Here is a 214,060-nt window from a genome sequence, read left to right as displayed (position 1 = left end):
GCAGTTTTTCGACCCATGAGGATTCAACACTATCTAGATCGCTTGGAAGCTTCTCCTGGAGTATGCCATATATAGTTCCAATCCAAGTAGAATTTCTAACAATGACATCCATAAATGGGACGGTTTCAAGAGGGATGGTATTGGACCCTAAGATAGAATTAATTTGAATAAATTTAAAGTAGTCATTATTCGAAATTCCAAAAGTGTTTTGTATGTTCAAAAATCTATGGCCTGTCCCATCCCCCAGAAAGTTACCAACAGTTTGTACCCCTGCTCTTTTCCATTTTTTTGCAATTACATAATTAGCATGTGCTGGTAATATCGAGGATTGCCAAAGAGGGCTATATCTATTAATTTTCGGGATTTCCATCAACTTAGCGGCCTGTCTCCAGACCTTCCATGCACTAATAACAACCCTCAATCTGTTTTTTTTTAATAATATCTTACTTCAGTTTGTCTTAGCAAGAGTCCTTGAGCTTCTTTCCCCAATGCTATTTCATAGATAGAAGGAATCACAGCATCTTGATTAGCTTCATTCATCACAAGGAGAGGTACCATTTGTTGAAGAAGGGCAGCCCAGTGGTACAGCCTCAAGTTTGGAGCAGCTAGCCCCCCCTGTTTTGAGGGAGAGATAAATATTTCAGTGATCTCCTGATTTTCCCATACTGCCATATAAAACTGGACATTTGTGACTCAAGCAATTTCATAATTTTTTCCTCTAAAAACAAGGGGATAGCCCGAAATAAATACAATATTTTAGGGAGTGTGTTCATTTATAAATAATTGCATCTACCAATAATGGATAGATGTAGGTTGTTTACCCTTAGAAGATCTTTGGTAATATTTTTAATTAGTGCCTCATAATTCAAATTATTAATATTATAAATTTTCGCAGTAAGGCACACTCCTAGATAGGTCGTATTTGTTACAATCCTAGGGTCAATAAAGATAGTATTTTCGGTACAAAGAATAACCGTCTTGTCTCTATTTAATGAATATCCCGAATATTGCCCAAATTGGTGTGTAATTATTTCAATTTCAGCAACAGCGGGATCTGGTGTTAAAACTGCCACATCATCGGCATATGCTACAATTTTAGTCTCATATTCCCCAACGATGACTGGTTTTATTTTCTGACTGTGCAATAGTCTAATAATCAGGGGGTTTATATATAGCGCAAACAAATTCGGGGAGCAAGGACACCCCTGTCTGGTTCCTCTTGAGATATCAATGGGTCTGGATTCAATTCCCATCATTTGTAACTTGGCCCTTGGTTGTTGATACATGGCCTTTATAGAATTAATAAGCCCTGGCCCAAAATTACACTGTTCTAGAACTCCCCATAGGAATCTCCAAGACACCCGATCAAACGCTTTTTCGGCGTCTAGGAGGATCATTGACATTGGGTCTTCCGTCTTAGACATAATATCAAATAAAGTAATAGCCCTGCGGATGTGATCAGTTGTGCCTTTGCCAGGGACAAAGCCATGTTGCCACGGGGAGACCAGATGTTCAATAACCCTCCCAAGTCGATTAGCCATAATTTTTGCATAAAGTTTTGAATCGGAGTTAATCAGGGAAATCGGCCTGTCAGATGTAGGTAAATCTACTGGCTTGCCTTTCTTCGGAAAAACGATTATATTAGTATCTCTCCAGGATTCAGGGGGGTGCCCGCTTGATTGCATACCGATAAATAGATCTACTAAATACGATAAAATTTGTATACCCAAGACTTTATAAAGTTCGAGGGGAATTTTGTCGGGACCAGCTGCTTTCCCTGAAGCTAAGCCTGATAGAGCTAGTTGAAGCTCTATAGTGTTGATTTCTCTGTCAAGATCTTCTCTAGTATCATTATCTATTATTTTATTTCCTTCTGTATCCCTCATAAATTCCCTAATAAAAATTTCTATTTCCTCTGAATTGTCCGAATCATCTGAACCAGCTGGGATATCATTTTGGTATAGCTTTTGGTAATACTGTTGAAATATTTCGACGATATCCCCAGAGTTCGTATATACCTGGCTATTAGCTTTTATTGTGGTTATAGTGTTATATATAGACTTCTGCCGGGTACGCATCGCCAATTGCTTCCCCACCCTCTCTCCATTTTCATACACCTTGGCTCGATGTGCTTGGAACGTTTCTGCTGCTTTCTGATTGAGCCAGCTATTAAGTTCTGTTTGCAGGACAAGTATGCGACGCATACTGGACCCCGCCTCCCCACCATTTGATATTAAAGACATATGTTTCTCTTCAGCTCTTCAGCTCTTGTCAGTTCCCGCATCAATACTTGTTTCTCCCTGTCTTGTTTTTTTCGAAGCCTTGCCACATAACTGATCGTTTCGCCTCTAAGGGCAGCTTTAAAACAATCCCAGACCATTCCCCTAGATGCACTATAGCGGTTCATGTAAAAAAAAATTGTTGTGTCCAATTTTTTATATATGCAATGTAATCTTGGTTAGCTAATAATTTTCTATCAAATGTCCAAGTAGTGCAAGGTCTAGTGAAATTATCTAATTGGAGTGACAAAGTCAAGGAGTTATGGTCAGATAGTAGTTTGGGGAGTTTAGTGATCTCGGCATGATCAACCAAGTCCCTTGTTGTAGGTATATAATCTATTCTGACATATTTGCTGTGGGGGTGCGAGAAATAGGTATACCCAGGATCTGAGTGTTTTTTTATATCCCAAACGTCCACTAACCCATGGATATCCTTAAGTTGACAAATTTCCTTATATACTTTTGGTTTTCTTCCTACATACCCTAAATAGTTTATGCTTTCATCTGGTGATCTCATAGAGATATTAAAATCTCCACAAAATACCATCGATTTAGGCCAGAACACAAGTTCTGATTCAAGATCTTTAAATATTTGAGGGTCATCTAGGTTCGAGCCGTAGACCGAGCAAACAGTTACGCCGGAAGCTAGTTCTATGATTGCCCATCTCCCGAGAAAATCAGCTATTTTTTGCGCAGTTGTTTGAATAGATGATTTCACTAGTATAGTTACTCCCCGAGTGTTAGATGTTATTTCTGTCATTCATCCCCGCCACATTCCAAGAACAAATTGTTAGTCTCCCCATCTCAGATTATTCATTAAGCTCCCAGAGCTTATCATTTTGATTATTCCAAATGAGTGATAGAACCTACATCTAAGTCTTATGTTACTCATTAAAGAATGAGCCAAAATTATCCTCATAGTTATTCGTTTTGCCACTACTTTCAAGTTATTTATTGGAAATGCTTTTTTTCCCCCAGTTTTGTCCCCTCTCCCTCCCATTCACCCTCCCTGTACATGACAGGCCCTCCCTCCCACCCAACACCCAGTGCGAGGCATACAGACACCAAGGTCTGTTCGTGATGGTCGTGCCCAATACAACCAGAGCGTGTACCGATTTATCTCAAATTCCCTGTGCTGAGTTCAATAACAGCTCATAACAGTAAAACAACAACAACAGCAGAGGAGAGAAAACAACCACAAAAAAAAAAAAAGAAAACACAAAAACATTGCCCTCCTTCCCTCCCCTCCCCGATCTTCTATTACTTTTATTTTACTTCTCTTTAACATCTTGATCCTAGTTTTATTATTATATTTTCCTCTTTATCCCCTTTCCTTTCTTTTCCCACCCTCCTTTCTTGCTCATTTCTTGCTCCCTTTTTTTTTCTTTCTTTTTTTCTTTTCTTCCCCCCTTTCCCCTATTGTGTCTACTTCAGCCCTTCTAAATATTCCTTTGCTTTTATTTCTGAGGTAAAAAACTGTATTTCTCCTCCCCAGATCACCTTTAGCCGTGCAGGATTATTTAGGTAGGCTTGAGCTTTTTTATCCTGAAAAGGGTTGATTAACTGGCGCAGCCTCCAGCGCCTTTCAACAGTCGAGTGGCAAAAATGAGATATCATTCCTCGTTCGCTTAGACTCCGGCCTAGCTTTTTCAAAAACAGCCTGTCGGAGCAAGAAATTACCGAAAAAGATAAGAATTGCACGAGGGTAAGCACCAGGTTTCTGTGGCTGTCTTAAAGTAAATGGCATGCGGTGAGCCCGTTGAACTTCTTTGGCTCAATCCCAACTAGCAAGCTCGGGCATGGAATCACGAAACAGATCTATCACAAAAGAGCGAACATCCCCCCCTTCGGCCCCCTCGGGAACCCCCAGCAGTCGCAGATTATTCCTTCGTTGGTGATTTTCGAATTCTTCTAATTTCCATTTAACATCTGTCAACTCGGCTTCATGAGAGCTAACCCTAACTGTAACTGCTGCAGTCTCAGTCTCATTAGAGACAATCCTTGACTCAATTTCAGTCAAACGCTCTCCAAAAGAGCTACATGTCCTCGTTAGTTTGCGCACTACCCCCTGGACTTTGCGCAAAGCGGTCTGCGCCTTACGCCAATCCTGAGATGTTTCTTCCCGATGTGCAGCAATAGCCTGTAGGATAGCATTGAGGGCTGAAGGTACGGGGTCTAGATGTATTGAGGGGGGGTCAGGTTGTTGTTGAGAAGAGGGGGTAGGGCAAGGAACGATCAGTTGACTAGTAGGTGAATAGTCCCATGCTAAATCCTTCAAACCAGAATGATTTTTTTCCTTTTTCAAAACCGTTTTTGAATTAGTCCCGATATCTCTATTCTTCTCCTCTGATCCACTTTCGTCAGAGGTACATGAGGCAGATTCATCTGACCGCCCGGCCCCATCCGACAAGGAGAAAAAAATCGCTGGGATCGAGCTCAGTATCTAGATCAACACTGCTCTCTACGCTCTCCGTATTCTCATAAGCGTGTACGAGATTCAGCGCGCCATCTAGATCACTGATGGCTGTCTTGTTACACTGGGCCTTGCCCCCTAAGCAGCCTCCATTGTCAGCACTACTACCAGTTCCGAAAGAGGAGAAAATCGGGATAGCCATACCTTCATCTGCTCCCGTACTGCTGGAGATTGTAACCAGATCAGGAGCGTCAGGAGCGGTTGCAGCCTCACATCCCCCACCCAACGCAGATGACGGAGCTGCCGACTCGCTTCCACTTTCGACATCCGTCTCTCCCACTAACGCCGGTGCTGGTGTGACATCTGTACCTTGAACTCTATCTCCATTTCTGCAGTCTCCACTCTTTCTCTCCTGACCCGGATCCGTTCCCGCAGGAGTTTTCCGGAATAGCTCGGCCACCGTAGGGCCGGTCTTCGTTTTGCCCTCCTTAGGCTTGGTAGTGTTTTCCGCACCCCGCCGCCTTGGGAGCTGGGACAGCGATGTCGCGTGTTTCATCGGGGTATCTCACCAACTTCTCACTCGACTCAACAGGCTCCCGTTGCGCCTGTCTTGCTGCTCTCGTCTTTGCTGCCGCTACCGCCGCCGATATCCTTGGTGCCATTAAAGCGCCTGGGCTAATCTCAAGGTGAGTTGCTGGTGCCTCCCGTACTCTCCCCAAGTATCGTAGAGCAGTCAGTCCAATTAGCGTCGCCAATCTCAATATCATATATTTGTCCTCAGCGGGATATCTTCCAATAGGGATAGGAGCGATTTATAGTCTATAATCTATCTCAGCCTTTCCATAACCGGCACAGCTCTGGTCGACGCGCACTACAGTCTAAAGCGACCGCCATCTTGCCTCTCTCCTGTCGATGTCCCAGAGTTTACCTTCCACTGTTCTGGAAAGTCCAAGAGCTGGTAGGTGTGTAAGACTTGGTATGGAATACTCGGTATTCTATTTTAACCTGGAAATTATCCATCTCTTTGCTTTAAAAATGCTTAATTAAACAAAATAATGAGGCTGGCTTCAAATGTTACCACAAAGCTATGTGCAGGTGTATTCGCTCCTTGGTCCCCTAGTACAGCCCAGCCACAGGGAGCCTCTCTATGCCTCCCTCCTGCCCTGACAGTGCTTACTACAGGGATGGGTACCAGGCCTTACGACGCAGGATGCTGAGAATGTGGAGGTGAAGAGCAGAGGGCGGAGAGGCAGGGAGAGGACAAATACACACAAGAGATCAGAGAGAAGTTAAGGCAAGAACTGAGGGAGGGAGAATAATAAAAGGGGAAGAAAGTGGAGAAGAGATGTAAATATAAAGTGATGGGAAGATAGGCATAGAAAGAGAAGGAAAAGGCAGGGGAAGGTTGAGAGGCACATATTAAGGGAAACAAAGAGCTTGAGGCACAGGAGCAGACATGGTAGATACACAGAAAGTAGTAAAGAGGTGCAGAGCATGTGAGATAGTGAGAAGGCCAGACAGACACAGACTAAGAGAGAATGAGTGAAGGTTGCAGGCAGGGGAGATGGGGGAAGAGATGGAGAGCAAAATGGGGGAAGAGATGGAGAGCAAAATAGGGAAAGAGGGAGAGCTGGGGAGGAAGAGAAAGACTAAATCAATGGGAGAGACAGAGAGACTAGAAGAGTGAGACATGAAAGGGAGGTGGAAATAAGACATGTAGAAACAACTGGACAGAGCTATAGGGACTGCTATCTGCGGCTGGACGCTACTGCCCACCTGGTGGACCCCCCTCCTCTCTGCTCCCCCTCCACCTATTTTTCTGCTGCTCTTTGACTTTATGAAGCTCAGGCAGATGTGCCCCACTCCCCCCGAACCCTCCTCCAAGCCCCTCCTCTGGAATATGCTGCAGTTAGATGTTCATTCCCTCACTGCACGGAACAGGCACAGTACAGGATCATGCAGGTACAGGCAGATCAAGCTTCCTCCACACACAGGATGGGTACTGCAGCGACAGTGCAGACTTCTCTTATGTGTGGAATAGTCAGGACACAACCATACATGCTCACGTTTGGGAACACTCAGGGGGATTTTGAACCACAAAGTATATTCCGTCTACTCCCTGGTTTGAATTTGAGAAAATGATAACCTATGCAGGAGAAAAAGATTTTAAAAAAAATGAAAATGTTGACTAAAACCTTCCTTACGCTCATAAAAGGTATGCAAGGCACAAGTAACAGCACTGCAGTCGTCCCTCACACACAGAACAGGTACACACAGACATTTTACGATTCTGACTGCCTAAGAAAACCAGAAACATCTATTTGTCCCTCAAAACGTATTGTAATGCAATGGACTGCGATAACACAACTGTACTAACCACATGCTTGGATCTTACTATTTGGAATTCTTTAAATGTACAACTGCTCAAACCCAACAGGAGAACACGTATTGTTCGCTGTGTCATTGTGTTTTAAACAATTTTCACAACACTTGTGTAAAACTAAAGTCGTTGCTCGCACTTATACTTGCTTATAATGTGCCTTTGTATATAATATGTGTGAAAATCAATAAACAAATAAAACAAAAAACAGGTACTCACAGACAGCAGCAGTGCAAGCTTCCCTCACACCCAGAACAGGTAATCACAGGCAGCAGCAGTGCAAGCTTCCCTCACACCCAGAACAGGTAATCACAGGCAGCAGCCGTCCAAGTTTCCCTCACACCCAGAACAGATAATCACAGGCAGCAGTAGTGCAAGCTTCCCTCACACCCAGAACAGATAATCACAGGCAGCAGCAGTGCAAGCTTCCCTCACACCCAGAACAGGTAATCACAGGCAGCAGCAGTGCAAGCTTCCCTCATACCCAGAACAGGTAATCACAGGCAGCAGCAGTGCAAGCTTCCCTCACACCCAGAACAGGTAATCACAGGCAGCAGCAGTGCAAGCTTCCCTCACACCCAGAACAGGTAATCACAGGCAGCAGCAGTGCAAACTTCACTGGTACTGTAAAGGCGTCAGCAAGTGAACTTTTACACGACTAGCTTGACTAGTACTTCATGCAAGGCTGGTATCAATTCAAAAACAGCAGCAAAAGCAGGTATTTTGCAAGCTTTGAAACATAAATCCAAAATAGCAAATGCAGGAAGAAATTGCTTCAACATTATTTTAAAGCTGTCTGTACAATTCTTAAACGATTATTGTAATCAACCTATGCAGACTTGACATATTAAAAATAATACAAAAGAGTTTACAGAAAATCATATTTAGGTGCCAGCTTCTGGCACTTATAGAATCTGAGAACAAAACCAAATTGCTGGTATTTTAGCTGAGAAAGGAGGGAAACCTCGAGTCAAAGCACAGGCAGCAGAGGAGTCAGTTCCCTGCTCTGACTGTAACATGAACCCGGAAGTCCCAGCGCACACAGAGACGCACAGACGCACCCACTTCACACAGAGAGAGAAATGAAACGTAACTTTACTTCCTGCATCTCTGAATCATGGCGGCAGCAGCTCAGCTCGGGGACCTCAAGGAAGAGGCCACTTGTTCCATCTGTTTGGAATATTTTACTGATCCGGTGACTATCGATTGTGGACACAACTTCTGCCGCTCCTGCATCACCCAGAGCTGGGAGGGAAGAGATGGAAACTTCCCCTGTCCACAGTGCAGGGAAATATCTTCTGGGAAAAGCCTCCGACCCAACAGGCAACTGGGGAACATCGTGGAAATGTTAAAACAGCTTCATCTGCCCCCCGTGAAGCCCCCGGAGGAGAATCTGTGTGAGAGACATGAAGAGAAACTGAGGCTGTTCTGTGCAGAGGATCAGAGGATGATATGCTGGGTCTGCCGGGAGTCCAAGGAACATAAAACTCACTCAGCAAGTCCTGTAGAGGAGGCTGCAGAGGAGTACAAGGTGTGCGTGGGTATGCTCTGGAACTACAAATGAAGAGCTCAGGGTATGTCTGTGGAAAGTCATGGATCATAGTCACTCAATGAGCCTCATCAAGGAGGCAGCCTGAGAGGACGAGTTAAGGGTGCTACTGTTCAGAGGTCACAAGTCACTGTGTGCTCAATAGAGTCGGCTACAGAAGAGCACAAGGTATGTGTGTGGGTGTAAAGGATTCACAAATGAATACACTGCTGAAGTCTCTCAGAAGATGCAGTGCCTCAGGGTGTTCAGGAATCAAAGGCACCCTGTGGGTCCCATATAGATGGTTGTCTAGGAGGTATGTGAGTGGCTGTTCAGAGTTCATTCACTAATGAAGACACGCCATGAGTCCCACAAAGGAATATACAGTATTTAAGTCCGATTCTAGGGATCACAGCTTGTGTGAGCCTCATAGAAGGGGTTTGAAAAGAGGACATTCATGGATCACAAAGTCACACTGTGAGCCCCAATGAGGAACCTGCAGAGGAGCACAAGGTGTGGGTGTTCTGGAACTACAAGTGAAGACCACAAGGTATGTCTGTGAAACCACCACGGGGCAGTCGAAGAGCACAAGCAACGTACGTGAGTGTTCAGAGATCACAAGTCACCCTTTGAATAAGGTCAGCAGATGGCTCCGTGCCACTGGGACACCACTTTTCCATTTCTGGACTTTGCTTTTACATATGTATCACAGGTTTGTTAAAGTAATAGTGTCAAGTAAAATCAACCAAGACCACAATTCCCAGAACGCACTGAGATGTTAAATCGAAAGCCCAGAAAAGAAAAGTTGTATCCCGGTGGCGTGGAGTTTTCTGGTCACCCTGTTTGTGTATGCCAGTGAGGAGGCTGCAGAAGAGAACCGGGTATGTCCGTGGATATCCAGGGAGTAAAAAGGCACCCTGAGGGTCCATAGAGGAGGCTGGTGAAGAGCTCTAGGTATGTGTGTGGCTGTTTATGGAATCATAATTCACCCGTGGGCTCCAAAGAGAAGTCAGTGCAAGGAGTGTATCTGGGTGTACATGATTCACAAGTGAAGATACTCTGCGCAGCAGCGGCGGCAACATTAACAGCTAGTGCGGAGCGATTCCCAAAACATCTCGCCAGAAGTATGTTGCTGGCCACAGGGTCGGAGTCCGTCTCTCTCTCTTTTCTTTTGCACATGTTGAAAGCTAACACATGTGCAACATTTGAAAATTAACAGAGGCTGTAACGTGTTTCGAATAAAAGTGCAATCATTTTAAGGCTGGTTTATCACACAGTTTTGTCTAAAATAAAAAAAAGCTGAGCAGGGAAGGCTCCTCCTGAAGGGCTGTTTATCAGAGTGAGTCGAGTTCCCAAACAGGCACACTAGCGTTGAAGGGCTGCAGGCTGTCCCTTCCCTCCAGCCTGCTCGCTCAAATCACAGAGGCAAACACTCCGCAACTGGCTGTGCATAAAAGGCTAGAACCACCCTCTTCATTCCTGGAAAGGCAAAGAAGCATGCAGGGACGTCCCACTCCACTGTAACTTTTGGGATTCCTAGCTCCTGCACAAGAATCCACAAACACCCCAGATGTGTTTCATTTGTGTCTGAAGTGTTACGCATGTTTGTGCACTTCGGTTTATTCAACATAACAGGATGCAATCGTTTTTCAGGGAATGCGTGTAAAAGTGTTAGGTGCCCTAATCTCATGCTGCTGTTTCAGCCTTCTATCTTCACTAGGTCGATAAAATTATGATAATGAATTTGTGTAAGGAGTCTAACATATCGGGTATACTGCGCCAACTAACTTTTCGGAATGAATGTGCGCTTTACAAGTGCACTTTATGTCGTTTATGTTTTTTTCAGTGAATGAGGTACTGGGGTCGTCCTAGTTCACACGGGCACCCATTATGCACATTTCACAGAGCTTGAAACCTGACAAATGTACATTCCTATTGTTTTACAGGCTGGATGGGTGAAAGGGTAAATGGTTGGATAGATGAGTGAATGGATGGATGGGTGGAGAGTGGATAGATGAGTGAAAGGATGATTGGGTGAAATGGTAGGATGGATTAGTGAATGGATGGATGAGTGAAATGATGGATGGAAGGATAGACAATGGATATGTTTTGATATGATTGAAAAGGTTTGGATATAGATGGGCACACAGATGGAAGGCCAGAATGAATGGTGAAAGACTGAATGATTGATGAAAGAATGAATGGATGACAGAATGTAAATTTGAAATGGTGGACATCACAGGTTTGATGGAAGGATGAATGGCTAGATCCTTGGACAACAGAGCTCTTCCGGGGAGGGTTGTGATGACTTGCTTTGCTTTCTTGGTGCCATTAGAGCTTCAGTTCAAAGTGGGAGGTGTTTACATTTTCTGGCTACTCCCTTGCCGATATGTTACTATTCTGTATTTGTTGTGTGCTTACGTGTGGGATCTATACATCATGCATATGGCATTTTGAGTGACACCCAACTGCTACTTGAATGTTACACTAGTAATTGTACATTTTTGCATGTTTTGTTTTAGGTGTAAGGTTTTAGGGAGAGCCTCATAGTGCCAATAGCTGTGCTTGAGATGTATATAGTAATTGTAGCAATAGGCATGGCATCAAAAATAAACTATGTAATAGTGTATTGACAGTAGATTCTTTAAGAAAGCTGCAGGGAAAAGCACCTTTGTGACTTCCGTCAGCTAGTGCAACTCTCTGAGAAGCCACCATTGGCAAAGCAAGATTCCATATTTTAAGTTCCACTTGCTGAAACACCCATAATGCGTTCCCTATAGTTGGTTCATTACAGCAATCCTCCATTTAGTTCACCTATTAGTGCCACTTTACATCTCACAATGGCACTCAGATATGAGATGCTAGTAACAAAGTCTATCCGAGCAGATCTTCCTGACCCCTTCTCTCACCAAACATGCCTGCCAGGACCATGAGTTGTAAACAAAACCATATTAACCATATATATAGATTATTATCAAATGAAATACCACAAAAAGACCTGCGCAGTTGCTCAAAGCTGCACGCATACCGAAAAACGATTGTCTCAACCTAATTTAAAACTTATTTGACTTGTATGTAGGTGGTTGTCTATTTACTTACTTTTATACTATTGCGCCACTTCCTCTGATATGTCTGTAAAACTTACCTTTTGCCCCGAAGTTTTCTCCTGAATTTTGACCTGCCGTCCTGATTTTTTGTCCTGAATTTTGACCCTCTGTCCTGAATTTTTACACTCACTGTCCTGAATTCGCACCCATGCCAGTTGGTCACCCTAAGTGAGACTGATGGGCAGACGAGGTGGCAGCGGGGCAGACCAGTCCTGCCTCGCACCGGGGGCTGCTGGAGTTCCTCTCTGGGCTCCCCGTTTGCTGTCACCCAGGAGTAGCGCAGACTTCCAGCACTTTCTGTGGCTCCTCCTATCGCACTGTGGGCGGTAAACAGAAACACGGAGGCCGGCTCTTTTCATGGCGCACGCTCCTCGCAGGGATTTCACGGCCTTGTCACGTGCGCACCTCTCGTGGGCTTGTGTTTGCACCACTAGCGGGACGCTGCTTTCTGATGGCGCCCGCTCCTCACAGGCATCTCGCGGGCCAGGAGATGTGCACACCCGGACAGGAGATGTGCACGCGTACGGCGTCTAGTGCCAAGAGACAAGCGTGCAAGCCACAGCAACAAAGATAGCTCACGGGCACACATACCTGCTGCAGGACTGTGGCCACGCTGGGACATCCGGCGGTGAGTTTGTTTCAATTTTCTTAATTGATTTTTTTTGCAGAGCATGTGCGCAGTGTGCATTCCCACCCGGCTACCATGGCCATTAAAACAAGTATCTGCAATACAATAGGTCTCGCATTTGTGATAATTTAAGCTATTGGCACTATCAATGGCAATACCTTTTATTTATGTTTTTAAGTGCATGTTTACGCACTGCTTACAGGTTTTCAAAACACATAAATAAAAGGCATTGTCATTTACCGTGCCAATAGCTCAAACTCTTGCAAATGCGAGACCTATTGCATTGCAAATGCTTGTTTCAATTTTTTACAGAAGAATATCTTTGATGCAGTGGAAGGTTATATTTTCTCTATTTGGTTGTCCTTAATACTGAGGGGTAGCATATGCGATGGTTATTGGGGTCACAAGGTGGTCGGTCCAGTCGAGGATGAAAAGGTGGTCAGTCCAGTTCGGGATGGAAAGGTGGTCAGCCCAGTCGAGGGCTGTAGGTGTCTAGATGCAGATATTGGGAGATGTTGATAGAATAAGGCCTGTGTGTTGGTTGTTGATGAGCTGTTTTATTTCTAGTGTGTTGAGAAGTGTGTAGAAGGCTTGCTTCATGCATTTTGTGTTGGAGTTACGGGGGAGGTGGAAGACTGAGGAATGTAAGGTCACTGCGTTGGATGGAGGCAAAGGTGATGATGTCTGAAGTTTCTTCTATTAAGTGCTTGCTTGGTCCGGGTGGTCTGTAGATCAGTTAAAAGGATGCTATGTTGGAGACTGATAGAGGGAAGTGGCAGGAGTGGAGCTTGAAAGACTTGGGTAAGGTAGAGTTACTAAGAGCGAGGGTCAGAAGGTCCTCTCTATGACTCCAAGTCTCGCCCGTCCTGGTTTGAGTGTGTGATCTATGTGAGGAATGGCCTCATTTCAGGGATGAGGACGTCCAGGATGTGCGTGAAGGAAGCTGTGAACCAGGCTGAAGGTTGAAAATAGGTTGTATCACTGCACAGTGTTTACTAATGAGAATCAGTGAAGCAAGTTTACACATAAAGTATCTTTTTTATGCTTTGAGTCCCAAAATATTTTCTGTTTGGTATTGCACTTATAAAAGCTTGTAAATCAGATATTTTCCCTCGGTTTCTGTCTTGTTCTGGATTATTTGATAGTGTCGCTAGAGCGAAGTTTATTCTTTAAAGTAATGCCACGTCTAAACGTTTCCATCATGACTTAAGGCCTAAAGTGCTGCACAATATATTTATCAAGTAGCAGTAAGTGCCGGTGATGAATCGTGTTTACTTTGAGCAAAGATTCTGGTGTGAGATACTTCTAGTCAAGAACAGATCTAAAGTAGTGACACTGTTGTCTGTGTTAGTAATACTTGGGTCTGATGCTCACAATCCTTATATGTTCAACTGGTACTTACAATCTGGATATGTTTGGGTGGTACTCCTAATATTAATGAATGATGGTACATACATTCTGCTCACAAGGCTCAGGTACTATAGTGACTCTTTTCTGTAAGTAAGACCGCACTCTACAGAAATAGACTTATTTCTTGCACTCTTATCTCTACAGGTAAAACTTCAAGAGTGGCTGCGTCTTCTGAAAAAAGAGGAAACATATTTTCAGGAGTCTAAAGTCAAGGAAGAGGAACAATATAAAACCATGAGGGTGAGAGGCTGCAGTGAGTGCTGTGTCTCTGTGTGTCTGTGCCCATGTCTCAGCAGTGTGATAGCAGCGAGGGTAGAGTGCGTCTATTAAGGCTTTTAATCCTGAAATCTGCTGTGTATATTTCTTGTGTTTTAACCAAATCTTGAAGTAATTTTTAGTGTACAATAATTTTTAATCTTTGGTTACCTGCACTTGCCGGTGCCCGTTCCGACGCGACTCTGTAGTCGTTTGCTCGGAGGGACGAGGCTCCACCCAATGGGCAGGTCAGCACAGGACCATTTCCGAAAGGAATACATTTTAAAACCAATGATTACACGGACGCGCAGCAGACGTGCGCAGCGGGCGTGCCTCTGCCGCGCCGAAGGCAAGCCCGTCTGCGCCCTTCCACGTCCGGACAGCAGCCAGCGCCAGCCATGCTGCATGTGGGAACATAAGTAAGTCTCCCTATCTGACCCGCGACGAATTATTGAACTGTAGGAGGGAGAAACACCTTAACTGTTGTACAACTGTATTAGGACACACAGCTCTACCGTATGCCTGTACTCAATGTAAGTGGGCCATCGGGTCCCCTGTGGGTACTGGAAATACCACGCGAGCTTCGTATATACACGTAGAGGAAATACGCTCAGAAGATAGGCTTAGCATACCTCAGGTCTCTGATCAAACATTCGGGGGATATTTGGCTGTCCCTTGCTGATAATGACTGGGACTTGATGTTTCTCACCGAAACCTGGTTAAAAGATGACTCTAATCCCGCTTTAGCGCTAGCCATTCCACCTGGCTTTAAGATTTGTTGCGCAAATAGGCCTGGAGTTAAAAGGGGTGGCGGCGTTGCCCTTATCGTGAGAGACTCCTGTGAGATTGCTACGTCGGAGGTGCTCAATCGTGGAGATATTGAGGGACTAAATTTCTGTGTTAAGACCAGTCCGACGGCATCCCTAGCTGGCCTTCTCATTTACAGACCTCCTTACTCCCCTCCCTTGTTTCACGTCTGACCTTTGCAATTTCATAGCGCAAAAATCCTTACAATATAAAAATTATCTGGCACTAGGTGATTTTAACCTCCACATCTCTGATACAGAGTGCTGCTGTCACTTGAGGGCGCCAATCTTACGCAGCATGTAAAATCTCCAACGCACAGTGCCGGAAATGTACTCGATTTGGTGTTGTCCAACATCTCTTCCTTGGTTGTTGAATCTCCGCAAGAGCAGACTTGGTCTGATCATTTTCTGATCCCATTCTCTTGCAGGAGAACAATACCCCAGGGTAAAGGGAAACCTCTACAAGCGCTTAAGACAAAAAGGGAAAAGATTAAGGCCAGCGTCCTTAGGACCGGTTTTGCTGGACAGCCAGCCACACTGGTCCAATGACCCAGATAGGGATGCTGTGTCCCTGGATGCATGGATGTTGGGCGCTCTGGATAAGCTTGCGCCAGCAAGATTAGTCAGCTCCCCTCGAAGAACCCCTTCAGCGTTGTGGTTCACAGAGGAGCTGAGGGTGGCAAAGAGCAACTGTAAGCATATGGAACGGGTCTGGAGAAAAGCGTACTGCCCCCTGGCAAAAAAAACTTACAGGGAGGTGTTAGAAATGAGGGTCTCTAGTTGGCAGTGGCTGGCCACTGTCCAAGTAGGGACCCTTCTTCCTAAGTCAGAGTAAGGGGGCTACACCCTTTGATAACCCCTGCTCAACCCTGTGGTAATGTAGCACACGCAGCTAGGCTTATCTCAGAGGCAGTGTGTGAAGCATTTATGACCATACACAGTAACACAGTGAAGAACAATACAAAGGGACACCACACAAGTAGTTATGAAAAATAAGTATCTTTATATATAGACTTAACACAAGAACAATAACAGTAAAAAGCCACAATACTAGAAAAATAGGGTTACTCTTGAAATGCTGCAAAAATAGTTCAAAGTGTGCAAAGGAGTTCAGTTCAAAGCAGTGGTCTCTGCGACCATTTTACTTACAAAGTACCTGGATTCTGTAGCAAAACAACCAAAATGTCGCAAAGGAGCTGTAGCGATGATTTTCCTGACGCGAGACCAGCGATGCGTTGAATCCTTGCCGCAAGGGAGGATGATGCGCTGATCTACAGATGTGTGCGGGACCAAGCGACAAACTTCTCCACGCTAAGCCGGCGATGCGTTGAAATCCTTGTCGCAAGGGAGGATGATGCGCCGAGCCTGTTGCGGACCCTGTTGCGATGAGAAGAAATGGCGCTCCTCGAGGGAGCGACGATCCGGGTGCGATGCGATGAAAATGGTGGACGCCCAGTGTCCATGCTGCGATGTCGTGAGGCGATGAACTCGATGCGATGATCTTTGGTTAGTGAGCACTTGGAGGCCCGCAAACGTGCGATGATCTTCGGGTAAGCGAGCCTTTGGCAGCCCGCAAACGTATGATGCGATAATCTTGAGGTCAGCGAGCATTTGGCAGCCCGCAAACGTGTGATTCGATGATCTCCGGTAGCGAGCACTCAGCGGCAGCAGGAGCGATGATTTTTCGTACGCGCTTCAGCTGCGGCGGCTCGCAAACGGGCGTTAGCAACGATTTTCAGCACTCTCTTCTCTGTAGTAGAACTAGAGGCCCTGGAACTCACAGGAGCCTCACCTGTAGATAGAAATCCTCGCTGGGAGGAAACAGGAGGCTGGTGGTAGAGTCTGATGTGCCTGAGACTCCAGCAGAAGGCTAGCTCTCTTCTAGCCCTTGGGTGATTGCTTTAGCAAGTTGAAATAAAAGTTCTCTTCAAAGTCCTTTTCCTCTTCCTCCAAGTCCAGTAGTAACCACTGCAGGCCAATCCAAGAAACAGCACACAAGCACAAGGACAGTCACCTCCTGCAGATTCTTCAGTTACACGAACAGAGGTGCTTCTTGTTGTCCAGGAGCAATACAAATTGTATGGGTTTCAGCACAGATATTTATACCCCAAAAGTCTTTGTTCTCAGAAGCTACAAGTCACTGAACCCAGCCAGAACCAGTTCTGCCCAGTCCTGGAGCACTTTGTTTACCAGGCTGCATCCTTCCTTTCAGAAAGAGGGGGTCTGCCATCAAACGCACAATAGGAGGTGGAGCCAGCATTCACCTTGCCAGGCACAGCCCTATTCAGGTCAAGGAGCTACCCCGCCCCATACTCCAATGCAGATCTCTCTATTCAACCCAGGTCTGACTCAGCCTGCCCTGTCCCTCCAAAACCAGACAGCCAATACACATAACAGCTGAGCACACTGGAAGGCTTAGGCAAGAAAATACCTACTTTCTAAAAGTGGTATTTTCAAACACAATATAAAAAAATAAACTTCACTAAAAGATGTATTTTAATATTCTGAGCTCAGGCATATTAAATTCGTTTTTCTACCATGTTCTTTGGGTCAGTTAGGACTATAGAATGTAATAGTCAAACTGCCCATTCTGGCCTATGGAGAACAGGTAGCCTTACAGTAGTGAAAAACGAAATTGGGTGTAATTCACTACCATAACATTCTACACACATCAGAGCATGTCCTACCTTACACATACAATGCACCCTACCATAGGGGTGACTCACATGATGCCAAGGGAAGGTTCAGGGGCTGGGAAGTTGGTGCACTTCACAGCCAAGATGGCAGTTCTGGACTGCACGCAGACTCTGCAGTGGCAGGTCTGAGACACACTTTACAAGCTGCTTCTGTGGGTGGCGCAAACCAGTGCTGCAGGCCCACCAGCAGCATTTGGTTTACCAGCTCTGGTCACACATTGGCCACGCTACTAGGGACTAACAGGGAAACCAAATAAGCCAATCATGGATATACCAATTCACATGTCATATTTACACAGGGAGCATTCGCGCTGTGGCACTGAATGGCAGTGGCACAGCGCCCCGAGCATCTAATACCTGCAAAAACAGAGGAGATAACAGCGAAAAATGGAAGGGAGACCCACGCCAATGGTGCCAGGTCTAACACGTGTCCCCTCCAGCTGAAATATGGGGAGAACTACCCATCCCCTTGGAAGTTCTCATCACCAAGGCGGAAAAATCTGGACAGACCATCAGCATTGGCGTGTTCTGTACCAGGGCGGTGTTCCACCGTGAAGTCCATACCCTGTAGGGAAATGGACCACCTCAACAACTTGGGATTCTCACCCCTCATCTGCATCAGCCATCTGAGGGGCCTGTGGTCTGTCTGAACCCGGAAGTGAGTCCCAAACAGGTATGGTCTCAGCTTCTTCAGTGCCCAGACCACAGCAAATGCCTCACGCTCAATTGCACTCCACCTCTGTTCCCGTGGAAGTAACCTCCTACTAATGAAGGTTACAGGTTGGTCTAGTCCCTCATTTATCTGTGACAGAACGGCCCCCACCCCATGCTCTGAAGCGTCTGTCTGGACAATAAATTCCTTAGCAAAATTGGGCACCTTGAGTACATGGCAGTCTTGAGGGCATCAAAAGCTTTCTGACAGGTGTCAGTCCAGTTCACAATCTTTGGCTGCTTCTTGGAAGTCAGCTCAGTCAAGGGTGCAAAAATGTTGCCATACCCCTTGACAAACCTCCTGTAGTAACCCGTGAGTCCTAAGAAGGCCCTCACCTGGGTCTGGGTCCTGGGGGGGGGTGCCACCTGGCCACTCCCCACCTGGTGTCCCAAGTACACCACAGAACCCTGCCCAATCTGGCACTTACTGGCCTTGATTGTGAGGCCAGCTCTGCGCAGTGCCATCAACACTTCCCAGAGGTGGCGCAAGTGGTCCTCCCAGGAGGAACTAAAACTGCAATGTCATCCAGGTAGGCGGCACTGAAATCCTCCAGCCCAAGCAACACCTGGTTGACCAACCTCTGAAAGGTGGCAGGGGCATTCTTCATCCCAAAGGGCATCACCCGGAACTGGTAGTGCCCATCTGGTGTTGAGAATGCTGACCTCTACTTTGCCCCGTCAGTTAAGGCGATCTGCCAGTACCCAGACATTAGATCAAACGTGCTGAGGTACCGGGCAGCCCCTAACCGATCTATGAGCTCATCAGCTCTGGGGATGGGGTGCGCGTCGATCTTCGTGACCGAATTGAGACCTCGGTAACCCACACAGAATCTAAGTTCAGGAGTGTCACCAGGCGCTGCAGCTTTTGGTACCAAGACCACTGGGCTGGACCAGGGGCTGCTAGAGGACTCAATCACCCCTAGGGCAAACATTTTGGAGACCTCCTCCTTAATGTAGGCCCTGACCCGGTCAGTCACTCTGTAAGCCTTGTGCTTGACGGGAGGACTGTCCCCGGTGTCCACTTCATGGACACACCACTCAGTGACACCAGGCACCAGGGAAAACAAATCAGGGAATTGCCCTACAGCTGGCGACAATCTCTCTGCTGCTCCGGGGTCAGTGTGGTGGGGAGGACCACACCCTCCACTGACCCATCCTTCTCTCCTGCGCACAGGAGGTCAGGAAGAGGCTCACTCTCCTCCTCCATTCCAGCATCTGTGGCAAAAAGCATGCCCACTTCAGACCTCTCAAAGTGGGGCTTCAGACGGTTCACATGCAGGACCCGCAAGGGGTTCCTAGGAGACTTAAACTCCACCAAGTAGGTAACTGGACTTTTGCGCTTCACCACCTCAAATGGACTGGTCCACTTATCTTGGAGCGCACAAGGCTCCACTGGGGCCAGTACCCAAACCTTCTCACCAGGTTGAAATTCGACCAGAGTGGTGTTCTGGTCGTACCAACGTTTCATTTCCTCCTGGCTGGCTTCCAGATTTGCCTCAGCAATATTTCTGAAACGCCGAGTCTGGGTACTGAAGGCCAACATGTAACTAAATACATCTTGGGGAGGTTTCCTGGGAGATTGCTCCCAGCCTTCCTTGACCAGACTCAGAGGTCCTCTTACCGGATGGCCATAGAGCAGTTCAAAGGGACTGAACCCTAAAGACTTCTGTGGCACCTCACGGTAGGCAAACAACAGGCATGGCAAGAGGACGTCCCACTTGCGCCTCAGGGGCTCCTCTAGGCCCATGATCATGCCCTTCAAGGTCCGGCTGAACCTTTCAACCAGACCATTACCTTGGGGGTGGTAAGGAGTGGTGAACTTATATGTTACCCAACACTCCTTCCACAGAGACTTCATATACTGGGAGATGAAGTTGGTTCCCCTGTCAGACACCACCTCTCTGGGGAACCCCACACGGGAGAAGATTCCCATTAGTGCACATCCCACCACGGGGGCCATCACTGTCCTGTGCAGGATGGCTTCAGGGTACCGGGTGGCATGGTCCACCAAGACCAGGATGTACTTGTTGCCCATGGCTGTCTTGGGGTCCAGAGGCCCCACAATGTCAATGCCCACTCACTCGAATGGGGTACTAACAACTGGAAAGGGCTGGAGTGGGGCCTTGATCTTCCCCCCACTCTTCCCACTTGCCTGGCAAGTCTCACAGGTTCTGCAATAAGTATCTGAGCTTTTGCGCATCTGGGGCCAATAGAAATGGGTTGCCAGCCTCTCAAAGGTCTTGGTCTGCCCCAGATGTCCTGCCAATGGAATGTCATGAGCCAACCCCAGTAGGCAGGCCCTGAAGCGCTCGGGTACCACCAGCACATGGGCTGACCCCGGCTCAGCAGCCTTAGGCTCGCTATACAAGAGACTGTTCTTCCAATAAATCAAATGTGAACCAGACGTGTCACCTTCTGCCTGGGCTGCAGCCTGTCGCCGCATACCCTCAAGAGAAGGGCAAACTCTTTGCTGCTTACAAAACTCCTCCCTGGTGGGCCCCCCTTCCTGCTGCCAATGGGTCAGCTCAGGCAGGTCCCCCAGTGCGGCGATCTGTTCCCCGGTAGGCTCCAGGGCATCCCCCTCAGGGTCTGCTCCCTCCTGGGCCGTGGGAACCAAGGCTTCCTGCGCCCCCTGCCCCTTCTCTCTAAGGCAGGGACCTGGGCCATACTCTCAGGCTCCAGGTCTTTCTCAACACCCTCCTTGGCTGCCATGGACCGAGTGGTAGCACACGCCCACTCAGGCAGACCCAACATTCCCAAGTGAGATCTCCTCTCCACCGTAGCCCATGGGGTGTTCTCTAAATCATTGCCCAACAGACAGTCTACAGGCATGGCGGGCCTCACAGCCACCTGAAGAGTTCCTGAGACCCCCCCCCACTCAAAGGGAACCTGAGCCACCTCACATTGGCTCTCTGAGTTGTCTGCGGACACTACTGGGTAGAATGCATGTGGAACAACCTGCTCTTTGGACACCAACCGGGAGCTGACAGCGGTTACACTGGCTCCTGTGTCTCTTAGAGCCTCCACTCTATGGCGATTGATGGTCACCCACTGTCTGTACTTTTTAGTGTTATCAGGCAGTGTAGGCTTAGGGACCAGTTCAAAGTCTCCTAGTGAGACAAGGGTCAATTCTACGGGATCCCACCCTTCTAGGGCTACGCTAGCAAGCTGGCGCGGTGGTGCACGGGGTGGTGCACGGGGTGGTGCAGGAGCATCCCTTTGAGGACACTGGGGATCAAAGTATCTGTGGCCCATTTGACCACACTTATAACAAGTAAGGGGCCCCCTCTGAACAGGCCTACCTGTCGGGGGCACTGGCTTCCTATCTTGGGGAGGCTGGGACACCACTGCTTGGTTCCCTTGGGAATTACTTTGGGGCCCTCTGTGGAACTCCCTTGGTTTACCCCTGTCCCCCCACTTCTCTGCTGGGGACCCTGCCCACCTTTTGCGAAGTCTCCCACTGGACCCTTGCGAACCCGAGTGCTCACCCAGCGGTCCGCCTCCTCAGCAAGCTTCCTAGGGTTAGTTAGCTTGCAATCTATCTGGTGCTGGCATAGCTCAGGAAAACAGTTACTAGATAAATGCTCCCATGCAATCAAATCATAAAGCTGCTCAAAAGTTTCTACTTTGCTACCTTTTACCCAGCGCTCCATTGCTCTGCACAAAAAAGACACATATTCAACCCACGTAGTACCCTCTAGCTTCTTGCAGGTTCTAAATTTCTGCCTATACATCTCAGGGGTCAAACCACAGCGGGTAATCAAAGCTTCTGTCGTGTGGGCATAAACCATCCTACTTTCTGGGGGCAGGTCCAACAAGGTATCCCTCCCCTCACTCACTAAGCGTCCCCACAACCCCTCTCACCAATCCTTCTCAGGGACCCGGTGGGACACCATGGCTAATTCATAAGCGGCAAACCATTGTCCAATATATTCACATTTATGGAAATCCTTAATAACCTCCTTGGGTATATACACTCTACTCTCAGTATGCACTACTGGTATGCTGCCACCAGAGGGGGAGATTTCTACACTCTTTGCTTTAATCTCCAACTCCCTCAATATTCTCTCATGCTCAAGTTTCACTTTCATAATTTCAAATTCTAACTTCTTGTTCTCTAGGTCCCTCTGACCATCCATTTTAAGCTTAGACATCTCCATATTATGCCGCCTATCTCTCTCCCTGTCCTCCATCTCTTCTGGAGACAGACCCCTTCAGGACACACTAGTGCCCGGGCTGGAAACTGCCTTATCCCCTACCAAATCTACCACTTCATCCTGCTGCTCTTCTGCATTCTCTCCCCCCTCCACAGGCTCTCCCATATTCCTAGGGGCATCCCTGGCTTCTAGCCAGGCCTTCAGCACCTTGTAATACTCTTCCCACTTAGTGAGACCTGTGATAGGGACTGTGAAGTGTTTGAAAAAATGCGTGAGCTGCATGGAAGTGTAGGTGTCTATTTTCTCTTCTTCCCAGGAGAGATCCTCAGAGGCATTGGTTCTGGGCTTGCCCATTGTAGCAATAACTGGCAATATCAATCGAAAATAGAATCAAAAAACCTCAAAAACTTATGTGGTTAAGATATGGTCTGCACTCACTAGTAGTGTACACTATAATTACTCTATGCGATCATAAATGCAAGTCCAGATCCTCACCGCTGACCACCAATGTTAGAAATGGGGGTCTCTAGTTGGCAATGGCTGGCCACTGTCCAAGTAGGGACCCTTCTTCCTAAGTCAGAGTAAGAGGGTTACACCCTTTGATAACCCCTGCTCAACCCTGTGGTAACGTAGCACAAGCAGCTAGGCTTATCTCAGAGGCAGTGTGTGAAGCATTTATAACCATACACAGTAACACAGTGAGGAACACTACAAAGGGACACCACACAAGTAGTTATGAAAAATAATTATCTTTATATATAGACTTAACACAAGACCAATAACAGTAAAAAATCCACAATACTAGAAAAATAGGGTTACTCTTGAAATGCTTCAAAAATAATTCAAAGTGTGCAAAGAGGAGTTCAGTTCAAAGCAGTGGTCCCTGCGACCCTTTTACTTACAAAGTACCTGGATTCTGTAGCAAAACAACCCAAATGTCGCAAAGGAGCTGTAGCGATGATTTTCCTCACGCTAGATCAGCGATGCGTTGAATCCTTACCGCAAGGGAGGATGATGCGCTTATCTACAGATGTGTGCAGGACAAAATGACAAACTTCTCCACGCTAAGCCGGCGATGCGTTGAAATCCTTGCTGCATGGGAGGATGATGCGCCGAGCCAGTTGCGTGTGCGACCCTGTTGCGATGAGAAGAAATGGCGCTCCGCGAGGGAGCGACGTTCCGGGTGCGATGCGATGATAATGGAGGACGCTCGGCGTCCGCGCTGTGATGTCGTGAAGCGATGAACTCGATGCGGTGATCTTTGGTTATCGAGCACTTGGAGGCCCGCAAACGTGCGACGCGATGATCTTCGGGTTAGCGAGCCTTTAACAGCCCACAAACGTGTGATGCGATAATCTTGAGGTCAGCAAGCATTTGGCAGCCCGCAAACGTGTGATTCGATGATCTCCGGTAGCGAGCCCTCAGCGGCAGCAGCACAATGATTTTTCGTACGCGCTTCAGCTGCGGCAGCTCGCAAACGGGCGTTAGCGACGATTTTCAGCACTCTCTTCTCTGTAGTAGAACTAGAGGCACTGGAACTCATAGGAGCCTCACCTGCAGATAGAAATCCTAGCTGGGAGAAAACAGGAGGCTGGTGGTGGAGTCTGATGTGCCTGAGACTCCAGCAGGAGGCCAGCTCTCTTCTAACCCTTGGGTGATTGCTTTAGCAAGTTGAAATAAAAGTTCTCTTCAAAGTCCTTTTCCTCTTCTTCCAAGTCCAGTAGTAACCACTGCAGGCCAATCCAAGAAACAGCACACAAGCACAAGGACAGTCACCTCCTGCAGATTCCTTCAGTTACACGGACAGAGGTTCTTCTTGTTGTCCAGGAGCAATACAAATTGTAGGGGTTTCAGCACAAATATTTATACCCCAAAAGTCTTTGTTCTCAGAAGCTACAAGTCACTGAACCCAGCCAGAACCAGTTCTGCCCAGTCCTGGAGCACTTTGTTTACCAGGCTGCACCCTTCCTTTCAGAAAGAGGGGGTCTGCCATCAGATGCACAGTAGGAGGTGGAGCCAGCATTCACCTTGCCAGGCACAGCCCTATTCAGGTCAAGGAGCTACCCCGCCCCATACTCCAATGCAGATCTCTCTATCCAACCCAGGTCTGACTCAGCCTGCCCTGTCCCTCCAAAACCAGACAGCCAATACACATAACAGCAGAGCACACTGGAAGGCTTAGGCAAGAAAATACCTACTTTCTAAACGTGGTATTTTCAAACACAGAATATAAAAATAAACTTCACTAAAAGATGTATTTTAATATTCTGAGCTCAGGCATATTAAATTCGTTTTTCTACCATGTTCTTTGGGTCAGTTAGGACTATAGAATGTAATAGTCAAACTGCCCATTCTGGCCTATGGAGGACAGGTAGCCTTACAGTAGTGAAAAACAAAATTGGATGTAATTCATTACCAGGACATGCTACACACATCAGAGCATGTCCTACCTTACACATACAATGCACCCTACCATAGGGGTGACTCACATGGTGCCAACGGAAAGTTCAGGGGCTGGGAAGTTGGTGCACTTCACAGCCAAGATGGCCGTTCTGGACTGCACGCAGACTCTGCAGTGGCAGGTCTGAGACACACTTTACAAGCTGCTTCTGTGGGTGGCGCAAACCATCGCTGCAGGCCTACCAGGTTAACCAAATAAGCCAATCATGGATATACCAATTCACATGTCATATTTACACAGGGAGCATTCGCGCTGTGGCACTGAATGGCAGTGGCACAGCGCCCCGAGCATCTAATACCAGCAAAAACAGAGGAGATAACAGCGAAAAATGGAAGGGAGACCCACGCCAATATTGCCAGGTCTAACAGGAGGCTATAAAAAACCTGCATAAATCATGAAAACTGCCAGAAGGGACCATTTTGTGAAGCGCATTAACTCGTCTGATAACAGCAGAGACATTTTTAACATTGCCCGCTCCTTCATTAAACCCTCAGTGCTTGAGGGTAGGATACCTCCATCCCCTGCACTCTGTGAAAAACTCTCTATCTTTTTTTAGGAGAAAATTCACAAGGTCTATGAGGTTTTTTCACCTGTACAGGATACCGTTGAGTCTGATGGGGGAGAGAACCAGTCGGGGGTTGCCTCCCTGTCCGCATTTCTTCCGATCTCACTTGTGGCTTCCCTGGATGGTATTCTGAAGTGCAAGGCAGGATCCCCAGTAGATCCCTGCCCCCCAAAACTATGGGTAGCACTTGCCCATTTTCTCAATCCAACCCTTAACCTCCTATGGAACAGCTCATTATTACCGGCATCTTTCCAGAATTTTGGAAACATGCGATGCTCCAACCTCTCCTAAAAAAATCTAATGCTGATGTGAAGAAGTTAAAAAATTATCGCCCTATCTCTCTCCTCCCAGCGCCGGCAAAGATGTTGGAAAAATTAGTACAACATCAACTTAGCAACTTCATGGTTGTTAATGATGTACTACATGAAACACTGTCCGGTTTCCGGGCTGGTTTCAGTATTGAGACTGCGCTATTGCAGGTGGCCGAATCAATAAGAACGGAAGTGGATGGTGGAGCCTCAGCTATGCTGGTGCTGCCAGACCTGTCCGCTGCCTTTGAACATTAAACGAATGCACCCAATATTGCTGGCCTAATTGAGGAAGGTGGGAGTAAAAGGGACGGCACTGGCTTGGATCAAGTCCTACCGTAGCGACCGCACACAAAGAGTGATATTACACCCACACAAATCAGAAGCAAAACCCCTCTAGTGTGGGGTGCTGCAGGGCTCAGCGTTGAGTCCGCTACTTTTTAATTTATACCTAGCTCCTTTGTGTGCGCTCATTTCTAAATGGGGAATCAAAACCGTTTCCTATGCAGATGACACACAGCTGGTGTTCTCCTTTAAGGACCTGTCGGCAAACACCTTCGAGGAGGTTCAGGGGCTGCCTGTGTGATGTCTCTAGGTGGTTGAACAACAACAAACTAAAATTGAACACAGAAAAAACCGAGGTGCTATTCTTTGGTAAGAATTCAACCCCGACATCGGGTCTGTGGTGGCCGGAGGAAATGGGTTCTCCACCCTGTCCGTCCTCTACGGTAAAAAACCTGGGTGTAAAATGGGACACAGTGATGACATTTGCTTCCCAAATACGTTCCATTACATCCACTTGCTTTGGAATTCTGAAGGGATTGAGGAAATTTCTCTTTCTTCTGCCGGAGAGCTGTCGAAAATTAGTTGTTTATGCTACGGTGACTTCAAGGCTTGATTATGCCAACAGCCTGTTCCTTGGTCTTCCGGCATATTTGATAAAAAGTCAACAGATGGTGCAAAACGCAGCAGTGAGACTGATTAGAAGAGTGCCTTTCAGACAACACATCTCTCCTCATGTCAAACAGCTCCATTGGTTGCCAGTTGCACAGCGTATAGAATTCAAGGACTTGACAATTGCTTTCAAGGCCCAGACATCAAAAAACGGACCTGCCCTTAGTAGCAAAGGCGGCTGTTACGTTCTAATTCACAAAATCTGCTGTGTGTTCCCCAATTCGTAAAGACTCGCATTGGAGGAAGGGCTTTCTCAGTCAACCAGACTATGGAACTCACTTCAGCAGATACCGGATGAAGGAGAGTTCAGGAAAGCCCTAAAAACATGGCTCTTTAGCCGGGACCAGTGAAATTCTCCAGCTTAGGAGACCCAGTATCTTTGTTGCAGGATCACACTAGCGCCGGGACACCTCTGTTTGAGGCAGCTGTTGCGCTTTACAAATGATGATGTATTGTATTTGTGTGGACACGCTGAGGCTGATGACTGACCCTACAGACTGGGTCATGGTACACACCAAATAAATATAATTTCAATGCTGTTGGATATTGGGTCTGAAATCGGCCAAGGAATCGTTAAAAAATAAACAAAAACAAGAATTACTCTTCTGACCTTAAGGTAGTACTTACATACTTACATGGTGTGTGTTAGAGTATGTGTGCACAGATGCTGCATTATCTGGCTTTGAGTATGTACCAGTGTGTGTGTGTGTGTGTGTGTGTGTGTGTGTGTGCATGCAGGTTCATTATTATGTGTCTAAGAATGTGTTTTTGTATGTATAGTTTTGGAGTTATCTGTGAGAGTGCATGCATGTCTGCGCATCTCTATGTTTGTGTGTTTTTGTATGAATAGTTTTGGAGCTATCTGTGAGAGTGCATGCGTGTCTGTGCATCTCTATGTTTGTGTGTTTTTGTATGAATAGTTTTGGAGTTATCTGTGAGAGTGCATGCATGTCTGTGCATCTCTATGTTTGTGTGTTTTTGTATGAATAGTTTTGGAGTTATCTGTGAGAGTGCATGCCTGTCTGTGCATCTCTATGTTTGTGTGTTTTTGTATGAATAGTTTTGGAGTTATCTGTGAGTGTGCATGCATGTCTGTGCATCTCTATGTTTGTGTGTTTTTGTATGAATAGTTTTGGAGTTATCTGTGAGAGTGCATGCATGTCTGCGCATCTCTATGTTTGTGGGTTTTTGTATGAATAGTTTTGGAGTCATCTGTGAGAGTGCATGCGTGTCTGTGCATCTCTATGTTTGTGTGTTTTTGTATGAATAGTTTTGGAGTTATCTGTGAGAGTGCATGCGTGTCTGTGCATCTCTATGTTTGTGTGTTTTTGTATGAATAGTTTTGGAGTTATCTGTGAGAGTGCATGCGTGTCTGCGCATCACTATGTTTGTGTGTTTTTGTATGAATGGTTTTGGAGTTATCTGTGAGAGTGCATGCGGGTCTGTGCATCTCTATGTTTGTGTGTTTTTGTATGAATAATTTTGGAGTTATCTGTGAGAGTGCATGCATGTCTGCGCATCTCTATGTTTGTGTGTTTTTGTATGAATAGTTTTGGAGTTATCTGTGAGAGTGCATGCATGTCTGTGCATCTCTATGTTTGTGTGTTTTTGTATGAATAGTTTTTGTATGAATAGTTTTGGAGTTATCTGTGAGAGTGCATGCTTGTCTGTGCATCTCTATGTTTGTGTGTTTTTGTATGAATAGTTTTGGAGTTATCTGTGAGAGTGCATGCATGTCTGTGCATCTCTATGTTTGTGTGTTTTTGTATGAATAGTTTTGGAGTTATCTGTGAGAGTGCATGTGTGTCTGCGCATCTCTATGTTTGTGTGTTTTTGTATGAATAGTTTTGGAGTCATCTGTGAGAGTGCATGCGTGTCTGCGCATCTCTATGTTTGTGTGTTTTTGTATGAATAGTTTTGGAGTTATCTGTGAGAGTGCATGCGTGTCTGCGCATCTCTATGTTTGTGTGTTTTTGTATGAATAGTTTTGGAGTTATCGCTATGTTTGTGTGTTTTTGGATGAATAGTTTTGGAGTTATCTGTGAGAGTGCATGCATGTCTGCGCATCTCTATGTTTGTGTGTTTTTGTATGAATAGTTTTGGAGTTATCTGTGAGAGTGCATGCATGTCTGCGCATCTCTATGTTTGTGTGTTTTTGTATGAATAGTTTTGGAGTCATCTGTGAGAGTGCATGCATGTCTGTGCATCTCTATGTTTGTGTGTTTTTGTATGAATAGTTTTGGAGTTATCTGTGAGAGTGCATGCATGTCTGTGCATCTCTATGTTTGTGTGTTTTTGTATGAATAGTTTTGGAGTCATCTGTGAGAGTGCATGCATGTCTGTGCATCTCTATGTTTGTGTGTTTTTGTATGAATGGTTTTGGAGTTATCTGTGAGAGTGCATGCGTGTCTGTGCATCTCAAAGTTTGTGTGTTTTTGTATGAATAGTTTTGGAGTTATCTGTGAGAGTGCATGCGTGTCTGTGCATCTCTATGTTTGTGTGTTTTTGTATGAATAGTTTTGGAGTTATGTGTGAGAGTGCATGCATGTCTGTGCATCTCTATGTTTGTGTGTTTTTGTATGAATAGTTTTGGAGTCATCTGTGAGAGTGCATGCATGTCTGTGCATCTCTATGTTTGTGTGTTTTTGTATGAATAGTTTTGAAGTCATCTGTGAGAGTGCATGCATGTCTGTGCAGCTCTATGTTTGTGTGTTTTTGTATGAATAGTTTTGGAGTCATCTGTGAGAGTGCATGCATGTCTGTTCATCTCTATGTTTGTGTGTTTTTGTATGAATAGTTTTAGAGTCATCTGTGAGAGTGCATGCATGTCTGTGCAGCTCTATGTTTGTGTGTTTTTGTATGAATAGTTTTGGAGTCATCTGTGAGAGTGCATGCATGTCTGTGCATCTCTATGTTTGGGTGTTTTTGTATGAATAGTTTTAGAGTCATCTGTGAGAGTGCATGCATGTCTGTGCATCTCTATGTTTGTGTGTTTTTGTATGAATAGTTTTGGAGTCATCTGTGAGAGTGCATGCATGTCTGTGCATCTCTATGTTTGTGTGTTTTTGTATGAATAGTTTTGGAGTCATCTGTGAGAGTGCATGCATGTCTGTGCATCTCTATGTTTGTGTGTTTTTGTATGAATAGTTTTGGAGTTATCTGTGAGAGTGCATGCATGTCTGTGCATCTCTATGTTTGTGTGTTTTTGTATGAATAGTTTTGGAGTTATCTGTGAGAGTGCATGCATGTCTGTGCATCTCTATGTTTGTGTGTTTTTGTATGAATAGTTTTGGAGTTATCTGTGAGAGTGCATGCATGTCTGGGCATCTCTATGTTTGTGTGTTTTTGTATGAATAGTTTTGGAGTTATCTGTGAGAGTGCATGCGTGTCTGTGCATCTCTATGTTTGTGTGTTTTTGTATGAATAGTTTTGGAGTTATCTGTGAGAGTGCATGCATGTCTGGGAATCTCTATGTTTGTGTGTTTTTGGGGGCATAGAAGAGTGTTTGCCTGTGTATAGATATATGGATTGATAGCCACAGAGTATGCAAATGCATGTGCTCAACTGTGTGCATGTGTGTTTGAGGGTTGGGTATGGTTTGGTCTTGATTTATTGGATGTGAGTTTGCACTTACTTATGTGGATGCCTGTCCATGGGTTTTCATATCACAAGGTCTGGTGGAATTCGTGAGTGTGTAAATGCATGTGTGCATCTGTACGAGTGTATTCCTCCATGAGCTCCTGTGTGGGTAGATCTGGAGTTATAACAATAATAATAATAATAATAATCTTTATTCAGCAGTAAATACAGCCTTAAAAGAAACATGTAAAAAAGAAAGAAACTCAGCACCTCAGATCCTCGTAGTAACTGCGTACAACCATATACAGGTTTACAAAGTATCCAACAGACAGATTAAAAACATTAAACGAATGCTCGGGCCATGAGCACAAATTGATAAGCACAAAACACATAAATACTCCACAATAACCAGCAGGGATTTGTTACATTTTATAGCAGCAAAGCATTGTGCAAATACGCAAAGGAATAATAACCATTAGTCTCCCCTAGAGCGTCTCAGCCTTAAGGCAGACCTTAAATGTTACTCACACAAAAAAGTGTGTGAGCATTAGATAAAAGCTGTAAAAATAATAAGTCAACACGAACCTGTCTAAACCCCAGATCTTTTAAAAGCCCTTTAAGATACGATTTTCTACGGTACGAGAATTATTTACAAAAAAAGAGAAAATGGAGGGTATCCTGTGGAGACCTTGAGTCGCAGCAACAGGCACCACTATCGACTGTGTGTGAAACAAAGCCTGGAGGAGAAGCCAGTAGATGGTGAATTATTTTCAGTCTAAAACTGGTGATTAAAAATCTGTCATGCATACTTAATTAAACAGATAAGTAGGGCTCCATACCTTGCACCGACTTTACCAAGATATGAGGTCTTAACAAGGGTTTTCTGAGTTCATGTGCCTCGCGGTTAGCTGCCGCATGTTTAAAAAACAACTCTTTGATGGTGTTCTTATCCTGAGGTTTTATTATATCATATCTGGTCAACATATCTGGTCTTCCTAGAGCAGTGAAGGAACCTTTATATACTTTAGTAGGGTATTTTGAGTGCTTGGTCAAGGGAGAAGTAGTCCTGAATTACAAGTTAGATAAATCCTGCCTCCTCATTTGACCAAATCTTCACCCAGCATTACAGGGGTTTAACCGCAACCAGGACCGTGATGTGCTTGGACACTAGTTCTTCGTGAATGGAGTACAAGGGGGTGCTCGTGGGACTCGCAAAATACATCTTAAATATTTATTTTCTGCAGTTTGGAGTTTGCTTGCCACCATGAACCCCCAAACCTCACTGCCAAATAGAGCTTTAGAAATACAAGTTATACATCAGTGAGATTATATATGCAACTGCCTGTGAGTATGTGAATGCATGGATGTGCCTGTGAGTTTGTGCCTCTGTGAGTCTATGCATGCATGGACTGAAGATATCCATCTGGTGAGTTTGTACAAACATTTGTTTGTGAGTGTGCACATTAATGCATACATCTGTGTGAGTTTGAGCCTCTGTGGGTTTGTGTATGCATGTATTGAAGATATCCATATGTGAGTTTGTACAACCATTTGTGTGGGTGTCTGCACATTAATGTGTGCATCTGTATTAATGTGTACCTCTGTGGGTATGTGTGTGCATGGATCTGGAGTTATCTATCCATCCATCAGACTGAGCAAGCCCAGCGTAAGACCCTTCATAAACCAAGGATTTCTCTGCCTTGGTATACCTACTCGGTGGTGGTGTGGTCGGTGCACTTGTTGCTGTAGCAGCTGCTTTAGCTGTGCGGAGTTGTAGCGACAGCCTCATTCTAGTCAAGGACTGCTGGTGAGAATCAGTTATACAGACCTGCGCAACGCTCCTCTTTGACCGTTGTAGCCTCCCAGGCCAGTTGCTCATAGATGCTCTGTCATAGCAGTTGCAACCTCAGGGTCAGGTCTTCAGCGGATGGTCATCATTGGCAGTTGGGGCTTCCCAGGCTGGATCATTGAGCGTTGATGGTGGTTCTTTCTATTGAAGTTCTGATGTCAGGCAGCAGCACACACTCATCATGGCATTGTACAACACAATGGTGATTCTTACTGGAATGGTTTGGCTCAGTCTACGAAGGGAACTGCTGAGGGAAACTGGGAGACCCCACACAACACAGTTCGCATCTGTCTTCTCTCCGACCGGCAGTCAGCTTTCTCTGGGTGTTGCTCATGCCTGAAATGTGCTGGACTTGTCCCCCGACATGCTGTACTATTTCAGCACGTGACACTCTCCTTCCCTCCCTCACCAGGCATGCTTCTAGGTGCTAGGCAGGAACTCGGCTCTTCCCGCAAGTAGTGCAGACATTAGGTTATTTTCTCTCACCTCTGGGATACTTCCTGTTATGCAGACACCAGCCCTGGTCACACAGCAATCTCAGTACCGTACAAAGCACTCCTGTCCTTGGTCAAGAAGAACTCAATGACATTTTGCAGACAGAGAATTCGGATCTGCTCTCTAAGGCTTTGGAACTGGTTTTGGTTGCATATCTTTCAAATGTAATTCTTTTGCAGTGTCTCAGAAGCCGCCTTTGTACAAGGTGATGACACTCACAGGAGGCAGCAAAGATGCTGGCATCCAGCATGAGTATCCAAAACATGGGCATAATGAAGTGGGAGATCTCTGCACCTAGCTGCCATCAGCGTTCCTGAAGCTGTAATGAGGAACAGACAAAAGGGCAGGTCCTGCTTAAACATTCCTTACTTACACTAAAGCAGGACAGGAGACTACACTCTTATCTGACACAGTAAAAAGGTGTAGGCATAACTAATCATTAGCTAACTTCAAAACAAGAAGGCAGGACGGACTAACGCAGGCCGTCAAGAGAGTATGGAGTGAATTGAAACTCCTGGGAGACCCATGGACCCATTAGTGAAGTGCTTCTAACACTCTTACGACTGGTGATAGAGCTGACACGGCTATTTCTAAATGGCTATCTCCAAATATCTATTTCAAACAAAAGAATATATGTAATTGAACCCCTACACTTTGGGGATGGAGCTATGAGGCCCAGTGAATGATTCACTTACCCATAAGGATTCTACTTTTTAAGACAACTCAATGAGTTTGATCGGTCATATTGAAAAAAGGTTTTTAAAGAGAAACATAGAAAAATTCTATCTGGAAAGAGGTGGTTACTGTTCACAAGAACACCGCCGAAACGCGTCGACGCATTGAATTAACTAAATCCATTCAACAGACCGGCATAATTGATAAGGAAGTTTTTACTAGTCATATGCTTGTTGTCTGATTTCTATTATGGATTAGTTCACGAACTATAAAGAAGTATATCGTCGTATATGTTTTGTGTCTTTTTTCTTCTTTTTATCTCTCCTCCTTGTTTTCAATTTTCACTTATGTTTGATTCAAAACGCACTTTATTTGATTGTATAAAATATTGAGGCTATCTTTGTATTGGAATCTGTTTGTTCACCTAATATTTTAAAAAAAATTGTATAATCATGTATTACATAAAGAAAATGTTAATATTATTTAATGGTCTCTATGCATGGGGCAATGTTTTAATTTATGACTTATTGATCGTATGATACAAATTTGTAAGTATTAATATATTTTCTCAACATTTGAGTATCTGTGGCACTCCAATTATAGACCTGTTGGGCTGTGACATGTGTGGAGTATGGAAGCATGAGGTTTTCAAATAGAGAATATATGACCAAATCACCAAAGGGAATATTTATTCTTCAGTTATAACTTATTATCCACAGAACTTGATATGCTGCCATAACCACTTTAGGTGGCTAACTCAGGACATGTGGCAGTAGTGTCATCCCGATTGTGATGGCACGCTTGGCGCGCCTCTCCAGGTTGCCAAACAGGTTGTGAAACTCACATTAGCAAGGATAGGCCTAGGATTCTGAGCACACGTTATAGTAGCATGATTACATAGCCACACAAGAGATCAGGAGAGACCAGTTTCATCCGTTTGTCATTCTGAAGACATTCCCGTCCCAACATACCCTATCATACAGGTCACTGACTACCTTCAGACCTTCAGTGCACTTACCCTGTCACAGGACATTAGTTACTAAATCATGTTCTCTGTACAGATTGTCATCAGGTCCCCGAAACTAGGAACCCTGTCCTGACGAAGACTCATTTAGGTCCAAAGGGGGTAGAAGCACACTGTATCAACCAGGAGGAGGCGTATGAATTCAAATCCTTTAAATAATTTCAAGCAGTGAAGCATATCTGATTATCCCTGCTATCACAAGAGGCCATTCCTTTATCTTGGGCAGTTTACTCGTCGTTGAAATATATAAAAATCATAAAATGTTATATAATTTTAGTGGTGATATGATATACGTGTGTCTCAAATTAATACCATACACTTGCGCTAGTCCAATTCTATATGCAACATATATACCAATGATGTTACAAACTTAGCAAAAAAGGCTGCATATTAGAGTTGTCATAGAGCATGCCTTTAAATGTCCCTGAAGTATTTAATGCAAAAGTGGTGTTACCCAAGAGGCCATGACTGATCCATTTTTCTCTAGAAATGTAATTAACACTACTTTGTTGGCACTAGTGGTGAACTCTCTTCCACATCTCCTTTTGGTCACTTTTGGCACAAGACGCATTCCTCAACTCTCCTCGTTTATGCAACAGCGGCAGACCTGGCTCTACTCATCAGCCTTTGACTAAACTTCCCAGTTACAAATTTGCGTCCTAGAGGTTTCTACCATATGTTTCAAGTACGAATTTACAAAATAATTAAATAGAAATGCACCTCAATCCCACCTGAGTTTCAGGGAGCTATAACGTTACAGTTGCACACAACAGAGGAATACATTCCTTATTAGGGGATAAAACACAAGGACACAACCCTCTACCAAGGAGAGAGCTAAGAAGTTTATCCCTCTGCCAGGACTGGTGACACACTAAAGGAACACAAAAATCCCAGTACTGGTCAGAAATCAAAGGAACAGAACCATCTACCTGCATACTAGTGACACAGCACAAGAGCACAACCCTCTAACAGTACACTAGTGAGACTTCACAGGAACACAATACTCTACCTGTATACTAGTGACACAGCACAGGAACACAAGCTTCTACATGTTTACCAGTGACAGCACAGTAGCACAATCCTCTACATATATACTAGTGACACGGCCCAAGAGCACAACCCTCTACCTGTATACTAGTGAAACATCACAGGAGCACAACCATCTACCTATATCTGTGACTTATAAAGGATACAACACTCTACCAGGAGTGGAGACATAACAGATTCCACAGAATTTCTCAGTCCAGTCGTTCTTGGTCACTCTAGAAAGACATACCTCTCTCCGTTGCTGAGGCCCTCCTATTCCTGCTGGGGTGTGACACACCTCACCTGATATCACATGGCTACAGTGTGACAGACCTCACCTGATAACACACAGACTCCTAATCTATAGTGTGACATACCTCAACTGATAACACACAGGCTCTTATTCTACAGTGTGATGTACCTCATCTGATAACACACAGGCTTCGGCTCTAAGTAACAGTGCGTCATACTTCACCAGATCACACACTTGCTCCTTCTCTAAGCTACAGTGTGACATACCTCACCTGACAACACACAGGCCCCTGGTCTAAGCAACAGTGTGACATAATACCGGATAACACACAGGCTTCTGCTCTAAGATACAGAGTGACATACCTCACCTGATAACACACAGGCTCCTGCTCTAAGCTACAGTGTGACACACCTCACCTGATAACACACAGGCTCCTGCTCTAAGCCACAGAGTGACATACCTCACCTGATAACACACAGGCTTCTGCTCTAAGCCACAGTGTGACACACCTCACCTGATAACACACAGGCTCCTGCTCTAAGCCACAGAGTGACATACCTCACCTGATAACACACAGGCTCCTGCTCTAAGCCACAGAGTGACATACCTCACCTGATAACACACAGGCTTCTGCTCTAAGATACAGTGTGACATACCTCACCGGATAACACAGGATCTACATGTATACAAGTGACACAGCACAGAGCACAACTCTCTACTTGTATACTAGTGATACATACAGGGGCACACCCCTCTTCCTATATACTAGTGGCACAGCACAAGAGCACAACCCTTTACCGGTATACTAATGACACACTGCAGGAACACAGCGCTCTACCTATACCTGTGACACATAGAGGATACATCCTTCTACCAGGAGCAGAGATATAACTGACTCCACAGAAGTTCTGAGTCCAGTCATTCTTGGTGACGCTAGAAAGACACGCCTCTCTCCATTGCTGAAACCCTCCTATTCCTGCTGGGGTGACACAGGCTCCTGCTCCAAGCTGCGGTATGAAGTACCTCACCCGATAACACACAGGCTCCTGCTCTAAGCCACAGTGTGACATACCACGGTGTCCTGATTGCTGCTTCCTATCTCCACGCCTGATAGAGACTTTGTACACAGAGGAGGGCGGGACTGCGAGGACCAGCTTCCCCAGCGCCCGGAGCACTGTCGGCGCAGCTGGGTCCTCTTCCCAGCCACTCCCCCTGACCAGCGCAGCAGCGACTCGCGGCCCCCGCTTCGCGGGAGCCGCTCGTAGTTATAAATTCCTGCTGACACTTCAACTCTGCGTGTCCTGATTGCTGCTTCCTATCTCCACGCCTGATAGAGACTTTATACACAGAGGAGGGCGGGACTGCGACGACCAGCTTCCCCAGCGCCCGGAGCACCATCGGCGCAGCTGGGTCCTCTTCCCAGCCACTCCCCCTGACCAGCGCAGCAGCGACTCGCGGCCCCCGCTTCGCGGGCGCCGCCCGTAGTTATAAATTCCTGCTGACACTTCAACTCTGCGTGTCCTGATTGCTGCTTCCTATCTCCACGCCTGATAGAGACTTTGTACACAGAGGAGGGCGGGACTGCGAGGACCAGCTTCCCCAGCGCCCGGAGCACCATCGGCGCAGCTGGGTCCTCTTCCCAGCCACTCCCCCTGACCAGCGCAGCAGCGACTCGCGGCCCCAGCTTCGCGGGCGCCGCTCGTAGTTATAAATTCCTGCTGACACTTCAACTCTGCGTGTCCTGATTGCTGCTTCCTATCTCCACGCCTGATAGAGACTTTGTACACAGAGGAGGGCGGGACTGCGAGGACCAGCTTCCCCAGCGCCCGGAGCACCATCGGCGCAGCTGGGTCCTCTTCTCAGCCACTCCCCTGGTCACTCCTCTCTACGTATACTGCCACTGCATTCGCGCCAGCGGAACGCGCGCGGAACGAAGAGCGGTGCGAAGACCGGGCAAAGAGCGGGCCGTTTGAGGCCGTTCGAGGACGGCCGAGGCAAGGCCAAGGCCCTACATTGTCGCCAACTCCGGCATATAGTAACGGAAGAAACATCTGACAATGTCGGCCAGAGAAACAAGAAGCAGATCCTTGCGGGCTACAGGAGCGGCTAAAGGTACTCTAGACACTTACTTTGCCAAAGCTGGTTCACTTATAATCGACGAAATATCGATCCTTGAAAGGCGAATATCTCAAGAGATTGACTGGGTTAGAAGATCTTCACTAGGTCCTCTTGCACTCGCTACCACGCCTGAACAAACTGGTGCTCCTAAAATGGTAGATTTCAGGGGGATAAATGTTACTCCTGAATTAGCTGACCTGTGCAGTCCTACTGCGATTACCACTGATTGCGAGATGTCTGCTATCACGGAGCTAAGCATTTTACCCCTCCCCTGCACCAGGCCCCTTTCACTCCCCTCGAGCGCTATCAAAACCCTCCCTATTGGTGATGCAATTACCGAGAGACCCATCTCTAATAGTGAGTCACCACGGAGGGCGAGGGAAGGAGCCATCCCCAATAGAAAAACAAAGGTTGGCCTCACTGGAGGGCGTAGGGCGAATGCTCCCAAACGTAATTCTAAAAATGAGCTCACTCATCAGATCTCCAAAATCAAGTCATCGAACCAATTTGGGAAAAATAGGCTACCACCTGCCTTAAATACGTCTGAGCCACCTCCCAGTCCAAATTTCACAGCAGGGAATGAGCCCCCCACCCTCTTGGACATCCGAGTCCTCCTAAAGGAAATTCTTAATCCTTTGGAGGATCGTATTTCCAAGATAGAATCACTTTTACTGAAAATTCACATGGGTCTCTTACATATAGCGGAGGGGAAGGAGATATCTAGTGCCAAGACCAGCAAGGAGAGCGAGAATAAATCTGTGTCTCTCTCTAAAAAAGGCTCACTTTTATCCCAGCCCATTTCATCACAAGAATCCCCTGCACTTGCAATAGAGAATCCATCATTACGTAACCCAACATGTGCAAACACAAATCCCCAAGAAGCCTTGGCCGTACCCCCAGTTGAGGCACCGGTGATGGACCCACAGCACAAGATAGTCAACCTTCCACCCCAGGCCATTCCATATGTAGTGATTCTAGCTGGCATTCCTGAACTAAACCCTTCTGCCAGAGAACCAGTGGGTGCACTAAAAAACATGATTATTCATTGGCTGTCCAACAATAGACCCCTGCCCGAGGGCACACATAGCGAGGTCCTTATGGTGAGAAGAGTCCCCTGGGTAGGCACCACTAGGAAGTCTATTCAGGGTGATTGCGTTGTGATCAACTTCAGGGACCCCGCCACTGTTAAGTATATCTGTAGTTGGCCCCGGAATATGCACGAGTCGCCCATTCAAACCCTCCCCCTGTCTTTCTTCTACCCCTTGGCAGGGTACGAGGGGGAAGGGGAGGGTTGGGAACTCGTGCCCAGAAGGGACCGGAGGTGGAGACCCAATGCAAATAAAGTACACCCTAACTCTAGAATTACTGCGGATAATTACTTCCCCACATATAACAGGTTTAGTTACCTAGATAGGGTGGATTGACTGGGTAGGCAAGGCCTAGGCGAGGCTCTGGGCCGTAAAAGGCCCTCACTATATGATGTACAGCTAGACATTTCTATACAGAACAATGGATCCAAGCAGATACAAACCAATTCGGATTCCTGTGTGTGGTTCCCACTTTATCTACTATTGCAGTACTGGAGAGCCCACCACAGGATGAATTGTCCGCTAATCCGAAGGTCCATTCTATGGTCACTGTACCTCCATCTCTTAAGCCCGAGAGGACTCAAGCCCCCCTTCTAAATATTCTATCTTGGAATGTGGCGGGCTTGTCAAATAAATTAAACTGCCCGGCTTGGAACAGCTTTATAGAGAATAAGGACATATGCCTGTTCCAAGAAACCTGGATGAGGGAAGATCTTACCCGCACTGGCTTCGCCGTCTTTTCTAAGAATGCCAAATGGAGTGGCAAAGGCCGCCCTTCCGGTGGTCTTGTAATCTGGATAGCCTCAGACTTAGGCTGTAGGGCTGCCCCTTTGCTAGTAAATTCGGAGGATATTCTGGCTGTACTATTGGAGTGGCCAGGTCCGCACTGTCTCTTGGTAATAAATGTTTATTCGAGGCCAGTCAGTATCTCGCAAGAATCCTGTACTATTGATGAGCTCGACCTCGCCGTAAATACAATTCCTGAGGGCACCCCTTACATAATAGGTGGAGATTTGAATTGCCACTTCGAGCCACTCCTGGGCCCATTGGATGGTTTGGCTCAGGAGGAGGATCTCGCCTGGTCCATACCACCGTCCCATCTACCGGCCCCAAGAGTGTGGTCCCCTCTGGCAGTACAAATCACATCTCTTACTCTTAAACATGGGCTCAGGGCCTGCAATGGAAGGCTACCATCAGATATTCCCCCAAAATGTACCTTCCATAGAGAGGATAAAACATCAAGACTTGATTATATTCTGGTCCTGCTGGCCCTGTGGTCACAAATAAGTGATTTTCGGGTATTGCTAAGAGAAGATAGCGACCATAATGCTTTGGAGCTCGTGCTGTACTATTCTGGTCTGGAACCTAGGGAGAAGAACAGGGAGTCTCCCGATGTGGGGCTACTTCTCTCAAATAACAGACGCAGAATAAAGTGGGAGAATCTAGTAGCTAAACAAGGGCTGTTACCTAAGTTATATGCCCTACTTACTCCCATGTTAGAGAAGGCTAAAGCCCTAAACATTCAACCTAGCACGCCGGGATTATTCAACAAGTTGGGGCAGCTACATGCAGATCTTATCATATCTACATCGGAAATTTTAACCAGTAAATTCAAAAGGGCCTGTGGTTTTATTCCCGGTCCCTCCTGGTATAATTCTGCATGCAGGAAGGCTAAAAGTGATCTTCTTTCCACAATCAAGACAGGGCAGGGTCGGGTAGAAATCAGAGAGAGAAGACTGGCATACAAATCCCTAATCAAGAATGCAAAATTTGAATGGGAACACGACAAATGGGAGAAACTAACGAAATTTCTGGCATGCGGAGATTCACGAAAATTCTGGCGCTGTGTAAACACAGGCTCAGAGGAGCTGGTCTCCGCGGTTGAACCTAACATCTCAGCCAAGACCTGGCAGGACCACTTCCAGTCCCTATATATGTCACCTGAGGGGACTGGAGCTGATCCTGTCCAGGCAGAAACTAATATTTCGTCGGGTTTGTCATTTTCATTCAAAGAAGTCAGAGCAGCTATCATGGGTCTGGCGTCAGGAAAGGCACCGGGTCTGGATGGCCTTCCGGGAGACCTATTCAAGCAGGAACCCGAAGTGTGGGCACCCTATTTTACGCTTCTATTTAATTCTATCCTAGAGGGCATGGAGCTACCTGACACTTGGCTGGGCGCAGTGATTGTCCCAATTTTTAAAAAGGGCTCGCCTCTGCTCCCAGCCAATTACAGACCAATTAGTCTTATTGATGTACCCCAAAAATTATTTGGTAGACTCATTCTCAACCATTTACAAGACTGGATTGAGGAATCAAGTATTATGAGCACATATCAGGCTGGTTTTAGAAGAAGTGTTTCTACCATTGACCAGATTTTTCGTTTAAATTTTATCCACTGGAAGACCGTTTTAATAGAGGGCGGCACCCTATACACGGTCTTTGTTGATTTACGCGCTGCGTTTGACCTAGTGCCCAGGGATAAATTGTGGGTCGTCTTGGACGATCTTGGCCTCCCAAACGATATATTAGTTATTTTAAGAAGACTGCACCTGGGGAATTTTGCAAGGGTGAGGTGCGGAAGAGGGGGCACCCTTACTGATCGTTTCCCCGTTGACAGGGGGGTCAGACAGGGTTGTGTGCTGGCACCGACTCTTTTCTGCCTCTTTGTCAACGGGGTGATTAGCCATCTGAATGCACTGGAAAATATCGATGCTCCCAGGCTTGGAGGCACGAGGGTACCCGCTATCCTTTTCGCGGACTATACCTTGTTGCTCTCCAAGTCCCCCATGGGCATTCAACGGATCCTTGATGGATTCGCAAATTTTGTGCGATTCGGGGTTTGGAGATCAATGCTTCTAAAACCAAGTATATGATCTTCAACCCCCCCCCCCCCGAAAATTCGCGCCAATCCTACTCTTGGGCCCTCCAGGCTGGAGAGGGTCTTCACATTTGAGTACTTGGGGATAACACTAAATGAGTCTATGACCTGGGATTCGCATCGTACCAGGGCGAATCTGAAATTAACTCAAATGACAGGAGGACTGGCAAGGATGTCCCGAGGATTGACTTACCAGCCGTTTTCCCCTCGTTTACAAATCTACAAAACACAGGCAAAAGGGGCAGTGACTTACGGAGCTGAACTATGGGGGCATACTGTCACCCAGACCATGCAGGTCACTGAGAACAATTTTCTCAGGCAACTAACAGGCCTTCCGCCTAGTACCCCCCTCTTACCACTGAGACTCGATCTAGGCCTTAGACCAATTACAGAAGAACTGGGCCTCAAACCCCTATTGTATTGGCGAAAATTATGGTCTACACCAGAACTGTCCAATTATAGATCTGAACTTCAGGAAATCATGAGACTTTGTAACCCTGCACGGTTTCCTTGGCTCAGATATATCAAACAAACATGTGAGGCACTAGGCAGACAGAATCTATGGTCTGATCCAGAAAACACTTGCCCCAGAACTTCACGAAAGTCTCTTTCCAAAGCCTATTATGAATACCATTTACGCGCTCAAATCAATAATACAGAGGAGAGGTCCCTAACGGGTAAATTTTTGGGGTCAAAAGACTCATATCTTCAAGAGCTTGTATACGACAATATTAGCCCCCCGCTTACTAGGAAGCTTTTTATGCAATGGCGGTACAGTACCCTTCCTCTCAAAGTGCACACTGCTTGCTGGACAAGTTCCGAGACTTCTTTACAATGTCCAGCCTGCGCCTACCCGAGGGAGTGTGACTTGCACATAATATTCTTCTGCCCAGCATACAGAAGAGCAAGAAATTATTGGCTTGTTCCAATACTTAAAAACCTGGGTTTTAGGCGCTATCTTCCCGCATATAGGATTTTGAAAAGAGACTTGTCGGCCCCAATTGTATTTGCAGTTGCAACATTTTTAACAGCAATGTGGCACAGCCGTAACCAATGCATTAAGTCATCACTAATTGAATGATTGTTTTATATTCTGGTCAATTGATTGTTTGTAAACTATTACTGCATTTATTTTTAAGAGTTTTATGTTGTAACCCTTTTATGGTCCGAGAGATCGAAATAAAGACAAAGAATGAATGAATGAATGACATACCTCACCTGATAACACACAGGCTCCTGCTCTAAGCCACAGGGTAACATACCTCACCTGATAACACACAGGCTCCTGCTCTAAGCCACAGGGTAACATACCTCACCTGATAACACACAGGCTCCTGCTCTAAGCCACAGTGTGACATACCTCACCTGATAACGCACAGGCTCCTTCTCTAAGCCACAGTGTGACATACCTCACCTGATAACACACAGGCTCCTGCTCTAAGCCACAGGGTAACATACCTCACCTGATAACGCACAGGCTCCTGGTCTAAACTACAGTGTGACATACCTCACCTGATAACACACAGGCTCCAGCTCTAAACTACAGTGTGACATACCTCACCTGACAACACACAGGCTCCAGCTCTAAGCCACAGAGTGAATTATTTCACCTGTTAACACACAGGCTTCTGAGCTACAGTGTGACTTACCTCACCTGATAACTCACAGCCTCTTGCTCTAAGCCACAGCGTGACATACCTCACCTGATGGCACACAAGCTCCTGCCCTAAGCTACAGGGTGATATAACTTACCTGATAACACACAGGCTCCTGTTCTAAGCTACAGTATGACGTACCTCACTTGATAACATACAGGCACCTGCTGTAAGCTACAGTGTGACGTGCCTCACTTATAACACAAAGACTGATAATGGGGTACGTCACACTGTAGCCTGGTCAGTGTGACTGCTCTCCCCCGCGCAGCTCCGCCACTAAGTGCTGCCCTCTGATCCCAACTGAGCTCTCCACTTGCTGGGTGTTCAAGGCCCTCCTCCACCCGCAGGCTCCTGCCTGCGCCTCATCCCTGGTGGTCCAGTGGGAGGACACTCTGCTCTTCTGCTGTTCTGCCTTTCTTTCCTCTCTCTGCTCTCTCTCTTTTTTCTCTCTTCTCTCTCCTCTCTCTGTTCTCTTCTCGCTCCCTGCGTTGTCTATGCTGCTGCTGCCCCTCCCCCCTCCAGTGTGTCCTTCCCGCCTCCTAATTAATGGCTGATGCTGTACAGCAAGAAGAGATAGACCACTGACCTGGTCAGTGTGACTTCTCTCCCCCGCGCAGCTCCACCATTAAGTGTTGCCCTCTGGGCCCCTGAGCTCTCCTCTTGCTGGGTGTTCAAGGTCCTAATCCACCCATAGGCTCCTTCCTGCACCTCAACCCTGGTGGTCCAGTGGGAGAGCACTCTGCTCTTCCGCCTCTCTTGGCTTTTCTGTGCCCTCTTTTCTCTCTCTGCTCTCTTTTCTCTCTTTTTTTCTCTTTTCTCTCTCCTCCCTGTTCTCTTCTCGCTCCCTGCGTTGCCTACACTACTGCTGTCCCCGCGGTCCCTCCAGTGTGTCCTTCCAGCTCCCACCTCCCAGTGACCGCCCTCCCCTGACCTCTACCTAATGGTGGCCACTGCGCGGCAAGAGAGCTAGACTACTGACCTGGTCAGTGTGTCAGCTCTTCCCCACCCAGCTCCACCACTAAGTGATGCCCTCTGACCCCCCCAGAGCTCTCCGTTTGCTAGGTGTTCGAGGGCCTCCTCCAACTGCAGGCTCCTGCCTGTGCCTCATCCCTGGTGGTCCAGTGGGAGAACACTCTGCTCTTCTGCCTCTCTTGGCTTTTTCTGTGCCCTCTTTTCTCTCTCTGTTCTCTTTTTTTCTCTGTTCTCTCTCCTCTCTCTGTTCTCTTCTCGCTCCCTGCGTTGTCCACGCTGCTGCTGCCCCTGCGGCCCGTCCCCCCCTCCAGTGTGTCTTTCCCGCTCCCACCTCCCAGCTGACCGCCCTCCCCCGACCCCTACTTAACGCCGACCGATATGTGGCCGCGCCTATGGCGCACCAAAGGCAAGCCCATCTGCGCCCGACCGTGACCAGCGCCAGGGACCCTGGTCCGCCCACCCACCTCCACAACGACTCTCAACCCCGGATGCAGAAACAACTGACAGCTTTCGACCCTGAGTCACACCCAAGGCCCGATCTTCTGTCGACACTGCCGCTGCTCCTCCTGACCCCAGCAGCAGCCCCCAGCCTACCGGACATTACCACTCACAAACAATTCAACTGCATCCTCCTTAGTGTGCACTCCCTACACAAGCACGCCATAAAAATCAGGGACCTGCTCAACACCCACGCACCTGACGTCACCTTCCTCACAGAAACCTGGACCAATGCCAACTCTGCACCTGACATCTCCACCTCCATTCCTGATGGATACAAGATCCTGCAGAAAGACCACCCCACCCACCGAGGAGGCATCACCATCGTCCACAAAAGCACCCTCCGCATGACAACCACTGGCCCAGACGACACTACGACCCTCATGGAACATCTCCACTTCCAGATCCAGACCAACCCTAAAACGACCCTCATCACCCGGCCCCCGCGATCCTTTCACCGACACCATTGCCGACCTCATTACACCCCACGCCTTCGCCTCCACTGACTACATCCTACTCAGAGACCTAAACTTCCACCTGGACAACCACGACGACCCCAACACCACCACCCTCCTAGAGAACCTCAGCAACATAGAAATGAGGCAACTGGTCACCGCCCCCATGCACACAGCAGGACACACACTTGACCCCATCTTCTCAGAAGGGAACAGCGACACCACGGAACTCCACTGGACAGACCACCACTCAATCCACTTCTCCTTCTGAAAACCCACTGTACACAAGCACGCCCACCGCCTCCCCCGTAGAAGCTGGAACAAAGTCACCGAAGACCAGCTCACCTCCGCCCTCATCAGCACCCCACCACCAACGATGCCAGACGTCAACATCATGGCACATAACCTCCACCACTGGACCACGAACTGTGCCGACACACTCACCCCCTTCAAGAAAGCCACAGGTCAACACATCCAGAAAGTAAGCTGGTTCACCTCTGCCCTCCAAGAATCCAAGCGCTCCTGCCGACGACTCAAAAAGATGTAGAGGAACAACAGAACCCAAGAAACATGCATTGCCTACAGAGCAGCCACCACAGCACACCACCAACTCATCAAATCCACAAAGCAAGACCGAATCCTCACCAGTGCCCACAACACCAAAGAACTCTTCTCCATCATCAAGGAATTTGCCAAACCCAACGGCGAAACAACAGACGTCCCACCCTCCCAAGTCCTCTGCAACAAACTCAGCACCTTTTTTACCTCAAGATTAAGATGATCTATGACAATTTCGACAACCAAGACCTTCGCACTGCTCCAGCTCCCACCCCCAGCGACACCACCTAACAGACCTTGCTCACTTGGACCCCGCTCACGACAGAAGACACCCTAAAGACTATGAAGAGAATCCACTCCGGAGCACCCTCAGACCCCTGCCCACCCCACATCTTTCACAGAGCCATCACAGCCATCGCTCCCGAACTACACTAGATGATCAAGTGCTCCCTCGAAACCGCCACATTCCCCGATGACTGGAAACACGCTGAAGCCAACCCCCTCCTGAAGAAACCCTCTGCAGACCCGATGGACTTCAAGAACTTCAGGCCCATCTCCCTGCTTCCATTCTCAGCCAAGGTCATCGAAAAGGCCATCAACACCCAGCTAGCAAACTTCACCCCAGTCAACAATGTCCTGGACATCTCCCAATCCGGATTCTGCATCAACCACAGTATCGAGACCGCCCTACTCGCCTTCACCAAGGACATCTGCTCTCTCCTCGACCAGGGCCAAACAGCTGCCATCATCCTCCTTGACCTCTCAGCTGCCTTAAACACCGTCTCCCACCACACACTAGCCACCCAGACTCCACAACGCCGGCATCCACGGAAAGGCCCTTGACTGGCACCGTGCAAGACAGGACCTAGTGGGCTATACACTATTGGGAATACTTGTTACTTGTATTATAGCCCAATATACAAATTCTGGTTTTCTGTCTTCTTTTTATATATATGGTTTGTTGTTTATATGAATTGTTTCACTTGATGGATGCGAGAATGCGGAGTGTTTGATTGGTAAGACTGATGGAAATATATGTGTCGGTATTTGTGTATTTTATTGTATAGAGCTCTTTTTGTGGGGATATGATTCATTGTTTATTCTACCATTCAATCAGCTTTGGTTAAATTGTTTATCCTCTTTATTGTCTATGTATATTTAATGTACTTATGCTTTTGCGTGTTTCTTTTTTTGACTTGCTTTGACATATATCTTCTTGAAAACCAAATATTATTTATGTACTATATCTTGAAATAAATACTGTATTTGTATTATATTTTTGTCTATATGTACTTTGTTATGTATTGTATTCTCCCCTGATCGATATTCAAGGTTGTGGTTGTTATCCATTGGAGACGTGGCTACGCTCCTCTATTATCAGGTGGCAGGTGACATTCTCCTCCCTTGTCCTTGAGAGTGGAAATTTTCTTCCTTGACTGGATATGCTCATTTCTCACAAACAGAACTCAGCCAGTCAAGCCCTACATATTGTAACCAACAGAGACCAGATGTGGAGTGCCCCTATGATCCTCCCTCAGTACCACCCTCTTCAAAATCTACATGGCCCCCCTTGCAACCATCTTCAGAAACCACGGGCTAAACATTGTCTCCTACACCGACAAAACCTCATTCTCTACGTCACCAAAGAACCCAACATCACCAGGCACAACTTCCTAGAAGGGATGAAAGCCGTCACCACCTGGATGAAGAAGAACTGCCTGAAAATCTATCCTGTGAAAACAGAAGCCCTCATCCTTGGCTCCACCCCTCCATGTGGGACAATGCCTGGTGGCCCCCCACCCTCGGAAACCCCCCACTCCGACCAACCACGCATGAAACCTCAGCATCATACTTGACTTATCGCTCACGATGAACCACCAGATCAACACCGTATCCTTGGCCTGCTTCAACCCCCTCCGCATACTCAGACGTTCAGATGGATCCCATCCGAATCTAGAAAAACAGTCATGCATGCCCTCATCAGTAGCAGACTGTGCTACGCTAGCTCTCTATGCTGGAATCAACAAGAAATTACTTTGCAAACTCCAGACCTTCCAGAACGCCGCAACCAGACTGATCCTAGACATCCCCCCTCACAACCACATCACCAAACACCTCCGAGATCTCCACTAGCTCCCCATCGAAAGAAGAATAACCTTCAAGCTCCCCACTCATGCATACAAGGCTCTCCACAACATCAGACCAGCATACCTAAACAACCGCCTCTCCTTCCATGCACCCAAGAGTTACCTCCAATCAGCTGACCTCTCTCTGGCCACCATCCCACGCAATTACAACACCAGAACGTGAGGAAAGTCCTTCTACCTCGCAGCCAAGGCCTAGAAAGACCTCCCCCTCTACCTCCGACAAGTTCCTACACTGCTCCAGTTCAGGAACTAGCTCAAGACCTGGCTCTTCGGATGACCTCAGCACCCAATGGAGCCCCCCCCCCCCCCCCCTCTGCTCCTTGAGACCCGGGCGTGTGAGTAGCTATGCTTTGCCAAAACTTATTACCTTGATTGGCAACACACAGCCTCCTGCTCTAAGCCACATAACTCACCCGATAACTCACAGCCACTTTTCTTAGAATTGGACAAGATATCTAGCCAACCTCTTCACTCAGGCTCTATAGGAATTTGTGAATTACCTGTAGAAACAGTGCTGTAAAATTGGTTTATCTGGTAACTCTCCATTCGATAACAGAAAACACATAATATCTTTATCATTCTGACATCGAAATAACCACATTACTGATTCCCCATCACTCTGAATGAGGGATATAGTAGGATACCCCCATGGAGTGTCTTTCTGGGTGAGCACATCCAGTGTCCTGGCAGAACAGCTGCAGCCCGCACTGCCCAGAACTTGTAGTTCTGGGCAGTACTTAACTTCCTGGCCCTACCTCTTGTACATTCTCGCGTGCAAGTCACATCCACTCACACTTGACTTCAGCCAGTCTCCACTCAACCTGTCTCTGGTTCTTTCACTGTCACTGCCTGCGGTGGGTTCTCTTCCTTGTACTCTCTCCATGGATCGAGTGTCTCTGCAGCTTCACAAAATCTGACGTCTATACAGGTTGTGCGGTTTCTGAGGGAAGGGGAGGGCAGGAGTGTGAGAAGGACTTAAGACGATAGAAGGGAAGGTAGTAAGGGATTGCTGTTCAGAAATGAGGGAAAGCACGATAGTGGTCTGATTTGTTAGATACCCCTACACCATCCTGCTGGACTCCCACTCTAAGAGGGCTTGTAAAAAGCTTTTTAATATCTGACCAGCTTTTCTTTGTTTCTGACAGAACAAGCTAAGAACTGAGAAGAACAAAATTGAATCTGAGTTTAAAAAACTGCGGCAGCTGCTGAAAGAGAATGAGCAAACACTGCACAGGAGACTGAAGGAGATGGAGAAGAAAATTACCTTGGTAGAAAATGCAAATATCACCCAAGTGTCCAATCAAATGAAGTCTCTCAATGCCCTGATAAAGGAGATAGAAAAGAAGTGTGAGGCGCCCGCGTGGGAACTCCTGAAGGTGAGATACTGTTTGGCAAATACAACAAAAGAAGGAAGTGAAATATTCATATTTTGTGTGAAGCATTACGTGTATGAGTGGAACACACATGATCTCCTGGCAGGGTCAATGCACAGCGACCGCATGCACTCTGGCAGCCGCACACAATATACAGATATGGATGGGCAATTTACACAGTCCTACTTGAGGCTGAGAGCCCAATTCAATGTACAAACAGTGGAATGTACAGTAACCTCTTACAGTGTCATATACAAGTGAATGCAACACACTGAGCAATTCCAGTGACAGTAACTATGATATGGAGACCAAGGAGCAAAATGTGAAAAAAGCAGCATAAAAATGTAAAGCATAATGTGAGCAAACATCTTAGAAATTTGGAAAGAAACCGAATTCTCCTTTTCTAAGAAGTTTGAAAACATTTCTGTTTTAAATTGATTACTTTTCTCCTGATGCAAGTGGCTACCTACTTTCGCGTGCACTGACCTCTTGTTAGGGTGAACAGCCATGTGACTAGGCATTTGGAATAGGTGATGGCATGTTGCCCCAGATAAAGGTAGAGATTTCCACACAAAACTCTTTAGTTTGAAGAATAGTGACAATTTTATATTGCGAGTAACCCTTGATTATATTACACCAAAGTGTGCGAAATGAATGTCTGCAAATTGCTGCCAGGCAGCATTATCAATCAATCAATCAGGGTTTTGTCAAAGCGCGACTACTCACCAGTAAGGGTCTCAAGGCGCTAGGGGTGGGGGGGGGCGGTCGTGTGCAGATTCCATTCCATCAAGGAGGGGGTCTGTCGAAGAGCCAGGTTTTGAGGTGTCTTGCGAAGATGGGGAGCGTTGTTGTCTGTCTAAGGTGGAGCGTAAGGGCATTCCATGCTTTGGCCGCGAGGAAGGAGAAGGAGCGGCCTCCCGATCTGGTCTTTCTGGTGCAGGGGACCACGGTGTAGGAGAGCTGGGCTGATCGTAGGGTCCTTTGGGATGCATGGAAATTGAGTTGGCTGTTCAGGTATGCTGGTCCGGTGCTGTGGAGGGCCTTGTGTGTGTGGGTGACTATCTTGAAGGTGATTCTCGCCTCGACCGGGAGCCAGTGGAGTGTGCGCCGGTGCTGGGAGATGTGGCAGTGTTTTGGCAGGTTGAGGACCAGTCTTGCGGCGGCGTCCTGGATGTTCTGTAGCTTGCGGGTGAGGTTTTTGTTTATTCCGGCATAGAGTGCGTTGCCGTAGTTGAGTCTGCTGGTGACCAGGGCGTGAGTGACGGTTTTTCTATGTTCGAGGGGGATCCATTTGAAGGTTTTAAGAAGGAGGCGGAGGGTGAGGAAGCAGGAAGACGAGACGGAGTTGATCTGGTGGTCCATTTTGAGCTCAGAGTCCAGGATGATTCCCAGTTTGCGTGCGTGGTCCGTGGGGGTTGGCGGATTTCCGAGAGCGGGGGGCCACCATGTGTCGCTCCAGGCATCAGGGTTTGGGCCCATGATGAGTTCTTCTGTTTTGTTGGTGTTTAGTTGTAGGCAGCTGTTTTACATCCATTTGGCGATGGCTTCCATGCCTTCTCGAAAGTTGCATCTGGCAGTGTTGGGCTCGTGGGATAGGGAGAGGATGAGTTGGGTGTCGTCTGCCTATGACACAATGTTGAGTCCGTAGGTTCTGACGATGGGTGCGAGCGGAGCCATCTAGACGTTGAAGAGCGTTGGGCTGAGGGAGGAGCCCTGGGGGACTCCGCAAGTGGTAGGTGTGGGGTCTGAGAGGAAAGGGGGAGTCTGACCCGCTGCGTCCTGCCAGAGAGGAAGGAGCGGATCCAGTCGAGGGCCTTGTCCTGTTCTCCTGCGTCGTAGAGTCTGCGTATGAGGGTGCGGTGGGAGACTGTGTCGAACTCCGCTGAGAAGTCGAGGAGGATGAGGGCTACTGTTTCTCCTTTGTCCAGTAGGGTGCGGATGTCGTTTGTTGCGGCGAGGAGGTCGGTTTCCATACTGTGTTTTTTTCTGAACCCGGATTGGGAGGAGTCGAGGATGTTGTGTTCTTCAATGAATGTGGCGAGTTGGCTTCTGATAGCTTTCTCAATGACTTTCGCTGGGAACGGGCGCAGGGAGATGGGTCTGTAGTTTTTGAGGTTGGTGGGGTCCGCTGAGGGTTTCTTTAGGAGGGGGTTGACCTCGGCGTGTTTCCAGTCGTCGGGGAACGAGGCAGTCGCCAAGGAGCGGTTGATGGTGTGGCAGAGCATGGGTGCGATGGTGTCAGCGGCTCTGTTGAAGATGTGGTGGGGGCAGGTGTCCGTGGGGGCCCCTGAGTGGATTGACTTCTTTGTCTTCAGTGTGTCTTCGGTGGTGAGGGCTGTCCAGTTGTCAAACGCTGGTTTCCAGGTGTCTGGGGTGGTTGGTGAGGGTTCAGTGTGTTGGTTGTCTTCGTCCAAGTTGTTGTAGATGCCCTTGATTTTGTGGTGGAAAAAGGTGCTGAGTTTGTCGCAGAGATCTTGTAAGGGAGGGATGTCGTTAGACTCGCTGGTGGTTTGGGCGAACTCCTGGATGATGTTGAAGAGTTCTTTGCTGTTGTGTGCATGAGTGGAGATTCTGTCTTCAATCGCTTTTTTCCTCGTTTCTCTGAGTTCATGGTGGGCGTTGGTGGTGGCTCTGAAGTTTTTGTGGGCTTCTGTGGATTTGGTGTACCTCCAGGCCTTTTCGAGGCAGCGGCAAAAGCGCCTGGACTCTCGAAGTTCGGTGGTAAACCATCTGGCTTTCTTGGCATGGGTATTGTTGTTTTTCTTGAGGGGGCTATGGTGTTGGTGCTGTCCGAGATCCATCTATGCTGGGTTCAGGCTGCGGTGTTGGGGTGGTCGTTTTCCGCTATGGTTGGGGTGGAGTTGTGAGGAGGTGAGCTGGTCGTTGGTGATTTTGGTCCAGTTTCTTCGTGGGAGCAGGTGCTGGTGTCTGTGGATGGTGGGTGTTTTGAAGGTGAAGGGGACGCAACAATGGTCGGTCCATGGGAGTTTCGGTGGTGTGCCTGAAGGTGATGGAGTTTCCTGTAGTGAAGAGGGGGTCGAGGGTGTGTCCTGCTGAGTGCGTGAGCTCGCTCACGATCTGGCGGAGTCCAATGTTGTGGAGGTTGTCCAGGAGGGATGTGGTGTTGGGGTCCAGTTGGTTTTCGAGGTGGAAGTTGAGGTCTTCCAGCAGGGTGTAGTTGGTGGATGCGATGGCCTGCGGAGAGATAATGTCCGTGATGGAGTTGGCGAAGGGTCCACCGGGTCCAGGGGGGCGGTAGATGAGGGTTCCTCGGAGGGTGGCGGTGGGGCTGGCCAGTATCTTGAAGTGAAGGTGTTCCATCAATTCTATGGGCTCATCGGGGAGTGTGCTCAGGCGGAGGCTGGGTTTGTGGACGATGGCTATTCCTCCTCCCGGGCGGGTGGGGCGGTCCTGCCTGAAGATCTTGTATCCTTGGGGGATGGCGATGGCGATGTCCGGTCCCGAGATGGTGTTGGTCCAGGTTTCGGTGAAGAATGCTACGCCCGGGGTGGTGCTCTTGAGGAGGTCCCAGATTTCGGTGGCATGTTTGTGGAGAGATCGGACGTTGAGGAGTATGCATTGCAGGGTCTTCGGTTTCGGTTGTGTTCTTGTGGGCGGCTGTGCTGGATCCGTGTTCTTGGAGGTGCTGCAGGTGTGCCGGCAGCGGTGACAGCTGAAGGGTCCATGGGTGTCGGCTGGTGATGGTAGCTTGCAGTTGTTGTTGCAGCCTGGGTTGAGTGTGTGGAGTACTGCTGCGTCGTATCGTTGACAGGGCGGAGGTCCAGGGTTCCTGGTGCTGGTCGCGGTCAGGTCGCGGTCGGGTCGCGGACAGGAGCAGACGGGCTTGCCTTTAGTGCGTCTGCACAGTGGCTGCCATTAAGTAGGGTTCGGGGAGGGCTGGATAGCTGGGAGGCGGGAGGGGAGCTGGTTTGGGTCAGTCGCACTGGGGGGAGGGGCCGCGGGTGCATGAGCAGCGGGGAAAAGGTAAAGGGAGGAAATAAGGGTAAAGAAAAAGGGAAAATAAGCAGAAATAAGGCACAAAAGAACAGAGATGCAGAAAAGTGCAGAAAGGTGAAAGATAAAAGAGGGTAGAAAAACTAGTGAAAACAAGTGAAAGAGCAGAGAGCGAGAGGAAGGAAACAAAGGTCCACTGGACCACCAGGGATGAGGAACAGGGAAACCTGCGGGTGGAGGAGGGCCTCGATCACACACACGAGTGTGTGCAGGGGCAGGCCTCACTTAATGGTGGAGCTGCGAGGGTGGGAGAGCAATTTCACTGACAATGAGTCAGTGGCCTTGCTCGCCTGTCCTCGCAGCGGCCGCCATTAAGTAGGGGTCGGGGAGGGCTGGGCAGCTGAGAGGCGGGAGCGGGGAGGGGAGCTGGATTGGGCCGGTCGCCCTGGAGGGCGGAGGGGCCGCGGGGGAAGCAGCGGCAGGGAAATGGTAAAGGGAGAAAATAAGGGGAAAAGAAAAAGGGAAAATAAGCAGAAATAAGGCAGAAAGGTGAAAGATAAAATAGGGTAGAAAAACGAATGAAAACGAGTGAAAGAGCAGGGATAATGAACAAGCATTAAAAATGCAATAGGTCTCGCCTTTCATTAAGTTAAAGCCATTTGTGTTGCTATACAATACCATTAGCAAAGCAAATGGCTTTAACTTAATCAAAGGCGAGACTTATTGCATTTTCAATGCTTGTTTTATATTGAAGACAGTTCCATCCACTCCCCAAAAATAAAAGTTATGCAATGTTGGACTTGGCCCTTTTTCCCGAAATTTTTCGCTTTTCGGGGAAACTAAATGATATATGAATGCTGTATGAATGTGTGCAGACTGAGTTTCCCCATTTTAAAAATGTAATTTAAAATGGATGCCAGAGCTGTGTGGTTGCGCCGTTTGACTGAGCTAGGTTGACAGTCTAGGCGTTATTTCCCAACAGCCCCAGCTTTTGGAGGGAAGCCTGGCACCCAGGGTGCTCTACCCCTCCCCCTAGGCCAGTTAGAGCCAGTTTCCCCAGACGCTTCTAGAAGCTTCTGGCACTGTCTGGAAGGTGGGGTGAGGGGCGCTTAAGGGAGGAGCTGGGTTGCCATGCAGTCAGTCAGAGGGTGGACCTGGGAGAGAGGGGACCTGCTGCCAGGGGTTACCGCCACATAGGCCTGTGTGCTGGGCCCTGAGCCTACCTACCCCCCCTACTGTCCACAGGGCGAGGGAAAGATATAGTGGTGGCAATTCAGACCTGGAAAAGCCTTCGCAGGAGTTTAGGCGGTAGGATTAGTCAGGGACCTATGCCTCTGAAAGTGACAGGGCTTAGGTGCTGCCTTTCAAGTGAGTGAGGGATCCTGAACTACCCACTGATCTGGCCCGGCGAGAGGAAAACCCAGGGACGACAGGCAGAGACTACTTAGTCCGCCTTCAACCACCAACGCAATTTCCCCCCTCAAGAAACCCTCAAACAAGGGTCAGGAACCAAAGAGCGCTATTCACAAGCTGCCCCTGGAAGGAGAGCACTATTTCCAAGCTGCCCCTGGAAGGAGAGCGCTATTTACAAAGGAGAGCGCTATTTCCAAGCTGCCCCTGGAAGGAGAGCGCTATTTACAAAGGAGAGCGCTATTTCCAAGCTGCCCCTGGGAGGAGAGCACTATATTTGGTGAGCGCTACATTTTTCTGGACTGTGTTCTGCCCCTGGCGTGGGGCCTGCCGCCTCCCAGCCTGCCTGCCCTGAGCTGGGGCGTCGTCGTGGGAGCAAGGGGGCGTCGTGGGAGCAAGGGGGCGCTAGGCGCCAAACACATCGCCACCCCCCGGGCTGTGAGCCAGCCCTTAATTTCTGCCACCCCCGTCGGGGAACCCCAAAAAAGAAATAGCTCACCGCCGTGAGATTGTCCCCTGCCATCAGCGGGGCCCGCGGAGAAGCCCGGAGCCCCGTCGCTGCCATCGCAGCCGAGGTAATGTGGCCCCCAGGGCAGGAGAGGGCCGCCGGAACTCAGCGAAGGCCTCGTTAGGCCTGAAGCCTAAAGTGGTGACACAGGCCTGGAAGCCAAGGCCTGTGTCACCTGACGGATGCGGACTGCCAAACGCCGCCCCCGCTGCTGTGCCATTCGTCCGTCGGGCCGCGCCCCCTGGAAGCCGCGACGGGATTGGTTGTCGGGACCAGGCCCGAGAAGAGGGACGAGGGGCCGGGGAGAAGAGGAGCTGTGGCCCGGGGGTCTCTCCGTGCACTGAGGAGAGCCCCCGGTGCGGCCGAGGTCGTCTGGAGCCTTGCGGGCTCTGTGTCGCCGCCCCGGGTCCCAGGAGGGGGCCTGGGTGAAGAGGGAAGAAGCGCTGATGTGGTCGGGGCTCTCCTACGCTGAAGAGAGCCCCGCGTTTGTAGCGGAGAGGCGGAAGGAGGGGCCCGAGGCGCATGGTCGGCGCCTGCCCCACCGCCCGGGTGAAGACGTCAGGAGCCCTCCAGAGTGCCGGTGGGTGGAGCCTTGGTCCGCGCTTGCTGGGGGAGGCCTCGGGGCAGGATATCGATGCTCGCCTCCCCCCCCCCCCCCGGGACCGCCCGAGTGTGAGTGTTCCTCAGCTGCCCCACTTGACAGCGGGCAGCTGCATCGGGCCCCCAGAATTGCTGTAAAGCACCTGGAGGGCCAGCTCCCCCCACTGACAGGGCCACAGGGCCCCGGGGACTATACAGCAACGCCGCTGTGGCGGGTTGCTGCAACGAAGGGGGCCTATCTAGGAGCGGGGGATTAAGAGGGCGACGGGGCACATTGTCGGTGCCCGCCCCCCCCCCTTGGTTTTTCTTGCACCAGTGTGACTGTCTAACGGCGGGACCCAAGAAGAAAGGACCCGGGGGAATACCCCCCCAAGGAAGGCTCCCGGCCAGGACAAGAGGTGGCGCTTGGATCCCTGATATGCTGAAGCGCTGTAAGAGCTGGCTAGGTGTCATGCTCCAAGGGCTTGTTAGGCTGAATGCTCCCAGTGAGGGCCAAATCTGAAGCGCCATGGATTTGCCAGAGGTAGCACTATGCTATAAGGCCATATTTAAAGCGCTATGGTAAATGCTGGTTGTGCAGCGCTATTGATGTGCTATGTTCAGCGCTATGTCCAATAGCTATGTTTTGAAGCGCTTCCGCCTTGCTAGTTGCGGCGCTATGTTGGAGGCTATGTGCAGCGCTATGTTTATGTGCTATGCTCTGAGCGCTAATGCCTTGCTGTGTGCAGCGCTATGGTAGATGCACTGTTTTCACGCGCGATTGCATTGTTAGGTGCAGCGCTATGTTAGAGGCCCTGACTTGAAGCGCCAGTCAATTGTTATGTGCAGCACTGTGTTTAAAGGCTAGGTTGTGATGTGAATGAACTGCCTATTTTGATTCCTACCTCAGGGGACCTTCAGGTTGTTAAGGGATATGGTCAGGTCATGATGTGTTTTATTACAGGTGCTCCGGTCTAACGCCTAAGGTTATGCCCTGAGTTGACTTTATTGCAGGTTGCAGCTAATGGACTTACTTTTACTATCTTCTAAATCGCAATGATTCCGGCAGGGGCCCGATTGGCCCTGCCCTGTACATAATTCCCCCCCTGTAAATGTTAACCGAGCGCCAGTTGGCACGGTACAGAGATTGCCTATTGACACCTTGTGGTTTTGGACAATACAAAAGTTCTTTTTACCTAAACTGGTGTGGTGTCTCTTTTTGTAGTGTGCCTTGTGTGTCGCCTGTGTGTACTGCGTGGATGCTTTGCACATTTCCTCCGGAATTTGGCCCGCCCGCTCTGCACCACGCTACCCGTTTCCAACATGCAAAAACTAAGAAAAAACAAGCACCGACAAAGGCAAAAGGCTACCAGCCAACGCCGGACCTACTAATTTTTCCAATGCCTGCTACTGAGTGATACAGGTCTAAGAGTATCTTTATTCAGCCTTGTGCTACTGCCTTTGTCTCCGGACACCAATCAGCCTCCATAATGAAGCCAATCTGTAACAGGCCAAATTGCGAAAAATAAACTTTCCAACTAATAAATATTGGAATTAGCCAAAGGGAGACCTCACTTCTTGGCCTGTATGATACGCAACATGCTATTGATTGCTGCGCGGGTCTCCAACACTGGTGACTTCCATAATGGGGTATGTGTGAGTCCGGGTTCACCAGAGGAGCAATGCCGAACGATAGGAGGAAAAGGAAACGGGGAATAACAAAGCATCAATCAAACACAGAAACGTTGGAAATGCAACAGGTCTCGCCTTTGTTTAAGTTAAAGCTATTTGCTTTGCTAATGGTATTCTATTTTAGTGTATGTGATATGTTGTGCCTTTATGTTGGTTGAATTGTAATTGCTATGTGTGTAGTAGTTTAACGCATAGCGTTAGAAGGAGAAGAGCAGTGTTTAAGATTTGGGACGGAGAGTATAGTATGAGGGTAATGAAGTATAGTGAGGAGGAGAGTAGCATGAGGCAGAAGAAAGGGGAGTGGGGAGAGTAGTATGAGGGAGAAGGAAGAAAGCATGGGTGCTTTAATCCACTGAGTGATTAGACGTGCCTTGGACCACTGCTACTCCATGCTAGTGAGCTCCACAGGCACTTATCGTGGTTGGGTCTATACTCCCTGTTCCTGTGGGCTGTTCCTCTCCTGGTGCACAACACCTATATCTGCAGTGATGATGATCTCACATCTATATGTGCAGTGATAGTGATTTGACACCTATATGTGAAGTAATGGTGATCTTACACCTGTATATGTAGTGATACTGATTTTACACTAATATCTCCAGTGATAGAGATTGCACACCTATATCTGCAGTGATAGTGATGTTATACCTATATTTGCAGTGATCGTGATATCACACCAATATCTGCAGTGATGGAGATGTCACAGTAATATTTACAGTGATAGAGATCTCCCACCTATATGTGCAGTGATAGTGATTTCATACCTATATCTGTAGTGAGGGTGATCTTACATCTATATTTGAATTAATAATGATGCAACGCCTATATCTGCAGTGTTAGTGATCTCACAGTTATATCTGCAGTAATAGTGATGTCACACCTATTTCTGCAGTGATAGAGATCTTACACCTATATCTGCAGTGATGGTGATCTCACATCTATATCTGCAGTGATAGTGATTTTACACCTATATCTGCAGTGATAGTGATCTCACACCTATATCTGCAGTGATAGTGATTTCACACCTATATCTGCAGTGTTAGTGATCTCACACCTGTATCTGCAGTGATAGAGATCTTACACCAATTTCTAAAGTGATAGTGAGTTCACACCTACATCTGCAGTGTTAGTGATCTCACAGTTATATCTGCAGTGATAGTGATCTCACACCTATTTCTGCAGTGATAGAGATCTTACACCTATATCTACAGTGATAGTGATCTCAGAACTATATCTACAGTTATGGTGACTTCACACTAATATGTACAGTGATACAAATCTCACACCTATATCTGCAATGATTGTGATATCACACCTATATCTGTAGTGATGGTGATCTCATATGTATATCTGAAGTAATGGTGATCTCATACTAATATCTGCAGTGATAGTGATTTCACACCTATATCTGCAGTGATAGTGAGCTCACACCTATATGTGCCCTAATAGTGATTTTACACCTATATCTGTTATAATACTGATCTCACACCTATATCTGCAGTGATAGTGATTTCACACCTATATCTGCAGTGATAGTAAGCTCACACCTATATTTGCACTAATAGTGATTTTACACCTATATCTGTTATAATACTGATCTCACACCTATATCTGCATTGATAGTGATTTCACACCTATATCTGCAGTGATAGTGAGCTCACACCTATATTTGCACTAATAGTGATTTTACACCTATATCTGTTATAATACTGATCTCACACCTATACCTGCTTTGATAGTGATTTCACACCAATATCTGCAGTGATGGTGTACACCGTATGCTCTTATGAAACACCTATTTCATGAGCGATAAATGTCCAGCTGAGTGCCCCTCTAATGTTCATAGACGGTCTGCACAAACGTTGGAGCAATTGTCTCACAGAAATGCACAGACATGCATGCCATCAAGGGGTCAACTTCCACTGAACCTTAGTATTTCCAATTAAGCAAATATAGAATAACCTATTTAATGTAGTGTTCTTACACCATACATTTTATATCAACGTAAATACCACTGGTGCCTGTTAGTCCACTCAGTGACACCAATGTCATCAGTCACTGGGTTGAAGTGCTGAGGGGTCCATGTTGGTTTTCATACCTGTGCCCTGTAGGAGGCGCTATACTGGCACATACATCCACCTGCATCAAGTGAATGATTTGAGTGATCCATAGAAGGTTCGTTATTAAAGCCAATATTCAGGAAGCGACTTTGGATTTGTTGTTTTTTATGTTCACTGTATTTTTCATGTACTGCTGTGAGGGAAGAATTACATTACATCCAGCAGGAAGAAACTGAAACAAACTACTAAGAAAAATGTTCTGCTATAACTTTTGTTTACTTTTCCTGGGAAAACAGGATTATTTTCAGGTCTTTCTGTAATCTTACTGTCTTTAACTCTTAATTTCCTTTTGACAGGGCCTTGCATTCCCTTTTGTTGTAGTGGGAGAGCAACAGGATACACCGCTATTCATTTATGAAAAGTGATTTGGTGGTATCACCTTCAATCCCTGATGACTGTCCACCCATCCATACAGGAAATATAGTCCAAATTATTGCATGTTGTATGCAAGTCAAACACAATAATTTGTTTAAGTGTGTGGGCACATATAAAATAGTTAATAAACAAGTTAAAAAACAAAAAAAATGAAATTAAAAGCAGCGACCCAAACGTGTAAAGTAAAACAAAGTGCACCTGGCAACTGATGAACTATTGTGAGCGCAAAATAAACGAGTCAGTTTTGCAATCCGAAAGTCCAGCCGATACCACGCACTGCCATCATTAATCTTAATGTAAACGCTGCGGTGCGGCGTCTGGCGAGTTAACTAACACCAGCCCACCCTTCGGCCGGAGGTGAAATGTCAGAAAGGCCTCCGGGCCTGGTCTTTCTCTGGACAGGGAGACTATGGATGCCCCGACCTTCCCTCGGCAAGTCTTTCAACGCCAGGGAAGCATGCTACTCATTTCAGTGCCCCATTATCAATGAGCAGGGCAAGCCGCCACTCCCAGCCTCCATCCCCACAGTGAACACCGACCCCCCTGCCTCTGAAACACTGAGGGCTGCACACCGACCCCCCTGTCTCTGAAACACTGCACTGGGTGCACACCGACCCCCCTGCCTCTGAAACACTGCACTGGGTGCACCGACCCCCCTGCCTCTGAAACACTGAGGGGTGCACACCGACCCCCCTGCCTCTGAAACACTGCACTGGGTGCACACCGACCCCCTGCCTCTGAAACACTGAGGGGTGCACACCGACCCCCCCTGCCTCTGAAACACTGCACTGGGTGCACACCGACCCCCCTGCCTCTGAAACACTGCACTGGGTGCACACCGACCCCCCTGGCTCTGAAACACCGAGGGGTGCACACCGACCCCCCTGCCTCTGAAACACTGCACTGGGTGCACACCGCCCCCCCCCCGCCTCTGAAACACTGCACTGGGGGCACACCAACCCCCTGCCTCTGAAACACTGCACTGGGTGCACACCGACCCCCCTGCCTCTGAAACACTGAGGGGTGCACACCGACCCCCCCTGCCTCTGAAACACTGCACTGGGTGCACACCGACCCCCCTGCCTCTGAAACACTGAGGGGTGCACACCGACCCCCCGGCCTCTAAAACACTGAGGGGTGCACACCGACCCTCCTGCCTCTGAAACACTGCACTGGGTGCACACCGACCCCCCCCTGCCTCTGAAACACTGCACTGGGTGCACCGAGCTCCCCTGCCTCTGAAACACTGAGGGGTGCACACCGACCCCTCTGCCTCTGAAACACTGCACTGGGTGCACACCGACCCCCCTGCCTCTGAAACACTGCACTGGGTGCACCGAGCTCCCCTGCCTCTGAAACACTGAGGGGTGCACACCGACCCCCCTGCCTCTGAAACACTGCACTGGGTGCACCGACCCCCCCTGCCTCTGAAACACTGAGGGGTGCACACCGACCCCCTGCCTCTGAAACACTGCTCTGGGTGCACACCGACCCCCCTGCCTCTGAAACACTGAGGGGTGCACACCGACCCCCCTGCCTCAGAAACACTGCACTGGGTGCACACCGACCCCCTTGCCTCTGAAACACTGAGGGGTGCACACCGACACCCCTGCCTCTGAAACACTGAGGGGTGCACACCGACCCCCCTGCTTCTGAAACACTGCACTGGGTGCACACCGACCCCCCTGCCTCTGAAACACTGCAGTGGGTGCACACCGACCCCCCTGCCTCTGAAACACTGCAGTGGGTGCACACCGACGCCCTTGCCTCTGAAACACTGCACTGGGTGCACACCGACCCCCGCCTCTGAAACACTGCACTGGCTGCACACCGACCCCCCTGCCTCTGAAACACTGCAGTGGGTGCACACCGACCCCCCTGCCTCTGAAACACTGAGGGGTGCACACCGACCCCCCTGCCTCTGAAACACTGCACTGGGTGCACACCGACCCCCCTGCCTCTGAAACACTGCACTGGGTGAACACCAACCCCCCTGCCTCTGAAACACTGCAGTGGGGGCACACCGACCCCCCTGCCTCTGAAACACTGAGGGGTGCACACCGACCCCCCTGCCTCTGAAACACTGAGGGGTGTACACCGACCCCCCCTGCCTCTGAAACACTGCACTGGGTGCACACCGACCCCCCTGCCTCTGAAACACTGAGGGGTGCACACCGACCCCCCTGCCTCTGAAACACTGCACTGGGTGCACACCGACCCCCCTGCCTCTGAAATACTGAGGGGTGCACACCGACCCCCCTGCCTCTGAAACACTGCACTGGGTGCACACTGACCCCCCTGCCTCTGAAACACTGAGGGGTGCACACCGACCCCCCTGCCTCTGAAACACTGTACTGGGTGCACACTGACCCCCCCTGCCTCTGAAACACTGAGGGGTGCACACCGACCCCCCTGCCTCTGAAACACTGCACTGGGTGCACACCGACCCCCCTGCCTCTGAAACACTGCAGTGGGTGCACACCGACCCCCCTGCCTCTGAAACACTGAGGGGTGCACACCGACCCCCCTGCCTCTGAAACACTGAGGGGTGCACACCGACCCCCCTGCCTCTGAAACACTGCACTGGGTGCACACCGACCCCCCTAGCTCAGAAACACTGAGGGGTGCACACCGACCCCCCTGCCTCTGAAACACTGCACTGGGTGCACACCGACCCCCCTGCCTCTGAAACACTGAGGGGTGCACACCGACCCCCCTGCCTCTGAAACACTGCACTGGGTGCACACCGACCCCCCTGCCTCTGAAACACTGCACTGGGTGCACCGACCCCCTGCTCTTCAGCTGTTCTCTCTCGCACACGCACACATCTTCCACAGCATCTCACGCGCACACACACACACACCTCTGTATGGCATCAATTACAGCTCTGCATCACACACACTCACTTCTCTGAACAGCATTACACTCACAATCACACCTCTGCAGAGCCTTACTTCTAGACATATACATAAACACACACCTTAATTATCTGGGAATAAGCCCCCCCCCGTGTTAAAGATTGAAATCTCTCCGTCAGCGGCATGTGTGAAATGCAAATCGGTAACAGCAGGATGCCCAAGTACCGAAACCAAGTGTAGGTTGCATCTAGAAAGTAAAATAAGAATTTAAACACGCTGTTTAATTTACTATAGTTAGGCAGTGCAAGAAAGGATTTGAAGACCGCATCGTGAGTTAGCGCAAAAGCATTACAAACCGCTTTTGTGACGTGAAGTTTATTGTTCTGTTTTTGCAGACCGCATCGGTAGAACTCAAATTAAATGTAATTGTTTTAAAAATTGTATTTCCAGCAAAGCATTTCCACACCGCATCGGTGTTTAGCGCATAAGCATTTACAGACCGAATTGTTAACGTGAAGTTTGTTGTTCACAATTTCCACCCCGCCTCGGGGAACAGCCATATTGCTCATGTGAAATTTGTCGTTCAGTATTTCCACACCGCAAGCAGGTCTCCATTTTCAGACTAGTAGTGATTATATAAGTAAAAGGTCTTTAGCAACCAGTTCCTCCGACACTGATGCAACACTAAACTGTTAGTATACCAATACAGGCTGATTGCTACAAATGTATCTACAAATAATTTCATAATTTAAGAATTGTTATAGTTTTAAATACTTGTTGGAACAATATTGCGTGGCTTTAAATAGGATGTATAAGTGGAGATGCTCTCTTCACAACATCGAAGCACTGTTACTTTTACACTTTTCATGTAAAAGCACTTGCAAATCAAGACTAGGTTGTACTATACTCATAACATATGGTACCACCATTTCCCATCTGTTTGACAATACTGTTTCTATGCAGGCATTTAAACACCGCATATGGAGAACATAAATAAAAGCGATATAGCATTTTCACACCGCAGCAAATGTAAATGTCAAGGTACTTATAGAGTGCACTGTCACCAGACGGCCACCTTGCGGTGTCGCCTTTGTGGTTTCCTGGCGCTGATACTCATACCGCTGTGGAACCCCTCCTGGCTTTCCCTGTGAAGTGTCCACTCCTGGGCACCCCCAGGGTGAAGCCAGGCATCCTTAGCACTGTTGGGGCCGGTGTGGCGGCTAAGCAAGCTATTGCCCAGAGTTGCAGCGTGGGGTCCGTGATTAGAATACGCACCGAGGCGAGAATAGACCGGTCCAAGGAAATTGAGCCCGAGCCCCGCCGAGGTGGGAATTGAACCCTGGTCCCTGCCCAGAACTCTGCTTCAGGGTCTGCCACTCAAACCATTGAGCCACACTCCTCCAGCAAGGAATCGAGCGTTAGCGTAGAAGCACCCATTTTCAGAACGCATGCGGAGGGATGGGAGGGGAGGTAGCGCTAAAGTTAATTGTTCTACATTTAAGCACTGCATCAGGAGAGTAAGTGACACAACAAATAAAAAAAAGTGTGAGCACAACACACATACATTTGAAACAGCAATGCAGAAACAGCTACCAGTGGAATACACCGAAACTCAATGCATCAAAAAATCGGTTAAACATAACAACAATGGGAGCACAAAAACACGTACAATTAACACTGTAATAAAATACCTGGTAACAAGAGCAAACAACCCAAAAAAGTAGATGCATCAAACACAGCAATCCAAAGTATGCAAACCACGGGAAAAAGAAGAAATTCCAAGGTAAACACTTCATTCCACGTGGAGCATGTTTACTGTACTTAGTCAGTGCTGCATAGGCGTTCCCCCAAAAATAGAGGCTGATCTACAAAGCACATTAGCCTGTCACAGCGAAAAAATGCAAACAGACAAGCCAATAAACCAATTACAAGCAAAGAGGTAGAGTAGGTGGAGTTTGCCTAGATATATAGATTACTTTAAGGCTCGGAGAGACAGCACATGCGCTGCCTAGGCGAGACCTAAAAAAAAGGGAAAATAAGCAGAAATAAGGCACAAAAGAGCAGAGATGCAGAAAAGTGCAGAAAGGTGGCAGTGGCAGGCCTCACTTAATGGTGGAGCTTCAAGGGTGGGAGAGCAATTTAATTGACAATGATTTAAAACTAGATTTTCTCGGCACCTTAAACGGCAACCAAATTCCTCACGCATATGGCTTAGGGTGGCCATTCGCTGTCACTTTAACAGTGATGCTCTGATCAAATATGTTGATTAGTTTACAGCCAAGAAGCTTCCTGAGAAGTAGCTCCATGTAGAGGGCATTAGATGAGGGTGACAGAGAACATTCAGGACATCCCTCCAAGGGTGATAGAGAGCATCCCTCCAAGGGCAACAGAGAGAATCCCTCCGAGGGTGACAGGGAGCATCCCTCCGAGGGTGACAGAGAGCATCCCTCCGAGGGTGACAGAGAGCATCCCTCCGAGGGTGACAGAGAGCATCCCTCCGAGGGCGACGGAGAGTATCCCTTCCAGGGTGACACAGACCTCCAAGGGTGACAGGGAGCATCCCTCCGAGGTTGACAGAGAGCATCCCTCCGAAGGCAACAGAGAGTATCCCTACGAGGGTGACACAGACCTCCAAGGGTGACAGGGAGCATCCCTCTGAGGGTGACACGATCATCCCTCCCAGGGGAACAGAGAGCATCCCTCTGAGGGTGACAGAGAGAATCCCTTCCAGGGTAACAGAGAGCATCCTTTTTAGGGTGACAGAGAGCATCCCTTTTAGGATGACAGAGAGCATCCCTTTTAGGGTGACAGAAAGCATCCCTTTTAGGGTGACAGAGAGCATCTCTCTAAGGGCAAAAGAGAGTATCCCTTCCAGGGTAACGGAGAGCATCCCTTTTAGGGTGACTGAGAGCATCCTTCTCAGGGTAACAGATAGCATCCTTTTTAGGGTGACAGAGGGCAACCCTCCCAGGGTGACAGAAAGCATCACTTTTAGGGTGACAGAGAGCATCTCTCTGAGGGCAAAATAGAGCATCCCTCCAGAGGGAGACAGAGAGCATCCCTCTGAGGGCGACAGAGCATCCCTCCGAGGGTGACGGACAGCATCCCTCCAAGGGTGGCAGTGAGCATCCCTCCGAGGGCAACAGGGAGCATCCCTCCGAGGGTGGCAGAGAGCATCCCACTCTGGTTCCACAGCCAGTTCTGGAACAGTGTAAGTTGAAGTAGTTTATAATGACCATGACCTGTCAATGTTGCTATAAACATGTAATTTACCAGTTAATCTAAACACATGCGCAAATGCCATTTCTGCTTCTAGGAAAATGATAGATAGTAAACATATGCTTCCCCGGGTGACGAATGTGGGAATCAAGCCCACCACCAATGTAGATAATGTTTGGCGTATAGTTTTGTGTCAGTGTTGAGATGTGAAATGGGACGAGTAAGACCCACAGTCCAAGGGGGCTCATCCTTCTTACAAGAGAGGACCACTCTTGCCTCCTGCTAGAATGATGGACCCTGACCCGTTGATATGACCTCGCGACTCATTTTAGGATGCTGTACCGTGACCTTTTGGAGTAACCTCTCTTGTAATTACAGGAAGATGACTCCCGAGATGTTAATGAACCTCTTGTGTCAGTCAAGGACGATGGCCCATGACCTGTTGATGAACCTCAAAGGGTCCTATGCGTTTGGTTTGTCTGATGATAGTGGTCCTTTGCTTGCTACCACCCACTAAGGCAGTAACTCTACTAATTTCAATAGACCAGGCTTCTCCAACGAGTAGCTTGTGCGCTACTGGTATCTCTCCAGATACCTGCAAGTAGCTCTCGTGTGCAGCCAGCCTACTAAATTAGACGTTTTTGCTTGGTTGAATTAATATATGTTCACTAAAATTCTGAAGCGTGTATTTGAGATGAATATGTATTTAGTTTCAGAACTCATGAACTGATGTTTAGAGGAAAAAAAGATTTCCAAAATATATTTAAAGCTGTTATTTGAGTGATAAATCCTACAGCTTTGGAGAGACGTATTATTAATATTATTACCCTGGGCTGGGGGCATTGCACCTGTGGCCGTCATGTACTACTCATGCAGCTTTGGAGAGACGTATTATTAATATTATTACCCTGGGCTGGGGGCATTGCAACTATGGCCGTCATGTATTACTCATGCACCTTTGGAGAGACGTATTATTAATATTATTACCATGGGCCGGGGTTATTGCAGCCGTGGCCGTCATGTATTACTCATGCAGCTTTGGATAGACGGATTATTAATATTATTACGCTGGGCTGGGGGCATTGCACCTGTGGCCGTCATGTATTACTCATGCAGCTTTGGATAGACGGATTATTAATATTATTACCCTGGGCTGGGGGCATTGCACCTGTGGCCGTCATGTATTACTCATGCACCTTTGGAGAGACGTATTATTAATATTATTACCATGGGTCGGGGGCATTGCAGCCGTGGCCGTCATGTATTACTCATGCAGCTTTGGAGAGACGTATTATTAATATTATTACCCTGGGCTGGGGGCATTGCAGCCGTGGCCGTCATGTATTACTCATGCAGCTTTGGAGAGACGTATTATTAATATTATTACCCTGGGCCAGGGGCATTGCACCTATGACTGTCATGTATTGCTTATGCAGCTTTGGAGAGACGTATAATTAATATTATTACCATGAGCCGGGGGCATCGCACCTATGGCTGTCATGTATTACTCATGCAGCTTTGGAGAGACATATTGTTAATGTTATTACCGTGGGCTAGTGGCATTGCACCTGTGGCTGTCATGTATTACTCATGCAGCTTTGGAGAGACGTATTATTAATATTGTTACCATTAGCCGGGGGCATTGCACCTATGGCTGTCATATATTACTCATGCAGCTTTGGAGAGACGTATTATTAATATTATTACTATGGACCAGTACCTCTTCTGCTCGTACCTCCTCCTCCTGGGCACACTTCTAGTACCTCTTCTTCTCATACCTCCTCCTAGGGACACTTCCAGTACCTCATCTGCTTGTACCTCCTCCTGGGGACACTTCCAGTAACTCTTCTGCTCATTCCTCCTTCTGCAGGGCACTCTTCTAGTACTGCCTCAGCTCTTAACAACTCCTTCAAAACACTCTTCTGACAATCCTTCTGTTCGTACTTCTTCTTCTGAACAACACTGTTCTAATACCTCTTCTTCTTATACCTCTTCCTGGGCACACTTCCAGTACCTCTTCTGCTTGTACCTCCTCCTCCTGGGCACACTTCCAGTACCTCTTCTGCTTGTACCTCCTCCTCTTGGGCACACTTCCAGTACCTCTTCTGCTCGTACCTCCTCCTCTTGGGCACACTTCCCGTACCTCTTCTGGTCGTACCTCCTCCTGGGCACACTTCCAGTACCTATTCTAGGTGTACCTCCACCTCCTGGGCACCCTTCCAGTACCTCTTCTTCTCATACCTCCTCCTGGGCACCCTTCCAGTACCTCTTCTGCTCGTACCTCCTCCTGGGCACACTTCCAGTACCTCTTATGCTCGTACCTCCACCTCCTGGGCACACTTCCCGTACCTCTTCTGCTCGTACCTCCTCCTGGGCACACTTCCAGTACCTCTTCTTCTCATACCTCCTCCTGGGCACCCTTCCAGTACCTCTTCTGCTCGTACCTCCTCCTGGGCACACTTCTAGTACCTCTTATGCTCGTACCTCCTCCTCCTGGGCACACTTCCAGTACCTCTTCTGCTCGGTGAGTTGGCCTCTTCCACCGGGGTAGAGGCAGCTCCTTCAGCAGGGTTAGGATCCAAGTCCCTTGCCCGCTCCTTACTCACCAGTCAGAAGGGCTGATGATTTCACATTCCAGGCTTCTCTCTTGGGGGTTGTAATCACCAACCACCTTTCTCCAGCAGACAGCTCCTCTATTCTGTTGGTAGCCACAGCTCTCCTTGCAGGGTTTTTTCCAGGTTCCCCTCACCTGTAAGGAAGCGGCAGTCAGGGATCCAGGATCTGGAACTGAAATATGTATCTCCATCTTGATACCGGTCAAAGAGACTCCTGGCACAGTGACCTGGGTTTCTTACTAGTATTTGTCCTAGTTTTTTAGATGTAGATACAAATTCGAGAGCTTTATCTCTGGAGCTTGTTCCAGGCAGTTCTGACACTTTATTTATTAGCACGGACTTGTCAGGTTAAAGTCTTTGTTACTCAATCTTGGCAGGAAGAGAGAGCGGAGCTGGGTGTGCCGTGACTGAGGAATCTGAGGCAAAGGCTCAGAAGAGAGGCCTTCCCTCCCGGCTGCTGCACAGAACTGCATTAACTCTTCTGGGGATGATGGATGCAGGAAATGGGCAGCGAATGTCCTTCAGAGCATCATTTGTCTTCCACATTCCTTTCCGTTCACAAAAGTCTAGTCCGCCTCTAAAACCTGAAGAAGGTTTCCACAATCTACATCCCTACCTGGCAGGTCCCTCCATCCTCCATCATATGTACTATTCACACAGAGGGGATTCAAAATGGACTCCTGCCCCCATAAATGAAATCACAATAGACACACTCCATGCTCACCCTAACCCCCATACATACCACAAATGTAACATCCACTCTCTCCGTTGGTGTCTAGGCGCTATAGATTACAGCATGTAGCTAAATTGTAACATAGATCATAGTGAATGAGACCCCATTAGGACGACACACATCACTGCAGAAGTCCAAATACCTCTATTCAGAGCGTGAAAGACAGAGTGTTCATGGGAAAAAACCAACTTCCATTTGCCGCTCTAACTGTGCTCTCAGTGTATGTGATATCACCTGTAGGTCTTGTAAAATGTTTCCTTGACGGGTGGAAATCATTCATGATTTATAATATTATGTGAAGTTCTCCATGTGCTCGGACATGTGACACAGATTAGAATATAATAGACAATGTAGTGTCATGTGACCCCATTCAAAATATCACAGACTATGTCATGTGGCCTCATTCAGTAAATCCTACACTGCACTGCTTCATGTGATAACATTCATAATATCACAGATTGTGTCATGTGACTTGTTTTAGACTAGCAGACTGTGTCATATAAACTCATTCATCTCACCCACTGCTATGTCATGTGACCAGGGACGTTGATTCTAGGAGTGGGCGGAAAACTCCGCTTTTTTGGCACTGTTTTGCCACATTCTGTGCTCTGCTTGGAGCACGGAGTTTGGCAAAAACTTTGCCTGCCGCGGGCAGAGCAGAGTTTGGTGTCCACCCTACCAACACTGCTCAGAAATAAATCTGTCCCAAGTATGCGTGTGGGAAAACTAGCTGCTTACATGGGCATTATGGGCTTTTTGCATCTCTGAAAAGCCCGAAAGCTGTAAAATGCCTGCCCACATCCGTGCCCACACTTTCCAGTTGGAATTTGAAAACTATGCCCTTCACCACCCTTTAACGTCCCCTTTCATTCTGGCGACAAAGCTGAATTCAGAATATAAAACGTCTGCTTCCACCAGTAACACTGAAGACGGTGCGGAAGTACGGCAGGATTTGCTGTTGCTGTTGTTACAGTGTTACAGAGTTGTTACAGAGTGCCACAGCTGTTGGCCTGAGACTGGTTCAATTTCTCTTAATGAATAGGTAAGTGGTCCCCGCTTCCTCCTGATGCAATGCCCCTATAGGCCGCTACTTGCTCACGAAGGGTGCTTCGTATTTTTTTTTATTATCTGCTGGTAAATATTATGCATAGTTTACACAGCATGTCGCAACTTGGAAAATAACATCAGAGCATTGGAATTCTCTATAGGAGGGTGACACAGGCAGCGGGCGTGTGCCGAATAGGTGCAGGACTTTCCCTCTTGCAAATCCTGCTCGTTGTACAGTGGTAACTTTTTACTGTATGAAACCGTTGGTGCCACCAGTAATCCGTGTATACCAGGAGACTCCAACCTTTTCTGTAGAGAGAGCTACTTCTGATCAGTAAAATCATTGTGAGCTACTAAAGGCCGAGCAACAGGTGCATTGTTCCCAGAGTTCCCCCAAGCACCACCTAATAAAGTACTACTTGCAAGTGGTCCCTCAGCACAAACCAGAGCCAGGAACCGATTTTACACCTCTCTCATTATTTTATTACAATTTAGAATGCTTCCAGCTTTAGGCGCCATCAATAGGCCACAGTCGATAGGAGTTTAAGTCATTTGCCCAGAATCAGAGGATGTGGAGCCTACGCCAATACTCAAACCTGGATCCCCAGCTTCGAAGTCAGCAGCTCTGGCCCTTACACCACACCCTCTAAGTCATTCAAATTCAATGAAAAGAAATGTAAAATAATGTTCCTGGCTCCGTTTTGTGGCCAGGAATGACTCAGATTACTTTATGTATTTAAAAATAAAAGATCCCTGTGAAACGCTGCTTTAATTTACATGATCAGGCCTCGAAAAATTTTAAAAAATGCAGGTCTAGTGACTTGAATACTCTACTGAGAGTCTAGAGTGCAGCTAATAATTAAACAACACACACACACTGCAGCTGGCGCGTGGGGGTTTCCGAGATGGGATCTTGCGAGAGGGATGGGATACGAACACCCGAAACAACACTGTATGCTCACGTTTCCAGTTATCTCGAGACACAGAGTTGTGAACATGCACCACCCGCTTCCCACCAGTCAGCCTGCACTGCCAAAAGAACAAGTATTTAAGTGACCTTTCCTGAGATGACAGTATCATTTTTCTTTTAGTTTTATATAGCGCAAACTCGGCCCGAAGGTCTCGGAGCTCTTTACATGAGCACCAGTTGCGTTACAGACGAACACATTCATATTGTTAGGCATGGAGAGATTAACTGATTTGCCCAGAATCATAGACTGTAGAGCATCCCTGTTGAGACACAAACCCGGTTCCCCAGCTTCGAGGTTGACCGCTCTGGCTGTTAAGCCACATCCTGTCTCCTAATTATATCACACACCGGAATTGAATTGTGAACCTGCCACTATAGTTTAACCTGTTAACCGCGGCGTAAAATCCACCGCAGTGCGGGCGTTTCCGTGCGTGGGAAGGACCGCGTCGGCCAACGGACGTGCGCAGCACTACGGGGGTAGTGCTCGCGACGGCCGTTGGCCGACGAACGCAGCGAACGGGTTAAGATGTGGGAACTGGAGCTGGTTCCAGGGTCGTGCAAGTGACGTCTAATATAAAAGCTATTAGCTAACGGGTGCTGTTGTTGGTTATTAATTTTGGAAAGCACCTAGAAGGTCATGCTGTAGGGGGCTGAAGGGGAACCCCCCATCATGTCACTTGACCCTGAAGAGAAGGGCACACTGCACTGACGGAAACTCACCAGCACAAACATGCACACAAAAGGGCTTTTTTAAGTGTAATAATGTTTACATTAGACTTTTAGTTACCTGAATTCAACGATAAGCAACAAGCGGAGGGGCTGCAAGCGTGTCAAGCTATATCAGGTCCAGAGAATGGCTTGGTGTAGCGGGGGCTCAGCCAGCTTCTGAAGCAGCTGATGCACTTCTGTTTCTAGAGAAAGCTTCACATCCACAGGTGCCGCTCTAGCAAAGCAAAGAGAACTATTGATGGACGGAATGAAGAACAAATCAAAACATTCACCCCCAGTCAAGAGATCTGGGTTAAATCCATCATTCTGTTGCTAAGAGGACCTGGCTTGGCAGTTCAGGCTGGACTGTTCCCATGAGGCACAGGTTCAAGACTGATTTGCATATGGCTGGGTTCAAACTGGAACGGCATGGTAAGCAAAAAAAGATGGATTTATGCCCAGATCTCTGTACAGGGGTGAATGTATGACATTGTTCTGCATTCGGTCCATCAACTGTTGTTTTTGCATTTGTCACCCCGAGTGGGAAGGGTATGCCCAGACGTGGGTCTCGTGCTCTCCATGCCCCTGGAATCAAGCTATCCTGGTTGAAGAGGGGTAAAACCTCGAAACCTGTCCTAGGATGCTTGTTTGCAGTCCAGGGAGGACCTGGCTTGGCAGTTCAGGCTGGACTGTTCCCATGAGGCACAGGGTCAAGACTGATTTGCATATGGCTGTGTTCAAACTGGAACGGCATGTTGAGCAAAAAAAGATGGATTTATGCCCAGATCTCTGTACTGGGGTGAATGTATGACATTGTTCTGCCTTCGGTCCATCAACTGTTGTTTTTGTACTAGCAAAGCAGCTGATGCACTTCTGTTTCTAGAGAAAGCTTCACATCCAAGGGGCCGCACTAACAAAGCAGCTGATGCACTCCTGTTTCTAGAGAAAGCTTCACATACAAGGGGCCGCACTAGCAAAGCAGCTGATGCACTCCTGTTTCTAGAGAAAGCTTCACATCCACTGGCGCCGCACTAGCAAAGCAGCTGATGCACTTCTGTTTCCAGAGAAAGCTTCTCATCCACAGGCGCCGCACTAGCACAGCAGCTGATGCACTTCTGTTTCCAGAGAAAGCTTCACATCCACAGGCGACGCACTAGCAAAGCAGCTGATACACTTCTGTTTCTAGCGAAAGCTTCACAACCACAGGCGCCGCACTAGCAATGCAGCTGATGCACTTCTGTTTCTAGAGAAAGCTTCAAATCCACAGGCGTCGCACTAGCAAAGCAGCTGATGCACTTCTGTTTCTAGAGAAAGCTTCACATCCAAGGGGCCGCACTAACAAAGCAGCTGATGCACTCCTGTTTCTAGAGAAAGCTTCACATCCACTGGCGCCGCACTAGCAAAGCAGCTGATGCACTTCTGTTTCTAGCGAAAGCTTCACATCCACTTGCGCTGCACTAGCAAAGCAGCTGATGCACTCCTGTTTCTAGAGAAAGCTTCACATCCACAGGCGCCGCACTAACAAAGCAGCTGATGCACTTCTGTTTCTAGAGATAGCTTCACATCCACAGGCGCCGCACTAGCAAAGCAGCTGATGCACTTCTGTTTCTAGAGAAAGCTTCACATCCACAGGCTCCGCACTAGCAAAGCAGCTGATGCACTTCTGTTTCCAGAGAAAGCTTCACATCCACAGGCACCGCACTAACAAAGCAGCTAATGCACTTCTGTTTCTAGAGAAAGCTTCACATCCACAGTCGCCGCACTAACAAAGCAGCTGATGCACTTCTGTTTCTAGAGAAAGCTTCTCATCCACAGGCGCCGCTCTAGCAAAGCAGCTGATGCACTTCTGTTTCTAGAGAAAGCTTCACATCCACAGGCCCCGCACTAGCAATGCAGCTGATGCACTTCTGTTTCTAGAGAAAGCTTCACATCCACAGGCGCTGCACAAGAAAAGCAGCTGATGCACTTCTGTTTCTAGGGAAAGCTTCACATCCAAGGGGCCGCACTAACAAAGCAGCTGATGCACTCCTGTTTCTAGAGAAAGCTTCACATACAAGGGGCCGCACTAGCAAAGCAGCTGATGCACTCCTGTTTCTAGAGAAAGCTTCACATCCACTGGCGCCGCACTAGCAAAGCAGCTGATGCACTTCTGTTTCCAGAGAAAGCTTCTCATCCACAGGCGCCGCACTAGCACAGCAGCTGATGCACTTCTGTTTCCAGAGAAAGCTTCACATCCACAGGCGACGCACTAGCAAAGCAGCTGATACACTTCTGTTTCTAGCGAAAGCTTCACAACCACAGGCGCCGCACTAGCAATGCAGCTGATGCACTTCTGTTTCTAGAGAAAGCTTCAAATCCACAGGCGTCGCACTAGCAAAGCAGCTGATGCACTTCTGTTTCTAGAGAAAGCTTCACATCCAAGGGGCCGCACTAACAAAGCAGCTGATGCACTCCTGTTTCTAGAGAAAGCTTCACATCCACTGGCGCCGCACTAGCAAAGCAGCTGATGCACTTCTGTTTCTAGCGAAAGCTTCACATCCACTTGCGCTGCACTAGCAAAGCAGCTGATGCACTCCTGTTTCTAGAGAAAGCTTCACATCCACAGGCGCCGCACTAACAAAGCAGCTGATGCACTTCTGTTTCTAGAGATAGCTTCACATCCACAGGCGCCGCACTAGCAAAGCAGCTGATGCACTTCTGTTTCTAGAGAAAGCTTCACATCCACAGGCTCCGCACTAGCAAAGCAGCTGATGCACTTCTGTTTCCAGAGAAAGCTTCACATCCACAGGCACCGCACTAACAAAGCAGCTAATGCACTTCTGTTTCTAGAGAAAGCTTCACATCCACAGTCGCCGCACTAACAAAGCAGCTGATGCACTTCTGTTTCTAGAGAAAGCTTCTCATCCACAGGCGCCGCTCTAGCAAAGCAGCTGATGCACTTCTGTTTCTAGAGAAAGCTTCACATCCACAGGCCCCGCACTAGCAATGCAGCTGATGCACTTCTGTTTCTAGAGAAAGCTTCACATCCACAGGCGCTGCACAAGAAAAGCAGCTGATGCACTTCTGTTTCTAGAGAAAGCTTCATATCCACAGGCGCCGCACTAGCAATGCAGCTGATGCACTCCTGTTTCCAGAGAATGCTTCACATCCACAGGCGCCGCACTAGCAAAGCAGCTGATGCACTTCTGTTTCTAGAGAAAGCTTCACATCCACAGGCGCCGCACTAGCAAAGCAGCTGATGCACCTCTGTTTCTAGAGAAAGCTTCACATCCACAGGCCCCGCACTAGCAAAGCAGCTGATGCACTTCTGTTTCTAGAGAAAGCTTCTCATCCGCAGGCGCCGCACTAGCAAAGCAGCTGATGCACTTCTGTTTCTAGAGAAAGCTTCACATCCAAGGGGCCGCACTAACAAAGCAGCTGATGCACTCCTGTTTCTAGAGAAAGCTTCACATCCACTGGCGCCGCACTAGCAAAGCAGCTGATGCACTTCTGTTTCCAGAGAAAGCTTCACATCCACACGCGCCGCACTAGCAAAGCAGCTGATGCACTTCTGTTTCTAGTGAAAGCTTCACATCCACAGGTGCCGCAATAGCAAAGCAGCTGATGCACTTCTGTTTCCAGAGAAAGCTTCACATCCACAGGCGGCGCACTAGCAAAGCAGCTGATGCACTTCTGTTTCCAGGGAAAGCTTCACATCCACAGGCACCGCACTAACAAAGCAGCTGATGCACTTCTGTTTCTAGAGAAAGCTTCACATCCACAGTCGCCGCACTAACAAAGCAGCTGATGCACTTCTGTTTCTAGAGAAAGCTTCTCATCCACAGGCGCCGCTCTAGCAAAGTAGCTGATGCACTTCTGTTTCTAGAGAAAGCTTCACATCCACAGGCCCCGCACTAGCAATGCAGCTGATGCACTTCTGTTTCTAGAGAAAGCTTCACATCCACAGGCGCTGCACTAGCAAAGCAGCTGATGCACTTCTGTTTCTAGAGAAAGCTTCATATCCACAGGCGCCGCACTAGCAATGCAGCTGATGCACTCCTGTTTCCAGAGAATGCTTCACATCCACAGGCGCCGCACTAGCAAAGCAGCTGATGCACTTCTGTTTCTAGAGAAAGCTTCACATCCACAGGCTCCGCACTAGCAAAGCAGCTGATGCACCTCTGTTTCTACAGAAAGCTTCACATCCACAGGCCCCGCACTAGCAAAGCAGCTGATGCACTTCTGTTTCTAGAGAAAGCTTCTCATCCGCAGGCGCCGCACTAGCAAAGCAGCTGATGCACTTCTGTTTCTAGAGAAAGCTTCTCATCCGCAGGCGCCGCACTAGCAAAGCAGCTGATGCACTTCTGTTTCCAGAGAAAGCTTCACATCCACACGCGCCGCACTAGCAAAGCAGCTGATGCACTTCTGTTTCTAGAGAAAGCTTCACATCCACAGGTGCCGTAATAGCAAAGCAGCTGATGCACTTCTGTTTCCAGGGAAAGCTTCACATCCACAGGCGTCGCAGTAGCAAAGCAGCTGATGCACTTCTGTTTCTAGAGAAAGCTTCACATCCACAGGCGGTGCACTAGCAAAGCAGCTGATGCACTTCTGTTTCTAGAGAAAGCTTCACATCCACAGGCGCTGCACTAACAAAGCAGCTGATGCACTTCTGTTTCTAGCGAAAGCTTCACATCCACAGGCGCCGCACTAGCAAAGCAGCTGATGCACTTCTGTTTCCAGAGAAAGCTTCACATCCACAGGCGCCGCACCAGCAATGCAGCTGATGCACTTCTGTTTCTAGAGAATGCTTCACATTCACAGGCGCCGCACTAGCAAAGCAGCTGATGCACTTCTGTTTCTAGAGAAAGCTTCACATCCACAGGCGCCACACCAGCAAAGCAGCTGATGCACTTCTGTTTCTAGAGAAAGCTTCAAATCCACAGGCGCCGCACTAGCAAAGCAGCTGATGCACTTCTGTTTCTAGAGAAAGCCTCAAATCCACAGGCGCCGCACTAGCAAAGCAGCTGATGCACTTCTGTTTCCAGAGAAAGCTTTACATCCACAGGTGCCGCACTAGCAAAGCAGCTGATGCACTTCTGTTTCCAGAGAAAGCTTCACATCCACAGGCGGCGCACTAGCAATGCAGCTGATGCACTTCTGTTTCTGGAGTGAGCTGCACATCCACAGGCGCCGCACTAGCAAAACAGCTGATGCACTTCTGTTTCAAGAGAAAGCTTCACATCCACAGGCGCCGCACTAGCAATGCAGCTGATGCACTTCTGTTTCTAGAGAAAGCTTCACATCCACAGGCGCCGCACTAGCAAAGCAGCAGATCCACTTCTGTTTCTAGAGAAAGCTTCACACCCACAGGCGCCGCACTAGCAAAGCAGCTGATGCACTTCTGTTTCTAGAGAAAGCTTCACATCCACAGGCACCGCACTAGCAAAGCAGCTGATGCACTTCTGTTTCTAGAGAAAGCTTCACATCCACAGGCACCGCATTAGCAAAGCAGCTGATGCACTTCTGTTTCTAGAGAAAGCTTCACATCCACAAATGCCGCACTAGCAAAGCAGCTGATGCACTTCTGCTTCTAGAGAAAGCTTCACATCCATAGGCACCGCGCTAGCAAAGCAGCTGATGCACTTCTGCTTCTAGAGAAGACAGAGTCACTGCACGCAGGGGCTGGCAGAGGCAGTGTACGCACATCCCGCCTTATATATGAGCCAATGGGAAGCGGACAACATCAATCAATCAATCAATCAATCAATGGAATTTGTATAGTGCACTACTTACCCGTGAGGGTCTCAAGGCGCTGAAGGGAGGGGCGAACCGCTACTGCTCGAAGAGCCAGGTCTTGAGATGTCTTCTGAAGGTGAGCAGGTCCTGGGTCTGCCGTAGGTGGGTGGGGAGGGTGTTCCATGTCTTGGCGGCGAGGTAGGAGAATGATCTGCCGCCGGTGGTCTTTCGTTGGATGTGGGGGACAGCAGCAAGGGCGAGGTTTGCTGAGCGGAGCTGGTGGGTGGGGGTGTAGAAGTTGAGTCTGTCGTTCAGGTAGGCTGGTCCGGTGTTGTGGAGTGCTTTGTGTGCGTGGGGGAGGAGTTTGAAGGTGATCCTCTTGTCGACGGGGAGCCAGTGCAGGTCTTTCAGGTGGGGGGTGATGTGGCTGCGTCGGGGTACGTCGAGGATCAGACGTGTAGAGGCGTTTTGGATGCGTTGTAGTCGATGCAGGTGTTTGGCTGGGATTCCTGCGTAGAGTGCGTTGCCGTAGTCCAGCCTGCTGCTGACGAGGGCCTGTGTAACAGTTTTCCTTGTTTCGGACGGGATCCACTTGTAGATCCTGCGGAGCATGTGGAGGGTGTTGTAGCAGGAGGAGGAGACGGCGTTGATCTGCTTCGACATGGAGAGGGAGGAGTCGAGGACGAATCCGAGGTTGCGTGCGTGGTCGGTAGGTGTGGGTGCCGTTCCCTGCGTTGTAGGCCACCACGAGTCGCCCCAGGCCGAGGGGGTGGAACCGAGGATGAGGACCTCCGTCTTGTCTGAGTTCAGTTTCAGACGGCTGCTCTGCATCCATTTGGCGACGGCCTTCATTCCCTCGTGGAGGTTCGTTTTGGCCGTGTGCGGGTCCTTGGTGAGGGAGGAGATGATCTGGGTGTCGTCGGCGTAGGAGGTGATGTTGAGGTTGTGCTGGCGGGTTACTTGTGCGAGGGGGGCCATGTAGATGTTGAACAGCGTCAGGCTGAGTGATGATCCCTGGGGTACGCCACAGATGATGTTGGTGACTTCGGATAGGAAGGGTGGGAGTCGGACTCTCTGGGTTCTGTCGGAGAGGAAGGATGTGGTCCAGTTGAGGGCTTTCTCATGGATCCCGGCTTCTTGAAGGCGTGTTTTTAGGGTGCGATGGCAGACCGTGTCGAAGGCGGCCGAAAGGTCCAGGAGGATGAGGGCTGAAGTTTCGCCATTGTCGAGTTGTCGCCTGATGTCTTCTGTGGCAGCGATGAGGGCTGTTTCCGTGCTGTGGTTTCGTCTGAACCCGGACTGGGACGGGTCCAGGATGTTGTTGTCTTCGAGGTGGCGGGTTAGTTGCGCGTTGACGATTTTCTCGATGACCTTCGTCGGGAACGGGAGGAGGGAGATGGGTCGGAAGTTCTTGAGGTCCTTGGGGTCCGCCTTGGGCTTCTTGAGGAGGGCGTTGATTTCGGCGTGCTTCCAGCTGTCCGGGAATGTGGCTGTCTCGAAGGAGGCGTTGATGACCTTCCGTAGTTGGGGTGCAATGGTTGCGTCGGCTTTGTTGAACACGTGGTGAGGGCAAGGGTCCGGTGATCCAGAGTGGATGGAGTTCATGACCTTGCGTGTTTCTTCGTCGTTGACGTTGGTCCAGGAGGTCAGGTGGTTGGTCCAGGTGGTGTTCGCGGGTGAGGAGTCTGGCACGGTCGGGTTGATCGGGATGTTGATGTCTGTTATTTTCTGGTGGAAGAAGGTTGCCAGAGCGTTGCACAGTTCTTGTGAGGGCGGGACGGCATTGATTTTGACCTTGGGGTTGGAGAGATCCTTCACGATGCTGAAGAGCTCATTGCTGTCGTGTGTGTTGTTGTCCAGTCTGGACTGGAAGCGCACCAGTTACTGATGGTGGGCAGTCTAACACTGCTCATGCAGGACTGACATCACTCGCTTTGCTCCACCACTCCCCAGTGATGCTTAATAGCCAATGGGAGCAGTTGGTGTGTGCGAAAGTGGGCAGGAATGGATAAGAGGCCAAAAGTGTGGTTCAGGCTGCGAGGTACTGACAGGTTGTCGGTGATCTACCAATAGCTCGTAATCGACTGGTTGCAGACCCCTGCTTCAAATGTTTCTGGATTTTCTCCCCATAATTCTAGACAGTAATTTCATTGAAAATTAGCCAACGTACGACCACAGGACACTTGCTTAATATTAAACATTTATCATCCTGAAGTCCTACTGTAATGAACCAACATAGGGCTATGGGACGCTTGCTTATTATTCTGAAATGTTATCATCCTGAAGTTGTACTGTATTACTGTTTTAGTGCCGCTTGGCCTTCTTAGATCGTCTCTGGGGTTGCATGGTACACTTAAGTGATGTAGTCTACATTTTACCAATCAGAAAATGTATATTTTTGTGCCTCACTCATCTGACTTCCTGTTGTGATTTTATTTTTCACTCCTCTTTTGTTTATCTCTCGACACCCTTTAATTTCATGGCCCGTTTTCATGATCTTTTTATACCATATCCTGAACATCTTTTCAGGTATCTCTTATGTCTGTTTACCAGGTTAATTTTTTGTCCTGTAAAACATCTTGTGAAAACATTAATCCTGTAAAATAGTTTATTACCATATCTGTTACTTACTCGAATCGCTTCTCGCCCTCGTCTTTGCTACTTCCTGGGCTAGGCATGATGATGAGGCGGTAACAGTAGAGCGACTGAAGGAAAGGCAGCAAGGGATAGAAAATGACCCATCACTGCGTGGCTCCATAATAAAGTCATGCTGCGATTGGCCATGTCCTTCTGTAAAGCCAAACCTGCTGCCTCCGAGACTAGGCCTACTCTTCGCCTCTTGAGCCAATCCAGAATCTGTTTCACAGCGTAAGAGCAGCGTCGGGATTGGTTGGAGCAGGCAAAGTCAGATCTCCTTTGGAGACCGGGTCGCTACGGATATGATCCCTTGCTCACTAACATTGTGCGTGTAGGAGAGGCCTTATGTGCGCATGCGGGGTTGGTCATAGGAAGACATCCATCCATCCTGACATGCGCACTTACACATCTTTAGACCCAGAGACTCTTCCGGTGCTGTCTATAATGATGCCACGCCCCCGCCCACTCATAAATTGAAAGTCTGCTGCTTGCAATGTGCAGCCGGCCCACCGCTGTAATATAAGCACCGCGACTGGGAATATAAACTGTCTAAATGCATACTAGGGTCTGTATCTTGCCACAGTTACCCCCTATGCCAAACATTGCCTCCAGTCTGCCAGTAGCAGTGGTTTTCACAGTTGCCTGTTCATGCCTACAGTTGCCTCCAGTGTCCCAGTGGCAGTAGTTTTCACAGGTACCTGTCCATACCAGCAATTGCCTCCAGTATTCCAGCAGTAGAATTTTTCCATAGGTCCCTTTATATGCCACAAATTTCCTTCAGTATGTAAGGGCCAATGGCAGACTAGCAAGCATTACACCATATTCTCACTCACATTTACTCATTCATTCATTCTCACTCAGTCTACCTCACTCTCACTCATTCTTACTCTGACTCCAACATACTTACTCATACTCACTTGCTCTAACTCTGTCATTCTCACACACTCTGTATCACTCATTCTCTCTCCTTCATTCACACTCACACTCACTCCAACTCTTACTCACTCATACATTTTCACTTGTGCACTCACTCTTATTGTTGCACATTCTGACTCACTCATACTCACTGACACTCATCCTCACTTATTCTCACTCACTCCCTTTTAGTGGCTCTCACACACTACCTGTCACTGACACTCACTGTTACTTACACACACTAATGCTCACACGTACAAACACATTCACAAACACACAAACACACTCCGATCCCCAAGCTTGTACCCTACATACATTTAAAAGCATTTTTTTATTTAAGACATCTGCTACAGAAGTTATCATTCTAGATCCTCGTGCCCCATTTTTTATTACACTAACAGTGAATAATAATCTATCATTCACTATTAGTGTAATATAAAATTGGCTGAAAACGAAGGCGGAGCACGGCTCCCTTCAGGATAACCTGCCTGTGTGTTCTTGGTACTCATTTTACTACCTCTGAAGCCAGAGGTCGCACAAGCAGTGTCAGGGGTCACAAGGGGCAAGCCAGGAGTCACAGGTGCGACCCCTGCCAATCCCTAAATGATGCCCATGCTTGTGACCCTGTTGAGAACATTATACAATGAGTCAAGTGACTCCATTCAGAATAACAGAATGTGCTGTGTTTTGTGACTCCATTCAGAATGACACTGTGCTATGTCATTACCATTCCAAATATCAGTTTCTGTTATATCTTGTGACCTCATTCTGAATATCACATTTTGTTCTTAGTCAGGCAATACCCCAGAATGTGCTGTGTCATGTGACCCCAGTTACTGTTTTCTAACCATAGATAGTTAAGTATTTCACTCCTAAAAATACTGCCATAACTTTAACATCTCCTGTGGAAACTGATTTCACTGTGTTTGTTTCCCTGTTTTGCAGGATGTCAGAAGCACCCTAAGCAGGTAAGGCTGGTTTATAATCCTCCTATCAGTGTGTAAGGAGCAGGTCTCAATGTTGCAGTGTGTAAACACCACTACTGAGCTCACACAAAGTGTTAGAAAATTTTCAGATCCTCGTAAAATCAATTTACATTCTTAAAAATCTTACGTCCTCAGAAACCTCCCCTGCGTCATCAGGAAACTCTCTTAAATTTTCATAAATCCCTGCAACTTTTCAGCAAACTCTTTTGAGTCTTGAAATAATTGCTACAGAAATAAGCTGCTGTCCTCACAAAACATATTTGTATCTTTAAAGCCTAACTGAAGTCGTACGAAAACTACCCTGAACATACAGAAAAAGCAAGCCCATTCTGGAAAAGTCCCCCTAGGTTTTCCTCAATTCAGAGTTGTGCATAAACTAAGACATAATTTCCTAACTATAGAGACACATATTGTGGCTATGCTCACAACAAGTGCCGATCCAATTTTCAGCACTATTGCTAAGGATGTTAGATCATACACATATATCTTCATGTGGGGTAGAGGTGCTACCATGGTATGGCAGACACCCTGGCACCTAGGGAGTTCACCTGCTTAGGACAATGTCCTTGGCAACAATTATACAAAATAATAAGTACTAGAGCACACATAGAAATTCCATTTAATAAATAAAGTAGTCCTAATATGAAGTCCATCAAATGTGTTGTTCTTTTTTGTGAAGTAATTTTATTCCATTTGTAGTTTCCACAATGTTCGGTTTATATATAAGCAGGAACGGCCAATATCTGGTCTATACGAGCACAAGCAGCTGACACGTGTTTCGTCCATTGGGCTTTGTCAAGGCTGCAGAAAATATACATACATTGGAATGGAACATCATCTCTCATGAAATCTTTTACGTAAAATTCTTACGTGTCAAAACTTCAAATAGCAGTGATGAGGCGAAGGAAAATAGTGACATGAGATTATATATGCCGGTCACAACGCAATGAGGATATTGTGTAAAAGTGCATTGTAGCGTCAGCTCACCCAAAGCCATAAAAAGTGTTACCCATGATAGGCGATGTTGAACGAAAGATGAGAACCCAAGGAACGGGGCCATAGAGAATGCCAGTAAATATTATAATACAAGCGAAAAACTAGATTTTGCATGCATTGTGCCCTATAAGATACGAAGAAATATGCATGTTTAGTGTTCCGTTTTGCATGCAAGGATAGAATAAACTTTAGTAGTGAGATTTAATAAGAATATAGAATACCTGAGCGCCCTGTAGTAAGGACAATGTCCAAAAGTAGTCCGAGAGATGCAGAGCAGATCTTGTCAGAATCTATTTAAAATATATATAAAATTGTATGTATATTCGACCATGCTGAGGGAAAAATAGTAGTGTGCGGAAAAGTAAACATTAGTACACCGCAAGGAGAGCGAAGTCTCCTGAGTAGTAGAAGGGGAAGTGCAAATAACAACATATAAAAGTAGACCAGTTCAGAATGGAAACTGATCACCCAGGTGAAACGAGGGAAGTGATTACATGTGTAGTGCAATACAATTAAAAGGGCCAATGTATGAATATTTGTCTTGTGAATTTCCTAGTGGAGTGGGAAATAAGCAAGAAGCATTTTATGACTGACTGGTGGTGATCGGTCAGTATAATACCAAAAGAGGCCATCTAGGGTAACCTACCAAACCCACACATTTCTGAAAACTAGAGACCCGGGAGAGTTCAGGGAGGTATGGCTTGCGTGGATCCCCCAACGTTTCCCTTGCCAGAATCCCCTGCAAACCTCAAATTTTGCTGAAAAAATGAAAATTTTCTCAAATGTCTGTGTGAGAAAGTTCTAGGATCACAGGACTGACACAAGTTTGCTGACACTCAGCGCTCCCCCAGGTCTCCCGATAAAAATGATACCTCACTCGTGTGGGTGGGTCAGGTACCCATGACAGGCAAGGGCCCAAAACATATTGTGGAGACTTCAAAATTACCCATCATAAAACAACCTGGTTTTGCAGGGAGGGGGCACCGGGGATTTTTTGCCCCTGGGATCGAGGCCATCTAGGGGAACCTACCAAACCCACACATTTCTGAAAACTAGACAACTTGGGGAGTCCAATGAGATATGGCATGCGTAGATCCCTCAACGTTTTCTTACCCAGATTCCCCTGCAAACCTCAAATGTAAGTAAAAATAATCACTTTCTCTGTAACTTTTTGCATGGGATCACCGTGCCAGCACAAATGTACTACCACCCAACATTCTCCTTGTTCTCCCGAGCAAATAATGATACCTCACCTAGGTTTGCAAGGGATTCTGGGAAGAGAACCTGGTGGAAGCCACACAAGTCACCCCATCCTGGATTCCCCTGGATGTCTAGTTTTCAAAATGTTATAGGTTTGCTAGGTTTACATGGGTGCCAGCAGAGCTAGGAGTTCAAAGTCTACAGCTAGGCACTTTGCAAAAGAAGGGTAGGTTTTCACTGTAAAAATGTGGTGTATCCATGCTGTGTTTTGCGCCGTTTCCTGTCACGGGCACCAGGCCTACCCACACAAGTGAGGTATCTTTTTTATCGGAAGACTTTGGGGAATGCAGTGTGTGTGGAATTTTGTGGATCCACGCAAATTCCAGAACTTTCCATCACAGAAATGTGAAGAAAATGTGTTTTTTTAATAAAGTTTGAGGTTGGCAAGGAATTCTGGGTAAGAGAACCTGGTAAAAGCGACACTAGTCACCCCATCCTGGATTCCACTGGGTGTCTAGTTTTAAAAAATGTATAGGTTTGCTAGGTTTCCCTAGGTGCCGGCAGAGCTAGGGTTCAGAATCTACAGCTAGGCACTTCACAAAGAAAGGGTCAGTTTTCACTGTAAAAATATGGTGTGTTCACGTTGCGTTTCGGGACGTTTCCTGTCGCTGGCACTAGGCCTACCCACACAAGTGAGGCACCATTTTTGCTGGGAGACTTCGGGAAACATAGAATAGTAAAAGAAGTGTTTTTGCCAATTGACTTTCTATGCATTTATCCCTTCCAAATGTAGGACAGTGTGTAAAAAAGTATAATTTTCAAAAAAGCCCTCTAATTCACTTGCTGGTATAGGTACCCACATAAATGGACTTGAGCAAATAACCACTGCTTCAAAATACCCTTTTGTTGTTCCCATTTCGGAAATACATAGGTTCGAGGCATATGAGCTGCAGATTACACACTTGTGCATAGATCGTCATCTGGCGTTGTGCCCGGATGTTTGCAGTTTGTTTTTCCTCTTGGAAAATCTTTGGAAGTCACGAGGTCGGTGACTCCTCCTTTGGATCGTATTGCGCATGGGATTTGGCTCCATCCTCAGATTGTTTTTTTCCGCCATCGGGCTCGGATGTGATCTTCGCGCTCCGGTTCCGAACAGCTTCCAGTTCGACGGTCGACGCGCAATCCTTACCCCAAACCGTGGTATTGTTTCGATCGCGATCTCCCCCACTCGACGCGCCTTCTCATCGGCACGGACCTTCAGTTCCAGTCGTCGACGGCGGCCTTCGGGCCTCTCCAAGCTTCGGTCCTGGCTAATGGAAAGGACTCCATTTAAAAAGTGCCCTCGATGTGGGTCCAGATTCCCCCACACCGATCTCCACGAGGTATGGAATCTCTGCCTCTCCCCTGAACACGAGGCTCGAGACTGTCCGGCGTGTAAGTCCTTCCGGTCCAAAAAGACTATTCGGGACCGAAGAGCCAGAAGAACTATGGCGCACTCCTCGACGACGATTCCGGAGGACATCTTCGGAGAAGGCATCGACGCTCCAGAGCGGTACACCAAAGAGGGCCTCGTCAGCGCTTCCGAGGCCGACGACTCAGATGTGGAGGACATCACCCCGGCGCAGAGGGTCGTGAGTACTGATTTCCCCCCACACCCCTGCTGGCACCGAAAAAGGCTCCGGTCACACCTTCGCCTCCGGGCCTAGGCAAGACCAAGGACACTGCTTCCAACACCGCACCTTCGCGCCGGTGATGAAGCCAAGCAAGCCTTCCGGCGGCTCGGGCTCGAGCCAGCCTATCCTCGGTGCTGATAAACACGCTTCGGCACCGAAAAAGAAGCCGACCTCCATATCGACACCAAGCTCCGCACCGAAGCACTCGGGGTCGAAACCCAGCTCTTCGGCACCGACACCACCTTCGGTGCCGACCAAAGCACACAAGGCCACCGGCACCGACACTTCGAGGCCGAAATCCATCTTGGCGCCGACCAAGCGTCCGGAGGTTCCAAAACCAGGTTCCAAACAACGAACCGGCACGGAAAAGCCTAAAAAGCCAACGGCCCCGACGCCTTCGGCGCCGACGAACAGACCAGCCTCACTGGACTTATTTACACCGGATCCCTTTCAAAAAACACTCACCAAGGATCCAAAAACTGGACATTTGACACTTTCTTCCAAAAAGAGACATTTGGAGAAGCCTGCTCCACCTCCGCCTCCAAAGAGGAAGGACTCTGCTACCTTTCCGTTCAGAATACCTTCCCCACCTCTCCCACCTCCTCCACCTTCTCCACCTCCACCCCCTCCGCCTTCTCCACCCCAACCTCATCGTTCTCCCACCCCTTCTCCACACGATGATGATCACGGGGACCCATATGATGACATAGGGGATGTCCCCCAGGACCTACCCACAGGGGACCCCACTCCTACAGGATCCCCAGACCCATGGGACGATTACAATATCCCGGATATCCCCAACGTCCCACAAGATGACCTTTACCCCTCCAGGCCATCTCCACCAGAAGACTCATTGGGGTTCCACCATGTACTTCAGAGGGCGGCACACTATCACGGGGTAGACTTGCATACCGACCCCGTGGAGGAAGATTTCCTCCTCGACACATTCGACACCACACATAGGTCTACCTCCATATTACCTATGCTTAAAGGAGTGGTAAAACATGCGCCAGAAGTTTTTAAGGACCCAGTTAGTGCCAGGGTCATTAACCCGCGCATAGAAAAGAAATACAAAGCTGCCCCCACAGATCCCTCCTACATCATAGATTCCCTAATGGTGTCCACTGCACGCAAAAGGGCAAATTCTCATCCGTCAGGCAAAACACCACCACCTGACAAAGAGTCAAAGCTACTGGACGCATCAGGAAAGCGCACTGCGTCACAAGCAGCCAATATGTGGCGTATCGCCAATACTCAAGCGCTATTGGCCAGATATGACAGGGCACATTATGACGAATTAGAAAGCATAATGCACCACCTCCCTTAAAAATATAAAGCTAGGGCCAACAAACTAATTCAAGAGGGTAAGACTATCACTAACACCTCTATACGCTGTGCCTTAGATGCAGCAGACACAGCTTCCAGAGCCATCAATACCAGCGTCCTCCTCCGTCGCCATGCTTGGCTAAGAATATCAGGGTTTAAACCGGAGGTACAAGCCTCCATCCTTAACCATTCCTTTGACCAGGAACATCTATTTGGCCAGAAAGTGGATGAGGCCCTAGAAAAATTGAAGAAGGATACGGATACGGCGAAATCCATGGGAGCCTTACAGTCACACCCTCCTAGACACTCCTTTCGCCGCTCTTCCTTTCGAAGTACATCTAGAGGCTACTCCTCAGACACCGCGTCCACTTCGTACAAATCCCCCACTCAGTTCACCATCACGAGGGGTTATCAAAGAGGCGGCTATAGGGGTAACAATAATAAAGGCAGAGGCAAAACAAACAACGCCCGCTCTGCCACAAAGCCTACCCAATGACTTCCCCCCGCCCCCCCACAGACCATTCCACTCCGGTCGGGGGCAGACTCCAACATTTCCTTCCCGTCTGGGCTACCATCACCTCAGACAAATGGGTAACACAGATAATTCAATCAGGCTACTGCCTAGAATTAATATCTACCCCCCCCAAACATTCCACCCAGGCAGCGCCCAATGTCACAAGATTATTTAATACTCCTAAAGCAGGAGGTAACCTCCCTCCTACAGAAACAGGCAATAGAACCTGTTCCTACCAACCAACAAAACATGGGAGTCTACTCCCTATATTTTCTCATACCAAAAAGGGACAAGACTCTGCGGCCCATCCTAGATCTCCGGCCCCTAAACACATACATACACTCCGACCATTTTCATATGGTAACGCTTCAGCAGGTACTTCCGCTCCTCTCCCAAAATGACTTTTTGACCACCTTAGACTTAAAAGACGATTATTTTCACATTCCAGTGTACAAAGCTCACCGCAAGTACCTCAGATTTGTAGTGGACGGACAACACTTTCAATTCAGATTGCTCTCGTTCGGAGTCACAACAGCGCCAAGGGTATTCACCAAGTGCCTAGCAGTGGTGGCAGCACATTTGCGAAGACAACACATCCACGTCTTCCCATACTTAGACGACTGGCTGATAAAAGCCAGGTCATACAATCAGTGTGTACAACACACGTCTACCACCATTCAATTACTCCACCAGCTGGGCTTCACAGTAAACCACCAGAAGTCTCATCTCCAACCATCCCACATAAAACAATACCTCGGTGCCACCATAGACACCTCAAGAGCACTAGCTTACCCCAATCCTGCCAGGATTGCAAGCATTCAAGCTCTGCGTGCAAAATTCATAGTACAACACTCCCTTCCAGCTCGAGTGTTTATGCAACTAATAGAGATGATGGCCTCTTGCATTTTCATAGTGCCTCACGCAAGACTCCAGATGCGTCCTCTCCAAGAGTGCTTAGCGCGCCAATTGAACCAGGCCCAGGGTCAATTAACAGATCTGGTGTTGGTAAACGGTCGCACCCATCGCTCTCTGCAGTGGTGGAACACCACAAACCTTTCCAAAGGTCGACCGTTCCTGAACCCGGTTCCTCAAATAGTTCTGACAACGGACGCATCGCTCTCCGGCTGGGGAGCTCATCTACTACATCTCACCACACAGGGCAAGTGGACACCTCAACAAAAGTCACTCCATATCAACCATCTGGAGTTACTAGCAATCTTCTTAGCCCTAAAATCTTCTCAAACTCAAATTTCAGGCAAGGCAGTCCTGATCCGAACAGACAACATGACAGCCATGTATTATATTCAAAAACAAGGCGGCACACACTCTCCACAGCTCTCTCACCTAGCACAGAGCATATGGAGATGGGCAATACCCCAGAAAATCTTTCTCCTAGCTCAGCATGTCACAGGAGTCCAAAACACAGTGGCAGGTCTGCTCAGCAGGCAGACACAACAGATCCACGAGTGGGAGCTTCACCCGCAAGTTCTTCACCCGTACTTTCAAATGTGGGGGCATCCACAGATAGACCTCTTGCCACCCACGAAAACGCCAAATGCCCAAGCTTCGCCGCCAGATACCCACACCCATTATCTAAAGGAAATGCGATATGGATGAACTGGTCAGGCAGATTTGCGTACGCTTTTCCGCCTCTCCCAATCATTCCACTAGTGGTGCGCAAACTACAACAACACTCCCTCACACTAATCCTAGTAGCTCCAACGTGGGCCAGACAACCGTGGTATACCACACTGCTTGAACTATCTGTAGTGCCACACCAAAAACTACACCTCTCTCCACACCTCTTAACCCAGAACCATGGAGAGATCAAACACCCGGACCCAGCGCAGCTCAACCTTGCAATCTGGCTCCTGAAGTCCTAGAATTCGGTTACCTAAATCTTCCCCCTGACTGTATGAACGTCATCAGAGAAGCTAGAAGACCTACCACTAGAGCGTGCTACGCCGCCAAGTGGAAACGTTTTGTTGTATATTGCCATAACAACACCATCAATCCATTGGACGTGTCCATTCAACACATAATAGGCTACTTACTCCACCTACAAAGGTGCAATCTAGCCTATACGTCCACTCAACTACACCTCGCAGCTATTACAGCTTACCTACAAAACAGGCAACATCTCTCACTCTTTAGAGTACCTGCCATTAAAGCCTTCATGGAAGGCCTTAAAAGAATAATTCCCCCCAGAGTGTCACCCTCACCTGTGTGGAACTTAAATATCGTTCTCACAAGGCTAATGGGGCCTCCCTTCGAACATCTGCATAAATGCGAACTACAATTCCTAACATGGAAAACCGCTTTTCTTGTAGCCATCACTTCCCTTAGAAGGGTCAGTGAGATACAAGCACTTACCATTCAAGAACCCTTTCTCCAAATGCACCATAACAAGGTTGTTCTCCGTACCAACCCAAAATTCCTCCCTAAAGTCATTTCTCCCTTTCACCTAAACCAAACAGTAGAACTACCAGTATTTTTCTCGCAACCACAGACCGTTGAATAAAGGGCTCTTCACACACTGGATGTCAAACGAGCCTTACTCTACTACATTCAGAGAACACAACCTTTCCGTAAGACCAAACAACTGTTTGTTTCTTTCTCTCCACCCCACAAAGGTAACCCCATCTCAAAATCGGGGATAGCTAGGTGGATTGTAAAATGCATTCAAATCTGCTACCATAAAGCAAAGCGAACGCTATCCATTCCCCCGAAAGCCCATGCTACACGAAAAATAGGGGCTTCCATGGCATTCTTAGGGAACATCCCCTTAGATGATAGCTGCAAAGCAGCTACATGGTCAACACCGCACACTTTCACCAAACACTATTGTGTAGATGTGCAAACTAAGCAACAGGCTAATGTGGGCCAAGCTGTACTCAAAACGTTATTTCAAACCACTGCAACAGATACGGGTGGTCGCCGCTAACGGTGGGTACTGCTATATAATCTATGCACAAGTGTGTAATCTGCAGCTCATATGCCTCGAACGGAATATGCTACTTACCAGTATGCATCTGTTCTTGGCATGTAGAACTGCAGATCTACACACGCCCACCCGCCTACCCGGCTTCCTTTATCTGTTCCAGTTTATCTTATTTAGATAGCACACACATGGGCATCTTCACTGTTACTACTACGCTCCATCTTTCCCTGATGGCGAAAAACAATCTGAGGATGGAGCCGAAGCCCATGCGCAATACGATCCAAAGGAGGAGTCACCGACCTCGTGACTTCTAAAGACTTTCCAAGAGGAAAAACAAACTGCAAACATCCGGGCCCAACACCAGATGGCGATCTATGCACAAGTGTGTAGATCTGCAGCTCTACATGCCAAGAACAGATGCATACTGGTAAGTAGCATATTCCTTTTCCTCGATCCCTATTTTTCACTCTTTATATTTTACCAAGTGAATTGCTGTACACCCGGTACACAATGAAAAACCATCGCAAGGCGCAGCTCAGTTACTGGCTCTGGGTTCTTGGTGAACCTACAAGTCCTATATATCTCCACAACCAGAAGGGTCCTGTGGATGTAACTGTATATTGCTTTAAAAAATCTGTCATACTTAACAGAAGTTACCGGTGACAACGTTGGCACAAATGGCTGAATTTTCAACTCATTTTCAATTTTCCCTATTTTTACTGTTACGTTCTATAAGAAAACCTTGAAGAATCTACACAAATGACCCCTTACTGAACTCAGAGTTTTGTCTACATTTCAGAAATGTATAGCTTTCCAGGACCCATTATTGCGTTCATACCCATTTGTACCAATAACTGAAAGGAGGTTTAAAGCACAAAAAAATAGCAAAAATGGGCAAAGTCCCAGTAAAATACCAAAACTTTGTAAATAAATTCGGTTTTCTGACAAAAGTCTGTCAGTCCCTGAAAGCTGGAAGATGGTGATATCAGCACCACAAACCATTTGTTGATACCATTTGCAGGGAAAAAACTGACGCTTTCATCTTCCAGTACGTTTTTCCAATTTTCCCCCCAAAATTTTACGGTATTTTGGCTAATTTCTGGGTCCCCTCCAGGGGAATACACAAACCTTGGGTACCTTTAGAATCCTCAGGATATTGTAAGAAAAGGACACAAATTTGATATGGATACTTTATATGGAGAAAAAGTTACTCATATCACCTTCCAGCTAAGTAAGCTGTGAGCCAAGACGCCTCTACCTGGAGTGTCTAACATATGTGTTTGCTGAATATTTCTTATAGTTTTGCCCATTTCTTAGCAAAACAGAGGTGTAGTAATAGGATGTTATAATTTTCTTTGCCATATCACAAAGGGACGCCATCTTTGATCTACTGATATAAAGCTGCTGACCCTGCCTTGCTTCAGTCTCCTCCGGAACTTCTTTCATGAGATCCCTGGAAGTCCATATAAAGCTGCCGACCCTCCCTTGCTTCAGTCTCCTCCTTCTTTCATGAGATCCTGGCTCCCCTGGATGGCCATATAAAGCTGCTGACCCTCCCTTGCTTCAGTCTCCTCCGGGGCTTCTTTCATGGGAACCTGACTCCCCTGGATAGCCATATAAAGCTGCCGACCCTCCCTTGCTTCAGTCACCTCCAGAGCTTCTTTCATAATCTCCTGGCTCCCCTGGATGCCTATATAAAGCTGCCAACCCTCCCTTGCTTCAGTCTCCTCCGGAGCTTCTTTCATGAGATCCTGGCTCCCCTGGATGCCCATATAAAGCTGCCGACCCTCCCATGCTTCAGTCTCCTCCTGAGCTTCTTTTGTAAGATCCTGGCTCCCCTGGATGCCCATATAAAGCTGCCGACCCTCCCTTGCTTCAGTCTCCTCCTCCTTTCATGAGGTCCTGGCTCCCCTGGACGCCCATATAAAGCTGCCGACCCTCCCTTGCTTCAGTCTCCTCCTGAGCTTCTTTTGTAAGATCCTGGCTCCCCTGGATACCCATATGAAGCTGCCGACCCTCCCTTGCTTCAGTCTCCTCCTTCTTTCATGAGATACTGGCTCCCCTGGACGCCCATATAAAGCTGTCGACCCTCCCTTGCTTCAGTCTCCTCCTGAGCTTCTTTTGTAAGATCCTGGCTCCCCTGGCTACCCATATGAAGCTGCCGACCCTCCCTTGCTTCAGTCTCCTCCTTCTTTCAGGAGATACTGGCTCCCCTGAATACCCATGTAAAGCTGCTGACCCTTCCTCGCTTCTGTCTCCTCCCTCGCTTCTTTCATGAGATCCTGGCTCCCCTGGACGCCCATATGAAGCTGCTGACCCTCCCTTGCTTCAGTCTCCTCCGGAGCTTCATTCATCGGTCCTGGCTCCCCTGGATGCCCATATAAAGCTGCCCCCATATAAAGCTGCCGACCCTCCCTTGCTTCAGTCTCCTCCTTCTTTCATTAGATCCTGGCTCCCCTTGATGCCCATATAAAGCTGCCGACCCTCCCTTGCTTCAGTCTTCTCCTTATTTCATGAGATCCTGGCTCCCCTGGACGCCCATATAAAGCTGCCGACCCTCCCTTGCTTCAGTCTCCTCCGGGGCTTCTTTCATGAGATCCTGGCTCCCTGGACGCCCATATAAAGCTGCCGACCCGCCCTTGCTTCAGTCTCCTCCGGAGCTTCTTTCATGGCAACCTGGCTCCCCTGGATCGCCATATAAAGCTGCCGACCCTCCCTGGCTTCGGTCTCCTCCTTCTTTCATGAGATCCTTGCTCCCCTGGATGCCCATATAAAGCTGCCGACCCTCCCTTGCTTCAGTCTCCACTTTCTTTCATTAGATCCCGGCTCCCCTAGATGCCCATATAAAGCTGCTGACCCTCCCTTGCTTCAGTCTCCTCCTTTTTTCATGAGATCCTGGCTCCCTTGGATGCCCATATAAAGCTGCTGACCCTCCCTTGCTTCAGTCTCCTCCGGAGCTTCTTTCATGAGATCCTGGCTCCCCTGGACGCCCGTATAAAGCTGCTGATCCTCCCTTGCTTCAGTCTCCTCTGGGGCTTCTTTAATTAGATCCTGGCTCCCCTGGACGCCTATATAAAGCTCCTTAACCTCTCTTGCTTCAGTCTCATCCAGACCTTTTTTCATGAGATCCTGGCTCCCCTCGATGCCCATATGATGCTGCTGACCCTCCCTTGCTTCAGTCTCCACCGGGGCTTCTTTCATGAGATCCTGGCTCCCCTGGATGCCCATATGAAGCTGCCAACCCTCCCTTGCTTCAGTCTCCTCCGGAGCTTCTTTTGTAAGATCCTTGCTCCCCTGGATACCCATATGAAGCTGCCGACCCTCTCTTGCTTCAGTCTCCTCCGGAGCTTCTTTCATGAGATCCTGGCTCCCCTGAATACCCATATAAAGCTGCTGACCCTTCCTCGCTTCTGTCTCCTCCCTCGCTTCTTTCATGAGATCCTGGCTCCCCTGGATGCCCATATAAAGCTGCCGACCCTCCCTTCCTTCAGTCTCCTCCCTCGCTTCTTTCATGAGATCCTGGCTCCCCTGGATGCCCATATAAAGCTGCCGACCCTCCCTTCCTTCTGTCTCCTCCCTCGCTTCTTTCATGGGATCCTGGCTCCCTTGGACGCCCATATAAAGCTGCCGAGCCTCTCTTGCTTCAGTCTCCTCTTTCTTTCATGAGATCGTGGCTCCCCTGGATGCCCATATAAAGCTGCCGACCCTCCCTTGCTTCAGTATCCTCCTTCTTTCTTGAGATCCTGGCTCCTCTGAGTGCCCATATAAAGCTGCCGACCCTCCCTTGCTTCAGTCTCCTCCGGAGCTACTTTCATGAGATCCTGGCTCCCTTGGATGCCCATATAAAGCTGCTGACCCTTCCTTGCTTCAGTCTCCTCCGGGGCTTCTTTCGTGAGATCCTGGCTCCCCTGGATGCCCATATAAGGCTGCTGACCCTCCCTTGCTTCAGTCTCCTCTGGGGCTTCTTTCATGAGATTCTGGCTCCCCTGGACGCCCATATAAAGCTGCTGACCCTCCCTTGCTTCAGTCTCCTCCGGAGCTTCTTTCATGAGATCCTGGCTCCCCTCAATGCCGATAGGAAGCTGCTGACCCTCCCTTGCATCAGTCTCCTCCGGGGCTTCTTTCGTGAGATCCTGGCTCCCCTGGATGCCCATATGAAGTTGCCGACCCTCCCTGGCTTCAGTCTCCTCCGGAGCTTCTTTCATGAGATCCTGGCTCCCCTGGATGCCCATATAAAGCTGCCGACCCTCCCTGGCTTCGGTCTCCTTCTTTCATGAGATCCTGGCTCCCCTGGATGCCCATATAAAGCTGCCGACCCTCCCTTGCTTCAGTCTCCTCCAGAGCTTCTTTCATGAGATCCTGGCTCCCCTGGATGCCCATATAAAGCGTCTGACCCTCCCTTGCAATTTTTGAAAAAAAATTTGGGTAAAAGGAAGTGGTTTAGTGTTAAACAAGAAGATCACCTTTGGAAGAACCAGCATCTTAATGGTGTTCACCCTCCATAGATACTTTGGGGCAAATTTTCCCTCCAACTTGTAAGGAGAGCATTTATATCACGGTGTTGCTTGAACATGAAATACCTTTGAAAAACAATAGGCGCTTGGCAAAACAGGAACAGTTTGTTTAATTAAACATAGCGGCCGGGAGAACAGTTAAAGGCACAGGGTCTGAGTACTGTCTCAATTCACAATCGATCTGTATCATTCTTATTTACAATTCATTATAGGCTATAAAATGTTTCTGGTGATCCTTGTAGGGAGAGGAATGTAAGTTGCTCCCTCTAGATTCATAAATTAATTTTAATTGATAATCCAGGTGGGCCTCGACCTTCTATGGACAAAATGCGGCCAGTGGTTAAAGTGTCCAGATGTCTGGCACGGGGAGCACGTGATCACTGCGTGTGCTGCGATCTGATTGGCTCTATGTTCCTAATTCATGTGGCATCTGACTTTATGCTGTTTTTGGAGCACGCGTACCCCCTCCAGCCATGCGTGCTTTATTGGGGCCATTCTCCCTTAACCATTGTAGTGTCGGTTCACTAATCTGTGGGATTGATCTCGGGTTTCCCGTCCATGCATTTGTCTGCCGGCTACGTGCCACCCCACCTGTGGCCTGTCAATCAGTAACCTTGGGCCTAGGTCTCAGTGCTTGCCGGACTACGTATTTGCGAGTCGAGGTTGATGTGGCGTTCACAACGGGTGAATTTGTTAATAAGGACGAGATCTTGTTCACATAAATGAATGTATCATTTGTCATATCAGCATTGATTTTTTCCTAATTAACAGTGGGATACCTTAGTTAAGTTTACATCCGATATTTCCTCAAACTCTGAGTTCCGATGCGCCCAAGATTCCTAATCTGATTTCTGGTTTGAAGCCCTACTTTCTCTCTAGCCCGGTCTTTACCTTATTGATTAGATACCCTGACAGACTCCCAAAATCTCTGGCATGCGTCTCAAGCTGTGGAACACAGAGCTCTGGCTTCGATGCATACAGAACTATGTCATCAGCGTGCAGTGCTAGTCTGGTTGGTAACCCTGCAGCTTCAAAGGGAAGAATGGTCTAATCCTGCCGAATCATCTGGGAAAAGGGCTCAATATATACACGGAACAGAATTGGCGACACAGGACACCGCTGTCTAGTTCCCCTGGATATCTGAAATGAAGCTGTAAGTTCGCCATCCATAATCTTAGCTGCCGGCACCTTATATAGCATTTGCACAACTTCAGTAACATTGCTGCTGAAACCATAATCCTGCAATACCTCCCAAAGATAGAACCAATTAACCCTATCAAATGCTATAGCAGCATCAATTCTTGCCATTGTCAACAGGAGATTAGAGGCTTCGGCCATATCATTCGCACCGACAAGTCAATGGGTTAATTCATACAGCTTCCTTCCAGGCACAAACCACTTTTGATCGAAATGGATCAACTTTTGAAGGACATCTGACAATCTCTTAGCCAAAATTCCTGGAATCATTTTGTAATCACAGTTCAATTAAGATATAGGTCTGTAGGAATCTGCTAACCTAATATCTTCACCCGGCCTAAGGATCATAACTACAGTTGCCTCATATTAGGAAGGTGGAATTTAGCAGCCTTCCAGAGAGATCTCATTAAAATAAGATACCCAGAAACAGAAAGAGGATTGAGATGGGATCCCGTCTGGACCTGCTGCTTTCCCTTTACTGAGCCTCCTAAACTGTTCCCTTATCTCTCCCTCTGTGATCCTTCCCCTACGGCCTAAAATCTGCTGTTCCGTAAGACATGGGAGTTTTTGTTTTGCAACCAGTTTTTCATTACTAACATCTGGGTTCAAATCTTTCTTATATATCCCACTAAAGCTACCCTACATCTTGGTTGTAGAGGAATGGTAACACGGTTTACACTGGCAGGGATTGGATGTGACAATGTTGTGTTGTGGGTGCTGTTGTGTATGAACAGTAACTCACACTGAGCTCTAGTCCGCAGGCGCTGCTCTTAATACTGAATCGTATTTCAACTACAGGTCCTATGTGATGTTCATCCTTTGTTCCTGGTGCTCTATAATACAAATATGATGTGTGTGTTATTACAGGTGTAATAATGTGAAGATTCAGTGCCCAGAGGTGGTGGTGAAGAGTTATAAAGGTAAATATCATTGCGATGATTAGCTCTGAATATTACTGTTCATGAAAATGATATGGTGTGGTGTGGTGTGCTGTGGTGTGCTATGGTATGGTGTGGTGTGGTGTGGTATGGTGTGGTGTGGTGTGCTATGGTATGGTGTGGTGTGGTATGGTGGGCTATGGTATGGTGTGGTGTGGTATGCTATGGTATGGTGTGGTGTGATACGGAATAGTATGGTATGTATAGAATATTATGGGATGGTATGGTATGGAATGTTATGATGGTGTGGTGTATTATAGGGTGAGATCGTGGTATCATATGGTATAGTGGTATGGGATGGTTTGGTATGGTGGTAATGGATGGAATGGGATGGCGGAATGGTATGGTGTGGTGTGCTATGGTATTTTATCGTATGGTGTGGTATGGTATGGTTTGGTGTGGTATGGTATGGTATGGTATGGTATCGTATGGCATTTAGTGGTAACGTGCGCTCACGTCAGGGTACAGTTACTTGATTTGTGTCTCTAAACTTTGTCTTTTCCAGATTTTTCTAGATTTCTACTTATCTCCATTCTGTATACGCGCTGCCGCATTTCCTTTGTTTAAATCATTCTTCCCCTTGGACATTCATACTAAGTTTATCGGAAATTCAGATGCAGTTATTTCACACCTCACATTAATGATACTGCTAGGCTTGACTACTGCGAGCAACTCATTCCTGCAGTATTCTGGGACTTTTGAAAGGGGAATTACCTCAGAATTTGGTATTTACCACATAACACATTCTATTTTCCAGAGTTTTAGCACCAACAGGGACCTAGTGCATGCATCTACACAGACCCAGCTCATGCACCTACACTGACCTAGCACATGCACCTACACTGACCTAGTGCATAAACCTACACTGACCTAGCGCATGCATCTACATGGACCCAGCTCATGCACCTACATTGACCTAGCACATGCACCTACACTGACCTAGTGCATAAACCTACACTGATCTAGCGCATGCATCTACACTGACCTAGTGCATGCACCTACACTGACCTAGAGCATGCACCTACACTGACCTAGCACATGCATCTACACTGACCTAGCGCATGCACCTACACTGACCTAGCGCATGCATCTACACTGACCTAGCGCATGCACCTACACTGACCTAGCACATGCATCTACGCTGACCTAGCACATGCACCTACACTGACCTAGCGCATGCACCTACACTGACCTAGCGCATGCATCTACACTGACCTAGCGCATGCACCTACACTGACCTAGCGCATGCACCTACACTGACCTAGCGCATGCATCTACACTGACCTAGTGCATGCATCTACACTGACCTAGCGCATGCACCCACACTGACCTAGCGTATGCACCTACACTGACCTAGCGCATGCATCTACACTGACCTAGCGCATGCACCTACACTGACCTAGCACATGCATCTACACTGACCTAGCGCATGCACCTACTCTGACCTAGAGCATGCACCTACACTGACCTAGCGCATGCATCTAAACTGGCCTAGCGCATGCACCTACACTGATCTAGCGCATGCACCTACACTGACCTAGCGCATGCATCGACACTGACCTAGCGCATGCACCTACACAGATCTAGCGCATGCACCTACACTGACCTAGCGCATGCATCTACACTGACCTAGCCCATGCACCTACACTGACCTAGCGCATGCACCTACACTGACCTAGCGCATGCATCTACGCTGACCTAGCGCATGCATCCACACTGACCTAGCACATGCACCTACACTGACCTAGCGCATGCACCTACAATGACCTAACACATGTATCTACACCGACCCAGCTCATACACCTACATTGACCTAGTACATGCACCTACAATGACTCGCTAGTACAGTATAACTTGGAGTAGCTCTGTCACTCTGTACCTTATAATGCAGTGTACTGAGTAGTACAGTAGACCTTCTAATAGCTCTGTCACTCAGTACCTTCTAATACTCATGAGTACAGTATACCTTTAAGTCGCTCTGAAACTCTGTACCTTAAAATAAAGAGTAGTCACTATTACAGTACACCTTCTAGTAGCTCTGTCACGCTGTACCATCCACTGCAGTGTACCGACTAGTACTGTATACCTTGGAGTAGATGTGTCACACTGTAGCATCCAATACAGTGTACTGACTCTTACAGTATATTTTCAAGGAACTCTGTACCATCTAATGCAGTGTACTGAATAGTACTCTATACCTTCTAGTAGCTCAGTTACCATGTACCATCTAATATAGAGTATTGACAATTCCAGTATGCCATGGAGCGGCTCAGTCACACTGTAACATCCAATACAGTGTACTAACTGGTACAGTACACCTTCAAGTAGCTCTGTCACTCTGTACCATCTAAAGCAGTGTAGTACAGTATGCTTTCTAGTAGTCCGATCACTCTGTACCATCTAATACAGTGTACTGACTACTACTGTATACCTTGGAGTAGCTCTGCGGTGTACTGTCTAGTACAGTGTACCTTAGAATAGCTCTAGCACTCTACACCATTTAATGCAGTGTACTGACTAGTACAGTACACCTTCTACTAGCTCTGTCAGTGTACTGACTAGTCCTTTATCCCTTCTAATAGTCCTCTTACTCTGTACCATCATATGCAGTGCACTAACTAGTACTGCATATCTTAGAGTAGCCTTGTCACGCTGTGCCATCGAATGCAGGTTGCTAACTAGTCCTTTATCCCTAATAGTTTGGTAACTAGTACAGTATACCTTGGAGTAGCCTTGTCACTTTATACCATCCAATGGAGTGTACGGACTAGTACAGTATACCTTATAATAGCTCTGTCATTCTGTACCATCTAATGCAGTGTACCGACTAGTACTGTATACCTTCTAGTACCTCTCTTACTCTGCACCATCTAATGCAGTGCACACATTAGTACAGTATAACTTCTAATAGCTCTGTCACTCTGTGCCATCTGATTCAGTTTACTGACTAATACATTACACCTTTGGGTAGGTCTGTCACTCTGTACCATCTAATACAATATACTGAGTAGTACTGTATACCTTGGAGTAGCTCTGTTACTCCGTATCATCTACTGCAGCGTACTGACTCTTACTTTATACCTTATTTTTATTTTTTTCAAAATAATCTTTATTCATTTTATTTTAAATACCTGTCGATCCACCCCCTCACCGGACCCCCCAGCCCCCACCTCAGACAGGTAAAACATCATTGCATCAAACATAATTAATCAAGTGCAGTGCAATACATGACATCATTTCATAATTAAAATACATATACACTCCCAAGGATCTGTCAATCCGATACAATCCTGTTAAAGACCAATTTGTGTGACGCCCATAAAACATTCCTAAAGTGACGTGTGCAGATTTCCTCTTACAATATAAACGCCATTATTCAGCCAGAAAAAACCACAGGGGAAAATAAATGCATATACTCGATCATGTCCCGCTTCGACCTTGAATCCAAGTAATCAGGAGGTCCCAGATTTTCATGCCTTTTCAGCGTAAGCGACTCCCTTTCCGTCTATATATAGCTATTTCCAAACTATACGTTGCTCATAATCTGGCGAGCCGTTGTTGAAAAGCAGGTGACCTAGAGTCCAGCCAGGCGGAAGCAATACACATCCTTAAGACCGCCATAGATATAAAAATCAATTCATGACCCTTCCCCATTCGATTTGCTTTAGAAATCCCTAACAATATTACATCCTTTGACAATATTATTTCAGTTTTTAACACCTCCGATAAAAAATCTGGTATATCCTTGATTAATTTTTGCAATACGTTACAAGATGCAAATATGTGAATGATATCAGCATTATAAAGTGCACAATGTGGACAGAATGATCCCTTTTCAGCCCCCCATTCTGTTATCCTGTCGGGCGTATGGTATAAAAAAAAACAGGTCCTATAAAATTGTGCTTGTAGCCTAGTGGACATTAATATAGATTGTGAAATCTCATACGCATACAGAAAAGTCTTGGCTGAAACCCCAAATTTCAGCTGCCATCTTTGAGAACACTTGTCCAAATCATCGGGCATAGCAGCATTTATAAGACCGTAGATCTCCCCAATAAAACTTACTTTATCTTTAACTTTACTTTCAATGGTTTCCACTCTCTCAAACTTGGCCCGTCCACTTCCTGTTCGTAAGAGAAAATCCCAAATCTGGAGAAATTTAAAAAAATCCTACCAATCAAGAGTATATTCTTCTTTCATCTCATCAAAGGACCGGAGCCCTAAGGGGGAGTAAAAATAGCCAAACTGATCTATTCCAGCCCTAATCCATTTATCCATATGCATATCTCCAAAGAGCTCGGGAAGATTACAATTATTAGATATAGGTGTATAAATAGATAATCTACCAATTCTCAGGGTTCTACGAATAGCACTCCATACTTTAAAGGCACTAGAAAGAGTTTTAAAGCAAACTTTTTTGTAATAACTGTCGTATTATTGTCACCAAAAACATCCTCCCGTCTCTCCCCCCAAAATAAGTTCAAACGGAGAAGGAACCCGCATTCGTCGTGAGCAGCTCGCGACTATATATCAGTGTGGAGGCCCAAAAGTATAGTTTCAGGTTCGGGCGAGCAAAACCCTCCCTGTCCCTTGGTAGGATGAGAAACCTAAGGGCTCGGCGAGGTCGCGGATATGCCCTTATAAACCAGGAGAATATATTTTCTATTGCTATAAACCATTGAGGAGTGAATTCTAAACAGATGGCCCTAAAAAGATATACAAATTTTGGGAAAAAGAGCATTTTTATCACATTACACCTACCCCCTACGGATAAATGTAGGTTATTTAACCTTGCAAGATCTTTTTTAATATTCTCCGTTAGAGGCTCCATATTGTCTTTGACCACATTATCAACCTGGAGGTTATACTAATATGTGGCCTTTTCGACTACCCGGTTGTCTATCATCTTGACTTTATCATTAAGCACCATCTGCGTCTTATCTTGATTCAGAGCATATCCAGAGATATGCCCGAAGCGCTCAGCCGCATCTTCGATTACCTTTATGGCAGAATTTGGATCTGATGTAACAAGGGCAATATCGTCTGCGTAGGCCAAGGTCTTAGGTACCCAGTTCTGTGGCCATATTACCGATAAAAGGTTCAATACACACTGCAAAGAAAAGAGGGGAGCAAGGGCAACCCTGCCTGGTCCACCGGAAAATAAAAAATAATTCAGAGAGTGTACCGTTCACCATTACTGCCGCTGATGGTTCGACGTATAATGTTTTGACTGCTTAAATAAAACCATCAAAGAGCCATAGGGTCTCCCGCAACATTGGTGATATCAAATAGTGCGATAACTCTCTGGACATGGTCAATTGTAGATCTCCCGGGAACAAACCTATGTTGGCGCTCCGAGATAATCTTATGAATTATTGGCGCAAGTTGGTTGGCCAATAACTTTGAATAGATTTTAGAGTCGCCGTTAATCAAGGTAATAGGATGGTAGGAGCCCAATTGTAAGGGAGATTTATTGTTTTTTTAAGTAAACCACAATTTTAGCCAAAGACCATGATCCCGGAGGCCGCCCACCATGGAAAATATGTACAAATAATTAATTTATAATGCCTTAAACTGACGGGAAAAAGTAGTATAGAATTTGCTCGGAATGCTGTCCATGCCATGCTGTTCATGTTCAGTAAGGTCTCATCCCACTGAGGCGAGCTGTCTAAACTTTCCTGGATTCTTTTAAAAATATTGAAAGTGGGACTAAATCGAAATATTCCTTGATATAACTCTGGTCCACCCCATTGTCAGCCATATATAATGTTTGATAATACCTCCTAAATGCAGCCCTAATTAAATCTGAGTTGGTAATCCGCCCTAGCACAGGGTCATTAATTTCTCGGATTTTGTTAGATGTTATTTGCTGCCTGGTACGAACTGCCAAATGGTGACAGCTGTGATGTTAACAACTCAAACTTTGGTTTCTTGGAGAATTTGTTAAGGCCTAATATTGCTCTTGTATTACACACCCATTTTTATTGGTAGTTTATGAAATAACAATGTAATGCACACGAACTTTATGAGTAACTCTACCCCTTATTTAGAGCAATGAGAGTTGTTTACCTTCATGAAAGGAAAATTCAATCGAATGAAATGTATTGTATTTTTATCTGTGGTTTTATGGTCATACTGACCGAAAATAAATAAAGACTTTTCTCTCTCTCTCTCTCTCTCTCTCTCTCTCTCTCTCTCTCTCTCTCTCTCTCTCTCTCTCTCTCTCTCTCCCTCTCATATTAATGATAAATTTCCTTATGTCATTGCCCTCGCACTTTTTGGGGATTCCTAGCATCTTTAGATTATTGTGGCGCTGGCGATTCTCATTATCCTCAAGTTTCCACATAACATCTTTCAGGGTGCTCTCCTGCGATGTAGCCTGAACCTTCAGCGTGTCAACTGTATTTTCTAATGCCTCAGTACGTGTCTCTACCATATTTAATCTCTCCGAGATATCAGTACAGATTTTCCCAGTTTTGCGTATGGATCCTTGGAGTTTTTTAGAGGCCAGCCGTGCTTGACGGTTATCAGACTTGACATCATCCTGGAATAGTCGCAGGGATGGTAAGATTAAAGCTAGGGAGGATTCATCCACCTTTCTATCGTTTGATTGCTCCATTTCACCCCCTGGATTCCCAATTAATAGTTTCTCTTTTCCATTTACATCTTCAGGGGGTAACAGTTGTGCAGCTGAATAATTCCAACCCAATTCCTCCTCAACCTCATTATCACCTGGGTTTTCTTGAACTTTCTTCCCAGATGTCCGTTTGGGTTTCTTAGAGATGGCGCCTTTCTCTTGTCGGCTACTATTACTTGAGGAAGAGCCTCCGCCATCGCTAACAGCAAATAGGCTGGTGTCAGATCCCTCTGATTCCTCAGTAGAGAAAAACCTTTTCCAAAGAATCCGGGGATAAACAACCAGTCTCCATAGTTTTTCTTTGAAAGTCGCTCCCTCCAGATGCGCCATGCTTACTTTTGCTTGTCATATCTGGTGTACTAACACCCTTCTCATCATTTGATTTATCTGTAGGTATATCGCGGGGCAGTTATCATTATTTCCAGTCTCATCCGCCGGGCAGGTATGTGAAGATGCTTCCAGAATAGTATTATCACAGTTTGCCAGCCAAGGGGTCGCCCTTTTAGCTAGGGGATTCTCATTTTCCGCCTCTTGTATACTGGGTATTGCAGTATGTGTAGGGCTGTTCACAAAGTTACACACTTCCCCATTACCATCACCATTTCCTTGATTTTGCTGTCTTTCCTGCCCAGCCTTTTCCTTTTCGCTCATATCTAGGGGTAGAAACATGCTCGGGATGGAAGGTCGCAACCTCTCCAGATGCCTGTAAGCACCGGGGAATTGTCTTTATGTGAGGCTCTATTTTTTCCTTTTCCTGCTTTTCCTGTTTGTCTTCTTTACCAGCACAAGGGTCTCCCTTCCTGTTCCCCAATTTGGCATCTGTCCCTTTACGGGGTGATTGTATGGAGATGGTAGCAGGGGCCGCCGTCCGTTGTTTCCCTTTTCCTCGAGCAGCCATCACCACTGACTCTGCGGTCTGCGTTCCAGCCTGTGGAGCGTTTCTGTATCCAGCCTGTCAGCAGCATCCGCGTTAGAGTCTCCCAGCGGCCGAAACAGGAGCCCGGTCTTCTCCAGCATGAGCGTGTCCAGCACCCGCCTCGTTGTTTTGCCGGAGTGGGCCCTTAGAGATCTCCCGTTTGACTATCGCCCCAGCACATACTTCGGTTTCACGGCACAGAGAAATATCCAGCGAGAGAGGTGAGAGGTGAGTGGTGGCCTCACTCAGACTTCATCTTGCCTCCTTCATTCCAAAAAACTTCGGCGGTCCGATCCCGCGTTGCGTCTTCTTCGCAGGAAGCAGCCCTTACTTTATACCTTCTAGTATAAACCGAGAAGACCGTCAATGCACAACTAATGAGATTAATCGGAGAATACCCCATCTTTGACCCCTCCCAATCCGGATTCCGCAGCAACCACAGACCCGAGACCGCTCTACTCACCGCCACAGACGACATACACACCCTCCTCTGTAGTATCTAATATAGAGTACTGACCAGCAACGCCAGCCAGCCCACCATCTCCTCCTGGACCCCAGTCACCACTGAAGACACCACTTCGACCATGAAAGGCATCCACTCAGGGCCCCCCCCCCGGACCCCTGCCCGCTACACATCTACCACAGAGCCACAACCATCATCGCTCCAGAACTACGACGCACCGTCAACGCCACTTTCAAGACCGATGACTGGAAATGCGCAGAAGTCAGACCCTAGCTCAAGAAGCCCTCAGCAGACCCCACGGACCTCAAGAACTACCAACCAATGTCACTCTTCCCCTTCGCGGCCAAAGTCACGAGAAGACAGTCAATGCACAACTAACGAGATTCATCGGAGAAAACTCCATCCTCGACCCCTCCCAATCCAGATTCCACAGCACCGAGACCGCTTGACTTGCCACCACAGACGACATCCACTCCCTCCTCGACCAAGGACACACCCCAGCCCTGATCCTACTCGACCTCTCGGCAGCATTCCACACCGTCTCCCACCGCACACTCACCGCCAGACTCCACAACGACGGTATACAAGGAACCGCACTCGACTGGATCCGCTTGTTCCTCCCCAGCAGAACCCAAAGAATCAGACTACCACCCTTCCTCTCCAAACCCACGGAAATCAACTGCGGAGTACCCCAAGGATCATCGCTCAGCCCCACGCTCTTCAACATCTACATGGCCCCCTCGCCGCCATAGTCAGACAGCACGGACTCAGCATAGTATCCTACCCCAACGACACCCAGCTCATCCTCTCCCTCACAAAGGACCCCTTCACCACCAGACTCAACTTCCAGGAAGGAATGAAGGATGTTGAATCCTGGATGAGCAGCAGCTGCCTGAAGCTCTTTTTTTTTAATTTTTATTAATTGATTTTATTTCCTTTAAACACAAGACAATACAGTAATGGCTTTCAGTCCAAACATATAAATATATTAATCATTGCTACTCATTTAGAATAACATATTAAATAACAGATGCTAAAAATAAAAAAAGCAAAACAAAACACAAGAAGGGTGTCCAGGCAAACAAATGAGGAGAGCAAAGCCATATCCTATCGACAATATATACATAACAGCTATTTAATCCATTCCTCCACTGGAGACCAGATCTTAGAAGAAAGCTTCCGCCTCCGCCTACCCTTTATTTAATATACTGAAGATTCCAACTTATGGATTGCAAGCAATCTAGTTCTCCAATTTATAAATGTCGGGGCATCAGGAGAAAGCCATTGTGACGTTATACATAGCCGAATCATAGACATAGAAATAAACAAAAATGCGGAAGTGTACCATGTATTACCCAATGTCACTGCCCCATCATAACCCATTATCACCATCTCAGATGTCAAAGTACACTGGATCTTGAGTGTACCGTTAATGAAACATTCTATGTCTGACAAAAAAAAATTCAAATTTGGACAAGAATAAAACATATGAATTGTGTTTGCTGCGTATAGCCCACACCTAGAACAATGATCCCCTGTTCTACTGCCCCATTTTGCAATCCTTGCAGGTGTATAATAAAGATCGAACATCGACATATAGCTTTGAGTCCGAAGACTGCCAGAGACCAATACTTTACTGGCCATCTCCAGGGCCGGATTCAAATCAATACTAGTCTTTCCCAATTTATCCGCCCATCTTAATCCTTGTGCACCCAAATCGTCAGGTGGACAGGAGAGTACATACCGATATATTATTCTAATTCGGGCTTTCTTTCGGATACGTTCGAATATAGTTATTTTGTCAAATAAAGAAGGATTTAGAACAAGATGTTTAGACAATACACTTCTAACCTGAAAATATTTAAAAAAATCATGAGAATGCAACTGAAATTTATCCTTCAAAAATACGGAAGGTAGGGGGGCTGAACTGTTTCGGACTTTGTTATATGCTGAACAACGGTTGAATAATCGACAATTGCTGTACTGTACTGTGGTAAAAGAAAATAATAAAAATTGTTTTAAAAAAAAAAAAAAATACGGAAGGTAATAATTGACCATCGCCTACCAAATCTCCTATCACACGCAGCCCTTGTAATTGCCATCTAGACATTACCTGATCTTGAAAAATAAGGGGAGGAAGGAGTCGAGATGCTTTAAATGGGGTATAGACATTAAGCTGATGTATAGATAATTTCCTCCGAATTTTCTGCCAAATAAGGAACAAAGTATTAATTACCTTAAATCTGGTCCTTTTAAAGTAACTTGGTTTGAGGACTTCGACCAGAATACCCTTAGCCGCAGTACCTAAGCCAATCTCGAAAATAGTAGGATAGTTACATAGCGGAACTTCAAATTTATCTCCAAAAAGCGGTATTCCAAAAGCCTGTATCATTACCGACCAATAATATAACAGTAAATTGGGTACTGCCCACCCGCCACGATTCCGGGGGAGGGACATGCACTTAGCAGCCCTTCGAGAACGCCTGTACCCCCACAAAAACCTATGGCAGATCCTATCTGCCTTTAACAGACTGCTTTGTGATAATACTAAAGGAATGGTCCTGAAGAGACATAAAAACTTTGGGAGTATAAGCATTTTAAGAACACTACAGCGACCATACAGAGATAAGTGAAGGTGATCCAATCGTTCTAATTTGGTATTTACTGCATCTATTACCGGAAGAATATTTAAGTCCGGTATAGAGTCGACTGCCGCTGAAATTCTTACCCCAAGATACACTGCTTCAGGGACAACTAAATTGCCAGAATATGGCATATCAGGTGTTTGAACTACCTGAGTTTTAGCCACGTTTAACTTATAACCAGATATTACACCAAACTGCGTGGCAGACACCATAAGTGCCTGCAAAGCAGAGGAGACATTAGAGGTTAACACAGCAATGTCATCTGCATAGGCCAAGGCTCGAAACTCTGTACCCCCAGGTCTTATTGGTAGTATGCTCCTATCCCCTTCAATTTGGCTAAAAAATGGGTCGATATATAAGGCGAACAATAACTGACGAGTGCCCCTGCTGATATTAAAATAGCTAGTTTCTTGGCCCAATATACGAAGTACTGCCTCCGGTGAGATATATAATGACCGAATGGCTTGAATGAACTCTTTACTAAGGCCCTTCCAACTAAGCACGGCCCACAAAAACCCCCAGGAGACCCTGTCGAAGGCCTTCTCAGCGTCCAACAGGATCACCCCGAGGGGAGAGGCCGTGGCCTGAGCCCAGTCCAATAAAGCAATGACACGCCGAACATGATCTGTGGTGTCGCGACCCGGAATAAATCCGTGTTGACGAAGGGATACTAAAGGAACTATAACCTCAGCTAACCTGGAGGCTAATATTTTAGAAAAAAATTTTGAGTCGCTATTAATAAGAGAGATTGGCCGAAAAGATGACGGGCTCAACTCTAGCTTTCCTTTTTTTTAAACAGAACAATTATAGTCTGCCGCCAAGAGTCAGGAACCATAGCTTTCTGAGCTGCCGTAAAGACAGCAAGTAAATCGTGCTGAATCTCTTGTAGGAAGGTCTTATAAAACTCAAGGGGTATCGCGTCTGGCCCGGTTGCCTTGCCTTTGGCCAGTGCTTTGACCGCTGACACCACCTCCTCCCATGTAATAGGGGCCGATAGTATTTCATTCTGTTCTACCGATACCTTCATAGTATCCTTACCCCATAAAAAAGCCTCAATCTCAGACTCTACCTGAGCACTATCAATATCTTCTGAATAAAGCTTTATATAATATTTTTGGAATACCCCATTCACTCCTTCCTGAGTATCCTCAACCACACCATTCATCCTGAATTCTGGTAACACGACTCTGCACATTTTTCTGGTGAAGTCGCTTCGCGAGTACCCTACCAGAATTTTCACCAAATTCAAACATAGTTGTTCGATATAAAAGGTACTTGGCGGCCAGATCCAAACCAAAGGATTCAAGAAGGTTAGATTTTATTATAGCGACAGCCTCCTGGGACTGCTCTATATCACAACCATTCTTAATTTTAGAGGCCAATACTACTTCTGCTGTTCTAAGCTCCTCCAGACGAAAGTTCATTTGATCTTGCCCTTGCCTCCACCGGAACGAGGAGAAACTTTTAGTCTCCCCGCGGACTGCGGCCTTTAAAGCATCCCACACCACCGCGGTGGGGGCAGTGCCCCTATTAATATCGAGAAATTCAATTAACCAATTCCTCATATGCGCCTGGTAAGCCTCGTCAAGCAAAAGCTTCCTTTCAAAAGACCACTGCCTAAGAGGCTTCCTATTTCGAGGCCACAGACACTCAACAATTAAGGCATTATGATCTGATATAATCCTAGGAGAAACATGAATAGAGGAAACTTCAACAAACTGCTCTGGGACCAAAAAATAGTCGAGCGTGACAAATCTATTATGAGGAGCTGAGTAATATGTATACCCATCGTCCATTTTATTATTTTGATGCCACAAATCCATCAACCCATGCTCTTGAACCAATGCCTGCAATGCCTTGAACACTTTAGGTTTCCTGCCACTGTAATTGGGATCAACTGCCAGATTAAAATTACTAAGTAAATTGATATTCAGATCTCCACAAATAAAGAGTGGACAAGGCCAAGCGGCTAATTCAACATTTAAGAATTTAAATACTTCCGGATCATCATTGTTGGAGCCATAGATTGTACAAATCGTTAAGGACCTTTGGCCGACCAAAATTTCCGCTATGGCCCATCTACCCATTTTATCCTCTCGAGATCTTTTACATATCCCTACCCCGGTCTTCATAAAAATAGCTACTCCTCTAATCGTAGATGTCTGTTTGGTGCATGCTATTAATTCATATCCAGGCACCTTCAAACAACCATGCCTCCCCCAAGGTATATGTGTCTCCTGTATACATATAACATCTAAATGTAAGACATGAACGATTTTAGAAAATAATGCACGTTTTTTGGGGTCAATCAGGCCGCATATATTCCACGAGCTGAGAATAATTCTATCCTGCCCCATTAAACCTAAAATGACATTTCCATCTGGACAACACTTTTTCCAAGTTTAGAAGAACAATAATAAACAAGAAAGTAAATATACAAAGGACTGAAGCCATCACTACAGCATCTTCATGATACCAATACATCAAAACCCCCCATAGACCCCCCTCCCACCACCATCCCCCATCCCCCCAGAACAGCCCGCCCCATTAACCCCCCCCTAACAATACCCTTATATGGCAACAGGACCTAAGTCCTTGTGATGAATGAGCTGGTCCGAAGGACTCCCCTGCCACCCCTCACCCCTCAATAGCAAGAATAGAGCAGAACTAGGCCAGAGAGAGTTAAGCTCACCTACATTCATTGAATTTATTATTTTCATTAGCTTCTCCAACTCTTACCAATTAAGTGGTACCCAAAGTACACCCAAAAACAGGCTTGCTTTTTCCTACCCTCACTCCACCCCCCAGAGACTCCAACTCAGAAAAAGAAGGCAGAGGCAAAAAAAGAACCTTAACTATAAAGTAGATAGATACTCCTTGGCCTCAATTTCTGAGAAAAAAAATCTAGTCTGACCCTGAAAAATAATTTTTAATTTAGACGGAAAAGCAGAAAAGCTTGCGCCCCCTTCCCCTGAAATGGGGATATCAGCTGGCGAAGCTGCCACCTCCGCTCAACTGTTGCAGGACAAAAGTCTGGGCGCACAAAAAAATCACAATCTTTTGCCCTCCTATTTCTATCGGGCCTCGCTAAATCGTATATCTTCTCCCTTGCCAAACAATTATTTAGACAAATCAATATTGCACGAGGTTTATCCCCAGTAATTCCAGAATTTCGCCTCTGTTTGAGCGGAGAGCGGTGAGCCCGCATCACTTCCACCCGCCAATCCCACTCCTTTACTTCGGGGAATGCCTCAGCAAATAATTCAACTACAAATTGTCTAGCATCTCCACCTTCAAGACCCTCCGGTACCCCTAAGATCCTGAGGTTATTTCTTCGTGCGCGATTTTCTAAATCAGTTAATTTCCAGAAAATGTCATCTTTCTGAGCACCCATCAGATCAGTTGCACTCTTCTGCGCCACTAAAGCATCCTCTAGATTTGAAATCCTCTCTTCAGCTCCTCCAATTCTAGTAGCAATATCAATACAGGTTTTAGCAATTCTCCGAACGGAGTTCTGAACTCTCCTGCATGCCCCCTGGGTTCGGATATTCTCCAGCCTAGCCTCCTCTCGATGCGCCATCATTGTCTGATAGATCAACGCAAGCGAGATTTCACCTGGCGGCGACAGCTCGGCCTGATTCGATGGAGAAAAAGAACCAAGTGTTGTAGCGCCCCTTGGGCCATGCTGCTGAGACGAATTTTCCTCTTGGGGTAACCCCAGAACTGCCGAGTCCGGAGGGCTAAACCCATTTAATTTGTGTACCGTGCCAATGCGATTAGAAGTTGGCCCTTACTTAAGAGCCTCATTCTGTCGCCAATCTCCAAACTCGCTACCGTCATCAGTCCATTCAGGATCGTTCTCATCATCTTCATCCAAAGAAGAGCCAGTATGCTCTGACAAGGAAAAAAATGTATCCCCCTCGAGCTCCTTAGAGAGCTCATTGCCGACTGAACCATGACTAATTAAAGGATTCGTTATTTTCAAAACCGGAGTGTCAGAGGTAGAAAGAGAGGGCCCAGAATGTATAGAGTTCTCACTGCTCAGGACTACATCACCCATAATTCCATTCTTTGTAATGTTTAACCTAGGTAGTAAATGACCAATTCCTCCTGCATCTTCAATCCCAGCATAGTCACTTACACCCTGCTGCTCCACAACTGTAGTTTCTTGTCCAATAATAGTGTCGTCAGCTGGGGAAGAACAGTACAATATTGGAGATAACTCTCTCGCGGCCTGCATTCCTGCCAATACTTGCCCTGTAGCCCCAACAATAGATCCACACTCAAATAGGAGTTTTTTAGAAGTTACACTGTAACCGGTAATATGGTTTTACCCTTGCCAGATCCTCTAGAGTGGGGGCCTTTGCGTGCAGAGGTGCCTTCTGTAGCGATACTCCCGCTGTTCCCCACTGCGTTTTGTATGCCTCCCGCGCTACTCGCATTGCCAGAGTCAGTTGCAGAGGCTGAAGCTGTGAGCGCGGATCGCCCCCTCGATGTAGATGCCGCGGCCGTCTTGACCTTCGGAGGCATGCTTCCTGGCCAGTGCCTCCCACAAACAGTCTCCCCAAGGACAAAAGCCGAGCGCGAAGATACCGCCAGATGCAAAGCGGCAGGGCGCCGGAAGAAACTGCACGACCTGTGCTCGGGTGAAGAGCGAAGAATCAGCCTGAGCATATCACCACTACTACTCCGGCTGAACGGTAAGAAAATCGCGGCCTCTGACAAAATAGTATATGGAGGGGTGGTTCAGAGGAGAAAACCCAGCTCACACGACCGAGCCTGCGGCCGCCATCTTGCCTGAGCTGCCTGAAGCTCAACTCAGAGAAGACAGAGGTCCTCGTCCTCGGACCCTCCCCCTCTGCATGGGACAACACCTGGTGGTTCACCGCCCTCGGCAGCCCTCTCACCCCCACGGACTACGCACAAAACATTGGAATCGTACGTGACTCCTACCTCTCCATGAACCGTCAGGTCCACGCTGTCACCTCCAGCGGCTTCAACACCCTTCGCATCCTCCGAAAAACCTTCAAATTGATCCCCCCCTGAATCAAGAAATGCTATCACCCACGCACTCATAACCCGCAGACTGGACTACGGAAACACCCTCTACGCCGGGATCAACAAGTCTCTGCTCAGCAAGCTCCAGACCATACAGAACACCGCAGCCAGACTCGTCCACGGCATCCCTCGACATGAACACATCACCTAACACCTGCAGAACCTCCACTGGCTCCCTGTTGAGAAGAGACTTACTTTCAAGATACTCACCCATTCCTACAAATGCCTCCGCAACATCAGACCCCAATACCTCAACGAGAGAATCTCCTTCCACGTACCCAAGAGAACCCTCCGATCTGCCGACCTCACCCTTGCCAAAACCCCACGCATCCGCAGAGCCAGAACATGTGGAAGAGCATTCTCCTACATCGTGGCTAAGACCTGGAACGAGCTCCCGATTGACATCAGATGCGCCCCCAACCTGAACAGCTTCAAGAAAGACACTTAAGACCGGGCTCTTCGACTGAACGGAGCTGCTCACCTCCCCCCGCGCCTTGAGACCCTCAGCGCACTTACAGTTCCCCTGATTGATTGATTGACCGGTACAGTATGCCTTGAAGTGACTCTGTTACTTTGTAGTATCTAATTCTGTGTACTGACAAGGACAGTAGGAATTGGAGTGGCCCTGTTACTCTGTAACCTCCAATACAGTGTACTGACTAGTACAGTACACCTTCTGGTAGCTCTGCCACTCTACCATCTAATGCAGTGTACTGACTAGTACAGTATACGTTCCCGTAGCTCTGTCACTCAGTACCATCCAGTGCAGTGTACTGCCTAGTACTGTTTAGCTTGTAGTAGCTCTGTGCTTCTGTACCATCTAATGCAGTGTTCTGAGTGGTACTATATACCTTGGAGTAGCACTGTCACTCTGTGCAATCTAATTCTGTGTACTGACTAGTACTGTATACCTTCTAGTGGCTCTCATACTGTGTACCATCTACTATAGAGTATTGACTAGTACAGAATGCCACTGTACCATCTAATGCAGTGTACTGAGTAGTACTGTATACCTTTGAGTAGCGTTGTCACTCTGTGACATCTAATACAGTGTATTGACTAGTATAGTATACCTTCTAGTAGCTCTGTTACTCTGTACCATTCGATGAAGTGTGCTGACTAGTACTGGCTACCTTGGAGTAGCTCTGTTACTCTGTGCCATCTAATACAGTGTACTGACTAGTACAGCATACCTTCCAGTAGCTCTGTCACTCTGTACAAACTAATGTAGTGTATTGACTAGTACTGTATACCTTCTAGTAGCTCTCCTACTCTGCACCAGTCAATGCAGTGTACTGACAAGTGCAATATACCTTGGAGTAGTTCTGTTATTCTGTGTCATCTAATGCAGTGTACTAACTAGTACTGTATAACTTAAAGTAGCTCTAGTACTGTGCACCATCTAATGTAGGGTACTGACCTGTACAGTATGCCTTAGACTGACTTTGTTACTGTGTACTATTTATTGCAGTGTACTAAGTAGTACAGTATACCTTGGAGTAGCGCTGTTACTTTGTTCCATCTACTGCAGTGTACTAACTAGTGTAGTATGCCTTGGAGTTGCTCTGTTTCTTTGTAACACACAATTCAGTGTACTGACCAGTACAGTACACCTTCTGGTAGCTCTGTTGCACTGTACCATCTAATACAGTGTGGAGACTACTACAGTGTACCTCCTAGTAGCTCTTACTCTACACCATCTAATGCAGTGTACTAACTAGTACTGTATAACTTAAAGTAGCTCTAGTACTGTGCACCATCTAATGTAGGGTACTGACCTGTACAGTATGCCTTAGACTGACTTTGTTACTGTGTACTATTTATTGCAGTGTACTAAGTAGTACAGTATACCTTGGAGTAGCGCTGTTACTTTGTTCCATCTACTGCAGTGTACTAACTAGTGTAGAATGCCTTGGAGTTGCTCTGTTTCTTTGTAACACACAATTCAGTGTACTGACCAGTACAGTACACCTTCTGGTAGCTCTGTCGCACTGTACCATCTAATACAGTGTGGGGACTACTACAGTGTACCTCCTAGTAGCTGTCTTACTCTGCACCATCTAATGTAGCGTACTGACTACTACAGCATACCTTCTAGTAGCTCCTCCACCCTGTACCATCTAATGCAGTGTACTGATAGTAATGTATACCTTCTAGTAGCTCTCCTACTCTACACCGTCCAATGCTGTGTACTGACTGGTACTGTATACCTTGGAGTAGCTCTCTCACTCTGTGCCATCTAATGCAGTATACTGACTACTACATTATACCTTCTAGTAGCTCTCTTACTCTGTACTATCTAATATAGAGTACTTACCGGTAATCTTCATTGCTCCGAGTATAGTCTTTCTCGCCACATGATTAACAAAGTGAGCTTCAGCTCCACATCAGAACCCTCCAAAGCAAAAGTTAGCCTCCCATGCCTCCCATCCCTTCCCAACATGGCCGACCCCTATCACCCCTGACCTCTATAAGAGGAGGGTCGGCCCAACCCTCAGCCTGAGAACTACCAAGCAGAAACATGAAGCCGATAGCAACACAGGGAGGGAGGGATGGGAACTCCTGTGGCTAAGAAGACTATACTTGGAGTAATGAAGATTACTGGTAAGTAACCGGGGCATTATCTCCTCGTAAGTATTCCTCGCCACTTGATTAACAAATTGAGCACATACTAAAGCCAAGTGGCTTCATGGAAACTCACAAGAAACCAATGGACCAGAAGGGGATGCCACAGAAGCAGGGTATACCCAAAAACACAGACGAGTGGAAGAAACCACCCAAGAGACAGGCAACCATGAGCAGGGAGAACCAGCCCGGGACAGAGAGACACCGGGAGGGTAGGGCCGAAAACCCAGAACCTCTGAGACCCGAAGGGCTGCCAGAAAATCCTCCCGAACCAACGAGTGAAGGAGGACAGAGAAGGAAAGGAACCAGACCGTACGGAGCCAAAAGCAACAAACAAACTGGCACCACAACAGCAAGAGGACGACTGGCCCAAACTGCCAAGACTGCCCGACGGACAGTCAAAAGAGAGAGAGAAGCAAAAGCCCCAGGCTCTGGAATCGAAGGAAAGAGGGCAACGCCACCACAGAGACAACAAGATGCCACAGCAGCCAAAAGACACAGTCCGACGCAAACACAGCAAAACAGCACATTGGACCACCACACAGAGAGAACAGAAACCACCCCAAGTCCAATGACCTGAAGGAAAGAAGGAAACAAAACCCACCAGGCCGGCGGTCAACTGAGGAAACCAAAGGCAGAATTCGAGGAACCAGACGCAACCAAGCAGACCGTCAGGAGCCGCAAGAACGGAGGAGAGCACAGAAAGGAACCCAGCACCCCCTCCGACCCGCAAAACGGAATGCCAACAAAACACCATCAACACGGTGAAAAACAGGCTGGCAATGGACCCCATTGGCTCAAAGGACCCCCCGGAAGGGAGCGCAACACCAGCAAAGGCGCAGGGCAAAACAGCCCCCGGTAGCCACAGGAAACAGCCCCCGAAGCAACCCGGCCACCAAAGCAGCCAACAGCGGAAAGCCCGCAAGGCCTTCCAAGGAGCCCGAAAATCAGAAGGGACCAGGTCCATGGCTAAGCCACCAGAAAGGAAAGCGAAGGCCCATCACAGGGCCACTATGCACAAGGAAGCTACAGCACTAGCAGCATGGGGAACCCTGGGTGAACGAGTGTGACATCCCAGCGCAGGGGCCAAGCAACCTGTCCCTGTAATGGTTCACGTGTAGTGAACGAGCCGCCAAAGCGAGGACTCAGGAGCCCACCAACCAAGCCACTGACCAGGCCCGACCCAGCTGAATAACTGAGAGCCACCAAGAAAAGTAGCGTACAGGGAGGTAAGGCCATAGACAGAAACACACCAATGGCTAGAAGGAAAGAAGAGCCGGGCGAAATGACCCCGAAGCAATGCCAACACTTCCAGGGAGCAATCCCAAGCCAGCAAGTACCAGTACCTACCCCAGAGCCAGGGATAAAGAAGAAGAGGACACAAAATCCGGACAGGAAGCGGAGGGCCCTGCAAAGGGGAAGGAAGAACCGGGAAAGCCCAGCCACCACAGACAATCAACACCCAAAGCGGCAAAAACCAAGGGAGAAGAACCCAGGCGAGCACCACCAACAGGTCAAATGCCCCGTCCAGGCCAAACAAGCCCAGAACCCGCGTAAGCAAATGGAGTGGAGGAAAGCGCCAAGCCTGAAGCCCGAACGAGGAAGCCAAAGCGAGCCACCACCGAGGACCCAAACCGAGCCCGGACCAAAGGAAGCCAGCTGTCCATAGGAAGACGGAAGTCATGGGAAGAAAAAACCTGCACCAGAGAAACAACATGCAGAATACCCCTGGGCGAGAAACAGTCCCTATTGACCATCCCCTGGACCCCAGCCAAGTCCAGAACAAATTGTCAGAAGGTAGACGAGAAACCCGCCAGCAGGGGGACCAACCGACCCCGCACAGACCGGGAACCCAAGCACGCCCCACAGGCAGGAAAAGACCACAACCACCTGGGAAGGGGACACCAGAAAAGGAAGACCTCAGGCCGCAACTGCAGACAGGGCAGAAAGGGAGCTGCATGCCCGACCCGCGACCAAGAAAAGGGGAAAAGCATGGACATCACCAACCCGGACCGAATCGGTGGAGCACAACCACCGGCATAACGGAACCGTGGGCGGGACTAGAGAAAGTAAACCCACGGGAACATGTGAAGACGAGAATGCACTAGAACCCAGGACGGCCCAGCAGCACTGAGACCCACCGGATGGGACGAGCCCCCAAGAGAAGGACAATGCAAAGCACCGCCCGCCAACAAGGCACAAGAACACCCGACACACATCCCGTGGAGGTCCCCGACCAAGGAAGACCACCCCAACATGAAAACCAGGGGGGCAGAGGAAAAACCAAGGGCAGGAATCGGAAGAGCACCAAGACCCCACTGGGAAACAGGAAACGGACAAACAGGCCCCGCCGGAGAAGAACCTGGGAGACTGCCAAGATCGACAATGGGGCGGCATGGCAGAAGGCAAGACCCACGGACCCGCAACAGAGGCCACCCAGGACTTAAGGAGAGGCAACAGATGGCCCCCAACATAGCCCCAATGGCCAAGAGCCGAGGAGAAGCATGACACGGACAGGAGGCATAGCAGCTGCCTGCTGAGCCAGGAAGCAGGATGAGAAAGGTGCACCATGGACGCGGCCCCGGACAGGAAAGAGCAAGCCCCCAGGAGCAGAAGCAGAAGCAAAAGCCCGCATGAAGACCACAGTAGCAGCCCAGAGAAGGACGGACAGGCACCAACAGCAGCCCGCCCCCATCAGACACGCAGCAGCCAACAGCCCCCGGAATCCGCAGGAGGACGCCCAACCAGGGACCCACCAGGCCAGACCCCGCACAACAATGACGAGCAGGCGGGAACAGGAACATACAAGACAGAAGGACCGCAGACCCAAAGCCCGGAAGGGAAGAAAGAGCCAGCGACAAACACAGCAAACAAAATGATGCCATGGCCCTGCGACATACCCCAAACGCCAGTAAAACACCAGGACATGAACCCACAAATCATAGGACAAATGGCCGAAATCTTTGGTCCCACCAGTACGTACATTGATGGCAAAATATACAGCGCTGTCATTCAGTGCGTAACACTACCATATGGAATTCTTCTTGGCTACCCTAGAATAAAGAAAACATGAGAAAACAACCAGAAGGGTCCAATGCTGTGTCATGCAGAGCACTTTACAGTGTACGCACGGCTCCTGGATGTCGCTACAAAAATCACTAATCCGCACTATACAATAGTCAGAAATGACCAGCAGGTAATAAATACAAAGATTTATGCAACAAATGTAGTACGTAGCAGACCACCTCACATAAAGCACAGATTCGTAATTTAGCAGTAATTTCATTGCCGAGACTCAAACTGATTTCCCCAGCCTTAAGGGCAACCGCTCTAGTCTTAAGGCCACATTATCTCTATTCCCCATTTACACACTGCGCTTAGAAGCCGGTCCGTTAACACTAGTTATGATGGGGGAAACCAATGCACCCAGACTGGAAAAAGTTACCACAATCAACCAATGAAAGCTGTTAGCCCTACCGTGCAACTGGTGTCTGAAACGCCTCTCGGAATATTAAAAGATATATATACAAAAATATCACACTCACCCAGAGTACCATGATCCCGTATAACAGCACTGGGTCACCACGACCCCAAAAAACAACGATATGCCAGAGTCTGAACCGTGACAGCAGCAGAAGAGCCAAGCAGAATCGAGAGCTCCTACCATTAATTGCTCACTTTCCCTGCCATCTGAAACCCAGGATTTCAGTTTCGCTGCGTGAGAATAACGTAGCGCGCATGCATGTGTGCCAGACACCTCAAACAACATATACACAACGGAAGCTACCTGTAGTAAGGTGAGAGAAACACAACTCACTACGTATGTAAAAGAATCAGAAAGAATGCCACTAAGGACTGGTGCCACGCAAAGGACACCAGTAAAGTACAAGCCGCACGCCCTCGGCCTGAGGAACGGATGAGTAATGCGGCATCATACAGGACAGGGATCGGCTGAGGCAGCGGCCGCAGCGCGAGGCTCCAGGCTGAATGAAGCTGCGTGCAGCTCCTGGCAACTCGCGCGCCCACTCCGAAGAAAGCTGCAGGGATCCAACTTGTCCAAAGAGACTACGCCCAGCAAGCCGACTATCGCGGCAAGGCCCATGAGTCCGGCTCCACATCAAGGAGCCGTAAATGCGATACGGGGCAAACCGCCAACCGAGGCCGCTAGAGGTAGCGAAGCCCTGCAGCAGCCTGTGCCCCGCCAGTCCCTCAGGACAGAAACAGTATAGTTTTGCCCCGAAAAACCAAACAACCACGAGGCGCGCCGGGGGACCGTAGAACGGACCGCAGGGCACCCCCACCCCACCTCACACACAAGCCCCAAGCCGCCCCAGCAATGGGAGACCCGGGGACGTCAAGAGCCTCAGCAACAAAAGGAGCGCCACCTGGGGGGGTGGGGAGGGGGTCCCGGGCACAAGTATAACCACCAAAACACTCTGCCCACACGGAGGAGGAGAGAGGAAAAAAGGCCCCCAGGAAGAGGCCCAGCCCCCTCGTCCGTCCCCCTGTAAATCCTTGACTCGCTAAAGCAGAGCCTAACTGGCCCAGACCTGACACCGGGGGAAGGAAGGAGGATGGTCCCAGAGTCCTAGGGCCCGCTAGAGCAGGGCCACCCACCAGGGACCCCAGTTCCAGCTACAGCAGGAACCATTTACCTGAAACACGCTCTGGAGAATCTGCAGTGCAGAACCAAAAAAACCGGCTGTGGGTTGGGCCGGCCCTCCTCTTATAGAGGTCAGGGGTGATAGGGGTCGGCCATGTTGGGAAGGGATGGGAGGCGTGGGAGGCTATCTTTTGCTTTGGATGATTCTGGTGTGGAGCTGAAGCTCACTTTGTTAATCATGTGGCGAGGAAGACTTACGAGGAGGTAATGACTAATACAGTATACCTTGGAGTACCCATCTTACAATGTACTATCTAATGCAGTCTACTGACTAGTACAGTATTCCTTCTAGTATCTCTGTTACTCTGTCCTATCTAATAAAGTGTACTGACTAGTACATATACCTTGGTGTAGTTCTGTCACTCTGTGCAATCTAATGCCGTGTACTGACTAGTACAGTATACCTTGGAGTAACTCTGTACTAACTAATGTGGTGTACTGTCTAGTACTCTCTACCTTGGAATAGGTCTGTCACTCTGTACCATCTAATGCAGTGTACTGACTAGTACTGTATACCTTCTAGTAGCTCTCCTACTCTGCACCATCCAATGGAGAGTAGTGCCTAGTACTGTATACCTTCTAGTAGCTCTCCTACTCTGCACCATCCAATGGAGAGTAGTACCTTGCACGGTATACCTTGGAGTAACTCTGTTACTCTATATCATATAACACAGTGTACTGACTAGTACAGTATACCTTGGAGTAACTCTGTACCAACTAATGTGGTGTACTGTCTAGTACAATACACCTTGGAATAGGTCTGTCACTCTGTACCATCTAATGGAGTGTTGACTAGTACTGTACACTTCCAGTACCTCTGTCACTCTGTGACATGTTTACAATATAATGACTAGTACTGTATACCTTGGAGTAGCTCTGTCACTCGGTACCATCTAATGCAGTGTATTGACTAGTACAGTACACTTCTAGTACCTCTCTTACTCTGTGCCGTCTCATGCAGTGTACTGAATAGTACTGTATACCTATAGCAGCTTTCTCACTCTGTACAATGTAATCCAGTGTGCTCACTAGTACTGCTTTCCTTACAAGCCGGTACTCGGCTTGTAAGAGCACAGACTGGCTTAGATCCTTCGTCACTCCGACTTAGAAACACGCGATACGTTAAATGTGATACTGCACGACATCCTGACCTTTGGACACCGTACGGCTTTATGGAGATGATTTTATCCCCCGTGGGACGGAATTAAAACCACGAGTTATAAGCCTTTTACTCTGAAGACAGAGCCTTGAAAAAGTTGCGGGATACTACCCCTGTTGCGACAAAACACGTGTCGGCTGCCACTGTCTTAAGAGATCTTTCAGCCTAGGGACACACAGGAATAAAGAACAAGAAACATTACCTGCATTCCTGATATTCTGTACTTATTGTTGCACCCTGATTTCTTATTTGAAAAGTTAATGTTTGGACGAGTGCTGGGGATTTACAAAGATATCTATTATAGAGTGCTGACTAGTACAGTGTGACTTGGAGTAGCTCTTTCACTCAGTACCATCTAGTGCAGGGTACTGACTAGCACCGTATACCTTGGAGGAGCTCTGTCACTCTGTGTCTTCTAATGCAGTCTACAGTACTGTATACCATGCAGTGTACTGACTAGTACTGCATGACTTCTAGGAGCTCTCTCACTCTGTACAATATAATCCAGGGTACTGACTAGTACTGTTTTCCTTGTTGCAGCTCTGTTACTCTGTACTATCTATTATAGAGTACTGACTAGTGCAGTATGCCTTGGAGTATCTCTGTTACTCTGTGCCATCCAATGCAGTGTACTGACTAGTACTGTATACCTTCTCCTAGCTCTCTCACTAGTGTACTGACTAGTACTGTTTCCTTATAGTGGTTCTGTCACTCTGTGCCATCTAATGCAGTGTACTGACTAGTACTGTATACCTTCTAGTAGCTATGTTACTCTGTACTATCTATTAGAGAGTACTGATTAGTACAGTAAACCTTGGAGTAGCTATCACTCCGTACCATCTAATCAAGTTACTGTTACTCTCTGCTATTGTAGTGTGCGTCATGTGTGGTAGAGCAATGTAGTATGCTGCGTGTAGTGTGTAGTAGAATGTCCTATGTAGTGCAGTGTGCTGTTCGGTGTAGTGTGTGCTGTGGATGAATACGCGCTCTAGTGTAGTGAGCAGTCTAGTGCCGCACGCTTTAGTGTAGTGAGCAGTCTAGTACTGCACGCTTTAGTGTAGTGAGCAGTCTAGTGCCGCGCGCTTTAGTGCAGTGAGCAGTCTAGTGTCACGCGCTTTAGTGTGTGAGCAGTCTAGTGCCGCTCGCTTTAGTGTAGTGATCAGTCTAGTGGCGCGTGCTTTAGTGTAGTGAGCAGTCTAGTGCCGTACGCTTTAGTGTAGTGAGCAGTCTAGTGCAGCACGCTTTAGTGTAGTGAGCAGTCTAGTGCAGCGCTCTTTAGTGTAGTGAGCAGTCTAGTGCCGTGCGCTTTAGTGTAGTGAGCGGTCTAGTGCTGCACGCTTTAGTGTAGTCAGCAGCCTAGTGTCGCGCTCTCTAGCGCCGCGTGCTCCTTCCAGATGTGGTGTACATTAATCATATGTAAAACAGAAGCAGTAATTACAGCCTTTCTTTGTGTCATTAAATCTCTAATTGTGAATCTCCTCTCTGCAGTGATGGTGACTCTGGATCCTGACACGGCTCATCCTGAGCTGCTCCTGTCTGAGGGGGGGAGACGAGTGCGAGACACGGGCACAGCACAGCCCCTGCCGGACACCCCCAAGAGATTCACCTCCTACTACTCCTGTGTGCTGGGGAGCGAGGGGTTCACCTCTGGCAGACATTACTGGGAGGTGCAGCCGCTGCAGGAGGGGGACGCGTGGTGTGTGGGGGTCGCAGCAGAGTCTGTGAGCAGGAAGGGACACTTCACATGGTCACCGGAGGGGGGAGTCTGGGCTGTGCAGGGGTGGAAGGGTCAGTACTGGGCTCTCACCTCCCCTGAGACCCCTCTGTCCCCTCGTGAGAAGCCCCTGAAGCTGGGAGTGTATCTGGACTATGAGGGGGGGCGGCTGTCCCTGTACAATGCTGACTCCTGGGAGCTTCTCTACTCCTTCCCGCGGGCGCCCTTCACGCAGAGGCTCTTCCCGTACTTCTATCTCTGGGAAGGAACGGAGCTGAGGCTCGTGTGAGCCCCGCTCCCTCCCCCCCAACTGTCATCTACAGTTCAAACTCCAACATTCCAAAGAATCTTCAAACACCAACATTCCAAAGGAAATTCAAAGACCAACATTCCAAAGACCCTTCAAACACCAACATTCCAAAGAATCTTCAAACACCAACATTCCAAAGAATCTTCAAACACCAACATTCCAAAGGACCTTCTTCACAATGACCCTCTCACCTGTTGCCATGACAACCAGAAGCCTCACGTGAAACTATGTATCCCTTTTCCTTGTACATTTTTAAAACAAGAGCAGACAATTTTTGAAGTGTGAATCATGCACCAAACCACATGTAACATATGATAAAGTCTCTGCAGAATTAAACAAGCATTGGCATAGCCAACAGGTCTCGCCTTTAGGTGCTTGTAAGTGTTTAGGTATGTTGTAGAGCAGTGTGGCTGCTGTGCTCCGTACTGCAAACTTAATGTCTAGTGCAGTGACATGGGGCAGTGGCATGGTGTGGTGTGTTGTTATAAGGTGTGTGTTGGTGGGATGCATGTGGGTAGTGTGCTGGGGTGCATGTGGGTGGCATATGCATCTTTACAACAAAAATCACCAATTGTAATTAGATTAATAATGCATGTCTACAAACTATTGAAAGGGCAATAAGGGTAAATGTAATATGCATGGCCCCATGGACCAATCTAACATGTTTATAATAGTAAAATATCAATTGAAAACAACGAAACTACCGGCCTGTCCTTAACTCTTACGTTTACTGTTTGTGTTTCCAAATTGTTAAATCCATAACCACATCGATTGGCGGCAATTTCCCAGAGCACACAGTCACTCATTGCAATGATCTAGCAACTTTCTTTTTTTTAAATCTCCGAAATTTACTGTTCCCCATAAAGTACAATAAATACACCAAATTCTACCCCAAAGAGAAAGACTCTGGACTCACCCACCGTTTGCCTCACAAACGCCCCCTCCCTATTACCACATAAACTCTTCCAACACTTTTTAGTAAAGTGAAATCTAGTTCTGCTGTAGACCCCACACATCCCCACATACTCCGTCAAGGATACAGCCACTAGCTACAACTTCCTTCTCTCTCCCGCAGGAACCTTAATTGCCAAAGTTACATTTACATTTTTATTGTTGCCTGAAAACCTCTGAACTCACAAGGAAATGTTCTTTGTAGCAGGCATCTTAATCCTCTGCGAAACTTTAGCATAAGTGGAAACAGCCATTGGATAAAACTCCGATCTGTCTCCTGCAGGAACATTAATTTCCAAAGTTAACTTTACATTTTTATTGTTGCCTGAAAAACTCAGAACAAACAAGGACATGTTCTTTGCAGCAGGCATCCTGATCCTCTGTGCTACTTTACCATGAGTGGAAACAGCCACAAGATAAAACTTCCATCTCTCTCCCACAGAAACATTATTTGCTGAGGTTACATTTACATTTTTATTGTCGCCTGAAAACCTCTTGATACACAAGGACATGTTCTTTGCAGCAGACATCTTAATCCTCTGTGATCCTTGAGCATCAGTGGAAACAGCCACGAGATAAAACTTCCATTTCCGTCCTACAGGAACCTTAATCGCCAATGTTACCTTTACATTTTTACTGTTGCCTGAAAACCTCTGAACACACAAGAGCATGTTCTTTGTAGCAGGTACCTTAATCCTCTGCGCTACTTCAACATGAGTGGAAACAATGACTAGATTAAACTCCCATCTCTCTCCAGCAAGTACATTAATCGCCAAAGTTACCTTTACATTTTTATTTTTGCCTGAAAACCACTGAACACACAGGGACATGTTCTTTACAGCAGGCATCTTAATCCTCTGCACTACTTTAGCATTAGTGGAAACAGCCACTAGAGAAATCTTCCATCTCTCTCCAGCTGGAACATTAATCGCCAAAGTTACCTTTACATTTTTATTGTTGCCTGAAAACCTCTGAACACACAAGGACATGTTCTTTGCAGCAGGCATCTTAATCATCTGCGCTACTTCAGCATGAGTGGAAACAGCCACTAGATAAAACTCCCATCTCTCTCCAGCAGGAACATTACTCGCCAAAGTTACCTTTACAGTTTTTATTGTCGCCTGAAAAACTCTTGATACACAAGGACATGTTCTTTGCAGCAGGTATCTTAATCCTCTGTGATCCATTAGCATCAGTGGAAAAAGTCTTGAGATAAAACTCCCATCTCTCTCAAACAGGAACTTTAATCGCCAAAGTTACCTTCACATTTTTATTGTTGCCTGAAAACCTCTGCACACACAAGGACATGTTCTTTCCAGCAGGCATCTTAATCCTCTGCGCTACTTTAGCATCACTGGAAACAGCTAATAAATTAAACTCCCATCTCTCTCCAGCAGGAACATTAATCGCCAAAGTTCCCCTGACATTTTTATTGTCGCCTGAAAATGTCTGAACACACAAGGATATGTTCTTTGCAGCAGGCATCTTAATCCTCTGCACTACTTTAGCATGAGTGGAAACAGCAACTAGATAAAACTTCCATCTCTCTCCAGCAGGAACATTAATCGCCAAAGTTACCTTTACATTTTTATTGTTGCCTAAAAACTTACAGACACACAAGTTTGTTTGCAGCAGGCAACGTAATCCTCTGCGCTACTTTAACATGAGAGGAAACAGCCACTAGATAAAACTCCCATCTCTCTCCAGCAAGAACATTAATCGTCAAAGTTACCTTTACATTTTTTTTGTTGCCTGAAAACCTCTGAACACACAAGGACATGTTCTTTGCAGCAGGCATCTTAATCCTCTGCGCTATTTCAGCATGAGTGGAAACAGCCGCTAGATAAAACTTCCATCTCTCTCCAACAGGAACTTTAATCGCCAAAGTTACCTTTACATTTTTATTGTTGCCTGAAAACCTCTGAATACGTAAGGAAATGTTCCTTGCAGCTGGCATCTTACTCCTCTGCGAGACTTTAGCTTGAGTAGAAATAGCCACTGGATACAACTCCGATCTGTCTCCTGCAGGAACATTAATCAGCCAAAGTTAACTTTACATTTTTATTGTTGCTTAAAAACTTACAGACACACAAGGACATGTTCTTTGCAGCAGGCACCTTGATCCTCTGCGCTACTTTAACATGAGTGGAAACAGCCACTAGATAAAACTTCCGATCTCTCTCTCACAAAAACAATAATTGCAGAGGTTACTTTTACATTTTTACTGTCGCCTGAAAACCTCTCAATACACAAGGACATGTTCTTTGCAGCAGGCATCTGAATCCTCTGTGATCCTTGAGCATCAGTGGAATCAGCCACTAGATAAAACTTCCATTTCTGTCCTGCAGGAACCTTAATCGCCAAAGTTACCTTTACATTTTTATTGCTGCCTGAAAACCTCTGAACACACAAGAGCATGTTCTTTGCAGCAGGTATCTTAATCCTCTGTGCTACTTTAGCATGAGTGGAAACAGCCACTAGCTAAAACTTCCATCTCTTTCCCGCAGGAACTTTAATCGCCAAAGTTACCTTTACATTTTTACTGTTGCCTGAAAACCTCTGAACACACGAGCATGTTCTTTGCAGCAGGCATCTTAATCATCTGCGCTACTTCAGCATGAGTGGAAACATCCACTAGATAAAACTTCCATTTCTCTCCAACAGGAACTTTAATCGCCAAAGTTACCTTTACATTTTTATTGTCGCCTGAAAACCTCTGAACACACAAGAAAATGTTCTTTGCAGCAGGCATCTTAATCCTCTGCGAAAATTTAGCTTGAGTGGAAACAGCCACTGGAGAAAACTCCGATCTGTCTCCTGCAGGAACATTAATTTACAAAGTTAACTTTCCATTTTTATTCTTGCCTCAAAATCCCAGGACACACAAGAATATGTTGTTTGATGCAGGCATCTTAATCCTCTGCACTACTTTACCATGAGTGGAAACAACCACTAGATAAAACTCTGATCTCTCTTCAGCAGGAACCTTAATCGCCAAAGTTACCTTTAAATTTTTATTGTTGCCTGGAAACCTCTGAAAACGTATGAACACACAAGAGCATGCTCTTTGCAGCAGGCATCCTAATCCTTTGCGCTACTTCAGCATGAGTGGAAACAGCCACTAGATAAAACTTCCATCTCTTTCCCGCAGGAACTTTAATCGCCAAAGTTACCTTTACATTTTTATTGTTGCCTGAATATCTCTGAACACACAAGGACATGTTCTTTGCAGCAGGCATGCATCTTAATTCTTTGTGCTACTTTAGTATCACTGGAAACAGCCACTAAATTAAAGTCCCATCTCTCTCCAGCAGGAACATTAATCGCCAAAGTTCCCTTTACATTTTTATTGTCGCCTGAAAACGTATGAACACACAAGGACATGTTTTTTGCAGCAGGCATCTTAATCCTCTGCACTACTTTAGCATGGGTGGAAACAGCCACTAGATAAAACTCCGATCTCTCTCCCGCAGACACATTATTTGCCAAGGTAAACTTTACATTTTTATTGTCGCCTGAAAACCTCTGAACACACAAGGAAATGTTCTTTGCAGCAGGCATCTTAATCCTATGCGAAACCTTAGCTTGAGTTGAAACAGCCACTGGATAAAACTCCGATCTGTCTCCTGCAGGACCATTAATTTACAAAGTTAACTTTACATTTTTATTCTAGCCTCAAAATCTCAGGACACACAAGAGCATGTTCTTTGCAGCAGGCATCTTAATCCTCTGCACTAACTTACCTTGAGTGGAAACAGCCACTAGATAAAACTCTGATCTCTCTTCAGCAGGAATATTAATCGCCAAAGTTACCTTTACATTTTTATTATTGCCTGAAAACCTACAGACACACAAGGACATGTTCTTTGCAGCAGGGCTCTTAATGCTCTGCCTCACTTTAACATGAGTCGGACCAGCCACTAGATAAAACTTTAATGTCTCTCTCCTGCACGAACTTTAATCACCAAAGTTACCTTTACATTTTTATTGTTGCCTGGAAACCTCTGAACACACAAGGACATGTTCTTTGCAGCAGGCATCTTGATCTACTGCGCTACTTTAGCATCAATGGAAATAGCCACTGGATAAAACTCCCATCTCTCTCCAGCATAAACATTAATCGCTAAAGTAACCTTAAACATTTTTATTGTTGCTTGAAAACCTCTGAACACACAGAAACATGTTCCTTGCAGCAGGCATCTTAATCCTCTGCGCTACTTTAGCATGAGTGGACACAGCCACTAGATAAAACTTCCATCTCTCTCCAGAAGGACCATTAATCGCCAAAATTACCTTTACATTTTTATTGTTGCCTGAAAACTTCTGAGCACACAAGAGCATGTTTTATGCAGGAGGCATCTTAATCTCTGAGCTACTTTAGCATCAGTGAAAACAGCCACTGGATAGTCAAGTCAAAAGTTTATTGTATATGATTACTTAAAATCGTTACAATTTACACTTTAAAAAAGTATTAAACTTTTTCTTCCATTAAATATCATTTTATAAGCAATGAGCTCGACAAACTTTTAAAATCTGAATAACTTTAATAAAGATCATAAAATGTTGGCTAACTGGTTAAACAATCTGTGAAAGTTCTATTATTCACAACTTTCCAAGGAGCTCAAGTGACCAAAATTATCCAAAGGTGAAATTATTTAAGATAGAATGTCCATATAAAATGCCAAACATTCCAGTAAGGTGTGGTCAGCTGCCGTTTTTCTGTATTGTTCCTCTTATCTTGTGAAATAGGATCGCAGTCCTTTTGCTACTTGGGCTAGTGAAGGACAGCCATATTTGAAGCCCCTGCCGTCCGTGTTCATACTTTATCAATGTCCTCTAAATCGGCTTGCCTTAGAAGTTCCCTTACTTTTGCCAGATATTTTACCCCCCGGCACGCCAAGATTATAGAGGAACCTTCCAACCAGCGTATCACGGCTTGCCTGCACGTGCAAATTCGTTAAAAATTGGTTTTAAAAGCCCCCTCCTTATTTCCTTAACTGGGGGCAGGCACACAAGAGATGAGTTAACGTTCCATTACAAAAACCGCATAGTCGAGAGTGTGCTGCTTGTTGGTTGCTTTTCCAGGACGGTTGTAGATCTTTTGAGTCACGCATGCCCAAGCGGTAATTGGTGAAACTCTTTTTTAACTCCACACTAAAATGAGTTACTAAATAGCGTTTTAGGTGAGGGGAAAAAAGATCCACATTCCTTACTCATCATATAGTAAGCGTGTATTGTCTTGTACTTTTTCTGGCCCAGAGACAGGGGGAGAAACCCCTATCCCCCTAAAATGAAGTAGGATGAGTTTAGTGTGTCCGGGCAAGAGTCTGGATTTTTATGGTTGATTATGATAAAATATCCAATTGATGCAAGTATATCAAGTGATACTGGTGAGAAGTTTGTGCTTTTATTTGTTTGTCAGAAAAGAACAAGGATGGCACAGCCAACACGTGTTTCGCCCTCTAACCGGCCATCAGGCCTAGGGCTTCTTCAGGGCTGAGCAGGGATAAAAATGCCATAAGAGTTCATAGCACCCAGTCAAGTGGATCATATAGTTAGTATATGAGGGTGTGTTAGGTGGGAATAGGGGAGGAGGGGTGAGGAAGTGAACAAGTTGTTGAAGGAGACCAGTGAAAAGAAAAGAAGGGGGGAAGAGAACAGAGTTACAATATGAGAGAAGGGCAAGGGTTGTTCCCGGAAATTAAGGTGTAGTTGCAAGGAGAAGTATATGTGTGGGTCAATGGAGGATAGATGTTATGTGGGGGTCAACATTAGTGATTGGGGTGGTCATGCAAGGAGCGGTTTGGTGGTGTGGAAAGAGGGGGGGATGTGACAACGGTATTAGGATCATCGGCCACATTGCTGCGAGCGCGCTGGACTAGCGCTGTGTGTTTTTAACCTCCCAGCGTTTTTCATTTATGTTACTGCTTTTGTTGTACTTACCCTGTTTTTAGACTTGGCTGTCTCCAGCCTGCGCCCCCTCCCCTCACTGCATTTAAAAAAGGGCACCTCTGTGCCTTAAAGCACCACCACTTAGGTGGGTCCGGGTCCTGGGCATCCACTGCGGGCGCCATCTTGGTTTGGGGATCGGGATTCGGCGGCGGCCGCCATCTTTAAGCGGACTCGCGCGCCAAGGACTCACTGGAGAGTCTATTTAAGGCGGTCTTTGTTTGGGAGGTGGTCCTATACATCGGCCACATTGCTGCGAGCGCGCTGGACTAGCGCTGTGTGTTTTTAACCTCCCAGCGTTTTTCATTTATGTTACTGCTTTTGTTGTACTTACCCTGTTTTTAAACTTGGCTGTCTCCAGCCTGCGCCCCCTCCCCTCACTGCATTTAAAAAAGGGCACCTCTGTGCCTTAAAGCACCACCACTTAGGTGGGTCCGGGTCCTGGGCATCCACTGCGGGCGCCATCTTGGTTTGGGGATCGGGATTCGGCGGCCGCCGCCATCTTTAAGCGGACTCGCGCGCCAAGGACTCACTGGAGAGTCTATTTAAAGTCGCTCCTTCACGCGCAGCGTGACGCGCAGGTGGACGCCTTCGCTTAGCCTGAGTCGTGCCGGAGTCCTGCCCGTCTGCGCCCGTCAGCGTCCCGGAGGCGCCGGGGCGACGGTGGACTGCGGCACGGCCGGCGAGGGGGAAGATGATCACCTATACTTCATCGGTGCTGCGTGCCATGCAGACCCATTCTTGCTCCTGTCGCTCGGTCTTTCCGGGGCGCTTTAAGGGTAAGCGCCGCTGTCCAGCCTGTGGCTGGTCGCCCACGTGGACTGTGGTTAATGTCGGCAGGCCCGTAGAGGCTCGGGTTAGGCACCTATGTCTGCTCCTGAATACGAGGTCACTGGGATGTCATGCCTTGCATCTTTATGATCTCCTCGTGAGGGAAAACCCCCTGTGTCTTCTCCTAACCGAAACCTGGCTGGGTGAAGCGTCGAATCCGGATATCTTTTCCGCTATTCCCCCAGCCTATCACATCTTTCGGCAGGATAGAGAGAAAGGCAGGGGGGGTGGTGTAGCTGTGGTGGTGAGGAAGAATGTTTCCTGCTCTGTTCTCCCTCTTAATCCTATTGGGGGGTCGGAGTCCATTGCTTTTACACTCAGACTGTCCTCGATCCAAGCATTTAAGGGGCTGCTGGTTTATAGGTCACCTGGCCCGATGGGCTCCTTCTTGGAGGATTTGCAGATAGCAATTTCCGAACTGGCGCTCACGACACAGCACTGTATAGTGGCGGGCGATTTCAACTTCCATCTAGATGTCATAAGCGACCCGGACACTATTAAACTGCTGGACATTACATCTCCTCTGGGTCTATTACCGTGCGTGTCAGGTCCTACGCATGAGAGAGGGCATACCCTCGATCAAGTCTTTTCTTCAGTTCCGCTTGCCGATGTAGAGACTCTGTCTGTGCTCTGGACGGATCATAGGCTGATCAGGTTCTCTGTGTGTGAGAATGGGCGGCCGGATAACATCGCCCCCATGCTACCTAGATCGGCCTCGAGAGCGCTCCATAGAGTGACATCTGATATGCTGGAGCAGGCGCTCGCGGAACATCCCTGTGAGCTCTCGGGTGATCTGGAAAGAGACACGGAGGCTTTGCAGTCATGGCTGACTGAAAGGCTTGACGATCTTGCCCCACTGTCAGCCCCTCGGCCCACGGCTGTACGGCAATCTGCGCCGTGGTTCACTGAGGCGCTGCGGCTGGCCCGCAGCCAATGCAAGGTTGCTGAGCGGGCCTGGCGCCTTCAGTACAACGAGGTGGACAAACTTGCTTATAGGGCGGCTATTAAGGCCTATCATCGGGACATCTTACATGCCAAAAAAGAATACCTTGCTAAGAGGATTGAGGTGGCGGCGAACTCCTGCAAGGAGATCTTCACGGTGGTGAAGGAGTTCACGACCCCCAGTTCCTACCCAGCTCCACCAGTGCCATCGGAGGCGTGGGCGTGTAATCTCGCCAGCTTTTTCACTAATAAGATCAAGGCAATTCAGGCCTCCTTCTCGGAAAGCGCTGAGGATGGTGGATGTGGCCCCGGAGCGGAACGTGAGCTACCGCCCTTGCCTACCGCAGTGTTGACAGATTTTCCAGCAGTCACCTGCGAGGCATCACGGGCGCTGCTTACCAGCCTTAAATCTGGCTCGCCACTTGACCCATGCCCTGCCAGATTTTTGGGCGGGATGGCGGCGGTGGTGAATCCCCTGGTTAACCCCATCCTCAATGCCTCCCTGAGGGAGGGAAGGGTGCCTACCACCTGGAAGAGGGCGATGGTGATCCCCCTCTTGAAAAAGCCGGGCCTTGATGCCGAGGTTCTGGCCAATTATAGGCCAATTTCACTTCTCCCGGCTCTGGCCAAGATTACCGAGAAACATGTTCATGGCGTCTTGTCGAGCTTTCTTGAGTCTAACCATCTGCTCCATCCTTCCCAATCCGGCTTCCGTCCCAACTTCAGTACGGAAACGGCATTGTTGGAGGTCTCCGAGATTATCAGAGAGACCTTGGATGTTGGTGGCAAGGCCATGTTAGTCATGTTGGACCTGTCGGCGGCCTTTGATACTGTCCCCCATGCGGCGCTCCTCGCTAGGCTTCACGACATCGGCATTAGGGGGACGGTGCTCAAATGGTTTACGTCCTTCCTGGAAGGCCGCCGCCAGACGATCTGGGTCTCCCAGAGCTCCGCCGAGATGCCGCCTCTGGGGGTTGGGGTTCCACAGGGCTCTGTGTTGAGCCCATCACTGTTTAACATCTTTATGTCCCCCCTGGCGGCGGCGGTGGAGGCTTTCGGGGCCCAGATCGTGTCCTACGCCGACGACACGCAACTCCTCTTCACTTGTGGTAAAGACCAACCATTTGATGGAGAGAGTATTCGGGGTTGTTTGGGCAGGGTATTCGATTGGTTCCATCATAACAACCTGAAGGCCAACTCCAGTAAGTCGGAGGTCCTATTTTTCGGCTGTGTCACCGACCCTGAGTGGCGGCAATGGTGGCCATCTGATATGAGCCCTCCGATACAATCATCTGCGGTCGCTAAAAATCTTGGCGTCAAACTTGATAATAAGTTATCATTGAGAGCGCACATCTTGGGTCTGGCCGGAACCTGCTTTGGTATTCTGAAGATGCTCCGCAAGTTTCTTCCACTGCTTTCTGCGGAGCATAGGCGGATTACAGTGCAGGCGCTCATCGGGTCCCGGCTCGACTATGCCAATGCCCTCTTTCTTGGCCTCCCGGACTACCTGGTCCAACGCCTGCAGGTGGCACAAAACTCTGCTGCCCGTGCCATCTTTGGCCTGCATAGGCGGTCACGAGCCTCTGGGCTGTTGCAGAGGCTTCATTGGCTGCCTATCCGTAAGCGGATTATGTTTAAATCCCTTACGTTGATGCATAAAGCCTTGTTTGGCTCAGGGGCTGGGTACCTACGGCGTAGACTGAACTTCTATCGCCCTGCCCGCTCACTGCGGTCCGAATCTCTTTTTACTGCCGTGGTGCCACGTGTGCGGAAGGCGCGGACTGGGGGCCGTTCTTTCAGCTTTAAGGCACCCCAGTTGTGGAACTCTCTGCCATTGGCGCTACGCAGCACCTCGAATCTGCTTCAATTCAGGAAGAGCCTGAAGACTTGGCTTTTTAATGTTTAACTGTTTTCTTTGCGGGGTTCTTTCTTTTTTTTCTTTCCAGTATTAGTTTTCTTTTCTTGTTTTGTTATTACACACGGAGCCGCCTGTGGAAAGCGCCGGGACACTCTTTTAGAGTAGCTGTGCGCTATATAAGTTTATTTTAACATAACATAACATAACATTAAGATGGTGAGGGAGAGAGAAAAATAGAAAGTAGAAAGAGGGCAGGTTGGCATTAGCGGAGGAACATTACATACAATTATGACATTTGCATGATTGTTTACGTTCAGTCAAATACAAACAAAATGACAAATATGATAGAGGAAGGTGAAAAAGTTACGAGATGTTTGAGAAACAACAAGTCAGGATGGCGCGCGTATGCAAAGAGACATTCAGAGCAAATGGAGATTGACGATGTACATGTTTGTAAAGGCATCATAATTGCAAAAATCGGGACAGCGTGTGTGTCCAGGACAGGAGCGGGACAGATACCCGTTCGTAACATGCATGTTTGTTACACCATCATGGTGACGAAGGCATTATTTCAAATTCAAGCGATCATTCAAGGACAGAAACGAGGGAAGGGCATGTCATACAAGAAGCCGGGTAGTCAGGAGAGTTATTAGTTAAGGTACAATTCGTATGGTGTTCCAAAATGGTAAAGCAGTGACATGGTCAAGAGACGTGAAAAACAGAATATGTAAACAAAGATGAACATGATACAGTTAATCACAAGGAATCAACGATACGATTATGGGTTAAATTAGATGCAAGATGGTAGAAAAACAGTATATATTTACAGAATTATTTGGAGTTCAGCGTCAAGGCGGTCCGGTCAGGTATGAAAGGGAGGAAGAGAAGCCAGCACCAGAGGGAGAGAACTCAAGATGCAAGGTCAATTTTTTAGAGGAGGTACTACGTTATCGACTAGGTATCAAAACATCAAACACCACAAATACTTCAACCATGGGAGGTTCCCAACAATTTGGACGCCAACAGACACCAACAATAGGCGTCACTACGAGATCAAGAAAAAAGGAGATGGAAAGAAGGACATAACACCACTAAACCTAGTCAAGAACCTATCACATATTCAACTATCTAACCAGGAAGCAAATATTCTGAATAAAGGACTATCTTTTTGCCCTACGGCCCCATGGAATCTAACCAGAACACAAATAGATCTGTTCAAATTCATCCGCAGATTGAAACTTAAGGTGTTCTTTGCAGATCAATATACGAGGCCTGAGCCCACTATAACAACTATCACGTCTGATCTATCAATTCAAGAACTAGAACACGTGGACCTACTGACCCATCTCAGTGAGGTAAACGACGATCGTGATACATTGACCAGAACGGCACTCGAACTTGGAATTGACACGAACCTCACAATTGACAGTAGACTCACTAAAAAGTCTACCTTCCTACCGCAATTACCTGCAGGTAATAGCATTGATGCTTTCCATCTAGCAGTCACACATGATCTGGAACATGAGTACACCAAATACCGAAAAAAATCTAAATACCTTCCACAAAACATCACACAAGAAGAGAGGAAGGCCATTACAAACCTTAAAGAAAGAAAAGACCTAATTATCAAGGAGGCAGACAAAGGTGGAATCCTTGAATGATCGCTTGAATTTGAAATAATGCCTTCGTCACCATGATGGTGTAACAAACATGCATGTTACGAACGGGTATCTGTCCCGCTCCTGTCCTGGACACACACGCTGTCCCGATTTTTGCAATTATGATGCCTTTACAAACATGTACATCGTCAATCTCCATTTGCTCTGAATGTCTCTTTGCATACGCGCGCCATCCTGACTTGTTGTTTCTCAAACATCTCGTAACTTTTTCACCTTCCTCTATCATATTTGTCATTTTGTTTGTATTTGACTGAACGTAAACAATCATGCAAATGTCATAATTGTATGTAATGTTCCTCCGCTAATGCCAACCTGCCCTCTTTCTACTTTCTATTTTTCTCTCTCCCTCACCATCTTAATGATCCTAATACCGTTGTCACATCCCCCCCTCTTTCCACACCACCAAACCGCTCCTTGCATGACCACCCCAATCACTAATGTTGACCCCCACATAACATCTATCCTCCATTGACCCACACATATACTTCTCCTTGCAACTACACCTTAATTTCCGGGAACAACCCTTGCCCTTCTCTCATATTGTAACTCTGTTCTCTTCCCCCCTTCTTTTCTTTTCACTGGTCTCCTTCAACAACTTGTTCACTTCCTTACACCTCCTCCACTATTACCACCTAACACAACCTCATATACTAACTATATGATCCACTTGACTGGGTGCTATGAACTCTTATGGCATTTTTATCCCTGCTCAGCCCTGAAGAAGCCCTAGGCCTGATGGCCGGTTAGAGGGCGAAACACGTGTTGGCTGTGCCATCCTTGTTCTTTTCTGACAAACAAATAAAAGCACAAACTTCTCACCAGTATCACTTGATATACTTGCATCAATTGGATATTTTATCATAATCAACCATAAAAATTCAGACTCTTGCTCGAGTTACTAAATAGGCCTGAGGCTTTGTTGATATGTAGGAGTTAATCACAGTCCACCCATGCCTACGTTTCGAGGTTGTTATTTTATCTTCTAAGAAGGGCTTCTTCTTTGCCGGCTTATTTGCCAATTTGCCAAAAACTGCCCGGTCCATCTGGCTGTCCCATGTCGTTTGTATATCAAGTTCCGCCAATTATTTTCTCAGATAGGCTCCCCATGAGTGTGGGATGTCCTCCTCCATCTGGATTTTGATTTCTTTCCAGCATAGATTGTTTAATGTCCCCAGTTCAGATGCACGGAATTTGTGGCATAGTTTCACGAAGCCGCTCATGCTCTGGAATTTCAGATTTTGAAGGCCGAATTCCAGCTGGATCTGAGCTGGGGCAGTGGACCTTGGTATATTAAAAACAGCTTTAAAAACCTTCGTCGTTTAGCAGTTCCACCTCTTTACCACACCAAACTACTAGGGCATATGACAATGTCGGTACTATTTGTGCAGCCATCACTTTTAAAAGATGTGCATGGTTCGGGCAACCCAGTTTTTTGCTCAATAATCTATACGCAAAAATTAACGATTGAGATTTTGCGTTTAGGTCCATTTTGTGTTCCTTGTCTGTGGGGCCTCTCCCCATTTTTAAGCCGAGGTATTTATAGGCCGCTTGTTCTTCAATTATAGTCCCATTTACGAACCATTTGTACTTGGTTTTTTTAGGGGCCTCAAGGCGTACAACCTTGGTTTTGTCTTTATTTAATTCCAAGCTGTCTCCATCCAGATAGGTGGCTAGGTTGTTTATCACTCTTTGTAGCCTGATGGGGCTTTGTCTCAGCACCACTATATCGTCTGCGTACTGTAAGAAGGGTATTGGCTCTTTCACTAAGTTTGGCGGATGGCAATCGGATGCTTGCATGTGTTTACTGATATCTGCCTTAAATAAATTGAATAAGCTCTGGCTAGGACGCAGCCTTGTTTTAGGCCTTACTGGGTGTGAATACTGGTGGTGGTACTACTTCCATCGCCTAGTTTTACTCTTGCCTAAGTGTCACTGTGCAGGGCTATTATTGTATCTAGTTGTTTGCTCGGTAGCCCCCATGCTCCTAGTTTTTCCCAGAGGCGATTTCTGCTGACTTTGTCGAATGCGGCTTTCAAGTCGACAAAGCATGAAAACAACCGTGTTTTCCTTTTTCTTGCTTTTTCGATTAAGAGTGCCAATGTGGCCAGGTTTGTTAAAGTGCCCATGCCTGGTCTGAAGCCGGTTTGGAACATGGGGATGAGGCTGGTCTCATCCATCCAATCTTGCAGGTGGAGAAGTAGGCATGATCCGAATAGTTTGGCCTCCACATCCATCAATGATATCAATCTGTAGTTTTCTGGATTGTTGTGGTCTTCCTGCTTAAATATGGGATGAATAATGTTTCCTTTCCAAGATTTGGGGACGGTGTTCTGTCTGTACATCTGATTAAAAAAAGGCGCGAGGTAGTCTGCCCAAAACACCGGAGCGTGTTTAAATAGTGCATTGGGCAGTCCATTCGGGCCTGCCGCTCCCTCCGTTTTTAATCTTTTTATTATTCCTCTCAATTGCTTTATGTCGATCGGATCATTTGAATCGGTGCAGCTTACTGCTTGACCGGTATATTCTTCTCCTTCAGGTCTTAGATCTTTTGGGGATTTTGAGGGGTCTGTTGCCGTTGCGCGCTTATCATTCCTCGCATTGCTGTACCTATTATGTATATGCTGTATCCAGATTTTCTCGCCAATTCCCGCTTGTTGTTGTAATGTTTTCCCTTTGTCATGTTATTTATGATGCCTCAGAATTCCCTACTGTTTGGTAATGTGCTTGCCCACAATAGTTTTGTCCAGATTTTTTCTTTATATTCTGTCTTTGCTTCCCTCAGCATCTTCTTATAATTCTTCTGTAGATCCTTTAGTTTATCCTTATCTGTATTCTTACCCATTTTGTCCGCTATGGCATGGGTTCGCCCCTGTTTTGCCATCCTTCTCTTTATGTCTCGTAGCACAAGGTTAAACCATGGATCCCTTCTGATGCCTATCCTTCTTCTGTTTCTATTGGTAGCTTGAAAGTTCCGGGTAAGGATGAGACACACGTCTTCCCAGGTTTTTATTTGATTTCCTTCTATCGAGGGACCTGTTTGACTCTTGTATTCTTTAAGAGAGTCTATTATGGTCGTCATATTTAGTCCTCGCCATCTCAATTTCCTCAGGTTAAACCTTTCTGCGTATTGTCCCAGTGTGTTTATTTTTTGTGCCCGGGCCAAGTTTATATTTAGGTTTGTGATGTGTGGGTAGTGGTCGCTTTCTATGTGTGGGCAGACTTAGAGTGAGTCTATTCTTGGGACAAGATTGCTGCTAATGATGGTCAAATCTATTGTAGATCGACTTTTTCCATTTGAGTACGTTGTTACGGCTGGCCCATCCCCTATAATGTTACCATTCCGGATTGACAGGCCGTACCTTTCTAACTTTCGCGTTGTTATTTGGTATCCCCAGTCCTCCTGCCTCTTTCTGTTATTCTGTTTTATTAGGTTACTGTTGAAATCTCCTGAAATAATCAAGGGGCAGAATTCGTGTGATTTTTGCAGTGCACTGATCAGATTCATTAATGTTGTGAATTTTTCCTTCTGATTTTTTTTTTGCAGGGTGAACATATACGTTGACTAGTATTCATTGCCAGTCTAGTTTGTTTGAATTTCGCTTTCCGGTAAATTTTGTAACTTGCAGCAAGTTTACCCCGGCATCTAACTCTTCTGTTTGCCAACCATGTTTTTCTAATATATATGTTGATAAGCCTTCCCTTGGGTGACCAAATCTTGCTAATTTTTCTGCTAGAATGTGATGTTCTATGTAACCTAGTACTGCTGTTGGGTTCATGTTCCACGTTTCTTGAAATAATATTATGTCTTGTTGTTCGAGGAAGGAGAGAGTTTCATGGTCCTGCCCCATATTTTTAAATCCGTGGGCGTTCCACGAACAGATCTTTACTCTGTTCTGCCTTCTATCCCTCAACATGTGGTCCTGCCTCGGGGATTCTATTGTATCCTGCTCATTAGCTTCAACTATCTGCCCCCATCTTTTATTCATCGTAAGTGAGTTTGACTGTTCTTTAGGTATGCGTGTTACTAAGAACTTTTGGCACCCAGGACCAGTCTGTACTGCCATCTGTAGACTGTTCAAGGTTTGATTGCCTCGCTATTTCCTTGCCCTCTTTTGAATTTGTTTGCCCCGGTGGCGTGGTGGATCGGGCGCCGTGTAAGCATGATATTTTCTTTTTTGCAGGTGCATTCTTCTGATTTGTTAGGAAGGGGTAAGGGTATCGTGGGTGTTTGTAAGGCCTCAGTATGATTCCCCAGAATTCGAAAATTACTCTGGGAGCATATATCCTGTCCACTAGTTCCTTTGAGGACCAGGTAGTCAAAGTCTCTTCAGTGTCCGGGGTTTCCGCGGAGTGCTTAAATTCCACGGCAAAAAGATCATGTCACGGTATTCCTTTTAGTTCTGGGATTTCTTTGAACAACCTTAAAAGGTTCCCTCTATTTAATATATCTTGCCTTCCTTTTGTGCAATATTCTGGCACAAACGTCAATTTTGATGTATTCTCCCACAAGTTATTTTCAGAGCAAATTGCACTTCCTACACTTTCCTCTTTTTCTACCTGAGTATTTATGGTGTGCGTGATTTCATTATCAATATGTCTTTCTTGAGTATCCGGTTGTTTTCCTTCCTTTGACTCTTGCTCCAATTTTCCTGCTTCTATATGTATTACTGGCTCTTTTGGCTCACTTTGCTGGTCAATAGAAGGCATCCTACATACTCTGCCTATTCTATATATTGTGACTTTTATTGAATTTTGGCTACTATGTTCGTTGTTGTCTGTTTTCTCTTACGCCTTATTACCTGGTGTTCTTTCCCTTCTTCCTTGTTTTTCTCGTTTTATATCCCCCTTTCTCCTCCTGACTGTTTGCCGTCCGTTATCTGGACTGGTACCTCTTTCGTCTTCGGGTGTGATCCTTAAGTGAACGTGCTATGTTTTTTCGGCCCCTTCTCCCTTTTTAGTATGTTGGATTTTTAATAGCCTTAATTTGCCCTCCTTTTACCTGCTGGGTTCTTGGACTCCGTGATCTGAACTGGAACCTCTATCCTCTTTGGGTTGCTCCAGCGGAAAAGGGCAAATGTACATATCCTCCTTATGTCACAGACTCGTCACCACATTACTCATTCATACATTCATTCATTGGTGGGGCCCATAACACCAACACTCATACGTCTCACTCGAATCTGCACACAGGAGGAAAAGAAGCACTGGACATGAGGGGCGTACCTTGTTACCTATCGGGAGTAATTATATACATCTGCACCAATAGAATCCTAACTTTAACATCAAGGCACTCCACCACTTGGTCGATGGACCAATTAGTTGGACTGGTTGATGGTGATTTAGATCCAGCTAAAACACATTTAAAGCTTCGGAACCTTTCGGTTAACTTTCAATACCTTATTAAAGAATCGCAAACTCATTTCTTATTAATCAATGTTTAGTTTATCTAAGTAATTCACTCTGTGTTGGCATATTCAGGATTACAGTTCAAATCAGATTTCTATTGAGCAATTTCCAACCTTTGATCTTAAACATAAATTGACATAACATTTATATTTACCTAAATTTGAATATTGGCGACCATTTCCAGAAGAACCCGTCAACCGACAGCAAAAATCAAAATCCCTTCAGATGGAATCGTCATTTTATAATCAAAGAGAAACCCAGGTAAGTCCAAGAAATCTCCCTCAGCACGATGTAGTCCCCACAATTTAGCCAAGGGACCGGGCGATCGTGCCAACAAACCAACAATCCAGCAAATCGACTCTCCACACCAACAGTGATAATGATACGGAATAATACTCTCTTCTAAATTCCCCCCTTATATGCTCTTTTTCTCCTTACTTTTAGGACAATGTGCAACAATTTAGGAGTAGAAAGTGTTCTGATTGGCTAAATCCTCTGAATTTTGTAATTTTTTTCAATATTCCCAGGTTTGCCTGTTTCCCATGAGACCGGGCATGACATCTTCCCAATTGTATTCTTTTCGTAGTTTCACAGGCGAAAGTTCCGAAGTAACAACATGTAAACCTTCTTGTACAGGTCGTTCATTGTCCCCTCTTTTTATTTACACCAGTCTGGGTCTTGGCAGTCCTCCACGTTCCTATCCTTGACAAGGAGCATTTCGTTTCTCATCGAAGGTCGCTTGGAGATCTTCAGAGCCATCCGAGTCTGCGCAGTAGATATCGCGCTCACATGACGGTGGCCACTTCCGAACTCCAGTTTAAGTACTGCGGCCTAGTAGGCCCGAATGCCAATTTAAGCAAAAACAAACATAACAGTAATTAATATATGGAAATGAAGATTCTAATGTTAAACCCCCACTAATCCCTTTATATATTAGTATTTTCCCAGCTTGTAGCAAGATTTAAAGCAATAATACTCACCATTCTGCAACACTGGAAGCACAAACCATCACGTAAGCAACATAAATCATGCAATTCTCTTTTTCAACACATCCTATAGTTAGTTTGCGTACCATAGTTAATCATTTAATTATTAGCCATGCAATTAGCATTTTACTCCCACGTGTATCTCGTGTTTATTAAGGTGCAATGGTTAATTAATTATACCACTTTACACAATTAGTACAAGTTAATATTTAGAGTGATTACGTAATTAATATTTCATGTAAAAATAGAGGAGGTATACAAACATTTGCTTTACCTGCTCCATCAATCCCCCCTTTGGAGATTTTTAACATCACCACAAATCCCAATAAATGTCAACATTTTTGCGGAAATGATTACTCAGTTCTCTTACATTTTGTTGCATCATAGTATCTCCCATCTCATCTTCTCTTGTTTTCTTGTACATGTTCTTTTTCCATTCTTCTAGTTCTATATCTCCTACTTCTCTTTCTCTTATTTCTGTCTCCTTTCTTTTCGCAACTTCTCTTTTTATTCTATTTTGTAATTTTGTTATTTTTATACATCCACACCCTAGTCTTAAGATCAGTATCAGTATTACCACACAAGTCACTGGCATTAGTATTTTACCTATAAATGAACTACCTAATTTTGTTAATAAACCCTTTATAGTAGACAAACCTTTACCAAGCTTCTCCCAAACACTTTCAACCTCCAATGGAACAATTTCCTCATGCAAATCGGTTATATTCTTAATGTTTTGCTTTAAATTTTGGCTCTTGTCAGGAATATAGGTACAGCAATGTTGTACCTTCAGCATTCCACAGACTCCTCACTCTTCGGCTAATATGATATCAAGGGCAAGTCGATTTTGCATAATCATGGCTCTCATGGCAACCATTTCGTTATTACCATTAAGAACCCTCCAGCTGTGCTTGTCAATAAGCGATCCACAACTATAGACAATTTTCTAATTGTATGTGCATTCAGAGATATTCCAACAGCTGGTATCAGTGCTCCAAAAATATCCCTACAATTTCTGACCAATTTTCCCTCCTTCTACGTGTTAGTTGTCTATCTATTTCAAGCAAACCGTCCTCTCCCCTTCCCACATGAAATATTTTTGGGAAGACCAGGCCTAGGTAGCATGTACCATACCAGTGGTCCGGTAACCTATAATAAGCCCTGTTTCCACAGATGTAATATATTCCAGGGAATACCGGATCCTTTCATCCTTTAAATCCCCATCCTCCCATGATTTTATATACATCATGGCATTAACTTGCACCTACAAAATAATTATCATAAACAGTGTTATCTCTACTAATGCACAATTTCCCTCTCTGAGGCCAATCCAAAGTCATTGCAGGATTTGTTTCTCCCTTTAAATGGTTTTCCTTCTCAGCATCCCAAAATGTTGTTTCCATCTTTTTCCAAGACACCTTTCTTTGCACCTTAATTTTCATCTCTTCTACCATGGTCAAGAAAGTTTTCTATTCTTTTCTCAGACTATAAGTAAGATTGTTCTTAAACACTTCTTCTGAAGTTAATTCTCTAGGGGCATATCAACAACAACCGGCGATAATTATCGCTAAGCGCACTTATCCCTGGGATAATTATCGCCGGCTAGCGTGGATTTTTATCTCTGAGATAGCGTGCTATTAGCAACGCTTATCTCAATAGCGATAAAAATCCTCACGCTAAGTGGCTAACGTGAGATTATCGCTGGAAATCCAGCGATAATCTCACGTTAGCTTGTTGATAGGGACTGACAAATTTAGCCATGATATCCTCCTTCCATAGGATATCATGGCTAAGTCAGAAAAATACCAGACGTAAAAAAGCAGCGTTAACCGAGGTTAGCGCTGCTTTTTTTGTCTCTAACAGGGTTAGCGATATTCTTAATAATAGGAGAAATGTCGCTTAGTGACATTTCTCCTATTATTTTACACTGGAACGCCACCTTTGCATCTCATTAGAGATGCAAGGGGAAGCATAGATTAAAAGGGTGCTAACATGTGAATTTGCATGTTAGCACCCTGTTGTTGATAGGGTGCTAGTTTTATCTCTGCTTTTTTAGCTTTTAAAGCCAAAAAAGCAGAGATAAAGCCCTTGTTGATATCCCCCTACGTTTCTAAGAAAAATTCACCTAAAATTCTACCAGGAATTACCTTATTTAGTGCATGGACTACAGGTATCTGCGAAAAAACATTATCTACATCAGTATAATAATATTTTAATTTCCCTGTTCTATAGAACAAGGTTGCTAATACACTACAGGTTATTCCATATGTCAAAGGAAGGTGATGATAGGTGACACCCTCTGACACCGATGCAGGGAACTGCATACAAACATAGCAATCTCTAACTTCCATAGTCTTTACATATTCATACAGTAATTTTGAAACAACATTATTAGAAAAATCAGTTATAGACCTATCCTTATGGAAATCTGTTCTATCTGCCAGTTTAGTCGCATGAGTATCATAAACCTCATCTCTATTAGTCCTGTTCTCAGTGTGGTTTTCTACACTTTCGAATGTCACTTTAAACGAAACCATTATTGCTAACATGATCCATAGAAGCATTAGTAATCCTGTACAACAACAACACACTTTACACCATCTTCGGAGAAACCCACATGTAGGTTTTCTACCTTCTGTGTTTGCCATTTCGGAAATGATCAGTGTCTTTTGACTTAGCCTCTTTTATTCACGACTTAATTTTGTTTAACCCAAGGCTTTAAGTGACAACATGGTTCATTCGGTTATGTGTTTTGTCCAGTGTTTTAAATTCTCTGCATCTTTCTTTGTCACTTCAATCCGGGCATTGATCGTCTTTGTCAATTGAATCTGATAGTCCTACTGCCCCCACAGCAACTATTTCCATGTTGTCTTGGAGACAGATCTTGTGGTCATCCTTTACTTTCCTTTTTGACCCCCCTCCCACCTCTTGTTTTGCCTCTTCTTGTTTTCTTTGATTTACCTCCTGGTTTTTTGCCCTTTGTCTTGTTCCCTTCCTGAACCTTTCCATCTCCAATGAAAAAGAATTGAATTGTCCCATGTTAGTGCCAGTAGAGGGCCCTGCTGATGCACTCGACTACTCACTAGTATAACTGGTGATACTCGAGAGGTTTGTCTCACTTGATGCCGCTATAGTCCCTGGGTCGCCCCCTGACGTTGTTCCATCTGCAGGTTTACCACCAGTGTTAATGTTGTCGAACTTACTTGCGTAGGTAAAGACCCTGCCATTTCTATAATCATTATCATCGCGCCTTAGTTTGCGCATCTTTTTACCCTTTATATAAAGTTGATGATTATGTAGGACTTCTTTTAGTTTTTTATAGTTTTTTCCCGCAACTTCAGGTAGATTCATCTGTTTGATTTCCTCCTCCAGATTTTTAATCTTAATTAGCAATTTCTCTCTCTTGATGTTAGCATCTCTAATCAAGATATCTATCATGCCAAATGATGAAGACGTAATCGACTGTTCCCACTCTTTCAACAAATCCTGACCCAAATCATCAAATGAAGGAAAGATTACCACCCTCAGGCCCCTAGGGATTTGTTTGATATCCAGATATATCTGTAAGATGGTAGCATCCCACCAGCATTAGAGTTCCTGTTTTCTCAGGCGTTTCAATCTGATGAATTTCATTTTAAGCCCTTCCTGTTTGGGTCCTACACTCATTATCTGTTTGGCACTAGCATTTGACTGACACTTTACATATCAAGGCAGTGACAAGAGTATTGACTACCTTGACACCACGCTGTATGTGGCAGAAAACCAGATCAGATCCAAACTATTCCGCAAGAAGACTGCATGCAGTGCAGTACTGCATGCGTCTCGTGCCCACCCACAAACACAGATTTCAGCCATCCCGTACGGGGAGATAATCAGGGTGCGGCGCAACTGTAGTATAGACACTGACTTTGAAGCAGAATTGGAGAACTTGGAAAAAAGATTTATTAATAGGGGTGTTAGCCTGGGACCTTGGCGTGGGTCTCCCTTCCATTTTTTGCTGTTGCCTTATGTGTTTTTGCTGGTTAGAGATGCTTTGGGCACTGTGCCACTGCTGTCCAGTGCCACAGTGCAAGTGCTCCCTATGGTAAAATGATGTATGGATTAGTGATTCCATGATTGACTGGTTTGGTTTACCTGTCAGACCCTAGTACAGTGCACCAGGGGTGCCCAGGGCTTGTAAACCAAATGCTGCTGGTGGGCTTGCAGCACTGGTTGTGCCACCCACAGAAGCAGCCTGTAAAGTGTGTCTCGAGTCTGCCATTGCAGAGCCTGTGTGCAGTCTGGTACTGCCATGCTGACTGGGCAAGTGCTCCCACTTGCCAGTCCCTAAACCTTCCCTTTTCTGCATATCAGACACCCCTATGGTAGGCCCAAGGGCAGGGTGCATTATAAGTGTAAGTTAGGACATGCCCTGGTGTGTGTGTGGCATGTCCTAATAGTGAATTACAGCCATTTTTGTTTTTCACTATTGCAAAGCTACCTGTTCCCCATAGGCCAGAATTGGCAGTTTGATTATTACATCCTATAATCCTAACTGACTCAGGGAACTAGGTAGAAATTCGAGTTTAGTATGCCTGAACTCAGAATGATAAAATGCATCTTTTAGTGAAGTTGGTTTTAACATTCTGTGTTTGAAAATATCACTTTTAGAAAGTAGGTATTTTCTTGTCTAACCATCCAAGCCTGCCTCTGCTAGGTTGTGTATTCCTTGTCTGGAGTTTGGGTGACAGGGGCTGGGGGATTCCAGGAGACAGTGTGAGTCAGCACAGGGCTGAATAGAAAGATCTACATGTAGATGGGTGGGAGGAGTTGCACCTGGGACCTGAATAGGACTGTGCCTTCCCTCCACAATGCTGGCTCCACCTCCTGTGGTGCATCTGATGTCCCTGCCCTGCACTGTGAAAGGAAAGAAGAAGTCATGTAAACAGAGTGCTCCAGGACTGACCAGAACTGGTTTGGACTAGGCAAAGGCCTCTCTGCCTTCAGAGAACAAAGATAAACTGTGTATAAAAAGGGGGACCCAGACTCCAGAATTTTAGATCACTTTGGGAAACAAGAAGAAACCTTTGCTGAGGAGTGACTATCCCTAAGCTGAAGTGCTGCTTGGGGGATTAGCCTGCAGTGGTTGCCTAAACTGTCAAAGAAAGGAGAGAGGAACTTTGTGTGTACTTTCATCAACTTGTAAAGGATCTCCAAGGGCTTGAGAGAGAGCTTGCCTCTTGCTGAAGTCTCAGGGACAACAGACTTCACCCACCAGCTCCCCAAGAGTTCTTCTGGAAGTGCCTGCTGCTGTGCGAGGTTTTCTGAAGGACTCCTGTGTCGCAAGGAGCTGGAAGCGAGACTAACGAAGAAGAATCGTGTCGCAGTCGCTATCGTCGCATCGCCGAAGAAGAGAATCAACGTCGCATCAGACGCCGCCGCATCAACGGAGAAGCGCGTCGCCGCCGCTGCAGTTGTCGCATCGTTGCCGAAGCACCTTGCATCGCCGGAGAAGAGGATCGACATTGCATCAGACGCCGCCACATCACCGAGAAGCCTGTCGCAGGGCCTGTCGCGGCTCAGAAGAATCGTTGAGTCGCCGCACGGCTGTCGCATCGTTGCCAAAGCGCCTCGCCTCGACGTCGCATCAGACGCTGCCGCATCACCGGAAAGCGTGTCGCAGGGCCTGTCGCGGCGGAGAAAAATCATTGAGTTGCAGCACGCCCATCGGGTGTGCACGCATCGTGTCGCATCAAGAAGAAGACACCATCTTTGTTGCATTGTACTGGATCTTCATCGCATCACGGCATTGCATGCCGCAACGCCACGGAAGCGCAGTAAGAAACCAAACCATCACCTCCCCTCGCAGAGAAGAACCGACGCATCCCCTACGCATCAGTAGGGACATGACGCATCACCGTTCTTGCGTGTAAGGAACCGATGCATCACCTTCCCTGCAACACTTTCGTTGTATAGCGTTAGGCATCCTAAGGTACATTGAACTCAAAGTGTCGCATTTTAACATATAAAGAGAACTAAGCTAATTCTACCATTTTAAGTACAGTATTGTGGATTTTTATCGTTTATGGTCTTGTGTTAAAACTATATAAAGAATACTTATTTTTAATATACAACATGTGTGGGGTCCATCTGTAGTTTTGTCACCGAGTTACTGTATGTGTTCACAAATGCTTTACACACTGCCTCTGAGATAAGCCTGTCTGCTCGTGCCAAGCTACCAAGGGGGTGAGCAGGGGTTATTTTAGGAGTGTACCCCCTTACCCTGACTAGACGCAAGGGCCCCTATTTGGTCAAAGGTACCTACCTCTGCCAACTAGAGACCTCCAAATCTAACAAGTGGCTACTCTGGACAGATCATATCAAAAGCAAAACATAGGATCGACAAAGTAAAATGCAAAGATCTTTTACAGAATAGACAAAACTCAGGGAAGAACAGCAAGGAAAATATGAAACAGAAACCTGCTCTTGTGGTTTCTTTCAGTGTGGCTAGTCCTGATTTACACAAGATTTTATACAGGCATTGGCATATCTTAAGACTGGATGAGACATTGAGTAAGACCATCACAGAAAAGCCAAACATCATACACGATCGGGGGAGGACACTCAGACAAACCCTGTGTCATAGCTACTTGAAACCCAACCCAGTTACTACCTGGCTTCCATCATTGCCATCTGGCTTTTATAAGTGAGGACAATGCAATATGTGCTGCCTAGCGAGAAACAAAATGACAAAGTTTCAGTATAACACACAAAAAACATACACAATCAACGTATAACACACAAAAAACATACACAATCAACGATTTCATCAACTGCAACTCAAAATATGCTGCTGCGGTTTGATCTACGTGGGCAGCACTATCCGACCCTTAAAGGAACGGATTCAGGAACATGTACGCGCCATTAAAAATAAGAACACTGAATACCCCCTGGCAGTACATTACAACAGCATGCACTCAGTTGAGGGCCAAATGAAAATCACATTTTATGGGATTGAAACATTAACAAATTCCGGGAGAGGTGGGGACAGAACTTTACCACCTCAGACAATTAGAGAGTAGGTGGCTTATAAGACTTAGGGCAGTAGACATGGGCCTCAATTTAGACAGGGAATTAAAAATTTGCGAACATTTGTGACAAGAATTTTCAATTCTATTAAGGACAACGGAGGCGAGGATTATACTTCTCATTTCTTTACTATAAGCTCACAGCAGCCAATGAAAAACACAATAGAAAACCATGTGATGAACCATAGAGTCCCAGGGTATATAAGGACCCTGCATGAATATAGAGTCCTCTTTCTTTGGAAAAACATAACAGTTAAGTCCATTCACGACCTGCTCCTGAAGGGTCACCAGCAGCAAGGACTTCTTCAACCAAGAACTAAAGGCACAACAGGGTTGGAAGCTCGAACTGGATCTCGGTCTGGATAACTCACTCTTGTAACGAACAAGGAACTGCATACCAGCTGGACACGGCTGAACCGTATTTAAGCTTTATTTGCTATCAGCACCAGAAATGAAAGAAGAGCACCCCGTAAAAGCCATTCCAAACCACTTGGTGAAGTCAACAGCACAGAATCAGTACAAGAAAAGGGTGGGAAAACATACCAAACTTAAGCAATAAATTAGCATGATCAAGCAGATAGTGTGATATAATACATAATGTCCTCTGGGTGGGATAATCCTCGCCTCCGTTGTCCTTAATAGAATTGAAAATTCTTGTCACGCATGTTCATAAATTTTTAATTCTATGTCAGGACCGGAGGCTCCGATTATGCTTGTTCAAAGCTTAGCCACCACAACAGAAGCTACATCCACAATGGGTTTGTAATAAAACGCTTTAAAGGTATGCTCAGAAGACCAATCAGCTGCGTTCATGATTTCTGACAAGCTGACACCTGAGGAATATGCTTTGGAAGCCATCGCACCACGGGCTGAATGAGCCCCAAATTTAGAAGTATCAATTTCTGCTTCGCCCATGAGCCAACGCATCCAGCGAGACAAGGTAGCCGGAGCCACCGGGCGAAAGGGTTTCTGCAGAGCAATCAACAATTGACCTTGCATGTCATTTCGAAATTCTGCAGTACTTACCTCGTAATCCTTAACGCATTGAACCACGCACAGCTTGGGATTATTTGGAAAAGCTGGGTAGGTGACAGATGCAGTGTTACACTTAGTTCTCCTAGATGAAATAAAGGTGATTCCATCTGTGCAAAACCTACGCCCCGCTAAGTTCAATGCACGTACGTCAGATACTCGTTTGCAAGAAACTAGACATAGTAGCATTGTTAATTTAGCAGAGAGTTGTTTACGGGATAGGTACTTGTTGGAAGGCCAGGCTTCCAGAAATTTAAGGACAATGGAGACATCCCACAACTGAGAATATTTAGGACATGGAGGTTTAACCATCCTTACTCCTCGAAGCAGTTTACATACTAACGGGTGTTTGCCTATGGGTTTGCCATCTAAAGGTAAATGACCTGACGATATGGCGGACCGAAAGTTGTTGACTGTTCTGTATGCCAAACCTGAGGATGCAATAGAGGCCAGAAAATTGACAACTAAAGAGACATGCTGTAGAGGGATCCACGTCCCGTTGAGAGCACCAATCACACCATCTCTTCCAAGAGGAAGCATATCTCTTATGGGTAGTGACCGACCAGGCCTCGCTGATAAATCTGTCAGCCTCGCGTGAAAGGCCCGGGATTTTCCATCAGTCCCTGAAACCCGCCATGCCACTAAAGGAAGTTGGCCCGATATGACCAGTGGATGATGTGAGGCGGCGACCTCCGTAGACCCCCTTCCCTTCCTACCGTCGCACCTAAATTCGCATCAATCCCTCTTTCAAAGGCAGGGAGAGAAAGAGTTAATCTCTGCCACTGCCTCTTGCTCACAGGGACGAGTCCCGTCGGACGAATGCAGGAACCAATGGGACAACGGGAAGGCGGGACTAGTGGAGTACGAAAGCACCCCGGAAGAACAGCTCGAGGTCCCTGAACCGGAAGGAGGAGGAAAGCGGAACAGCGAGGAGAGGAGACAGACGGAGAACGTGAGCAGCGAGGAAAACAGAGGACAACCAGAAGAGACGAGCGAGGAAACCAGCCCTGGCGCTTCTCACGGGAAGGAGGAGGAAGCGGAGCTCTGGACCGAAGAGTGGTGGACACCCCGGTAGACGCTGACGAGCCGCCGCAACTCTGAAGGGTTGCGGCTCTCGCGGTACATGACACGGGAAGGGGGGGAGGAAGAACGGGGAGGGTTATAGGATGGCAGGGTGACCGGGGCACTGTACATAGTGTTGCACGCACAACGTTTTTTTTCTTTTGGCACTCCACTGTTATATCCCCTGTGTCTGTGAGCACTAAGCACCGCTCTTCGTTTTCTTTTCTCATCTCTGAGCGCACGTGTTATCCCTCTTGGGGAACTCTCACCAAACCCAAACAACCTGCATAAGCTGCTCTGCTTGTGCGTCCTGAATCTATGTTAGTTTTTTTAAAATTTTCCTTTATTACCTCTGCCACTTTCGTATCACTCTCTGCCTCCCTGTATTCTTGGCACGATCTGGCTGTTACCAGCCGGACTCCTGAATGGACACAACGGGTGTATCCTACTGCAGTGAAGGGTTCTCCTTCTGTAGAGAAACGAGGCCAGATAACTTACCGCCCTTTCTGTCTTTGTCTTTCCTGAGGCTGCCGGAGTGTGCATCCACTACAAGCCTGTCCGCCAGTGAGAAACAGCCCTGCGAAAAACCCCACAAAGGAAAGGAGGTGTTCGAGGACATCCAGTTAATCATCAGACGGAATACCTATAACTGTGTTGTTTTTTTAAAATAAATCTTATCACCATTGATCCCCGAATTCGGCCTCCTCTGCTTTTCTTTGACCCATCCCTCTCACAGATGAGGATTCTGAAGAGGGTCCAGCAATAGGTTCTCTATCTGGGGTAGAAGAACTGGGACCGCACAACACATTTCCAAAATTATTGGGAACCATGCCTGCTCCCTCCATAACGGAGTGATTAAGATGATTTCCGCCCGATAAGCCCTGGCTCGCGCAAGAACCCTGGGGATCATCACAAACGGGGGAAATGCATAACACAAGGACGTTGGCCATTCCTGCAGGAATGCATCCGAGGCTAGAGCTTCTGGTTCCGGCCTCCAACTGAAAAACTGGGGAACTTGTCTGTTGAGACGGGATGCAAACAAATCTATCTGACAGGGGCCCTATAGATGGATCAGATTCCGAAAGACTTGGGGAGACAGCATCCAATCGCTGAAGTCCTGCAGATGGCGGGAATGCCAATCTGCCACCTCGTTGTTGTAGCCCGGGAGGTATTCCGCTACTACCGAGATCCTGTTCTGGAGACAGTAATGCCAAAAGTCTTTGGCAATCTCCGCTAACATCCGGGGCTTGGTCCCACCCAGTTTGTTGACGTATCGAACTGCCTAAATGTTGTCCATCCGAAGAAGGATACAACAATCTCTCTTCTGGGGAGATAGACATCGAATTGCAAAGGAACCAGCTAACAGTTCCAGACAATTGATATGTAACTGTAGTTCCTCCGGCGACCAGCGACCACCCGTGGACAAGTGACCGCAGCGGGCTCCCCAACCCCACCGGCTGGCATCGGATTCGATTATCACATCCGGGGCTGATCCGAATAATGCTCGGCTGTTCCAGGCCTCCATGTGTTTTAACCACCAGACCATCTCCAGCCTCGCTTCCTCCGAGAGAGGAATCTGTTCTGAGTAATTGAGGCCTTTCCGGAGGTGGCGGATCTTGAGCCGTTGAAGAGCCCGGTAGTGAAGGGGACCCGGGAAGATCGCCTGAATGGACGAGGCCAATAAACCCACTATGCGGGCTAATGATCTCAAGAATATCGTCTGTTTGTGCAGTATAGACTTCAGTTCCCGTTTGATGGCTCTGATCTTTGGCATCGGGAGCAGGAGCTGGCAAGACAAAGAGTTGACGAGGAAACCCAGAAACTCGATAGGGGACAGCACCGATTTTTTGGAATTGACAATAAACCCCAACTTTTGCAACAGACTGATAGCCCAATTGAGGTGCATTTGAGCAAGTTGGGGGGATGTCGCTAAAATGATAATGTCGTCTAGGTATATTATGAGACGGACTCCCCAGGCTCTGAGCGATTCTACCACTGGTCTCAGAAGCTTCGTGAAGCACCAAGGTGCTGACGACAGCCCGAACGGGAGAACTTTGTACTCATAACAAACCCCTTTCCACAGAAACTGAAGAAACCGGTGATGAGGGGGAAAGATGGGAATGGACAAATACGCAAATTCAGGTCCAGCCGGACCATCCAGTCTCCTTCCTGGAGGAGGTCGCGTAAAAGATGGATACCCTCCATCTTGAAGTGTCTGTAAATAATCCATGAATTGAACTCTCTGAGATTTAAGACCAGTCTGGGCCCACCCCCTTTCTTCTCGACTAGGAAGACATTGCTTAGAAAACCATGGGAATGAAGAGTGGAAACCACTATTGCACCTTTCCGTAGTAGGGACTCGATTTCTGTTGAAATAAAGGTCTGATCTTGTTGGGAAAAAGACAGGGGGAGAGGATGAACTGTCTGTGATGGGGAATCGTACAGCTCTAGCTTGTATCCCCGAACCGTTTCCAACACCCAAGCATCCTGAGAGATCTCGTGCCAGTTGTCGAGAAAACAACCTACTCTGCCCCCCAATATCACCTCGGAACAAGGGATCAGGCTCACCTGAGCTTCTGGCGTCCTGCTGATTATTGGAGTTGCCGCCAAATCTACCACCTTTGCGGAACCTGTTCCGGGATCTTCGAGTAGGGTAGAAGGAGCAGGAAGTACTGGAGTTGTCTTGGTACCCTCCTCTTTGCTGTCCATGCTGGGCGCCTTGGCTGTACCCCCGGCCAAACGAGCGCCCACGAAAGCATCCGGCCCTGCCAAAAACCGGGTGGAACACCTGTTTGAGCGAGCCCTGGGCCTTATCTAGCCCGCTGAAGGTGGCCACGAATTTCGTCAATTCTTTTAAGAAAGGTTGCCCAAACAAAGACCTTGTGCCAGAGGTCCCGATTCAGATGTGGACAGTTCTGTCAATTTGGGATCCAATTTCAGGAGAATGGAACGGCGTCACTCTGTCGAAAGTGCACAGTTGGCATTGCCAAGTTGGCACGCCGCCCTCTGGGCCCAGCCAATCAGCTCGTCGGGATCAATGGCGAGAGACGACTCTTTGGCACTAAAGCCAAGCTCAAGAATTTTGGTCAAGGGACCAGCTATATCCAACAGTTTGACTTGACAGGACCTCCACGATCTGTCAAGGCCCTTCTTGGGGTCCTTAGAATATTTCTTTAGGTAGGTTAGCATCGAGGGGTCCACCTCTGGCGTTTCCGCCACTTTATCTGCTAGATCAGGCCTAGGGCACTCAGACCGAAGTCTTGCCCGCACTTCTTTATCAAACGCCTGGCGCAGATGGGACTGGACATAATCTGCCACCTCCTGAGGCGGGAGCCAAGCAGTAGAGTTAGGATGGATAATATCCGCAGGTTCAAAAGTGAGGACTTTAGGAGACAGGGTTGGGTGTGAATGTTTCTCTTCCTTTTTGGAAGGGCGGGGAGCCTCCTCCTGATCAGTGGAAGGATTCGAAGAGGTATCCTGGTCATCGTCGTACTGAGGTATTTCGGTGATCGTGGCTTCTGTGCTAGAGGCAGAACCATCTTGGTCAGCCAGAGATTTAGCCAATCTAGCAAAATCTGCAGTATGGGGGTTCGCCCTACCGTGACCCCCAGGTCTAGCTCTAGACCCCAAAGGGGGAAGCCAGCCTTGTTGCTTGGCATAGGAGCAAATGTGACGTTTCAAGGGTGCACTCGCCCTTACCAGCGCAGAATTTACGGAATGCTGGACACCCGCGTCTAGTGCCTCTACGAGGTCTTGCTCTATAAGCCCCGAGGGGTCCTCTTCGTAGTAGTAATAGTCCTCCTCATAATATTGAGCCATCTTAGCACACCAAGTGTGGAGTCACTGACCCTGGAGAACTGCGGCCTGTAACCCGGTCAATCAGGCTGGTAAATGATATGCCAAAGAGGTCAGGGGGAGTGGTAACCCCAAGCAAGCCCAGTCAATTCACCAAAGGTGATAATCAAGCTCAAATTAGGACGTAGAGGGAGTAAGAGCTTGCTGATTGCCCACTCTAGGCAAAGCCTATGCGTGATTGTGCAGCCCCACAGTGTGTGCAAACATATAGGGTGTCAGGGGAGCCAAACGAGCCTTAAATGTGCAGAAAATACAATAACTGAAGGGTCTGAAGCACAAAACGCTGCTTCTGCGTTCACTAAATGCCCGATAATGAGATACAGGGCAAAAGATGGCCGCCGCATGTGCGCTGGCCGAGGCTCGGTGAAATAGAAAGAGGGTCGCGCGTCCTTCAGACGCGTGCCCTCGCTCCCCGGGATCTCTCGCTCCACAACAAAGCCGTGAACTCCGGCGCTGAAAGACACCCGCGCTTCACTGGAGATATAACGCCGAACAGTGCCACAAGCGCGCTGCACAAGCACGGTGAGCGGCGAGCGCAGCAAGCGACCAAAAGACCTAAAAGCAAAGAGCAAATTCAACGCTCAGCGCGCAGGCAAAGTAGTCGACCAACACAATATGGCATTTAGAGAATCCACAGCAATCGTCATGCAAACGTTTACAATCTAAGTTCACTCGTCACAGTTTCGTATAACACTTCAAATACAAGGAAAAAATAATGGCACTTAACTGCCTGCGGAGCAGCAAAGAAAGAGGACTCTATGTTCATGCAGGGTCCTTATATACCCTGGGACTCTATGGTTCATCACAAGGTTTTCTATTGTGTTTTTCATTGGCTGCTGTGAGCTTATAGTAAACAAATGAGAAGCATAATCGGAGCCTCCGATCCTGACGTAGAATTACACACTTTCCTGCAATAAATAGTCTAACTGAATTGTGATAAAGACTTTTTACATGACAACGATCCGCTGTTTCTGCTATAGTCCCAATGCCATAGGTAATATCTATGTCTACAGAGATACGATAGGTACCCTATCACATGGATAGTCGCCCTATGTTAATGTCTAGAGGCTAAGATGTCACTGGAATATGCATATAAGCTTATGGTACATGTGAGAACTGATGCTATACTCTCTAATCTTCTCCATGTTGATGTTTTTTAACAATACATTCTGTCAAAATGTGCGGAGACCGATGTCCATGCAAACAATATATGTTGTGGTTCAACAAAGGTGAAATTTAATGGGATCAAATATATACTTATATTGTATGAAAGTATACTGGCAAACATTAGCGGTACTTTGGGGTTGCCCTGTTTTATGTATTACAGCATAACACACATACGTAATTTGAAGAATACCAAGGTGTCAATGGTTTCTCTCACATCGACTGTATTAATTAGTAAAATTATGTGATCAAAAAGATAGTATCAGGACAGTCATGAACCTCTGTGTTTTGTGTCAATATTGTGGAGGAAAGGAGATATAGGGGCTATGTATACGTATAATTGGAGGATGTGTGGATAAATGGACTCTTATCGTGGTCTCTCTCACACTAGGTGTCTCCTTTCTATTTCCGTTACTTGTATGTACAACTAAGATGTATTGCAAATTAGCCTTTTGACTTTCTTCCACCACTCTAAAATGGTGACCGTGCCGAGTAGGATGAACATTTCTATCCCACTCTTTCTATCTCCATTACCTCGCGTCTTGGATTCAAACCGGTCCCAGGATGCTTGTTTCTGGTCCAGGGAAGACATGGCTCGGCAATTCGGGCTGGACTGTTCCCATGAGGCACAGGGTCAGACTGATTTGCATATGGCCATGTCAGAACTGGGGTGGTGGAGTAAGCTAAAGAATGATGATGGATTAAACCCAGATGAGTTGACTGGGGGTGAGTGTTTGATTTGCTCAAACGCTCCGTCCATCATCCCCTTTGTTATCGCTTTGTATGCCCTAATTTGGCAGGGTGTGCCCAGACGTGGGTCCCTTGCTCACTTTGCCACTGGATTCAAGATAGCCTGGCTGCTGAGGGTTATGAACCCGAAACCGGTCCCAGGATGCTTGTTTCCGGTCCAGCGAAGACATGGCTTGGCAGTTCGGGCTGGACTGTTCACATGAGGCACAGGGTCAGACTGATTTGCATATGGCCATGTCTAAACTGGGGTGGTGGAGTGAGTTAAAGAATGATGATGGATTAAACCCAGATCGGTTGACTGGGGGTGAGTGTTTGATTTGCTCAAACGCTCCGTCCATCATCCCCTTTGGTATCACAGTCATTCTAGCCCCAGGCCTATTAGCATACCACTGGTGAGACGGGGAGGATTCGATAAACATTATAGAGAGCTTTCTCTTGAAAAGTGGCTGCATAGGATCTTACATCATCAGGCCATGTACTCCAGACCTCAATGGGGCCCCTCATCTCAACCTGTGTGCACTTTTACAAGAAGATGCTTGGTGCTGGGCCACGCTGTTGCACCCACTGCACAGTTGGGCCAGATCCCCCGGGGAGCAGGGCCCAGCTTCACTTACTATACCACAGTTCTTAGCTTGCAGCCCCCACTGCGGTCATGTCTTCAGCAGTCAGGATATGTACCTGGGTCGGGATAGGTACCTGTGTGGGGAAACTGGTCCACTGAATTTCCTGTTTTGCGTCTGTAGGCTCTGAACTCCTTTTCATTTATGCACTTGCGGCAGGCAGTGTCATCGCATGGAAGACTAAGCATACTATGCACCATCATGGTGAGGTCCCCTCACAAGCATCCACTAGCCATGCCCGCTATCCTATCCATAGCTTTATCTGATCTGCTGGATTCCAGCACAGGTCTGCCACACACCAGGGCCGCCCTCACTCACCCACAGGCATTAATCCGCTCCTACTTCTTCTATCCACAATGTGATGCTAGTTCCAGGCATGATGCAGCCCCAATGGAGGGAGATTTTTCAGGGATTCAGCGACAGGCAATGAGCAGACATGAGCCATGGCCATGCCACCCAAGAGTTCTTTTTTAAAGATTTGTGTGTGATTTTGCCCACCTAGGTGAACTATGTCTGTGTAATGAGGCAAAATTTCTTTGTTATAAATGAGACAACATAGTCTAGGACTCCGGGTAGTAAAGGTAACAGGTGTAGCATCCTCTCTATCCTGGGTAGCCGCCAATGACTACACCACACGCGGAGCTTAGTTTTACATGTCTTTGTTCATCTGCGTGTAACTGCGAACTCAACATTCTAAACCAGCCTTCAATGCGTTCTACTTCAACTCTTACAACACAGTTCTATTGAGTCCTTCAGGACCCCAAAGTGTTCCATCATTTGTAACCCGCAAGACACTACAACCGTTTAGTAACCGGGTCATTTATTTGACACATCCCATGACTTCAAAGGGTCCGTCGAACTTGGGGTCTCTCCACTTTTGGACTGCTTTCTTTACAAAGATCTGTGTCCCAGGGCAGATAGGTAGAAGTTCATCAGAAATGGGACCCTTGTTCTTTGTCTTTGATATCTGAATAGAAAGGAACTTTGTAGCACGAGTTAGAGCACACAAAAAATCAAACAGTTCAGCTTTCACAATCTCGGAAGAAGTCTCAGTGTCCAGTTTGGGTCTGGTGGAGGGAACTACCACATTCATTGATCTGCCAGTGACAAGCTGATGAGGTGTGAGGTGATGATCAGATTGGGAGTGTTTCTGAGTGCAAACAGGGCAATGGGAAGGCAATAGAGCCATTTCTTTCCTATTGTGACACTTATTTTGCTAATTTTAGCTTTGAGTAGGCCGTTGAGGCGCTCACAAATACCATTGCTTTGTGGGTGATAGGCTGAAGTCAACTTATGTTTAATTGCTAACATTGTGGTAATTATGTCAAAAATAGCGTTTGAAAAATGTCTACCATTGTCACAACGAATGGCGTCGGGCAAGCCCCATCGTGAGATGACCTCACGAAGCAGAAAGGTAGCAGCGGCCTTTGCGTCACAATGGACACATGGTCCAGCCTCAATCCACCGTGAAAATGGGCATACTACCACAATGAGGTATCGGTAATTCTGGCACCTGTCAATCATGTCTACATAGTCAATGTGGAGCTCTCTAAAAGGACCTTTGGGCCTTGGTATTGTTGAAGCAACTGTTTTCATAGTTGGGTTAGGTGAATATTGCTGACAAATGAGGCATTGATGAACAAAGAGTTGTATTTGCTCATATGCGTTGGGGATGAACCACTGTCTGCAAAGTCGTGGATATGTTATCACGAGGAACATGTGTAGGAAGGTGTAACTGAGTGAGTGCTATTTGCAATAGTGCCTGTGGCATGACAGGCTTTCCTGTCGTTGTCTGCCTGTAAATGAAATCTCAAGCGTCCTGTTGCACTCCCCTCTTCTTCCACAGCTCTTTTTCTTCAGGTGGGGCACTCTCCTGTATCTCTCGGGGGTGCAGTTGTGCAATGCAATCATATTGCTGTGTATCATCAATAGTGTATGGAATTGTTGGATCAGGGGTATCTGAGAGTGGTGAATCACCTGTGTCATCAACTGTATTTTGTGTATCTTCCTGTACTGCTAAGGGTGCATCTTGAGCAAGCAGGATGGGGGCACAGTGATTCTGTGGTGATGCTGTGCATGGTGATGGTGCAGGCCGGGGCCCTCTGGCGGCTGCTTTGGCAGCCCAATCTGCCAGGGCATTACCTCTAGAAACGAAATCTTGGCCATTTGTGTGTGCAACACACTTTACTACAGCTACTCCTGCTAGCAATGTCAATGAATGTATTAGCTCTTCAAGTAACTGTTTGTGCATCACAGGTGTGCCATCTGTTTTGAGGAAGCCATGCCTTTTCCATCTCAAGATGCTGGAATGTGTTGTTGTGGTGACATAGGCAGAATCGGAATACACAGTAATGCTTTTATCTGCTCCATGTTGGAGGGCTGCAATCAGTGCTACTAATTCTGCTGTTTGTGCTGAGTAATGTGATGGCAATGTTATCTGCTGTACGATGTCTAGAGAGTCGGAGGAGCCATTCTGTTGTGCTCTGACCACTGCAGCTCCTGTGTATCTTATGCCCGTCTCTTGAGCAATGGTAGAAGAACCATCAACAAAGTAAATTATACTGTCTGGTAATGGGTCCTCCTTTGCTGTCCCTGACTCATCTGGACAGTATGTCGCACAATCATGAGCGTCATCATCTGTGGTGGCAAAGGGATGGGCAAAGAACGTGGCTGGGTTTACAGTGTGACATTTAACAATGTTTAAAGATGGTAATGACAGTATGACTTCGTAGCCTGACACTTTTTGTGTGGTAAGGGTCGTTTTAGCTTTTTGTATTATCGCAAAGAAAGCATGCTCAGTGTACAGTGTCAGAGGGGAACCCATAACTATGGGGGTGCTTTTTTCAACAGCAAATGCTGCGGTCGATAAAGCTTGTGCACAGGGATAGTGGCCCCTCATTACTGAGTCTAGCATGCCACTGAAGTATGCAATGGGTTTGTGGCCCATGGGGTACTTTTGTGTGAGGACTGCTGTCATGATCTGTCCATTACAGTTAGTGAACAGATAGAATTCTTTTGTGTAGTCAGGAGAGCCTAGCACTGGTGCATTTGTAATCTCATCTTTCAATTTTGCAAAGGCTGATGTCATTTCAGGTGTCCAGTCAAACTTATTATGTCTGTCTTTAGCCATTTTGACAGCTTTCAGGAGCGGTGCAGTGATGGTAGAATAGTCAAAGACCCATTGTCTAACGTAGTTCACTAGTCCTAGGAACTTTTGCATGTCTTTGGTTCTGGAGTGTTTCTTATTACCTCTACTCTTCCTGGGGTAACTCTTCTCCCTGATGCTGAGATCAGCTGTCCTAGGTACTGTACTTCTTCCTGACAGTATTGCAGTTTTTGTTTGTCTACTTTGTATCCTCTCTGTGCCAGTGTTGTAAGCAGAGCAATTGTATCCTGCCGGCACTGCTGCTCTGTGGTGCTACAGAGGAGTATGTCATCGACATCTTGTAGCAGGGTACTGTCACATTGGAAATTTGACAAATCATCTTTGACAACTCTGTTGAACACACTGGGAGACTCACAATAACCTTATGGTAACCTTTTATACGTGACATGTCTGTGTTTGAGTGAAAACGCAAATAAGAACTGGCTGTCAGGGTGCAATGGGACACTGAAAAAGCATTTTTCAGGTCAATGACGGATAAGTATTTGGTGTCAGGTGGGATGTTAGTAAGGATCACACTGAAGGGTCAGGGACAATGGGAAACTCTGGGACCACTATGCTGTTAATGGGGCGAAGCTCATGAACTAGCCTCCATTGGTTTGTCTTCTGCTTGCACACAGGAAAAAGACAGGTGTTGCACGGCGAGACACAGGGGTATATTACACCTTGGTCTAGCAACGCTTGTATAGTAGGGGCTATGCCCTCCTCTGCTTCTTTGGACAGTGGGTACTGGCACACTCTAGGGAGTACGGCGCCCTGTTTGAGTGTCACTCTGAATGGCACAGCTGATTGAATGAGTCCCACATTGTTGGAACCAGTTGTCCACAAGTCAGAGGGCACCTGAGCTAGGCCTGAGTCACGTGTGATATCAAATAGCACGGGTGGAGTAGGTGTTCTAATTTCAGCTGTCACCGATAGGGGGGCTGGATTTTGATAGACAATCTCTGCTTTCAAATATCCTCAGGATCACCTAAGAGCTGGTGATCTGAAATGTTCCTCACCAGGTGTCCAGGCTCAATGAAAATGACGCAGGCCCATGCGTGGGCGTAGTCATCTATGTCTAAAAAAGCTCCATATGTGGGTGTTATTTCAAGATAGTGTATGTCTAAGATCATATTCTTGTCAGGTACAGGGATGTCCTGTGATTGAGGACGAAAGAGAAATTCTTGGACAGTGCGGCCATTCATTTCTGGTGTGTTGGCAACAACGATAGGTACTGCAGTGGAGAATGCTTGTTCATCCACTGGGCTGGCTTTTCTCTGATCCTTTAGGGAAGAATCCACAGAGACAGCCATCATTCTGGCCAATGGTGTACCTGGAATGGAGCAAGTCATTGTGCCATTCTCATTAAAATATATTGTCATATTTAATTTTGCCATGAGATCACGTCCCAAGAGATTTACTGGGGATTGTGTTGAGTAAAGTAAACGCTGCTCAACGCGTTTGCCTCCTATTTCTATTTGTACTGGCTTGGTGAAAGGGACCCTTGTTATTGCCCCAGAGAAACCTTGTGTGTCTGCGATGTGATTGGAGATGGGCAGTGCTCCTTCCCTGATACAGAAATAGGTAGCACCTGTGTCAATCATGAAACTATACGTTTTGTTGTAAATCGTGACATACACAACTGGGTCCTTCATGACATCTGTGAGGCACGAAAACACTGGACACACTAGAGTTGTCTGTGGGCTGTCCTAACTTGAGTACCCTCCCGCCCGGTACTGCTGGATGGTGCCCTGTGAGAACGTACTGGTAGGGGACATCACTGTGGCCCCTTGGGGTACAAGGGCTTGCGTCTGGGGCACCATTTGGTATACAGGTTGTTGTGCCTGTAGCATCTGTTGCTGTACTTGTTGAATTAGGGGCTGTATTTGGGCCATCACAGGAGCCTGTAGTTGTACCTGCTGCTGCATTGGCTGTTGCTGTGCTGGAGAGGGATAGGAGTACACTACCTGGGGTTGAAGTGGCTATGGGTGCTGTTGCTGAAGGTATTGTGTTGGGACCTGAGCTTGCTGTGGGCGTCCTCTGACTGCTAACGTCCCTTCATCCCGCATTTTAGTGTGGCACTGTCTTATAAGGTGTCATGGTTGCTGGCAGTAGAAACATAATGGGGGTCCTGGCTGTGGTGCAGCTCTTTGGTAGCCTAATCCTCTGCCTCTCCCCCGCATCCCTGTATTTGCAGGTCTCATCTGTTGATTACCATAATACTGCTGTTGTTGCCCATTGGCATATGCCTGTTGTTGTGCATAGTCATGGATGGGCTGTGCCTGCATGGGTGGTGCTGCTACCTGTGCATTACCTCCTAGTGCGTTCAAGGCATTTTGTGGAAAATTGGTGACAGCAGTCATTTGACTCACTGGTGTGGCTCAACGGGAAGCACTTGAGGACTCGAGACAAGAACCATAACACACATACAGCATGTTTGGGATTCTTCAGATGTCAAGCTGTCCTCTTGAAATAACTTCCGTATTGAGAATAGCTGATGTAAACCCGCCTGTGTGAATGGTGCAGCAAAATGTTTCCATGGCAAAGAATGATTGATTTTTCCACTATGTTTTAAGGACACCTAAATATTTCCGTTTTTTGTTTGCAGCTGCATACAAAGTCCATTCCCGGTCCTTTATTTGTGGTCTGTGTAATATATAGGTAAACCTGTCACCCCTCAAAATGACTGGTTACAGCAATTAAAGGCTTAGAGGTGAGCAGTTAACTTTTGTCAAGTGGCAAACTTGACGCTGCAACCCTTGTGCAGTGATTAACAACTTTCCATCTGTTTATTTTTTTTTTAAACCTGCAAATGATATAGCACATGGTGAACTATGTGGAACGTGGAACGTGTGGCCATGGAATTGCGTTTTTCCTGTGACTCTGGTTATAACACGGACTGGACACTGAAGTTATTGCGTTTTTTTTGTTTTTGTTTTTCAGTGTCATACAGTCCCAGACGCTGAAACCACTGCCATCTCATCATGAGGTCCATGGGATTGTCCTCTTGAGTCCACAGCCAAAAGCCCTGGGGGAAAGTAAACAGACTCTATTACACCACACTCTGATACCCCACTCTACAACTCTATTCCATTAAACTATACTCCCTTTCCAGGGATCTCATAATTCTGATGAGCCAAGGGGCCTTATCGGATTCTAGTGGCCACTCCTTTTTAGGTCTCGCATAGAGCAGCGCATGCGCTGCCTCTACGAGCCATCAAGTAATCAGTATTACTACTGAAACTCCACTCTTTGCATTTGTCTTTGTTTTGTCGCTTGCCATTGGTGGAATCTGGCATTGCTGTTCTTATCTTGCTCATTGTTGGCTTGCGGTCCGATACATCACTTCCTTTTTCTTCCCTTTATGTAGGAAGCAGCATGGACCAACTACAGTTAACTTACTCTGCTGGCTGTTATCTTTTAAATTAGGGACTACTTTTTACTTTGCTGCTCGCATTTCCATATCTAGCAGCTTCCTGTACTTACCCGACCCTATTTATTTATTTAGGTTTAATTTATTCATAATTAAATCACACTTAAATGATGCAGCCCACGCTGAGGCTTGAACTCTATTCCAAAGTACAGCCTGGGGAAAAGGCTCAAAATATGAGAAATAACTAAATAAAACAAGACATTGTGGTCGCAAAGTGGCCAGATTGGTTTGATTCACACCAAAACATTAGCGCCACTTTAACTTATGCCGCCAATTATATCGCGGTGCCTGGGGCATCTAATGAAGAATGCAGCTCGAGTCTGAAGTCGGACCCACAGCAGCAGGGACTCCTCGCGGCCAACCCATACCGTGTGTCACTCTGATAGACTGTCACTAGCACTCTCAGGTCTGTAATCCATTATTGAACCTTGTTGAAAATATTTTTAATTTAATCAGAGTGTCATAACCGGGGTCTTACTTTCAAGCAAACACACAGTACAATAAATAATAAGAACATCACTGAGTGTCTGAGCCTCAGCGCTCTGCTCTCGTGCTGCTCTTGTTCTTTGTACCTGTCGCTGCTCAGTGACTCTCTGCCTTACCTTGTACCGGTCTTGGCCTCTCATTACCCCTACCTGTGGCGTTTACCCCTCTCTTCCTGCTGAAAATCTGAGCAATGTACACATGATGCACGGTTTGTTCTCGACCCGAATTTGAATTCAGCGCCGAAAATGAAGTAGCCAGAGATGTTACACAGCGCCAAGAGGCCGTGCACGTGACACGCTTCACACATACCACCAGACTATTAACGCTATCAGAATTATGTGAATTATCTTCAGAAATCTCGCCGCTGCTGTGCCCTCATGAAATGTATAGCATGTAATAGGAAGCCCTAGTTAAAAGAAAGATCAGAATTCCTTTAGACCATGTGGAACACAGCAGAGGTAAACTCCGGGCCAAGTGGTGGGGACATAGAAGGGCCGGCTCTAGGGGGAGTGGAGGGGCTCGGTGGTTGAGGTTGCGGGGTTGGGGGTCAGATAGAAGCAGGAGTTGCTCACACCTCTGCACTTGGGCCTGCTACAGATTAGACATGCTGAGAACTGGCCTGTCACCAGCCACCAATCCTGCCCCTGGGGAGAGTCAGCCCCCTGCAGCTGGCCTGTCAGAGCATCAATCACAGGACGGCAGAGGAGGGGGCGGGAGCCACTTCGCAGCTGCAAGCTTGTCGAGTCAGTAATCACATGCAGGGTCACTGGAATTATGCGGCCGGGGAGGACACGATTATGCGGCACGGCTGAGTAACTAAATTATAGCGCAAGAAAAGCTTAATTATGCAGCTTAATGCAGCTCATTTAGTGATGACATTACTTCCATATTTTGCCATTTTTAGGTCTCGCCTGACCCAGCGCATGCGCTGGTCTGGCGAGACTTTTTGTGAGGGCTCAAAAAGGTGCTACCACTGTAGCTTAAAGCTACAGTGCATGAGCGCAGGCACGCGCGCCTCACTTTCGCGGCCGCACGGCCGTGAAGATGTTTGATCGCGATCACTTTCACTTTCGTGGCCGCACGGCCGCTTTCATGTTCTCTGTGAGCCATTTTTTTTTCTCCAGTTTATTACTTCTATGTAGTAATGGTGGCCCCGTGCGCTGCCATTACTACAGAGCAGTAATAAACAGAAACAAGCATTGGCATAGCCAATAGGTCTCGCTTTTGGGACCTTATAAATATTTAGTTATGCAACTGTTGCATGGCTAAACACTTATAGGGTCCCAAAAGCGAGACCTATTGGCTATGCCAATGCTTGTTACACAGGTTAACACTGTCTGATCATACCTTTCACCTCATTAGTGCCACCAGTTTAACAGCCAAATACAAAATGAGCAACAGAAAGTGGAGCAGCCATCTTTTACCTTCCACTGGACGGCGCTCGCAGCCCTCGATGCGCCGTCAGCAACTTTTGATCAGTTTTAGCTAGAAACATTATTTTGTTCAAATTTGCATATTATGCAGGAGATGATGGATTATCTGGCAAATACAGCAAAACACTAAGCCTCAAATCCACATAATTGCAGTGGCCCTGATCACAGGGAACAAGGGATCAGCTCAGATCAGGGGTGGGTAGTGCGGTGGGGGCTATTACTCTTTCACAGTATATTTAGTCATTGGGGAGGTGACATCAGATGGTGACAAGCAGCACATCGCTGCACATCATCATGAGAGGCGGGGTGATGTGTGAATGTCAATTGTGCAACATTCATCCATGGAAATAAAAATATGGAGAAAAGTTGTTACTTTTGAAAGTCTCTTTATTTAGCTCTGTCTTTGAAGAGGTCACGTTCTCAGTCACTGAGATACAAATCCATGGCGGGGCGTTCACCACACTGAACATTTTTATAAAAGAGACCGCAACATTGTGCAGCCTCGCAAATAGCGCCATGGCTGCTTCTAAAATGAAGATTCGGTGCTAGTGGTAACTGTTTACCTTTTAATTACAAGCATTGGCATAGCCAATAGGTCTCGTTATCTTTTATGGTTCAGAAACATGATACAATAAACAATACAATGCTACAAATCTGCTGCCCCCTAGGCCATCAAAGAGTGCAAGAGTACATATGGCAGGGAAACGGGGATCTGGTATAATTGAGAGAAGGTGGGTGAGCCAGGGAGGAGGGGCGGGGGTTGATGGGGAAGTGACATAGGGCACAAGGGAGGAAGGGTCAGGAGGTGACAGGGAGGGGAGAGGGAAAACGGAACAAACCAAAAGATTGAAGCGTGAAAAGGAAATGATAGGGGACGTGCTCTTTGAGGACCTTACTTGTGACCTGGCCAACTTGCTGTCGCTATTGCCGTGAGGGGAACGGCTAGTGCGGGGGAAATCTGTGCTTGCTATTGCCGAGGAAACGCCGTGAGGGGGGCCAAGCGAACTACATTACCCAGAGGCCCTGCTGCTGGGCGCCCGGCTGTGACGAGATCAGCCTGCGCCCAGCCTGTTTAAAACCCACACAGGCTCAACGCGGCGCGGGACGCGCTCTTTGAGGACCTTACTTGTGACCTGGCCAACTTGCTGTCGCTATTGCCGTGAGGGGAACGGCTAGTGCGGGGGAAATCTGTGCTTGCTATTGCCGAGGAAACACCGTGAGGGGGGCCAAGCGAACTACATTACCCAGAGGCCCTGCTGCTGGGCGCCCGGCTGTGACGAGATCAGCCTGCGCCCAGCCTGTTTAAAACCCACACAGGCTCAACGCGGCGCGGGACGCGCTCTTTGAGGACCTTACTTGTGACCTGGCCAACTTGCTGTCGCTATTGCCGTGAGGGGAACGGCTAGTGCGGGGGAAATCTGTGCTTGCTATTGCCGAGGAAACGCCGTGAGGGGGGCCAAGCGAACTACATTACCCAGAGGCCCTGCTGCTGGGCGCCCGGCTGTGACGAGATCAGCCTGCGCCCAGCCTGTTTAAAACCCACACAGGCTCAACGCGGCGCGGGACGCGCGCGGGACGCGCGCGGGCGACGCCCGGGCGAAGCCCGGGCCAAGGGCGGGCCCGTCCTTGCCCGTCACTGACAGGAACAGACTGGACTGGGCAACCCCCCTAAGGACGTATCCCTAGTAGATGCCTTCAGGTACTATTGAAATTGCCTATTTTTTCCTGCTTGTTGGAGAGTGTAGTGATAGGGATACAGAGTGATAATTAAACAATATATTGACCTCATACTTCCTGTATAATCTCGCTTGACCAGTGAAGCCCATAACGCCTTAATTTGTTATCGTGTCTTTTTGCTATTACCATGCCAGCCAAAGATACGAAAGGGAAAGCGTCCAATGTCCAATTTTCTGGAACTATGGACCAATTCATCACTAAGGTCAATTGCGTCATTGATCAGGAAATTACGCTGCTGGAACGCCGCGTATCGCAGGATCTCGCGGCGGCCAGGAGGTCTTCGATGGGCCATATAGCCACTGTTTGTACCCCTGTCCAACATACCACTACAAGCCTTGTAACCCCATGCTCTGACACTGATGTTTCGACTTTGGACTTGTTACCCAGTGGAACAGTTGCAGTATCAATGGGTGAACAGTCCATGGTCTCTGAATCATTGTTGAGCTCACCTCGCCCATTACCATCCACACATGTCGTAATCCCAGAGCCATGCACTAGACAACTGCGAGATAGGCACCTTGGGGCTGTCCCTAAAACCAAACAAGGGTATACTCTCACAAATGGTGGAAAGGCCAAGAAAGGAAGTAAAAAAATAAAGCCTGTGAACCATTCGAGAAGTTCCAGAACGCCTAATGTCCATCTGGAGCAGCATATATTGGCTGCACCCGTAAACAAAAATGCACCTTTAGTTCTTCCATCATCTGTTATGCAGGATGCAAGCGGAGGTACAAACATCATAACCAGGGACGAGGGAATGTGCCCTGATTTGTCTAACATTTATGACACAATTAGATCTCTCCTCCGCCCCATAGAGGATAGAATAAATAAGATTGAGGATCATCTATCCAGGATTGAACAAGGGCTCCGGGGTTTTATCGATTCCAGAATTAATACTGACCAACCTGGGGTTTGCAAATCGTTGGATAGTACCCGAGTAGAAATTGCATTGGCTGCTTCCCAAAACCTGCCAGGATTTCCCCCTATTCGCCAAGACCTAACCGCAATTAACAAGTCTATAGTTGTGCTCGACAACGAGCAATCCGCTCAATGCAAAGTACCCCAACATAAACATGATGCTAGGCCTTCTACACTCGAGATACCAAGGGGAGAAAATATTCCAAACTTACCTCCAGAAGCCGCCCCATTTGTTGTTATTTTAACAGGGGTTCCCGTACTGGGCAAATATGAGGTCGAATCCCCCACAACCTTGAGAAACAGGGTTGTGCACTGGCTAAATAAAAATAGACCACTCCCATTGCACAAAGCCTGTAAGATAATCATGGTTAGGAGGGTGCCATGGGTTGGCCACTTGGCAAAAAATATAGGGGGGGATTGTATCCTAATCAACTTTGATGACCCCACTATAGTCGATTATATCTGTAAATGGAATGATTCCAAAATAGGTGTATCAATTAAGGCCTTTCCTTTGACTTATTTCTACCCCCCTGGCCATTTTGCCACAAAATTCGATGGATGGAAAACTGTGCATAGAAATGGGAGGGGCCCACATCAAGGGCACTGGCCTAGACCCCCCTTTTCCCCAGATCCTATTTCCTTGCAAAATCGGTTCAGCAGCCTGGAGACTGTTGACTGACTGAGGGGCGGTGGAATTACATTAGGTAATTCCCTGCTCTCCCCAGGTTGCTGTTCATCCGACGATACATCCATCCCTTTGAAGGTAATAGATGCCCATAACAGTTGTAATACTAATAAGGAAGCACCATCGGGGGCTAGATCAAGTGTCATATTTGGTAAGCCATATGTGGAGAAGTCAACTGTAGGACTCCCGAGGACTTTAGTAGAAGTAAGAAGTATTTCTGAGGAAGGTGCTGTTAAACTAACAACTAGTCAAATAACATCTAAAAACGCTATATTACCAGAGGCAGGACTTAACATCATGACCTGGAATATAGCTGGCCTAAGTACAAAGTTAAATACCCCTTTCTGGAACGATTTCATTACACAAGGGTTTGACATTATATGTCTCCAAGAGACTTGGTATAAAGAAGCCATTTATGTGGAAGGCTATACGTCACACTGGGTATTGGCCGTGAATTCGGCAGTAGGAAGGGCAAAAGCCGGCCTTCTAATTTTAGTATCAACTAAATTAATTCAGTTTAAGCCTAATACTTATTATGAGGTGGCCCCTTACGCTCAGTTATTACGATTGGAGCACGTCACAGGCAAGGAGTTAATTATTATTAATTATTACAACAATACCTTTGATGCACGCAGGGGTCCCATTGTGCACGAAATAGGTAAAGAAATAGATAAGTTGCTGGCCGGTTCTAGGAACCCATCGATTTTATTTTGAGCAGGAGATTTTAATATACAGGCTTGTCCATATGCAAACCAAAGGACATGCGGTTTCTTGGGGGAAATAGACGATAATGTTAGTCCTCCACATACCCATTTCCCCCACGACGATTACGGAACCTCTCTTAATAACTTGATAGCTAAATTGGACTTAGAGTTACTCGACTGCTCCCTGAAAAAGGGCAATATTATATGCCCAACCTTTAAAGGTAGGGGTGCCCACTCCAACATTGACCACATTCTTGTCTCCTGCAACACTGCTTATACCGACCTATGGATAACAGAGCAAGCAGTAAGCGACCATAATAGCATCTCTGTAACATTACTGACGTGGGGAAATGTACATTCAGACCCCACCAGTTCCGTTAGAGATATAGTTGCAGAGAGACCAAATGGGGTAAGAATTAAGTGGGCCAATGTCAATTCTGTTAAACTCCTGGGAGAAGTTATAACTAAATGTATAACAGAAATTGACTACTGCCTAAGCAATGAGATAGTACCTGCCATACTGCTTTCCAAATTTTATAAAATTAATACTGTTATTGAAGGCTTATTGACAGGTAGGAGTAGGCCATCAAAAACCAGGTCAGTCGGCTGGTTTGACAAAAATTGTATACAGGCCTTGTCGAGATTAAAAACTGCCCTGGTTACTAAACCCAGGGATAATACTCTTATTAAAGCCGAACGTCATAATTATAAGATTTCTTTGGAAGCCCGGAAAAAAGAAATACAGGAGGAGTTATGGCATAAACTCAATTTAGCTGCTAACACAAACAATAATGGTTTATTTTGGGAGACAATCAACTGCCCTTTCCTTAAGAATGATACCATTCCCGAACTAACGTCTTATGTAAACTGCAATGATTGGATTGATCATTTTACTAATATTTTTAATCCTGATAGGTTGGTTTTAGACTTTTTAGCAAATCACAACTCTGTATGGCTATCGTCACCTTTATCCATTAGTCTGGATGAGGTTTATTTGGGGCTGACAAAAAGTAGCGGGGGTAAAGCCCCGGGCCCGGATGGCGTTCCCGTGGATCTGTATAAACAGGAGATAAATTTATGGGCACCTATTTTAACCCGTATTTTCAATGCCGCTATAGAAGGCAATCTTCCTTTGACCTGGGGACAATCTATTATTGTCCCCTTATTCAAGAAGGGGTCCAGGTCCGAGGCACGGAACTATCGCCCCATCTCCCTCCTGGACTCATCAATTAAAATTCTGAGTAGAATACTCCTTAACAGACTGGAGATATGGGCAGAAGAAAATACTATTTTATCACCAGTCCAGTATGGGTTCAGGAGGGGAATGGGTACGATGGAGCAGTGCCTGAACCTCGACCTCATCATAAACAAATATGTTACGGTCAAAAAAGGGAACTTGTTTTTATGTTTCGCTGACCTCAGTAGTGCCTTCGATCTTGTCGAACATTCTATTTTATGGCCAATACTTTTGGAAATGGGCGCACCAAAAGATATTGTACATTTCTTGGCCAGACTATATGAAAGGCTCTCCTGTAAAGTGCGTTTTGGGCCCGATGGGGAATCCACCCCCTTTTTTAGAGTGACTAGAGGCATCAGGCAGGGTTGTGTTTTAGCCCCTCTGCTTTTTTCTTTATTTGTCAATCAAATTGATACAACCCTTAGGCAAGTTCCTGCTGATGCCCCCCGAGTAGATGGCGACCCCATCCCAATACTGCTATATGCGGATGACGCCGTCCTCCTGTCACGTACCCAAATCGGCCTCCAACGCCTAATTAGCAGTTTCTGTAGGTTTATTGATAATAGGAAACTGCTAATTAACAAAGAAAAAACATATGTAATGACCTGCGGGAAGAAGAAAGGGGTTAAAAGGACCTTCTTCCTGGATGAGACCAAAATCCAATCCGTGACTAGTTTTTGTTATCTTGGTGTCACATTCTCTGGCGACGGGAGATGGGACAATGAATGTGAAAATGTGCGCCTTAAAATGGTAAAGAATACTAATGGTGTATTTAGATTTGCCTCTAAGCTTGGGAATAGTAGAATTAAGGATATGATTTCGATTTATAAAGCCTGATGTATATCATCCGCTTTATATGGCGCTGGTGTGTGGGGGCACCATACCCCTTGTGGTAACCGCATCCAACTTGACGAAAACTCATTTTTGAGGCGTCTATTGAGTGCTCCTGCATCAGCCTCCATAGAGCTAATTCACAGAGAGGTGGGCTTAGATTACATCAAAGATCTTGTAGTCCTTCGCCCTCTGGCTTTATGGCGATCCATCTGGTCTAAAACCGAAACCATATTTACCCAAAAAGTAATTAGAGATTGTCTAAGGCTGGACCATTGTTTGCATATTCCTTGGCTCAGACATATTCATTACTGGTATAAGCTCCTATTTAATTTGGATCCTTTTTTAATTCCGGAGGAAGCTGCCAGTATACCCAAACTAGATCTCAAGGTGTCTCTTCTACGCCATTTAAGACAATCTAGAGATCTTGTCTGTGTCAAACAATGTACCTATGTTTTTTACTGCGAAAATAACTTAAGTGAAGGTTTCCAGCTATATTTGACAGAAGTTACAAGAAGATCTCACCGTTTTGTTCTCACTCGCCTAAGGCTTGGTACAGTACACCACCTTGTGTCCTTCCCCATCACTAGGCAGCACAGTAACACTTTATGCCCCTGTGATGATTTATCCAAACAGAGTTGTTGTCATTTTATGCTGTTTTGTAAATTCTATATGTTTTTAAGACGATATATTTTAAAACCCATCTTTTTAAAATACAATGTACGGTCTACTAGGAGTGCAATGCAGCTAATGTTTAATCTGGAAAGTGCAGATATATGTTTTTATATAGCTACTTATATCTTAAAATGTATGAGCGCCAGAAAATCCATTGTTATGTAATTCATTAGGATTTCAGCAAGTTGCACTGTCACTTTGTCAAGCACCGTAATGGTTTTTTCCCGCGATGCTCTGTACATGTTCAGAACTGCGTATGGTACTTTACTTTGCATATTTTGCACATTAACCGGTACGTTAGCTTTCAGGACATACAAATTTTAAAGCTTATCAGAATTATTTTATCTGTTTTTATATTGTTCATCTCATCATGCACTGGTTCTTTTATGGGGATGGTATCATAATTAATTTGTGGGGATAGTATCACAATTAATTTGCCCTGTTTATACCCTTGCTATTGGTCTATATTCTGCCCTTTTATAGTTTTATTGTATGATTGTTGTATGTTTTTATTTTATGTCTGCTAGATGGCTGTATATACATGCCGAATAAAGCATTTTTGAACTTGAACTTGAAATGATAGAAGAGAAAGAAAAGTAGAGAAAGAGACGAAAAAAATAGGCTTACAAAGAAGGGGAGGAGAAGAGAAGAGAAGGAAAGAGTAAAAAAGAAAGAAGAGTACAAAAAGAAAGAACCGAAAAGTAAAAGGCACGCTGGGAAAAAGCAGGGGAGGGGTCGGGCAGCAAGGGTGTAGAAAAAGTGTGAGTGGATGTAGAGGGGGACATCGTCGCTGGCGGGGTTGTTGAGGATCAGGGGCGGCTCTAGGCTCATGGTGGCCCTGTGCAGGGAGCGTAGGTAGGGGGCCCCGGAAGAGGGGGTCCGGGCGGGGCGGAGCTAAGGAAGGTGTTTTAATAAAACGTCCAGAAAAGGGGTTAGATGACCAGTACCTGCGGCTGCTCCTACCCTTCCGAATTTGTCTCAGAATGGTTTCTGGAAACCGGTCCCAGGAATCTTGTTTCCGGTTCAGGGAAGATATGGCTTGGCAGTTCGGGCTGGACTGTTTCCATGAGGCACAGGGTCAGACTGATTTGCATATGGCTATGTCTGAACTGGGGTGGCGGAGTGAGCTAAAGAATGGTGATGGATTAAACCCAGATCAGTTGACTGGGGGTGAGTGTTTGATTTGCTCAAACGCTCCGTCCATCATCCCCTTTTGTATCGATTTTTATTTTCTTGACAGGATTCTCCTGTGGCAGATGTCTTGTGATGAACCACATACCCAAGCTGTAAATCTTCCCCCAACACAACAACTTCAATAAAACAAAGATTTAAAGGTTGACTTAAACACAATTTTCAAGACACAAAAAAATACTCAACCTCCCAACATAAAACCACAAATTACCAAATCCAAGGATATTTCCTAAAGAAATTAGGACTCTGATAGGTCACGTATGCAAAAACTGACTGTAGGATATGCAGGCAAATGAAAAACGTGGAGTTAGAATAGTAATTTTGACCTCCCTGTGTTTGCCACGCCCACTGCTGCCCTGAGGACGCAGTTCAGGATCAGTAATGTGATGAGCGAGTAGTGAGCAGCAGCAGGCCATATCTAATATATACGGCTCTGTGCTGCTTTCTCACCCTTGTGCAGTGCAGTAACTTTTGTTGCTGTGCTGCATTGCGATAAAGAAAATCTGCCCCTTGGTGTGCATGCCTGGCCTGCCCAATCTAGCCTTAACCCTAGCACTCTCAGGCAGTTGGTGGCAATTAATTAAAAAAAAATACTCTTTCTATGGGATTTCCTTACTTCACTTCTACCTTCACCCTCTCTCTTAACATGACTCTAGTTCTACTTCTCCATGTACCTTGAACCTCCCTCTCTATGCATCTCACATGTGTCTACCTGACCTCTCAATATCTCGACTTCATCTTTTTCTACCCTTTTCATGGCCTAGCCTGTCTCTATTTGCTTCTGTGCCTGCATCCATAATTATCACTCTCGACCTCTGCTCTACCTCTACTCTTTCTACCTCATTCCTCTATACACCTCATTATTTTTTCCATAAGACCTACCTGTATTTTTCCTCAATCTACTTCTCTTCTCACACAACCTTTTATTTATTTTTATTGCATCTCTGTCTCTACTACCCTACCTATGTCTCTCAGCTTTCCCTACCTCACCACTCCTCGCAACTCTATTTGTTTTCTCCCTCTACTTCACGGCTTTCTCACCAGCACTCTTTCACCACCTAACCTCTCAACTTGCCTCTCCACTAGTTCACTACCTACCCTCTTCACTTCACCTTTCCCTTATTATACATCTGTTCCCTTTCCTTCAACTCTCTATCTTACTCCCTTTTCACTACCTCTGCTCTTTTTTACTCTATCAACCCTTCTCTCTTTTTCTCTATTTCTTCCACAAACACATCTCTCTCTCTCTGGACCTCCTCTATTTCAGCTCCCGCCTCCACCTGAACTCTCTCACAGTCTTTCTTTATTGATCTAATTCACCATCTCTTCAACTATCAAGGCGCTACCTCTGATAAACAGCACCACTTTTTCTCTGTACCTCTCTACCTCACATCTCTCAATGTACCATAATTGACTGAATCTCTCTCGCGACCATGTCCGTCTCTTTATCACTCTGTTCCTACATCTATATCGGCCCAGAAACTGCATTTTGTTTTAGGGGTCCAGGGAGGGATCGATTCGAAAATGTCTTTGATGAATTAATGCCCGCCTGGGCCTAACCTGGGCTGCCTGGTGAACTGTGCAGTGCACTGTGCAGACTGCTCCGAAGCTGTCTCGGGACTCGACTCTTCAGTATGTCCGTGTCCGTCTGTGGTGAAAATGGAAAATTAAGTGCTAAACTACTTTCTACGTTCACCAGAGGAGAAAAACTATATACATGTCCAACTTCAGTAATGCTTTTTGAAAGGCAAACAAATGATTGCATTTAATAATTTTTTACTTATTCCAGGTGAAAAACAACTTCTGCACGTTTATAAAGGTAACTCTGAATGCACTTTTCTCCGCTCGCAGCAGTTGAACTTGGATTGTACTTTGGCGCACGGGACTGCGAGGACCAGCAGCCCGTTTCTTACACCAGCTGTGTCCTCTTCCCTCCTGCCTCCGCCCCTGCCTGCTGATTGAAAACTGGCGCACGGGACTGCGAGGACCAGCAGCCCGTTTCTTACACCAGCTGTGTCCTCTTCCCTCCTGCCTCCGCCCCTGCCTGCTGATTGAAAACTGCTCGCGGCCCCCGCTTCGCGGGCGCCGCTCGCAGCTGTTGAACTTGGATTGTATACATGTCCAACTTCAGTAATGCTTTTTGAAAGGCAAACCAATGATTGCATTTAATTATTTTTTACTTATTCCAGGTGAAAAACAACTTCTGTACGTTTATAAAGGTAACTCTGAATGCAATTTTCTCCGCTCGCAGCAGTTGAACTTGGATTGTACTTTGGCGCACGGGACTGCGAGGACCAGCAGCCCGTTTCTTACACCAGCTGTGTCCTCTTCCCTCCTGCCTCCGCCCCTGCCTGCTGATTGAAAACTGCTCGAGGCCCCCGCTTCGCGGGCGCCGCTCGCAGCTGTTGGACTGCGAGGACCAGCAGCCCGTTTCTTACACCAGCTGTGTCCTCTTCCCTCCTGCCTCCGCCCCTGCCTGCTGATTGAAAACTGCTCGAGGCCCCCGCTTCGCGGGCGCTGCTCGCAGCTGTTGAACTTGGATTGTACTTTGGCGCACGGGACTGCGAGGACCAGCAGCCCGTTTCTTACACCAGCTGTGTCCTCTTCCCTCCTGCCTCCGCCCCTGCCTGCTGATCGAAGGTTCAGTCCCACCCATTCCTCACGGGGTTTATAGCACCTTAATCTCCCCCTCGCGGGACGTGCGCGGGGCGAAGCCCGGGCCAAGGGCGGGCCCGTTTAAGCCCGTTCAAGACCGTGCAAGGACGGGACGGGCCACCTCTCTTTCGTCGTGCTTGGGGGCTCGATTTGTGAGTATTTTGCTTCCAAGTCTAGTAAATTGACTTGCTGGTTCCATCATGCCACCTAAAGATGCCAGAGGTAGAGTGGCCAATGCTAATCTCACAGGAACTATGGATCAGTTCATCACCAAGGTAAATTGCGTCATAGATCAAGAGATCACGATATTGGAACGTCGAGTTTCACAGGACCTTGCGTTGGCCAGGAGGTCTTCAATGGGACATATTGCTAATGTACGGTCGCCTGTTCATCAAGCTCTAAACGGTGGTATTGCTGTATCCCCAACATCTGATTCTCCGACTACAGATTGCTTACCCAGTGGAACAATTCATGTTTCCTTGGGCGAACAGTCTACGGTTTCTGATTCGTTATTGACATCTCCCTGTATGTTGCCGCCTGCTCCCAGTATAATACCGGCGAATAGCACCAGGCAATTGCGTGAGAGGCACCCTGGGGCTGTTCCTAAGTATAAGCAAGGGCTATCTAACACTAATGGTGGGAAGAATAAGAATGGCGGGAAAAAACAGAAAGCCGTGAGTCAGTCTAGAAACCCTAGACCAATCCCTGCTATATTGGAGCAGCCCGTTACGGATGCTATAGCAAATATAGATGCACCATCAGATTATCCATCATCCACCAGAATGGTACATCAGGCTGCAAGCGGGGGGGGCAAGCCAAGCTGACAGGGCTGAGGGAATGGTTCCTGAGTTGACCAATATATGTGATATAATTAGGCTTCTCCTTCGCCCTGTGGAGGACAGAATAAGTAAGATTGAACAGCATCTGTTAAGGATTGAGTAAGGCGTCGTGGGAATCATTGACTCCCTAAAGAAGGATGCTCATTCCAGGGTTTCCCAAGCACTGGATAACGCTAGAGGAGAAAATGTCCTGGCTGTTCCAAAAGATCTCCCAGCATTGACCGTAGATCATCAAGTCTTAGTCGAAGCAAATAAGGGTACAGCTGCGACTGTTGCTACCAAATCTTCCCAGCATAATATATCCCAGTTTAATGAGGATGGTGAGGTCTCTATTTCTCAGGTCTCTAGGGGGAAAAATATTCCAAATCTACCTCCGGAAGTCTGTCCATTTGTGGTAATTTTAGCAGGGGTCCCCGAATTGGGCAAGCATGAAGTTGAATCTCCTACAACCTTGAGGAACAGGGTTGTCCATTGGTTAAATAAAAACAGACCATTGCCACTGCAAATAGTGTGCAAGATACTCATGGTTAGGAGGGCGCCTTGGGTAGGTCACCTGGCTAAGAATATAAGGGGGGATTGTATTTTGATCAACTTCAATGACCCTAAAATAGTTGAGTATATCTGTAATTGGAGACACCCTAGCCCAGGAGCAACCATTTGCTCTCTCCCATTGACCTACTTTTATCCCCCTGGTCATTTTACATCTTTAACGGATGGGTGGACATTAGTACAGCGTAATGGAAGGGGGTTTTCGCAAGGGGGTTGGCATAGACCTTTACTATCCTTAGATCCTACCTCTATTCAAAATCGATTTAGCAGTTTGGAGGCTGTTGATTGACTCCAGGGTAGAGCAGGAGTATCGACCAGTCCCCCGCTCCCCCTGGGTTGCTGTACTTCTGGTCCTTTTGTATCATACCAGCTTCCGGGTTCTGAATTATCAATTCCTGTTATATCACCACAGAGGGTTAATAACACCACTGATCTAAATGTGGATTATTCTCCAAGTGCCTTAATCTCCTGCGATGGTCTCCCCAGTCATCTTAAGCTTGTTTCGTGGAATGTGGCGGGCTTACGTAATAAGCTTTCTCTTCCAGATTGGAATGATTTTATTGACGGGTATGACCTGTGTTTATTCCAGGAAACCTGGAGCCTTGAGCCGCTGTACAAGCCTGGCTTTTCCTGTTTTTTTGTACCAGCTACCTCGGTAGGTCGAGGTCGTCCATCTGGTGGGCTCATGGTATGGGTCAGGGTAGAACTTAATCTTAAGATCACTCTTCATTCTTGTTCTACATTAGATGTAATGAAACTCTCTCTTAAGGGTACAAAGAGTAATCATATCTGGGAACTCTTTAACGTATACGCTAGAGGTACCCAAGGGGGTGTAAAATCCCCTATTATTTCAGCTCTCTCTGATATGCTCCTTTCTTGTCCATCTGATTCTTTTCTCTTGGTCGCTGTTGACCTTAATTGCTCATTCAAGCCCCTAGCAACGGATGACATCCTGGGAATATATGACGAGGATGCTAGATGGGGCATTCCCTCTCTGTCGCTTAAGCCAGTGAAGAGATGGTTACTGGTTGTCATCCAAATAAATGCTCTTACGCTAGAATTTGGGTTAAGAGCTGTAAATGGGTGCACCTCTTCAGATGTAATGGGAGCAACTACATATAACAGGGTCCCCTGTCAAAGTAGAATTGATTATATACTGGTTGACATGAGGGCATGGAAGTTTGTTGATGATATGGTCATTATACCAACAGTAAATAGTGATCACAAGCCTCTGTCCCTCACAATGCTGGAAATGTGGCATAGGAAGGAGCATACCCCTACCACTGGACTGCGAATGTTGACCAAGACAGTCTTACCATCTAATTGTAATAGGTTCCTTAAATGGCCCAAGTTTGTTCTGAGTGATCTAAAATTAACTACCCTTGAAGAAATTCTTATTGATCAGACTCTCAGGCTTTCTGCAGCTTGTAAGGATAGGGTTGGGCCTGCTGATGCAGCAAAAATGTATGTGGATACCATAGATTCGATTGGCACTTTGTTTCTAGATCGTAGTAAAAAGCGCCAGATGAGCGCTAAGCCTGCACAGAAGTGGTTCAATAAAAACTGCAGATTGAAAAAAGACAGTTTGGTCCTTGCTATTAAATCTAATAACCCGGGTGAGGTCCGGCTGTCAAGACTGCAGTATAGGCAGGACATTGTAGTTGCAAAGAAGGAATGGGAAGAGTCGTATTGGGATAGTCTAAAAACTGCGAGCCGCTCTAAGAACGGCGAGCACTTTAGTGAGAAGATCCAATAACCGTGATCTGGACCAAATTCCCAATCACATAACGGATAGGGAGTGGTTTGAGCACTTTAGGAAACTGTATGTAGGGGACGAGCAATTGAGTGATCTATGGCCCCGAGCTGGGACCGCAGCCATTGATCCTGATCAGGTTTCATTTAATAGGATTGAGAAGATAGAGGTGGAGGCCGCCATTAAGAAGATTGTATCCGCTAAGGCCCCGGGACCAGATGGTATTCCGGGCGACCTATTTAAAGCCAATATTGAGGGATGGGCCTCTTATTTTGTGATTTTTATCAACGCTTTGCTGGAAGGCTCGCCGGTCCCGAATTCCTGGAAGGGGGACGAAGTAATTCCTATTTACAAGAGGGGTCCAAGGGGGGACCCTGCTAACTATCGTCCAATTAGCCTTATAGACACTGGACAGAAGTTGGTAGGCAGGGTCCTCCTGGAGAGGGTCCTCCCATGGGCGGAAGAAAACAATATTATTTCACAGTTTCAGGCGGGCTTCAGGACCTGTACAAGCACGATTGATCAGGCATTCAGGCTGGCGCTTTTATATTGGAAGGTGGTCACCATTGGCAAGGGCGGTCTCTACCTGGCATTAATTGACCTGAAGACCGCCTTTGACCTGGTCCCTCGTGACCGCCTATGGCTGGTCCTGCAGGAGCTGGGGATTCCTCCGCCTATTTTGAATCTTTTGGTTCGTATGCATGATGGCAATTATGCCCGCATTAGATGGGGGTCACAGGAGCAAAAAACTGATAAAATTCCCGTGAATAGAGGGGTTCGCCAAGGTTGCGTATTGGCTCCCACACTTTTCACGCTTTTTGTGAATGGCGTAGTTTCTTTTGTGCTTTTTTTGCTTTTTTGCCCCTGTTCTGGCAGGTGATAAAGTCCCTACATTACTTTTTGCGGACGATACGTTATTAGTATCAAAAACACCGACAGGACTGCAGAAGCTATTGGATCGCTTTTCTTTGTTTTGCAAGCTGAGGGGCCTTGCCATTAATACTTCTAAAACTAAACTTCTTTATTTTAACCCGAGTAGATCATCTCGATCTACCCTGACTCTCGATGGGATGCCATTGGAGCGCGTCAAAGAGTTTGACTACTTGGGGATTAGAATCTCTGACAAATTTAAATGGCAGCCTCACATTGATAAAATGACGCTAAATCATAGGCGGGTAGTAGGAGCACTAGGGAGGGAACTTTGTGCTTCTATTACCAAGCCCATTGCACCAGCCCTGGAAATATATGCTGCAAAAGCTGTAGGTTGTGCCCTTTATGGCGCAGAATTATGGGGCTTTGGTTGTGTGGATGTGCTAGTTACCTCAGAAAACAAGTTCTTCAGGGAGCTTGTATCGCTCCCGAGGGGCACCCCAACCAAGCCACTTTTGAGTGATTTGGGCCGGCGATCTATTAAAGACCTAGTCACTTTGCGTCCTCTTTTATATTGGGCGCGGCTTTGGCGTACCCCAGAGCTTTCTAGATACGCTGATGGCTTAAGAGAGGTCATGAATCTATAAGGAGCTCATAAAATTGGATGGCTAGTTAACATAAAGAAGCTTTTTTTGGCAATAGGCCTTTTAACTGCTTGGGAGTCTGGGGCACTGTTACCTAAGGCAGAAATTAAGAGAGCCTTTTGGGCATGGGTCGATCACCAGGAGCAGAGGGACCCAAATCAAGGCAGGTTGACTGAGGAATTTCGGCAGCATAAGCCGAGGCCCCGCCTGGAGCCCTATCTAGACTTTATTACGAAGCCCATGGATAGATCCCTCTTTATCCAGTTTAGGTTGGGCACCCTTCCTCTCCGTGATCGTACAAGTAAGTGGAACCCCCCGTACCAGACCCCCGTGGATTGTCCAATTTGTTTAGGTGTTATTGAAAATATCCCTCATTTTGTCTTTGTATGCCCAGCCTATTTGAAACCAAGAATAAAATGGCTAAAACCTGTGTGCCTGCAGCTTGAAACTAGGGACCACTCTGTTGCACTTAGAATTCTTACGGACGATGTTAGTACCACTATAGTGTGCGGGGTGGCTAAATTTCTTAGTTGGGCATGGTTGATTAGGCAGAAGGCTATATGATGAATTTTATTAAATGTCTTTTAATATTCACAAAGCTGTTAAAGTTTAATATACTTCTAAAATATTTATTGTAACAAAAAGGTTTTTACATGAATTTTTCTTCAATGTATTTTTAAGAATTGTGCTTTAATGTGTATATGTGCTTTTATGATATTTCATATCGAAATAAAGCTTTGTTGATTGATTGATTGAAATGTATTCCACAAAAACCGTGCAAAGATTGTGTTATACACTCATTTCAGAACCACAAGACCCCCTTCTACTCAGCTGAATAATAATGTAAAATGCAATTTTACATGAATAAAACCAGAAGGTATGAGAGCGCTTTACATAGCCCCAGTTGCTATAGACCAACGCATTTATTTTTTAGGCACGGGGAGATTCAGGGATTTGCCCAGAATCACAGGATGCGTGAGGCGGCTCTGGCCAGACTCGAACCCGGTTCCACAGCTTCGAAGTCGGCCGCTCCTGCAGTTAAGCCACATTGGCCTCTGGCCTCTTTGGTCTCCCAGATCTTTCTCCTTCTTCTCTCAAAGCACAGGTTTTCAAGGATGGTCTTGGCCGGGCCGCACTTACTGTCATTCTGTCTCCAAAGCAATGAACCTCCAGGCTCTGGTCAGCGCTGCTCCGAGGGCTGAATTCTCTGCAGTTTCTTACGCCTCTCGACAGTGGTTTTCTACTCAGCATTTGTATGTATCTTTATTGATTTCTAAGGAGTTTAATTTCTTTCAGTGATGCCAGGTGTGTCCAAGAGCTCGGCCAGCCTATCATGCATCGCACACAGTACCTTCCCAGATGGGCATCTCCGCCCTGAATCTACTCTTACCGACCCCAGCGTGAAAGATCATATGGGGGGTATGAGGGTCACGTGATTGGATGGCACGCGGTAGATTGGTCCACCAAGGGCCCACGGGGCTGAGCCATGTGGCCATCCAGTCTAGTGACTCTTGGCCATATTCTCCCAGAGTCTGGAGTGAAATGATTAACTATTTGACCTGCAAATCTTGGTCATTTTTTGCACTCCAGAAACCTTTCGATTTTCATTCATTCCGCCCAGTAAAGATTTTTGGCGAGATATCTGTCATCTCATACTTGGACTGTTTTACACTAATCAAAACCAGCCAAGCTAGAAATAATGTTTAGACTAAAACAACTATGCAGGATTTTTCTATGCAAGGTTTCCTTTTGTATAGTTTCCAGGTGCAGCTGTATTGTGCAGGAAAATGACACTGAGACACCTCGGCGCAGGAACGGCAGTTACAAGGGGTGTAACTCTCAGTTCACCCCCTTCTAAATTCCTGCATATTGGACCTGCCAGAATTGAATGCACTATAAATACTGGTAAACGCGGAGGTTTGTGCAGTAAGCACATTCTGCACGGTATGCTCCTTTCCTGAACAAAACTTGAAATAAGCCATATTATTGTACCTAATAAATAAATGTTAAACACCTTCTTGCCTAAATAAGAATGCATGCAACATCTGTTGTCAAAAAATCACGATTTTAATGAAAATACGGCATGCACAATGGCAAAAGTCTGTTCAATCTTCATGGTAACAATGACTTTAAAAATGTTGAAACTTCGAGCCTACCCTCGGTTCGTGCCTCAGTTGAGAGGCTGATAAACATGGCGGCTGGTAGAGCCCCCAGTGCCCTGTAAGTAGCCCCTCTGTTCTCCATCGTCCTCCTTAGACAAGCCTCTTATCAGTAAAGAGACTCAGCTCTCATGGGGGCATACCATCAAGGCGGCGCTATAAAATTATCGCCGCTTTTGCGGCCGTTTTCGGTAATTTTATCGCTTTATCAGCAAGGTCTCTAATGAGATGCAAAGTGGGCGTTCCGTCCCAAAATAACTGGAGAAATGTCGCTAACCGACATATCTCCAACTATCAATGAACACGCTAACAAGCATAGCGATAAGAAAAGTAGCGCTAACCGCAGTTATTTCTACTTTCCTTACACCTGCTTTCAGGTTGACTTAGCCATGATATCCTATGGAAGGTGGATATAATGACCAAGTCCACCCTGCCCTATCAACAAGCAATCACCAAATGTTGTGCGATTATCGCTGGATTTCCAACGATAATCGCACATTTGGCAGCTTGCGCCTGGAATTTTATCGCTGTTGAGATAAGCGTTGCGGATAGCACGCTATCTCAGCGAATGAGCGATAATTATCGCCGGCCCTTGCTGATATGCCCCATTATTTCCTGAAACACTCCCAGTTGATGCTCCTTCATTTTAATTCATCTTTGTCCCGCAAACCACGCACTTAGAATCGTTACAAATGGTTAAACATGGCTTGGATAAAGTTAAACTAATTTGACTATATACCGCATACGCTGTCAGTACCCTTTTGATTTTCTACACGTTCCATTTTACAAAAGGATGGACCTTGTGTCACCCAACAACTGAACCTTTGACTAGGGAAGAGAAACATAGAGACAATCTGACTGATGGCTGCACGAATCAGGGAGACCAAGAAGAGTAAAGCACCGCAGAGCAGCCTGGGGACCAGTGCAATGGGAGCGAATCACGCTGTGAGGTAAGGGGCTAGCATCACGAGGCACTGGCATCAGAAAGGCGCCCCCCTGGCACCAGCATGCAGGGCCCAAGGCTCCAGAGGTGGAGCTAAGAGGCAGTGAGCCTCCGTCCTCCACCTCACTCCTGGCCCCGACAATGCAGGGGGTGGAGAGAGCGGGGAGACCTCTAGGTAGAAAACAACTTGGAACTTCAGTACATCCCAACACCAAACCTGCTGCATTCAAGGCCTTGCCTGCTGAGATTTAGATGAACATTATTAATGGTTGTACCTGGTGGTACACGGAAGCGGCTTGTGTTCGCCGAGGCACCCGCGCCCCTGCAGATAAGCCTGTGCCCCTAAAAGCATACATAGCATACAGTCATGAACTACTCTCCGCATACTGGCACCTGATGCCCCTGGGGCTCACCCCGTGACATCTGGGAACCCTTTACCTCCTTCCTCCGGGGCACAGACACCGCCCCAACTGCGGCGGCCGAACATCCCTCACTTACGTGGCAAGTTACTCACCGGCGCCCTCCGTCACTGCCAGACTGTGATGAGGAGTACCAGGGTACCACGGAGATAGCAGGAAATGTGGACGCTGCCCCGCCATACTGCATGCATACCTTGGAATTGTATTCGGTGTGGTCTGTTGCCCTATAATGTGTATCAAGTGCCAATAATGCCACCACATTTGACGTGTACTGCTCACTACGATGATTACCTGTGTGCTGCCAACTGTTCATAAATAAAAACATAAAAATAAAAAAAATAAGTAACCAAGCTGCTCACCGGAGGTCGCAGTCTGTCCTCGCACCCTTGCACCCCTGCACCAGACAGGACCAGCAAGCTTCCACGCAGACCTCAATCCCCGCCCTCCTCAATCCACCTCCAGCTTCCATCTTAACAGCCACTGACATTTTTTCTGCAGGGGGGGGGGGGGGAGGAGGCTATAATCATATTCAAGTGTGGAAATGTCAGGAAAGCCCTTCTGGAAAGCGTGTTCGTGCCTCTCCCTTTATTCCTATTGGCCCCTTGCAGGGCAAATCTATTGGCTGGGAGGTAAGGCGGTGCTACCCCCCCTTCTCCATAGCATTATTAGTCAATCTCCACTGAACAGCACTTCTAACCCTCCAAGCACTCCTTGGATTCAGCCATTAAACAACAACAAAGGCCTGGCGTCATGACCAAAAGGAAAGTCAACAAACTCGCAGCAGACCCTCCTTCGCCAGTCCCCTTTCAGGACTTTGAGCCTGATGGTAGTCCAATCAAAAAGCAAAGGAAAGTAGGGCAGAGAAGCACTGCCAAGAAAGCACTCCAACTACCAACAAACGCTTACACCATCAGACTCAAGGAAACACCTGGGGATGTCTCGCATGTCCGCAAAAGAGACCCGTGTCCAAGGAGTCCAACCATCATCACCAGGGCGGATAAATGAACACTTCTCAAAGGTCCCCTCAAACAACCTCCTTCACCGACATCACTGGGCTCAAGGGAATGCAAGAAGCCATCAATGCTTTACACAGTGAAGGTCCCTCGGAGCCGCGGATATTGGGCCATCTCCCAGGTCAACCTCCTGCCCAGGGCCACATGGGGAGGAGACTTCTCCTTCCGACCCCTCACCAGGAACACTGGGAACAGCCCTGAAGAGAGCGGAAAGAGAAGGAAAAAACCACCCCCCAAATCAGCTGAGCACAGACAACCAGGGCTGGATCGAGAAGCTCTGGCTAGCAACCAACGCCCGAGCGAGATCACAGTGATGCTGCAGGTGCATAACAGTGCGACTACCTCTTTATCTACTCCGCTATCACAGTTTATCTCCCCAGAAATTGAGATACTAAAAAACCCTCCAGAGGTCAGATTTGCTCAATCTCCTGTAGAGGACGCACAGAGGGAAAGCGTATCCGGCCAGGAACTTGGCAATCTATCGGACTGCTTTCTCGCCACACTGGAAGCCCAAATTGACGCCCAAATTGACGCCCAAATTGAAGCTTCGCTGGTAGAAAATCCAGCACCCAGATCCGAGCATAGACATAGACCTAATAGTCCCCCACAATTAGGGGCACTAGGGTCCCTCTTTACAGGGTCTTGTACCCACCTTGGGCCTCCCTGTCCTCTATCAGCATTAAACAAGACACAGTCGCCAGGGCTCTTCTATGGCAATCTCAAAAGATGGAGCTGCAGATTGACCTAATTCAGTCCATTATCTCAAGACTAGTGGATCTGGAACACAGACTAACCACACTGGAAGACTCTCTCGGGCAGGTAGGAGTGCACCAGCCCTGCTTGTGTTCTCCACGGATTGACAAATTAAGAACGATGCACCTTCCCTGGCTGTTCAACATTGGCCCATCAGGGACCGAGCAGGGGCTGCATCCTCTAACAAAACAGCCCACTTGCAACTCTAGCGTCCCTGTGGTCTCGCCCTCCCCTGTTCTGACTGAAGGGATCGCACAAGCTCAATCCTGTGACTTACCTGCATGGGAGGTAGTAGCCCTGGAAGGCCCTAAAAAAACAAGCAACCTTGTGCGCAAGGTGAAAAAGAAATTGAAAAAACAAACCGTGGCTTACAAAGCGGTGATCACTGATTGTAGGGACCTCTTCCAGCACACATGCAGCCCAGGGGATGGGCCTCCCGAGCTCTTTCCTATCTTTAACTCAGCTCCCAAATCAACTGCAGGACACACGGGGACACTAGCCCACTAATCTGCCTGCAAGATCCATCGAGCACCTGCATCCTCCAAGAGGCAGTGCCGAACGGGGCACAAAATGTAGTAGCAGTTCTGACTACTGTTAATGGTGTATTAGCTGGATCGATGCAACTAGATTATCCTAGTCGTCATTTCTGCTATTTGTGCCCTTAGAGTGGTTGTGGTTGTGGTAGCACAGGGCTCCTGCCCCTAAGGCAGTTGTGGGGGCACCCCATGGGCCCTGTTTGTGGCCCCTATGGTTTACTAGGGCTCTTTGGAGTGATGTCTGTTCACAGTTCTACCCATGCTGTATCGTGGGGGTGTTGTTTTCCGTTGTTTCTGGCGCACGGCTCAGTGTGCATGTGCCTCCCAGGGGCGTTGTTCTGTGAACCACTGTCGACACATCGAGTATGGCCCTTGATGCATGGGTACTGACTGTTGCTTCCTGGGCCGCATTGTGCTCTTGGCTGTTATTGGTGGATTGGTTTCAAGGCCATTCCTCACTAAAAGCCCCTTGGTCCTTGAAAGTAATAACTTAAATATCCATCGCCCCGTGCTTCCTCACCCTGCAACCCAGCTAAAATAAGCATGCGACAGAAGCCGAAAGGCAACACGGAACGTAATCGGTGGCCCCACCCCAAACCCGGTGAGAGTAGAGCGCATGACAACTAGTCACAACCAACGTCAAGACTATCCGTCCAAACACCTGGATGCAAAGTGGGATGATAACTAGCTACAGTCAACACCAAGATCAATTGTCAAGCCCCTGGGGCCAAAGTGCTCCAACAAGCAAGTCCTAATCAGAGCACTCGAGCCACCTCCAAGGTGCACTCAGACCCCCTTTCCTCCAGCACCAATGGGCAGCGGAGGCCCTCTCTCTCTGACCGGGAAAGACCAATGGGAACTGGGGTTCATCTCATATTACATCCAAAGGGCTCCCCTGATAGACTTCACAAAAGTAACTTGCTACGCCTGTTCCAACATATTCCAACACTGAAGTATCTGAGCTCGGCTGAACTAATCTCTGTCAAATTCTCTCCGATTCCAGGTAAAGGATCCTGGGACGCCATGCGGCAAAGAGCCGAGTTCAGAGAGGCTAGCCTGATTTAATGGTGAGTCTGAGATCTATGCCAAGATATTGGTGGACCAGATCTCCCTTTCAGTCGCACATTGTGTTAATCCTATGCACTTTGGGTTGTCCCTAAAAGGGACCTCGCTCATCACACTAGTCTGGCCATTTTCATATTTTAAATTGCCACTGTTTAGCAAGTGGAAGCTTGTATGATACTTCTAGGTGCCAAGGAAGCGTTTGAGTGGGTTTCTTGGTCATTTCTTTGGCAGGCCATGATTCATTATGCGATTCGCCCCTTATTCTCAACAGAATTAATATCCTATATAAAACTCTCATGGCAAGGCTTATGATCTCACGTGCCAAGCTCAAGAGTTGGTCAATTCAAAGAGGTGCTCTCCAAAGATGTCCTCTTTCTCTTTTGCTTTTTGCTTGATATCTTGAACCCTATCGGAGTTGTCTGGATCTTTTGCAAGATAGTCCTCCACTAGGATTCAGCAGTCTGTCCTGAAAACGAGCTGCTTATGAAGATGATATTTCTATCTTCACACCTCATCCTCTGACCACTCTGACTACAATAGAGGGAATATGTGACGTTACAACGCGATGATTTACATCGCGGTATGTTACATCGCAGTTATTACAACACAAGTCGTTACAACGGCTTGCGCTGGAGGGCGCTGGATTTAGGAATAATATGATTTACTATTCAAACTCCAGTCTACGTAACAGTAGGGAAGGCGTTGGAATAGTAAATCATACTATGCCTTAGTGTATAGCGCCATCCAGCGCAAGCCGTTGTAACGACTTGCGTTGTAATGGCCACGTTGTAAACGTATCGCGGTGTAACGACCGCGCTGTAAAGGTCATTTGCCCAACACAGGCGGCAGCAACTAAATTTGGAGTTTTCTCAGGATATCTTCTTAATATAAATAAGATTCACAGTTTATATAACAATGAGCAGCATGGCCAGCATGATACTTGTTATGTGGTGTTCATCACTTTTCTGGGTGTCAAGATCTCAACAATATATATTTTATTTTGAATTTTGACCCGTTTAGACAAAACATGCTTAGCAGTCTTGATTAGCAGGATAGACTCTTTTGAAGTATGCTGGGTGGTGTAACGTTATTAAAATGACAATCCTCCTTAGTTTTTTTGTTTTCGGTACTACCTGTTTTGATACCAAATTCTTTTTTTCAGAAGATAGACTCACCTTGGTCACATTTTATATCGATCCATAAAAGAGATCGGTTAGAACTGACTCAGCTACAGTTGCCTTCCTTGTAGGGAGGCTGGTCTCTGTGCCATCTTTATAATTTTATTACTGGGCATCTTTTTGTTCAAGAAAGAATGGTAGAAACAAAGATGCGGAGTAGCGATGGGCTCAAGATTTGCGCCGTCTCTGGCCTGTCTCTTCATGGGGATGTTCGAGATGTCGCATCTCTGGGGCCCTGGTGGTGCAAAATGGCAGGAGTATATTGTTTATTATGGAAGGTATATAGACGATTGTCTTATCATCTGGACTGGGAGCAATGATGAGTTACTAAGATTCTTTGATAACATGAAAAATAACCCATATAATATGTCATTTACTATGTCATCTAGTCAGGGGAGTATAGTATTCCTGGATACAGAATTTGTTTGTGGCAGATGGTAAAATCAATAGTAGACTGTACAGAAAAAGCACCTTCTGTAATTCAACGTTGTATGCAACGAGTGCCCATCCTAAAGCTCAGGTAAATGCGATACCTTATGGTGAACTGTATAGGGCATGGAGAAACAACGGCAGGAATGAAGATTTTTTCAGTTGTGTTAGAGACATGGAAGTGCGTTTCATGGGTAGGGGCTATGACAAAGACATTATCTGTAAAGCAAAACAGAGATCATTCAAGTTACGTAGACGGGATACCTTGAAACCTAAAGTGCAGCGGGATAGTAGTAAAATACAGTGTGTAAGGCTAGTGACCAATGACCATCCCTGGTCCCATAAGATTGACAATATACTTAAGAAACACTGGCATTTATTGACATCAGATCCAATCATATGTGCTCACATTTATAACAAACCTAGCATCTCATACAGGAAGGGTGCTACAATTTGTAGCCTGATCAGCCCCAGTTATCCTAGAACGAAGAACTTTGATTATACATGGTTACACAAACTGAATGTAGGATCTTTTAGATGTGGGCATTGTAGTATGAGCAAGTTTGCTGAGCACGGAATAATGGATTTTCAATACAACGGATCTGCTAAATATAGGATTTACCAACATATTGATTGCTCAACAAAATATGTTGTTTATGCTATCCAATGCAAATGTCTAAAGGTCTACATTGGTAGCACCATTAGGTGCCTAAAAGGAAGAATGGCGGAACATTTTAGAGCTTTGAAAAACTTGGACCAGGGGTATCCTCTTGTTAACCATGCTAGTAATTGTCCAAGTCAGAGAGGTAATTTATCCTTTTCCTTCCACGGTATAGAGAATATACTGAGTGATAACCGTGGTGGTAATAGGGAACTCAGGGTCCGTCAATGCGAGGCACGATGGATATTGAAATTGCGTGCCGTAGAACAGGGCCTTAATGTTGATTCTGAGCTGCAATACTTTCTGGGGTGCTAAATGTATGAAACTGTTGTAATTAGAGAGAAAAACTGTACCAATATTGGGATTTAATGAAACAATGCATTATTATAATAATATAGTTGCCCATATAATGTACCATCTCATTTATAATCTTTGGAATGTTAAAAATAGATCTAATGGCCGCATGAAGAATTTGATTCATATCCCTTAACAGTATATAGATGAGACAAGATGTCATGGGTTGTATGATGACAGTATGGAAAATTACCTTGTAATATGTTTCACAAGAAGTTAGGTAATGAATAACACTGTATACTGGCTGATAAGACTTCGTATTTATATTATGAGATACGTTTCCATCAAATCTCATGAATAACGTGGATTAAGTGATGTTTGTAAACATTAATGAAATAATAGCAGTATGTGAAAATGCAGTCTATTGCTGAGTGATGTTAATGCCTTAGTATGTTAGGTTTGGAATAATTCTCTCCTACTCTCTTGTTGTCTTTTGGGTTCTCTTCTCCTTTTTCGGATCTGTCTGCCTTATTTTTTAGGTTAGTCTTGTGACTAATCCAGGCACATGAATCACTTTGTATGAGACATATTACGTGTGTTACATTGACTGAGTAGTTGTTTTTGTTACTTTTTTATAATTCTGTAAGGACATGATTGAATGAGGTCAATTCATGCCTATAAAGTTGATGTTCTGGTTGATGATTGATATTCTGAGAGGTTGATAATCAAATGAGGAAATAGTATTTGCGAAAATCTTTTATACCGTTCCACTATGGCGCCTATTAGTGAGGAGTGAAAGCGCAACAGGTAGCGGGTAAGTCCGTCCTTGTTGTTTACTTGGTCTTGTTGAAATAAATAATGCTGTAAACATGGCGCTGATGCAACATGCCATATACACCTCTCGGCAATACGTGCTGGAAGGCTTCTCTTCGACACTGGAGGTGAGGCTTTGAATAATATAGTTAGGCATCGAATTATTGTTTTAGAAGATTGCTTTAAAAGGATAATCATTTAAACATAATAGTGGCAAAACAATGTATGAAATTATGGTATTATGGGATGGAGAACAAGATTAGTGTACTAGAGTAGTGTTCTATGTTGTATTTGGGTACGAATATTATTTAAAAAAATATAAACAAATGAGGTTTAAAGTGCAATGATAGATCGAACTACGCAATAATGTTTAGTAATTTGGTTAAGGGAGGAGACGCCCTTAGTTTCTTATTAATAATATGTATGTCTCCTTTGTGTTAGGAGATAGTAAACAAGGAGAAGTTTGTCACGAGCTGGTCGCTTGAAAGACTGTTAATACCGAACTTGTATCATGAAAATAAGAAGCACCATACTTGGATTATGGTGAGTGGATGGAACGATCCAATAATATAGAACCTATGACAATATTAGGACTTTAATTGATAGTAGTTTTGTTCTCCCGTTTTTATTTAGATTTTATGGTGACATTTTTGAATAAAGGATTACTTATATTGTATATGCTGCTCAAGGTGAGTAGCTTCCATTCGGTAGCTCTAAAGCATGGGGTTTTTCCGGTGTCTGTCAGATTCACTTTATAGTGCACTTGTGTTTAAATTTTGGAAAATACTTGTCGATTGAAAATTAGGTTGTTGGATTATGATATGATTTTTTATGAAAAATCATGCAGTATGTATAATCTTCTAATTGGTGGTTGGTATGCTATGTGCACATTTCGGGGATATTTCCTACTTCTCGGTTTCCGTTCCTTACTTTTCCCCCTTTGGTGGAGGTTAAGCTTAATCTTTACAGAGAGATGTGGTAGATGGTAATTGGATTGCATATCTATTTATTACAGCCCTGAGGAAGGCTTTTTGAAAATTTTACCATAGACGAAACACGTGTTGGCTGTACTATTTGAGAACGGAATTTGTGTGTAAACAAGTCTTCCAGAGAAACTACAGAATCTGAAAATAAAGATTGTGGACTTGTACTGTATGTTATCAATTTTTCATGTACTTACGATTGGAAATTTTATTGTATAATATAGAGACATATACATCTTGCCATTGCTCAGGCAACCATTTTTTGTTTATCTTTTTTAGGGCAATTGGCCCAAGTTGTAGGAATTAGTAATATCCCTGGTCTCTTCGATTCACATGGGGGCAATATCTGTATTGTTTTCTTGACTTCTGTACTGTGTTAGGACCAGACTAGATACAGCGTGCATCCACCCCAATCTCTTTAAGGTGCTCCTGTACAAAGTAAGGATTGCATGAGGCACCCCCTTAAGATGGAATGCTGTTTATTGTGCGCTTTACCCCTGTATGGGATGACAATCAGACGAGATACATCATGCAGCCCCCAAAGGTGATAATATCGATATTGTGCCCTTGACCCTGGTACAGGGTGAAGATATAAATAAGGGCCCACCAAAGGTGGCAATATCTTTATTGTACTTGTCGTGATGCTGTGTCTTCAAATGCAGAGACCACTTGTATTTCAGTGTGAAAGTATGCGCGATGAACTCGGATTCCATCAAAGGACCATTTCTAGCATATTCTTCTGTTCTCTGAATACTTCATGAAGCTATGATGATCTAAGTTAGCAAAAACACATTCTGTGATTGTTCAGTTCAAGGTTTTAGAAGTTAACATGACCTACAGAGGACACAAATGCTTAGGGGCTTTTTACATGGGTGAAGTTTTTTGCATCCAACCAGTTTAAACCAGTTAGATCTCGTTTTTTTAAATCCCGGTTTGATTCTGAAAACGTAAGGCAAGATTCAGTGTTAAATACTCTATATAAACCTCAGGAATTGACCATCGAATGAGAGAGAAATTCACCCAGGACACAGATCCAGATGGCATGGCACCAGATTTCACCTTAACCGATGAAGCATGTGCAAGAAACCTCCAAGGTTGAGGCTGCACTGAATGACGACAGAGCAATGGTTGTCCCTGAACAAACACAGTGGGTGCGATTCACAAAGGTAAAGTTAGACCAGAATTCCAACTTAGACCAAAAGTATAATTATCGCTGTTCACAAAGGTAAGCCACTGCTGGTACCTTTATTACTAGTAAAATGATTGGTAGTAAATTCCCTCTGTTAATACCGAACAGTATTAAAGTTTAACTGTTGGCTAAAGTTGAACTTTTGGTCTAACTTTACCGGTGTTTATTCGGACCCACATACTGCGCACGCACTGCGAGACTGACTCACAAAGGTGAAGGTAAATGAAAATTCCAACTTAAACCAACAGTTTCACTTTTTTGTAAAATAACTTTATTTATTATCAGTTGGCTGTACATCAACAATCATCATAGCCATTATCAGCAGAAAACCGCGCATCTGTCGTTGCGTGAGTGGCAGTGACCGCACACTATGAAACAATGAGCCATATGGGTTACATTTCCAAGACACGCACACTGTATGGTAGGCCAATATCTACATTTTTAAATTTATTCCATGGTACTCATTAAGATATGATGAGCATCCCCTGGTCACATGCTTAACAACAGATTACACTTGAATATGGTCCATAGTGGCTTCCTGTGTGAGTGGAAATGTCCTGTCTCGGTGTGAGGGGCCATATCTCTGCGGAGAAGAAAGGAGGTACAGAGTTCCCAGATGTCACGAGGACAAGCCCGCGGTGGTATCAAGTCCCAATACGCAGAACGTTGCTCATGGCAATATACGATATCTGTGACCCAGTCTTGGGGTTCAGGGGCCAGCGTCCTTGTCCAGTGGATTGCCACTCTGCGCTTCCCAAATAGGAGCATCGGGGTGACTAATCTGCGATTGTCGCGTGGCGCACCTTCACATAGGCAAGCAGCCCGGTGAGCAGGGAGAGGGGAATTGATATGCTAATGAATTCTTCCATCGTGTGGAAGACTTTGGTCTAGAGGGTAACAACCACAGGGCAATGCCACGCAAGGTGCATGAAATCTGTGAGGGGTGTGTGGCATCGTTGGCAGTGAGAATGTTGCAGGGATTCTGTGCAGGCACAGGACTATGCCGGTTATAACAGAACCTTGGTAGAAATGGAATGAGTCCTCAGCCCACCTTAGTACCTACTAACCCAAGACTGACTGGCTATAGTGTCACACTTGCCCTCTCCCCCATAAACCGTGAACCAAGTAATAAAAGCACCTAGAACACAAAACTCCCGACTCTCTCAGGAATCGTAGTGACAGGACACACCCTTTCACTCACACACTTGTCCTTGTCCACAATAAAGTATGACAGAAGCACATAAAATGTTTAAAGTATTTATTTGAAAGGCGCAATCATTGTATCGGACACAGGATCCCCTAATCCCCCCACCCCCTCTACAGAAGCAAGATGATTATATATGTCAGAAGATCTATGATTGTGGCAGACCCCGTACCTTACCATGGACAGATGAAAGTTCTACATCACAGCTGTAGTGCCTTACCAGAACAGAATAACAAGGGACATTGTTATTTGACCTCGCTCGCTGTGTTCAGGCGAGATCCCAGGAAGAACCAGAATGCAACAACAATGGCAGGTTCTGTGAGGAAGTACAATATGGCAGAAAGCGAAGGACGTTTGTATAGTAATGTGTGCACTTCAAAGGGCAACCTGCTCAAGCTAACTTAGGGAAAACAACAATGGGTCTGCAAGGAATATACTACAAGAGTTGGGGAGAACTCATCCGTAAGTAGTTGTGTGGTTGTGCGGTATACTCAGCGTAGGAATTGAAAGAATATGAGGTGGAGTCGGTAATTTGGGGATAGCATTTCGAGTTGAGTACAGCAGAAGGATCATTGGGCGTCGGTCAAGGGAGTGCGGGGTCCACTCTCCAAGCTTTCCGCAGCATTGGAGTAGTCGCTGGGGCGGATTGATGCATGTGACGATAAAGGCATGTTATCAACCTGCGTTGTGATGCAGTGGTATATAAATGCTCCAATGCAGTGAGTGTCCACGGGGGAGTCTGAAAGGTGCCATGAATCGCGCAGCTTGTACACGTAACTGGAAATATAATAAGGTGTCTAGCACCGCTGGAGCAAGGGGCGGCAAGGAAGTGGTTGTCAGGGTAGAGGTCTGATAACGTGTGGATGCCTGGTCTACTTGGGCAACCGATTGCCCCTTTATCTTGTAGAGGCGGTAGCGAGGGGTGATTGGCTACAGGGACAGAAGGGGCTGTAGTGAGGGCTGCCCTTTACATACATACATTACTAATTTTCTCTTCGAACTTTCACTGCTCTTTATATGGATTTCCGACTAGTGCACTTGGTTCCGGTCTATCGAACTTGAACTCTGCGTTCCCTGATTGTATCCCTATTGGCTAGTGGTCCGATCAAGGGGGGGTGTAGTGAGGGCTGCCCTTTACATACATACATTGCTAAGTTAGCATAACAGCGTTAGATGTTAGAGAGCCATCTTACCACTTTTTGCTGCTTTTGCACACGACACTGCAGTTACATGATATTCTTTGAAAACTGCTTGCTCGCCTTTTCTTCGCATGAGAACTGTCTGTTGTTCACATCCCTAGCCGTGAGCTGCGACCTTGGTCTGAACATTGTGTAAAGAAACAGTCTGGGTCGCCAGACAATGCATGTTTTTGAGTTCAGGTTGATCGGCCCACTATTTAGCCATAACATGCACGCAGCTGCCAATACCTGACAGTCGAGTGCTTTTAATATTGCAGGCTGCATGCATCACACATACATTCTGAAGAAGAGCTTTGCCAGGAGTAGACCACACCTGATCCCGTGATGTGATTCAACTAAGCTGATCTTTACGGTATGGGGTTCCCCATTCAAGCCTAGAGACCTTTTAATAATATAATAATATTAGTTTACTAGTGAAGGGAAGGCGGCTGTAATCCACTGTCATTTATAACATGATTTCTCCCTTTATTTTCTATGGTATTGTAACAATGCTGATGGTTTTGATATTAATCATTTGTCTGCTTATGTTAGCCAAAGTACTGCATCTTAGGACACAAGGTTTATAAAATAAACTCCTTAAACTTTACCGTGTCTTTGTTTACTCTTGTTGTGGACTGATATGAGAATAATTACGAACAGGTATTTCTGATTCCCATCATTCCTGAGAGTACACTAAGTCGCTTGTTCTGGGTTGTCTATTCATTGGGACCTCCGTGATAATATGGATAACGAATGGGACACTGATGCTGGTCGGATAAGGGGTTCTGGGTTCTGAGGTGAGTTTTTGGTACACCACAATTCACTGAGGTCCTGGTTTCCTGCGCATAGTTCTGTGCATGAGCAGAATCCCTGCAACAGGGCGTACAGCAGTGGGTTACCTGGGCACTTTTTGAGTCCACATTGCATAGTGTCGATCTCGGGTCCAGGCAGCTTGTGAGGGAGGAACAGGACCATGGTGAGTGGCCAAGGGGAAGCACTGTCTAATTCCATTGCAACTTGAGGTTGAAACGGTGTGGGGTGAATCCTGTAATGCAAAAACTGGGTTTTGGCGCACAGAGCGTAGTGATGCAAGTCCGGGGCACCCATCCCACCTTGCGATTGTGGCAATGTAAGTAGTTCATATGTAGCCCGGGGCTGTCAGCCAGTCCAAACCAGCAGGCGCTCAAGGAGGCTAACAGTAGGGGGGATTGGGATATTCACAAATAGATAAAGAAACTTGGGTAATATGACCATTTTCGCTAGAGCGATGCATCCTGCCATCGACAGTGGCAGGTTGGACCACGTCGGGATGCGGTCTTCCAGCCAATCCACGTCCCATCCAGATCAGATCAATACACTTTATTCGACTCAAAAAGATGCCATAAAAGATTACACACATACATTCATTTTAAAAAAAAACCAGATAGGCATCAGCAGAAAATACAATTTGTTGCACGTGCCTAACAGTAAAAAGATGGTTTAAAATACCATGTATAATCTCTGTAGTTCCTAGGGAGAGTAAATATTCAATTGCCAATTCATGAGCTCTAATCCCTGCTGCAAATAGTAATAGATGAATAAACTGCCCCCTCTGTGGTGTATAAAATCAACAAAATAAAATAAAGTGCATAGTGCTTTGACATGAAAAACTGTCACAGAGGCAGACAAGAAGTGATGTAAACCATGAGCCCTGAATAGGAAAAGCAACTGAAAAATGTATAGCTTTAAACAGAGCCTGGTCAGCAAAAATGTCCACCTTTCATTCAGGTCTATTTGCAGATAGAGGCGAGTTGCCTTTGTGGCTAAGAAAAGGCTCTTGAGTGTCCGGTAGAATTACACGTTGGGCTTGCCCGCTCAAGGCTTTGATATGAAAGTGATTTGAATGTGGCAGATGAAACATTTCTAAGGGTATCAGGATTTGTATAGTATTCTGAGATCCCCAGCTTGGCAAAGCACATTTTAATAAACCTTAACCAGGGTATATCTAAGCTGTTATCCAATTTCATACAGTCTGCAAGTTTTGAGCTATAAAGAACAGCCTCTGGATTGTTCCAAGTTCTTACCCATAGCAACAATGGCTGTAGTGCAATATAGTTTTTCAAGAAACTCAGACCGACTTCCTTGTGACAAAAAGAGGCAGAGGAACTCTGGGGGACTAAGAGAAGTGTAGCAGCAATAACAGGAGGCCCATTTCCCTTGATGGTTCGAGTGTTAGGGAAAACATAGCGCGGGAGGAATTTCCTCGGCGATACTCCTCCATTTCCCATACAGTTCCTTTAGCTTGTGGATCTCCTTCCTAATCAGGGTAACAAGCTTTGTTTAACTGAGCGTTTAGTCCTCCTACATCAGCATAGGTAATATTAGCAACTTCAGAGGCCCACAACAACGCAAACCAGGCTCTGCAGGAGCCATTGTGTGAAAACGGCAAAGGAATGAAAGGCGTTCCTCCCTTTTTCTGATGAGCTGGCATCATTCCACACACCCAACAGTTGGTAATGTTCGTAGCATTATGGGTGTGATGCAACATCTGAATGACAGTGTTATTGAGATAGGACATTCTGTGCTTCTGCTCATGATAGGGAAGAGTGAAATGGTGGTGCTCAATGGGGACAGGAGTAGTAGCAGTCAGTAGTTTTCGAGCAGGAGCTACTCCCTCTACAACCCAAGTTATTGTAGCAATAAGTACAACAGTCAAAGTCAGTCCAATAATGAACATACTCTTTCGATCACAAACTCGTGCAGCAGTTGATTTCTTTTCCGCAGGCATGTTCATCTCGTGACAGACAAACAAATGGTGCCCTTATGTCCTGGGCAGACGTTGGTTTCTTCGCTGAGGCTGAGACTAGTAGCCACTAAAAGAGTACCCCACTTTGTAACTCAGTCTTTCACTACCCAGGACAGTGGCTCAAACAGTCTTTTGCAGCAACAAAGTGTCTCTCTTCCGGGGTTGCAGCTGATTTCAAGATGTATCAGGGATCGTGTGGTCCGGGAAGATTTCCTCAGGTCCTTCAGGTGACGTGGCTTGTCCTTTCTCTGTGTCTAGGATGTTGCGATGATCTGCCAACACAGCTGGGCTCACTAGGTCCTGCAACACCATCCGGCAATGTGTTGCGTGCACCCAGTTCTTCCGGTTGGTCATTCGCACTTCAGTCCTGTTAGCCAGAAGGACTTGCTCCGGTCTGCGCCAACTCGGTGCTAGGGAGCTGGCTCTCTGGAAGGACTTCGTTAGGACAAAGTCCCCAGGCCATACATTATGGCCCTCACCATGCAACCTGTCTGGAAGAGTCTCCCAAACCTGTTGGCAAATAGAAGACAAACTGTCAGTCAACTGAGACAAATAGTCGTTAATCAATACATAGGGTACATCATGTATAGGGCGTGGCTCATACGGTGTGAGGCCAGATCGTGTATGTGGTACGGATCTAATTGGAAAGCAAAGCTAAGGGCAGTACATCAGGCCATTTCAAAGATGCGGAAGCCTGTATCTTGGCCAATTTTAGTTTTAGGGTAGAATTGTAACGTTCCACTAACCCTGTTGATTGTGGGTGGAAAGCAGCATGAAACTTCTTCTTAATTCATAACCCTTTCATGAGGTAGTCAACAACTTGCCCAATGAAATGAGGTCCATTGTCACTCCACAAAACTCAACAAATGCCGAATCGGGGAAAGAACTCCTTTAGGAGCTCCTTTGCAGTAGTAAGAGCTGTATTATCTTTCATGGCGTATGCCCCCTCCCATTTACTAAAGGCACACACTACTACCAAGACATACTTCAGGTTTTAACAGCATTCAAGCTGGATGTAATCCATTTGCAGGACCTCAAAAGGTGCAGTTGGTACTGCAAACCCTCCTGCTGGAGTTCGTGTGCCCTTTCCAGGATTATATTGGAGACAGATCAGACAAGACTGGACTATCTTTTTAGCTGTGCCGGCAATATCTGGATGATCCCAGACTTGCATAAGTTGCTTAGTCATTGAGGACGCTCCAACATGTGCTGGCCCATGTGCCACGTGAATCATAAGATATAAATAGGCTGTGGGTAACTTCCCATCTTGTCATTTCTTTATTCCTCCAACAGCCCTCATCATCCAGTGTTCCCTCCATAGACCATTGGTCTAATTCATCAACAGCAGCAGATCGTTGCATGTCCAGCACCTCTTGTCTGGCATTATGGCAACGTTCAGCCTGTGACTTAACTATACACATAGATGTAGTACTTCGCTGCATTGCAGTCTCACAAGCTGTGTAGTCTGCAAAAGCATTGCCCTTTCCTATTTTATCAGTCACTTTCTTGTGTGCGCTACACTTAACAAACGTCACTTTCTTAGGATATGTCAAGGCAGTAAGGAGATTAGGTACTAATTCCCCATGCACTATTTGCGTCCCATGTGAAGTATGAAAGCCTCTTTCCTTCCAGAGTTGCCCAAAATCATGAGCCACTCCAAAGGCGTACCGGCTATCGGTGTAGATGTTAACAAGCAAATCTGTAATAAGCTCACATGCTCTTGTCAGTGCTATCAACTCAGCTGCTTGAGCTGACTTCTGTGGAATGCGAGCTGTCTCAACTACTGTCTGAAGTGTTGTGATTGCATAAGCAGCAGATGTCGTACCATCAGGCAACTTCATGCAGGACCCATCAACCCAGAGTTCCCCATCAACACTAGAAAGAGGTGTATCTCGTAGGTCAACACGACCCTTCGTTTGTTCTTCAGTAAGGGATATACAATCATGCAACTCTTGTGACTGAGACTGAGTAGCTGGAAATGGCAATAATGTAGCAGGATTTAGAGTCAAACATATTTTCAGTGTGATATGAGGGGCCAAAAGTGTCAATTCATAACCTGTCAAACGGGCACTAGTCAAATGTTGTGTTTTCGTTTGATTTAAAAGGGCATCAACTGAATGGGGTACTAGCACAAGCAATCTATGTGACAAGAATATTCCCTCACTTTGACGTATGGACACAGCCGTTGCCGCTACTGCTCGAAAACACCCAGGCAGCGCACAGGCGACTGGATCAAGGACAGCTGAGAAATATGCACAAAGACGCTGCTTATCACCGTGAATCTGTGTTATAACAGAGAGAGCGCAACCGTCCCTTTCCTGTATATAGAGTGTGAAGGCCTTAGTGTAGTCTGGAGTTCCCAATACTGGTGCAGAACAAAGAGCTTGATGTAACTGTTGGAAAGCATGCTGGCATTCAGTAGTCCATGGGAGGGGCATCGGAGTGTCTTCAGTCAAAAGGGCCAACAAGGGTTTAACAATGTGTGAGAAAAGCTAGGGATCCACTGCCTACAGAAAGAAGTAAGGCCAATCAGTGCACGAACATCCTTCTGAGTACGGGTGTAGGAGAGTAGGGTCTGCTATCCTATGGTCACCCCAAATTTTTGCTTTTTGCTTCACTGGTTTTTGACATATTGAGGCTGTGGGCCTGCCAATCAGACCCCCAGCCTGCTGTTCTCTCTACTAAATTAAAACTATGCACCCTAGGTGCATAACCAATTGGAAGTGGATCACCCTGTCAGCCCCTGTACCAGTGTACACTAGGTACCCAGGGCATTGGTGTACCCAAGGCCTGCCAGGGGCTGCAGCATGTATTATGCCACCCCAGGCTTGGCCTAACAATTTGACACAACTGGCTGATCACTCAGCTGGGGTAAGTTGGTGTAATCACCTCTTACTTAGGTGTAGTATACCTATACCTAACCTTAAATGGGACACCTGGTAACCTATAAGTCACTCCTATGGCAGGCCTTAACAATCCTGAAGGCAGAGTGCTTGGTTCCATGTGAGATGGTGCTCTGGCATGAGCTGAGCCTGTCTGCAGTGGTCGGAACAACTTCCTTCTACTGTTTCCAGATATCGTCATACCATATACTCTTAAGTGCATTATGAACCTCGCGGTTAAATGCTATCTTTGGTTTGGCTTTATCAAAACATGTCGAGTAAGGTGTCATACGAATTGGAATACTAACCCCTCGCCAATTCTGGCGACGGGGTTAGCATTCCACCCTTCTAGAGGGACACGACATGTACAGTGCCTGAAACCCGGGTAAAATCAGACATAGCCTCAGCTCCACAAAATGGATGCTGCCACCACAGACACAAGTCTGCCCTCCTGCTGCTGGGAGTCCTTCCAGCTTGGGAGGTGTGGACAAAGGGTTTCCTGCCAGGGGAGGTGCATGCACCACCCCAGACAGGATTTTGTGTATTGGTCAGGTAGGGCTTGAAAGAAACCAGACATGCCTGTGGCTCACAAGGAGCCTCGGTGCATATGCCAGTTCAAACCGGTCCTGGGGCACACCAGTCCCGGGCCTGGGGCGAGCTGGACAAAGGATTGGGGGTGTAACCACCCCCCTTCCTGGTCCCACCCATAGGGAGGGACCTAGCAGGTAGTCCGGCCCCTAGAATCCGCTTAAAGGTAGGAGCTGTGTCCTAAGACTTCAGACATCCTGGAATCAACTTGAAACTAAGAAGAAGACGGGAACTTCGACATTCTGCTGCACAGAAGACTGAAGAAAATCTCCCCTGTGGTCAGGGAGTGACCACCTTGCTAACGCAAGCACCATCCAGCGAATCAACGTCTGCTTTGCCGCCGCCTCCCGCCGGAGCCCGAGCCCAGAGACTGACAAGACCTGGACCTCCAGACCTCTCACCGCCCGATCCACAGTCCCTGAAAAGAGGAGACCCGTGGAGGCACCGAGACACGTGGAGCCAGCCATCTTGGAACGACTACGACAAGCTGACCAGTGCAACAACCGAGGCTCCCTCCAAGTTGTGCTTTGGGTCCTGAGAAGCCCAACCCTCGAGCAGCATCTGCACCAAAGGTGAGCCCTCCAGCATCTCCACGATCTGCGTGGGGCCCTTCTGCATTTTGCCACTCGACGCGCCTAACCGGTTGCTGGCCCGCTGGCTAGTGGCCATCTTGGCGACGAAATCTACGACAAACACCGCTGGTCTGGTTGCTCCAGACTGGCCCTTGCTTCCCTCCAAAGGAGCAATCCCTCTGACCTTGCTGGTCAGAACCAACAGCTGATTTCCGAATCCTCCTGCAATTGCTTTTGCCAAGGCTTGTTTGCTTCGATCAAGTCGCCGACACCGCCGACAGCGAGAGCCTGCGTGGGACAGCTCGTGAGCCGACTCCTGGACGTCGTCGACCTCCAGGGACCACGTGGCTGCGGAGACAAGCTACCCCTCATCACCTGTTTGCACCCGACATCGCCTGGTACCCACCTGGTGCCACGCTGGTCACTGGCTAGTGACTGTGAACACTGTCCCCTCTGCTTACAGGTCTTCAACATCTCCGATCCACTCTTGGATCCACTGCATCTCTTCCCGACCGACCGCCTGCAGCATCTTTGTCCCAGGCTCAACGGAACAGATAGAAGAAACCCGACGCACTTTGAGGCCTATGCACCCGCTTCCTGTGGGTGAGGTAAAGCTGGTACTCCGGTGCCCATGTGTAGTAATACATCTCTAGTGCCTGTGTTCCAAATCTTAAGTTCCTAGTCAACCCGGAAGATCTCCTTTGCAGTAACTTTGTACTTTTTACGCACCCATTGAAACCTATGGGAGCACGCGTGTGACTATTTGCTCTGCACACGCCACCCGTGGACCTCCTGGTCACTAACTGACGTTAGCTCCTTGTAGGCCCAGCGATTCTAGAGGCCCTAGGCCTTTTCCCTTTCCTGTTCGTGGTACTTATACCACTATTTTAGTATATGGTTTGAGTGGCCACCAGGGCCTATCCATATAAAGTGCAACTTCTGTGTATTCTACTGTAATCTTGTTTGACGATTTGTGCTCCTGTGCTCATAAAGAGACTAGGGGTTACTTTGAGAAATAAATACATATATATTTTGAATATATATCTGTGTGGTGTCCTTTCATTGGTATAAAAGGGGGTTACTATTGGTAAAACAGCTTGCTTAACACGCATCACGAGTTTAGCCTCAAAGACTGCTTAGCCTACGCTACCACTAGGGCAGCTAGTCCGAAAAGGTTGACTTACAACCACACCATAAGGGTTGCTTGGCATGGTACAAGGTGGTCACTAGAACTAGTGAACAGCATATACCAGGCCAACTTCTCACATTGGTGAGCAGCGGTTGGATTTGAGCTTGCTGTGTTTTACCATTGTAATCTCTTGGTTACCAATTGAAAGATCACATAGGTACCTGTAGGTACATATAAAACAAGATTAGATATACTTAAGTTCTACTGAACTTAGTTGTTGTAGAGCAAAGGGAGTAGCACACCCTGACTACAACTACTAGATAGGTTTAGTAGGTAAACCCAAGTGTAGGTAGATTGCAACACATCCACCCACACTTAAGAGCAATGGCCGGGGCAGAGGGGTCCACTGTACCCATCTCTGTTGAGAGTGACCCCCAGAGGGCACCATCCAGCTTTGCTACCCTTAATCAGAATGAGCTCAGGCATTTGGCAACTCTTAGAGGCCTTAAACAGCCCAAGAACCCAAACTCTGCTGAGCTCAGAGAGCTCTTACAGAATGATGAGAATCAGAGAGCACTCAAGAAAGCTTCCCAGTTAGCCCCCTTAGGGTCAGGAACAGGAGGCCCCCCTTCTGAAGATACTACAGAGGTACCCAGTTCCAATAGTCACCCCTTAGATGGGATGCCTACCACAGAGGATGAGAGTGAAAAGGATACTGACAGTAGTGAGGATGAAGGGAGAACTAGCCCAGTGCCAAGTATTATACTTGGCCCAGCTAAACCAAGGCTATTGGGGACTGACAGTGGGTTCAACCCACTGGATCTCCCCAGTGGACTTAACACAGGGCTTGGAAGGCAAAGGAATCGCTCAGGTGACTCCCATGCTTCCCATGGCTCTAGAGGCTCTCAAGGTCACTCCAGGAGAAGGATGACCACCCCTCAGAGGAGGGAACATGAGGCCAAGATGCAAGAGGCCCAGCTGAGGATCAGGAAGCAGGAGCTAGAAGTAGCCCTGATGGAAGAGAAACTTAGCAAGGCTAGACAGCATAAAGAGAGTGGGTCTATACCCACTGGTGGCAGCATTGTCCCTAAGGACAAAGATAGGGTCTTTGACAATAGGAACCTGTCTAAGGTTGTGCCCCCCTACAAAAGTGGGGATGACATCCACAAATGGATAACTGCTCTTGAGAGAGCCTGCAAAGTACAGCAGGTTCCTGAAGACCAGTGGGCAGCAATCCTCTGGCTCTCCTTTGAAGGAAGAGGCAGAGACAGACTCCTCACTGTTAGAGAAGAGGATGTCAGAAACTACAGAGTCCTGAAGAGTGTTCTGGTAGATGGGTTAGGCTTAACCACTGAGCAGTACAGGTTAATGTTCAGAGACACCCAAAAGACACAGACTCAGGACTGGTCTGAATACATTGAATGTGCCACTAAGGCTTTGGAGGGTTGGTTGCTGGGAAGTAAGGTATCTGATTTTACAGGATTGTATAATTTGATGATGAGAGAACAGATTTTAAATAACTGTCAAAACCAGCAACTGCATCAACACTTGGTTGACTCTGATCTGACCTCTCCCCAAGAATTGGGAAAGAAGGCAGACAAATGGGTCAGAACCAGGGTTAAGCAAAAGAACCAGAACCAGGGCCAAGGGGGTGATCAGAAGAAAACAGACCAAAAGGGTGGAGATCAGAAACCTAAAGACCAGAAGTCTTCAACAGGGCCCCAAACTACTGCTAAGGAGGGTGGGTCCCAACAGTCCAAGAAGAAGAAAGAAGGTCAGAAGAAACCCTGGTGCAATCATTGTAAAAATACAACTCACTGGACTAGTGATTGCAAAAAGGGTGGAGCCCCCAACACTGTTGCCCCTAAGGCACCTGCTCCCAGTACTACTGTTAGCAGTGTTGGTCCCCAGACAAAGGGGGTAGTGGGAATCACTATGGGAACTGAAGGAGATTCTGACTTAGACAGAACCCTTACACAGGCAGTCTTGATCTGTGATGGGGACATTGATTTGTCCCTGACTGTGAGCCCCAGTAACCTGGGCAAGTACAGACAGACTCCTTTAATTAATGACAAAGTGGCTCAAGCCTACAGGGACACATGTGCCAGTGTCACTATGGTGACACCAGGCTTTGTGGATCCTGGACAGTACATACCAGGTGAGAACTACCTGGTGACCAATGCCAGCAATGCCACTACTTCACATAGTGTGGCAGTTGTTAACTTCTCATGGGGAGGGGTAACTGGCCTCAAAAGGGTTGTGGTTAGTGCAGACCTCCCAGTAGAATGTTTGTTGGGCAATGACCTAGAGAGTTCTCTATGGTCAGAAGTGGAGTACAGGACTCATGCAGAGATGTTAGGTATATCATCACATGTCCTTGCTGTGACCAGGTCACAGGCCAAAAAGTGCCTCACTGAACCACAGGTCTTGGATCCTGGAACAATGGACCAAGCACCTACCAAGAAGAAGAACAGGAGGGTCAAGGCTGTGCCTTCCCCCCTGCCTCAGAGTGATGATCAGCCTTCCCAGGAAGCTGATCTAGAGGACCCTGAAGGAACTGTCCCTGAAGAGCTTGAACCTGATCAGGTTGAGTTTCTGGGGACAGGGGGACCTTCAAGGGCTGACTTGAGGCAGGCTCAGTTATCCTGTCCCTCTCTTGAACCCCTCAGACAGCTGGCTGCTGCTGAGGCTGCTGGGAATGCTCAAGGTACCCATAAAGTGTATTGGGATGAAGGGCTCCTTTATTCAGAGGCTAGAGACCCCAAGCCTGGTGCAACCAGGAGGTTGGTCATACCTCTGCAATTTAGGGGCTTCCTTCTTACCTTGGCCCATGACATTCCTTTAGCAGGACACTTAGGCCAGAACAAGACTTGGGACAGGCTTGTCCCTCACTTTCACTGGCCTCATATGAATGAAGATACAAAGGAGTTTTGTCGCTCCTGTGTTACCTGCCAAGCCAGTGGCAAATCAGGTGGCACAACAAAGGCCCCCCTAATACCACTACCTGTGGTGGGGGTCCCCTTTGAAAGAGTGGGAATAGACATAGTGGGTCCCATGGATCCTCCCACTGCATCTGGGCACAGATTTATACTGGTGGTAGTGGATCATGCCACCAGGTATCCAGAGGCAATTCCCCTTAGGACCACTACAGCTCCTGTTGTGGCCAGGGCCCTGCTGGGAGTATTCTCCAGAGTGGGGTTTCCTAAGGAGGTAGTATCTGACAGAGGTACCAACTTTATGTCAGGATACTTGACAGCTATGTGGAAGGAATGTGGTGTCAACTACAAGTTCACCACCCCTTATCACCCACAATGCAATGGGCTTGTTGAGAGATTCAACAAGACCCTAAAGGGTATGATCAAAGGATTACCTGAAAAGCTCAGGCGAAGATGGGATATCCTTCTACCCTGCCTTCTGTTTGCTTACAGAGAGGTCCCACAAAAAGGAGTTGGCTACAGCCCCTTTGAATTGTTGTTTGGGCACCCTGTGAGAGGCCCACTGTGTTTGGTGAAGGAAGGATGGGAGTTACCTCTCAAAAAGCCTAAGCTAGACATAGTGGACTATGTACTTGGTCTCCGCTCCAGGATGGCTGAGTATATGGAGAAGGCATCTAAAAACCTTGAGGCAAGCCAGGCCTTACAGAAAGCTTGGCATGACCAAAAGGCTGTCTTGGTTGAGTATCAGCCAGGACAGAAGGTATGGGTGTTGGAGCCAGTGGCCCCAGCAGCACTCCAAGACAAATGGTCTGGACCCCATACAATCCTGGAAAAGAAGGGAGAGGTCACCTACTTGGTGGACCTAGGAACTCCCAGGAGTCCCCACAGGGTACTCCATGTTAACAGGCTTAAAGCATATGTTGACAGGGCAGACATGGGCTTGCTCATGGCTACAGATGAGGGACAGGAGGAAGAGAGTGACCCTCTCCCAGACCTGTTGTCTCAGAACCCTGAAGATGGCTCAGTTGAAGGAGTGACCCTTGGAGGCAACCTCACTGCCCATCAGCAGACTGAATGTAGACAGGTTCTACAATCATTTTCACATATGTTTTCCTTGATACCTAGTCAAACTGACTGGTGTACCCATGTTGTGGACACTGGTGACAGTCTGCCTGTAAAGAACAAACTTTACAGACAACCTGACCACGTCAGGGACTGTATAAAGGCTGAGGTACATAAAATGCTGGAATTAGGTGTCATTGAACCCTCAGAGAGCCCCTGGGCTAGCCCAGTGGTTCTGGTCCCCAAACCTCACACCAAAGATGGCAAGAGAGAGATGAGGTTCTGTGTGGACTACAGAGGACTCAATGCTGTCACCAGGACAGATGCACACCCTATTCCAAGGGCAGATGAGCTCATAGACAAACTAGCTTCTGCAAAGTTTTTGAGCACATTTGACTTGACAGCTGGCTATTGGCAAATCAGGTTAGCTGAGGAGTCTAAGGCCAAAACAGCATTCTCAACCCCAGGTGGGCATTATCAGTTTGTGGTGATGCCCTTTGGTCTGAAGAATGCACCTGCCACCTTCCAAAGGCTGGTGAACCAAGTCCTTACTGGGTTGGATGACTTTTGCGCAGCATATCTTGATGACATTGCTGTCTTTAGTTCCACCTGGGGGGATCACCTGATCCACCTGAAGAAGGCTCTTGAGGCTCTGCAAAGGGCAGGCCTCACTATCAAGGCTACTAAGTGCCAGATAGGGCAGAGTAAGGTTGTGTATTTGGGCCACCTTGTAGGTGGGGGCCAAGTTCAACCACTGGAGAGTAAGATACAGTCCATCAAGGACTGGTCCCCTCCAACCACCCAGACTCAAGTTCGAGCTTTCTTGGGCTTGACTGGGTATTACAGGAAGTTTGTTAAGAACTATGGGTCCATTGTGACTCCTCTTAATGATCTGACATCCAAGAAGATGCCCAAAAAGGTTCAGTGGACAGTAAGCTGTCAAAAGGCATTTGATGACCTGAAGGAGGCCATGTGCTCTGCACCTATCCTGAAAAGTCCTGACTACTCCAAAGAGTTTATTGTCCAAACAGATGCTTCTGAGTTGGGTGTGGGAGCTGTGCTGTCACAACTTAATGTAGATGGTCAAGACCAACCCATTGCTTTTATTAGCAGAAGGTTGACCCCCAGAGAGAAGAATTGGTCAGCTATTGAGAGGGAGGCCTTTGCTGTGGTGTGGGCCCTGAAGAAGCTGAGGCCATACTTGTTTGGCACTCACTTCAAGATTCAGACCGACCATAAGCCCCTCTTGTGGCTAAATCAGATGAAGGGTGAAAACCCCAAACTGCTTAGGTGGTCCATTTCCCTACAGGGGATGGACTTTACAGTGGAGCACCGGCCAGGTACTGACCATGGGAATGCAGATGGTCTCTCCAGGTACTTCCACTTAGGACATGAAGACGAGACTGGTCAAGGCTAGTTTAATGTCCCAGCGTTTGGGGGGGGGTTGTGTAGGAGAGTAGGGTCTGCTATCCTATGGTCACCCCAAATTTTTGCTTTTTGCTTCACTGGTTTTTGACATATTGAGGCTGTGGGCCTGCCAATCAGACCCCCAGCCTGCTGTTCTCTCTACTAAATTAAAACTATGCACCCTAGGTGCATAACCAATTGGAAGTGGATCACCCTGTCAGCCCCTGTACCAGTGTACACTAGGTACCCAGGGCATTGGTGTACCCAAGGCCTGCCAGGGGCTGCAGCATGTATTATGCCACCCCAGGCTTGGCCTAACAATTTGACACAACTGGCTGATCACTCAGCTGGGGTAAGTTGGTGTAATCACCTCTTACTTAGGTGTAGTATACCTATACCTAACCTTAAATGGGACACCTGGTAACCTATAAGTCACTCCTATGGCAGGCCTTAACAATCCTGAAGGCAGAGTGCTTGGTTCCATGTGAGATGGTGCTCTGGCATGAGCTGAGCCTGTCTGCAGTGGTCGGAACAACTTCCTTCTACTGTTTCCAGATATCGTCATACCATATACTCTTAAGTGCATTATGAACCTCGCGGTTAAATGCTATCTTTGGTTTGGCTTTATCAAAACATGTCGAGTAAGGTGTCATACGAATTGGAATACTAACCCCTCGCCAATTCTGGCGACGGGGTTAGCATTCCACCCTTCTAGAGGGACACGACATGTACAGTGCCTGAAACCCGGGTAAAATCAGACATAGCCTCAGCTCCACAAAATGGATGCTGCCACCACAGACACAAGTCTGCCCTCCTGCTGCTGGGAGTCCTTCCAGCTTGGGAGGTGTGGACAAAGGGTTTCCTGCCAGGGGAGGTGCATGCACCACCCCAGACAGGATTTTGTGTATTGGTCAGGTAGGGCTTGAAAGAAACCAGACATGCCTGTGGCTCACAAGGAGCCTCGGTGCATATGCCAGTTCAAACCGGTCCTGGGGCACACCAGTCCCGGGCCTGGGGCGAGCTGGACAAAGGATTGGGGGTGTAACCACCCCCCTTCCTGGTCCCACCCATAGGGAGGGACCTAGCAGGTAGTCCGGCCCCTAGAATCCGCTTAAAGGTAGGAGCTGTGTCCTAAGACTTCAGACATCCTGGAATCAACTTGAAACTAAGAAGAAGACGGGAACTTCGACATTCTGCTGCACAGAAGACTGAAGAAAATCTCCCCTGTGGTCAGGGAGTGACCACCTTGCTAACGCAAGCACCATCCAGCGAATCAACGTCTGCTTTGCCGCCGCCTCCCGCCGGAGCCCGAGCCCAGAGACTGACAAGACCTGGACCTCCAGACCTCTCACCGCCCGATCCACAGTCCCTGAAAAGAGGAGACCCGTGGAGGCACCGAGACACGTGGAGCCAGCCATCTTGGAACGACTACGACAAGCTGACCAGTGCAACAACCGAGGCTCCCTCCAAGTTGTGCTTTGGGTCCTGAGAAGCCCAACCCTCGAGCAGCATCTGCACCAAAGGTGAGCCCTCCAGCATCTCCACGATCTGCGTGGGGCCCTTCTGCATTTTGCCACTCGACGCGCCTAACCGGTTGCTGGCCCGCTGGCTAGTGGCCATCTTGGCGACGAAATCTACGACAAACACCGCTGGTCTGGTTGCTCCAGACTGGCCCTTGCTTCCCTCCAAAGGAGCAATCCCTCTGACCTTGCTGGTCAGAACCAACAGCTGATTTCCGAATCCTCCTGCAATTGCTTTTGCCAAGGCTTGTTTGCTTCGATCAAGTCGCCGACACCGCCGACAGCGAGAGCCTGCGTGGGACAGCTCGTGAGCCGACTCCTGGACGTCGTCGACCTCCAGGGACCACGTGGCTGCGGAGACAAGCTACCCCTCATCACCTGTTTGCACCCGACATCGCCTGGTACCCACCTGGTGCCACGCTGGTCACTGGCTAGTGACTGTGAACACTGTCCCCTCTGCTTACAGGTCTTCAACATCTCCGATCCACTCTTGGATCCACTGCATCTCTTCCCGACCGACCGCCTGCAGCATCTTTGTCCCAGGCTCAACGGAACAGATAGAAGAAACCCGACGCACTTTGAGGCCTATGCACCCGCTTCCTGTGGGTGAGGTAAAGCTGGTACTCCGGTGCCCATGTGTAGTAATACATCTCTAGTGCCTGTGTTCCAAATCTTAAGTTCCTAGTCAACCCGGAAGATCTCCTTTGCAGTAACTTTGTACTTTTTACGCACCCATTGAAACCTATGGGAGCACGCGTGTGACTATTTGCTCTGCACACGCCACCCGTGGACCTCCTGGTCACTAACTGACGTTAGCTCCTTGTAGGCCCAGCGATTCTAGAGGCCCTAGGCCTTTTCCCTTTCCTGTTCGTGGTACTTATACCACTATTTTAGTATATGGTTTGAGTGGCCACCAGGGCCTATCCATATAAAGTGCAACTTCTGTGTATTCTACTGTAATCTTGTTTGACGATTTGTGCTCCTGTGCTCATAAAGAGACTAGGGGTTACTTTGAGAAATAAATACATATATATTTTGAATATATATCTGTGTGGTGTCCTTTCATTGGTATAAAAGGGGGTTACTATTGGTAAAACAGCTTGCTTAACACGCATCACGAGTTTAGCCTCAAAGACTGCTTAGCCTACGCTACCACTAGGGCAGCTAGTCCGAAAAGGTTGACTTACAACCACACCATAAGGGTTGCTTGGCATGGTACAAGGTGGTCACTAGAACTAGTGAACAGCATATACCAGGCCAACTTCTCACAACGGGGCACCGGCGTGTGTAAAATACCTTGAATGCGATCTGGTGTAAGTGCACGTCCCTCCTTAGACAGGAGATGACCTAAGTAGGTAACCTGCTGTCTACAATATTGCAATTTAGTCTGAGAGACTTTGTGATGATGAGAGGCAAGGAATGATAACAATAACAGTGTTCCTTCTTCACACTGTTCAGGGGTATCGGCAGCCAACAAGATGTCATCAACAAATTGAATAAGAGCCACCCCTTTCGGTACAGGAAAAGAATCAAGCTGCCTTTTCAATACCTGGCTATAAATGCTAGGACTCTCTGTATACTCTTGTGGAGCTCTACAAAATCTGAATGATCGATTATTCAAAGTGAAGCCGAACAAATAAGGGCTGTCAGGATGAATAGGTATTGAGAAAATGAATTTTTCAAATCGATTACACTAAATGTAGTTGCAGTAGGAGGAACCATGGTAAGAAGTGTTGTGATGTCAGGGACTACCGGATATTGGGGCACTACTATTTTATTAACTTCACGCAAATCAATAATGCATCTGTAAACTTTAGAATTAGTGTTTTTTTTCAAAATAGGAAGAATAGGGCGATTACAGGTATTGTAAGGGACTTCTTCCACAACCTCCACTCTGATCAAATCCTGAACAATATGTATCAATGCTTTTTCGCCTTCCCGAGATATTTTATATTGGGGCAGTCGAGGCAAAGAAGCACCTTCCTTCACTTGAATATGTACTGGTGGGATAACCATTTGTCCCACATTGGTGTCTGATGTGTCCCACAAGGTACTAGGTAGCGATGCCAAAGCAATATCCTCTTTAATAAGACAAAACCTCTCAACCATTGGATAGTTATCATTTAAAATAACACGCACACCCTCTGGGGAACAACATATTGTAGCACAAAAATGTTTAAGCATATCGATACCCACAATGTTATCTGGCGTGTAAGGGGAAAGCAGAAATGGACATGTTGCAGTGAATTTATCAAGACTAAATGCAAGTGGCTGTGACAGTGGGCTAAGGGAAGGTGTCCCATCGAATCCTATCGATGTTAGCTTTGTGCCAGATAGGGGAGCCCTGGGAACCAATTGTTTAGACAGAGCACTACGAGTAGCTCCTGTATTAACCAGAAACTGATCAGTAGAACCCAAGATGTTTGCATCGATATAGGGATCCCTCTGATCTACTGGGACCTCAACCGGTCCCTTACCCCATCCTAGGCATTCCTATGCATAATCAGAATCCTTAGGACCATCAGCCGTATAATCAGACATTTGATATTGGTTTCGTCTATCAAAGGTATTAGAAGAATTTGGATTGTTTTCAAGTG

General features: G+C 46.9%; 1 protein-coding gene and 1 pseudogene across 1 annotated transcript; both read left to right on the top strand.

The window, feature by feature from the left end:
• The first annotated feature begins 8,134 nt into the window (after positions 1-8,134).
• On the top strand, positions 8,135-124,186 carry LOC146802293 (E3 ubiquitin-protein ligase TRIM39-like). Its single transcript, XM_085621862.1, has 6 exons — positions 8,135-8,603; positions 13,890-13,985; positions 49,074-49,304; positions 82,302-82,324; positions 97,571-97,623; positions 123,296-124,186. Exons 1-6 carry the CDS (start codon positions 8,190-8,192, stop codon positions 123,808-123,810), a joined length of 1,332 nt encoding a protein of 443 aa, XP_085477988.1. The 5' UTR covers positions 8,135-8,189; the 3' UTR covers positions 123,811-124,186.
• On the top strand, positions 83,792-97,512 carry LOC146802294 (uncharacterized; annotated as a pseudogene).
• Positions 124,187-214,060: the final 89,874 nt, after the last annotated feature.

This window comes from Triturus cristatus, chromosome 8 (genome assembly GCF_964204655.1).
Source record: "Triturus cristatus chromosome 8, aTriCri1.1, whole genome shotgun sequence".
Classification (NCBI taxonomy): Eukaryota; Metazoa; Chordata; class Amphibia; order Caudata; family Salamandridae; genus Triturus; species Triturus cristatus.
This window is presented reverse-complemented; position numbering and strand designations above follow the sequence as displayed.

Coding starts and splice junctions, on each gene's coding strand:
- LOC146802293 (XM_085621862.1), top strand. CDS start 8,190: ATGGCGGCAGCAGCTCAGCTCGGGGACCTCAAGGAAGAGGCCACTTGT. Junction 49,305..82,301: donor CCGCGTGGGAACTCCTGAAG/GTGAGATACTGT, acceptor CCTGTTTTGCAG/GATGTCAGAAGCACCCTAAG. Junction 97,624..123,295: donor GGTGGTGAAGAGTTATAAAG/GTAAATATCATT, acceptor TCCTCTCTGCAG/TGATGGTGACTCTGGATCCT.